The 243,793-nt window shown below is 44.1% G+C and overlaps 1 protein-coding gene and 1 pseudogene across 4 annotated transcripts; one reads left to right on the top strand and one right to left on the bottom strand.

Annotated features, from left to right (window-relative positions):
* Nucleotides 1–463: 463 nt before the first annotated feature.
* Nucleotides 464–198,311, top strand: MTHFD1L (methylenetetrahydrofolate dehydrogenase (NADP+ dependent) 1 like). Of its 3 annotated transcripts, none has more exons than XM_079146632.1 (28): nt 530–960; nt 8,647–8,731; nt 9,733–9,783; nt 9,877–9,930; nt 14,261–14,385; nt 16,150–16,250; nt 17,429–17,565; nt 34,179–34,290; nt 40,118–40,209; nt 41,728–41,825; nt 44,250–44,423; nt 52,316–52,452; nt 54,314–54,360; nt 58,669–58,776; nt 59,608–59,682; nt 60,913–61,015; nt 65,881–65,957; nt 70,182–70,322; nt 73,250–73,318; nt 80,951–81,062; nt 115,557–115,696; nt 124,942–124,983; nt 126,152–126,252; nt 126,756–126,933; nt 142,382–142,489; nt 145,061–145,213; nt 191,936–192,055; nt 197,867–198,311. In XM_079146632.1, exons 1-27 carry the CDS (start codon nt 737–739, stop codon nt 192,023–192,025), a joined length of 2,934 nt encoding a protein of 977 aa, XP_079002758.1. In that variant the 5' UTR covers nt 530–736; the 3' UTR covers nt 192,026–192,055; nt 197,867–198,311. The 3 variants fall into 3 exon arrangements, 2 of the variants coding, with proteins under 2 accessions (XP_079002758.1, XP_079002759.1); XM_079146633.1 differs by lacking the exon at nt 530–960 and adding an exon at nt 5,381–5,603 and having other exon boundaries at nt 197,867–198,309; XR_013764955.1 differs by lacking the exons at nt 54,314–54,360; nt 60,913–61,015; nt 65,881–65,957; ... (9 more) ...; nt 191,936–192,055; nt 197,867–198,311 and having other exon boundaries at nt 464–960.
* On the bottom strand, nt 105,526–107,199 carry LOC306666500 (annotated as a pseudogene). The gene has a single exon. The product of its transcript is annotated as an uncharacterized misc_RNA (transcript).
* Nucleotides 198,312–243,793: the final 45,482 nt, after the last annotated feature.

The raw sequence follows: 243,793 nt of genomic DNA, 5'->3' as shown, positions 1-243,793 counted from the left end.
CTCTCACCTTACTTGGGAATCACAACATTACATAGTGTTCCCATTTTACTTGTACAATTGTAAAGTTATAACCTTATTCCCACCTTACTTGAAAGTTATAAAATTGGAAACTACGATACTTATAAGATTATAAAGTAGCCCTGACCCAGGGAAGGTGCACAGAGGTTAAGTGACCTGCCGGAGGCTACAAAGTCGCCTCAGAACTCCTGGGCCCACACACACAGCCTCAGGGCACCTCCAGCGGAATAAACCCCACTCCTCCTACCTAAACTGGATGTACAGCCACTGACTCTTGCAGGAAGTGAACTGCCCCGCAGACGGAGGGGACACCAGCGTTTCAGACCCAGGGAGGGTACGCAGCCCCAGGGCAGGTCTGAGTCCCACCCTGCTGCCCCGCCCTCCGCTGATCGAATCGAAAACCGAATTTGGAGCAGCTGTTTCTGAAAGTGCCTGAAAGCCTACCCTGACTTCCAGGCAACTCCAATTAGCAGCATCGCGTCCCGCCGGCCCCCGCCTCCCGACGTCACGGCCACTAGGTGCAGTGCCCCCTAGGGGCCTCTGCTCCTGAGGAGGAAGAGCCTGGTCCTTTCCGCCGCTGGCCCGTTACTGGCCGGCTTGCTCTCTCTGGCGCCCGCCCAGACCCCTTGGGGAGGAACGTGCCGCCGCCGCGTCCCGCGCTCCGCAGCCGCATCCCGTGCAGTGGGAGGACCTGCAGCCCCGCGCTCCCTTCTGCACCATGAGCGCGCGCCTACCGCTCGTCCTGCGCCAGCTCGGCCGCCCGCCGCCGCGCCCCGGCCCGCCGCGCCGCCTCCGCGTGCCTTGTCGCGCCAACAGCGGCGGCGGTGGCGGCGGCGCCTGCTGGGAGGGTCTGCGCGGGCAGCGGCGGCAGCAGGATGGCCAGGCCCGGAGCAGCTGCGGCCCCGGCAGCCCGGCGCCCCCAGCGCGGGACTCCATCGTCAGGTGAGTGTCCGGCTTGGCCCGCGCCCAGGTCCTCAGCGGTGGCGGTCAGAGACGCAGGGATGGGGCGGCCGGAGCTCTGGGCTCTCTGCGGGTCCCGGGGACCAGCGTGGCGGGTTCCGCAGGACAGCGAGTGCTTGGTGCCAACTTGTTAGGGGCGCCGGGAGGCTTGCGGAGGAGGAACGGGGAGGCGGCGCCGGCGGGGGACACGGGCGCTCTAGGGCGAGGCTGAGGGTCGGGCGGCCGCGGGCATCCTTAGCCGGCGCCGCGCGGCTCGGACCGCACGCCCCGCACGCCCCGCTCCACGTGCGCGCGGGCCGCCGCTCTGATGCAACCGCGCCGGGCGCGGCCGGGACAGGAAAGGGGCGGCGCGGCCGAGGGCGGGACTCGGGAGGTGGGGCTGCCGCCGGCGATTCGCGGCCCGGCGCGGCGAGGTGGCGGGGCTCGGAGGCGCGCGGGCCCCGTATCCGCCCGCGCGACAGCTCCGCCGCAGCCGTCGGGCTTCCGCAGCGCCGCGGGCCCTGCGTGTGGGCCCGAGGCTTTTGACTGACTTCATCCCCCGGCGAGGCGAAGGTGGAGCCGGGCCCGGTGATGTGCGGAAAGAGCCTGAGGTCGCGCCGGCTCGCCTGCGCATCGCTGCGCGGGGCACACGGAGTCCCCAGAGCAGCAGTGTTTGCAAGGTTCTCCTCCCACCCGGAGGCGAACTGTGGGTGGCTCCCACGTGCACCCCACACCCGTACCCCGACCCGGGTCCCCAGCCCCGCCCCTGAGTGACCGACCAAGGAGGAAGAGCCCTGCCAGGCCCTCCGTGGAGAAGCGGGTTCGCTGAGGCCCAGACCGTCCTGAGCGAGCAACGCGCCCTGGACCCACCTCGAGGTGGCGGAAGAGCCCTTTCCAGTCTTTCCCCGAACTAGGATTGGGATCGGGCCCAGGTGCTCTTTCTCTGGGCAGGCGGTCCCCCCTCCCCCCCCTTCTCTTCCTTTCCTTTTTCCTTCTAGCCCTCCTTCTGAAAGTCACTGCCTCCCCCAACCCGTGCCTGTCTCTGTCTCCCTCCCCTCTCCACTGGTCTTTCCGAGGCTTCTTTATGATGTGATTGATGAGTCTAAGGAGCCATTTGTTTAGATTATCTTGTCATCTTTCTGAACGTTGACTTGACCTTGGGTCATTAGATATTAACCAGTCCACAACCTAGCCTCGGCGTGGTAGGGTCTGAAGACAGCATGGGAGGCAAAACCTCGCACCCGGTCATCCCGTTCTCTTCTCTAGGTAGCACTCGTTATTGCCTCAAACTTTCTTGTCCCTTTTTAATTTGCTAATTTTGTTTGTCTCACCACCTGGCATGTGAGTTGGAGCAGGTCAGGGTCCTGTCTGGTTGGTCTCTGTCCTCAGCACTGCCAAACCTATGCTAGGCTTTGTGAAATGGTGGGTGGATCAAGATTTGGGACCAACTGGGGGTCTTATTCATGCATGTTCTGTTTAAAGCCATGACTGCCTTAGAGATGAGTAGAATTGTCGGGAGGGATTCTAGACCCCTGGACCCCTGGGCCTCACAAACTGAATTCCCTCAGGAAAATGGGGAAAGTAGCAGTACTCAGCTCAAGGGACCCTGGAACACTTAAAGCCCTGAACAAACGTTGGCCATTAGTTTTTGTAATGTTCTAAACCAGAGTCAGCAAAATTTTTGTATAATGAGACAGATAGTAAATATTTTAGATTTATTGGACTAAATTTAAAAATTTACTTTTATAACAAGATTTCCCATCACTTTGTAAACAAAATCAAGCACTTTATTAATGGACACTGAACTTTGAATTTCATACAATTTTTCCATGCCCATGAGACATTATTCTTATTTTTCTAACCATTTAAAAATGCAATAGTTGGCAGTGTCTCCCTCTGGAGGTGGCCCACATTCTCCCTTGACTTTACCCCCAAAGTTTCTCCCTCATTCTCCCTTAAATGTGCCTCTGCTTTCCTAATTAAACCTTTGTCTCAAAATAAATAAATAATAATAATAGTTGGTTGGTCTTTGTTTGTTGGCTCATGTTCTAAACCACAGTGAAATGTTATGTCAGTGAGTCACTGCTTCATCTAATTATGATTGAGTCAGGTGACCTCTTTGCAACATGTCTTTCCTCTCATTAGCTGTAAGAGCTTGGGCAAGCTGTTGTATTTCAGTTCTTCCCCTATAAAATGGAATGTTAAGCTTTTCATTGCTGTGACAAAATTCCTGAAAAAATCAACTTAGAGGAAGAAATGTTATTTTTAACTTATGGTTTCAAAGGCTTTAGTCCATGGTCAGCTGGCTCCAATACAGAATGCAGAACAGAAACATCAGGACAGAGGGTGTGGCAGAGGAAAGATACTGAGCTCACAGCTGGGGGGAAGCTGGGGGCCAGGGGGACATACAAGTGTAGTTGCCAAGGGTATACCTCCAAGGACCTGCTACTTATGCAACTAGGCCCCACCTCCTTCAGTTTCTACCACCTTCCAATAGTCTATTCAGATTATGAATCCATCAATGGATTAATATATTGATGACATCAGAGCCCTCATTATCCAGTCACTTCCCAAAAGCCCCTACCTCTGAACATTTCTGCACTGGGGACCAAGTCTTTGGGGGATAGTCCTGATCCAAACCATGGCAGTCACCGACTTGATGAGGTTGTTGTGAGCTTTAAGGTACTCTAGTGAGCCTAGGACACACTCGAAATCTCTAAAACTTGTATTCATCTTTCAGTTGGCTGAGACTCACATCATTGTTGGCCAGGTAGCTGTCACGTGGCATCTGGCATTGTCTGCACCTGTAGGAACTTGATCGTGGCTGTGGGTATTGCTGTACCTGCCGACTGAGTTATGTGCCTGGTTTACTGAAGGTCTCAGCCCTGAAAAAGATTCCCCCAGCACTTGGAGGAGAGGGGGAAGTGAGACTGATAGAAGCCAAGCGGGAGTAGACGTTCAGAAGCCCCCAATGTTGGCTCTTGATTCATGAACAGGAGTCAGAATAGCAAAAGGACAAGCTCCCTAAGAGGAACAATAAGTGACTGTCACACCTGCTGGTGTTGTTTCAGATGACAAGTCATGTTAAGGTAATTTTAGGAAATAATAGGGTTTCTGGATGATGTCCGTTAACATCTGGTTTGATCATGACGGCACCAGCTTCAACCCATGCAGAGTGGGGGTCAGCAACTTAATGAAAACCCCCATGCTGCGGTTGGGGTGTTGAATATCCTTAATGTGCTAAAGGTTTGGCCCACCATGTGGCACTGCTGGCGTTGGAAGAACCTTTGAGAGGTGAGGTCTTAGGGAAGGTCCTTAGGTCTTGGGAGCAGGTCCTCGAAGGGGGTTGTGAGACGCGGGGTATCCTCTTTCTTTGCTCTCTGACTCAGGATGTAAGTGGTTTTGCTCTGCCACATACTCCCATGATCATGCCCTGCCCTGGGCGGAGCCCCAAAGCTGTGAGCCGCAGGATCTTGAACAAGCGCCTTCATGACTGTGCACCAAAATAAATCTTTCCTCTCTGTCAGTGACTTAGATATTCTGTTATAGTAACATGAAGGAGACTAAGGTACCGAAGGACAAAAATGACATGAGCTTTTAAGAACTGCCATGTCACCAGTGCTCTTAGAACACACATGGTAACTGTATGGGGAAAAGTCAGTGACTAGCAAACAACAAAAATACATTGATGTCGTTAGGTCAAAAAGTCAGAAGTGTCAGATCCTGAGTGTGACGTTCCAGAATAACCCAATCAATTTGGTTTGTTTTCCTTTTTATGTACATATGCAAATGTGAGTGGTTTATTGCAAGAAACACACTCCATGTGTAAATAAGTCTAAAAATTTCTGTCAGTCCAAGAATGTGCCTCCGTGGTAGAGTATATGTATAGTGTGTGAGAGGCCCTGGGTTTGAACCCCAACACTCCCCCCCCCCACAAAAGGAAATCTGTCAATCCTTTATGGCATAAATGTTTTATATGAAGAAAATATTGTGCCACAGTTAACTGAATTTTTTTTTTTTTAAGCAGTTCATAAAACGGTGTGTCTTTTGTCATCTTAGATTTGGTGAAATGCAGTAAAAAAGATCATCCTGTTTAGGCCTTCAGTTCAGGCTTCTGCATAACATTGGAAATAGGCCAGGCTACTCTAATAGAGGTCTTAGCCCATTTTGTGCTGCTGTGGGCAGAATTCCACAGCCTGGGTAATTTATAAACAATAGAAATGTCTTTCAGTTCCAGAGGCTTGAAAGTCCTAGATCAAGGTGCCTGCATCTGGCAAGTGCCTTCTTGCTGCATCCTAATATGATTGAAGGCAGAAGGGCAAAGAGGGAGGAGGTGCAAACTCAGCCTTTTCTCAGGAACACACTCCCAGGAGTACCCTGGTGTCCAATCACCTGCCAACACTGCTGCACTGGGGTTAAGTTTCCGACACGTGAACTTGCGGAGGACGCGTAGGGTACCATAGATAATGATCCCGACAATGGCTACTCACTGCTCCTACTCTGGGCAAAAGACCCTTGCTCTGGTGTCACCACCTCCCTACCAGCAATAGGAGAAAGGGCCGAGGCTCCTGGTGCAGGGTCCTCTTACCCGAGCATTCCTTCCCTCCTGTTGTTCAGAAGGCTCACAAGAGCCCACCCAGCTGCAGGTGGGTGACACTGGGAAATGCGCCTCCCAGCTGGTGGCGGTGTGCAGCTAACACTCAGAATTCCTTTATTCAAGAAAAAGAAAATGGAAGTACTATGAAAGGAAGTACCCAGCCACTGTTATTGTCACTCTCGTATGTCAAACTGCTCTCCACCGCCTTTAGGACTGTTTCCCTGAACACCAGGGGATGTCTTTGGAGGAGTCTGCTTCACATACCTTCATTATATTTCTAGGGTACCTATTTTGCCTTGAAAAAGAGTTGAGAAACTGAAATGTAGAATATTATTAATAAATAGGCTCGGCATGCAGGAATATATACTAAATTGACAGTTGTCTATAACATAACCATCCACTTTCTTTCCAGCTCTTTATACTAAATTGACAGTTGTCTATAACATAACCATCCACTTTCTTTCCAGCTCTTTGGCATGACCACGGCGAACTGCCAGGGAGCTTGAGGCAGCTTTGTGTCCTGCTTACATGCTTAGTGTGCAGCCGGCCAGAGGTGAGCTGCTGGTGGTAGTAGCAGTGGTAGAAGATACATCTAGGGTAATTGTAACTAATAATACAGCTGCTGCTGATGGCTTACAATACTATTAAATTATCTTTGTTCCTGGAATTCCGAGTTTCAGTTACAGGACACACTTCTCCCCTTGTTCCCAGTCAGATGGAGTTCACAAGGTTGTGTTTTCTGAAAAATCTCTGATCGGAAACATTATGTTACTTTTTGATTGCATTGAGCCTGGTGGCTTCTTGCTTGCTGAGCTCATCACTGTAGGAATAATGAGTAACCCAGAAGAATGGAGCCTCACACACAGGCAAGTTGGGGCGGGGGTGCAGGGCACGAAGTCAACAGGGCAGTTTTGTTTTATATTAGCTTTGTTGGCTACAATGTTGAGCCCCCTTTATCCACCCCTATTTCCTACCCAATCCCAGCTATTTTAAAAGGCAAATTGCTTTTTACCTGTTAAAGTGTTGCTTCGTTTTACTGAGGTGGGCAAGACTATGGATGTTTCTGGGGAAATTACTACTGTCAGTAATGATTACTGTCAGTACGAGTGGTTTTAGTGTTCAAGGGTAGCTTTGTGGTGCAGAAAAAAAATCCAATTATAAGAAAAAGGAATCTGGGAGCTAGGGTGCAAAAATCTGAGGAGACAGAGGCAGGAGGTTCAAGACCAGTCTCAGCAATTTGTTGAGACCCTTAGCAACTTAGTGAGATCCTGTCTGAAAATAAAAAAGTGAAGAAAAGAGTTGGCTATGTAGCTCAGTAGTATAAAGTACCCCTGGGTTCAATTCCTAGTATCCCTCCCATACCCCCCCCCAAAAAAAAAAAAAAGAAAATAGAAAAGAAGGAGGAAAGGTAAAGAGCCCCTGGAGTGCACCTGTCTTAAAAACAAGGAAGCCGGGCTCCGTAGAGAACAGGTAACCGGCCAGCTGGTGGAGTGCCAGGCCTGGCTGTGCCTCCACCGTCAGTGTTCCAGAATCCTGGATGCCCAGTCAGAAAGGCGCATTCCTGGGCCCCACCCAAAATCTTGAGTCAGACTCTCTCTGGGGAATGTAGAAACCTTTATTTTTAGCAAACTTCCTGGATGGTCCTTTTGCCAAGAATTGTGTGGGACCCACACTCTGGTGCCTTCCCTGGCTGGGCATAAATAACCAGATCTGGCCTAAATTAGCAGCCTCGCCAGGCTGGGAGACAGTGCAGCTTGCGGGCCTCAGCCACCCATCCCTGGACAGATGGGTTGCAGTGCCCACTTACATTGTGATTTGCAAACTTCACCATATGGCCTCATTTAGTCAACACAATAAGGCAGCTACTTCACTGGGAATTAGGTTGCTTTATCCCAAGTGTTTAAACCAAAACAAACAAATGGTCACAGGCTATACACAGTTGCCTGCCCAGCCAGTCTTCCCATTCTAGCCTGTGTGACAGTGTAGAAGCTTGTTGGGTTGTGAGTGTGGGAGCATTTTGTTGTGTCCTGACCACCTGTTTGCCTCCTCCACCCACCAGAGGGCTGCTGTGTCCTCTGGTCCCATTTCTCAGTGGCCTTGCTGAAAGCTGTGAGATCATTTGCTCTTGGCAAAATGTGACTGCTCATGGGGTCTCCCAGGCCCTTGCATTTTTGAAAGCTATCAGATGCAAGTAAGAGCATGTCAGAGACCAAAAACAACATTTAAAGATGGTCTCAGACTGGGGGTGTCGCATGCGCAAGACCTGGGTTCACAAAAGATGGTCTTGACATTGAAGTTGGGTACTGTCATGGGTGATCTTTTAGTCTGTTGTGAAAAGAGAGAAGAGAAAAAGGGCCTGCCCCTGTTGTTCGTGGGCTAGTGAGAACATTTCATATGGGTGAAGGTGCTTCTGAATCACTCATCCAGAGAGCAAGCCTGGTTCTACCATATTTACCTGGCCTGCCCACCCTGGGCTGGTACCTCTCACCTCCAGGGCTGCAAAGCAAAGGGCGGGGCTTGGGAGGCGCTGCTCCTAGTAGGAAGAGGCTCTTCCTGGAGAGTCCTCTGGGGTGCCACCAAATTCCCACGTGTCCCATTTCTGTGACTTACCTTTCCCTCCCCCTTCACATTGCTCTTAAAACTCTGGGATGCAGAAATCAGCCTGACATCACTTCTTGTCCAAGAGCCAGCCCCCTACCGAGCCCCTGTCTCCCCCATCCTCTCCCCACTTACATTTTCTTTCTTTCCCCATGAACCCCAAACTCATTTCTTTGGGGAAATAAAATTCCTTAAAATAAAAACCCAAACTTTTTGGTATAGTAAACTTGGGGAATACAAAATTCACCTCTAGAAAATTACTGTTAGCATTTAGCTTGTTTCCTTCTGCATATTAAAAAATTGGATTGTCACATTTTTACAGTTAGGATTTCTTGAGGTCACTGTTGGCCCTGTTGTCTTGCCACTCCCCACCAGCTCCTCCTGTTGTTCTCTTATTGTCACCTACAGTAACACACTTTGTAAGAAGGTAGGTCACATCCATTCTTTCTCCTCATTAACAAAAAAATAACTGTTGTTTTCTTTTCTCAATTTAGAGAAGTCATTCAAAATTCCAAAGAAGTGCTGAAATTATTGCAAGAAAAAAACCCCTCCTTTCAGCCGGTTCTTGCTATTATTCAGGTAAGGTTTCCTTTCAATTTAGAAAATGATCATAAACAAAAGACCAGCTGCACTTCTTGTCTGGGAAGAGCGGGCTCCTTGGTCCTTTGCTGCTGCTCTGCTGAGTTGTCCTCTCTGAGGTGTGGGTGGCCCCCAGAGATCAGGAGACAGATGCTCACACAAATTGCATGGCACGGGACATAGGTAGCCCATGGGTGCTTATAAATGCTTATCAATTGTGATTTGGAGGTGATTGGGGGGAAAGCTCTCCTTTGTTTCTGAGAAAGACGGGTACTAGACAACACGTGGGTGCTTGGTGATCGTCTCACTCACTCTTTTAATGCCCCCTGAAAGTTGAAGTGCCAGGGTCATTACCGTGTCAAAAGACTTTGCATGTCATGACCATTCTTGGGCGGCAGTCCTGTAGTGCTGAGCTGCGGTTGTACTGCCGTGTCCCTGGCATCCTTGTGTGCTGGCAGGTGCAGGGAAGGGGCGAGGTGGCCTGGAGGCTGGCACACCAGCGGTTGGACTGCCCTATGGTGTTTGGCCTGCCTCCAGTGTGTCTGAACAGCAGCTTCTGGATCCGTCGGTGCTTTTCAGATACAGAGCTGCGCTCAGGGGACTTATATTCTTTTGATCTGATCCTCAGCCCCCAGGAGGAAGCGGGGTCAGGAGCTCAGGCCTTCTGGGCACGTGCTCGCTCTTGGACTTCCCACTCAGGGCTCGCATTTCAGCTCCTGGCTGTGTGTGTTCATGGAGAGCGGGACGCAGGCTCCCTGGCAGTGCCTTTCTTACATGCCTTAGAATGTCCAGGGGGTTCATTTTTTTAAAAGGACGTATATTGGAAGTCCAGGTGTGTTCCTAAATACCAGTTATGAGTCCCTGTTTATTTTTCTGCATTTCCCATACTGTCTTTATGACTAGATAATTTCTAACCACAAAAATTAGTCACTGTACTGTTCTGTGCCTTCTTGAGATGTTTTCATGTCATTACCTTCTCTCTCTTGCCCTTCTCTCCTAAGGCAGGAGATGACAACTTGATGCAGGAAGTCAACCAGAATTTGGCAGAGGAGGTGAGGATTGCTGTTTTGTTTTTATGATTACTATTCATTATAATCCTTATCACTGTAAGCTCTTAGTGACAGACAACCTTGTGTTCCTTTCAGGCTGGTCTGAACATCAGTCACATCTGCCTTCCTCCTGACAGCAGCGAGGATGAGGTAATTCCCACCCAGCACTTTCCATTTTTCTTTCCTCTTTAGACCCCAGAAACCTGTTAGTGTCCCCTCGTCGTGGGGGGAACAGGCTTTTCTTGTGACTGAATTTTCAGGAACAGTGGTTCACGTTTTCCTCTGATGTAAATGTCTGCGGTCTCCCTGTCACTCACTGTGTTTCTCTGATGACTCAGCTATGGCTTCATGCTTTTGACTGCTTCCTCATCCACTGCAGCATCATCTGGTAAAATCTTCAGACTGAGGGTGTCTGGAGACCTGGCTCTGTCCTTGCTCTCTCCTGATAGGTTCTTCAGCCTCGACAAGCTGATCTTCAGGGTCTTTTCCCTGGTGTTTTAGTCAACAAGAACAACTTACAGAAGGAAGAGTTTATTGGGGGCTCATGGTTTCAGAGGTCTCAGTCCACAGACAGCTGACTCCGTAGCTCTGGGCCCAAGGCGAGGCAGCACATGGTGGTGGGAGGGCCCAGAGGAGGAAAGCTGCTCAGCCCACGGTGGAGTCCGGAAGTGGAAAGATGAGAGGGGAAGGGGCCACAGGGAAGATGCACTCCTAGTGACCCACCTCCTCCAGCCTCTCCACTGCTCAAGTGACCACCCAGTTTGTCCATTCAGTCCAGGGTGGACTGCCTGGGTTTCAGCTCCCATGGTCTAATCACTTCACCACTGGATATTTGTTCATGAACAGGAGCTTTTTGGGGTCACCACATCAAAACCATAATCCCCAGCTGGCATAGTAGCACTCCTTCAGTGGTATTTTGGGACAGCTGATAAAAATCGCCCATAATTTATTCTTGCTGCTGTCCCACATGATCCAGTTGTTTCCGCCAGCCGCCTTCCCCGTGTCATCTCAAGCAGGGAGAAGCCGCACTTCCGTCAGCAGTGGCAAGGAGGCCGGGCTACACACCGCAGGCCTCCAGTGGGCCTGGGCCTCCTGTGGCTGGCTTTCCTCTACAAGGATTAGGTGGGATTCATAAGTAGAAAACCTCAAGTGACACAATCTTAAATAGCAGGGGAGTTGTCTCCGTGTACATGAGTGAAGTTTGGAAGTCAGCCGTGCTGGCTGGTGGCATCACAGAGTCCTTAGCTACTGCCTGCTGCTCCACACTCTGTTATTTACCTGCTTCACGATGGCAGAGTCAGCTCTACCTGTCCCACTCACATCCCAGCCTTGATAAAGAGAGCTGTTCAAAAGGATTCTTGCAAGGTACGGAAAGAGGCTATTACAATAGGGAGTGAGGAAGGAGGTCTAAGACACTCAGTGGATACCTGAAGCCCTCCATGATACCAGACCCCAGAAAGAAAGCACTTTCTGGCTTTTCCTCTGCGTATCTGGATGGCCAGCATCATTACTCCTGTGCTTTGGGCCATCATTAAGTAAAACAGAGGTGACTTAAAGACAAGTACTGCAATGCTGCCAGTTGATTTGATAATCGAGACAGCCGCTAAGTGACTGAGAGGCAGGTAACAGATACAGTGTGGACACTCTGGACAAAGAGACGACCCATATCCTGAGCCAGGAGGGAGTGGGCTGCCGCTAGATTTCATCATGCTCCTCAGAAGGGACACACTGTAACGTAAGAATTGTTTCATTCTGGAAGTTTCCATGTAGTGTTTCTATGCCATGGTTGACCCCAGGTTACTGAAAGCTTACAAAGTAGAACTGCAGGTGAGAGGGGACTGCTTGTATTGCAGCAAAGAGAATACTGTAGCTGTGAGGCCTGGGATCTTGTCCAAAGTTGGGCAGAAAGGGATTTTCTTTCACAGGGAGGAGTGACCAGGGGAGAAGAGGGGTGAGAGGAATGGGATGAAAGGGTAGCTTAATGGGGTCATAGAGCAGAGAACAGTGTTTTCCAAGGCCAGTCTGTTCCCCGCTTGGATACTCTGCTTACTCAGGCTGAGGGTGGCCCAAGGTTCATGGACCTGGAAAGAGAGAGGCTGGAGCAAATTTGGTGTCCTAGCATTTTGTTCCGATTGGTCAGTGGGAGCAAGGATGAGCAGTTCAGCTCATCCTTTATGAGACAAAGGGTGGACATTGGTAGTCTATGTCTTGCCAGTGCCTCCTGTGATCTACGAGTCTTAATCCCTGTAGGAAAAAGCAATCCTTTGCAGGACACAGAATTTTAATACTGGTTTCTTAACCTTCCCTGGAAAAGTCCAGGTTTACATGGCCCAGATAGAATTCAACATCATCACAAGTAAGGAAAAGGAAGGATAGAGACAGGATCCCACTCTCCCCTTTAGGGTATTTCTTGGAGGTCACAATTCTCCCCTTCTCTTGGCTCTACCCAAGATGCCTGGCCATACCACCCGGGAAGCTGGGAAATGGAGTCTTTATTCCAGGAGGCCTTAGATCTTTTACCACCTTGGCCAGAAATCAGAGATTAGTTACTAAGGAAGGAGAGAAACTGGATATTGGGCAAATAGATTCTGCTACACATCGTTTCAGAATGTGACAACTGTTAAGACACCTGCAAAACCAGCGTGAACAAGATGCAAAAGAGTTGGCTGTGCGCGGTCAGGACACCCACTGTCTGCAGTAGAATTTTCATTTCTTGAGTTGGTCTTGCCACTGTCGTTGACAGCCCTTGACTTATTTTTTGACAAGGAGTCATTCTCCATTTTTCTGGAATGAAATTAGTATGGTGCTGTTACATTGGAAAGGAGTATCTTAATCGACTAAGCTATTTTGATTTTGTCACCTCTCCCAAATCCGAGGTCTAGGCAGCAGTGGTTTCTTCACTACCATCTGAGCTCTGCTTGGAGGCCATGGCCGGCACACTATCAGCCCTTTCCCCCTTAACCTACTTTGTTTTCCTTCACATTTTGATCCCTTCCAGAGCTTATAATATTACTATTGAAAGGGGAAAGGGTCTTGCCTTCCATGAGAATATAAAGTTTATGGGGACAGTTTTATTTACAGCTATTTCCTTTACTTAGAACTACTGCAAAGTAGGTGTCTAAAACCTATTTGTTGGGCAGGTCGCAAGGACACACACTCTTGTAATTCCAGTGACTTGGGAGGCTGAAGCTGGGGGATCACAAGTTTGAATCTGACCTCAGCAACTGAGTGAGACCTTGTCTTAAAATAAAAATAGAAGGGGGGGGGGGGGAAGGACTGGAGAATGTAGTTCAGTGATAAAGCACCCTTGGCTGCAATCCCTAGTACCCTCCCCTCCAAAAAAAAATTTTTTTTGAAATGGGTGAAAGATACTGAGCACCCATGTGCAGTGGTACACACCTGTAACTCAGCTACTTGGGAAACTGAAGCAGGAGGATCCCAAGTTTGAAGCCATTCTGGGCAATTTAGCAAAACCCTATCTCAAAATAAAATTAAAAAAAAAAAAAAAAAAAAAAGCCGCAGTCATAGCTCGGTGGTCAAGTGCTTGCCTAGCATCCCCAGTGGAAGGAAGGAAGCAAGCAAGCTAGCTAACTGAGTGAAGGAAACAGAATTTTCTTTCTGGAATTGGTATATCAAATGTCCTTTTCTTCCCCTACTAGGTAGTAAAGCTACAGTAATTTTTGCTAGGCAATAGAACAAAAGTGGTTAACGAACACTTCCTCCAAGTGAGAGCCATATGCATGGGCTAGAATCTTCTTACTTATGAGCAAATGATTTCGTCATGTAAAATGAATCAGGATCTTATCTTCTGGCACAGAAAAGAGATAAGCAGAGAAAAGAGAAAAACATTGCTACTTTGGAAATGCACCCAGCCATTCACCTTCTAGTACACATCAGCTTCCCAAGCTATTTTCATAAGTTGTAAATTATTTTATAAATAATGAAGGAGCTATGTGTGCTGAGAGTTTATCTCTTATAAGCCTTTGAGAAGGCTTCCTGTATGCCTCTCACATCCAGGGAGCCCGAGGCCTCAGTCCCTGTGATCACCCTGGTCAGGACGCTTTTGTTGAATCTGCACTGTGAGTTGCTCACCTCGGCTGGGCCAGGGGACAGCACCTGAGATTGTGCCTCCTGGCCTCCCTGCAAAACAGGTGTTTGGGTTAAAATACGACTGTTGACAGGGAATTGTCTTCTGTCTATCTAAACCTTAGTAACTGTCAAGCTCTGCTTTTCTTTGTTGTTTTCTGGCACAGGATAGTGAAAAGAATCATGAGGTCACTGAAAATATCAGCCAAGCTTCTCTTTTGAGCTTATAAACATGATGAAAAGAGGAAATAGATTTTTTCACTGTGATTTACACCAGAAGTCTTCACCAAGGAGCAAGAAGAAATGATAACAGATGCATTATGCACCCATTTTTCAATATAAAGCTTCGTTTGTTGGGTCTTATTTCCACACAACTATTTTTTTTCTTCTTTAGATTATAGATGAAATATTGAAGATTAATGAAGACAACAGAGTACATGGCCTTGCCCTTCAGATCTCTGAGGACTTATTTAGCAACAAAATCCTTAATGCCTTGAAACCAGAAAAGGACGTGGATGGGTAAGGAAGTAGGAAAGAAAATCATCAACGTTTATTGCAAAATTATTTTTTCTACTGTGATTTCCCCCTAAATTCTGTTTTTTAGTTGTTGTTTTGGTTTGTTTGTTTGCTTGCGACCGTGTCAGTGATTGGAAGTTGAAAAACATCATTTTCAATATTTCAAGGGTCTGAGAACTTTTAAAATTCTGTGTACAAAAGTTCTGCATCTGGGAAAATACACCATCCCTTTTGTAGTGCTTAGGAACCTTTTTGGAAATAATCTTACACCATCATATTATTGAACAAGTTCCTGCCTTACAGAGTCTTTGGCTCTTCTAATACTTTTCCCTAGGTAACTCTACCAGACCAGAAGAAAAAATTCTAAAACACGATCCCCCAGTAGTACCATTTTCTGCTTCAGTCCCAAGCCAGTTGAGAGAAACAAAACGAATGCTTTTATTAAGGGTGTGAGGTTTCATTTGAAATTCGAGACAGGCTGAGGGGGAGGAATCATAAATACCAGATGCTGTTTGATGCCGCATCATGGTGAGATATAAGGTACAGTGGGACAGGCTGGTCTGTGATGGGGGCGCACATTTCCTGGGGATTAAAACCCCCACTTTTCTACCTGGCAATATAGGAAAATATTTTGTACTATGGCCAAAAGGAACACAATGTGTTAGGGTTACAAGGTTGTAAGCAAATTTATAAAGCTGAACTCCAGATCTGGCATCTCGTTCAGGGACTGGAAGGCTGCCCCCTCCCTAAGATACCCAGGCTTCCTCCCTTGCCTCCTTTCATTATGTCTGGGAGTAGACCCAGGGACTACTGGGGACTGGGGGTGTAGGTCAGTAGTAGAGTGTGTGCTCAGGATGCCTGAGACCCAGGGTACCACCGGGGGGGAAAAAAAAAAAAAAAAATATATATATATATATATAGTCATGAAAATCTATAATCCTATAGTAGACTCACTCCAAAAGGAGAAGAAGCCCTAATCAATGAAAAAATTTCCAGAACCTGCCAGTCTGAGGGAACAGTTTCAAATCTATCCTAAAAAGAAAGAATTATGAAAATGCACTGTCTTCATTTTGTTAGTAATCTGGATTGAGGCCATCATCTTAGGCTTCTTGGTTTTTGAATGTTTTGTCCTAGATTTTATTTTATTTTATTGTGGTACTGGGAATTGAATCCAGGGGTGCTTCACCACTGAGCTACATCCCCAGTTCTTTTTATTTTTCATTTTGATTCAGGGTCTTGCTAAATTGCTGAGACTAGCCTCGGACTTGTAATACTCCTGCCTCAGCCTTCCAAGTCCCTGGGATTACAGGGCATGCACCACCCGGCCTGGCTTTTTTCCTAGATTTGAACAAGGAAAGGCACAGAAACCATAGAAAGCAAGGGATCACTCATTTTTTCCCCTTGATTTGCCAAGGTCATAACTACTGAGTCAAGTGGGGGTCAGACCCATGAATCCCAGGTGTAATGGTCTGAGATTGGGAAGTGGATGGCGTCATACAGGGTCCCCTCCCTGGAGTGTGGAGCTGATGCCCTGCACAGCCCTGTGCCGCATCCGTGGTGTGTGCGCAGAACCAGGACACCCACGGAGGGGTGGTGAAGTGTTTGGGGGGCCGCTCTAAGACATTAATGGCCTTCACTTTCTACCCCCCCTTTAATTCTCATTTGGTATCTTCTCTCATCAGACATGGACGTGGTGTTCTGTGAACTACCACTGGGTGGTTTGGGAAGGGGTTTTTCACATACCTGCTCCCTTCTTTTCCAATTCAGAGTGACTGACATCAACCTGGGGAAGCTGGTGCGGGGGGATGCCCACGAATGTTTCGTTTCACCTGTTGCCAGAGCTGTGATTGAACTTCTTGGAAAATCAGGTAGAATGCGCCCTTGAAGCTGCCAGTTTCTGTTTATTGCTGTTTGAATTATTTTTAAAATCCAGATTTGTTTCTGAAAGATTCTGATTGAAACACAGAAGTGGTATTTAATATTGACTTTACTTTTCTCATCTTTTCTTTTGAGAGGTACAGAGAAATAACTGAAAACTTTTTGTAGTAAGATTGATGATATAAAAATATGAAAGAGAAATTGGCAGAGATGAATGTTAGTCTGTTATGAACATTCTCCATTTCTCTCATGAAATGGTTAAAATGGTAACTACAGTGAGAAATTTCAGGTTTCAATTCTCAAATCTGTTATGATCTAAGTCTAAGTAAGACTCATTTTAGACTGAAATGAAGAAGCTGTTGATGTAGTGTAGAGCCCAGAAACCTAGATTGGGATTTATTAATGAGCAATATCTTTTTCAGTAATCATGACTTAATTGCCATTATTGTCCTTTTGACCTGCAAGTCAAAAAGAAAAGTTCATGTCACCAAATGGAAATGAATAATTTCTCTTTCTTGGCTACTAAATTTAATGAATAAATTACTGAGTATCTTTTGGTTTAGGGGCTTTCTAGCTGAGGATATAAAAGTTCGACTAACTAAATTTTTCACTACTCCAATTTGAATAGAAAGGGGGCAGATGCCCCTTTCCCTACCCGCAACATGCAAGAAATAAAAAGCAAAGTTTAATTGAAATATTAACTTTCAGACCGTACACTTTGGACAATAACCATTAAGCTCAGATCTCAGAGCTAATCCCTATGTATAGTGTTTTTCCATTATGTGGATTACCAAGATGATGATTCTGAACCACTTTGCCAGAAAATTCTGAAATTATGGCTAGTAAAATATAGTAACAGTGTAGAAACATCAGCAGTAAGAGTGGAACTGAGAGTACATAACATGAGAATTTTGGTTAATTACAACATGCCACTCCTGCCTCATAGTCATTTATATAACTTTATTCTATTTTTTTATTTACTTATTTACTTTTATGTGGTGCTGAGGATCCAACCCTGGGCCTCACACATGTTAGGCAAGCGCTCTACCACTAGCCACAACCCCAACCCCAGGAAGCCAAGTTTTAAAAGAATGCTTTTCCTTAAGATTCATCTGGGAGCGAAGATCTGGGTTTCTCTTATGATGTTTAATTTTTATTTGGTTGTTAGGTGTCAACTTAGATGGAAAGAAGGTTTTGGTGATAGGGGCTCATGGATCTTTGGAGGCTGCCCTACAATGTCTGTTCCAGAGAAAAGGGTCCATGACAATGAGCTCCCAGTGGAAGACACCCCAGCTTCAAAGCAAGGTAAATTCCATGTGGGAAACATGCAGCCCGGAGCGCTTATACTAGGAAGGAGGAAGGACTGGAAGTGCACAAGCAAGCACTTAACTTCAGAAGTCAGAGAAAGAGCAACATTGAGTCCTTGGAAGCAGGCATTAGTGAGATAGAAAACATGTGAGAGATTATTAACAAGGCCAAAAGTCGGTTCTTGGGAAAGACTGCCATACCACTAGCCAAAATAAGATAACGAGAGGGCACCAATAATAAAAGCACAGAAATAAAATTTGCTTTTAAAAAAGAATATGAACACTGTATGCATGTAAATTTGAAAATTTGTATGAAGTGAAGACTTTCCATGTAACTTACCAAGTGGACTTAGGTAAAATTGAACAGCATATTTCCCTTAAGGACGTTAAATCAGTCTTCTTGCCAAGCAAGCAAACAAAAAAAGACAGCAGGTGGCTTTACAAATGAAAGGACAGATTGTTCTAATCTAATCTTTTCTCTGGTGAAAAAGAAGGAACATGTTCTAACTCATTTTATGAGTATCAAAACCAGATAAAGATAACATGCGAAAGGAAAATTAGCAGGTTGATCTTATCTGTGAATCTATATGAAATAATCATGAGAAAAACCTTAGAAAATCAAATACAGCACTGAATTGGGTTTATTTTAAGTTTGCCGTGGTGATTTAACATTGAAAATCAAATTAAAAACTGTTCTTACCATAGTAGGTACAGAAAACTCATTTGATAAAAATCTAATATTCATTGTGAGTTTTTCTTTAAAACAACAACAAAACCCACTCAAACTAGGTATTTAAAGGAATTTCTTAATCTCACTTAATAATTAAAATATTAGAAACATTTAAAACTAGGAAAGACAAGGGTGCCTGTTAGCATTATACTGGAATTTCTAGATAATGCAATAATATAAAGAAAGAGAAGAAAAAATTAACAAAAAGTATATGTCAATTTTTCAAAGTAATTATTTAATTTTGATGAATGTTATTAAGAAGATAAATCAGAGATATGATGCTCATAGATAAGACTATCTTAAATACATTAATTGTCCCCAAATTAGTCTGTACATTTTAATCAAAATCCTGACATGATAGTTTTATGTAGAATTTGACAAATGATTTAAAAGTTTGCATGAATGTGCAAAAGACAAAATAAGACAATTTTGTAGAACTAGTAAGTAGGAGACACGTGTATCCTAGTTGAACATCCGTAATCCAAAAGGCTAAAATGTTCCAAAATCTGAAACTTTTGTACTGACATCATACTCAAAAAGTTTCAAAATTTGGATTTTCAGTGTAGGAATGCTCAACCAACTAACTCGTCTATGCAAATAATATCAAATCTAGGAAACTCCAAAACTTAAAATACTTCTAAGCTTTTCACGTAAGGGATACTCAGCCGAATATGAATCAGTACATTTATTGTAGTTAGATAGACTATTGGAAGAAAAGACACTGGAAACAGATTCATGCATGTTTGGAAAATTGAAAGCAGGTATTCCAGACCAATAGGGAAAAGGACTAACAATTAAAAAACAATGTTCTTTAAACTCGTCAAACATGTGGGTAAAACAGAAATACCAACCTGACACTCTGAATAATCACTTCCAGATTAAAGATCTAAATGTGGAAAGCAAAGCTGTAAAGCTTCTAGAAAAAAAAATAGGAGCTTGCTTTTAAGATGCTGAGATAGAAAGGATAGCTTAAAAGACTCAAAAGTTCCACACTAAGAAAACTGATGTGCCTGAATTCCAGTAAAACTTACCGACTTGGGTCAGTAATCCCATCTACTGTGGTGGCTAAGGCAGGAGGATGGCAAGTTGTAGGCCAGCCTGAGCACTTTAGTGAGATCCTGCCTCAAAGTAAAAAATCTAAAGTAAGGGGGGAGGTGGCTTAGTGGTAAAGTGCTTGCCTAACATGCACGATGCCCTGGGTTCAAGCTATAGTACTGGTAAAACTTTGTTTACCAAAACAAACAGCTTCTTTTGCCAATTCCTGCTCTATAATGTATATACTTAAAAGTGAAATTGCTTCGTTAAGAAGTATTAAACACTCATCAGAAATAGAACCCCAAAAACACAACATCTTAAATAAAAGGTATATAAATTTGCATTCAGATACTATAAAAACAAAAAGTCACTTTTCTCAAATCCTGAAAAAAGTGAAAAGACAGGTATATTAGAAGATATTTACAACAAATATTTAGCTGGTAATTAGACTCCTCTAAGTCAGAAAGACAAAGACCATCCATAGAAAGTGGGCAAATAACAGGCCATTCATAGGTAAGGATGATGGTGACGAAAAGACACATGGAAAGTTGCCAATGTAACTGGCAAGCGATTGGTTTCGCTTGCCAGTCATATTGGCAATATTGGGGAAAAGTGGCAATGTGACATCTGTGGAGCTGTAGGAACTCTGGTATTGCTGCAAGGTATTTAAATTGAAATAAGTACCTTGAAAAGCAGAGTTTGAGGACACCCTTCAACCCTGACATTTCACTGTGAAAGTGTGTCATAGAAGAGCTCTCGGACACAAGGACCAGGAGACATTTTTAAGAGTGGTCAGGGGCTGGGGCTCGGGCTGGGGCTGGGGCTTAGGCTTAGCGGTAGAGCGCTCACCTAGTGTTCTGAAGGCCCTGGGTTCCATCCCCAGCTCCACCCAGACAAAGAAAGGAAAAAAGAAAGAAAAGAATGATCGTGTACAACCAGAGAAATGAAAAGTTGTGCTCTATCTGTGCACAATGAATCGGAAAGCATTCTGCCATCACGTGTATGTAATTAGAACAAATAAATAAATACATGGTGGTCCACAATGTATTGGGAGTAAAAAATAGTAGGAAAGAGAAATGGTTAGAGCAGCATGTTTCTCACCCAGTAACACGATGGTGACCCAGTGCCCGTGCGCGAGGGTGACGGGATGAATCAGTCTAGCTGTATGTTGAATGTGTTGATATGTATGCTCGAAGCACAATGATATGCACACAGTGAAAATCAATAACCTAGGACTATCAATATCAGCGGAAGAACCTTTAAAAGTAGCATTCGGTGAAAAAAAGAGCCAATTACAGAAGGGCCCATTGCCTACAGCACCACTTACAGAGGCTAAAGGCAATGCTGTAGGAATATATGAAGTAAAACAATAAAGAAACGCACGGGAACTATGAAGTCAGAAACGTGTGCATGATGTGAATGAAAGGGAAAGGAGGGAGACCCAGGGACCTTCAGGCCATTTTCTTTTTTTAATAGTAAAATTGTTTTTTCTTCCTTTTGTTTTTCTTCATCAAAACCCCAAATTAAAGTACCAGAAAGAAGAGTGGGGTGACAGGCTCGCACTGGGGATTGCTCCTCAAGCTGGATGTGACCTTGAGAGCGGGGGAGGGGAGGGAGGTGCCTCATCCTGGCAGGCAGGAGGTGGGTGACCCCTGTCCTTCCCTTCCTCCTCTAAGGACCCATCTCTTCTCCTCTGGATTTCCATCTCAGTCTCTGTTCCTATCTTCTTCTCTTTCTTCTCCAGTCGCATCCTTGGGTACCAGATGTAGCTCGGCCTTTTACCCACCGTGGGACCTTCAGTAAGACCTGTAGCTTCCACTGTGCGCGGAGCTCATCACGCTGGCTCCCAGTGAGCTTGTGAGATGTCTAAGGAGGCAGTCTGTGCAGAGCTGTTAGGCTGGACTGCCTGGCCAGCATTTAGGGTTAGCTGGGGATTGAACCTAGGGCCTTGTGCTTATGAGGCAAGCATCAACCAACTGAGCTATATTCCCAGCCCCCAGCCATTCATCTTTTCATTAGTTGTGTCCTGGCCCTCTCCTTGTCTTCTTAAATTTCATTTTAATATTTGATGTGTTGTATTTCTTATTTATACTTGCTGGAGAAAAAATGCTAAGCATCTTTGACTTTTTCAAGGTGTTGGTTTGAGTGAGCTTTAATAAAATAATAACTTGTAAAGAAGAAAGTCAACATCGCCACTCATGAATATCTAGAGTATGAAACGGGTGCATGAAGTGTAGTGACCTGTCAACACTTAAATTAGTGGAGCTTTTCAGCCTGCTGTGACTTACCAAGGTGAAGTCCTAGATCACAACAGGTTTTGGTTTTTGAAGAGTTGGCTACCAGCAGTTGAAAAAATTATTTTAGAAATTCAGTGGCAAAATAAGGAACTAATATGTGAGACCCTGTCTCAAAAACCAAAAAGAGCTAGAGTGTGGCTCAATGGTAAAGCACCCCCAGGTTAAATCCCCAGTACCAAAATAAATAAACAATTTAAATTCATTTATCATTTTTCAGCATTTTTTGAGTTACTTTCTAATAGAACTGGAGTTCTGTACCTTAAGAGAGAAAGTCAGCTCTTTAACTTAAGAGACTTTTTCAAATCAAGAGGTGGGTGGAGCCACGTGCTTTTGTCCTTTCCCAAAACAATGTCCAGGTGTATTACATTACTCATATTTTCATGTCTGAAATATTTTATTACATTTTTTTATTTCAGAAAATGATAGTGCAGCCCATACATTTCAAGCAAAGTGGAGTTAAATAAAATGAGCACGTGGGGTATTACAGTGGCCCCACTTGGTTGCAGTTTGGCTCTTGGTGTTCCTAGTTATCTGGGGTCTGACAATATTAAATGGAAAATTGTACAGTTGTATGGTGAGATTACAATAAATCATTGAGTCTATCTTAAAGCAGGAGACAAAACTGTCTTTTTTCACCAGCTGGTGGCACAGAGGGGCAGACTGCTAGTTTATACCCTTGGGCTCCTCCAGGGGTTAGAGTACACCTTTTATACCCTAAGTAAAGCATTAATCTTAAGTGACTGTCGTTAGGATTCAAAACTACAAACAAACATCATGAGATCTAAAATCATAAGCAGAAGGGGAAGTGGGTCAAAACGACCCTAGTTGAGTACAAGTTAAAGAATGGTTACTAATGTCTAGATAATCGTTCTGACAGGGTACATTGTCCAAGAAAAATGGAAACCAAAAAGAAAACAATTGTTTTAAAAAATTGTTTTTAGTTGTCAACAGACTTTACTTTGATTCATTTATTTGTATGCAGTGCTCAGAATTAAACCCAGTGCTTCACACATGTGAGGCAAGTGGTCCACCCTGAGCCAGAATCCCAGCCTGTTTTTTTCATTTATTTATTTATTTATTTATTTATTTATTTATTTATTTATTTATTCATTTATTCATTTATTTATTTATTCATTTATTGCATTGCATAAGAATTGCCATTTTGTGTTGCCGAACATGCTATGCTAAGCAACTGTTGGGTACAGAGGCAGGATGTTCCCATGGGAGAGGCATTTCCTACATGACATGGAGTCTCGGGGTAAAATGGAGTCTGTGTGGTCACTGCTCATATAGCCTGACCCATAACTTTATAAGCAATTCCTGTTTCAAATCGAGTGTTGTTCCAAGTAGTGCAACAAAATCCTGCACCTTCTGCTTCACGCTGCCCTGCGGGGGTCACCCTGTCGTCCATCACACCCACCCCATATGCGCAGCCCACCACTCCCTTAGTAGCCGTCTTAGCTATCAGACCCAGTGTGGGGGTATCCCAGGGCTTGTATTCAGCTGACCTTTCTTTTACCTGATAATGGCCCCAAAGCCTCAGGTCAGTGATGCTGGCAATCCAGATAGACCAGAGAAGCTGTGGAGGAAGCTGTAAACTGCTTCCTTTAAGTGAAAAGGTGAAAGTTTATCAGGGTATACATGTGTATGAAAAAACAGTATATAGAGGGCTCTTTATACCATCTAGGTTTCATCATCCACCTGGTCTTGGAATGTGTACCCCTTGGATAAGGGGAGATTACTGTCTGCAGAACAAGATCTAAAAGTACATTTCCTCACGTTGCCATGACAGATGAAATCAGGAGTGAGTTGTAGCCCTGCCAGGGAGGGCAGGTGTCTCTGTCTGAGAGTTGGACCCTTTGCATGGCAGGTGGCTCTAACTGATGCAATGCTTAACTTGTTCTGAGACAGCTCAGGAATGTGGTCTTGCAAGTAAACCAAAGCTGTGTGTATTTTTAGTGGTGGCCACATGGTGGCAGCCTACTCAAGAAAATCAAGGAACAATATTTTGCACTTTTTTTTTTTTTTTTTTTTTTTGTGGTGCTAGGATGGAACACAGGACTTTGCATTTGCTGGGCAAGTATTCTACTACTGAGCTACATCCCCGCCCCTATTTTGCACTTGAGAGTTCAGAATTTTCAATTTGGAAGCTTAGTTGGAAGAGGAAAATAAACCTTGCCTGCACTGAACAGCTGTGGTAGAGAGAAAATGCCTTCTCTGGCAGTTGAATGTTTTCACAGCTGTCACAGATACTTTTGCTAGTTGTATCTGTATTTTTGAAAAACAAAGACATTTTTCAAAGTACTTTTTTATTATGGAAATAAATCACCTTGACTCTGTACTTTGGGGTGAATCTCATTGTAACTTTGAGAAGGATTAAGTGGCATGCTTTTCTCAAGAGAATCTAAAACTTGGGAACTGCTCCTGTTTCCACATATACATGAAGGTTCTCCTGAAGAGCTGACGTACATTTCCTCACTACGTCCTTAGTGCTGGGACAGCACCGTTGTGAATCTCAGAGGCTGTCAGCGTTCACTCTCACTACTGCTTTATCTTCATAGCCAAAAACAAGGAAAGAAAGGACCCAGGCTCCCCACACTTGTCCTTGAAGTGTGTTTGCCTCACCTCCTCCACGCACACCACAGCCCGGCTTTCTGATCTCCACACTAGCACAGGTGTATTTAAGATTATTGTTCATTGGTTTCTCACCGCCAGCAATGATAAAAGAGCTGGGGGAAAAAGAGGATGAACAAGGGAACGTGGCCACTGAGGGGAAGGATAGTGTCTTTGAAAACTGGCCTCAGGTGCTGACAGTCGATGCGGGTATGTTCTGAGAAATGCATCGTTAGGTTGGCTCATTGTATGAACGTCAGGACTGCCATAAACTGAGCAGTGACAACAGCCCTATGTGACATGATCTTAAGGGACCACTGTTGTATGCACGGCCTGTCATTGACCAAAAAGTGGCTATGCAGAATATGGCTGTCCTTGTGCCTGACACAGAATTGGGCCCCCTTTTGGACATCTGGCTGGGGGTGTGCAGGGTCGAAGGTGTGAGGGGTTGGGGCAGCAGGGTGGGACTGCGTAACCCTAAAGCCCTGTCTGCCAGCTCCCAAAGTGCAGGTCGTCCTATAGATGTCAGCTGACCTCTAAACTGTCAGGCAGGTGCAACACCCAGGAACTGCTTTCCAAGGTGGGGTCCGCACTCACCACTTGGGTCCTCCAACGTTGGAGCCCCGACTTTGGAGACAGACAGCGCTGGGCTCGGGCCTCAGCTGCTACTTACCCGCCCTGGGCCTCATGTGTGGGACGGGATCAGAGCACTGCCTATCCCGTAGGCTGTTGTAACAATGGAATTAAATAATTAGGTGGGTCAATCACGTCATAAGTAGATAGTGAAGAGAACGGTGTGGCCTGTTGCCCTTCATGGGAAGCCTGCCTCCGGGGCATGACGGGGGACAGGAGGGTGTCTGTGGTCTCCCAGCAATATGTTGGCCAAGGAAGTGAACCTGCTAAGAGGCCGTGTCCCAGGGAGTGGAGGGACTGAGCAGAGCAAGGAGTGCATCCCTCTTCAGGTCATTTGCAGAGAGCCCTTGCCCTCAAAGCTGTGCACTGCGTCTTTCCTGTGATTCTTATGATAGAAACCAGGAACCGCTCCACTTCGCAGTCTGCCTCCTGGGGATCCCCGCTTGGCCAGTTATCATACTTAGGTCTTAAAATTTGGAGTACCAGTTACATTGAGTTGGTGACATAGGAATGGACCCTTACTCTATCTGCCCACTTAAATCTAAGACTATTTTATGGCTACTGCTAAGGGTTTAGATGTGGCTTGAGTATATCCCCCAAGGATTCATTAGAAGCTTGGTTTCCGATGTGTCAATGTTAGGAGGTGATGGGACCTTTAAGGGGTGGGTCCTAGTGGGAGGTCGGTGCAGCCCCTCCCTGTTCTCTGACTTCCTGTCTCACCATGTGATCCCGCCTCTGTGATTGCATCAGCTACAAGGCTTCTCCAGAGCTGAGCAGAAGCCAGCATCAAGCTCTTGAACCTCCAAAACTATGAGCCAAAACCAAATAACTCCTCCCCTCGCCCCTTACTTTTTTCCAGTACTGGGGATTGAACCCAGGGACACTTCCTATTGAACTACGTTCTCAGACCTTTTTATTTTTTTATGAGACAAGATTCTCAGTAAGTTGCCCAGGCTGGCCTCACACTTGTGATCCTCCTGCCTCAGCCTCCTGAGTCGCTAGGGTTACAGGAGAGCGCCAACGCACCTGGCTTAAACTTCTTTTCTTTATAAAGTTGAGTCACGGGTATTTCATTGTAGTGGCAGAAAATGGACTAATACAGGTAACTGATTTATGCCTAAAATCAAGGAACCTAAGCATGTAGAGCTGAGATTTGCCTTCTCAGAATTCCCAGGAGCAGAATAGCCCTCTGTTTTGGCAGCTTTATAACTTGTGCTTATTGGAATTGGTCATTGAAAATGGAAAATAAGTTTTCTGCTTTGTTCCTGTGCCTCCCTTCCACGCTGTGAGATGCCTCGTGCATTTCCATGGTAGGTCTGGGCTTTTGTCCAGATTAGTTGTGTGCTGTGGAGCATTAGCCGTGCTAAGCCACAGCAATGGGGGTGGTGTTTTGGGTAGGGCTGAGGAGTCCCCTCCTTCCTTCACCTCATTCACACAAACGCAGGCGCTCATACTCAGCTTCCCAGAGCAGTGACAGAGCCACCTGCCTGCCAGTCCACCAGTGGGAACTAGCCTAGATTTGGAGGTGACCCTCTTCCTTGCCCTGAAGATTTTGTGCTACACCAAAACCCGTCTGAAGTGAGAGCATGCCTGCCCTCGGGGTTCATGAGGTGGAGGGGTGCCCACTCCTTGGCAGCGAGAGGTCAACAGCCACCACAGGGCTCTGCTCCCTTGAGAGTCTCTGCTGAGCCCATGGTCAGAGCACAGCTGCAGGAGGAGGCTCAAACGGCCTGCAGCTGGGACGAATCAGGTGACTCCCAGCTGTGAGCAGAAGAAATAACCTAGAAATGAGAGAACGGTTCTGTTTTGTTTTTCTCAGAGGATCTCATTTCTCCTCTGGAGCACAGAGACCCTCAGAACCAGTACTAACAGAAAAAGCAAAAATATAGGTCTTTCACATTGGAAGCATCAAAGTGTCTGTTTTTTTTTTTGTTTTGTTTTGTTTTGTTTTGTTTTTTTCTTTGAGCAAAGTTACATTATCACAAAGCTTTCTCCAGTTTAAATTTAACACACAGCATGGTTCATAAAAGCCTTTAAAAGGTGCACTGAAAAATTCCAAATGTATTTGTGTCAGAATGAGAGTGGGGCCGGGGAGCCCTTAGCTTTTGAAGTGGACTCGGATCGGTGAGGTACTGCACGATGCTTTTTGCAAGAGAGGCTAGCCTTGGGACTGTACCATTTGGAATAAGGATGGCTAACATTAGTTGAGTGAATGGCTTCTGCGGGCCTGGCACTGTCTTACTCATGTTATCTCCGTGATTGGACACACCTGCCCTGTCAGGCAAAACTGTCATTGTCCCCATTCTATAGATGAGGAAACTGAGGCTCAGAGGGGAGGTTTTTTTTTCCAGAGATCAAAAAATTAAAAAGGATGCAGGTGGTGATGCAGCTTGTGTTTCAAACCACTGAGCATATCAGCTCTTATTGCAGATACTCACATCAAGTCTGCTCTCCAAACTTTAAAACCAAAGGCATCTCCCAGCTCAAATGCCTACACCAGAGACCAAGGCCCAAGCCATTAAGCTGTTGTTTTAGGCCAACTGTTCATAATCCTGGAGACCTGCTTGTAAGAGCAGTCTTGTAAGCTGAGACTGAAGGTTGTCTCTTCCCTGAGACCTGGGACTTGTCACCAGGCCTGCAGGCTCCCTCTACAGAAGGGACGGCGTGCACTGAGAGGGCACCTGGTCAGGTGTGTGGACCTTCCGGTCAGCTTCTCAGGACTTTTTTCCCGCTCCCCGTGGTGATAGAATGGAGAAAACAGCCCAGGCCCTCAGGGTACCACAGTCCTGTGCTGAGCAAATACCCAGGTTTCTCGGCAGTGTAGTTGGTGGACGTGAGTGATAGGGGCCATTGGTTATTTGTAGCCTGAAAATACGTTTGTATGTTAGTTCCCATTATCTTGACTTTGCTTCTAGAAACCTAATCACTGCATTACTTATTGACATCAGAGAAGCCACTGACGAGAGCTTTTTTAAAAGCCAAACTATCAGCTCATTTTGTTTAGCAGTGTTGAGAAAAGCATTTATGAGGGAATATAGGGAAACTAATGACCTTGTGAGATCAAGTGGAACCACAGAAACGGCTAGTTTTACTAGTATTATATGGTTCAGTTTAAGCTGAGAAACTGAAAATTAGGAGAAAGGTACTATTCTTATTAAATATGTGAGCAGAAATGTAATGAAAAACCATCTCTCTTCACTTTTCCCTATGTTTCCTCCCTTTCAGAGTCCTCTCCTATATCTTACAGGCAAAATGTTCTAATTTCAGTCTCACTGGGTGATGTTATGAGTGTTGGAAGGTTGATTTGAACTTGGAGTGTATTCTCATAAACATAACATTAGACATGGTGTTGGGGTCACTGGGTGACAGTGCAGTGGAATCTGACGTAGTGTCCTGTTTCTCTGTTGGAAACCTTGTCTGGAACCTGAACTCTCTTCTGAACTTTGGGGTTAGGGTCGGCCTTCAGGCATGTTGCTTTGCAGTCACCTGCAGCCAACCACAAATGCATCTTTGTGGTCCTCAGGGACCAGATGGGGAAGCGAGAAGTACATTTCATGAAAGAGAGCTGTCATGGTCCTAGCTGAGGGGCTCCAACCCTGTTTTCTGCAGAGAACAGGCTGCTAAGATCACCTTCAGGTCGGGCAAGGTGGTGCACGCCTGTCATCCCAGTGGCTCAGGAGGTTGAGGTAGGAGGATCGTGAGTTCAAATCCAGCCTCAGTAACTTAGGCCCTAAGCAACTCAGCAAGACCCTGTCTCTAAATAAAATACAAAAAACTCAATGGTAAAGCACCACTGGGCTCAATTCCTGATACAAAAAAAAAAAAAAAAAGAGTCATCATTTGCATGCCATCGCCTGGGTACTTTTCTGTATTGAATTTCACTCCTACTCTAATGTGACTGCTTTTTGAGAACATAGAATTCGAATCTTTTAATGGGATGATCTTACACATAATTCAGAATAATAAAGCACCTCCTATTTGTGCAGAGATTTCTGTCATTCACATTACAACCCTGAAAAATAGATACCGTGCTTGCCAGAGAGCCTGGGCCTTCACTGTCGTTGATAAGGAGCAAAGTCTGAACTTGAATCCAGGTGTCTTGATGCCATCTGAACTGTTCTTCCCAATGCTCCTGGATTCCTCGCTTCTCAAGGGAGCAGCCAAGGCCCTGAGAGTTCTCCAAGGAAGAGGGATGCGGAAGTCTGATCCGTAGACCTGCATGTGCAATGTGGGGTTCAGCATTGCAAGCTTACACGTCAGGAGAAGCCAAGCTGCGTTTCCCACAGTGACCCTGCTTTGCGTCAATGTGAACCCCATGAGTGGATTCAAGTGTGTGGTTAGCAGCACGAACACACAGCCCCGGGCCCGTCGCTCCTCTGCCAAGTGCCACTCACTTATTGTTGCTCTGGGAACTGTAACCGGAACGTTTCCTCCTTTTTTATTCTCCCTGGTTCTGAGCCTGTCATTTGAAGGAAGATCACTGCATGCACTCTCTCTCTCTCTCTCTGCCCTACTTTTAAATTTTTTTCCTAGCGTGTGAGGAAGGGGATTGTTTTTGATGAATTGGTCAGAGTGTATCCATCACTAGATTTGATCCTTGATCATCTGTCGTAACTTTTGGAAGCATCAAGCTCACTTGAAGAGAGATTAACTGTCTCTTCTAGCATTTTGGACCCAGCTGAGTGTCTCTGATACTCTCTTCTCACACATTGGGCAGTTGAAGGATGAAGTCAGAGCTGAACTGAGGAACGTTTAGGAAAAGGGAGGTCACTTATTGCCCCTTGGGGGGGGGAGATGCGGTGGATGTGTGCCAAAATCATAACTCCCAGCTGTCCATTCGGATTTATGAAATAACCCTAAGAGAAGTCTTGTCATTTAAAAGCCAATAATCTGTTGTACTGATCACAAATGAGAGTGGAACACAGAATCACACTCCGTTCCTGGAAGGCAAAAGGAGTCCTCCCAAGATGAGCTCACCGGGTGGGCAGGACACGGGGGAAATACCTTTCGCGGCATCGTCAGCCTCTTATCTTGCCAGAGTGTGATAGCATCTGAACGAAGCCATCTGAGTGGCTTGACCTTGTTTTGTAGGAGTCACACAGTTACGCTCAGGTTCTGTTTGGTAGCATGCTTAGTATTTCAGGAACATGCGAGTACAGATAGACACAGAGTAGTAATCTTATGGTAGGTGTTCAACAAATCTCAAATTAAATGTTAGACAGCCTACATTCAAACAGTCATGAATAAGCAGGGAATCTGCTTGTGAAAAGTTCTGCCTGAGCAAAATTGTGTGTGGGCAACGTGCTGTCGAGGGGAAAGGACGTGCCGGGCACAGTGGCTCTGGAGAAGTCACGGATGGATTCCCAATAGCTACACGGGTGTCTTCTATTTTCATTCTCCTTGACCACCGGGTGTCCGGTGAACCCAGTGACCACTCCCCTCAGCCTGCACGGAAGCCCCTTCCTGCTCTCCCAACTCTTGGGCAATGTCCTGGCCTCCACCCTTTACTCTGCTGTCACCATTGGAGATCAGTGTTCCCTGAGGGTGCACTTGGACTCCATGTCCTTCCCAGTCTGGCTCTCCCTCTGGGGAGTCTCATCCGGCGTTCTGCTTCAACTTCCATCTGTGTGCAGATGCCTGCCAGCTGCTCCCCACACACTCTGCCTTCTTAGTTCCAGATCTGTGCACCCAGCTCCCTGCCAGCCTCCTCAGATGATTCAGTTCTCCTGCCCGTTCTCAACCCAGCCTCCAGAGGAACCTTCTCCAAACTTACCTGGCTAGCCCAGCCTGACCGCCACCGTTATTAAGAAAGCGTCCGCAAATTTGGGGATGCTGACATTTTATAAAAGAAAAGTGACATTTTCTAAAAGAAGATGTTGAATTCTTTTTAAGAACTTGGCCCTAAGATGGCCAGAAACCTCCACGTTACATAGGATTTTTATGGACACTTCTCGGTGTCCTGGTACAAGGCCTTGTACAGAATCTTCCCTGGATCATAATGTGATGACTCAAGCCACTTAACCATGCTCCCATAAGCCCCAGCGTGGCCCAGCATGTCAAAAGTGAAACATGAAGTAAGGTGGCCATGAGGGGTGGCCGGTGTCTCCCTTGCCTAGTATGTGACAACTGGTTGGCCAGCACAGGGGCTGATCAGGATTGCCAATATCTGTCCAGATGTTCAGTACCAGTCAAGCTTACTATCTGCATCGTGTGAGAAAAATAAGAAGAAATTCAGTGTCGACAGCACTTGAAGGATATAGAAATGGGTTTCACAGGGTCCCAGGTAATAGAAACCACAATTCTCTTAAAAAACAAAAAAACTTTCAATCTTTTTTTTTTTTAAACCTGTTCCAACTTTTGGGTATATACAAATCTCATACCTGAGATGCCCACACAGGCCCTTTCTCTCCTGTTCTAATTAAAATCTTTTTAAGTGCATTGTATTTGCTAAATTAAAAAATGGGTAATTCATAAAACTTCCCAATCACCTCTTCCTTCCTCTTTCTACTCCTTTCATACTCTGATGCCTGCTCCTCTGGCTTGAGGAAGAACAGTTTGCACATTATCTAATCACTATGGCACCCCTACACGCTCCCCATTAGTGTTCGCATATCTGTGTCTCAGTATTGTTTTAACATTTGGGCCTCTGCCTGGGGAGTGGGTGGTTCACTTTAAGCTACCCTACTCCTGTCTCTGCAAAGAAAGCAATATTTTGTTATGAGGTTAAGTTTCAAGCCAGGCTTTGGCCAGGGCCTTTCCCATGTGGGAAGAGGAAAGCAGGAACAGCCAGTGAGATGATAATTCCCCTTGAATTTGAGCTCATTAAAACCTTCCCTCTTCTTGGTGGGTTATTTATTGATGTAAGCATCTCTCACTCTTCCTTTCCAGAAAGAATTAGCATCTATGATGTGATCATTGCTAAGGGAGGGGCTTTTTTATAATCTCTCTGTGGAATCAACTGTTCCCCTTTGCTTATTAGCGCAGCCCACTTTGGAGTTGTGTGTGGGTATGGAGTTAAGAGGTCGGAATGAGATTCCCGAGATTTATAGGTAATGAAAAGAACAGGTTGTATCTAAGCCACCTCATGTCAAAACCTAAGTGTTCTTAAGGGACTCATGTGAACCTGCAATCCTTGGCATTTTCCAAAATGAACATTTCAGCATTGTTCATATGTGCTTCGTTTTTATAGAAGCCTTAACACGTTCTGGTTTTGCAGCTATCGTGCAGGGAAATCTAGCAAAGTGGAGTTTCTCATCTGCTGATCTGCAGCAAGCTTTAAACATCCTTATTTCTTTTGAGGATTACTATGGTTGAACTTGACAGTCATGTATGTAAATGAAGAAATACATTTTTGAAAACAGATGTTTAAAATTCTCTCCCACCAGGACTTTTTCCCCCCTAAATATAATATAGTCTAGGTGCTTTTCATATCTATCTGTAGAGATGGCATGCAAGTTGAATGGACCAGAACCCTGGGAAGATTAGCTGCAAACTCAGTGCAGTTTAGCTGTGTTATGACCCAGTGGCTTAGAAAAAGAATGTTTTGGAAAGATTTTCTCTTTTCTTATGACAGTGATTAATCCATAGATTCAGTTCGACACTATTTCAGTGTGTTCTTTGGATTCTGGTGCTGTAATTAACTAACGTGCTAAAAAGCAGTGGTGCTTTTCCCTGTTTGTATGATCAAACTGACAGGATGTTTTCCAGATGTTACCTTTTAAAAGGAGACTTTACCCACTATTATATGTAATTATAATGTACCAATAAAAAATGTTGGCTTTGTTGGCCTTATGAAAAGACATGCATTTAAATTGTTCTCCTGCTCTTCTGTATCAGGGGAATGTGAAGCTTGCCTTGATCTTGAGTTCCTTGTTCATAAATCTGGTAGGACGTGTGGATCTACATCCCCTTCTTACCATCTCTTGATCCAAGATTCCAAAAAGACATCGGTTAGGGCTGGGGATGTAGCTCAGTGACAGAGTGCTCACCTAGCCTGTGTGAGGCCCTGGGCTCAATCGCTCAGACCATAAAAGTAAAAATGAAGGGTGCGGGGAGGGAGGAAGGAAGACATCACTTGATGCCTTCTGTGGCTCAGTTTCCAAAATTCTCAGGCAGAGGAGCTAGCCTGTTTCCCTAGACCTTCAGGGACCAGCTAACCCAGCTGAGAGTGAATGAGCACACAGTACATTTGCATTGTGGGTATTTGAGGGTAGTGGTGGTTGTCATGTTTTAGGGTTTTGTCTTCTGATCCTCTGACTGTCTCATTCCAGAGACACAGTTACATGGCAGCGACATCAGTAAAAAAGAGCCAGTGGGGCACCGGCCATCAGCATTGGAGAGTAGAAGGCAGGCAGCTTTCTTCTCTCTCTCCCTTGTAGAGTATCTCCAAGACTGGATGCACTGGGAGAAACAGTACAGACCCATAGGCACGTCAGCTCCGTGAGCCTCCGTTTCCATGCCTACTAAATAAGCATAGGAAGTAAAGCCAGCCTCCCGTGCCAGGTACTTGGTGAGATAGTACTCAGCGCCCGACTGGCCTGTGCAAGATTAGCTGTTCCCCTCCACAGTTCTAAGATTATTCCTCGTTCGTCCTTCCCTGCGCATGTGCACCCAGTCTAAAATCAGTCACTGTGGTTCCCTGACAAGAGGTCCTTGTAAAGTCAGGACCAGCCCCTTAGCTGCCTCTGAGAAGCAGCCCTCCTGCCAGGCGTTTCCTGCAGTGCCAATGCATTTTGTGGTTGTGCTGGCATTCTTGCCTCTTTTTCAGACAAAAAAAAAAAAAGTAGTTGGACAAGAGACCAATTCGGGCCTCAAGGAAAGTGAGATTTTTTCCTGGCTCCTGTCCTTCCGGGGACGTCATAGAAGTCCATCAGGGACGCATCTTGATGCTGTCGCAGTCCAGGCGAGCACTGTGCTGGTCAGACTTCACCACCACAGCCCGTTTTCCTGGGATGCCACCCCATCCACCCTCCTTTCTGTCTCCTGCGGGCATCAGTAAAGGCCCATCCTTTTGCTCAATCCTGTGGTCAGTAGGGAAAAGGTGCAAACGATAATGCTCACAGTGTGTATGCCCCGTGACCATCATGAAGGCATCTTCGCAGTCTCATTTTTGCTCCTCCATAGGACATGTTGGACTTGTTCTCTTTGCACTACATGCTTGAAGGAATTAGTCGAGGGCTTCCACGTTGAGTTTGGAACAGAACTCCGGATCTGTGACTGTTGTCCTTACGTTGAGGTCAGCTGACACCAGCAGTTAGTCGTGTCTTTGTACTACAGTGAAAACGTGTCTCTTTTTACTTTTAGCTTCATGAGGCTGACATTGTGATCTTAGGCTCACCTAAGCCGGAAGAGATTCCGCTCTCTTGGATCCAACCAGGAACCACTGTTCTCAACTGCTTCCATGACTTCCTGTCAGGTAAAGGTCTCAGCATTGGTGGGGAGCTGCTGACTAGGACCAAAAGACTGTTGGGGGAAATGGTAACCTTGCTCATGTAGTGAACATGGTGGCACCTTCCTGTAATCCCAGCTATTCAGGAGGCTGAGGCAGGAGGAGCAAGTTCAAGACCATCCTCAGCAACTTAGCGAGAACTTGTATTTTTAAAAAATGAAATTAAAAAGGCTGGGGTTATAGATCAGTGGTACAGTGCCCTTGGGTTCAATCCCTTCCCTCCAAAAAAGTATGTTTCTGAGATGCTATTATTTTATTAACATTTATATTTAGAATAGTTGTGGCACAATCTTGGCTGGAGATAGGAGAATCTACTTTGCTACTTCTGGGATCCCTTTCAGCTCTGTTATATGAAAATGACATATATTTTACTTAGTGAAACTGCCTTAATTTTAATCACTTTTCTTTTTAGGACTCTTTGAAAACGGTGTTCCTAAAAAACAGTAGGTTTCAATATCACAACAGTGGGGGATAAGGACATAAAAGACCAAAGCATTCCATTTTGATTTAATGATTGTTTAAGTAGTTCATTGAGTTTAAATTTTATCTGATCCTGTGGGAGGGGTTTTCTTGTTGATTTTCGAATGCCCAGGGCCTAAAACAGTATCTGACACAAAGTAAGCTGTCAGTCAATGTTGACTTTTGAATGAGCAAATAAACATGGACTCAGAGTTGTAGTCTGGTCATAGTTTTAAGTGAGACATTTCGAGAAGTTTCCCTGAACTTGTCCCCACTTTAACCCAGGACTAACAGGGCAGCAGTGGAGACAAGAAGAAAAGTCCCACGCTGATTAAATGGACGGATGTCTTCCAAGCACCGCTCCTGATAGTGCTGCATTTCTTCATAGTCAGTTTCTTCTTCGTGACTTTGATTACTATGAAAATTGAACCTATGAGTAAGTTAGAGGCAGGTTTCTTTCCCCTCCTGTCATTCTCTTGCCACTTTAAACAATGAGTAGGCTCTGTGAAACATTATTAAAAAAGAGAAGTGTTTTTGTTTAAACTTAAGACCAGAAGAACTTTAATACTCTTGTGGCGGAGTGAAGGCCACGTGTCGCGATGAGATTTTCATCTCGTCGTAAGGGTACAGGGTCCCTCCTCCTCCTCTTCCCCCATGTAAAATAGACAGGACCAGGTGATTTATGGTGAGGTAATTCTGCAGAGGCACGTTATTGAATATCTAATCCTTGGAGAGATTTTCCTGATGGCTGATGTCCCAGAAGTAGTGCTCAGAAAACAATTACACCTGACACGTTGGGCCTGTTCATTCTGCTCTCACAAGAGTCCAGCGTGTAGATTTTAAAATAGGGACGTGACAGTGATCTGTTTTCTAGCTATAAGAATAATCACATTTGCTTTTTTACTAGAAATTATTTTGAATGGAAGAAATGTACTGTGATCTTATAATGGCTTGCTTGATAAAGAACAGAACTCACCCTAAGCATGGCCATTTAGTACTTCCAGTATGAGGCCTTACTGACTAATGTACCTACCATTAGGAACAAGGAAGCTGGTCTTATGTCTCAGGCCCAGAGAATGGTGTCAAAACAGCCACCCGTCATTTTAAGCTAACATAGCTGTTCCTAGTGTGGAGTTAGGCAAGGAGCCTGGGCTGCATCCCAGGGCTCGTGGTAATGGACGCCAGTATTCTGGAGGACCTTGGGCCTTCCTGTGAGTGAAGGGAGAGAGGAAAGAGCGTGGAGAGTTAGGGCTTTCAGACTCAAAAGAAAGAGTATTGGTGCCTGGACTTGGTGTCACACCTGTAATCCCAGCTCCTTGCAGGGCTGAGGCTGGAGGATGGCAAGTTTGAAGCCAACCTGGGTGACTTAGCAAGACCTGTCAATAATTAATAATAATAATAACAAAGATAAAGTTCTGGGGTTGTAGCTCAGTAGGTAGAGTGCTTGCCTAGCATGCCCAGATCCTGGGTTCAATCCCTATCACAGCCCCCCCCCCACACACACAGTTGTTTAAAAAAAAAAAAAAAATGAATTACTTTGCGCTTATAACTGTGTGACTTTGAGGAAATCACTTAAGTTCTCTGATCCTCAATTTCCTTGTGGAGGAAATGCAATCAAGACAGTTGGGAGAAATAAAAGAGATGATACCTCGGTTGTACAGTCTTTTCATATTAGCTGCCAATAAATGTTGGTCCACATCCTCTGCTCCCTCCTGCCACTTCTCTGCTGCCTGCTGTGCAGTACAAAATAGCTTTCAGACTTCAGCTTAGCTGAAATTATGTGGTTGTATTCCAAAAATCATACCCAAAGTAGTCCAGTGAGATTTCGAATATGTAAGAAGTTTCAGGAATTAGCATGCATATAATTTAGTCAAGATCCTGATACATTTGGTTAACTTTTTTTAAAAATTATTTATTTATTTTTAAATTTTTGACAGACTGCATTTTGATTCATTGTACACAAATGGGGTCCATCATTTTGTTTCTTTGGTTGTGCACGATGTAGATTCATACCATTCATGTAATCATACATGTACATAGGGTAAGGATGTCTGTCTCATTCCACCATTTTTCATACCTCCCCCCTCTTATTTCCACATTTGGATAACTTGAACTTTAATTCTAAAATCCATTGTATCTGTTATCTGTAATACTAGGTGTTTTGGATCTACCTCTTCAATCTATTACCAGTTTCCATGTCAAATGTTAATTAGTTCTAAATAAAATACATTTAATTTTTTACTCTTTTAAAAGATGTGAGACTTTTAGAATATGCAGCCCTGTGTTAATTTCTTCTCAGTTTGGTTTCAGTCATTCCAAAAGACCTGCCTATATAAGTTGATACTGATATTTTAATTACGTTCCTTTCTTCATTTCTTACAATATACACTTTTTAAAAAGCATATGCTGCCATTCAATACTGGGAGTCAGGTGGCATAAGCTAGGAGGACATCTCTTGAAAGCACTGTCACAAAATTATTCTAAATAATTTATACTAATTTTATTTATTGCATCTTAACCTTTTTACTTTACAACATAAGTATATTTAATAGAAAACCTAATCATTAGTGTTTTCTAAAAAGTTTTATCTATACTAATTTCTAATTTTTAGTTCTACTTGATTTCAAAACTTTGCATCCATGTTTCAGAATAACTTGCCATCCTAAGTAGGAAAAGACTTTGCGTTTGGTCTATGGGTTCATAGAGCACTTTTGCAATAATAAAGGTGCCCTAGGCAGAGCTGAACTCCTTAGTATAGCAGAGAGGACAGGAAAACCAAAGATTTGGCCCAGCCCCTTGCCTTTTCACTTATTCTGCCAGACTCCCTAGGGTGGTCTCCAAACAGCTCATGTCAAGGAAGGAACTGTTCTGACTTCTAGGGACAGCATAACACTGAGCCTTAAGTGTTTGCATTGCAGAAAGTTTGCTTATCATGAAAAAAATATATAAATGAAAGGCTGTCTTTCAAAGTGATTCATTGACTTTTCCTGGAGGAACCATGAATTAAAGGACAGCATTTAATGGGAAGTGGAGAGACCCATCCATGGTTTGGGAAGGGACCCCTATTGCACTCTGGTCCCTGGGTGCCTCTCAGGCCCAGACTGTGGACGGCTTCCAGGTGGGGTCCTGTCTTTACACAGGCAGGGGGCTGAAATAATGATTTCCTTTCTCAAAGGCTTTTTAGCCTTGAAGTTCCCTGAGAATGTATTCCTGACTATGGAGTTGCCACTCTTAATTGCTTCTAATTTATTGGATTTAGAATTTTAAATTCAGTTTCATGATTGCATCGATTCCTTCCACAAAGGCAGTATTTATAGTAGGAAATTGAGAAAATACAGATTAGTATGCAAAAGAACATAAAAATAACTTTTGATCCCATTACCCCAAGATAACCATTTTACATTTTTTTCGTAAAAAATTAACAATATAAATTTAATTTTATTTGAATGTAAGAAAAGGAAAAGAAAGTATGATACTGAAATGATTACTGAAATTCAGATAACTGCTTCTTCAGAAAGAAAAAAACAGAGTCCTACAAGATTCCTGTAACGTTTAAAATGTGTATGTGTATATAATTAAGACTCTCAGTTTGGGATTTTATTTTTAAGTCACTGTTATTTTTCATTACGTGGTTTTTAATAAGCCAGCCATTAACTCAGCAGGTAGCAGACCTTCATCTACTGTGCAAGAAAACCAGAAGGCAGTGCTATTTATGAGGCAAGTCAGCTTGTAGCTGGTGGACATCCTCTGGTGTCCCAAAGATGTCTGCTTCGTCCATCTTCTTCTAATATTTGTTGTGTCTGAGCTTTGAACTTATCCAGGGCCCATGAGGAGGAGAAAGTTTTGCATAGTTGTAGTCATGGGCTTCCATTCATGTTGGGGTTACAGGTGCTGGTTTCTCAGCTGTCTGATGAAAGTTGCTACTTTCAAAAATTTCTTGTAATTTCTGGTCTATTCGTGACACCCTTTTTACTATTCTGGATGTGTTTCCTTTTAGTCACTCCAGATGCACTTTGGGCTGGGAGGAGGAAAGAGTGAGCGATGTGTGCGCCACCCGCCATCTTGGGCCGGAGACCTTATAAGACCTGGTCCTGTTTGGCAGAGCTGTTCCTCACACAGTTCATCCTATTTGTTGGAATCATTCGTGAGATGGTTTTGCTATAGCCGCAATCATTCAACTTTCAAAGTAGCATATTCTCACTTTTGCTAATAAGCTCCATGTCATGCAAGTGACTGAAATTATAGGATGAATTTCTTACTGTGTAACCATGTGGATGAAATATTCGTCTCTCCACATGAGTATTTGTGATTACATTCTGGGAACAAGCATTTATAAGTTGATACCAGCTCTTGGAATGGAGCTTTGTCTTATTTCCCCAGCACTTAAAGACAGAAGAATGAGAAAAGCATATTTCTTTCCCGTAGTAGATGGACAAGATTTTAAGATCAGATCTCTAGTGGTTAAAACAAAACAAAACAAATCTCTCTCTCTCTGATTCTTGCCTTTTGCCTGGATATGATTTATAAAACTGAAGTGCTGCTAATCTTTAAACAATACCTGAGGGATATGATTTTCCAACACCCTTAATACATCTGACAATAGAACATCACAAAACACGTACTCGTAAGTGTTTTGTGTGCTTTCTTCCACTGGACTGTCAGCAAAGTGGATAATTTAAGAGTAGAGTAGTCCAAAGAAAGAAGACAATAGTTTCTTAATTCAGAAAAGTTACTGTTAGAAACATTTCTTTCCTCTAAGGAAGGATGTAGGCTGAAGCATTTTGCACATGTGCTTATTTTTCATAAATTTTTCAAGTGATAACTAAAAGGGAAAAGTAGGATTCTTACCAGTGCCTTTCCACATTGAAAACCCTAATCTGTAGGCTACTCTGCCTCTGCACTGAGTGTTGCAAATGTTTGCTGTGAATTGTCTTGAGTCACGACTGCCTTTATATCTCTAGTAATGCTCTGTTAAGAAAAATCATCACAATATGATACCTGAGGTTGCTTGAAAAGATTGTGTGCCTGGATGGCTCTCTCTGGTTCAGTGTGAGATATGATCCCGCAAGGCCTCAGGTGCTTTGTTAAATCACACCTCCATTCATCCAGGTTAATAGCTTAGGGGGACATTTCTCTAATGTAAAATACATTAGGGCCCAACCAAGATCCTCAAGGCTGTGCCAGAGGTGACCCACCTGCAGCTGTGCCCTGACCTCATGACTTCCTTGCAAAATGAGACCATTATTCAGTGCGCTAGATTTTTACAAGGAACACTTGGTTGTAAATGACAATATGTTGAAAATCTTTTTTTTTTTTTCCCTTAATTTTTTTACAGGGAAGCTTAGATGTAGTTCTCCAGAGGTACATTTTAATGGTCTCATTGCAGAAGATGATGTGGGTCTGCTCGCTGCAGCTCTGCGGATTCAGGTTTGGTTGACGCCAATATTTAAGCATTTGAATGTGGACGTCTATTTAATAGTTGATAACATTTTGCAAGTGTTTTCTATTTACCAGTTACAGCATTAAAACGCTTTACGTTCCTAGTGTTAAGCCCGGTTGACAAATGAGGAAATGGAGACTTATGAAAATTCAGTGACTCACTTAATGATCACATAACATGTTTGGGACAGGGACCCAAATTGGGTCTGTGTTTTAGTCATCGATTACTGTATAATACATAATCCCCAAACATAGCAACTTAAAATAACGAGCATTAATTGTCAGAGTTCTGGTGGATCAGATTGGGGAGCAGGGGAACAGGTGGCTCTGGCTCAGGATCTCTGAGGCAGTTGTAATCAAGATGTCGGTTGGGGCTGCAGTCATTAAAGGCTTGCCTGGGGCTAGAGGATCTGCTTCCAGGACGAAGCCCTCGCGTGGCTGTTGGCATGTGATGTTTAATTCTTCCTTGGCAGTGGGCAGGATGCCTTTGCTCCTTGTCTCATGGACCTTTCCATAGTGCTGCTCACAGTGGGGCAGCTAACTTTCCCGAGAACGCACAGTCCAAAGGAGAGAGCAGGGAGGAGGCGATGGTGTGTTCCATGATGGGGTTTCTGCACTCACACACTACCATGTCCTCTTCTCCTGTTAGAAGCGAGTCACCCAGTCTAGTCCACAGTCAAGGACACGAGAATTGTGCTTCCCTCCTAAAGATAGGATATGAAAAAAATCTGTTGATATGTTTTTGAGACATTATGGTCTATGTGACCTAAAGCCCAGGATCCCCAGCTCTTCGCTGTGTGAGCTGAGTGTTCCAATGACACAGGAGCCTGCAGCAAAGGTGTCTGCTGGCAGTGGCGCTAAGGAGCAATAGAGAAGCCTGAGGCTCTAGTCACTGCTGCAGAGAATAAAGCAGAAGCAAGTTTTAGTGCATGTCTTTCTTACCTCCCAGGTAAAGCACAATTAAAACTTTTACGTTTCTGTTAGAATTATGTTACATTTCCACTAAAGCCACATCTTATTTCTATTCATTTTATTTTTATTTGACATGCACACACACATACCCATGCACTTATATTAATCATTATCTGACAACTCAGTTTCCTTGTTGTTCCTACCAGCTACATAAGGACGACCTTTGAAATGTCATTGCACATTTTGGAATCTGAGCATGCAAAGCCGATCAGTCCCGCAACCTTACATTTTCCTCATTTGTTTTTTCTAATCAAGATGAAGAATCTGTTCCGTGTAATTATATCTATATACTTGATATCTTTTGTGAACGCCTTCTCTATTTTAACAGTGCAGAGATCTCACATTTTCCTTTTTAAACTAAGCCCACCAGCCTAATTATGTGTAAATAAAATGATTGCTAATGTTCTCTTGGATTGTGGTGTGACTTTAGGATCCTTTCTGTTTCATAACACCCCCGAACAACATTTCCTAGCGTAAGTGCCCGTGTTGTTGCTTTACTTGTGTAACGTGCGTTTTCCTTGCTCTCTCCGGAAGAACATGGTCAGCAGTGGAAGGAGGTGGCTTCGCGAGCAGCAGCACCGGAGGTGGAGGCTCCACTGCTTGAAGCTGCAGCCGCTCTCCCCTGTTCCAAGGTAACACCAGAGTCCTGCTTGCACCCACGTCAGCGCTCCAGAGTGACGCAGGTCTCCCGTTCACCCCTGGCTGGGGCATGACTCCTGGTATTTTGGTTTTGATGGTAGATAATTTTTTCTTATCATCAAATCACTTCACTGTTTTCTCTACTATAAATCCTCCAAAATGAAATCACAACAAACGTGTTGACTGTATTCTTTCAGTTCTAAGAGGCTTTATTATTTCCTTTCACTTCAGTGATATGTTTTCTCTTCTTAGTGGTCCACAAAACAGTGTTTTTTAAATTAGACAAAACACAGTCATGCGGTATTTAAAATATGCTTTTCAGGGCTAGAAATGCCTACCACGTGGGGCAGCTGGGTCTTAGAGGCCAGAGTTGTAGTTAATAAGATCTAAGCTACATAATTCTCTTGGCATAAACTTAGAAATACAGACTTCAGGACTTAATCTCAGTATGTGATTTAGAATAATTAGTCAGATGTGGTATCTGAACCAGAGATGGGCATCTTCTGGCCTCGAGATGAGTCATCTCTATCTGCCCCACCACAGTGATTCTGTCCTTACACCCTATGTACCCTATGTAGTGTGTGCATTCGCCACCACATCCCCAAGTGATCCCACCCAGCAGGGTGGGGTTGCACAGAGTGCCAAGTAGACAGATCCTGCAGTGAGGGTCTCAGTAACCAGTTACTTTTTAGAATTGGCCTCTCTTCCCTTGACAATCAGTGCAGCGCTATGGCTGGATCATGCCCACCAGGCTGGTGGAACTTTCCAGCTCTTTCACCCCAGGATAGACTAAACATCTCTCCTATGCTCTATGTTCATTAATATGTAATTCCAATGAGGAATGTTATTCTTCATAACATCATCCCTGTAATTTTGCAATGTGTTTCATGAACTATCTTATTTTTGAAGCTATTGGTATTATAGAACCTTGGTTTTTACAAGTAAATCAATAAATCAGACTTACAGAGAGCTAAAAATGATTAAGACAGTTCAACCAAATTGTGCGTACCAAAGTTTTTCAGAGTCAATTCTCCTTGGGGCGGGGGAAAAAAGTCCTTTAGTCATCTGACTGAATTTGATTCTAGAGCCACTGGGGAAAGAAAGGCAGGCAGTAGTTTATAAGTCACTTAATAAAAATTATGTCACTGTGACTCTAGCTAGTGACAGCATGGAAAACCATGGAGATTTTCCACAAGTAAGCTGTTTAATATAGGAAATGGAGAGAGGAGAAAGGCAGGAAGAAAGGGATACCCAGGAAGGGAAAATGAAGTAGGATTCTAGAAAGTAAAGGTCAATGAAAGGTGGACTAGAAAGGACTGTGGGGCCTGGGAGGGGCTTGCCTGGCAGGAAGCCCAGAGCCCAGCCACCCCAGGCCTGAGGCATCTCCCCTCTCCTGGCTTCTCTGGTGCCCTTTGGAGCAGGTGGGATGGAGTCAAGTTTACTCTTCTCTCCTGCACAGTGGTCAGACTACCTTGGTGGTTGGTATGAGGGCTGAATAGATTGTCAGCACTGGGAACAAATCAGAGCGGACGGGCTGCCTGCCATGGAGGGGTGGTCTGCTGCCCACTGTAGAGAGACTGCTATGCCCCCAGTAAGTGCTTCAGGGTGAATCAGGGATGTTTGTCCTCTCTTGTGTGACCCTGAGCAGTTCCTTGAAATCAGCTCTCTTGTGCCCGAGGTTCTGGATTAGCCTTGCTATGAGGGAATAGTGTGCCTAACTCTCAGGTGGTCAGTCAGAGGGATGGACAGCCTGGTCCCCAGTGAGAGGTGCACCTGAGCCCCAGCAGGCCCTCCTGATGGTACATGTGCTGGTGTAGACAGTGCTCAGCTTTCAGTAGAACAGTCAAGTTAGGCGCCCAGCCACTCTGCAGAGCTCCTAAAATTTCCTCAGTTTGAAACTGAGCTTCTGGCACTGACAGACAGTTATGTAATTACTAAAATATTTTGAAATATGATTGTTGGACTGGAAATAGGAAAGAGAGAGGAAAAGTGTGGACGGAGATAAAACAAAGTAGCATTTCCACATTTTCAAATAGCCAAGAGACAGGCCTAGCTAGCCAGCAGGAGAGCTTTAGGTGGTGGCCCTTCTCTTTGCGGGTCCCACGTACAGCTTTTTGCTCTCGTGGATTTTCCCTTTCAGGAGGCGCTTGCACTGCTTGTAATATTAAGTTCTCCTCTTCCTCGTAGGAGTTATCCTTGTGTCTCTACACAATCCTAGGATCTTCACGAGTCGTTCAGAGTCGTGTCTAAAAAGTGCACCGCTTTCTCCTGAACGGTAATTGCTAGCAGCTGTGCCCGGGAGAAAGGACAGGCAGTTGCAGTGATTTCCTCGTTGGCTCGGTGTGTGGCTGGCTTTCACTCTCACGCGACCACCTAAGCTGAGAAGACTTTCCCTCTTTTGTGTTTCTTTCCCCCAGTGATATTGAGATTTCAAGAGGACAGACTCCAAAAGCTGTGGATGTCCTTGCCAAGGAGATAGGATTGCTTGCAGATGAAATTGAGATCTATGGCAAAAGCAAAGCCAAAGTACGTTTGTCCCTGCTGGAAAGGTTGAGGGATCAAGCAGATGGAAAATACGTCTTAGTTGCTGGGTAAGACTGTGCTTAAAAATCCACTGAGAAGCCATGTTTGTCAAATTCTCTTCCCTTCCTATCTCTGTCCTCATACCCCTCGGATGAACCCTATCTCAAATTTAACCTTATTTTATCCATTGGACTTAGTATTCCTTCATTGACATGAGGTAAATTTTTTTCTTTCTCTTTTTTTTTTTTTTTTCCAGTAAAGAGCAAATTATCTCTGCCACAAACTATAAAGGTGTAGCAAGTTACTAATCTAGTACTTAATTTTTTATGACTAACATTGTGTCATGGTCAACCCCCTGGACTTTTTATTTAGTTTTACATGGTAGAAATCAAAATAAGAGTTGAAAGTACCTTATTTTGAACTGGGCAGGGTTTTTGATTTTGGTGTTTGTATTCTTCTCAATAATAATACTTAACGGAGGAGATACAGATAATTGTGTGAAACTTAAATTTTCTTATCAATATTCTTGATGTTTCTTTTTCGTGTGTTTATGTTACAAAAACTTACTCTCCTTTCTTGTGTCTTAAAACCTAACATTGGGCCATTTTCAGTTGTTTTGAACATTTGATGAAAGACATTTGCAGTGTTTGGGAAAAGGAGTGTTTGCTGTTTTTCCCCTTAAAAAGAGGAAACCCATTCACTAGTTGAAAAGATGATAGAAAACAAGGGATTTGGACAGTTTACTTACTGTGACCTGAGGGACCATCAAGAGACCCTGGAATTCTTTTGTTGTCCTGAAAGTTCATTGCCTCGACTATCACCTATGACATATAGGCCAAGACTTGAGGGGTACAAAACCCATTTGTAAGGCAGAGACACTTCTTATAACTGGACTTGACTCGGTTAACGTTGTTTTTACATAATTATCAATGTAAGTACTTTTATTTCCTTATCTTTTTCTGGTTATAAAAGTGATGCAGTGCCTTTGTAGAAATATTCCAGAAAAACAGAAAATAAACAAAGTAAAACATCCCAGATTTTTCCACCCAGAGGAAGTGCCATGCCCACCTTGGGGCCCATTGTGGTGTGAATAGACTTGTCCCCATAACAGAAGCGGCCCCACCTGTGCTGTTCTCCCAGCCACTTCTTATGCACCCGTGCACTGTGCACCTGGCCCCATGGGAGCAGATGTGGAATCGTGACTGTTTTCTTGACTGCATAGCAAATATTCCAGTGCTCACGTCTGAGATTCTTAGTCACATGCGGGGGAGAGTAAAAACGCCTGGGATGACGTGGATTCCATTTTGCACATCTTAGTGCCTCTAGCTCCCGGGAGAAGCGCTGGAGTTGCTTACTGTTCATAGTGCAGCGTGTTGCTAATTCTTCAAGGGCTTAGAGGTGGACGATGACTTGAAAATGTGATGGAGACGTTCCATAGTCTACTACTGTACTGATGGACATTTAAATTGTTTCCATTTTCGACCATTATAAATGTGCTGAGATGCATAGCATTGGTCATGCATATTTGTGCATTTGTCCAATTATCTTCTTTGAAAAATCCCTGGAGGTGAATTCAGTTACAGGAGTCCTTCTGCATCTGTGGGGGATTCGTCCTAGGACCCCCTGGGCCATCAAAATCTTCTAATGTTCAAGTTCCTTCTAGGAAACAGCATAGCCTTTGCCTATAACCTATAAACATCCTCCAATATACTTTAAATCATCTCTGGACCACTTAGAATGTAATATAGTGTAAAAGCTATGTCAACAGTTGTTTATTATTTGGAGAATAATGATCCCCAAAAGTCTGTACATGTTCAATATGGACACAGTCTTTTTCCATGCACTCTGCTGCAGCCCCTGGTTGCCTGTGGTTCAGTTTTCTTCTCAGACTTTCAGGCTTGCTGCACTTGGACCCCCAAGTTACTTTACAACCCAGGACTCCTAAGGTCTCCATAGCTGAACTTGAGGGGCGATGTTGGCTCTGGCCCATCCCCGAGAGGAGCCATCCACCTGGCAGGAAGGACAGGGCATCCTGGCTCCTGGGTTCTCAGGTGTGGAGCGTCCAATCTAGTCTGTTGCTTTTTCGGAAATAACACCTAAGGCAAGTTTGTTTGCCTTGAATGAACACACCCTTGAACACTGCTGTCTTCAAAAGCATCTCGTGCATGGATTCACTTCCCTTTGCCCAAGGCTTTGGTGATCTTGGCGGGTGAGTTGCTGGTTTTTTCATTGAGTTTAGGATCAGAGGATTTAAGGAAGACTCAGGAGCATGTGTTCTCAGTTTATTGAGGAAGACTCCTGCAGCAATTTTTCTTATGGAATGGCTGTGATTTACTCCGTTTGGGGCTTGTCCATTTTGGAAACAAAACCTAGACACAGCCCTGCCTGAGCTGGGAGCACAGAATCGATCTTCTGAAACGAAAGCCCCGATGATGATGTTATCAGATTCCTAACTTGGAGACAAACCTGCAAGGCCTGGCCTCCAGCCGCCTGCTAGAGGATGCTAGCAGGACTGACTGGGACCACATCTGATGTCAGTCCAGTCCCAGTGGCTCATTGCCCTAGGCTGTCCCTTTGCCGATGTGAATATGTGTAACTGTCCAGCATGCCAGATTGTAAGTAGAAATGGAATTAAACATGATTTCTCTCAAGTGTGGATGTAACACAAACAGATCAATTGTTCTTTTTGAACGGTCGTGGTATAAGTTCCCTTTACTACCAGAGACCTTTGACAAACCAAAATGAAATGGTCTTCTTTCAGTTGCACTGAAAAAAGCACTGTGAATAGGAATTTGAAATCTATGTGCATCCACAGCAGAGCAAGAGTTCTAGAAAGTGTGTGTCATGTAGTATTCTAGAAAAGAAGAACCAGCCTCCCAACACAGCAAATGACATGTTCTTTAAAAGTGCAAACTTCCTCTAGTATCTAATCCTTTAATGGATGTTTGAGATCAACTTAGAACAGAAATATTTTATTCATAATCTAAAAAATAGGAAATAAATTTAATGTAAACATCTCCTCCCTATTTTTACTTTTGGTCAGATCAAAAGCAGGGGCTAGGGTTGTAGTTCAGTGGTAGAGTGCTTGCTTAGCACATGTGAGGCACTGGGTTCAATTCCCAGTACTACATATAAACAAATAAGTAAGTAAATAAATAAATTGTGTCCATCTACAACTTAAAAAATATTTTTTTAATTTTGATTCATTTTACACAAGTGGGGTACTGCTGTTGTTTCTCTGGTAGTACACGAAGTAGAGTCATACCATTTGTGTAATCATACATGTACGTAGGGTAATGATGTGTGTCTCATGCTGTTATTTTTCCTTTCCCCCACCACCTCCCCATCCCTCTTTTTCCTCTATACAATACATCCTTCCTCCATTCTTGCCTCCCTCCCACCCCCTCAATTCCCTTTATGTATCATCAGCCACTTATCAGAGAGATCATTTGGCCTTCGGTTTTTTGGGATTGGCTTATCTCCTTAGCATGATATTCTCCAACTGCATCCATTTACCTGCAAGTTCCATAATTTTATTCTTCTTTATGGCTAAGTAACACACCACAATTTCTTTATTCATTCACTAATTGAAGGGCATCAAGGTTGGTTCCACAAACTAGCTATTGTGAATTGATGAATATTGATGTGACTGCATCACTGTGTTATGCTGATTTTAAGCCTTTTGGGTATAGGCCAACGAGTGGGATAGCTGGGTCAAATGGTGGTTCCATTCCAAGTTTTCTAAGGAATCTCCACACCGCTTTTCAGAGTGGCTGCACTAATTTGCAACCCCACCAGCAATGTATGAGTGCACCTTTTCCCCACGTCCATGCCAATATCTATTGTTGCTTGTATTCTTGATAATCGTCATTCTAATTGGGGTGAGATGGAATCTTAGGGTAGTTTTGATTTGCATTTCTCTTATTACTAGAGAAGTTGAACATTTTTTCATATATCTGTTAATTGCTTGTAGATCTTCTTCTGTGAAGTATCTGCTCATTTCCTTAGCCCATTTATTGATTGGGTTATTTGTTTTCTTGGTGTAAAGTTTTTTGAGTTCTTCGTAGATTCTGGAGATTAGTGCTCTATCTGAAGTGTGTGTGGCAAAAATTTTCTCCCACTCTGTAGGCTCTCTCTTCACATTATTGATAGTTTCCTTTGCTGAGAAAAAGCTCGTTAGTTTGAATCTATCCCAATTATTAAAATATTATTTAAATAGTTAGGACAGAATGACATTATCAATTATTTCATGTACCATTGCAATTTCTTCAGAAGTACAAACGATCCCTCCATTAAGTGGAGAATTCTTTTTTTTTTATTCTGAACATAATATCATCCTATTGTACAAGGCTCTAACAGAAAGGAAAATAAAAAAAATTAAAAAAAGAAAAAGAAAACTAAATCTCTCGTTGCTCAGTAGTGTTAAAAGTTTTTATATCTTCTTCCAGAATTTTGTCTCTGTATCCATTCTTTGTACAAAGACCATGCTATAAGTACCATTTTGTGTCCTGCCTTTTTGTCTGAAATCTAACATGAATTTTTCCTATGCTTTAGAAGAATTCACATACCTAAGAATTTTTCAATAAACCTAACTCACAATACATTCATTATTGTACATTTCAATTTCTATATAAATGTGATTTAAAATATATCAAGAGTGGGATTAAAATATAGAAGAACAGGATTTTTAAAAAATCTTCTGTTTCAATAACACAAAAGCAGAACAGATTAATTCTCTTTTAAAAAGCCGTTCTTCAGACCTTAGGATTTCTCCTTCAGTCAGAATCGTCTGCATTTCATCAGCTGAGTATCACATGGAATTTACACCTACACATCACTTTATTTGCTTTGCCTGACAAAATGAAAAGTATTGGGACTTGTTCAGGGAAATACGCCAACAGAATCTTAGGGGCTCTTGAGTTTTACATATTTTCCCAGTTACACTAATGAAAAGGAATTTCGTTGGAGAACCTGACTCGGAGTGCAGCTGCAGGGCATTTGAATGTGCACTCGGTCTTTGTGGGGTTTCCACACGAATTTCCGTGCAGAACATTCTAGAAGTTCTCTGAATTGCTCAGGCAGAGTAGTTTAAAAAAAAAAAAAAAAATTAAAAATCCCAAACTGGCTGAGATTAGACTGAATTTCACATTAAAGGAAAATCAAGATTGTTCTTGTCACTTCGTGGTTGTTTTCTGCAGCATGCCAAATACCTGACTTGAGGTTTTTTGTTTTTTAATGTTTCACCCCATCTTTCTGGAACAGTGTAAAAATAACCTCTACTGAGTTTTCTAAGATTTTGCTTTTCTTACCTTAGGTAACTGGATATCTGTGAGCTTTTCCTTTATTGGTATTACTTGTAAAGTAGAAGAAAGGTATTTAGAAGGAACCACAGGAACCCTGAACTATTTACCTCTGTCAAATGTAATGGGAAACACAACCAAATGGACTATAGGGTTTATTATTAGATAATAAAAGTCTGTTAAAAGACCTTCCAAATCATAAAGATGCCTATGATGAATGATATAGACTCTTATGCTGTTAAGCATATAGTTTGGAGTTCATGGTTTGGGCATGGCTAATGCCCATAATACTGTTCAACAAGATTCTGAATTTTGAGAATGATTCAGAGTTCTGCCACTTGCCTCCGTATAAACAGTTCCTTTGACCTTTGAGTAAAGGATCCACCTAGTTCAGAATGTATCCAAATTGTCTCTGGGTTTGTTGGCAGATTTTTACTGTAGTTGGCAGTAAATCCTCTGCCGTTGGCACGCTTGTGGCCCAGTAGGTGAGACAGACAGATCGGATCCCTTATCATCAGCCATCTGAGAAGTCACAGACAAGTCCTGTAAGAAAGCTGTGGGTGGACGGAGGTTGGGAGCCGCACCAGCATGCCTGGAAAAGTGAAGGAAGTTCATAAATAAAAATCACACTTCCGTCTCCATAAACAAAGCTCTCATAGAAACAGAAAAAGACATGAGATTATCTTGGTGTTCGTTCTTTTTGAAATCAGCTTGACGATTTGGAATCTGAGCAAAGGATACTGGGGGTTGGGGGGGAATTAAACCAAATTCTGATATCACATGCAGGAATGAGGCGAAATAAATTTTTTATTGTAGCTCTCCTTTTATTGTTCCCAATAAATACTTCCTACTTTCTGACTTTCCTGAATTGTATTCGTTGGCAAAAAAAGCTGAGCAGTCCTGTGTTTCTAATTAAGACTTGGATGGCTGGCTGAAGTTCCGAGGAGTTCATCGCTGGGCGTGGCTGCTTTTGGCTGTCTAGGCAGCTCTGTGAGCCCATCCTTGGGAAGGAGAATGTAATCACTCATGGGACGCAGCTAAAGTAAACCACTTATTCCTTTGCAAACAATAAATGCTCGGTAGGTACTTAAACTGCCCTATGGAAGGTACTACATCTTCTTTACAAGCTTTTCTAAGACCCTGATACCTCTGGGCTTCTGCTGTTATGCATGTCATATGTGAAAGAGTAGAGAGTTGACTCAGTGGATAAGCACCTTTGTGTAACTTTGAGTCTCCTTGTTGACCCCACTTCAAAATGTGCTATTTAGGCAGATGCAGGGGTAACGGAGATAACGCCATCATGCGGCTTGAGAATTGGAGGTTTATTTCACCACACAGCGTTCTTACTGGCTTACCACCAACCCCTCCTACAGTGGACACAGAGTGACTTTGTCACAGAGTCCACTGGCTCTCCTCTGTCCTCACATGGTTCCAAACCTCAGTGGCCTGTGTCCCTCTGTCTTAAATGCTCTCTTCCTTGGTCTTCCATCAGTAGAAATAACAAGTGAAGTCAGATGGCTGGCCTGTGGGTTATGACCTGCTCCACTGCTTTCTAGTCACATGATCATGGCAAGTTAATCAAACTCTCTGTGCCTGTTTCTTCATCCATCAAATGGGATACAAATAACACCACGAATGCAAAGTTCCTTGCCTATTAACCACCCTGCCCAATTTACCACCTGGCTAACATTTATCCATTTATCAGGACTCCATTAAGATATTACTTCCTGCAGGAAGCCTTCCCTGATGTTCCAAATCTGGTTAGATCCTCCTTCTGTCTTCTAATACAGTCTGGTTGTCCTGTTCCTCACCTTAGTGTTTACCACGTTGATCGTAGTCACCGAATTATCTAGGCCTCCCTTTGGCTACCAGCCCTGGGAGGCAGGGACGGAGTCCCACTTGTCCGTCACTGATTGTGTTGTAGGGGTGGTCTGAGATAGCTGGAGACCGTGGTGGATCGAAGGCACTACTTCCCCTTTGTGGTCATTTCACTCGATTTTGTAGGTCAGAAAACCGTCGTCAGATCTATTGTGGTTTAGTATCCTACACATCCCGACTCACACCATCTAACTCACAGAAGACCAATCTGTGAGTGTTTCAGGATTTTTATTGATGGAATAAGGAATAATTACATGGGTCTTACTTGGGAATGTAATTGGTTCACTTCCTATCATTTAATACTGTGATATTGTTATAAACGTGAATATTTCTCTTTTTGGGTGTTGTCAGTAATAAACTCCAGAGTGGGGGGTTTCCTGCTTGCTATGGGAGGGGTTTTGGACTTGCTCTTTGCCAACATTGGAAGAGCTGTTATATGGAAAGGAATTAGTCTTAGGTGTGGGACTTCCAGAGATAGGAAGCAACAGAAATGCAGGTGTCCCCCCTTGAGAACAAAGAACTTTCCAATGCTAATGGGTTGGAAAGGTAACTTTGCCTTTTTGGTTTCTGGTTTTCTTCCCTGTTCTACGTCTCTCTCTTGACTTCACCTGAAGCCTAGCCTGAGTGCTGAGGATAAATCACCCTGATCCAAGAAACTGCATTGCTGAGTAGAGCTGGGGAGATTTGTTCTCTACCAATATCCTCTGGTCTGGTTCTGGCCTCTTCGGTTGGTTCTGCATAGTTTGTCTTGGAAATATGACTAAGTTCACTCCCCCCACCAGGATCACGCCCACCCCTCTCGGAGAAGGGAAGAGCACAGTCACCATTGGGCTGGTGCAGGCGCTGACTGCCCACCTGCACGTCAACTCCTTTGCCTGTCTGAGGCAGCCTTCCCAGGGACCGACTTTTGGAGTGAAAGGTACTTTATTTAGCAACTAGTATATTTTTCAGAACAAAATTGGGGGGAATGTTTAAAAAGAGTATCATACACAGGTCGAGAGTGAAACTTTTTGGAAGAACTGGTCCATATCTATGTGTACCCTCTGCACCTTGAGAATATAGCAGTTACGCCACGTCCTGCCGGCACACACAGATGCCTGGGGAGCTACGTGGGGCAGGGTCTCTGTTGTAGCCCCTGGGAGACCCGTCCCTAGGCCTGTTGGGCAGTTCTTCCCCTTCTGACTTGACTGTGCCTTGTCTGCTGAACCACTGTGAAGGCATGCTTATCATCCCAGCCCCATGCAGGGTCCTTCCCTCTAAACACTGAGGGGCCCCTCATGTTGGCCCCAAAGTCTCAGCTTGTGGGAGCTGTCGTGTGGGGCCACGGAACTCTGGAGACGAACTGGCTGTGCACAGAGTCACGATGAAATTCCTCTCTGGCTCTGGCTGGGCTTGTGTCTGGCACATTCCCATTCATTACTCTTTCTTCACTGATTTATCATGAAGTCACTCCTTAGTTCACTTTACAATAGCACTTATTGCAATTACTGTGTGTTCTTGGCAGTTCGCGGTTTTTAACTGAATTATATTTATATTACTTTTACAAACATTAATAACGCCTAACTCATTAAGTACTGATAACTCATAGAGGGTCATACATTATGTAGTGGAATAAACATTAGGCTTGGAGTGAGAAGGCCAAGGTTTTAATCACAGCTCCATCTCTTACCGCTGTGTGACCTATCGCCAGTGACAACTTCTCTGAGCTGTATCTGTTAAAGTTTAAAAGTTTTATGGTACCCAGCTCACCAGATTGTTAGTGAGACTCAAATGAGACAGCCTGGAAAGAATGGGGTAAATTGTAAAATGATATGCATGTGGGTGAGATGCATTTTTATTAACATAACAGATGTCATGTCTTGAAGGATAAGCAACATGACAAAAGTTTCCTAAGATTATCTAAAATAAGTTCGTTGAAGTCTGTAGATCATTTACAGGTGGTTTTCTAAGCAAAAATAAAAATATATATATATATTTAATAATTTTTTTATTTTTTACAGACTGCATTTGATTCATTGTACACAATTGGGGTACATGATTTTGTTTCTGTGGTTGTACATGATGTAGATTCATACCATTCATGCAATCATACATGTACATAGGGTAATGATGTCTGTTTCACTCCACCATTTTTCATACCCCACCTCCCTCTCATTTCCTATGGAGGAATTTTAGATTACTAGAAGGAAAAATGTTTAATACTTCAGTGCATGTATGATTTAGATAACGTATACCTCCTAGACTCGATAATAAATTAGTAGAACCGTCTCATATCCTGAAGTATTTTTTTGTCGTTGTGGTTGTTATTTTGGTACTGGGAATTGAACCCAGAGTTGCTCTACGACCCAGCGACACCCAGGCCTTTTTTTTATTTTTTTGAGACAGGATCTTCCTAAATTGCCCAGACTGGTCTCAAGCTTGTGATCCTCCTGCCTCAGACTCCTAAGTCGCTGGGATTCGGGCCTTCACCACCACTTCTAGCCCCGAAATGTTTTTACAGTACTGACATTTGCCATACTTGTTTTTTTTTTTTTTTTGCTATATTATTTTACCTTTGTTTTTTAACCAAAGAAACAGAAGTCCTTAAATTGCACCATTGGACAGCGTGCAGACTTAGTTTTACTCCCAGTCTGCTTGGATAGAGCAGGTAATGCCTCTGCCTCCTCTTATGAGTTCACCTTGGGCGTAGATGCCCACCTGTTTGGTCGGGAGCGATGTGCCTGGGGCTCTGTCCAGGCTGTGCAGCTGCTGATGACACTAAGTGCCACTCTGTTGTCTAGGAGGAGCCGCAGGTGGAGGATATGCGCAGGTCATCCCCATGGAGGAGGTAAGGCCTTGAGATGCCGCATGGATCTGTTTTCTTCCTGACAGCTCAGCGTCTGCTTCGTCCAGCAGCCATAGTCCACCGTCCACCCCCAGAGCCTGGGAGAAGCAACAAACCCAAAGCATTTGCGTAGCTCCTGTGGTGCCTGACCCTCCCACTGACTGTTGGGAGCCGTGTGTGTTTTGTGCCCCGCTTGGTGTGAATATTCATGTTTTGCTGATTATTCATGCACTTTCCCATAGCCGACGGGTGCTGACCTACTGCCTGGTTGGGGTATTTTATAAATTTTATACGTGCATCATACTGCCTTTCTAGATTTCATAAGATTCTAAATTCCAATACCTGTGTAGACTCGAGGGTTCTAAACGAGAGAACGTTGACCTGTCCCTCTGCTGGTTATCTGCTATACTACCCAAGTCAGGAAGACTTGGATGCTCACTTCCGTCCATTAAAACTCCAAAGTAAAGTGACTGCAGAGGAAAATGGACAAAAAAGAGCCATTGGGGTCAGTTCTTATTTTCCTGAGACGCTTTTCTTCGTCCTGTGTAACCTCCCTCATCCCCTGAATCTAACCAGTGTTCCCTCTCACCACTTCTGCTGTCCCCTTCAGCCCCACAGTTCAGGTGCTTCATACTCTTCCTAAACCCTAATCTGAGCGGGTCACTGTCCTGCCCATCCCCCCACCCCCACCCATTTCAAGCTCCTTGCAGACTCCTGTCCTGTTTTCTCTTATTGGTATTTTAGGGTGGGGGTGAGGATCTAACCCAGGATGTCATGAATGCTGAGCACATGCTCTACCACTGAGCGGTACCCTCTGTCCCCTGTTTTGTATTGATTCCAAGATTTTTCCCATTCCTGGAACATTCTCCCCTTCCTTTCTACCCTTGCTACCCATCTTAGGTTCTGTTCTTGAATTTCTGCTCCACCCCACAAATTCCCCAGTGTTTTCAAACATCAATCTGGTCACCTCCTGTGAGTTGGAGGCCTCTCTTGAGGTGTCAGAGTCCCAGCACTTAGCACAGTGCCCAGCAAATAGTGGGTGCTCATTAGCAAGTATTTTTTGGCTTTGTGGAAGGAATAGTAGTATTTACCCACAGAGTCCTGAGCATCAGGGAAGTTAGAGAAACTTTGGAAAAACCCTCAAGTTTCAGGGATGGGGATGAAAAAGAGTAGTCCAAGTCATTGCTGAGAAAAACAGCCCAAAGTCTTACATCCGAGCTGGAGCAAAGGATCCAGAGCCTGGAGGTCTGGTTGGGAATGGAGTGTAGCCCAGGGAAGTTACTCAAGATTTACCAGCATCTAGGGCAAGGACGTGGGTGTCCCACTGTTTTAAGACATGCACTCCATGGCTTGGAGCACAGTCGCACAGTTGGGTAGTTTGCCCTTGAGAGAAGAAGACCCCTGTGCCTTCTCCCTCCCTGTATCTGCAGCTCAGGGCACCGTGCCTGACGACACTGAACACCGTGCACACAGTACTTACTGGAAGAACTGTCACAAATAGTCAAGTGGGGGAGATGTTAGAATAAATTCCAGCTGGGCTGAGAAATGAAAGTGAAAATATGAAGACTTGAAAGGTGCGAAGGAGCCAGCCCCGTGAAGAGGGAAGGAAGGCATTCCAGGCAGTGGGAACGCTGGTGGGAAGGTCCTGAGACAGGAAAGGGCTTGCCTGTTCAGAGAACTGGAGGACACCTGTGTGGCTACAGCCCATGGCCAGGGTGAGTGGAGGGAGATGAGGCAGAAGAGTGGACAGGTGCCAGCCCTTTCAGTTCACAGCCAAAAGCCTGGGCTTTATTTACGTGTCATGGTCGGTCTTGTCGAAGGAATCGTCCCTGAATCATAACAAGATCAGCCTGGGTTTTACAAAATCACTCTGGCCAGTGTGCAGAGTCCACTGACGGAACCCAGTGTGGATACTCTGGGGGCAGCCCAGGGGGAAGATGGTGGCTGCTTGGTCCAGGATAGCGGACATGAGGGTAGAAAAAGGATGGTGATGGAGATTTGTTTGCCGATGTTTGTAGGACGAGATGAGGGGATGAGACGAGGGCAGAATTGAAGGATAGTGTCCAGGGTGCTGGGTTGAGCAAGTCAATGGTCATTTGTTGAAATGGAGACCTGGGTGAACTGTCTCGGTAGTGTCCAGGGTGAAGGAGGGCCATCCAAAGGGAAGAGCCCTCTGGGGGTCCTTTGAGCCCCCAAGAGGATATCAAGTAGACAGCTGGAAACAAAAACTTAAACCCTGGTTGTAGAATGGCCAAAGGGTTCAAGAAAAATGTCAGAAGAGAAATAGTAACTAACCAATGGGTGTTCATCTCCACTAATAACCAAAAACATCTGCATTAAAACCACTATCAGTTACCACTTAACTTCTCAAGTTGACAGAGCTGGATTTTTCAAAGTAGTATTCATACCAAATTTTGGCAGAGAGAGATTGAAATAAACTCTCAGACACTGCTGGGAAGTGTATATTGATAAAACTTCTGGAAAAAGAGTTGGAAATACATATCAAGTACCTTAAAAACATTCATGTCCTTTGCCCAAATAAGTTCATTTTTAGTTTATCCCAAGGAAGAATTGGATGTGCATGCAAAGATTTAATTTTAAAATTCTATCTTCAGTTATGCATGGTGGTGCACGCCTGTAATCCCAGCAACTCGGGAGGCTGAGGCAGGAGGAACACAAGTTCAAGACCAGCTTCAGCCACTTAACAAGGCCCTAAGTAACTTAGCAAGACCCTGTCTCAAAATTAAAAATAAAAAAAGGACTGGGTGTGTAGCTCAGTGGTAAAAGCACCCCTGGCTTCTGTTCCCAGTACCAAAACCAAGCAAAAAAACTGTCTGCATCTAGTTCATAACATTAAAAAATTGGGAAAAACTTAAATATTCAAAAACAGAATATCAAATTATATATTTTGAAAACTGTGATGTAAAAATACTAGTAGTGTTAACATTAAGTGTAAAAGTTAAGACAAGCTATTATGAAACTATGATCCCAACTTTGAAAATCACAAATATATCTTACAAAATATACATATTATGTAATTTTTCATGTTTCTGCAGTGAATATATTTTTATAAATTATAAAAATTTAACAAGAAATATGAATTTTTAACCTTCCAGGAGAATAAAAAAATGTATCTTAAAATAGAATACCACTTTTTTCCAATATTTTTTTTAGTCTGAAGGTGTAACTTTTTTCCTGAAGTAACTTATCTAGTGTTTTGCAGCTAAAACTTTCATAAAGAACTTTTCTGATATTATCAAAATCCTTTAACTCCTGGAAATATATTGCTTATTAATAATTTCTTTATAAAAGAAAAACTATTTACACGTATTCTTTATAATTGCAGCACTTTTTTTGGCGAAAATGAAAATTTGAAAACAATTTATAGATCCAGACATAGGAGGGTAAAATTTTTTATACATCTACTTGATTATACAGTCTTTATAAAGTCACAAACAACATGATTATATAATTCAGGAATATTCCTTATCCAAAACACCTGAGGCTGGAAGAATTTCAGATTTCAGCTTTGTTTAAATTTTAAAATATTCAAATACACGTAATAACATATCTTGGGAATGGGACTCAGGTCTAAACATGAAATTTATGTCTTACATATACCTTTTACAGGTAACCTGAACATAATTTGATATGATATTTTTAATAATTTTGTGTATGAAACCAAGTTTCATGGCATATTTTCCAACTGGCATTGTCATGTTGCACTCAAAAAGTTTTGCATTTTGGAGCACTCTGAATTTCAGATATTTGGATCAGGGATGCTCAATCTTTAATAATGTTTTTAAAAACTAAGATTCCAAATTATAAGTAGCTGGTTATACAAATAATGATCATGTGTGAATAAGGGACTCGAAGGAAAATAGCAAAATTAATAGATCAGTGAGGAGGACATGCCTTCTTGCTTAAACCGTCTGTAATGTTTTATATTCTTTGTTACTGTTTGTTTTACACCTTGTATTCTAATGTGTAGTTGACATAGTACAGTTTTTTAAATAATAAAGCCATGCATAAAGGAAAGGGAAAAGAAAGAAACCAAAATAAGGATAGCTATCAGTAAGTCCATCAGAATGTTTTACCTTTAACCTGAGGGCAGAAGAATTTGTGATGAGAGAGACTGTTCAAACACGCTTTGTGTCAAGTGGAAGACGGTGACATCAACTTTCTGATTTAGGTCATCATGGATTCCGCTTGTTATAAAGATACATAGTTAGCATCTCATTTTATTTGTTCAGGCAGTCCTTGAATGCCGTGATGTTAGTTTGAAACAAAGATGTTCCATTTCATTTATAGTTCAACCTGCACTTGACTGGGGACATCCACGCCATTACTGCTGCCAATAACTTGCTGGCCGCTGCCATCGACACAAGGATTTTGCATGAAAACACTCAAACTGATAAGGTGGGAAGGATTCCTTGTTTTCCGTTTTGGGGACTTGATCCTGGGATTCCTGGATCCTTAAGGAATCATGGAAAGATTTCTAGTCCATAAACTCTCTGAAGTTTTATTCAAAATTCTGTGAATTTTACATATGTCCTCATTTCTGAGAGATCAGCCATACTTTGGTCAGATTCTCAAATGGGTGTATGACAACTACCAAGTCGTTGGGTGAATTATATTATGTTGTACTTTTTAAGCTGAATATAATTTGAGGTGAGTTTTTAATTCCAAAGTAACCATTGGGCCAATTCTCTTCATTCTGGCCATAGGTCCAGTCTGTGGTCCATACCAAAGGAAAGACTGGACATTTACCTTTCTTAAGACTAATGTTACATGCAGTTACCTTAGCTATGCTGTGAAAGAGTCAGAGACCCTTGCTGGGCTTCCCTTGCATGCAGTCCAAGAGCTGAACACACACCTGAAAGGGACAGAGTACCAGTTCCTAATTCCTCACAGACAGAGGGCACGGACTAGTGAGGTGCTTTTTGGCATATTTTACAAGAAGGGTCCTGACTTCCTTCAGGTAAAGTGATTCCCTAGTGCATTTTTGGAACACAATCCAGATAAATATTAATTTGACAGCATAAGGCTATGGACCAAGAGTTATGTTTATGCAAGCTATTTACAATGTGCATTATTGCAGATTTAGTCAATTTTTATTAAAATGACAGAATTTATGTCTCAAATTTTCATAGGTCCCATAATCTAAATAGTTTGTTTATACCTGTCATGAACTTTGTCATATCCTGTGAAATGCCCAAGTGGAGTCATGTTTATTGTTTTATTTTTTAGGCTCTGTATAACCGTCTGGTCCCTTCAGTGAATGGTGTCAGAGAATTTTCAGAAATTCAACTTGCTCGGCTGAAGGTAAGTTTCCAGTTAGCAGTTGTTTAAAAAGAAAATATCCTAGAAACACATCAGAAGGATTTGCCAAAGCCAGAACTGTTGAACTTGACTCGATTTTGGTTTTCAGATACTCTTTTGGGTATTACACTCTAAAGAGACTGAACAATATAGCAGACAGCACAGAATTAGAAGCCTGAAACCTGGATCCTGCACCACAGAGCCAGGTGAATAAGTACATTTTTAGGGCTCAGTTTCTTCACGTGTGAAGTGAGAGGAGTGCTTCGCTAATCTATGAGTACCCCAGTCACCCTAACAAACTTCATTTTGATGCGTCCTTCTCTTTCAAAAGAGAAGTATTTTCATAAAATGCGTCAATTTCTGTGAAATGACAAGATCGCCTTGAGAAATCATCTGTCTCAGTTTTTGTTGCAACTTAATATTCCACTTGTACTTGGGAAAGCCATCGAAATTCTTATCCATGCTATTTTCTTCCTAATGCCATTAGCTGCTTTTCTGCTGCTACTCACTCTCTGCTCCCCTAGCTCTTAGTCAAAAACTAGAAAATAACCCTTCATGGTATAATCTATAACCATTGGTTGGTATTAAATGTTTTTTTAAAATTCATCGCCTTGCTTGTTACTGAGCCAAGTTCACTCGATTGAGAGCAATTCCATCCTCAGCAGCTATGACACGTACAGTGTCTGTTTCTGGGATTCTTTTTTCTTCACTGAAAGCCACTTTCTTAGGATGTTTTCTTTGCAGAAATAGATGCATGAAAATTTTAATTTTTTTCTTAGTAAATTAGAAATAACTTATTTTGAATCTTCGACATAAACCTTAGACTTTGGTGTTTGCATTTGGAAAGAATAACTAATGAACTAAAGCATCCGTAATGGGCGCAGGAGTCTATGTCCCTTCAGAGCTTGGTGGATGGTGGCCTCCTAGTGCAACCTAGAAAGGCTCTGGTCAGACAGCCAGCATCGAGCCCAAGAGTTCATGGTGAATTACCCACCAGACTCCATTTTTAGATCTGTCATTTGAAGGGTCTAATGCAGATTTTCAGTGTCTTATACTTGGAAAAGATATTTGACCTCAGGCATTTATTTGTCTGATTTGGCATAACCTGTACTTTACTCAAAGTAAAGTTTAGTTTTTTTTAAAGGCTTAGCATGGAGAGAATAGAGCAAGAGGCATTACCTACGCTCTCTATTCCTTCTTGAACTTATCACGTCTTTTCCTCTTAATCATTAGAAACTGGGGATAAATAAGACTGACCCAGGCACGCTGACGGAGGAGGAAGTGAGTAAATTCGCCCGTCTCAACATTGACCCCAGCACCATCACGTGGCAGAGAGGTAGGTGCTGAGGACACAGCAGCGTGCTGAAGGCCAGTTGGGAGAGTATGTTCCAGCGGAAACTCTTTGGTTGATGTCATTAATGTGTATTCTTATGTCTTCCCATTGTCTTCTGGGCCTGGGCTTCATGATCCTGCCATTTATTTCCGTTACCTTTATCTTTCCTCCTTCTTCCTTCCTCTTCACTGCCTCCGTAAACACCTGGGCTCAGTCAGTCCCATCTATTCCCACCCATTCAGACTTTTCAAGGAAAATTATTTTTTTCTTTTGTCTCTCTCCTCTTTGGCCTCTGCCTCTGATTTCAAAAAAGAAAAAAAAAATTAAAGCCACGTCTCCCTGTGTTGGTCCTTTCGCTTCTTCACACCTTCTCTAAGCAGCTCTCTAATTTGCATTTTTATCTGCTTGGTGCTTCCCGCCATTTGCCAAGTCTCCCTCTGATGCTTCAAGTGCGGCATAGGTGGGCTCCAGTGGCTGCCTTCTGGCCTCCCTGCCTCTCTCAGCTGTGATGTCCTCCTTCCTCCCACTCTGCCCCCTGTACTTCGACGGTCACTATGGGGTCACTGTGGGGTACCATAGTGGGGTAGAGCACTAAACATTGAGTCAGGGCCTCAGATGTGTTTCTCCACCCTCCCGCTGCCCCACTGCATGGCCTGGAGCAAGTGACATGTGTGTGCTGGGCCCCAGGTTCCTGGAGGTGGAAAAGGAGATGATTGACTATGTGTATTCCCCGGAAGGTGACATACCTGATGGACCCTTGGGGCTGCAGACACACTGGATGGCATGCATTCCTGATCCTTCCTGGATTGTCCTCCTCAGACCTGTCTTCCATTTTCTATTTTTATCCACTCTCACAACTTATTTATCAACTCCCCAATTTCTGACAGTTACCTTCTAATACTTTATCTTACTTTCTTTTCCATCCCCTGGTCCCATAGGTTCATATTGACAGAGACACTTCCTTGATCAGAAGCCTCCGATGGCTCCTCCCAGCCCATGTAATAAAGTCCCCATTGCTCAACTTGGCCTTTAGGACCACCACAGTGTGGCTCCATGTCCTTTGCTCCTGTCTGCTTTCCAGTGAGGACAGCCTGCCCTGGCCTTTTGCCAACCTTTGCTCAGGCATCCCCACCCCCCTCACTGCCCTGCCCAGTCCAGCCCAGGTCTCACCCCACCATGAAGCTGTGTTCCGATAGCCAGGCCAGTAAGAACTGCGTGTTTTCCCACAGACCATGAGGTGAAAGATACCAGAGACCCGGTCTTGGCTCTGCCAGGTGTGAACTGCACATCTTGAAGAACAAGATCCACTCAGTTTTCTCATCTTTAAAATAGAATACAGCTTGAGTAGCTCTTGTGTGCAGTGCCTGGAAGCAGAGCGTTTTTGATTTCAGAATTTTTAAATGAGACTTGCGTAGACATAATGAAGTCTCTTGGAGACGGGACTCAAGTCTAAAGAAGGCACTCATTTTCTGATTCATAGACCCCCGCATTCACATAGCCTGAAGGTCATTCTATACAATTTTTTAAATAATTTGGTACATGAAACACGTTTCACAGTGAGGAATTTTCCACCTGTGGTCTAAGTTGACACGCAAATGCAGATTTTGGAGCATTGTGGATTTTTGGACTGGAGATGCTCCGTGTGTGTTGACACCAGCCTTCACATCAAGAGGCATCGTGGAAATAAATGGGCGTGTGCTTTGCAAACTTGAAAGCACCACTCGTGACTATTGGACACTCTGGTTGTCTTAGGCAGCTTTTCTGTGGTCTTTGTCTCCCAAACTAACTTAAAATATCCTTGGGAACTATTAAAGGTCTATTTTTCATTTTAAAATGATAACAGTATAGAGATTTTGGAAATGTGCCAAATAAATAAGGAACACCACCTCACTAGATGAATAACAATGCTGTTTGTCATTTTTCAGTGCATATTTTGTTTTGTTTTGTCTTGAATTTGGTACCAGGGATTGAACCCAGGGGTGCTTTACCACTGAGCCACATCCCCAGCCCTTTTTTTTTTTCTTTTTTTTTTTGAAACGGGGTCTCGGTGAGTCGCTTAGGGCCTCAATACATTGCTGAGTCTGACTTTGAACTCACCATCCTCCTGCGTCAGCTTCCCAAGCCACTGGGATTGCAGGTGTGTTCTGTTATAATCTGGGTATATAGGTTTTGTTTTTAACTAGTTTCATTCAGGTCATAAGCATTTTCTATTTTGTTATCCCTTTGTTTAATGGTCATTTTACTTTATTTCTTATTTTTCACTTTTCATAGTGCTGGGCATCAAACCCAGGGCCTCATGCATGCAAAACACACGCTTTACCACTGAGCTACATTCCCAGCCCCTGAAGCAGTGTTGTGGGTAAATCACAACTTATTTAAAATGCCTCTGTTCTCAAAGAGACCAACAGTATTTTTAACAACTGATGTGAATATTTACCAGCATTTTATTGGGAAGCCTACTCGTTTGAAAAAAATTTTTACAACTAGGAAGATTAATTGTTAAATGCTGTTATGTTTAAATGTGTAAAACCTTTTGGGAGGTTTACCGGTGGATAAAAAGGCATGCTGATGGAAATTAGTATTTTTTAAACCATGCATGTGGATACACCAAGAGAGAAATTTCTACACAGGTTGGCATCCTTCCACGGCTGCTTTGGGGCTCCAGCCAAGGCAGACATCAAAAAGAGAGGCTCAGCTGAGGTGTCGGAGAGAGAAGCCACATCACCTCTTACACCCAGGGCCAGGAGGCCACTGGATTCTCTCTGAGAAGGAACGCAGGGCTCAAGTGTTCTGTGGTTACAAATCAATTTTAACAGATGTGACAAATTTTAAAAATGATTAAAGAAAAAGAACCACTAAAATTATTTTACTGTTTGAGCCACTTAAGTGAAAACAACTGTTTCATGATGGACAACAGTTAGAGGAAATTAAACTGACACTTGATAAGTAGTCTGACTCTCCACACATGAATTGAGGGCATGTGTGCCCTCAATTACTAGTTTTCTGGCTTAGATCTGGAACTAGTGTAATCCTGTGATGAGATTAAATCATTTGGATAACTGGAGGGGACACTCAGGTCCCTACTGTGGGGGGGGGATGGAAAAACACCTCAGGTGAAATGGATGTCAAATCAATTTGCTTTCAACCTGGCTGCAAATGCTCATCATTTCATCCTGTGCCTTAGACAGAAGCTCAGAGGCCTCTTGTGCCTGGTAACAGGTTGGAACCAGAAATCACAGACTTTTCCAGAAACATAACACAAGCAGAAGAAAATGTAGATACTGAGCCACTCTTGTTTCCAGAGGACCAAGAGCAGGGCTTTGCTGAGTTGGGCAGGTTGGAGTCCCTGTGTCTTTGAGCACCCATGCCCCCCCTCGGGTCACAGGCTTACATCTTCCCCCATCTCCCAGCAGGGCTGAGGCCCCCCCAGCCTCATTCATCCCTGTGTGTCCTCTTCAAATTTCTGGTTCCCTGCACTGCCCCAGTGACATGATAGGGAATCGGTGCTCTGCTGTGCCCAGAAGCTGAAATGGTGGTCCTGTCCCAGGTGGATAGCCCACTGAGGGGCTCAAGGACTGTCTGGAGCAAAGACTGAAACAACAAAGCCACCCCAGGGCCCCGCCCCTGTCCTTCCACACTCCTCCTGGTGCTCCCCATGTCTCCCCTTGGAGGAAGTTCCTTCCATCAGACCGACGTCACCTTTGGGTCCCTGGGCAGCAAGCACAGCATTGGGCACAGAATAGGCTCTCAGTGCCTGCTCCAGGAAGGAAGAATGCGTTGCTTGTTCCACCTGCAGCCCCGCCACTGAGGCCAGGAACTCCGACTCAGGGCTGCTGTCTGCCCTCTGTCTTCCCGGTGGGCTGGAATCGAACCTCCACGTTTCTTCTCGTAGGTCTCACCCACGCTTGCACACCTTTCCCTGGTTATCAGAGTCCTAGTGGACTGCGAGATGCCCTCCTCTACCTGGGCCACGTAGAAAGCACAGGCAGACACTGGATGCCACCGATCGTAGTTGGTCTTGCTAACCTTTTGCTTATTTTCTCTTTACTAAACAAAGAGCAGCTGAATTTCCACGTTGACTTTAAATAAATTTGGTAAGAAGATCGCTTCAGTCTGGTGCCAACATTGCCTAGCTACACATCGGGAAAGATGTTTCCACTTTATACAACAGTGCTAAGCATTTTGGGGATAAGCATATTAGCTAGTAATGATATTTCCCTTTTAGATGCTCTGCTTATGTCTTTAAGAATCGCAGAGGAGGTTTATATGTGTTGGAGTGTGAGTTATAGTGTGTCTGAGTGTGTGTGTGAGAGACCAAAAGAATCAGTGGCAATTGGCTTCGGGGACATCGGAGGCCCGCTAGTGCTTTTCTGTGTCAAAGAAAGATTAACCTTCCTCATCCTGCAGATGCTTGAAGTTCTGAGCACACTATGTAATTTCTGTCACCATTTTTGTCAGGGCCATTATGCAGTTAGTAAATTGTGTTCCGTCTTAACCACACACTTCATGGCATCAAATAAATCCCCAGTGATGCTCTCTGAATCCCATCTTTAACAAAAACTCCGAGCCCAGTAAATAACCAGTCCACTCTGCCCTGGGAACTGTTCCGTGCTGCGTCTCCATGGATTTTCCTCCCTGGCTGTCTCGGGTGGAGTCATGCCATCTTCCCCCTCTGGGTCTGCCATACTCCATTGCTATCTAATTAGGAAGGGTGTCCTAGCCCACCCCCTCTTCTATCACCTCCTGTATCTTCTTAAGGCACTCACCCCTCGCGGGTAGTCTTGTTCATTTGACCTCGCTTCCTGCCACTTGCTCAGCATCACCCAGTCCACACTTTTTGATTGAACAAGTTATCTGTTCTCTTTCAGTATTGGATACCAATGACCGATTTTTACGAAAAATAACCATTGGGCAAGCCAGCACAGAGAAGGGATATTCGCGGCAGGTAGGTGGCGCTGTCTTCCTGGCCCGATCTGGGTCACTTGCATTGGTTCCCTCCATCTCTGCTTTTCTGCCTCTTTCCTTCCCTTCTCTTCCCCCTGTGGTGGCGTGGCTCTCCAGCTGCTTCAGGGCGCAGGACTGAGAGAGCCTGGGGAGGTGGGGGGGCTGGGGGGTGCTGGGCAGGAAGCTGCGCCGTCCCCTCACCATTATCTGCCTGTGTATTTCTGGCAAGAGCCACTCGGGTGTCCTTCGAGTATACATGTTTTATGGGAAACCCACCCACAACATCTGCATCACAACAGAAAAATGAAGATCTCAGACACTTGATTCTCATAAACCAAAGAGCAAACACCTAATTATTGGGCTTAACATCGCTGAGTTTTTCAAAGGCGAATGACTGATTAAGCAAACACAGGGGATGTGAAAGGAAAATGAGGTCTGCCCTCCTCTTAATGGGTCTCTGATGTGGGTCAGTGGCTCTTAGGTAAGATAAATTCATTCCATAATTTCTTAGCCAGGTGTAGCAGGCCCCTAATTTTTTTTATTGATAAACCTTATATTTTTGGATAGTTTTAGGTTTATTCCCTTTACACATTAAGTCGGAGGAGGGCAATAGCTTTTCTTGTAATAACAAGTCCTCATTCCAAATAGACTTGGAAATATTTTGAAATAAAAAAGCAAATACGGGGATCAGATTGAGAAGACAAACTAAGCCCATGAATCTTCCTTCCTCCTCCAAATCCTGGAACTTGGACACAGACAGATTTCAAACAGTCAGACATCTTCAATTGCTGTCAATAGTGAACCACCACTGACATAGAATGCAGAAACTATAAAGAAGAGAGAATTTTGACATGATTGAAAATTAAAGTGAAACTCCTCAACATACAAAAACATTAAATGACAGTAAAGGCCTGGAAGAGGATCTTTGCCACACTCCTGACAAAGACCAGTGTGCTAGGGGGCTGGGGAGATAGCTCAGTCGGTAGAGTGCTTGCCTTGCAAGCACGAGGCCCTGGGTTTGATCTCCAGCACCGCAAAAAAAAAAAAAAAAAAAAAAAAAAAAAAACAGTGTGCCAAACAGAAAGAGCATCTGAACAGCAAAAGGCAAATTCTGCTCTTTCCGTCAAGTCCTCCCTGGCCACCTATGCAAAACTGCACCGACCTGTCCCCAAAGCCCCTCTCCTTACCGGACTTAACGTCCTTACACACTTTTGCTTATCATGTTTTTCTCAGCTTCTCCTATGGTGGGAGTTTCATGAGGACAGGGGCTTTGCCTTTTGTATTCATGGCTGTGTTCTCTTCGCTTGGGACAGAACTTGGTTACCCAGTGGTAATAGCAGGTGTTCACTTAGTACCTGTCAAGCACATAAATGGAACACAGAGGCAGAGACAAAACGCCAACATGAGGAGACATCTGTAAAACTGCAAATGAAAACAGTCTTCTAACTTACCAGAACATAAATAGTTAACACGAAATGTTGGTGAGGATGCAAGGAAATGGAGACTTTATACTGTGTTAGAGTACAAGTTGGCAAAGCCTTTTGGAAGATCATTAGTTAGCATTAAAATTTGAAATACTCCAACAGTTACCACTTAATGACCAAAATCATTTTGGAAGAGGAGGAGAAGGAATATGTGCTTGTGTGCAAAAAAAAAAAAAAAAAAAAAAAAAAAAGATAAACTCTGAGGATATAAATTGAAGCCTCATTTGTAATGATGAAAATTTGAAACAACCCAAGTGTTCATCGGGGACATTTATTTCGTATATTTAAAGCACATCTTTCCTGACACCAGTGTGTATTATTAAAAAAGTGTAAATTTGCAAAAAAAAAAAAAAAAAAAAAGCATATCCTCTGTAACACAGGTACGTGCAGGTGTTGAACATAACATCTATAGGTGGGTGACATAAACAGAGCTCTCATGCTGATTGTGAAGTGAAAAGACTTCTAAAAGCTAAAACATTCTTAAAAATTCAAATCAAAATCCAGACAATGTAATCCTGTGTATTTTAAGAAAAAGCCACTATCCATGTTCATGTGTGTATAGATCTTATATTAATATATGTATAAATTATCTGAATTATATGGCATCTAAAATGGAAAGTGGAAAAATGTACCCAGTCACTGGTACTTGTGGCCTCTGAAAAAAGGATGAGGAAAGAAAGGGAGCAGCAAAGGGTCTTTCTCCTTTGCTCTGCAGACTTTCCTACTGTTTGCTCAGGTCCGGGAGAGGCGGAGGATAACAGTGACCGATCTGAGTGTGTGCTGTGTGCCTGATCTTAACAGGCCCCTTATGTACTTCAGCACATTCGGTTTATAAGTCTCATTTACCAGTGAGAAAAGTGGGAATGCTACGTTAACTAATTTGCCCAAGGTTATATTATCTCATATTGCTTTATGTATATTTTTAAGCAGAAAAATATTTATCTGCCCTTTTTTTAAACCATATGACTATGGAGAATATCTTATGGTAATAAATGTAGAGCTACATTTTTTTTTTTTCATACTGGGGATTGAACCAGTGGCACCAACCACTGAACCACATCCCCAGCCCTTTTTATTTTTTATTTTTTGAGACAGAGTCTCACTGAGTTGCTTAGGGCCTCACTAAGTTGCTGAGACTGGCCTCGAACTTGCAACTCTCCTGCTTCAGTCTCCGGGGCCACTGTGATTACAGGTGTGTGCCACTGCTACATCATCATTTTAACTGTTAACATCTCATAAATATAAATCGATTCAATCAGTTTTCTGCCAGTGGATGTGTAGGGTGTTTACAGTGTTAGGTGATCCTAAATATGCTGTAGTGAAAATAATATGTGTAGCAGACATCTTCCACTATGTGCATGGTACAGTTAGTAAAGTGACTAGTAATACTTAAATTGCCCCAATTTCTTTCTTTCTCTTTTTTCTTGTATTGCTCAAGTTGCAAATTTTGAAATTGCAACATACAAATTAAAAACCTGTATATGTTATAAATTCTTCTTTTTACACAATTAATATTGCAAGAGTATTTCCAGTCTCATGTTTTATATAGAAAAATCTCAATATTTTAGTCATTTTTCTTACATGCATGGTTTATAATATAATGGGGGTATAGAGAGTCCTAGATTTCATACAACAACAACAAAAAAAATCACTTGCATTTGGAATTTATTATACTGAGAAAGTAATAATTGAGTATAGTTGTATTTGACTTTCAGGTAATATTTTTTTCACTGAGTCAGTGACTAATGCAATCTTAACCAGGAAGGAGCCAGAAAGCTCCTTATTTTCTTCATTTCCTCACTTGTCAGTGGCGGGAGTGGGTAATGAAGTACTTCCTAAGGCGACCCACCAGGGCATGGCCATTTTCTCTCTGTTAGCTTGAACTTGTCTGGCTCAAGCTCCCCTTGGGAAGAAGGGAATTAAGCTGGAACTTAATGATGTGGTTTTGTCCAAAGAAACTTTCCTAGTGGCGGAATCATGAGGAGGCGGCACACATTCCATGGGTCCCTTTGAGTTCCCCTTGGATTCCATACAACCTAGAGCCAGAGCCAAGACAGGGGAACAGGAAGTCCTGGGAACTTTTCACAGAAAGTCACTGTTCCCTGACTTTGCTGGTGCTACGATCAAGTCCGTGCCACCCTTTGACAGCTCTGCTGAGCTCTGCTCTGGGAAGCTAGTCCCCATGCACGAAGCCAGAGGGACCCGAGGGACCCTCTTTTACCTTCTATTCCTCATCCCTTTGCTGGACAGACAAATGCAGTCTCCTCAACAAGGGAGATAGCCAGTAAGCTGTTCATTAATTCAGTCAGCAGGCATTGAGCGCCAACTGGGTTTCACTTATTGTCCTTCCTGCTGAGCTTCAGCAGTGAACCTTTCCATGTGGTCCCTGCGTTCATAGCACTTAGGGCCTCGTGGTGGAGACCCAGGATAGAGAGGTAATGACTTAAAACTTAGCTTCAAGTCTGCGTACAGTAGCCAACCACATGGTGCCGTGAGCAGGTCTGACGGGCCCCACACAGGCAACTCCTCTCACCAGCACAGGGACAGCGTGGTCACACCGGGAGGCCACCCTAGGTCACACCAAGACAAGACCCTGTGTGCTCTGCCACGCTCAGAAAACTGCTGTGGGTGTGAGCCTGGCCACTGAGGATGGCCCCCAGCTGCCTGAGGTCCCGCGCCCTGTGGACCCGCTGTCCTGATGGCTCTGCAGCTGACCACTACCTTTGCTTTGGCCTCTTTAGGCACAGTTTGACATCGCGGTGGCCAGTGAGATCATGGCAGTGCTGGCCCTGACTGACAGCCTTAGGGACATGAAGGAGCGGCTGGGGAGGATGGTGGTGGCCAGTGACAAAAACGGGCAGCCTGTAACGGCAGACGACTTGGTGAGTATGACTCAGAGGCCCCAGAGAGCTCGCTGTCCGTCTGAAGAGTGAGGGTTGTCCCTCGTGTCATCAGCGTGTGATGGGGTGCAGAAGCTCTCCGGTTACTGGCCTCCCGGCTTCACAGTGCTCTCCTGAGCATTTGTCCGTGACTGTGCCTGGCTATGACCAAAACACAAGTTTATTTCACAAAGTTCTTTTGCTGTTTTTACATATCTTGATCCCTGCTTCTGCTTGGGTTAGAGTGAGCTCATTCCCCAGCAGTTGGGGGCTTTTTAGAAATGTGCAAAATGTACCTGCATATTTAAATCAGGGGCAAATCCCCTTTCCAAGGCATAGGAGCAGGGTGTTCTGCAGCGGGAAGGTAAAGTTATGATCAGCTCACTTTCAGCACCAGCCTGCTCCCCCGCTTATGAATGCCGTGCCTTGGGTTTGGGCTTCACGTTGTACACGCACATCTCAGCTCTCTGTCTGACTCTTCTGACCCTCTGATAAGTAGAGTGACGTTTTCTGTAAAGTTCTCATGGCACCCCACTGACTTTCTTGGTGCTTGTTCCAGTTTGCCACCCCAATCTCCTCCTCTCCTTTTCTCACTGCTGACGTGAACCCCAGCAGAGCCCAAGCTATTTCATTTGCCTGCAGGGTGTAGGGATGTCACAGCCCTATCCAACATCATTCCCGTCCAGTGAGACGTCCCCACAGATGGAGTCACAGACGAGGGTGGAATTCAAAATGCAGACTGACTCTTGAACAGCAGTTGTGAAAGGTGCCAGGCAAAGTAATGTTTTATTTATTAATTTCAAGGGTGTAATTTGAATCCTTTGCCAAGGTGTTTTGATGACTTTTTGGCTACTTTTGAAGAAACAATCGGAGTGACTTATCTCCTAGGTTGTCGGATAGATCAGACGTGTTTATGTCAGCAGCCCCACGGAGTTCGTAGTAGAAAGCTTACAGAGAAACCCAAATTCAGGGTGCTGAAAAAGTTCTGTTTTTTAAAAAATTACCAAATTCTGACCATTTTTAACCAGTTTCTGTATAAATACATTTCTCCCTATCTTTTTAATCTTGGGTAGTAATAAATATGTCAGCAGTCATTTGAAGCTTAATCCTCAAATAGTGCTTCTTTATTTTCAAGAGTGTTAAAATATCTCAGACTTAGAGCAAATACAAAATCTAATCTTTTACATTTCTTTTGTGTATCTTGTTTGCAAAAAGTACCTAATTTCTTCAAATTGTGCTTCATCCAGTTGGAACAATTGATCGTTAGTCATAGAAAACCGAGGGTGTTTGGGGCTGGGACTGGGGCTGGGGCTCAGTGGTAGAGCACTAGCCTAGCACATGGGAGGCACTGGGTTCAATTCTCAGCACTACATATAAATAAATTTTAAAAAATAAATAAAGGTCATTGACAACTAAAAAAAATATTAAAAAAGAAAACTGAGGGTGGGAGTCAGGAGCTACTGAAGTTTCTTCCAGATCTTTGATTCTGAGATGCCCTGGAAGAGTATGTCCAGGCTGTCCCCACCATAGACACAGGATGCAAAAGGCCAGGAGGAGGCTCAGCCTCTTTCCTCCCTTCATCTCTTCATTGGCATTGAGAGGCCTGGTGAAGACAAGCCAGGATGGTGAACACACACAGGCATGCTGCTGCTCTTCCGGTGTCTTTGAGCCCCTGCCATCCCTCACAGAGTGCCACCTTCTTGTGTTCATAATAATAGTGACCTTTCTTGTGATGTGTATTTTCAGGGTGAGGTAGAAAATGGATTGGTTTCTTATAAATCTTAAATGAGTATTATGAAAAGAGAAACTGATCACATGAGAGAAACAGTGTCTTTGGTGACAGGAGCAGAGGGCGGAAATTCTGCCCTTCGCAGTGGTGCGGATTCTCTAGATTCTGGCACCTCTGCGTCACGTCAGGGGACGTGGTGAAAAGGTGCTGTGTGTTCTGAAGCACTGTGCCCCTCTTTTTTTCTTCAGAGCTACCCTGCCAGGCCTCTCCTCATGCAGTTGCCTCACCCAGTAACTGCTGACGGAGTGTTAAAAACAGCAAGGTGCTGCACAGGGTCTTCAGCAAGGAGAGAGGGATTTTTCTGGAAAAAGAAGTAAATGGCGGCATCTCATTTAAAATAAAATTGTACACCGGTGACATTCTTGGGCATTTTTCTCACTAACTCTCAGGCTTCACCCTTGATCTGCTTCCTTCCTTCTAGATGGACATAATACCTTTATTTTACTTATTTGTTTTTATGTGGTGCTGAGGATCAAACCCAGTGCCTCACACATGCCAGGCAAGTGCTGTACCACTGAGCCCCGACCCCAGCCCCTCCTTCTGAAGGGGCCTGGGAGGGAACTGGAGAGCCAGCCTCCCATTACATAAGGTGGCATAGCTTCACTCTAGAGAGTGGGCACACCCCCCTGGAGCCTTTCAGATGTGAGCCAGGAGCCTTCCAGGTGCAGCACTGAGTGCCTTCTCCTGGGGTCAGGCCTAGAGGGTGCCACCCAGCCAGGGCCCTTAGCCAGTTCCCTTGACCTCTTCTGTACCCATTCCAGAATAGCCTTGCTTCAGTTCTCACTTCTTCAGGCAATAGTAAAGCCTTTGGTAATGAAAATATAATATGCCTAAATTGCCAGAAAACACTTGGAGGTAGATTGAGAGATCTTTTGCACGGGGAGCCTCTCAAATGCCATCAAGGAGTGTTTGGGAAGAGCAAGGACTCCTGTGTCCCCACACTCTGTGTCTCGGGTTGGCTACCGCCATTCTTGGCTCTGGTTGGGGAGAAGTGGACAGAAGCTGCAGTGACCTGTCCCCCACAACCCAGGGGTGAGGGCAGCCTCAGAATGCTCACCCGGCTGGGGAGAAACAGCCAAGAGACTGAACATTGCCTGATGGTCTTCTTTCAGTAATCTGAATGCTTTTCTCTGTCCTGTAGGGGGTGACAGGTGCTTTGACAGTGTTGATGAAAGATGCAATAAAACCGAATCTGATGCAGACACTTGAAGTAAGTGATTTTCTTTCATGGTAACCGTTTACAGCGTTCACCTTAATCGGACTGCCTGTATGTCACTGTGGAACATGAGCCACCATGAGCCCGGCAAGGAACACCAAAGAACTTCTTGGTCACTTGAAAAAAAAAGATAAAAGTGAATCTATAGATTCTTAGATGTGATTCAAATCTTGGCTTAATGGATCAGAGTAGAAACTTAGAAAGTTGATATCTCTTATTTTTCAGTAGGTTGTACAGCTGCATTTACATGATGTTTTCTGTTTTACATTTTTTTTCTTCCTTAATTTAATCCTTCATAATCACTGGGTTTGGGATTTTGTGGTTTGTTTGCTTATTTTTTTCTCAAAGAACAGCAAATGCTGAGAAGTGTTTTCTAGGAGAGTGTACTGTACTCCACTTTTATGAGATACGGCTTTTGTACTCTTGTACAAAAACTTTGAACTGAATTTTTTGTCCTGTCTTCACCAAACTGAATTTTTTTCATCATGAGAACATCTATTGGAATCTAGTTTTCTAGTCACTAGTCAGACTCATTGGGTTTAGCAGTTGTCAAGTTCCTTCTAGCTAGTTCCTAGCTAATTAGACCCCAGGATTTGAACCCAAACAAGGAGGTGGCACACAGGTCAGGTTGAGCAGAAGAGGCGTGCAAGGATGGGGTCGGGTGGGGACCTTGGGGTACAGGTAAGTGTTTTCACAGACAGCTCTCTAGGGCAGAAATTCCCTCCTTTGTGTCATTTGCCAGTCACCATGGTGTAAAAATTTCCACCGTGGCGATCTCTGGCTCCCTGCAAGTGTTGCTAGGCTTGGAGTTGGGAGAAAATTTGCCTCATCAGTGGTGCAAGTGGGGTATTTGTTTTCAAGCCGCAGTGGAAAAGGGAGGTGGAGGTGAGCAGAGGGCAAGAATGTTGGGGGTCACGGTGGAAACCCATCCATTCATTCATCTGGTATGAAGCTGGGTTCGAATGGATGCTCTGCCATTTGCAGCTATGACCTGGGCAAGTTATTTAGTATCTCAATCTGTTTTCTTCCGCGAAAGATGGTGGTGGTAGGAACAACTAAACGGTTATTGGGAAGACATGTGGAAGAGCGCTGGGGATCCAGGCTGACCCTCAGCACAGAGGAGCCTCCTTGGGCAGGAACGAGCTTCACAGTCTGAAGGGCTTGGCCCGAGAGAGCTTAGATCCAGTTATGAACATGTATGGCAGCAGTGGTGCAACCATTCAGAGCAAGGAGGTGCCAAGGAGGCTGTGGCTCAGAGGGCAGATGCACCTTTTCCGCCCCGGATGAAGGAGTATGATCTGAAGGTACTGAGTCCTCTCCCCTCTGAGCCTGAATCCTCCCTCCCTCTCTACCAATCATCCCATCAGCGGGCAGTCATGCTCTGGAGTGGGCTGTGTTAAAACCCAGCAAAACCTTCCCAGAGCCTCCTGCAACCCTGTGTCCTCATCCAGCTAAGGGGGCGGAGGACGGGGCAGTCATGTGTTTCTTACATCAGAGAGACTCCTATCTGTTATGCGAGCTTTCACCTTCTCTCACCTCAGCTTCCACGCTCCTCGTGACATTGGTCAAGGTCACCTCTCCCTCCTTCTGACCAAATCTTCCGATCTGTCATTTTCCTAACTGTCCCTCAGCAGGGTTGGCACAGCTGGCCATATCTTCCTTCTGAAGCACTCAGTTCTCTGGCTCTTGGGGCCTCCCACAGGCTTCTCTTCTATCTCCTCTCTGCTCCTCTGCCCCTTCCTGAGCTTTCGAGGACCTGACTCTTGTTGTGAATCTGCTGAACCTGGAATTTCAGACCTGCAGGGATAGCTACAAAGAGCTACTTGGGTGGGAAAAATACCTTTCAAACTTAAGTAGAAAATAGGACCTTTGATTCCCAGTGTTTTAGTCAGCTTTGCATCACTAGGTACGAAGGACCTGACAGGAACAGCTCAGGGGAGGAAAGTTTATTTTGGCTCACAGTTTGAGAGGTTCGGTCTGTGGTCAAGTCGCTCCTTTGCTTTGGGCCTGAAGTGATGCAGATCACAGCAGAAGGGCGTGATGGAAGGAAGCAGCTCAGGACAGAAGAGAGACCAGGAAGTGTTGGGGGCTGTGCCACGTTGACAGCACCAGAACGGCGCCTGATCACATCGGCAGTGAGGAGGTTAATTGACATAAGCACACTCAGGTGATTTATCGTCCATGCACACAGTGTGCGCATGTGTTCTCAAGCACTCATAATTGTGCCTGTTCGGACATCTAGCGTCTTGCTAATCTTTGCATAAGAGGCGTGGCCCTGCTCTCCACCTCCTGGAGGTGATATAAGCGTAGGCAGAGCGAGACAACACACAGCAGCTAGCAGAAGAAGTGGCAAGCAGAAAGAAAAGACAGCGGAGCAGCAGCTAGTAGAAAGCAGAACAGCAGCTAGCAGAAAGCGGCGGAAGGCAGATCGCAGAGCGGAGAACTGAGATGCATCACTAAAGCACCTTAGGTAGACACACCCTTAGTTCACAGGATGCAGGACGCACCAGTAAGCAGCAGACCTTAAGTAAGGCGTAGCAAGTCTCTCTTCCTCTAAGCTCTAAGCAAAGCCTGTCCTTCTCTCAAAGTCTCTCTCTTAAGCAAACTCTCTTTCTCTCTGATAAACAAAGTCTCTCTCTCCTCTCAAAGCAAGTAAGCCTCATTTCCTCTATCCTCTATAAACAAGCAAGCAAGGAAGCAGCCCAGAGATAGAAGTGGCTCAGTTTCCACTCCACCACCCATAAGACCTGTGCAAATTGTTGCTGCAGGCGGTGACAAATATCCGCGGATTTGATACCGCAAAGAGCCAGCGACAAGGAAGGAGAGAGAGAAAGACAGACACGGGACAAAATACAAACCCCCATAGCAGAACCTCAGTGACCTGCTTCCTCCAGCTACACTCTACCTGCCCACAGTTACCACCCAGTTAATATATGTCAGTGGATTAATCCATCCATCAGGTTAGAGTGCTCATAATCCAATCATTTCATCTCTGAAACTTCTTGCATTGTCTCACCCATCAGCTTTAGGGAGATACCTCATATCTATACCATAATATTCCACCCTGACCCTGCAGAGCTCATCCCCATCTCACAGTGCAAAATACATTTAGTCCATTTCCAAGAGTCCTCGTCGTCTTAAGAGTTCTGGCATTACCCACAAGTTCAAATCCAAACTCTCTTCTGAGACTCAAGGCAAACTCTTGGTTGCTTTCCCCTATAAAGATCAAAAGCAAGTTACATGTAGCCAACATGTAATGGCACAGAGTAAACATCTGTATTCCACAAGGGAGAAATAGGGGCATAGAAGAAAGGATAGCGGCATAGAAAGAAAGGGACCAAAGCTAGAACAAAATCCAGGCAGGCAGACAAGTCCTGTAGCCCAGTCCAGCATCTGGGGCACTGGGCATGATGTGGAGGACATATGTAGCTCCATTTCTGTGACTTTACTAGTGACAGCCCACATGGCTTCTCTCTTGGCCTGTTGCTGCTTGATTTCTGCGACCTTCCTCAGCAGAGGTCCCTTGATACTGGCATCTCTTAATCCTGGGGGTCTCCACTGCAGCTTTGTCTTCTCACATCTCTGTGCATCGCCCTCTCAGGGGCTGCCTGCAGGGATTCCAAGCCTGCCACACTTTGGTCTCCTGGGCCTTCCTTTGTGATCTTGGTGGAAGCCTCCCTGACCCCCTAACTCCACCATCCTGCATTCCTGCAGACCCAGCACCTCCAGTGCTCAGGACAATCTCCAGTGCTCAGTTTGGAAAACACTTGATTGTTAGTCTCATAGCAATTTGTCAAGGGCCACCTCTCCACAGGTTAGGAGCTAAGTCGTTCTCAGTCCTGGCTGCACCTCAGAAAACTTCCAAAAGGTTTAAGGATACTGATTAATGCCAGGATCCACCCCAGACCAAGTGGACCAGAAGTCTGTGGAGTAAGACCTAGGTATCCAGATGAGCCTCATGGAGGGAGCCAGGCCGAAAACCCTTTGGAAGATTTAACAAAATTTCCCGTGAGTTAACCATATGCAGTTTTGACAAAAATACCCACAAGCTCAAATGCAGTATTCAGTATAGCAGCCAATCGGACTGCACGGGATTATTCCAATCTGAATTAAAATCTTACAAAAGTAACAATTCCATCATTTTAGCCACATTTCTATTTGTGCATTCACTTATTTAGAGAAATATTTGCCAGCTCCATTTTAAGTGCTCAGTAGCCACATGTGGCTAGTGGCTATAGTATTTGGTGTGTGCAGAATAGACTTTCCAGCACTGAAGAATGTTCCTTTGGATGGTGTTCTATGAGAGCTCTGGTAAGCAACCAACTAACCGAAGTGTCAATCTCATGAATGTTTGGAAAGTCTGTCATGGAGATGGTTCATAATTTCATCATCATGAAAAACTAAGATAGCTCCACCATTACTTTTCAAAGTGTTCTGCATAGAAAACAAAATACCAAATTCAAGGTATTTTTATCCCTTTGAATTAGGCATAGATTGTTTTAGTCCCTGAATTAAACTCAGAGTACTATATTTTATGGCTACGCCCATCATTGAATGGTATGTATCCCTGGGTGCGAATGTCTAACAATGCTGTTTTAATAATTTTTCCATTCAGACTCCACACTGGGAGTTTCAGAACCAGAGCTCTCTCTTGATTAGTTGCTCATCTCCTGTGTGGCCTTGGAGAATTTCCTTAGCCTCTCTGGGCCTTCAGTTTCTCACCTAAAGAAGAGGTTAGCCTCTTCTTGCTTGTATTCACACATTATCTGATTCTGTGGTTTCTAACTAGAACTACATTCATGTATACAAAACTAGCACATGTTTTTGCAAAGTGGAGAATACAAGGGTGGTTCTCAGGGGCTGGAGGGTGAGGAGTGGGAAGATCTTGGCCATACTGCAAAGTTCCAGTCAGAAAGAAGAATAAGTTCTCAAAATCGGCACAGCGAGGTGACCGTAGTTCATAGCAATGTATTATATTTTTCAAAATTGTCCAAAGAATAGATTTTCTATGTGCTCACTACCAAAAATAAAATAAATATGTGAGGTGACCGATGTGTGTATAGCTTCATGGAATCTGTATGTGCTCCCTATTGGTCACAATGAGCGACTCCTGAGACGATCAACATGTAAAGCTAGAAGGCTGGTTAGGCTCACAGTTTTAGAGGTTTCAGTCCATGGCATCCGTTTGCCTGTGCTTTTTTGGGGGCCTATGGAGAGATAGCACCCCATGGGGGAGAGCAGGGCAGAGCAGAGCTCAGAGAGAAAGAGGCCAGGATGCCACAGTTCCCTCAAGGAGACTCCAGCAGGACTTAAAACTCCCAGCAGGCCCTCCACCTCCCGAGAGTGCCAAGTCCAACACCAAGCCTTTAACCCCCCGGCCTTTGGAGGACTTTCTGAAGCCAAACTGCAGCCTTCTTCTCCTATGTATATCACCCAAAATACCATGTTGTGTCCCCATAAAGACGTAAAATTGCTGTCAATTAAAAATAAAACTTTTAAATAAAAAATGCCTTTGCAATTTTGTAGGTTAGTTATGTCACTTAGAAAATAAGAAAGATTTGACAGGATAAGAGTCCTTTTCTTTTGCATTGAATCTGGTTGGAGTGGTCATCCCAAGGAAAGTGACGTTTGTGCTGATTCAGTCATACACTGTCACCTGTGTCCCCTGGAGGCCAAGGGCCCAGTGCTTCTCAGACAGATGGCTGTGGAGAGGTTGCAGTCGTAGAGCGAGGCCAGCTGCCCATCCAGGGATGGAGCCTGTGACCTTGTCCTTGTTAAACTCAGCCAATTCCATAGGCTGACCTTAGGCAGCCATGTGTTCAGATCAGCAAAGATTCGAGGTGATGGGGACTTTGGGGTCTTTATAAAAATGTTTTCTTCAGAGCACTTAAAAGTCTCAACTAGCTGGGCCCAGCCACTCAGGAGGCTGAGGTACAAGGATCCCAGAGCAACACAGGCAGTTTAGTGAGACCCTGTCTCAAAAAGGGCTGGGGAGGTAGCTCAGTGGTTGAGGACCATTGGGTTCAGTCCCCAGTACCACAAAAGAAAAGAAAAGGGGGGAAAAAAGGTTTATCTGGAAAGAAGTGAGAAATTATGGACTGTTAGAAAGGTGGAGATATAGGCAGGGAGCGAGGGAGCGCACATACGCATCCAGAGACCTCTGCACCTGGGCTTTCCAGTCCTGGCTTTCTTTGGCATACGCTGCTGTGAGCTTCTTGGGGCCCTGTCTCATTGTCCCTCCTGGGGACTTTCAGGAGGAAAAATAAATACAGAAACAGGGAATCACTTCGTGGCTTTGAGAAACTCTTTTATTCTCAGAGATGATTTGTCTCACTGACCTTCTTCCTGCTTTTGTTCAGTGCCCTCATCTTTGAACTGTGTTCCGCCAACAGCCCGTCATGGTTCATGGGAATTTTCCATGGCTCCCAGCCCCCCAGCCCCCTGCTTCGCTCCCTGCCTTCCCCCGTGTCAGAGAGGGGCAGCCTGTATTTTCACAGGTGGAGTGAAGCCTTCACAGGGCACAGACCACGATGGCCTTGGCTGGGCTCAGAATAAGACCTGAACACTTTAATGCGTAATGATAAATCTTTTTAGATAAGTCCATTTTTATTAATAGCAAAGAAAATCATTTAAAATGAATATATTGACAGATTTTGTTTAAAGAATTAAAATCTAGGGCTGGGGTTATAGTTCAGTGGTGGAGCGCTTACCTAGCACATGGGAGGCACTGGGTTCCAGCCACAGCACCACATAAAAATAAATAAATAAAGGTATTGTGTCCATCTGCAACAAAAATATTTTTCAAAAAGAATTGAAGTCTAAAATTTTTTGGTGAAACCCTTATCTTTTTTACTCTGACATTTTACTATGAGTGAGATTTTTCTTTACTTTTGTTATCTTAGTAGTTACCACAATTCAAACATAGAGCATTAAACAATGAGAAAGGTTTAAACAGAACCTTTAAAAAATTAGAAAGCAGCGACTAGGGATATAGCTCAGTGGTAGATTGCTTGTCTTGCAAGCACAAGGCTCTGGGTTCAATCCCCAGCACGGAAAAAAAAAAAAAAAATCAGAAAACAACTTTATTATGAAAATAAAAACAGCCTAAACTTAATCTTTATGTAGGCAGCGTGTTGTGATTCCCACAATTAATTATATTGATTTTCTAATGCTTACTTTGGATTTATCTTGGGTTGACTAATTTCTTAACTGGAAAAATAATTTTAAAAGCCTTTTAGCTCATCAGAGTCTAATTCTATTCTTTTAAAAAATATGATGTAGAGCAGTATGAAATAAGGTAAATAGTTTATTTCCTGGTCACTGGGACAGCTAACAGTAGCTTGTTGAAATTATAGTAGGAAATAGCTGTATTATAGCTTTCTGCCCCTGGTTCAGCATTAAATGTAGAGTAACTCCGTTCTAGAATACATTAGAAATTTGGTCTTTTGAGTGAATCAGGGTGTTTTAACTCATTGTTGAAAGCTTTGTGCAATTTGAAGATGCAGTATAAATAAAAGCAGCATGACTTGAGTCATTAAAACACCTAACAGTCAGTCCCACCCCAGATCGATCTGTTCCCATTCTTCCATTTGTCTCCTGGGGTCCTAACTTGTTCTCCTCCGGCAGGGCACGCCCGTGTTTGTGCACGCTGGCCCCTTTGCTAACATTGCCCACGGCAACTCTTCGGTCCTCGCTGACAAAATTGCCCTGAAACTGGTTGGCGAAGAAGGATTTGTAGGTAAGTCGTTTCTTTTGGACTTTGTGGTTGTAACATGTCGATAAGCTGTAGAAGATAATGACTGGGATAGCACACTGATGTGAAATCTGTCCTTTAGACCCACTTTCTTAGTGGTCTCGTGTTGGGAAAGCCCGCAGGTCTGGCCTACACTAGCAAAATTACGTCCTGGGTGGACTGTGGTTCTGAGGTCACCTAAGCGTTTGAACATTAACGCTCGTCAATTGAGTGACCTTGGGCACATTTTAACACTGAGCCCGAGTTTCCTCTTCTGTGAAATGGTGCTAACAGTATTCCATCAAATTCATAGGATCAGATGGATGATTAAATAGCCTCATTAGTTTCCATCATAACCTGATAAAGTTTTTGATAGTGACTTCATGAGATTATTTAGTCATCCAACAAATGTTTGGGAGACCCTACCAGATACAAAGCCTGCTGCTCAGAGCTGGGACCCAGTGGTGAGCAAAGCGGACCCAGTGGTGAGCAAAGCAGACCCAGCCCCTGCCTGGTGGAGGGTACTGTCTCACAGAGGAAGTCACATTAATGATGAACCATTGTCAGTAGTAATGGTGTGACAAAGAAATTGAAATCACTTTACTTTCCCTAGAATCCCCATGTGTTTTTGTGACCTAACAGCAGAGAGATGCCCAACCAGTAGCCTTGATGCAGGAGGCTGCAGACATTTTGCCTACAAGGGACACCTGCTGTAGAGTTTGCCCAGCCAGTGCCAGCCCTGGTCTCAGCGGTGATAGTAAGGCTGTTAGAAAACCAGACAAACAAGGATTCTTGGACGAGGACCTTAATTTGACATATGAGAAGTTGATTGACAGATTTTCACATGCCAGGCAGTAAGTCTCCTTCACCACGAACATGTCCTTGATAGAGTACAGCAGTTGCTTCATTCACACTTAACCATCAGTCTTGTCTCGAACTTAGAAGAGAGGTATCTTACTGAAAAAAAACTCTACTGGACGAGGAACCTAATTTTGTACTTTTATGCTTCAACATCCCTAAGTTCATTCAGGGTCGAGACTTGTCTTAAGAATTCTTTATAGATAAGAAGTCAAGATGGAGTGAGATTTATGTAAGTCCATTCCTCAAAGGTCTGTGTAATACAATAATCATGCTGCTTCGGGACCAAATCCACTGCTAGAGTAGCTAGCTGTGCTGTCTAAATGGATTTGCTCAATTGATCGCGCATAATTGTAGAACTAATGGACCAAGAGGCTGGGGAAGAGCAGCTCTGAATAGCTGGGCATTAAGGGAAGCGGTGGTTCTGCTGCATCAACTGCAAATCAAAGAGCTTGTAGTAGCAAGCAGTCTGTGTACTGACAGTCTGCCTCCGCCCCCCCAGCGCGCACCGTGCCAATCACGTATTTATAGAATATGTATCATCATGGCAAAGTATCTTTAAAGGTGCCTGAGGATGTATACAGAGCATGCTAGCTCTTTGTGTGACCTTGGCAAGCCATCGATTCTGGGTACGTTTCTTTCAGAGATTCTCATCTGCAAAATGAGAAGTGGGACTAGAAGAGGAGGTGATATGTGTGGGCGGCCAAGGACAGAGTTAAAAGTCACAGGTGTGGTGGTGCTTGCCCGTAATCCCAGCAATCCAGGAGGCTGAGAGGCAGGAGGACTGCAAGATCAAGGCCAGCCTCAGCAGTTTAGTGAGACCCTGTCAAAAAGTTTAAAAATAAATAAATAAAATGGACTGGGGACATAACTCAGTGATAAAGCCCTCCTGTTTTCAATCCCCACTACCAAAAAAATGGTATGGGATCAAAGCCCCCACACCCAGTATGACTTTTTTTGGGGGGTGGTAGTACCAGATATTGAACTCAGGGGCACTGGGGCACTCAACCACTGAGTCACATCCCCAGCCCTATTTTGTATTTTGTTTAAAGACAGAGTCTCACTGAATTGCTTAGCACCTCACTTTTGCTGAGACTGGCTTTGAACTTGTGAATCTCCTGCCTCAGCCTCCCAAGCTGCTGCGATTACAGCCACCACGCCCAGCTCTAGTGTGGCTCTTGAGGCAACTAATTTTGCTTCTCTAGGCTCAGTTTCCTCTTATGACAAGAAGAGATCACTTATGTTACAGTATTTTAGTAAGTAATATCCAGTGAGAAAGTGATTTGTCAAACAGGAAGCTGTAAATGTCAGCATCGATGCTAGTTATTTCCCTGATCCCTTTTAGTGTAAGAGGCTATAAGTAGGAGAGATTTCAGCGCCAACCAACTGATCCAAGGACTTAGAGTTTTAGGTTAGTTTTAGGTTAGAGTTTAGTTTTAGGTTAGAGTTTTAGGTTAGTTTTAGGACTTAGAGTTAGAGTACCTGGCTCAACAACTTTCAAGTCTTGTAAACTTAGACAAGTTCACCTTCCATGCCCTGGTTTCCTTACCTGTGCAATGGGGCTTTTGGGAAGATTTGCCTCTTAGGTTTAAAAGGAGGGTTAAATGAGACCAGGCGTGCATACCTAGTCTCGGCACAGCACCCCATCATGCTTGGCTACTCCTCACAATAACTTTCTCCCATTTTAACTTAGTCAGAGAGGACGATGTTTTTGGTACTTGGGATTGAACTCAGGGACACTTGACCACTGAGCCACATCCCCAGCCCTATTTTGTATTTTACTAGAGACAGAGTCTCACTGAGTTGCTTAGCACCTCTCCACTGCTGAGGCTGACTTTGAACCCGAGATCCTCCTGCCTCAGCCTCCGGAGCTGCTGGGATTACAAACGTGTCACAGCGCCTGGCCTAATTTTATTTTTATTTGTAAATTATACACCACATAAATTTACCTTATCACTGACCATTTTTAAATGCACAAGTTCATCAGCAAAGTACATTGACATTATTGAACAGCCAAATCTCCAAAACTCTTTTCCTTTCACAAAACCTGCATCCTGTGCCTATTAAGCATTCCCATCCCAGCTTCCCAGCTTCCCAGCTTCCCAAGCTTCCCGAGCTTCCCGAGCTTCCCGAGCTTCCCGAGCTTCCCAACCTTCCTCCTCTCAGCTCCCGGCATCCAGCATTCTGCCCACTGTCTCTGTGGATGTGACTCCTCTGGGTGTTCCATGTATGTGAAATCAGGCATTTTTTGTCCTTCTGTGACTGGCTTGCTTACTTAGCAGAATGTCCCCAAGGTTCATCCGGGTTGTAGCATGCATCAGAATTTCCTTTTTAGGGTAGGAAAAAAAATCCACTTAATTATTTACCACCCTTTATCTACCCACTCATCCATCGACGGACATTTGAAAATGTTGCTTCCACCTCTTGGCTCCTATGAATACTGTTGCTACGCACACACATGGGTGTATTAGTAGCTCTTTTATGCCACTTCTAATGTCTAAAAAGCATAGTCTATTATGTGTAAATATGTGATTTATATAAACGCGTTCAGACCACAGGACTCTAGCCCTGCAGTGCTAAGTTCTCACAAAGGAGTACATGGATGCTGCTTTCCATTGGCACATCAGCCCCAAAGCCTGTGTGTTGGACAGGGGGAACAGGGTGTGGTCAGCAGGCCAGTCTGCCTGCTTGGGCCTGCCGTGAAGTGGGCTGGTTGTTCTTCCCTGCTTGGGTGAAATGTGTGGTAGTTCCTTCTCACTCCCTGGTACTATTTGATCCCTCTAAAATTTTTTTGAATTCCTTTTCTCACTTTTAGCCACAAGAATAGTGCCATTTTAATAAAAAATGTGTGTCCAGTCTTACATAAAAACCAAAACCTCCAAATTTCTTTCAGATTTAACTCTTTTCCTCCTCCGTATTGTTCTTCCTCTGACAGCAGGAAGGGAAGGTGGTGACTTCTGTCACCCGTGTCTTCTCTCAGGCTGCCCTGGCCCCTGCAGGTTGAAGTTCTGGCATTGGTGGTACCTACCCAACCTACTTACTGAGGCCCCCACACTCTGGCCAGTGTCACCTTTAGACAATTGTTCCGCTGCTTCTACTCCTGGTCTCCGGGCGCTGCAGACCTTTGACTGCTGCCAGGAGATTTGTCTTCTGAAGCCACCCTCACCTCTTGGAGGAAAGGGGGAAGCAGCCCCCTTCCTCTGGGTGGTGGGAAGGGGGTTGCATTTGGTGCATTATATGATTTTCTTTGAAGATATTCTTTTCCGGGTTCTAACCTTGTCAACCCTTTTGAAATCTTGAGGTTGCTATTGGGCTGAAGGATGCAAAATCTATTTTCAGACAGGTGCTTTGCAAATTCTACTAGATCAGCTAGCATTATCCTTTGGCACGTGAGCATTTGACATCACTTTGGCATCTGGAATAAAATCAAGACCAATAGAGGCCCATTTTAACATGCTTTACAGAAATTAAATGCAGTAGGCATAAAGTTTATCAGAAGTCTCACGAGGAATTTATATCCTTTAAAAACTGTTGTTTATTGGAGATTGTCTTTATGGCCTCATCATAGGGAAGATCTCTTAAGAAAAAGATTGATAATTTGAATGCCAATAAAAAATACTCTGCATGGCGAAAGACACAGGGTGAAGAGGCAGGCGACAGATTGGGAGGAAACATTTGCAGAGATAATAGACATGATCAGTGTTCGGTATCGTATAGGGCTGGGCAGGTGGCTCAGTGGTAACTAACAGAAAAATGGATGAAGCATTTGGAAAGTCCCCTCTGGCAGAATTTTTGTGTAAAACTGAAAATGAACAAATGACTCAACGATTTCATTTCTATGTAGGAAAGAAAGTAACTGAAAACATATTTTAGTCCTCTGAAATGTTTCAGTATACATTTGCCAAGCTTCCGCTATAGGTCAAGCATTAGAAGTAGGAGCTGAGAATCAGAGGTATAAGATGTGTCTCTGCCAGTAAATGACAGTGAGGTGCAAAGGACAGACTATTGCCAGCACCTCGGCACTGGTGCCATGCGCCGAGGAGCCCAAGTCCTGTGTGGATGAATGAAGGACCTCGGGAGGGGACGCGCCTCCTGGCTCGGGTTCTCTCCATATTTCTGCTTTTGCTGAGTCACGAATCTTCAGTCTGATTTTTAGTTCTATCCCGACACATACAAGGATGAAATTATTTTGTCTACTCTGAATAATCATTCTAAGGTAATGGAATCAATAGTCCATTTAGACTTACGAGTGGCCCCTATTTAATTAACGGCAGGAATGTGTCAGACCGGACCAAAGTGCTTCACAAGAATGAATTTTTAGAAAAGAGCTGTGGTCACCATAATGGCTATTTGGGAGTCACCAGAGCTCGCAGGTGTCCACTCAACCTTCCTCCCCTGCTAAAAATGCAGACCTTTCTGTGTCATCAAGCCCTAAGGGTGTGTTATTTTTTCAAAGAACAAGAAAAAGAAAGATGACATTGAGTTTTTGGATTTTTAAACTTATTTCATATTTAAACTGTGTGAATTTCAAACAACACATGAACCGTGTGTGTGTGTTTCAGTGCTGGGGATGGAACTCAGAGTCTCGCCCATGGTAGGCAAGTGCTCTGCCACTGAGCTACACCCCAGCCCCTTGAACCCCAGATTTTTAAAATTCATTTTCTACCCTTCGTTGGTTTGGATTCCAGTTTTCAGACAGAAACCTTACCTTTGCTGGGGAGTATACACGCATAGGTCCTCATAGCCAGGGGTCCCGAGTGAGAGTCACAGCCACAAGGAATCTGTGGATAGACTCGGGGAGTCCACAGCCCCTCCCATTATTAAATACCGGCTTGCCCACGTGCCTTACTGTTTGAAACGAAAGAAAGGCTCCACGATTCTCATTAGATTCCCCGAGGGCACAGTGACTCAGGAAGGATAAAGAGCTGGCCGCATGTCTCTGGCCTCACGTAACCTTATTCCTCACCCTGCTCTTGCTCAGGTGGCTTTCCATGCCCCATCCACATTCGACATCAGTCATCCTTGTCCCAAAGTGCTTGTCAGGAAGCCACCTCGGTGGTCCCAAGCCTTTTTGCCCTCTACAGGGAGTTGCCCAGACTGGGCTGCATGCTTCGGGTGCTTGGGCATTTGCACGTGCAGCAGAGAAGTGCCAGACCAGCGCCCACAGCCCGTGCCGGAGCTCTGCCTGGAACGTTTCAGGGTTAGGATTTGGAGATCTGAATGAATAACCATAGTGCCAAGGAATGCTCAGTAGGGCTGGGGAACAGGCCGTGTTGTATTTTCTGGGGCACTAGGCCTATGCCAAGGCCCTCACATCTTCTTGTTTACTCTTAAGTCTTGTGGAAGTCAGTTCTTATCCCCATCTTACAGATGGTACAGCAGAGACTATGGCATTTTAAATATGCCTTCATTTTTGTAGAAGAAAATCAGACCAAACTAAACATTCCTGTAGTTTCATCCACCCTTTTAAAAATAAATCTGAGCTGAGCCTGGTGGTGCATGCCTGTAATCCTAGCGACTCAGGAGGCTGAGGCAGAAGGATCGCACGTTGGAGGCCAGCCTGGGCAACTTAGTGAGACCTTGTCTCATAATAAAAAATAAAAAGGGGACTGGAGATATGGCTCAGTGGCTAAGCACTTCTGGGTTCAAACCCCAGTCCCCCCGCCAAAAAAAAAAAAAAAAATTCGAGTTCAGTTTGTGAGCTTGAATGCTCCAGGGCTTCAGCCTATGGCCATTATTTAAACACGCTGATCTCAGCCTGGGCTTCACTTTGTTATAACTTACTTTTTTTGTGATTACTCCATGTTCACAATTACATCAAGGATAAGTGGTGACCTAGTAGAGAGCTGGCTGGAGGTCCATGCCAGCTCAGGGAACCTCTATTCAGAGGTGACACTTTTAACACTGTGTTCAGGAAAGCCAGACTCTATGGGAGGCTGTTTGAGGTTGTCCCGGGTCTGATTTCTGTCCTCGGTGCCAAATCTCATCTCCCCTCACTATCTGTACTGGCTTCTGTTCTACCTACTATGCTTTGTCTAGAGTCGCTGTCTTTTCTTTAAACATCTTCTCCTTGGCCCTTAAAAAGAATTTTTTAAGGGAACTTTTCAGGTTGTACACTATTTAAGAATGCATATAACTTAAAATACAAATCCCTATGTTCCTGCCATTCAGCATCATCAAATATATATATATTTATATATTTGATATATTGCTATGTGTACTTTAGGGTTTTGGTTTTTTTGATTTTCTTTTTGGTTTTGATCTTTAATAAGAAATTAAAGATGTGGTTGAAGTTCCTGTGAGCTCCCCTGCTTTGGGTCGAACACGGTCTGTCCCACCAGAACTCAGGTTGATGCTCAGTCCCACAGAGCGGGAGGCATGGGAGGGTTAGGGTCAGGGGTGTGGGGCCCTCGTGGATGCATTAGTGCTGTTCCATAGTCGTCAGTCCCCATTCTTGAGGGTCTGGGTTAGTTACCGCAAGGCTACCCTCAGTTTTGCCTCTGCCCACACATGCTTGCCTTTCCACTTTCCACCAGGAGGCCCACGCCACAGGAAAAGAGGATGCTGGTTCCTGATGTCTACCTCGGGATTTCCAGAACCTTGAGCCAAAATAAACCTCTTTTCTTTATAAGTCACCCAGGCTTAGATATTCTATTATAGCAACAGAAAACGAACTAAGACACCTCCCCGGATTCCATTCTTTTTCCTTCCATAGTGGGAACCACTCTCCTGCTTTGAAGGGTCATCATTTCTGATTTATAGGTACCATTTCTGAATGTATGTTTATGCTCGTATCACACATGTACTTATCCACAAAGATCTGCAACAAAGGTTTCCAAACATCTGTTCATGACACCCTTAGTGACTTAGTAGTTGCTTTTTTTTTTTTGGGGGGGGGGGAGCCCCCCAAGCCAAAAGAAATAGCTAATACTTCCATTTAGTAAGTAGTTAGATCCAAACAACTTCATGGGCATTTATGTCCTAACAACTTAGTAGCTGTCTAAAAAATAATACATACCAATTAAAAGGAAAAAATAACATCGTCTATTCTTAAATAACCAACATCCTTCATTAACGAGATGTGTGCTCTTGTTGGGCACAAACAACTCTGGGAACCAGTCCACACTTCCAGCCTAATTTCCTGTTCCATATTGATTTTCACATAGTTCTTGCTTTTGACTGTAGTGGCCTCTTCAAATTTAACTTGGAAAATATACATTGTCACTGGAAAGGCAGTAATGTGGACGCGGTGAACCACCTCAGAGGGGTAGGACTTTCAGCATCCAGTGACTGTCGACTGTTGCTGTGTTGCCCTCTAAAAAGTAAAATGTGGTCAGCTGGGCAGCTTAGTGAGGCCCTCAGCAACTTAGTGAGACCCTTTCTCGAATCTTAAAATAAAAAACAAGTGTGGTAGATGTAGCTCAGTGATTAAAGGGCCCCTGGGTTCAATCCCCAGTATCAAAAGAAAAGTGAAATGTCCCCCAGGTCCTCTGAGCTTGAAACCGTGCCTCTTGACACCTGTGTGCATAATTTGGGAACCACAGATGTTCAACCTTTTTTGTATTTTGTTGTTCTATAACAGGGGTCAGCAAACCTTTTGTGTAAAAGCAAGAGAAATATTTTATGTTTTGTGGGTCAAAAAGTCTGTCACGAATACTCAATTTAGAAAACAGTCACAGATAAAACTTACATTCATTAGCTAGTCATTGTTTATGAATGGGTGTGGCCGTGATCTAATGCATCTTATTTATGGACCCAGACATTTAAATTCTATATAGTTTTAATACATGATGAATTACTGCTATTCTATTTTGTTTGAAATATTTAAAAATGTGAAGGAAAAAAAAAAAAAACTTTGCAGGTCATGCGAACCCAGGAGGCAGGCTAGATTCATCCTATAGGCTGAAGTTTGCTGCCCCTGCTGTGTAACTTGGTGGTTTTGGCTGAGTGTTACATTTTCGCATGGATTCATGTTCCTGTGATGAAGGAGCCTCGTTTTGCCTGCAGTGCAATTTCCTTTGTATGACGATAGCACGTGCATCTGCCTGTGGTTTGTTGAGGGGCTTCAGGTTGCTTCCAGTGACTGCTGTTACAAATGATGCTTCAGGAACATTCTTGTCCACATCTCTGAGAAGATGTGCAAAAGGTGTTCAGAGTGGATAGTGAGGAGCGAGCTTCGGGAGTGGGAAGGTGTGCTCAGAATCAATGGAAGGGACAAGCCAAACTGTTCCCCTAGTTATAGCAGTTTATATATACTGCCATCACTGTTTATGGCATTTCCGGTTTCTCCACATTGTTCCCAAAACTTGTATCATTAGGGTGGTTGGTTTTGTTTTGTTTTGTTTTGGCTGTTGCCAATTCAATAGTAGTGAAATGATATTTCTTTATAGTTGTGAGATTAAACACATTCGCGGTATTTCCAGGCAATCATGAATGGTCTATTTCCTACTGTACTGTTTATTATTTTCTTAAGAACTCATAGAAGTCTTTCATATATTCCAAATGTGAATATCTTGCCATTATGTGCTATAAATATCTTCTCCCACATGGGGCTTATCTTTTAAATATATTTATTGTACCTTTTCTTTTCTCCCCTTGTTCTCAGATGATTTCCCCTTTGGGGAGTCAGAAATATAATCTTCTATATTATCTTACAAAACTTGCCTCTTATCTTTAGGTCTTTGCGTCATCTTAGAATCTAATTCAGCCAGGAACGTTGTTTCGCTTGTTCTGGGTCCTGCAGTGTCCAAGGCTTAAACAGGTGTAGTCAGCTCTTTTTCTAGGTGTTCTAAGCATCTTCTCTCTCTGGCTCTCCTACTCTTGCTGCTGAGCTTCAGCAGAGGTATAACTTCCCCAGGAAGCTAAAGTCTCAGTTTTGCTGCCTCTTGTCCATCCTAGGAACTGTTGGAGTCCAGTTCTGACCTTTTGTCATTAAAGTTCCCTTATAAGTTTGGAAAGGTCTGGGGGTGTGGCCTCCTGTGTTCAACCCCCAGTGCCAAAAATAGAAAAGAGAGGTTTAATTTTATGATCAGATTCTGTATTGTCCATGTACTTTTCCCTTTTTGCAAGATTCTCTGAGTAAGATTTCTTTACCTGGAGTGCCTTCAGCTTACTTCTTGAATAGAGGCAAATGGGTCCCATTTGGGTTGCTAATATGCTTATTAAATATGAAACTCATCCAAAGGTATTTATGACACAAGAAGGAAACTCTCTTCAGGATAATGGAGACAGATTTTGCAGCCTGGCTCAATATAAGCAGTACATCATGTAGCAGTTTTTTAGAGTTGATTTTCAGAAGAAAAATACAAAACAAATGTCAAGTAATCACCAAACTTCCTTTTTTCCCCTTTATTGTGATAAAATAACAAGACTTTTAGATGAGAGACCTAGCTTCTATTTATTTTTCTCCATGGAGTATTTAGGATCTTAACCATTAGAGTTCAGGGCCTTCTCTGGACCCACCTCTCCATCTCCCCACTGAAACTACTCATCATCCCAATCATGTGTATTGATGACATTCTGATTTATAATTGCTGCTACCTTACACATATTTTTTGTGGGTATCAAATATTTCATAAACTACAATTAAAAAACCTAGAAACAGGATTTCTTAAAGGTCACCATGGTACCTATAACTTTTATAACCTGGTTTTTCAAAACTTCAGTGGAATTACATTAGAATAATATTTTGGGGTTCATTCTGATATACTAATTTATTGGTCATTTTCTTCTATTATACATAAGAATGTGGATAATGGAGATCATTTGCTTCAGAGTTGCTAAGCATATTAGGTTGCAGGCTCCAGTCCCTGGGATTTGAATTACTTTTGGCGGTGTGCTGTCTGTGACCTTGGTTTGTTCACTTAACAAAACCTCAGTTTCTCCAATCCCTACCTGATGTAAAGTGGTGCTGGAAAAAGCATGACTCTGGCACAAACTGTGCAGCTGGAGGCCAGCTACCACTGCACTTCAAGTTGCAGTACTTCCCAGACAAACCTTCGCATTTACTCCCTCCTTCAAGTAAATATCAGTACAAGCACAATTTTTTAAAACCTCTTTTGCAGTGCTAGAAATTGAAGGCAGAGTCCCGTGCATGCTAGGCAAGTACTCAACTACCAAACTACATCCCCAGCTGTTTTTTTTTTTTTTTTTAATGAAGTTCATGCAACAATCAGATTGGTGACTCTAACTACTACACTACTGTTGGAGTGTGTTCATACAGAGGCATCTAGGACCATTTTCTACAGAGGTGGGCTGAGAAACCTGAGGGTCTCTGACTATTATGAAAACCCACCTTCAAGTTAGAGAATCCTAGAAAACCTCATTAAAAATGTTTCCTGGTGGGCTGGGGTTGTAGCCCAGTGGTGAAGTGTTTGCCTCATATGTATGAGGCACTGGGTTCGATCCTCAGCCCCACATAAAAATAAATGAATTAATAAAGGGGTCGTGTCCACGTACAACTAAAAATATTAATAAAAGTGTTTCCTGGTAACCTGGAAGAAAGCTGGTAGCCTTGGAAGCTAGCAGATTCACAGCTACGTATCATGCCAGTGCATCTCCCTATCTTCTAGTCCTTGAACTGCTCTGGAATGCAAAAGAATTGAAAAATTTTAAACATCAAAATTGTGAGAAAGAATGCAAAGAACTTTTTACATTAAACATTGTAAAAGCACATCACCAGGTGTGGTGGCACACACCTGTAATCTCAGGCTCCGGAGGCTGAGACAGAAGGATTGCAAGTTCAAAGCAGGCTCAGCAGCATAGTGAGACCTTAAGCAACTTAGTGAGACCCCATCTAAAAATAAAAATAAAAAGAGCCGGGATGTAGCTCAGTGGTAAATCACCCTCGAGTTCAACCCTCAGTATCAAAAGAAGGAAAAAAAATAAAATAAAACTATATCTTCTTAAATTCAACCGGCATATTTAACACTTCACATACACTCTTGGTGCCAAAAGGGATGCTAATCTAAATGTTAGAGACTTGACTCCTTATCTGAGAAAGACCATCACCGCAAGGATAGAGAAACCAGAAACTTTTTGAAAAATACTGTAGCTAAGTCATTTAGTATATGTTAGTTTTAGCCAATGCTGTCCATAGGTCCAGATAACTTGACGTCTGATTTTTCCTCTAAATTTATTTACCAAGTCCTTGTCAATAATGCAGATCTTAATTGGGCAGTTTTTATAATGCATTTGCTTTACAACCTTTCTTCCACCTTTCTTTTCTCCTCTAATACTGGGGATTCAACCCAGGGAGGCTTTGCCACAGAGCGACAGCCTGAGCTCTTTTCATCTTTATTTGGAGACAGGGTCTCTCACTAAGCTGCACAGGCTGGCCTAGAACCTGTGATTCTCCTGCCTCAACCTCCCTTAGCCTCCCAGCTAGCTGGAATTACAGGTGTGTGCCATTGGGCTGGACTGTTTTCAACTCCTAGCCAATCTCATGGAAAAGCCGCCTGTGTCACGGGCTGACTCTCTGTGGGGCTGTCCTGTGTGCTGTAAGATGTGCAGTGTCCCTGGCGACCCCTGTCAAATGGCTGTCTCTCTTCATCCCTGCGGCACCATCTGTGCCCCCACGGGAGGTACCTCTCTATGGTGACCCTTCCATGCCCATCTGTAAAGCTGCAGAAAGCTCTGTGGCCTAACAGAAAGGTGTGGTGTGGATGGTGGACGTGGGGTCCCTTAGGCATGTGGCACTTCCTGCCATGGCTGGGTCTTGTAAGGAGGTCACTTTTCTTCCTTGGGGACTTGCTCAGCGCCTGCTCAGGGCTTTACGTGTGCTGACTCATTTCATGGTTGTAACAGCCCTTCGAGGTAGTGACCAGCGTGACCCCCGTGGTCCAGGTGGAACACCAAGCATCAGAGTAAGCAGCCAGCACCAGGGGGAGCAGGGATCTGAACCAACCTCAGCCCCAACATCTGTCTGCCCCTGCTGTGCTAAGTACCTCTCAGTGTTCACTTCCATTTTGTTCTGTCCTCGTGAAGCCCTACGCGTTGCATATAATAGGCACTAAATAAGTGTTTGTGTGATGAAAAGGTAATAGTACGCAGCAGGCGACTGAATGACTGATCTGCAGGTAAACATGTCTAAATCGCCACCAGGCTTTTTTATGGTGAACCTAAGCATATTAGCCACAGGGTTTGTTGAAGCAGTAGTTAAATTAATCTAAAGAGAAAACTTAAAAAGTAAAAGTTTTGAAAGAAGTTTGGAAATTTAGGAATGTCTAACCTGACCTTGACCGTTTCTTTATGTACTATAAAATGCAAATTTATTTTCAGTGAGCTCTCTGGCCCATCCCTGCTTGTGATTTATGTAGACACTAAGCAATGTACTCAGAGTGTTCTGCTTATCATCATAAAACATGGAGTTCAAATCAGATCCTTGTCAAAACATTGCCATGCAGAGATTAGTGCTATGAAAGTTAACATAAAATAATTTTAAAATGTAGTCCAGAGGTTAAACTTGTTTTGAAATTCACCAAATACATAGGCTTTTTAAGGAATTTTGAAAAAAAATCTCTTGCACAATGACTTTTAGCATTACATTGTACGACTGCTATTTTACCCCATGGTTGCCAAGAACATCCAGCATGTGTACTGAAAAAGAGTCAGGTTACCTTATCCCTATATAAACTACAGTTCAGCAAATTGCAATTATGTGAGGTCGTTTCTTTTTTTCTTTTTTTTTTTTTTTTTTTTTTGCAGTGTTTGGTGTAATGAAACTACTGTGATGTTTGTATATAAAGAAAACAGAATTTTTAGCAAGGAATATTGAGAAACTAGCCAAAAGAGAGTAATTTACTAGATTTGGAGAGGGACTTATTTACTTTTTTTTCCCCCCTAATTTTGCAGTACTGGGGATGGGACCCAGGGCCTCCTGCATACTAAACAAGCTCTCTACCACTGGACCGCACCCCCAGACCTGTTTATTTTGAAACAGGACCTCACTAAGTTGCTGAGACTGTCCTTGAACTTGCAATTCTCCTGCCTTAGGCTCCTGGGTAGCCAGTATTATGGGCATGGGCCACCATACCTGCCCTTCACTTCCTCTTTGCCCAGTGGTAAATGGGAGAAGCAGATTGTTACAGGACTTTCTAAAACTTGCAAGCCTGTAGGTAGTTGCAGCAATAAATGTTCAAATATTTTCACCATTAATACTTCAATACTATTTGTATTGACATCATAGCAATAAAAAATTTTTAAAAACTACCTGTTGTTTAAAAGTACCGTTTTAATACAAAGTACTTGGTTATCTAGTCCACAATAAAGCAGAATGAAAAAATAACTTTTGGGAAAGAAAGAGGCATCAAAGAATGGAATTTTAATTAGAAAAAGTTATGCACATATGTATAATATTTCAAAATACACTCTCCTGTCAGGTCTATCTAAAAAGAAAAATATAAACCTCATGCTGTAGAAAAATTAAAATGAAATCGAAAAGCAGAAATTAACAATCAGCATCCTCATAAGCAGTATAGCCCTCTGGGCACACCTAATATGTGTGTGTATATATATATATTTATTTATTTATTTAGGGGTATGAGAGGAATACTTTAATCACCACTATTATTCATCATGACTCTGTAAGTCACTGAAATTGAGCAGGCACAATAAAAATGTGTCAGTAGTGGGGAGAAAGAGAAAACTTTTCCACTGTTTATATATGATTGTATACCTATAAAATTCAAGAAAGTCAGCTAAAAATTTATTTTACACAATAATTTCATACAGATTTATTTTACATACTAACTACATACACATTTCATTTGCTACTTGGATAAAATGTAAATATGTAAAAGTTGATAGTTTTCCTTCGTATCAGCAATAAACAGATACTTGAATGGGGAAAATAATCTCATTGCTTTATGTCCTTCAAACTATAACATACCTAGGAATTAATTTAACAAGGAATGAACATATAGAAAGAAGAGTCTAAAGTTTTATGGAAAGGCAAGTACAGCAAAACCTGCATAAATAATCAGGTATATCTCATGTTCTGGGAGGTATATTATGGGAATATTTAGTGTTAAACAATCTTCATTCATCTGTTAAATGAACAGTAAATATTGTGAAATTGCTGTGCTATCCTGTGCTGTGTTTACCACCAAAGCTGTGAAAGGTATAAGCTAGGTAATAGCATTTGTCTAGATTCCAAAATAACAATAAAAACCTGTAGGAATATTGATGGATGCCATACCTAACTTCAGAAAGGAAAACAGGGTAATGTATGTTAGAACAGGGAATACTGACACAGTAATAAAGAGGGGTAGACCAAAAGGACTGAAATTAAAAAAAAAAAAAAAAAAAGCATCCAAGTGTCCTTAAATTGATATATAATTCCATTAAATGTAGAAAATAATTTGATAAAGATGATTTTTCAAATTAGTAGTGAATGGATGGATCTCTGATTACCTGGTGTTGGGACAGTTGACAGACTTTTTTTTTTCCTTTTGGTGAAACTGAGGATCAAAGTGAAGGTCTCAAGCATTCTACAACTAAGCTACACCCCAGGCCCTGGCTCATAATCTTCAAACGTAAACTTTAGAGTTCTATGCCACAGTGTTCTCAGAATAACCATATGTTACACTTTCATGTAAGAAGGAAAACATAAAACTTCAAGAAAAGGGCCAAACGTAATTTTGTGTATGACTTCAGGCTGTTAAAAAGAATAAAAAATAACAGGAAAGATGTTCATCATATAAAAAGTAAAACATGAAGTTGCTTTAAAAACAGTATTTGTAGCATTTCCAGTTTTTTAAAGTAAGGTTGTATAACTAATTAGAAGAATTTTTTTTTAAAGTAATGTGTATCTGTATATGCAATGAAAATATTTGATATATATCAGATGATCCCTTTTACTTCCCTGTGGAGACCAGGATCATACTTGCATTTTATGTAGTCTGGTATTCTGAAATGTTTAGTTAATGTGAATTTTTTGTAATATTTTTAAAAAGAAAGAATTGATTTGGAAAATCGGCTATAATTTAACACAGAGACAGGGAGAAATGCACTCTCCCATGTGCCTAGAACGAGCAATGAGTGTCAATGGGAGGTGTTTATAGATTCTGGGGTGGTTTCATGTATTTTGAGAGGTGGGGGAGGCAAGTTTCATCATTAGATGAGGTCATATTTTGGAGTGGAATATAATAAATGTTCATCCGAAATATTATGCTTTCAATTACCAGTGGAGATAGATTGACAGTAATCTTAGGTCCAGTAAGACTCTCTTGAGATGGCATTTGAGCAAGCCTTGCAGAATGGTTAAGATATAATCCAGTGAAGGAGGACAGGAGGTGGAAATTGATCTGTGTTCAGAGAGTCACAGATAGTTCTGATAGCCCAGACAGAGATGGGACAGAGAAGACAGATTGGAGTCTGATATTCAGTGTCTTTAAAATTAATGGAGGAGAGTTTGTATGGCTTCCTGTCCACCAGGACTTTCTGAATGATTTTGCAGACAAGTTATTGTTACCAGGACTCCACTTTAAGATGGCGCTTCTTTCCAACCCCTGTTCCACATCAAATGAATCACTCCACCATCCTGAAGCAGAGTAACAGGAAGGAGAGGCCACATGCTCTCTAATGGGGCTGGCTTCCCAGGAGAGGACTCCATGCCCGTTAGGCACGTGCCTGATGTGCAGCCCGCAGTGCATTCTGGGATCAGCCACAAGGCCAGAGCTCAGAAACACAGAGTGGCAAAGCAGTTGGTGGAATTGTATCTGCAAGCGTTCTACCCATGTCCTGATGGACTCATCGTAAGCTGAGGATATCGGAAGCCAAAAATGCATTTCCTGTCCTGCTCAGCACCTACCTGAGCCACACAGCATGCTGTGGAGTGTCATCTATTTCCCCCGTGGTCATAGGTCCCCTGTGTCTGACTGGGAACAGTAGCTTACTGCTGGCCCAGCATCTCAAGACACATCACTAACCTGAGAAAGGATGAAAATTCAAAAAAGTATGGTTTCTGCTGAATGCAGATGCTTTTGCAGCATGGTGAGGTTGGACAATCACTTCAGACTCTCTCAGTCGGGGACCCTGTGTGATGTCCCAGTGCACACAATGAAATACCGTACTCTCTGTACACTTACATACAGAAAATATGCAGACGTGTTTGGCATAAGCCTCAATGTCCTAAGAGTCGTGCCTTGGGAAGAAGGGAGGGAATTAGAAGAAGGACCCAGGCAGGGGCATGGGAGGCCTCAGCTCAGTGTGCCTTAAATTCTCTGAAAAGCAGATCTGAAGCAATTATGGCAGAATGTTGATGTTTCTTAGTTGTGCGTGGGGGCAGAACTGGAGGAGGAAAGGAGGAAATAAGGGCCTGTAATCTAAGAGGGAGACGGAAGTTATCACCAAGATTGGCAGCCGTGGTTAGCATGTGGTCAAGTCTTGCCTATTTTACAGCCAAGTCTGGATGTCACTAGGGTTGCTTAGTGGGCCAGGCCTTTTAAACTACTTCCTAGCAGTGTGGATGGCTTTCATGCTTAGCTGCCCACACTCTTGCATGTCCCTTGGGACATGCAAGAAATAGCTGGGCAGGGCAAGTCAGGCAGATGGAGCAGGGGTCAGGACTTTCTCTCTGCAAACGGAAGTGGGGAAATGATTCAAACCATGAGTTTTCTCAGTGGTTTCCAGTGTAGCCTGCTTCCCAGGGGCAGTGAAAGTGGCTTATTCATTCACCAAAATCTCATTATTCCAGCTGGATACAGCGGTGCACGCCTGTAATCCCAGCAACTCAGGAGGCTGAGGGAGGGAATCAGAAGTTCGAGTCCTGCTTCAGCAACTTAGTGAGACTGTCTCCAAATAAAATACAGAACAAAATCTGGAGGTGTAGCTCAGTGGTAGTAGCACTCAACCAGCATGCGAAAGGCCCTCGGTTCAATGCCCCGCAACCCCCACCCCAAGGAAAATACCTCCTTAGCCAGCACTGAAATGTTCCATTATGTTCTAATGAGTTTTAAATGTTTTTCATATGTTCAGGCATTTGTGTACACAAACATTCTGCATTTCAAACACCAGCAATCTCAGTACATACCTCCTTTCGGGTTGTCCCCAATGTTGTTGGGACTTTGTGTTTGTTTTATAAGATTGCCTGATTGTTTTGGTTGAATGTAGATGGTATTTACTTTTTAGTGGCAGAAAGCAGTTTCGTAATACAGCTTCTAAAAGTATTTAAAACAAGTATAAAAAGAGAGAGGTTTTTGGGTTTGTTTTTGGTTTCTTGTCTCCAAAAACACTTCTTTGTTCATACAGACACAAAGGAGGTAGAATTTAGAGTGAAAACAGTTTTTCAAGCCAGATGAACAGGAAGCCCTCTGGGGTCCTACACCTATATCTTGTGCTCCTCCAAGCTGATATGCACATCCTTGCTTGCTGTCTTGATTTAACTCAGCGTCCGGAGCTTGCTCTCCACCCTCTCTCTGTTACCTTCAGTGGGGTAGCTCTAGGGCACCAACCAAAGAGTTCTGGCCACATCTCAGGCTCTGAAAGTTCAGTTCTTTCATCGGCAAAACTTTGAGCAAATCTCACGTCTCTTCTAAATTAGAAATGTAACCTTGACTTCATTCCCAGAGTTAATGTTGTGCAGAGAAAGAAAACACTGTGTAATGTTCAAGTAATGTGCAAACTGAAATGATAGAAATGAAAAGTGCTACAGTATTTCTAAATAGGCTCCATTTTCACAAATGAATCAGTTAGGATTAGGTTCACTCACAAATAACAGGAACCATGAATAAAGGTGATCCAAAGCTAACAGAAACTTGCTTTTCTTTTATGTAAAAGAAGTTCAGGGTAGGCAATTTGGGTGGATACACCAGCTCCTGGATCATTTGAGGCTCTATGCTACCTGGTGGTCCAGAATGATTGCACAAGCCCCAGCCATCTCAGCTATATCGCAAGCAGTAGGAAAGAGGAAGGAAGCCATACCCTTTTTTAGGAGGTTTCCAGTAAATTACATACATTTCTATTTACATCCCATCAACAACCTTGGTTAAGAAGTTACACCTTGCCATAAGAGGAGCTAAGATTTTGTGATTCAGCATGGTCTCCCTCAAACAGAAAGCTGACTTGGTCATGAACTATCTGCATGACACAGTTTGAGATGTTTTCCCAGACACAGAATTGGGCAAATACCATGTCATCTGTCACTGTCTCCATTTCCTGTCTGATAACTGCTGCACAGTGGCTAGCTAGGATGTAGGGAGCAGACCTCTGCTTGCTCTGCGCACCTGTTCCTGGCCGGGACTGAGCAGCAGCCTTCCACTCTTACAGCGTCAGAGATCACTTATAAGAAAGTTCAGGACACGATCGCAGATGAGCAAGCACTTGCGTGAGCCGTGAATTTCTCTCCTAGTGGACTATTACATGATAAATATTTTGAAATCTGTTAATGTCACAGGGAAATGCGGCACATCATGTTAACTGAAAAGATCAGGATGTGAATTTGTCTTTAGTGCCTGACCTCTGTTACGTTGATGGAGGTTACCATCTTTACTGGGGACAGCCCCCAAACTGCTCTTCAGAAAGATTTCTCAGAAGTTTTGCAAGAGCCCAATAGGCGTAATGAAACTTTATTTGGGGGTTGCTTTTTTTAAATTTTTTATTTCTATTTTTTGGTGCTGGGAATTGAAACCCAAGCTTTTGCATGACTAGGTAAGCACCCTACTGCTGATCCCAGGTCCAACACTTTGTTTTTAATGTGTGTTTGGCCAGGGTAATAAATATAATAATCATATTTATAGATGCTTGGAATCTTCCTATATAACACGGATGTTCATTAGATTGTCTTCTGCATAAGGACATAAAACCAGGCTGGGGACCTCCCAAGAGGAGGAAGGAGTCCTGGCAAATGGAAGGTGGGTTCTTTTTATAATAGAAGATGAGAATTGTAACAAACTTGAGTCTCAGCTCTGGGCTTAGAGGCTGGGCTTAGAGGTGGGGTGGAGAATCACCACCATCCTTTGTTACCTTTTCCTTGTGAAAGTTGTCACCTGGGCAGCTCAGGTGGCATTCTCCTAATGACATACCCATCTTATAAACAGAAGTGACTCTGGAATTCAGCCAAAGGAAGGAGCATTGTCATCCCTCTTCCTCAGGGCTGTCCTTTATAGTTTGTGCCTTTAAACATTTTTCAGCGTGGGATCCCGGCCTCGCTGGAGCATGCTGCTCAGCTCTGCAAACCGAGGCACCAGACCGGCAGCCGGCTGCCTCCTGCCAGGACACTTCCTGGAAGGACAAAGCGGAAGCAAGACAGCACTGTCCTCGCCTCCACGCCCAGAGTGGCCCTGCGACACCAGCAGGGGAGGAATGCGCTACCGTGGGTCCAGTTTAGAGACTTGGGTCAGCCACCAAGCCCTCGGTCGGCTTCCCTGGCCCCGCTCCTGGTGTGCGCCCAGCGACGTAGCGACCTCATGTCCAGCACTCAGCGTTCCCTCCTTTCCCCCCAGTCACCGACCTTTGGTGCCTCCCTGGACATCTGTGGCTCCACCCTGGTCCCTGCCGAGCCCAAGGCCCCAGCAGTGCATCACCACTGAGCCGGGGAAGCTGCCATTAACTTCCAGAAGACCCGCTCAGCACAAAAAGAGTCTCGGGTGGGCTGGAGACCTGTGCTGGGGACTTGGGGTGTCATGTCTCCAGACAGATGTTGGCCTGAGGTCCCCCAAAAGTAGGCGTGAGGAGGCACAGCCCTCAGAGTACAGCGTCCAGGCCGGCAGTCAGCACCCAAGCTGAGGGGACCCCGGGGCAGCCAGGATCTCGTTCTTTGTGATGATCCTGAATCGAGGCTGCTTTCATCTGCTGCTCCCTGGGCGGGCTGCTTTCTAGGCATGGTGACCGTGAGAGTTGAGGAAGGTCCCGGGGAGGAGAGCACTGACTCCCATCCCGGCTCCCTGAGGAGCTGCCCTTGCCCTTCAGCCTTCCACACATGGCCCGGCTTCCCACGCCTGGCACTGCAGCACCTGGGCAACCCTGTGGGTCATTCCTTTATCTTCAACAAGGACCAGGACATGTGTGTCTTCCAGGCAGTGAGACCACTGGCCACAGGCACATTCTCTGAAAGATACACCCTGGGGAAGGACACCTAGGCAGGGGTGGTGAACACACCTGTAATTCGACTACTCTGGAGTCTGAGGCAGGAGGATCACAAGTTCAAGGTCAGCCTTAGTAAATTAGCAAGATCCTGTCCCCCCCCCCAAAAAAAATTTTTTTTTTAAAGCTTAAGTCGTAGCTCAGTGGTAGAGCACCCCTGGATTCAATTCCCAGTGCTGGGGGTCAGGGGTGGAGTGAGGGAAACTTCCCAATGTATCTCACAAAGCAGGGAAAGTGGTAAAATGGAAAGAAGCCCCACAACATTCTCTTCACATTATTCATTTCTTTTCATGGTATGTTTTTCTCCAAGTCGGCGGAAATGAATGGGTCAGAGAATCAGTGAAAATAACACTACATCCACCCTTTGAGGTGGAAAATGTTTCTCCTCATCCTTCAGGCTGTGATGTGCTTTGTGGCTCTAAATATAAATTCAGTGGCTGGGACTGATGTTCCTGGGAGGCACCGGTGCCCTGGGTACCAACACCAAGCAGAAGTAGAGTACTTTAGGTTAGGTAGAGGGGAGGGAAGGGAAGGGAAGGGGCATGGGGGTAGGAAGGATAGTAGAGTGAATCAGACATTATTACCTCAGGTACATGTATAACCACATGACCAATGTGATCCTGCAATATGTATAATCAGAAAAATGAGAAATTATGCTCCATTTATGTTTGCTCTATCATGCCGGGGACCAGCCCTAGCAGCAGAGTCCAAGGGTCCCTGATGGCCTGAAAAGCAAAAGCCCCCAAAGAGTTAGGCGGCGCAGCCATTCCCTTGGCATGAGTTCTATACGCCAGGCGCCCCCGCACTATCAAAATGTATAAATGCATCCTACTGTCATGCACAACTAATTAGAACAAATTAAAAAAATTAAAAGAGAAGAACATTGTACATAACAACCACATGTGTGCAAGACCACATTCAAATCTTTTCAAACAATATACTTTTGTGGGGTGGGCACCAGGGATTGAACCTAGGGGCACTTAACCCTTGAGCCACACCCCCAGCCCTTTTTATTTTTTACTTTGAAATAGGGCTTCACTGAGTTGATGAGGCTGATCTCAAACTTGAGGTCTTCCTGCCTCAACCTTCTGAGCTTCCAAGATTACCCGTGTGCACCACCACACCCAAAAAGATAATATACCTTAGCTTACTATGTGTGATGTGTGATTGTCCCAATATCTTCTATCCTATTTCTTTTTTTAAAATGCTGTTTGTAACTCATAAACTGGTAAAGTAATACATGAATGGACCTCTGCCTTTGGCTCAAAAGTCTGCACCCTGCCTACATTTTTTAATGTTTGAGTAAATACATCGTGTAGTCTTACAACATCCAAATTGAAAATATCTTCTTTCTGTCTTCCTTTCTTCTGTAATTTAAAAATCATAGAAATGCTGGTATACTTACGTTGTTTTCAAATTCATTAGTCAACATTTCTCTTGCTAATTTGTATTAGTGGTGCAAAAAAAGTGATTGCCCCCCCCCCCCTTTTTTTATACTGTTCTTTCCTGGGAAGCTTTAAGGTAAATGTATTTAACCCTTCACATTTATGATTATTTTTTCCCTTTTGGGCATGTTTTCAAAAACCGCTTAATTAAAAATGCTGTATTTCATCTTTCCCTTATGTTAGGTTAAGGCATCTTAGTAGCCACACCTGGCAGGTTTCATTTCTGTTTTATGTTAACTTCCTAGTGTCCACTTTTCAGACCCTGCAGGAGAATAGCTCTACCAGTGTGGTCATCCAGAATCCCAGGCCTCCAGCCAGAACTAACAAAACACTCCTGTTTGCTAAAAACTGAGGGTTAAAGGCCTGATCACAGCCATGACATTGAGTAAATGTGTGTTCTCCTTACGAGGAGATAGGAACTGCTTGGATAATGGATTCTTAAACTTAATTCTGTTGGATTTTTTTAATGGGAGGTAAAAATAACATGTATAATTTAATTTTCATCTGAACATTTTTTTTCCAAAATTAAATTTGGAAAAAAATCATTTTATAAAACAAGATGATCAATGATGGTTCCAAATAAAGCAACTCAGTGTCTGTAACCAATTAACTCTCTGGAGGAAGGGAATTCTAGAACCTGGCACCAAAGCACATTAAAGTGGCATTATCAGTATTTTTAAAGTTTCCATTACTGTGCCACCAAAAATGTGTCTAGCTGTACCTGTGTCCTCTTTAAACTTTGGTTCTGTTCTTGTTCCCTCCCTAAATACACCCCCTGTCACTTTGTTATGCTCTCTACACCACTGGCAGTCTCCCCCGTGTGCGCAAATGTAGCCTTCACCAAGCAGGTGAGGAGGAAGAGGAGGAGGAAGACCACATGGTGACCTCAGCATTGGTTATACCTCTTTCTTCTTCCTTTAGGTCTCCAAATACATGCCCAGTTGATTCTTTATACTTATGGAAATCTGAGCCTAATACACTTAATAAAAACCAAAAAGGATAATAGATTAAATAGACAAACTCTAAAAAGCAGAAAGGATTTAGGTTTCAGTAGAATTTCATGGACTTAAGATGAGTTAGATTCTCAAAGTTAATATGTTCTACATCAGGTGGTTTTTGTTTTCAGTTTTGGTTTTTCGTTTTTTATTTTTTGTTTTTTTAAAGCGGTAGCAATAATACCAAGCTTCCCTTGTGGTTAATTTGATGATTCATCCTGGTATACTTAGTCTCCTCCTAGTTGCTGAAAAGCTAATTGAAATCCTCCTAGGCTAGCCCACGTTGAGCTGGAGTTGTCGCTTTAAACTTGGCTCTTCCTAAGTGTACCTGTAGACAGGTGTCAGAATTACACCCACATGGTTCAGAATGAAGCCCAGCCTGCCTCCATCTTGATTCTTGCTGCATGGTTTCTTTATTTCTGATTCATTGCAAGAAAATAAAAAGTACAAACTGAATGAGAGCTACAGGTGTTTTCCCCACCTCTGTTTTAAAGAAATCCTTCTTTAAAGGATTTTTAAGGGTTGGAGGGACTGGTTCTTTATTTCAAAAAGACACTTGTCAATATTCAGTATCAAAACAGTTGCACTATTGGTTTCTCTTTCTCCCAACTGGCCCCAAAGAGACCACAACAAAGGAGAGTACATTTTAAGCCAATAAGCTGCAGGATGTACACCTAACAGACCTCACAGAAACCTCATCTAAAAGTGGGGATTGGATTGTGAAAGAAACGTTGAAAGATCAGCACACTGCCAGCCCAGACTGCAGGACTCTCACAGCCAGATGGGGTGGCCAGGTACCCCAGCCCCAAAGATGCAAAGTTTCAAAATAATATAAAATTTAAAAAGTTTTGTACACGAGCTATTCAAGATTCTCCAGCACTGACTGATACAAAGCACAATGAGATGGCACTTTTAGATACAGCAGCTTCAGACCCAGAAAAGGGTGATGAGATGAGTTTCATATGGCTAAATCAGTGGCAAAAACATAATTTTCCTTTTTTCTTTCTTTCTTTTTTTTTCAAGGAGACAGGAGAGCAATTAAGTGGTCGCCTCAAGATTAAGGGGCCCATGATCCATTCTGTGAACACCTGCAAGGGGGTAGAGATGGGAGAAAAATTTGGTCTCAGGGCTAAGGATATGTATGGCTCAGTGGTAGAGCATTTGAGGAACATGCAAGAGGCCCTGGGTTCAATCCCCAGCACCACAAAAACAAAAGGTCTCAGAGGTTTCCTCACCATCTTAATTTGGTCATTTCTGATGAAAAAAATAATAATAATAATAATAAGTAAAAAATAAGAATAAAGTTGTCTAAAATACCTTAAAGCTAAAAACAAAACAAAACCTGAATAGCACGGTTTTTGTTATTTGGCTAACTCCTCTTGGAATCACCTTTCTGGTTTGGCTGGTACTTTGCACAGAGCAATGAGGTTTCCCATAGTACAGTCTTTCCCTGGGCTCTGTTTGGCTTTCAGTAAGGCAGGCCCATTCCTCTTTTCCTTCTCTACAGAGAGGGCAATAGGGATTAGGCTGGAAAGTTACCTTCCAAAAGTGAGAAAGGAATTAGATTGCTGCTTCAGAGCTATGAAATTATTTGGAATGTTTTACAAATGGTTACTGTAACAACAAAAAAAGTAATTACAAAATGTGTACATCACAACATGCTTTTAAAGACACTTTGCGTTGTGCTCACATTCCCTTAAATGTTGTTCCCAAAAGTGCTCAGCCTTTAGCCCAGCTGGAATCTCTGGGAAGAGGCAGAGACAGTTTGGTGAAAAAGACAAGGGGGTGGGGGTAGAGGGGGTGTTGAAAGGAGAAAGCAGCCTTCCAGTTAAAGATCAGCCCTCAGTTTCAAGGTCAGCTTCAGGCTGGCTGGCCTCAGGCGAAGTCAGGGTCAGAGGGAGGAGCAGCAGCAGGGCGGGACTGGGGAGCTCTACACCTCATTCAGGTCAAGCAGAGTCTGGTCCAGCATCCTTTGTGTACAGAGGTGCTCCTCTTTGGTGCATTTCAGCTTATCTTCCAAATCATCAATTGTCTTTTCCAGTTTGGCTACTGATCTCTCAGCAAACTCAGCACGGGTCTCTGCCTCCTTGAGTTTATCAGTAAGAATCTTTATTTCTTCCTCATATTTGTCTTCTTTTTGAGAGTACTTTTCTTCAGCAGCATTCAGACACTTCAGGTTCTGGTCCATCAGTCTGATCTGCTCATCCATCTCTCTGCAACAGGACTCTGCCAGCTCAGCTCGTTCCTCCTTCAATAATCACTAACTTACGAGCCACCTCTTCATACTTCCTATCTGCTTCTTCTGCAATGTGCTTAGCTTCTTTGAGTTGGATTTCCTGGAGTTCCATCTTTTCTTCATCTTTTAGGGCCCGGTGTTCAATAACCTTCATACCTCTCTCGCTCTCATCAGCAGCTTTTTCTGCTTCCTCCAGCTTTTGCAGGGCAGTAGCTAGACGCTCCTGAGCACGGTCCAGCTCCTCTTCAACTAGTTGCATGCTACGGTTCAAGGAGGCGACCTCAGCCTCAGCCTGTTCCCGGCCCGCCTTTCTCCCTCAACTTCCCGTTGGAGGCGCTCAGCCCTCTCCTCAGCATCATCAGCTTGCTGCTGCAGAACCTGTATCTTGCGCTTCACCGCCTCGACGGTGGTGATTCCGGCCATGGTGCCCACCCAGCCGCTCCTCGATATCCGCCTTCTGCCTCCTCCGCTCGGCGTTGCAGCCGCTTCTCACCCCTACTTCCGCCTGCTACGCCCTGAAATAAGTCAACCCATTTTGAGCCGAGCGGGTTGGTAGAATTCTTCCGTGAGACCTCTAACAGTCCATAAATTCAGGTTCATATCCAAAAGTAGTCAATATGTTGTGCTTGTGTGTGTGTGTGTGTGTGTGTGTGTGTGTGTGTGTGTGTGTGCATGTGTTTACAGTGCATGTATCATGGAGATAAAAGTTATTACCATTTTAAACTGACTATGAAATCCTACCATTCTCATTTCTTTTTTCTTCTGAGTACTCGTGGGATAAATGACTCCTTGGTGATACAACAAGACAGAAATTCAGTTTATTATTCTGATGACAATATTCAGGTATTCCAAGTAGCCAAAAACTCAAGGGGAATTTTTCTCACTGCCTTAGTTCAACCTTAGAATCCAAGGAGGGTTTCCCCAGTGGAAAAGCAAAGCTGAGAATTTCAGAGCTGAAGCAGTGATGGCCTTGTGTCCTGTTATCATATGTTCTGCTGATGGAAAGTTCAGTTTGAGAAAGAAATTCAAGCTAGAGTTTGGAGTCACTCATTTCCCCACCCAGAGATGGGAGGGTTGAGGTGTGGAAGGGGATCTGGCTGCTTAGTCAGCAGGAAGAGAAGTACCTTCCTGCCCCAGAAGTTCACACTGCAGGGAGTGTGCCCTGCCTGTGTGGCCTTTTCTGCTTGGTGTTGGGCCCCACGTCCAGGTGGACCTGGTCCCTGGAGCTTTCTCTCTCCGAGGTCACATTTGTTCACCCGAACACTCCTGCTGCTGCCCAGGACTCATCTTGATTGACACATAGACCAAGAACTAGGAGAGAGAATTGCTCTGAAAACAAGTATGTAAAAGAGAAAAGGAAAGAAAGACTATAAAGGAGAAGACTCTAGATCACATTATTTCTGTTATCACAGCAGGGCCATTTTGCAATTAGAAAAGGAATCTGGGAATACTCGCCTATCAGTCAGGAAAATAATACAGAGCTACTTTTTATAGAAATGCTCTGGAAGTATGAGGTGTGAAAACTTTCATTGAAAGCAAAACCATCCAGCAGTTCAATAGAGCAATGCTGCATGATTGGTTGATGTATTGGTAAAGCATTGTGGAGGAGGGATAGGGGCAGAGACTGCAGGCAAAGTCACAGTGGCCTTATCTCCAGGCCAGCTTAATAGCTGTGTGACCTTGGGAACAATTGCTTTAACTTTCTGCTCCTTAGCATCATAAACTATATGGGAGGAGAAACTCCCTCCCAAGCGGTGGAGGGTAAAATGAGAGTGTTAGTACAGTGCCTGCCACATCAAAAATGCTAAGTGACTGTGACCTTTGGCCCTTCTCCTCCTGCCTCAGTTTCTTAGAGTAGTCTTTTCCCCTTCATGTATGTTTTAGCAGGAAGCTGACAGCTGCCATCGCTTGTGCTGTCCCACATAAAGGTTTCTCCTGGATCCCTCCCTTCTTTCTTATGGGATTAATTTAGTAGTCACCTGGTCACTAGTTTCCATCACCAGAAACTGCCAAGTTGTAGTAAGTCCATTTAATGTAGCAAATCAAAACTGCACTGAGCAGAATTTTTAGTAGGATATTTCATATTCAGAATCTCATTTTGCATCGGGTTACAATCATTTATTAACATCATAAGCTTGTTCAGTCATTTAGTCTGGAATCGAATGCATTTGTAATATTCTCAGAAGCAGCGTCTAGACAGCCCAGACTCCTTTGTCCTGCCTGAAGGACAGGGGGCTGTCTCAGCCTCAATGCTGTTCCCATGCCGGGTAGAACATTCTTTGTTGAAAGATGGTGGGTGGGTGTATTACAGGATGTCTAGCAGCATCCCTCTGAGATGCCAGGGCCAACCAAAACTGTCTCCATATATTGCTAAATGTCCCCGGGGAGCCAGGGCAGAGTTGCCTCTTGTCAAGAACAACTGAACTACACTGATGGTTTGTGGTTCTGCAGAGGTGGGTTCGTCAATGTACTGAAGCACAAGGACATCCAGAAGCAAATATGAGACCATCGAATTCTAATTTACCTTCATACAGGTAAATGAATAAAAATTGTAAAACACCAGAGGGAATTCAGGAAGGGAAAAGGGCAAAGCCAGAACCACATTCTTTTTTCATTAAGTAGTTGATTAATCTTTCTCACGTTTGTCCTGTTATATGCATTGGCAGTTTTACTTACTGAGACCTGGGTGCACAGTGCCAGTACCAGACAGCAGAGTGGGGGTTCAGCAGTTGTCAAACGAGAAATGAAGGGCTGTTCCTGATGCCGTGATGTGTACGTTGAATGAAAAACGCTTTGGAGCGGAACCCCAGCGGCAGAGCATGCTATATGCTCCGGGGAGTTCTGGCCGGCAGCAGAGGGATGGGACCTGTCAGTGGGCACCACACCACTACCTCAAGCAGACAACCTGCCTGGGCTGGGGAGACAGGACGGGGCCAGACCACATTGTCCCTAAAGTTCCCCATAGTTCCAGAGCTTACGAGCCTCTACTTATAGGTTATCCCTAGGAAGAGATGCTATTCATGTTTTTTGGTTTTTGCTTTTTGGTTTTTATGTAAACCAATGGTAGACAAGTTTAAAATTTGCATAGGGTAAGTTAGGGACGTGGTAGAATAATTTGACACTTACAAATCGCCTCTCTCTGGAGAATTCCCCAGATACCCGTGTGCCTGCCAGCACGTCTTTGTATTGCTAGTGCTCCTGTGCTTGTCGTTGTTCTGTTTCCATTTAATTTTTACAACAGAAATCTGAGTGCCCTGGGGGTTCGTCATGGACAGCAAGCTGCCCATATTTCACTCTCCACCTGCACCCGAGCTTGGTTTCCTGTGCAGGTTAATAATGGTGCTGGTCCGAGTGGCTAGTCCCTTCTCAACTTGAATCCACTGACCCTTCTTTCTGAGCTGATGATGGGTTTTGAAGTTTGAATCAAGCTACAGCATTACCATCTCATAACTGCTCTGTGGGCACACTAAGACTGTCAGTCACCGTTTACTGTTTTCATTCATGTTGTGAATTGAATTACTGTAACCAAGAGAACAGAGATTGCCAACACAAATAATTGTTGTGGTTTGTGCAAATATTTTATTGCAAGCCTTATTAAGCATGCAGCTTCGAGACATTTGTGTTCCATGCTTTTCAGGAAAGCCAAATCATTCTAAGTGGACTTGCTTTATGATTCAAGAATAAGTCTATTAAATTCATTCTTTAGCCTGTATCTCTATTTAAATTTATGAAGAGTAGCAAAAATGATAAAGGAATAAATTGCTTATTTCAGGTTGCTAAGAAATCTCAATCTAGAGATCTCAGATGTTGGCAATTTCCAGAGAGTCCCTAGGAAGTGGAACCTGCTTATAAGGGTGGCTTGTCCCCCTTCTCCCTAGGTGGGTATTCACATGAAGACCCCTGAGGTACTAAGGCAAAGATATACAGCACCACAGCATTGATTTCCAAGCTGCTAGTTTTTGGTGCTGTCTTGTGAACGTGGTCATCATTTTTATAAGTACTGTGAACACATCAGCCTACCTTCTCCATGTTCCCTGTTTTCCTTGGCAGCCTGATGTTATTTGAAAACAAACAACATGAAAATAAATGACTGCATGTTCTATGTCAGAACAGCTTTCAAAGTATGAAGACTTGGCTCTTCCTCCAGTTTTTTGCACGTGATCTACCTCCATATTTCCTCTATGTTCAGCAGCCAAAGTCCCTGGACTTTATAACCATGTCCTGTTTTTTTTTTTTTTTTTTTCTTTTTTTTTTTTTTTTTTTTGTATGGGGATTGAACTCAGGGTCGCTTACCCACTGAGTCATATCCCCAGCCCCTTTTTTGATATTTTATTAGAGACAGGGTCTCACTGAGTTGCCTAGGGCCTAAGTTGCTGAGGCTGGCTTTGAACTCAAGATCCTCCTTCCTCAGCCTCCCTAGCCACCAGGATAACAGGTATGCGCCACCATGCCCAGCTGAAGGTCTCTTTATGACCACTTTTTATATTTTTGTTCATTTCCAGTTTGTCTCTTAAAATATGAAATAAAGCTTAGGAATCCTGCGTAGACATTTGAGATGGTCACATCGTTATCTGATAATGGCACTTATACCTTTTACTAAAATGTTTTGGGATTGTAAGAAGAAAGAGAAGTATAACAGGACTAAGAATGTATTTTCAATTTTATTTTCCGAGTCTGTCTCTGCTGAATTGTGGCATTTACTTATGTCATCATTGGCTCCCAAGTCCCACTCTGTTAATCTGGCCATTTACCTGTGCCAGTGACTGTGAGGCACTGGAGCTGAAAGATGAATAAGGCACAGTCCCCACCCTCCAGGTGGGAGAGGCAGAAAAGGCTAATAAGGACCACTGGGTGCTCATTAGATGTGGGCTGGAAGGGAGCAAAGTCAAGGGCAGGAGGATAGGGGGGAAGGAGGCCAGGAGGGACTCAAAGGGCAGAAAAGCTGACTCTGCCTGAGACTATCATAGGAGCGTCCAGGACCTGGACCATGCACTGAGCAGAGAGGGCCCAGTTTTGGAATCAGCCAGATGTCCATCACCAGATGAATGGACAGAGAAGAAAAAAGTGATTTCATTTGCAGGAAAATGGGTGGAACTGGAGACCCTGGTTTTGAGTGAAATAACCCAAGGCTCAAAGAGCAAAAAACACCTATGTGCTCCCTCCAATGTAGAAGATAGAAAAACAGGGCTGCCGTGAAAGGAGAAGGGGGACCCCGAGGGGAGAGGGAGAGGCCGGGGAAGAAGGACGGCAGGCGCAGGAATGAGATTCATCAGACTGTGCTTTTTAGACATGTGCAAATGTGTCACAGGGAAACTCGCCATTCCCTGCAATTGAGGTGTACCGATTAAAAAAAAAACAGCAGCAGACAGGAGAAAGGGGGCTGTTGAGTGGGAGACGAGGGCGAGGGTAGGTGGCACCGTGGGCACGGGCTCCTCGGGAGCTCCGTGTTCCTGGAGGGCGAGGTGGGAGTGCAGGTGTGCGCATGCGTCTGGGGCTCATGCGAGGGATTTATGTGAAGACACCCGGATTTTTCCCTGGGGTAAGAGGGGGCCTGTGCCAAAGGGAGAAGTGGCCATGCCTCAGGGGTGAGGAAGCGCTGTTTTGGAGGGATTTAGGCTTCCGACTTTTCCAAGGGGATTCCGTAATTACAAATGAACTCTGTTGTTCGTGTATTTGTGACCTAGTGCTTCAGAGTTGGCTATTCTACCGTTCCCTTTCATTGAATTTGGAACTGTCTGTACCTTCGTTCAGTGCCCTTTACGTGCTTTGTGACTTGAATCGCTTGGGTGTGGTCCCTGTCCCCTGGAGCTCACTGTCCAACAGGAGAGGAACTCAGAAAGCGCAGTCAGCCCCCAGCCTGGAAAATGTTCAGGGCAGTCGGTCTGCAACTACAGGGCAGCGTGGAACAGCTTTCCAGAACACTGCGTCATTGGAATCGGGGACCACCCCGGCCCCTTGGCTCCTTAACACCCTGCTCCTCAGCACCGACTGGGCCTTGCTGGTTTGAATGAAGGCTTCTTCAGTGACAGCGGACCCTTCCCCTGCTTCCTCACAGGCTGATTGCTGCTCTTGTTCTAACCCTTACCTGGGAATCCCTTCTTTCCTCCCCCCTCCCCTTCCCCACCAGCCATTCTCCACCCCCCCCCCCCTTACTTCCCGGAAAGATCCTTCCAGGGAAAGGATCACCTTCCCCAAATGCCCAGGCTCCACCCTGGCACAGCACTGCCCTTCACTTCTCACCGGGTGAATACAGCCCCTCTTCCTGGGCGTGCATGAGGGAAGTGACCCCAAGACTGGGCTCTTCCACCAGAGAAATGCCTGGATGTTGCAGAATTGAACAAATGCTTAGAGTTCAGTATGATTTCTAGCAAGCCGGAGAACTGTACTTTTGGTAATAATAGTGCCGCCCATTTTGTGAGCTCTTACTAGGTCCCAGAAAACAGAAACTCCATATTGCAGAAACTCACATGTGCTTATTATCTCACTTAATCCTCCCAAGTTAAACGAGGATGTGGAGACTCAAATGGGTTAAATAACTCACCAAGACTGCATGCCTGATTGTTATATTGTGTGCATGTTCCAATAGGGAGCAACAGATTCATCATTATGCACAACCATAATGGAAAGAAAAAATAATAAAAAATATCTTTTAAAAAGATCGTGTGACTGAAAAGGATTCAGGATCCTGTCTGTGATACTAACTGGCAGGATAGTCACATGTAATCCCTCCCATAAGGCTGCCTGGCCATCTGAATGTCCCTGCACTGGGAGCCCACGCTATAATGACCCGGAGGGTGGGAGAGCTGGGGTTGAACCCAGGGCCTTGTGCATGTGATACAGGTGCTCTACCACTGAGCTACACTGCCAGCCTGTAATGACCTTTGACAAAAGTTAGCTAAATGATTCAGTTCCTGGGGTCTGCCAACATGCTAATGTTAACATCTGCCGTTCCATGGGGACCACGGAGGCGGCCTCTGCTGCTGTAAGCAATCTTGTCTGGTTTTGACCACAAGTAATAAAAATCAGAATTGTCCCAAAATCTACATAAAAAGGAATGCCCTTCACTTCTTTAAATTGTTTTGCTATAAGTTTATTTTTAAAAAATCATAATAAAGAATAAAATGACTTGTAACTATAGTCATTCTCAATTGAATATTTTTAAACAAATAGCTTGTGGTTTGTCAGAAGCATATCAATGGGTCATAAAAAATTTTTATATTCTCTGACACCATAACTCACCCTTGGGAATTTATTCCAAGAGTATAATTTGAAAGAGATTAAAGCTCACATACACAGGTATTTTCAGGGTAGCATTGTTTACATTGGAAATAAACCAAATGTTCAATAACGGGGGAACAATTTTGTAAATCTTGGTACATCAATTAACAAAATTAAAAGTGGCCACTTATAAAGATTGAAAGTTTGTGGTACAGAAAAGCAATTATAATATTAAAGTAAAGGAGAAGACTGCAAAATTTTACCTAGTCCATAAAAATTATATAGGCATATTAAGTACCAAAGGAAAACAGTAAAGAATTAGGTGTTTTTAGACTTTGAAATTATGTGTGAAATTTTATTTCCTTTTATTCTTATTAAAATCTAGGAATAAAATTCACATTTTAAATGTTGTTGATTTATACTTTAATGCTTTTTTTATTGTCAATTTCTGTCTGTGCCATAAATTTTAGCCTTGGTTGTACTGTTGGTACGTGGTTGCATAATCCATAAATACTTACTTTTTACTACATCAGTAGTATTCCTTTCCTAGAGGAGTGTGCTTCCCAAATTGTAATGGACATTCATCTCACCTGGGGAGCTTGTCAGACTGCTGTTCTGATTTAGTAGGTCATGGGGGCCCAAGAGTCCACATTTCAGAAAAGTTCCCAGGTGACACTGCAGCTGTGATCTGAGGGTCACGTGTCCAGTGGCAAGGCTCAGAGTCCTCCGCCTGGTGTGAAGAGGACACTGCTGACCTGGTGTCATGGAAGGCAGTGCTGATATTCTGTCTGCCACCCACAGGCTTGTCACAGAAACATTTCTGCCAACTGGGGGGAGTTGCTGGGGATGGAGGGCACAGAGAAATGAATATTCTCTGTGATTCCGGAATAAAGGTGCTGTCTGGCTTCAAGTCTCACGATCAGCATCCTTAAGCCACTCAACTTGAACTTGAATTCTGTCAATCAGCAGAAATAACCAGGTGACACTAAGTAGCTCTAAATAAGAAAGGGTCTTATATAATGGTCATGATATCATCTATCATCATCCTTTGATACAGCTTGGAACCTGATTACAAATCTGAAAATCCCATCTGTGTTAAAAAAAAAAAAAAAAAAAAAAAAAACTTTGTTTAAAAGATGTATATATAAAAAAGAGCTGGGCATGGTGGTGCATGCCTGTGATTCCAGCTACTTGGGAGACTGAGGCAAGAGGATTCTAAGTTTGAGGCCAGCCTCAGCAACTGGGTGAGGCCCTAAGCAACTTAGCAAGACCCTATCTCAAAAATTTGAAAATGTGGGGATGTGGCTCAGTGGTAAGTACACCTGGGTTCAATCCCCAATACCCACACCCACCCACCCCCACCCTCCCCAAAATGAGGAGTTTGCTTTGAGTTACAATAATGGCAGAAAAACCTTAGCCTCGGCCATGAATTCTCCAGGCCTGGTGGTGTGCAATGAGGGCAAGTGCCGTCTTCCTAGTGAACATTCTCCGTGGTGACAGGAAACTCAGGTCACCTCTGTGGGAGAGGCAGTGGCACCGCGTCTGCTTAGAGTGGGAGGGGCTGAGCTGCCCTTTGAGCTGGGGTCATAGGCAGTGGGGGTTCATCTGCAGAGCCTGCTGTTGTTCCCAGAAGATAATAGTGCATTTCCAACTTGCTTCTCCACAGTGACCGAGGCTGGCTTCGGGGCTGACATTGGGATGGAGAAATTCTTCAACATCAAGTGCCGAGCTTCTGGCCTGGTGCCCAGCGTGGTGGTGCTGGTGGCCACCGTGCGAGCCCTGAAGATGCACGGAGGCGGCCCGAGCGTAAGTCCCGGGCAGCTCTTAGAATCCAGATAAAGTGAAACTTAGCACTTGAACCATTCGTACCTGCTCCATGGCGTCAGCCTCCTACAGTGTCTCCTCTCTGAACCCTTTTCTCACAAATCGCCACCAGGGGAACGTGCAGTGTGGTTAACTCAAGGTGCAGTGATACCCATATCAGGGGGAGGTGACTCCACGCTGCATTTGCAGAGAGCATCTCGCAGCCACTCTTGGGCCTGAGATTCATCCAGCACCCAGGCCAAGGCCACGTGACCACTTGCTAGTAGGAGTTCAGAGGCTCTGGTTCCTGAAAGAGCAACACCAGGATTGGAGTGATTTCTTTGATGGCTGAGGGTTTTCCGTGTTTGCACAGAGAGGTTTTTGGTTCACTGAGGCTCCAGCTCATTGGATTTCACCTAAAACCACTTTTCCTCTATTTCTGTTTATTGTGACTTTGCTTTGTAACTGTAGCAGCTCCGGGCTGCTTCTAAACAAACCCTGCTCGGAAATGCAAATCATATTTTCACATTTTTAAAGATGTTTGGTATTTGTCTGTCTTAATATATATAGAATTTACAGGCTGAAAAGGTGTGTGTAATTTTTTGGGGGGGGTTCCATTTTAGGAATTTTCAACTGAGAAAAAAGAAGTTTTATTTTGGGGCTAATCATTTCAAAATAAAATAATTTTCTGACTTTCTTCATCATTAGAATTTTTTTACACATTATTTTATTCATATTCTTTTTTCTTTATTAAATTTTATTTTTACAGACTGCATTTTGATTCATTGTACACAAATGGGGTACACTTTTCATTTCTATGACTGTGCACAATGTAGAGTCACACCATTCATGTAATCATACATGTACAGAGGGTAATACTGTCTCAGTCTACTATCTTTCCTTCCCCCACCCCCTCCCACCCCATTTTTCTCTACACCATCCAAAGTTCCTTCATTCTTCTCTTCCCCCAGCCCACCACCTCCCTTTGTTATGTATCATCATCCTCTTAACAGAGAAAACATTCAGCCTTTGGTTTTTTGGGCTTGGCCTATTTCACTTAGCATGATATTTTCCAACTTCATCCATTTACCAATTGCCATAATTTTATTCTTTATGGCTGAGTAATATTCCATTGTGTTTATATACCACAGTTTCTTTATCCATTCATCAATTGAAGGGCATCTCAGTTGGTTTCACAATCTAGCTTTTATGAATTGAGCTGCTATGAACATTGATGTGGCTGCATCACTGTAGTGTGCTGATTTTAAGTCCTTTGGGTATAAACCGAGGAATGGAATAGCTGGGTCAGATGGTCGGTCCATTCCAAGTTTTCTGAGGAATCTCCACTCTGCTTTCCAGAGTGGCTTCATCAATTTGCAACTCCACCAGCAATGTAAAAGTGTGCCTTTTTCCCCACATCCACACCAACACTTACTATTGCTTGTGTTCTTGATAATAACCATTCTAATTGGAGTTAGATGAAATCTTAGGGTGGTTTTAATTTGCATTTCTCTAATTACTAGGGATGATGAGCACTTTTTCATATATTCATTGATCACCTGTATATCTTCTTCCGTGAAGTGTCTGCCCAGTTCCTTAGCCCATTTATTGATTGGGCTCTTTGTATTTTTGGTGTAAAACTTTTAAGTTCTTTATGAACTTTGGAGATTAGTGCTCTGTCTAGGGTGCGTGTGAAAAAGATTTTCTCCCACTCTGTAGGCTCTCTTTTCACATTATTGATTGTTTCCTTTCCTGAGAAAAAGCTTTTTAGTTTGAATTTATCCCATTTATTGATTCTTGCTTTTATTTCTTACGCAATTGGGGTCTTGTTAAGGAAGTCTGGTCCTAAACCAACGTGATGGAGATTCAGGCCTACATTTTCTTCTATCTGGTGAAGGGTCTCAGGTCCAATTCCTGGATCCTTGATTCATTTTGAGTTTTGTGCAGGGTGAGAGATAGGGGTGTAATTTCATTTTACTGCATATGGATTTCCAGTTTTCCCAGCACCTTTGTTGAAGAGGCTATCCTTTCTCCATTGCATGTTTTTGGCTCCTTTGTCTAATATGAGATAACTGTACTTACATGGGTTTGTCTCTGTGTCTTCTATTCTGTACTTGGTCTGCCTGTCTATTTTGGTGTCAATACCATGCCGTTTTTGTTACTATTGCCCTATAGTAGAGTTTAAGGTCTGGTATTGTGATACCTCCTGCATCACTCTTCCTGCCCAGGATTACTTTGGCTATTCTGGGTCTTTTGTTCTTCCAGATGAATTTCATGGTTGCTTCCTCTATTTCTATGGGAAATGTCATTGGGATTTTAATTGGAATTATGTGAAGTCTGCATAGCACCTTTGGAACTGTGGTCATTTTGATAATATTAATTCTGCCTATCCAAGAACGTGGGAGATCTTTCCATCTTCTAAGGTCTTCTTCAATTTCTTTCATGTTCTGTAGTTTTCACCTATAATGTTCTATAGATCTTTCACCTCTTTGGTTAGATTGATTCCCAATTTTTTTGTTTGTTTGTTTGTTTGGGGGTTTTTTGTTTTTTGTTTTTTTTTTTTTTGAGGCTATTGTGAACGGAGTTGTTTTCCTCATTTCACTTTCAGATGTTTCATTGCTTATGAATAAAAATGCTTTAGATTTATGTGTGTTGATTTTATATCCTGCTATTTTGCTGAATTCTTTTATGAGGTCTAGAAGTTTTCTAATGGAGTTTTTTGGATCCTCTAAATAGAAAATCATGTCATCAGCAAATAGTGGCAACTTGAGTTCTTCTCTTCCTATTCGTATCCCTTTAATTTCTTTGGTCTGTCTAATTGCTCTGGCTAGTATTTCAAGGATGATGTTGAATAGAAGTGGTGAAAGAGGGCATCCCTGTCTTGTTCCAGATTTTAGAGGGAATGCTTTCAGTTTTTCTCCATTAAGAATGATGCTGGCCATGGGCTTAGCATAAATAACCTTTACAATGTTGAGGTATGTTCCTACTATCCTCGTTTTTTCTAGTGTTTTGAACATGAAGGAGTGTTGTATTTTGTTGAGTGCTTTCTCTGCATCAATTGAAATAACCATATGATTCTTAACCTTAAGTCTATTGATGTGATGAATTACATTCATTGATTTCCAGATGTTGAACCAACCTTGCATCCCCAGGATAAACTCCACTTGATCGTGGTGCACTATCTTTTTAATATATTTTTGTATGCAATTTTTCAGGATTTTGTTAAGGATTTTTGCGTCTATATTCATCAGAGATAGTGGCCTAAAATTTTCTTTCCTTGATGTGTCTTTGTCTGGTTTGGGTATGAAGGTGATACTAACTTCATAGAATGAGTTTGGAAGGGTTCCCTCCTTTTCTATTTCCTTGAATACTTTGAGGAGTATTTGAATGAATTCTTCTTTGAAGGTCTTGTAGAACTCGACTGAGACTCCATCCAGTCCTGGGCTTTTCTTGGTTGGTAGGCTCTTGATGGCTTCTTCTATTTCATTGCTTGAAATTGATGTGTTTTCCTGGTTCAGTTTGGGGGGATCATATGTCTCTAGAAATTTGTCAATGTCTTCAATATTTTCTATTTTTTTTTTGGAGTATAGATTTTCAAAGTAGTTTCTCCTTATGTATTTCAGTGGTGTCTGTTGTGATATTTCCTTTTTCATCACAAATTTGAGTAATTTGAGTTTTCTCTCTCCTTCTCTTTGTTAGTGTGGCTAAGGGTTTGTCTATTTTGTTTACTTTTTCAAAGAACGAACTTTTTGTTTTGCCAATTTTTTGAATTGTTTCTTCTGTTTCAATTTCATTGATTTCAGCTCTGATTTCAATTATTTTCTGTCTTATATTGCTTTTGGTGTTATTCTGTTCTTCTTCTTCTAGGGCTTTAAGATGTAATGATGGGTCATTTAGTTGTTGACTTTTCTTTCCTTGAATGCACTCCATGTAATGAATTCTCCTCTTAGTACTGCTTTCATAGTGTCCCAGAGATTTTGATATGTTGTATTGTCATTCTCATGTACCTCTTCTTAGAGGTACATGTACCTCTTCTTTTTTTATTTCCTCCCTGATGTTTTCTGTGTATTGATATGTAGACAAACTGCCATATCATTTTCTTTTTGTACTAGAGGTTGAACTCAGGCACTTGCTACCACTGAGCTACATCCTCTGCCCTTTTTATTTCTTATTTTCAGACAGGATCTTGTGATCATCCTGCCTCAGCTTCCTGAGTAGCTGGGATTATAGGCATGAGCTATGGTACTAACCCAAATCCAATTTCTTAATTGGGGTACTGTGTACACAAAAGCCATGTAATAATTGATTATTATATATAATGTTTTATAAAAGCAAATAACAGGTTTGCTGTCAGGCAGACTACTGTGCTTTGTTTTGTGATCTTACTTCAGACTGTGATCCTGGCAACTGGGGAGGCCAAGGCAGGAGAATTGCAAGTTCAAGGCCAGCCTTAGCACCCTAGCAAGACCTTTCTCAAAATATAAAAATATACAAAGGTCTGGGAATGTAGTTCAGTGGTAGAGCATCCCTAGGCTCAATCCCCTGTACTTAAAAACAAAATTTAAGAAAAAGAAATTCTTCATGCTGGGAAAAGCAGACATTTTTATTCCATTTTACAGATGAGGAAGTTGAAGTTTGGTGGGTTTAGGGAATGTGGGCGGCTTTACCAGTCTGGCAGGGAGCCAGATCTGTACCATGCAGAGCTGACCATTTAATAAAAACTAAAAGTAGTCTAAATCCCAAAACCACTCCTAATACCAGATACTCAAACTCTTTGTTTTTGCCTGAAACTGCATCATCTCAAATGTAAGACTGATGTAGTACATATCATAAGATAGTAAATCCTGAAGAATTCTGGTTTTGCTCAAAACACCAGCTGTCATTGCCCTCACTCTTGGACTTGAGGCTTGGAATCTGTAGACCAAATTCCACTTTCAAAAAGCAGTTTTTGCCTATGTAAGATGCATTTGAAATGTTCCCTTCTTGTCCTGCCACCCTGAAAATCAAAATTCAAAAGACTCTCATACTAGCCAGGTGCTGGGGTACATACCTACCATCCCAGCAACTCTGGAAATTAAGGCAGGAAGATTGCAAGTCCAAAGCCAGTCTCAGCAACTTAGGGGGAACTTGTCTCGATTTTTTTTTTTTTTTTTTTTTGTGGTACTGGGGATCGAACTCAGGGCCTTGTGCTTGCAAGGCAAGCACTCTACCAGCTGAGCTATCTCCCTAGTCCTCAAACTATTTTTTAAGGCATCTGGGGATATAGCTCAGTGGTAAAGCATCCCTGGGTTCAATCCCAGTACCATAAAAAGGGGGGGGGGGGAGGTATTTTCATACTAGAAAGGACTTAGAGATTGTTTCAGTCTTTATTAAGAGGGGGGATCTCAGGCATGTGGAGATTCAGTGGCTTGGTAACATCACCCATCTGCCTAGGGGACTGACCCATCAGACCTAAAGTCAAGATCTCTTGACTTCCAGTCTAATGTTATTCCAGACTATGGTCTCTGGCCTCTCAAAATTCTCTTCGTGGCCTGTAACCCTATTTCATTCTTCTCAATGTGTGTGCTCTCTTCTGTAGCGGTTGTGTTTCCCCATGTTAGTCCCTTGTGTCTCCTCCACGCTCACTTGATGTCCTTGTCTGTGGGTGGTAAAGACAGTAGAAGGCTCGGGGTTTATAGACACAGATAGGTGTGCTTGTCAATTCGGTTACTACCTGAGATAATCAATTTATAAAGAGAAAAGCTGTGTCTGGCTGACAGTTATGGAAGTCTCAGACCACAATCAGTTGGCCCTGCTGCTTTTGTGCCTATGGCAGAGCAGTGAGTGCATTATGCCAAGATCATGTGACGGGACAGAATTGCTCATCTCATGGATGGGAAGTGAAAGAAGCAGAGAGGGTGGCATCCCATAATTCCCTAAGGGTTGCCCCCAGTGACCTACAGCACCCCCCACCAGGTCCCTCCTAAAGGTTCTGCCACCTCCTGATAGCACCTAGGGAGCAAGCCTACTCCACTAAACTTTGGGGGACACTCAAGATCCAAACCACAGCAGGGGTGGAGGGTAACACAGGGGCGGGTCAGGAAGGCCCAAGAAGCTGGACACCCCTCTCCTGGGCTCCAGCAGCACCTTCTGCCTCACGTTGTTTTATAATGTTATTTGTGTGTCTGCTCCTCCAATTCCGGATCCCTTGAGATCAGGGACTGTGTCCTATTCATTGGCGTGCCCTTGGTGCCTGCCATAGTCTGTATTTCAGGAATGTTTTCAGTAACTGAATAATAAATGAACTTTCATCTTCTTAATCTGTCTTCCATATTACCCACCTCTGTCTCTCTCCTTCTTACTTGAAATAACTCTGTGCTAATGTTTTTGGTCCATTATAATTTCTACTTCCTTTTGATATCATTACACAAATAGCCATGCCTGCCTCTTCTGTTTATTCAGCTTGGTTTTTTTCCCATAATCTGTGCAGTGGAAAATCCTGTGACCCTTGAACTTGTCCGTTTTAGCTCCAATCATTTTAAATCCATATCCTGTCTTCCAAAGGGCTCGCCCTTCTTGGCGCAACGCAAGAACTAGATTCTGTCATAGTGCTGGATCCACATCTTCCTTTTACAATTAGTTCTTTAACTCCCTCGATGAGTGAGGGTTCTGAGAAGCCTGGCCAACAGGAAGAATGTGTGTACATGTAGAGAGACAGTCATCGGAAGGAATTGGGTCACGTGGTTCTGAAGCCTGGCAAGTCCAAAAGCCGCACAGCAGCTTGGAGACCCAGAAAACTGAGGGCGCAGATGGAGAGGAAAGGATGCTCCGTGGCTTAGGAGAGACCAGTCTTTTTGTCGTATTTGGGTCTTCGACTGATTTCTTGATTCCTACCCACATGATGCGGACCTAATGCCCTACTGCAGTGTCCACTGGTTTGTATGTTAATCTTGTCCAGAAATCCTCACAGAAATACCAAATACCTGAGGACCCCGTGGCCCCACCACGTTGACACATAAAATTAACCACATCACCCATTATTACTCTTTTGGCCTATGGTGCAACGACCAGATCCAATTTCATTTTTTTCCGTGTTAATAAGCAACTGGCCCCGCACCATGTGCTTAACTAGTCCGTCCTTCCTGACCTGAAAGCCCACCTGTGGTGAACCATTCCCCATGTTTGTTAAGTTCCTCTGGCTCTCCCTTCAGCTGCGCTGGTCCTTGATATGTAGTCCTGCCCGTGCCCCGTGAATACCTGTAGCACAGGCCCCCTGCTTTTCTCCTGTGCTTCATGGGTGACTAGCCCATTATTCGCCCTTTTGATTTCCATGTGTATTTTAGATTTAACTCATCAGGTCCAACAAAGAATCTTTGGGGGATTTTTGTTGGTATGACGTTAACTCTATCAGTGGTATGGGGAGATAGCTTTATATCCAAGTATACTGCACATTTCTTCATGGATTTAGGTCTTTTAAATTTTAATAGAACGGGAAGTCGTGCAGTGGTAGAGCTCTTGCCGAGCATGCACGAGGCCCTGGGTTCAGTCCCAGTGCTGTGGCTTCAAGGAGCCAGAGGGGGAAGGCAGGGGTTGTGTGTTCTATAAAGTTTACCTGGTGAATAACAGTTAACTATAATCAAAAGTTACAGATGATTCAATAAAGACCCACCACATCTTTTTACAAATGTTCCTATATGCTTTACATTTTTAAGTAATTTAACAGATTATTTCTATTTTTATAAATTATTTTTATATCTAACAACCTGTCTAAATTCTCTTAATAGTTGTACTGTGTTAGTTACAGATACTTTGGGGAGCTCTGTGTCAGCAGACTTTTCTGAAAATAGCGACAGCTTTCTTCTTCCTTTGCAATCTTTATTTCTTGTCACTTACCCAGTCTTCCAATTCACCATGCAGTGTTGGATAGAGTGGAGATGGCAGGCATCCTGTTCTTATTCCTGATCTGAAATGAGGCATTTTAATAGCTCATCACTAAGTATGGCATTTGCTACAGATTTTTTAGTAAAATTGAGGAGATTACCTTCTATTCTTAGCTTGCCAAGTTATTATATAAATAGAAGTTGAATTTTTTTCAGCTATGCAAAGATTTCGTTTTTCTCTTTAGTGTTGTTACTTAAATTACTTCCAAATACAAATGAAGTCAGGCATAGTGTACATGCCTGTAATCCCAGCTATTCGGGAGGCTGAGGCTAGAGGACTGCAAGTTCAGGCCAGCCTTGGCAATTCAGCAAGACCCTGTCTCAAAATAAAGAAAACAAGTAAATGAGCTTTACATTCCTGGAATAAACCCAGTTTGGTTATATACTATCTTTTTTATGAATAACTGAATTTGCTAATTGTTTTGCAAACATTTTGATACAATTTTTACATCTATATGAGTGAGATATTAGCACACAGAATAAAAAATTGATGGGGGGAAGGGAAAAAAATAACAGAATGAATCAAACAACATTGCTCTATGTAAATTTATGATTACACAAATGGTATGCCTTTACGCCATGTACAAACAGAGAAACAACATGTATCCCATTTGTTTACAATAAAAAAAAAAAAAAAAAAAAAAAAAAAAAAAAAAAAAAAAAAAAAGAATAAAAAATTGAGGAGGAGTCTTTCTTTTTTCTATGCCCTGCACAGATTTGTGTAACATTAGAATATTTAGTTTATTCAAAGTTGTAAACCTGCCTGGACCTGTTTCTTGGTGGGGGGCGGGGGGTAGAATTTTTTTAACTCCGAACTTAATTTTTTAATGAATATAGAACTATTTAGGTTTTCTAAGTGAGTATTAATAATTATTAATAATCGTTTTAATCTGTCTTTAATATACTGGTCTAAAATTGGTCACACACCATGCTCCCTGCCACGGCATAGGGCATCGTGAGAAACTAGTCCAAAAAGGAAAAAGCAGTGGCAGTTACTTTAAAATGATTTAGAACGATGCTGCACTCTATGTAAATCAGTAATCAAACATTCTTAGTTCCATTTTGTGTTAGGATTATGGTCAACGGTATAAAAATTCTCAGCATTGGCTCAAATTAGGATCATTCCCAGGGGTCCTGATGGCTTCGGCCTGTCGGAGCCCAGACAGCTATGATTTTAAAAGCTTCCCACTAGACTGCGTTTTGCCAATGCTGACAAATCCTGGTGTAATGTAGGGCCACCTTCCCAAAAGTGACTGATTAGCGAACTTTTTTGATTATATAGAGGATTTCTATGGGATTACTCTTAGTTATTATCTCTTTTTATTTCAGGTAACTGCTGGGGTCCCTCTAAAGAAAGAATATACAGAGGAGGTAAGAGGGACTATTTGGATACTTATGTGAAAGATCATTTGGTCCTGTTCATCACTGGCTTGCAGTTGACCGTCCATGAATGTGTCTGCCACCAGTGGCCTCTTAGAAACGTGTTTTTCTGGCAGACACAGTGGCACACACCTGTGATCCCAGCAACTCCAGCGTCTAAGGCAGGAGGATCACTGATTCAAGGCCAGCCTCAGCAATTTAGTGAGACCCTGTCTCAAAAAAAAAAAAAAAAAAACTTAAAAAAGGGCTTAGGATGTAGCTCAGTGGTACAGCACCCCTGGATTCAATTCCTAGTAAAAAAATTTTTTTAAATGTGTTTTTCTAAGAATCCAGAAGGAAATGGGTGGGATAAAGACATAAAAAAACATTTATTTTGCACATCTGTAATCCCAGTGACTCAGGAGGCTGAGGCAGGAGGATCACAAGTTAAGGCCAGCCTCAGCAACTTAGTGAGGCCATAAGTAACTTAGCAAGACCCTGTCTGTAAATAAAAAATAAAAAATTCTGCAACTGTAGCTGGGTGGTGAGCACCCTGGGTTCAAGCCCCACTACTAAAAAAAGAAAAAAAAAAAAATTGGGGGCATAACTCTTAGATGTCAAGGAAAGATAGATATATAGGTTTATCTACTATACTCCCAGGACAGCTACTTGAGCCACCAGACCTCGAGGTCTCCAGGACAGAAATAAATATGAAGCTTATATCCATGTTTTCTTTGAACATGGAAGACAACTGTCTTTTGGAAGACAATGCAGGAGCCACCTGATTCCTCCATAAATTGACTGATCTCCTGGTAATTGTACCTGTTACCCTCAGGTGGCACCAGAGATTTCAACCGGGAGTAGATGGACAGGGCTCCTCACCATCCCAGGGCCTTGTGCCTGCTTGGATCCTGGCAGCCAGTCACCAACAGAAAAAGTTGACAGATTCAAGACCCAAATATGTCATTGGACCCAAAACGATTTTGTAAATTATTTTGCAAATGAACCTCTTCCTTCTGCACCCATCTTCCTTGGAGGCAAAATGTGATGCAGGGTCTTCTTTATAAGTTCTAGCACAATAAAGTGGGGGGATGCGTAGGCGAACCCTGCCAGGGTGCTGAGGCCAGCTGAGTGGGAAGGTCTGATGAGAGGTGACACCTGCTCTATGTACCCCTTCCAGAACATCCAGCTGGTGGCTGATGGCTGCTGTAACCTCCAGAAGCAAATTCAGATCGCTCAGCTCTTTGGGGTGCCTGTTGTGGTGGCCTTGAACGTCTTCAAGTGAGTCAAGTCTCCTGCTTTATGGGGGTGCTGTCCTGGGGACCTCTGAACTAAACTTGGATTTGTCCTTATCTAAACAGTACATGGAAATATTCAGCTCTCACTGTTTTTGTTTGACTTGATTTCATTTTAGCCAGTGTGTCCTCAAAATATTATTAAGGAAATGAAATATATATAGTGATTTCCATTTCCTTAGCTTTTTGTTTGTTTGCTTTAATTCCACCGAGCATTTTTGGCTGAAAGACTGAATGATCACAGGAAGACGTTATGGAATTTTCTCTATAAAAACCCTTACTGACTTGAAATATTTGTGTTGCGTTAGAGAGGATTTTCTTTTCCATGCTTTTCTTGAAGTCTGATTTATTTAAACATGATGTGACCACTTTTGATGTTTAAAATATATTCAGTGTTAGGGAGTGAAGTGGAGTATAAACGGTTAGTCTTTCTTTTAAAACATCGCTAAGTGAATACAGATGCAAAACCACAAAGATTTTCATCACCAGGACCGACACCCGCGCAGAGATTGACTTGGTGTGCGAGCTGGCGAAGCGGGCTGGCGCCTTTGATGCGGTCCCCTGCTATCACTGGTCGGTTGGTGGAAAAGGGTCGGTGGACTTGGCGCGGGCCGTGAGAGAAGCTGCAAATAAAGGAAGCCATTTCCAGTTCCTGTATGATGTTCAGGTAAGACAGAATCACAGGGACTCCGGCAGTGGGAACAGAGACTCATTTCTTGCCTCAGTCCAGTGCTGGGAGCATTGCCTACCTAGGTCCTCCCAGCTGGTCCTCAGAACTGCCCTGCCAGAAGGACACACAGAGCTGGGGATGTCCATCGGTCGGGGAGCACTTGCCTGTCATGCATGAGGCCCTGTGTTCAACCCCCAGCACTATATTTTAAAAAAGGAGGTGGGGGTGCTGAAGATCAAAGACATTAAGCCATCTGACCAGGGCAGCCCCAGTCCCAGACCCCACAACCTGTGCTGCTGAAGCCTGCTCTCTGCTCCCAAACAGCAGGCCCAAGGGAGGAGGTGCTTTGGAGAACAGGGTTTCACGGCCAGGGTTCCAAGGACTGACTGGCTGCCTGGGAATGAGACCCTCAAGCAATTTCCTAAGGCTTGAGAAATCTCATGAGGGGAATAGTCCATGTCCGTCTCTGGTGTGGCACATTCCCTCGTGTGTGGGTGTGTGGGTATGTGTGTGCGAGTTTCCCTCCACTGAAGTAAAATACACATCACAAAGTTCACCATCTTAACGATCTTCACGTGCACAGCTCAACAGTATTAAGTACATGCACAGTGTCGTGCAAGCAGTCTCCAAGACCGTTTTCATCTTGCAAAACTGAAACTCTGAACCCACCTGGCAGCTCTCCATTGCCCCTCCCCATGGCCCCTGCACATCACCATCCCACCTTCTGTCTGTGGATTTGATTTCTTTATGTACCTTACATAAGGGGGTCGCACAGTTGCAGGCTTTTTGTGTCTAGTTTATTTCACCTAGCATAATTCTCATGCATATTGTGGGGTGGTGGAAGTTACCTTCCTCCTTGGGCTGAGTCATATTCTATTGTAAGTGCCCACCACATTTTGCTAATCCATTCATCTGTCCGTGGACACATGGTCATTTCCACCTCGTGGCTGTTATAAATCATGCTGGTATAAACACCTGTGTTCAAAGCCTTTCAGCATCAGGGCATGATGGTACACAGGTGTAATCTCAGCTGTCCTAGAGGCTGAGGATCACAGGTTCAAGGCCAACCTGGGCAACTTAGTGAGACCCTGTTTCAAAATAAAAAGATCTGGGGATGCAGCTCAGTGTTAGAACCCCTTGATTCAACCCCCAGCACTGAGGAAAAAATAGTAGCCTATGAGCATATATCAAAATGTCTCCAAGACCCTGTTTTCATTTCTTTTGGCTATATAATCAGAAGGGAGATTGCTGGATTTTCTAGTAAATTTTTAACACATCAAGACAATGAGCCTTAAATTCAAAAATCTGAATTTCCCCAGCCTCCTTCTCCTGGCAACCTGAATTTCTCCCCGCCTCGGTCTATCCTGGTAACCACCTGACATCTCCGTTCTGCATTTCGTGGGCTTTGTCCTGGCCAGTGGATTTGTCCTCAGAGGACGTCTGTGACAGCCAGAGAGCTCAGCCCTCAAGCCAACAGTGGCCTCACCCCTTCCTTCTTCCTTCTCACAATCCACTTCTCTGTGTCTCAGATGTCACAGAGCGTCACATCACTCCTCTCTCCTGCTCATATAAATCAACATTATAAGTTAAGAGGAAAGGAAAAAAAAAAAAAAGCTAGTGAAGAGAGGGCGTAGTAACATTATCCTTAAGCTCTGAGTTGCACCAGCAAGAGCTCCAGGTCAGCTTCTTGCTGAGACTGCCTTGAAGAGGGCTTTCTGTGTCACACTCTGTGGACACTTTGCATATGTTCCCCTCTGTAGTCCTGACTTCCTTTTGGGCAAGAACTGATGAAATCTTTCTATTCTGTGGATAAAAAGCTAAAGCACAAACAGATGAAGGAATCTGCCCTGTGTCCCACAGCCAGAAAGAGGCAGAACTAGCAGGCCAGTGACTCAGAGACCCAGCTTAAAAGTAAGGACATCAGCACTGGGCACGGAGGTGCACACCTTTAACCCCAGCTCCGCGGGAGGCGGAGGCAGGAGGATTGGAAGTTCCAGGCAACAAAGTGAGGCCTTGTCTCAAAAAGAGAGCTGAAGATGTAACTCATTGGTAGAACCCCTGGGTTTCATCCACCCTACTACAAAGTTAAAAACAAATAATCAAAGGATGACAGAATCCTGCCAAATAAGGGACATTATTGGTGCTCAGTACAAGCTTGTAGAATGAAGGCCTCCGGGGATGATTGGGATGGTTAATCTGGAAGAGGTCGGTCATGTGGAAAGGCTATCTGAGGATTAGAATATTCTGGGTTTTGGAGGTGTTTAGGATCAATAGGGAGAGGAAATTTGGAATCAACATAAAGAAAACTATAATCCGAAACTGGGAGTTCTTTGACTCCGGAGATGCTGAGCATAAAGCAGACCTCACAGGCAGCAGGCCAAAAGCCTGCCAAAGCCACCTCAGTGGTGGGTGGCAGAGGTGATCCTTGGTTCCTGTGCCAGCATGTCAACCACACCTAGCAGAATCCCAGATCGATCGACACAAACCACCATCAGGACACCCACTTCTGTGTCCGTGCATGAGTGCCTCGGACCATGGCCCCACCCTGAGCGTCAAAGGCAGTTTTTAAATGAGTGATTTCACAAGCTGTGATTCTCTTGGAGGATGACAGTCCAGCAGGAAGAAGAGTAACAGGAAAAAGCTGGGCTGTCTCAGATGTGAACTAACCCTAAGAGGAGCCCTTTTTCTTTCCACTGATTTTAATTTTTTTCTGCGTTCCATTTATTGTTATTATTAATTATATATTGACTAATTGTAGTTGTATATATTTATAGTGTACAAAGCGATGCTTTGATCCCTAAATACAATGTGAAATCAAGTGAAGTAACCAATCCATCACCTCAAATATTTAACCTTTTTGTGGTAAGAACATCTGAGATTTCCTCGTGCTATTGAGACGTACGGTGCTCAGTTATTGTCTATACTCGCCACACAGTACAGCAGATTTCGAAAAATTAAATCCAGCTTCTTCCTGCTCTGCACCATCGTCACCTCTGAATTCCCATCGCTCTTGGTGATACCACCATGCCATTTACCAGTGGCGAGTTCTGCTTCCTCTAATGTTGAAGTTTGAACACTAGAGAAGCACGCCAAGGTGAGCATATTAAGCAGGTTTTATTTAAAAGTAGTAATACTTTTTCCTGGGAGGGAGAAGGGGGTCATGACTGATATTCTAGAATCCCAAGAAGTGAGCATACCCTATGCCTTTTATAAGTTAAGGTTTCTTTTGTTCTCCAGTTCTCTCCCCGCTTCCCTCTCCTTCCTGCCTACTGACTAGGCCCGGTTTTGCAGGTGAGATGCAAAAACATGAGAAAGGATAGGCAGGGGAGGACCCAGGGGGCATTAATTAGCAGCTCCCTGCCTGTAGACCCTGACAAGGACAGGTAAATTTGGTAATCAATAGACTCTGGAGATCCTTGACATTTCATTCTCCCAGGGGCAGTCTCCAACTTCCAGAGGCAGATGGCTCTCACAGCCTCCATTTCCTCGATTTGACCCGATCCCGTTTCTACAGTAACTGCCTGTCCCCAGTTCTGGCTTCATTGGGATCATGCTGCAAAACCTCTGCTCTGCTGGGGAAGGAGGCAGAGGCTTCGTACCAAGGTCTAAAGGCCCACATCCGATAGGTGACCTCCAGGCCCCTCTGCCAGCCCCCTCTCCTTTGCCTTATAACAGAGACGCTGAATTTGAGAAGCAAAGAATTCAGCGGCCCAGCCTTGGCAGCAGGGTAGTGCATGCAAAGCACAGTTGGTGCTCCTGTCCCCTTTGCTGTCTCTCCGACAGCTGAGCTCCTCATCTGGAAAGAAGATTCCAGATAATGTGAGACCCTCTGTCACCTTGCCTGTAGCCATATCGAAATCTGAATTCGATGGTGCATTCAGTAATGAAGGGCAAAGAGGCCCTGTCTCTGCTAAAATATAAAAAAGGGCTGGGGATGTGGCTCAGTGGTTAAGTGCTCCTGGGTTCAATCCCTGGTACAAGAAAGAAAGGAAGAAAGAAAGAAAAAGAGGGGGAGGGAGGGAGGGAGGAGTATAGTGGTGGTAGAGTACCCCTGGGTTCAATCCCCTGTATCAAAAAAAAAAAAGTTGTCCTACTGTATTACTGTAAGAAAAATTTGGCTCCGTTTGGGTCCCAAGGCAGCTCAGACCCTTGAATCCAGGGGAGCAAGCACTCAGGTGCCCAGTCTGAGTCATAGTCCAGCAACAGCACCCAGAAAGCCACTCCGGACACGGGAACTCACACCAACACCAGAGATTTTATTAGGTGGACAACCAGAGCGTCCACTCTTGGGACTGGGGGGCGGGGAGGGCAGAGAGAATGGCACAGAATCTTCTACGTAGTGGAATTTGGCAGGCTAACAACAATCAATTGGCCTCAATTGTTGAGAAGGGGGCTTGCAGGCTGACTAGTGGACCAATAACTAGCTAGGATGTTTACAGACTGAGGATCTAAGTTGTAAGATGGGAGGGGGAGAAATAGCTGCAGCATAAAGGGCAGGGGAGCAGCTTCATATTATAATTACCTAGGGAATAATGACAAAGGGAAAGTCTATACAGGTTCAGTATGCATGTAATTTTTTTCCCATATACTTTCAATTAGTTGAACTGCTGGTGCAAAACCTGCAGATCAGGAGGGACACCTGTATTCAGTACAGGATTTTGGCATCTTATCTCCTGCTCCGATCCACTTCAGTCTTATGTTCCAGGAGAAGAAACCTGAGCTCATTTAAGTGAATGTGTAGTAGCACAGGAGCTTGGGCCTGATTTCTTTTGTGTGCAAAGTAGAAATTGTCTCCAAACCCTAATGGAAAGAGGGACAGCTAGAGAGAGATGGAAGCACCCAGCACCCAGGGAGACTGGGGGCCAGACAGGAGTGTGCCAGGCTTTCTGACAACAAACCCTCACTTAAAGCAAGAAGCCATCTGCCCTTGTGACTCGAGAGTCCTTGCTGAGCTTTATAGAAACTGAGTTAAGCAGCTGCTGTTACCTAAAGAACTATTCTGCATCATTTTTACCTGAGTAGCTTCTAATTCAAGAACAGTCAATTTCTGATTATGTAGTTCCTAAGGCAGCAGCTAATTGATTCAGAATAATAATTCAAAAATGCAAAATGAGATGCAGTGGCCTAGTTGCCCAAAAGAAGACTACCCTGTGAAAAATAATGGATTTAAATTTGGAACACAGGAGAGTGTTTCCTTGCAGTCCTTTAAGAGATCACAGTCCCCTTTAAGAGACTATTAAAAGTCTTCCCCCAAACCAACTTCTCTTTGATTTTTACAGTTTTACCTCTGACAGTTGCATCTTTCCTGTTGACTAATACAGGGTCTCTATCTGCACGCATACAGGGACATGTCACAGCAGAGATAAAAACTTATCTGCATTTACATTTCATTTGCTAAGAATTCCCTCTTCCAGACATTTTTTCTGGCATGCCTCACCGACTCCCATCTGGAAGGTAGGCTTCGCTCTGCATTGTAGAGGGAAGGTAGGGCTAGGGCATAGCTCAGTGGTAGAGCACTTGCCTAGCATGCATGAGGTCCTGGGCTCCTTTCCCAGTACTGAAAAAAAAAGATAGGAAGGTGATGAACTTGCCCCATAACCAATGGACACCCAATGCAGGGAGTACTGTATTGTAATGACAAGGCTGAAGCCTTGGGGTCACTATTCTAATCTAGTCCAGGCCTTCTACTATGGATGTAAATTTGGGCAAGCTGACTAATCTCTGAGCTTCAACTTACTCCACTATACAGCAGCATCTGACATTGACATGACCTTCACCAGGTTGCTGTGAGGACAGGACAAAATGTCTCAGGGTACTGGGCATGGTGGTGCAAACCTGTAATCCCAGCAACTCGGGAGGCTGCCGTAGGAGGATGGCAAGGTCAAAACCAACCTCAGCAATTTACTGAGACCCTCTCTCAAAATTTTTAAGTTAAAAAAAAAAAGTTAAATTAAAAATAAATAAATAAAAAGAAAGTATCTCAGGATAAAATGCTACAGCATAAGAGCTGCCAATCCATGTTAACTCTCTTTCCCATCATGCTCAACTCCCAGAGAAGTCTTCCGAATTGACCTTCAAGAATTTTTCTGTATCTGGGCACAGTGGCGCATACCTGTAATCCCAGAGACTCAGAAAGCTGAGGCAGGAGAACCACAAGGTCAAGGTCAGCCTCAGAAGTTTAGCAAGACCCTCAGCAATATAACGAGACCCTGTCTCAAAATAAAACTGGTGATTAAATCCTCAGTTAAGAAAAAAAATAGTAACTCATAGGGCTGGGGTTGTGGCTCAGTGGTAGAGCACTTGCCTAGCATGTGTGAGGCACTGGGTTCGATCCTCAGCACCACATAAAAAGCAAATAAAATAAAGGTGTTGTGTCCATCTACAACTAAAAATATTAAAAAAAAAAAAAAACTCAGAGTAATACTCTATCAAACTCCAGGCATGGTTTCTTTTTTTTAAGTGAGTTTAAACTAGGCATTAGAGGCCTAGTATGTCCCTTAGGGTTTATAGAAAAGAAGAGTTCTTTCCCCCCATGCCCCAGTACTGGGGAATAAATCCAGGGATGCCCTACCTGGATTTACAGGAGCTACATCCCCAGTTGTTTTTTCTTTCGAGTCATGGTCTCCCTAAGTTGTCAAGGCCGGCCTTGAAATTGGAATCCTCTGCCTCATCCTCCCAAGTCACTGGGATGTGCCACTGTTGCCCAGCAAAAACCAGAGTTTCTAATGTTCCATGAGAAAAAGTCCTCACCAAATTAAACCAAGACCCCATGGCATTTATGCTTCTGGGTGAGAACTGGGAGCCATCCATGATGTCACAAAGAGTCATTTTTTGTAAAGTAGGAGGTTTGTCACTGAAAACTTGACTCGAAACTGAGTCTGAACGTTGTTTGTTAAACTGGGAACTCCATCTCCATATCCTTCCTCTGACCTTGCAAACATTTTGAGGTGTGACCTTGACGGCAAGACAGGATCGCGTTTGTTTTGTTAAAAGGTCTTTCCGGTGACTTGTATGGAGCCCTGCTCTTGATCACAGTGGGGGCTGGTTGGAGGGGCACCCTGAAGGCAGCCAACCTCCAATCAGAACCTGACACTCTCCCTGCCCCTCCCAGGGGTGGTTTCTCCCCTACTGGTCTTTTCAAAGGCAGGGCATGTTTTGTTTTGTTTTGTTTGATTATTGAGAAATGATTTCATATTTCTTTAAAGAGTCGAACTTGACCAGTTGTTGAGGTTTTATGAGTTTCCTTTTAATTAGACTTAAGGCATTTTCAACCAGAGCCTCAAATTTTAGATAAATAAATATATAATATATATGATGATATATATGTTTATATCTTGTTTATAGCTATGTACATACAGTGGAATTTTTTATTTTAAAAATGTTCATAACAAAATTTCCCACTTTAACTTTCTTTTTTTTTTTTTTGCGGTACTAGAGATGGAACCCAGGGCCTCACACATGGTAGGCAAGAATTTGACCACTAAGCCACATCCCCAGTCTCAAATTAGTAGAATTTTAAAATTAATGTCTTTTTTTTATGTCTGTGTGTCTCTTACATTTCACAGTAATTTTTAAAAGCACTCTAAGGGGAAAGGAAACGTGCCCCTTCTTTGTGTCATCCCTGACCCTACTGGATGGTCTCCCGCTCTTCCCTCCCTGCAGCCACTCACTCATGGTTGCCCTGGGCCTGCCAGCCTCTCTCCAGCTCTTTCCTCTCTGTGCCAGGACTATCTGGGGTATCCTGTGGAAAGCTGCTCCTCACACTGTCCAGCCAAGTAAGCTTGGCATTCATGAATCTCTCTTCCCCCACCCTGGGATGTCCTGCTCTCTTAGTTATGACTGAGCTGCTGTTAAAGACCTTGGGGCATCCAGCCTCGACTGCTGCAGCCGCTCAAAGCCTCCTTCTCTGGTTCTACTCGGCATCCCACATCACCTCCTGTTAGACCAGACCTTCTGCGGACACTGCTCAGATACATTCAGTACTACACTCTTCCCCAGCGCTGGCCTCTGGGTTCTCTCATCTCACCAGGTGCCTCATCCATCTGTGTTGGATGGAGGGTCCTAAGAGAACTGAGCCTCCCGGAGAACCAGTCAACTTGCAGAGCATCCTGCTGACCCGTGTGGTTCCCACAGCCACCCCAGCTTTGTATCCTGTATGGTCAACACAGCACCTGATGAGATCCCTATGCACATCACAAGGATCCTTACAATTTCATTTAAATGCACCCTTCTGCCATGAAAACTGGAATGTCAGGGTGATGGAAGTTTCTAGAAATGCATTATTTCCTCTAAAATTTTGACAGAGTCTAAAAGGAGCTATCAGAGTTGCACCACAAGATAGACAACTGTCTCTACCCCCTCCTACCCCATCCATTTGCACACTTCTGACTTACATTTAGATGAGATGAGACCATTGTAGTCTCATTGTGAGACTATCCATTATCTCAAACTGAAGCAAGTTCTTAAGCTACATTACTTAAATATGATCATGGACATGAACAGTAAAGGCAGTACATATGATAAACCACCCGGACCTTAGGAAATTCACCTTGAGTTGGTTCAGCATGTTCCTAAATCAGGGGAAGGAGCAGATAGATCATAATGGTATGTGAGTGTCCTTAGGCCTTGCCAGATTCTGCCACTGAAGGCCCTTTTCCCTCATCTGGGTGGGATCTTTAAAATCACATATGCCTATCAAGTCCTTTCTTTTGACATGTATTGTTCCGTTGAATAATCAAAGATGACCCATGGGAATTCCTCACTGTCATCTTTCCCCAGGGTCGAATGCAGATTTTCTAACTAGGAGTTCATTTCTTAGACTCAGTTATCTCCATCACACATGGCAGTTGTTGCCTTAAGAGAATGAGATTCCTCCCAGGGTCCCCAAACATAACCTGCAGCTCTGGCCAATGATCCCAGGGTCCCCCGGGAACAGATGCTCAGAGAGCAGTCTCCGGGAAGTCAGCTCGTTTGCCTTTGGTAGCTCAGATGTGTTGGTTTCCAGCCAAGGGTATGCTTTGTGTCAGGGATACAGGGGCCTGTTGTTCTCAGTAACAAGGACCGAGCTGCTCCCTGGACACCAGGTGGTATGTTTGTAATGCAACCCCTTGCACCTGTGGGGTATGGTCAGTGTAAATTAACATCGACAGTTTAGAATTGGACTTTCATTTGAATTAGGGGAAAGGCTGTATGCCAAACTATGCTTGTGCATCATTCAGAATTTAAGCTTCGTTTAAAATATAACTAAAAACTGAAATAATGGCTGTGTACCTGGAGATTTCTGTTCAACTTACAAATTTCTAACGGACCCTTCCCTTTAAAGGTTTTATGGGCATTAGAACAGGTTGTTCTAGTATTACAGCACGGGAACTTTCAACGTACTTGAATTCAACTCCGTGGCCTTGGGAGAACAAAAGAACAGTGTGCTTTCTTACTCAGCATAGCTAGTCTGATGTATGCTGACAGCTCCATTTGGCAGTGTTCTTGCACCTGGGCAGCAGTGTGGGCTCATTAGGGATGGTCAGGTAAAGACAGCAGAGTATACAGCCTCTTCCTGGCTCTTCTAAAGAATGTCCAGTGCTGCAGGCTTTAGCACCAACCCGCAGGACATTATAAAACCTTTGTGTCTCTATTTCTAGCACCTTTTTCTTTGTTTTTTTGCAGATGATGAGTGAACCAAGGGCATATACTAGGCAAGGGTTCTATGCTCTACTACACTGAGCTACATCTCCATCCCTTAGCAGCTTCATTTTTAAACTCTAATTCTATTATACATTTGTTTCTGTTTTGTTTGGTTTTTTGGTCCGTATTTTTATCACCAAAAAAAAATGTTTTAATTTAAGTAACTGTTATCTGGATTTTATAGATCAGTTTAATTCCAGTAAATCGGGTCTTTACATAATTTGATTTAAAAATTTCAGTGGGGCCAGGCGAAGCAGCACATGCCTGTAATCACAGCCACTTGAGAGGCTAAGGCAGGAGGATTGCAAGTTAGAAGCCAGCCTCAGCTACTTAGCAAGGCCCTAAACAAGCAATTCAGCAACACCCTGTCTCAAAAGAAAAAAAGAAAAAAAAAAAAAAAAAGAACAGGGAATGTGGCTTAATGGTCAGTGGTTAAGTACCCCTGGGTTCAATCCTTGGTACAAAAAAAAAAAAACCTTCAGTGGGCATTTCCCAAACCTTTTCAAGCAGAATATACTTTCTTTCAGTAACTCAGCTTCTACAAGCCTGGATCACCATACACCATGAGTATAAGAAAATAAAGACCATCCTGTTCTCCAACTTAACCTTCAGGTGTCACTCAGCTAATGTTTATGGTATGCCAATTGTGTGCAAGAGACTCAAGGTTATTTTCTGGAGTCGCACTGAGTAAGACCACGTGTGGCCATATAAATGGAATAAAATTAAGAATTCAGTTCCCTAGTTGCACTGCAGTGGTCTTACTTCAAGTGCTTTCCTAGCCACACAAGGCGAGTGGCCCTGGGCTGGGGACTGCAGCTGGAAAACATTCCCACTGTGGCAGAATGTCCCGCAGACAGCTCTGTCCTAGTAGAGTATTTGGTTTCCATGAAACAAACATTTCAAAGATTTGGGACGAAATGGATGTACAATGTTTAGAGTGATAGTCTTGATGAATATGAAGATTTTACATAACATTATTTCAGAGACTGGTGGACACAGGCCTTCCGTTGCTTAATACCACGTTTCTCAGTTGTGCATTATGCAAACAGAATACTGGCTGTTTTCGGAAGGAGCTTTGTTTGCTGCCGTTTGCACCTGGGCCTGTGCCTTTCTCTTCCCTTCTTTGCTTGTGGAGATCTTTCCGGTCCTTCCCGCAAGGCCCTTCCCAGTTCCTTTGATGTCTTGCCAGCCTTTGCTGATTTCCATGGTTCCCCTGCAGTCTGGGGCATCCCGACTTCAATAGCGATGTTTGTGCAGACCTTGGTGGCGCTCTGCATTCTGTCACTCTAGTTGATTAGGTGTCATTGTTCCCACTCCACGAGTCCCTCCTCCTACATGACGTCCCCGAAGCGCCGCCATTGTGAAAGTGCTTGCCAGATATGGTTATTTGCTCGTTCAGTGCACGCTTGTGGGAGGCCTACTGTGTGCAGGTCACTGCTAGACACCAGGCATATCAGGATGAAAGCTGTACATAAATGGATTAGCCAAGGGGAAAGCCAGCATCGATGACGCGTAAGCACTCATAATTTATTTTACAATAACATTTGTTTTATAGAAGGTGTCATTTGCCACGGAGCTGTTAAGTGAATTTAGATCTTTGGACTGAGTTTGGCTTTTTTTTTTTTTTTTCAAAGATTATGCTTCTCTCCAAAATCAAGCAGAGTCAAGGGGAAGTCTTTTCCTGCTGATTCAATATAAATAGATTACATGCAGTGAAAGTACCTTATCAGGGCAGTTTCTCATTTTTACACTAAACCCAAAAGATAAATTAACTGATATTTTTATTTATTTACTGGTACACATGAGAGAAAAAGAAACGCTGTCATAGGATTCCCTGGAGTGCTTTGGACGTGGGCTTCCTCCCCGGTGAGTTGAAGCGCTTTATTTATGCAACACATGCCTCACCACCCAAGCTCAGGGTACAGATGGCACATTCCCTCAGGATCTCGAGGGATGGAACTGTACACACTGAAGCCACCAGGAACGACCTTCATCTTCTGCAGGGGTGGTAAGGCTGAGGTCGGGGCAGCAGAAGTGCCAGGGCTGGGGCTTAGACACCAGCGCCTGCTGGAAACCCAGCTTGGCGGGGCAGCGGGGGAGGAGGAGGCCCAGGCTGCCCCAGCAAGTTCACTTCCATGGCTGACTCCTGTTGGTCCAGTACCATCTCGTGTGGATCCTCTGATGTGTAGGGTGGTTGCAGTCTTCCTAAAGGACTGAAACCGCAGCTCATGTGGTCAGCCTGGCACCTCCTGAAGACACTTTCTAATAAATATTAGAAAGGAAGTAACTTCACTGTTGACTGAAGATGCATATTTCCTTATGAAAAGGGTGGAAGCTGGGGCTCAGAGGGGTACTCGTAAACCATGTTCACAGCAGCACTCTTCACAGTGACTGGAAGGTGGAAGCAGCCCCGAGCGTCTATTGATGAGTGGACAAGCCAAGTGCCATACAGCGGAGCGTGGTCACCCTTGAGGACTGAAGCTCTGACGTGCGGCGGCCGGGTGCTCCTGCACGGCACTATGCTAAAAGAAGCAAGCCAGATACAGGGGCCCGTGTGATTCTACCAGTAGGAGGGACCCAGAGCCGCCAGACTCCCAGAGACAGACCGTAGCTTGGCGGTTGCCAGGGCCTGGGTTCGGGGTACAGAGTTACTGTTTAATGCGTGGAGTTCGGTTTTGCTAGATGAAGAGAGTCTGGGGTGGGACTGCATGAAGATGTGTGTGTACTGAGCACCCCTGACTCTGCGCTCAGAGTGGTTGAGATGGTGAATTATAGGTAATGTGTATGTGAGTAAAATTAAAATATCTTAAAGTAGAAACATTGCTTAGAATGTCTTCATGTTTAAAAATAAGACTAAAACAGGTACCACTCACTAATTCCTTCTCTAGGCATCCATTCGTGAATTTTTCCTTAATTATCTTTATAGAAAAGTCATGTTCCTTGTTATCAAATCATAGTCTACTGCACGGTGAAGAGTGAATTCTGTTTTGAAGTGTGCTATGAATCACAGCATCTGTTGCGTTGAACTCGGGGGAAACCTTTCTTTCTGTCAACCCCCCGCCCTCCCTGCGTGATATTACCGAAGGCCTGTAGGCACATTTACAGTGTGCGTTCTCTCCCTTGCTTGCATGCAGTGAAGTGATATACAGTATTTACATCCCAAAGTTGTTGATTTTTTTTCCACCACTGGGGATTGAACACAGGGTCTGGCACTTGCTGAGCAAGAGCACCAGCACTGAGCTATGTCCCCAGCCCGTTTTGTTTTATTTTGATACAGGCTTTCACTAAATTGCTGGTCCGGAACGTGTGATCCTCCTTCCTTGGCCTCCCGAGGAATGGGGATTATGGGCACGTGCCACCGTGCCTGGCTCACATTCCTATCTTAAGGACGAGGAAACAAGTTCAGAGAGGTTCCATGATTTAACCAAATTTAGGCAGGGCCTGTGTTCTCTCTTAGCCTTCCTTCCCCATGACAACCCAAGCTCCTTTGCTGCCCAACCCAGAGGCCTGGAATGGGTACACAGGGAGGCACATGCAAGGGTCCCAGGAACCACGCTTCCTGCTCAGGGAACACAGGGTCCCGAGAGCTGACTTCCCTGATGGAGGGGATCCTTGAGCTGGACGTGGGGTTTTTCCTGCCAAAAAAATTCTCTCACATCCTAGTAATTTTCATTTCTTAAAAACTGTTGATCCTGGCCAGGCATTTATGAACCCACAGAGGAAATCTTTTACTCCAGTGCTGGTGGCACGTCATGCTGATGGTGAGGTCTGAGATTCACGTAAGGTCCCCTCACTGTCCCCTGTAGTGTATCACCTCCTGAACTGTCTTTTCTTCTTTTTTGACGATGGCACCATGAGGAGCCCATGCTTAATAAACAGGACATTTAGAAATCATCATTTATTTGTCCAGATGTCTATGGAGGGCCTCTTAGATTCTCCAGGGACTGTTAATCCCACCTTTAGGTAAACCAGAGATGATCACTAACAGCTTATAGGCCATTCTTCATTCAGCTAATGTGAACATTGACCCTTTTACATTAGAGCTTGACCTGTAGGTCAGGCTTGGTGGCACACATGACTGTAATCTCAGCAGCTCCAGGGACTGAGGCAGGTGGTCACAAGTTCAAGGCCAGCCTGGGCAACTTGGTGAGACCCTGTTTCAATAAGAAATTAAAAGTACAAAATGGCTGGGGATGTAGCTCCATGGTAAGGTGTTCCTGGGCTCCATCCCTAGTACCAAAAAAGAAAGAAGTTGCCCTTGGGGTTAACCCTAGCCCAGCCGCAACCTCACACCCGCACAGTGATTCTTTGTACCACATTCCTGGCACCAGCTCAGCTTCTGCTGAGTTCTCCCAGAGTGGACAGGCCACTGCCCAGAGGAGGCTTCCTAAGTTTTGTCTGGTTGGATAACTCTCTGCCCTGTTTCAAAGTTATTTATACAAATGCACCCTTGGCCCTTGCCAAGCAAGCCCTCAAGGCATGCCACAGGCTGCTGCGTGGGCGACCCCTTCCGTCCCCCCGTGCTCAGCTCCAGAGCCATTCACCAAACAGGGAGGCCACTAACTGCATCATGTGGTTGTATTTTCAACTCACCGTACAATTACAAACAATTCTGTCTGAGGCTTTTCTCTAAGAATCACCTTGTCGGCGGCACGTCCCCTTCTTAATGAGCCAGTCTTATTCCGTAAGACCACCGCTGGTATCTCTCCAGCAGTCTGCATCTAGGTCTCCACGTTGCACCGGGGACCCCATCTCCCCAGGCGCACTCTGCCTGCCAGTATCTGGTCCTCTTGCATGTTTTTGCCATGCCGCAGGATTTCTCACAATTTGCTAATGTGATCATAGATTCGCCTCTGATTTTCCAATAAAATGTTCAATCACGTTGATATCTGTATTAAAATATTCTATTCCTGTTAATACACACACACACAAGCTCTTATTCTATGAACAGTGTTATGTTTTGTTCTTTTTTGGTACTGGGGATTGAACCCAAGCTTCTCTATCACTGAGCTATATCCCCAGCCCTTTTATTATTTTTTATTTTATTTATTTATTTATTTATTTTTTTTAAGACAGGGTCTTACTAAGGTGCTGAGGCTGGCCTTCAACTTATGATCCTCCTGCCTTAGCCTCCCAAGTTGGTGGGATTACAGGTGTGTGCTACTACCCCTGGCCAGACCCTCTTTAAAACATGCACTAACTACTGAGTTATGAGACTCCTATTCTGATGTATAAGACCATTAAAAAGCAGAGTATAAACTACATTTTCAAAACTGCAGTGGAAGAAAATGGTTAACTAGATAAGCACTCAAAATTGGCTGAATATCTGAGGCTTCTTATTTGCCAGTTGACTTCTGCCCTGAACATTTCAGTGATTTAAAAGAAATTGAAGGAGAAATAAATAAGAGTGATTGAAGTAGAAAAGAGTCTGTTTTGAATGCCACTATTGCTGAGGAGGGACTCTGGCAGGGAGTTTTAAGCAAATATCTATCTCACCACACTTTCTCTTCCTTCTTTAACCAGATTAACGTTAAACAGCCTTGGCCAGATGCCGTGGCACATTCCTGTGATCCCAGCAACTCGGGAAACTGAAGCGGGAGGATCGCAAGTTTGAGGCTAGCCTCAGCAGCTTAGAGAGACCCATCTCAAAACAAAATATTAAAAGGGCTGGGGCGTAGCTCAGTAGTGGAGCACCCCTGGGTTCAATCCCCAGTGCTAATAAAAGAAAAAAAAGCTAACAACTTTGTTGTCTCTGCCTCTCCAGCTTCCGATCGTGGAAAAGATCAGAACCATTGCCCAGGCTGTGTATGGAGCCAAGGATATTGAACTCTCGCCTGAGGCACAATCCAAAATAGATCGTTACACTCAACAGGTAAAAAGTGGTACTTTTCAGGGGAAAAAAGAAATTCACCTGGGGTTCTGCAAGTACTCCCCTTGGTTTAAGGACTGGAGGTAACAGCCTCAGCAGCTGAATGAATCAGCAGCGGTTGAAGTGACACCGTGGGGTTGAGTGCTGACTGCCTTATGCTGAGGGCCTATGTCCTCGACATGGGCATCGTTGCCGTGAGACTAGAAGTGTGTCTGTCACGGGTGGTGTCGTCTTTGTATGCGATGTGTGGCCTGTAGTCCGCCTACTGTGCAGGCACATCCAAACTGTGCTTCGGGGAGTAGCTGTGGAGTGCGGCGTGGAAGGCTTCTCTACACCATGGGGTTAGCGTGCTGCCCGCGGAAGCAGATGGGCCAGCAGCGCATGAAGATGGGAACATGTGGGTTCTCGTCCACGTGAGTGGTTTGTTGGCTTGCTGCCGGGATTGTCCACCAATTTCAAAGCTCCATCGTCTTCCTCCGGAAAATGACAGAAGCAAGTTTACAAGTGACCATAAAGGTGGCCGCGATCCAGAGCTTGAGCCACCGTCTCATCCTCTGTGGATAGGCAAGATCAGTCCTCGCACTGCAGGACGTTCTGTCACCCTGACCAGAAGAACCATGTGCCTTGAATGTCTCCACCACTGGCATGACAAGATGGAAGTCAGAGTGCTTTAAGGGCTCACTGTCAAAAGAGCTTCACTAAGAGCGATGTCCGAGCTGGGCACAGCAGCACACATCTGTGATCCTGCCAGCCCTGGGGGCTGAGGCAAGAGGATCGTGAGTTCAAAACCAGCCTCAGCAACTTATCGAGGCCCTAAGCAATGCAGTGAGACTCTGCCTCTACAGAAAATATTTCTTAAAGGAGCTGGGGATGTGGCTCAGTGGTTAAGCCTCTCTGGGTTCAACCTCTGGTACCAAAAAAAAGTGACATCAGTCTTTTTTTTTTTTTTTTTTTTTTTTTAATTCCCCAACTCCTTAATTCTATTTGTAAATCTATTTGTTATTTTGTTAAATACTGCCAGTGCTGACCATGGTATTCTCCCAGGTTTGGTAAGATTTCAGCTATTCATTTCTTTTTGAAATTTCCATGTGTGCTCTCAGCTTATCTTCTAAGAAAAGATTCCCAAACACTGATTTGCACACTGGTGTTGTTTGTGCTGAGATTTCCATGTGTGTGCAATGAACTTAGTAAAATAAAGTCATTGTCATGAAGTTTGAGGGGTTTTATCCCCATGAATTTTTATAACATTACTTAGAACTATCATTTATTCCAATATTAAGTCTAGTCTCTTTTTTAAGTTTTAAAATATTCTCCTTTGTTTTAGGAAGTAATATGGTAATGGTATGGTAAATTTTTTGGTAAATTTTTTTTTTAGTATTTCTACTGGCATATCTTTAAATGGTGATTCTTTTTTTTTTTTTTTTTTTTTTTGGTACCAGGGATTGAACCCAGAGCCACATCCCCAGACCTTTTATATTTTATTTAGAGACAGGATCTCCCTGAGTTGTTAAGTGCCTTGCTGAGTTGCTGAGGCTGGCTTTGAACTCACGATCCTCCTGCCTCAGCCTCCTGAATCACTGGGGTTACAGGCGTGCACCACTACACCCAACTTAAATGGTGAATCTTTATCAGTTCATAGAAATTGTTTCAATGTTTGATCTTCAAGATCCACAATTATGGGCACCATTTCTGAAGAGTGGTTGTGATATTTCCTCAGCAAAATTCTTTGTAACATATGAATAGGGCTTTCAGAAAGAAAATGCCCCACCCCCACAACTGATAATCCTCTGAAATGTTCCAAATAGTTTGGGGCCATATCATAAGAACTCCTATGTTGGTTACCTCCAAGGACTGCATTCCTTTTATCTCTGTCTACCAAGGGAATATTCCTTAAAAGTTACGTGTCAAGTATGTGGTTGCAATTAATTAGCAAAGTCTCCAAGGGACACTATGTGCCATTTAATCATAAGCAGGCCTCAGAGACACTGTCCTTTTTGTGAGACACCACACGTGACTTCCTGCCCTTTCACCTTTGGAACTCGGGTCAGGCATGGGCTTTGGTTCTTAAAAATAAGAGGCTTAAGAAGTGACCTCATCTTAGTTCCTATAATGTAATCGCAGATCAAATAGCCATGATTCATAACCCAGCACAAAGGGTCCTTTGCTTCCTGACGGACTCCAAGAAGGAGCGAAGGATGTGACTGAGCCTCCCCATGAGCCCCTCTCTAGACTACCTTTCTGGGTCCTGGATATTAATAGCCTTGGAAAGTGCTTTCTGCAACTCCTACCGCCCCTGCTGTGCCTTAAAATAGCCTTGCTTTCCCGTCACAGGAGCCTAATGCTGCCTTCTCTTTAAAGAAAATCTCCAGAATAAATAGTAGACCCCCAACCTGCTACATCATGTCCACCCGGGATGAGCCCTCATCCTCAGCCTCTTGCTCCATGCACAAGTGGGGACAGCAGCTCCTGGGGTGCTGGGATCCGAGCCACCATTGCTACAGGGATTGCAGACTGACACTGAGTACCAAGACTAACATTTACACCAGTGAACACATGTCCCTTCCTTTCTTGCAGGGTTTTGGGAATTTGCCCATCTGCATGGCCAAGACACACCTTTCTCTGTCTCACCAACCTGAAAAGAAAGGCGTGCCGAGGGATTTCATTCTGCCCATCAGTGACGTCCGGGCCAGCATAGGCGCTGGCTTTATCTACCCCTTGGTGGGAACAGTAAGTTGAAGGCCCTGCAAACCCTGCTTGTTCAGTGTCACCGTGATGCCTAAATTCCCTGTGCTCTGCCAGCTCTCTGGAAATCGTGTGTTAGGGACTAACTGATAGATAGTATTTGCTACTTTTCTACCAAAACAAAAAACAGCAGGGCTGAGGATGTAGCTCAGTGGTAGAGCACTGGCCTCATATGTGCAAGGCCCCGTGTTCAACCCACAGCACCACAGAAACAAACAAAACCCTCCTCTGCTGTTGTAGTTTGGGCTTTTGTTTTTTCAGAGGTTGTGTTCGTGATCCTTAGAACCATAAAACCGGAACCAGGCCAGTGGCACACACTTGTAATCCCAGCAACTTGGGAGGCTGAGACAGCAGGATCACAAGTTCAAGGCCAGCCTCAGCAACTTAGCATAACCCTGTCTCAAAATCTTAGACAGATGGAAAATCCGGCATGAGGAAGTAACCACTTGAGCTAAAGCCGACCCGTCAAAATTTTTAAAAAAATTTTTTTAAAGCTGGAAATGTAACTCAGTGGCAAAACACCCCTATGTTCAATCCCCATTGTCCCCCCAAAAAGAATCATAAACTGATTCTCCTGGGATAGGGAAGAGCAGACATGGGCGATTCGGTCTGCTGAGTGACTGGTAGGATGGCTTAGGATAGTGATTCTCAACCTTTTGTGCCAGACACTCAGAATTATAATGTTGTGCCGTGGTGGCGGAAGTGGAGGTGCTGCTCGTGCCAGAGCAACCAGCCCAGCCCTCCGAGAGCTGGTCCACCAGAGCCTCGCCCTCGGCCTCCCTCCTTGGCACAGCTCTGGGCTGAGAACATCGTTGGGTCTCCTGGGTTCTCGTTTCTGATGGAATCATTGTGATCTGCACTGCTCTGGTATGATCAGTATGTGACCTCAGGTGATCAGTGGGGAGAAGACAGGAGATGAGCAGAGAAGTAACAGCTTATCAAAACGCTCACAGTCCCCGGTGATGGCCTTCATCCTGGCCGCACCAGGCTGGCCCTCCCTGGGTTCCATCCACGGCCTAAGCTGGACTCCTTCTCAGGGAGCATCCTACGTGAGGTTTGAAACAAAACAGTTCTAACTCATCATCATCGTCCTTACGGACTGATCTGAGCCCAGACGGAAAACAGCCTGACAATTTTTTGCAATAAACTGTAGGGCTCTGTTATGCAGCAAATCAATGGATAGACAAAAAGTGCAGAATTCTTCCCTTGATATCTACACATTTCACCTAATATTGGGCAAAATAACCTTTTTTAGAATTCTTCCTGCACGTGAGGCACAGGGATTCTGGGAGGAGCGGGTATGAGCCGCAGAGGTTTGACCAGCACAGAGACATGTACAGCGTGCTGTCCTGGGGTCTGGGTGCCCTCATGCCCGGGGAAGCCAGGCTTTGCCCAGGGGAGGGAGAGGGACGGAGGTGGAGAAAGTCCATCAGGGGCTCAACCTCAGAGCTGGGGGAGCCACAGATTGCGACTCAAAGGCACAGAAGTACATGGTGCCCCTGCCCAAGGTTGAGGGGCTGGGAGCAGGGCCCAGTTGCTGAGGATCTCAAGTACCGTCTCCAGGAACTTGACCTTCATTCTGTGCACACTGGGGAGCCGACAGAGGTTTGGGGGTTTTCTTAATTAGGAGAAGAATGTGGTCTCTTTGTAATTTAGGAAGATAGCGCTGGCAGCACTGAGGAGAAAGTTTAAAGAAAGAAGGAGACCCAGGGAGGGAAGCCAAGCCAGCCGGGCTGGGGGCCGTGAGGGTGGGCAGTGCAGCTGCAGAGCAGGGTGTGTCACGTGGGGGTGAATCAGAGGCATATCATTTAAAGGCAGCTGTCTTCAGTGGGAATAGGGGAAAGGACCATTCCAGTTTGGGGATTTTATATGGCAGTACCCTCGGGTGTGTAGAGAACCCAGAAAGAAGCAGACTGACAGGGCCAAGAGTGAGTCCAGCTTGGAAGGTAAGAGGATATGTAACAGTCTGTGGCTCCGTTAGAAATACAGACACGGCACCCAGAAGAAAGGAACAGGAAGGTGGCCTTGTGACTTTTTTGTGCGTTTATGGTGCTGGGGACCAAACCCTGGGCCTTGTGCAAGCTAGGCAAGCACTGGACCCTGAGCTGCACCCCAGCCTGACCTTGTGGATTTTAGAAACACAGAGGACAGTGTCCTTAGGTGAGGGCAGGGGCAAGGCTAGCAGAAGACTAGTAAGAAGAGATTAACTGAAGGGGCCCGAGAAACACCCACATTGGTGCAGCTGGCGAATAGCTGGAGTCCTGCAGGGTTTGGGAGGACCACAAAGGCATGCCCGAAAAGTTCTGGGGCTCCACAAAGCCAGCCGCCTGCCTCAGCAGATGGAGGGAAGGGGAGCCCCAGTGTCACTGAAGGGAGAGATCTGTGAATGAAGTCAGGGCCGAATGGCACTTTGAGGTGCACAGTCGGATCCGTGGTTGCTAGGATTTGGGCACTGGGGAGAGGGATTCCCTACAAAGGGATATGAGTTTGGGCGGGATGAAAATACCCCATGTTTTAACTGTAGTAGTGGTAGTTCTGTGACTGCATTTGTCCAAACTCGACAGACCTACACACCTAAAAAGGGTGAATTTTATTGTATGTAAGTATATGTTTATTAACAAAATGGGCTGGTACAGCGGTTTGCATCTACCCAGGAGGCTGAAGCAGAAGGATCTCTTGAGCTCAGGGGTTCAAGGCCAGCCTGGGAAACACAGTGAGGTCCCATCTCAACAAAAAGAAAAGAAAAAAGGATATTGAGAAGAGCTTGCTTTTATGCCTTAGAGTGGCCACGTTGATAGCTTGCCACTCCTGGGCTTCAGTGGGTACAGTCCTTCATTCTGGAGTAGGAGGTCAGCCCAGCAGAGCAGGCCCACAGAGACTGACCAGCAGGAAAGACAAGGGTGCCCAAAGAGAGTGGGACATGGGGACATCCCCAAGCAAAGGTTAGCCTGACTCATAATCAGTCTGTCCTGTCGTACCGTGTGAGATTCAAAACCCCGCAGTAGTTCACCCAGCAAGTTCATTCATTCATTCATTCGTTCATCCAGTGTGTGGAAAGCCCGGCGCTCAGGGCTTCCGGGAGCCCGACATAAAGATGCTGTCTCTGCTTCACACAGCTCACAGCTGATAGAGGTAGACAAAGTGAAATCCCAAGGAAAATGATCTGCCTAAAATATTGTGAATTTGACTGATACCTTATTTCCTTCCTGAGCATTTAATAATCATTAAATAGAAGTCAAAATGTGATCAGAAATCTTTGGAGTCACTAAACAAACACATGAATCTCTTTGTACCCCTGTTAACACCAGCCTATCCACCACCAGGTAAAGACCTCAGCTGTTCTAGAAAATGAGAATTCTATCAACCATGGCTCTTGTCTGCACACCGGGCCAGCTGCCTGCTCCTGATGTCACTCTCTGACTTATGACTAGTTAGAAAATGAGTGTGTGGAATGACCCTGGAGGAGCCCCCTGTGCCCTTGTCTCACCTTGCGTGCTCTGGTGTCCCTCCTGTGGCCACAGGGACACAGTGAGCATCAGGGCATTGTGTGAAATCCTCTGGAAACAATCAGTGTGGGGAGAAGGAAGGAAGCAGGGCCTGACTACATGGTTCCTGGAGGTCAGGAAACCAGCCCTTGGAGGCGGCGGCGCAGAGGGCTGCTTTCTATGACAGAGCAGGAAGCTGGGTGGGGACGGGGAGTTGCACGGGAGAGGCCAGGATCTCCTAATAAGGGCCGGTATTTACTTTTCCTCAGCCCCCCTCTGGGCCCTGCTGCAGGCTGCCAAAATGCTTCTGCTATTCATCACCCATGTGAGAGACAGGATAGTAATTTCCTGCTGAGATGACCAAGGGGAAGAGGAATGGGGACACTGGGGGGACTGGCTCCTCAGGTGGGAAAATTCTAGCAGAATGAATCACTATTACGCTTAGTCACTTCAACATGTGCTTATTAGCGTGCCCGTGAGATGCATATCCATCTACCCACTCCAGAAGGAAAGTCCCAACAGACCTTAAAACCAGAAAGGCTCCCCCTTGGTCTGTTCATTCATTCCCTCAGCAAGTCCTCAGGCAGGCAAGGCCCCAAAGTTCTCGGAGATGAACAAGGTCCGGTCCTTCCCTCACAGGCCTTGTGATGGATTCTGGTAAATAAAACCAGACAAGTAGGAGTGCTGTGGGCTTTATCACAAGGAAGAAAGTCCCTCCTGGTATGTCCTGAATGGACACAGAAAGCCCTTTGCCCCTGGCTGCCCCTCAGGTCTTTAAGTGAAGAACCCAACAAGGACAAGTGCCTCCCTGAAGGGAAAGGGCTCCAGGGGCTGGTTTTGGAGGGTCACATGGAGATATGCTGGAGGGCCCGACTTTTTACCCTCCAGGTTCAACTTGCTAAGTGTTTACTCTCACTTTCCGTCTTTACCTACAGGTCACGTGTTCTTCTACCCTTGAACTATTGCGTCACATTCTGCATAACCAGTTACTGCTGTAGTTAGCGTTGGTCAACACAGTCTAATGCTGATGGTGACCACATGAACTGGTGTGGTGGCTTCATGAATCCATTTCCCCTCTCAGGACTTTTCCATGAAAACTGGAAGTGTCCGGACTCCTCCGCTTGAAGTGGGGGTGTGGTTACCTGAGGCCTTTGCTACCATTCCCACATCCTTCTAGAGTTTTCCGTATATGCTTTAAGGTTGCTCAGTTTTCCTTCCTGAAACATCTTTCTTCATTCCTAGTAAGCTTCTCATGTCCTCTTGCCTCTTTTGAATAATATTTTTCTTATGTATTTTTTCGAACTTATTCTTGAAAACTACAAAATAGCACAAGATTCTCAACCAGCAGGATACCACTTAGAACATCCTTTTGTAACAAAGAGTTGATCAGAGATAGATCTTTGTAATCAGGAGAAAAGAACAAGTCATTTTTTCCCGTCTTCTCTTCTACAAATTACCCTATTATGGTATGTTTCCAAAATTCTCTCAAAGCTGATGGTTTATAAAACCAAATAGTTTATAAAACTTCTCAAAAAACAATCTCATGCCAAAAAAAAAAGTAGTAGGTGGTCTTGGTTTTCCAGCCCACATTGTTTTGATATATGGTCTTTAAGTTTTCATAATTTACAAAGCCTGTTTCATCATTTGACATAAATTTCATGACATAAAAATACTAACATGGTAGCAATGTGTATGGAATGATGCTCTTGAAAGTTAAGTTACATTTCAGTCAGGAAAAGACCAGGAAGGTGACATCAAAACCTTAGCATGGGGCAGTGATATGATGAGTAGCTTTTTCTCTTTGCTTCTCTGGATAGGCCAAATTATCATATTGGACATCTGTCAATTTTATAACATGAAAATACAATAAATGGGGAGACGATAAACGTCAAGTTCTTGGGAACATATTTAACCCGAGTCAAACAGTCGTGAGGGACTCAGAACACGTGCACATGCATATCAGGCCCTTGCTGTCACCAGCCCATCCTAGCTGCCCTGCTGTGTTTCAAGACCTGAAAAGTCAGGACCAAAGAAAAGACAAAGAGCTTAAATGTACCTGTGAGACACGCACTCCTGCACATGGATCTTCTTGCTCTGTCTCTGTTCCTCCCAGATTCTGCAAAGTCAATTCAGGATTTTTTCCCCATGGTAACTGGTCCCAGGCTGCTTCGTGCATACTGTTTTGTGGTGAAGGGAACCCCTTCTTCTCAGAAGGCGTTCTTTAAACAGTGATACATTTCCAAAGAGTCGGCAAAAAGAGGTACCTGACCAAATTTGAATTCTTAGCCGTTATTTCATTTGAACTTAGTTTTTGGTGTGACTGTTTTACATCATGTTGAGGCAAAGAGCAAGGCCCTGGAAGAGCCATAAAGTTATGCCATAATGGCTACTGATGATAACAACCTGGAATCTCAGGGTTTAACTGTCACGATAAGCCTTCTTATAGCAGTTGGTGCCACATAGGACAGGAGGTCAGGGTGTGGAACTGTAGAGGAATAAAGTGCTTCTGTCTTGCAGACAGATGAGGAAAGAAATGCACAGAGGCTGGAGACTAGGAGTCTCAGTGGTTAGAGCCTGTGCGACTCTGGTTATCTTTGTGCAGTTCCTTCCTTCCCTCTGTCCCCCTGCAGTGCCTTCCCTTTGGCCCCATGCCCTTTCTGGGGCAGAGGGTGACAAGAAGGCACTGCATGCTTACACACACGTTTTGTTTTGTTTTTTTCTCCTGTGGGGATTGGCCCAGACCAGACCCATCAAAATGTGGAAATCTGTGCAGGGACAAGGGACTAAAGATCAGCAAAACAAGCAGTTTATGCAACTGGCGTGACCTTTGTCTTCACTCTGGGTGACCTGACCAGGCCACATCTCTACCCAGGTGCACCCCTGACGTCATCGCCTGGCTGGACTCGGGAAAGCAGGAAACTGCTGGAGCGTGTGTGGGGAATTAGTGATGTCATCCCCGGCCAATGCTGGCAGTGCTGGGTGGAGAGTTACTGGACTGAGTACAGAAGGCGTGGGGGGGCCACCCCGCGGAGTCATTGCCACTCGTTCTCCCCCCACCCGCTTCAGTTGAGCTGACTCTGTTTTCCCTTCTGCTTCCTCTGCTGTAGAAGTATGTACTGAATGTCCAGCTGCCCGCTGGGTCTGATTCAGGTCAGTGATGAAGTTCTTTTCAGCTCCATGGGGTACATTCCCCTCCTACTTCAGAATCTGTGGCTGTACACTTGCTCCAGTGGGTTAGGCGGATTCATTCAGACCTTTGTAGGCTTAAATCAAATGCGTGACTCCTCACATTTTGCAGAGATTTATGGTCAGTTACATAGTGAGAAAATTAAAGATTCACTCTCTGGGCTGAGCTTTAAGTGAGATGTATAAGCTGTAACTCAGCCAAGGGCTCACCATGGGAGGCCGTGCAGAACTCCAGTAGCCTGGGACGCCCATCAGGAGCTCAGCACCCGCATTGCCAGCAAAGTCACCCATTCCCCATCTCTCCCTCAATTTCCACTTCTGCCTCCACACTCCCACCCCAATAAAGAAATAAAGAAACTTACAGCTTATTTTGCACAAGTCCCTGCAGATGACCTTCCTGTCTCCAGTGCTTCTTGGCCCTGATTTGGCCTGACACCTGCAGTCTCTCTGATGAGTTTGAAACTAAGCACATTCAGCCTGTGTCCTCTAACCCCATCGCCGAGTGCCTGTCGATTTCCTCTTCCCTACCCGGCAGGGTCCCCCTTCCCCACAGCCTTTCCTTATCTCTGCATCAGAACTTCCTGCTTTCTCCCAAACATGGTCCAGGCGCCCACTGCATTCCTACATTAGATTGCCTGGCTGCTATGCCATCACGCCTTCCACCAGGGAAAGTCACATGCATCTGACCAAGAGAGGAGTCTTCCTGTCTTCATTATGCATGTTCAGGGGAGAGGAAGGTGACCAGCATCGTTCTCAGTTTCCAGAAATTATTTATCATACTGACAAGAGTAAAAAGCTTTGTGACTCATGGAAATGATATTTTCCTCTCTGTCACATGAGGTCATCTAGGTCTAATCCATTTGTTTAGAGGATCTGTTCTCCCCAATTTGATGTGCAAATTTATTTTTAGCATAAATATAAAATTACTCTCAATAGGAAACCAGCCTCAGCCAAGAAAATATATTGAGTATTAATGTTGCCAGATATTCCTACTGTTGCATTGAATTTTTAATCCATTGTCATTAATTCCCATGTGAGGGTTCTTTTTCTTACTTTCTGCGTCTGTGAAAGAGGATGCTCTGGATGCTTTCTTGTCTAGCCCCACAATCAGTGTATCGGTCAGTTGTTTTTTCTTGGGCTTGATACAGTACTCATTTCTCTTCCACTTCCATCTATAGCCTGCTTGTTTTCTTTCCCCCATTTTTGGTTTGGAGTCTTAATATAACAGTGACAACAAAGATAAATCTTGGTTCAGAACTTCTGAGAGGCACCAGCAAATAATCTGGCGCTCATGGAGCTTCTTCTACTCTGTGCCTCTTTATTACTTTCCTTAAACTTTGCTAAGAGGCACATAATCAGAAGCAGCTAAGCAGCACGTGGAAAGAAAGTAGAATTAATATAAACCAAATACCAGTTTTGCAAATTCAGTAACCAGACCATCCTTGGAGTCAGCTTGAGGGTTGAGTGGGTAGGATGAAAAAGGAAGAGTGAACTTTTAAGAAAAACCTCATCCTTTAAAACTGGAAATGTGATTTATGGAGACATATAATTGATAATTTCTGGAACTACTGGCAGTTTATGGAGTTATATCAACTTACCACAAATATTTTCAGTTAATATGATATGAAAGGGTGGACAATTATGTACATGTATCTAAATGTATGTAAATATTTTTATATATGTATTTATATATAATTATATGTTTACATATATGTACATATTTACATATATATTTACTTGTGTCAGGTTATATAATATATAATATGATTGCATATATATAACATAGGTAATATGTAGTATGTAATATATGTAAATATGTCCATCTGTGCATATCATATTAAAAGAAAATATTTCATGGTAAAATAATTTTGAGATTATTGGTTATCACATACCCTTTTCTTGGACATATCACTGAAAATTCAAAATGTTTACCTATTTCTGGCTATACCCACTGATATAAAATAAGAGAACAAGTGTAAAATAGATGTGGGGGAATAATTCATGTTTTAAATGGTCAATGAAAGAATTGTTATCAAGTTCCTGGAAGACCCAGAATAAGAATTCATTACCTCCTTGACAACCCTGGTAAGAATGTGCTAGGTGCCCACACTAAGCGTGCTCCCCAGGCCATTTGTGATAAAGTTACCACAGTCTGCTAAGGGAGAAGCTGATGGCAAACAACAGAAGAGGCTGAATCTGTTGTGGACGCCAGTCTCCCTTTGAGATCCGCCTGACACTAGGACTCAGCTGTGGAGAGCGTAGGGCCCGTGCGTGCTGTTTGTTGGCTTCCTCAATTCATCATCCAGGACTGGAGATGGGGAAGGTGCCCCTGCAGGACCACCAGGAGGCTCACCCACCTCCAGACACGCCTTCTTCTTTCCAGCACACTCTGTCTTTCCTGCCACTTCCCAGCTGAGGCACGTGGCACCTCTGTCCTTTGGACACCCTTAGTTTTGCCAAGTCACCTTGCCCAATATCTCCTATTGGTCCAGGCTCTCCAGAGTAGGAAGTCTGTCTCCAGTTCTCTTTACCTTCCTACAAGGGGAAGCCCAGTGCAGAACATTCCTTAGCACTGGTGTCCTGCCAACTCCAGTGAGCAAGGGAATCTTGGAAGTTCACTGCCAGTGTAAACTCCCCAGTACTAGAGTCAGGCTCAAAACCAGTCTAGAAATGTCTTCAAGGAGTTTTTTAGGAGAGACTGAAGGACTCACAGATTCTTCGAGCCTTTGGGATCAGTGCTCTGGGCTTTTTTTGTCTAACCAGTTACTAACCAGCAAGACTATAAAACCAGATCCAAATAAATTAATTTATTAATATCCTGAGATAAGGACCCACAGATCAAATATTCCGTTGTAAAGGAAATAACAAACTCTCAAACTGTACCATCACACTTTACCCAAAGCACTTCTGTGATCAGCTGTAAGAAAATTCATAATCAAACCAGGTGCAGTGGCATACTTATGTAATACCAGTGGTTTGGGAGGCTGCAGCAGGAGGATGGCAAGTTCAAGGCCAGCCTGAGCAACTTAGCAAGGCCCTAAGCAACTTAGTGAGACCAAGTCTCAAAATAAAAAATGAAAAGGGCTGGAGATGTAGCTCAGTGGTAGAGTGCCCCTGGATTCAATCCCCAGTACCAAAAAGAATAAGGAGAAGAAAGGAAAGAAAAAGTTCATAATGAAGCAATTCCTCAGTGGACATCTACAGGGTATCCTATAAGTCAGTCAATTCTGACATCGTCTACCTATAAATAATATGGGATTCTGTAGGTTGAGAGCCCAGTCCCACAAGGCTGCCCTCACTCCCAACACTAATGGGCTACCCATATTTCTAACAGACTGACTGACTAAAAGCTACCCACCTTGGCTTCAGCTGATTTGTTAGAACAACTCCCAGGAGGCAGGAAGCTCGTTACCAGTTTACTCTAAAAGCCATCATGAACTTACGCACGGCCCAACGAAGAGGTGCACATGGTGGGGCTTGGGAGGGTCCTAATCGTGGGAGGCAGCTCTGTGCCTGTGGAGCTTTCCCAACCTGCAGGCGTCTCACCAGCCCAGGATTTGTCAAATCTTGTTCTAGAGTTTTCTAGACTTTAATCCCAACCCCCTCCATTCTTAGAGGTTGGTGGTGTCACCTTTTGGGGGGGCAATGGTGGACTGAACCCAGGCCAGGGCCCTGTGCATGCGAGGCAAGCGCTGTGCCCCTGAACCTCACCCAGCTCCCAACTTCTCCTCTCCTCAGTGTTACTGAACCAGTCTGTCTGCCCACCACCCGAAGGATGGTCCCCAGCATGAAGAGTTTCGCAAATAAAAGAGTAATTCACCAAGCAGCCAAGGATAAGGGGACAAAAGGCCCGACTCAAATCCACCGCCCTGAGGATAAGGTTATGGATGTTTCAGGGCTAAAAATAGAGTAGTCTGACGTGTGGGAGGGTGAGGTCTGAGATCTGCCCATGCACCGACTTCGTGGCTCTTCATAGGACACATGTTCAGGAAAGGGTGACCTGAGGTGCAGTTTGGGATCCGCAAGGTCACGGTTGCCCATCAGATCTGCAGGTCAGTGAGGGTGATGTGGATCAACAAGTTTGAGCCAAAGGAAACTTCCTCAAAAGTCCTTTGAGGGCTGGGGTTGTGGCTCAGTGGTGGAGCGCTTGCCTAGCACATGTGAGACCCTGGGTTTGATCCTCAGCACCACATTAAAATAAATAAATAAAATGAAGGTATTATGTCCATCTATAACTAAAAAAAAAAAAAAAATTGTTTTTAAAAGTCCTTTGAAGAAAGCTTTAACAGATTGTTGGCAAGGGGAACATATATCAGAGGTGTGATCCGTGATAAACTAACAGGTTTTCCTTGACCAGTTTTCAAAAGAAAAGATGTGTTCTTTGATTTTTTAAATTTGGCTAGAAAAGGAGGATGACTTGAGTTTCTTAAAAGAGAAAAAAATGTTGCTTTCGTAAGGGAACTTGGTTATGTGAATTTTGCTGTTGGCTTGGGGCCCCCTGGTCATCTCATTAGCATAAACTCAAGTATCATCCACAGAGCTCATTAGGAATAACAGAAGGTGCTCCTATCACTCTAGATCTCAAGGGTGTTTAGGGCCCTGTGACTGGAAGTGAGGACAAAGACAAAATACACAGCAGGCTCTCCACACCCATGAGTTCAACCACCTACGGTCAAAAATACTCAGGGGAAAAAAAAAGTGTCTACACTAAACATGTACAGAATATTTTTTCTTGTTATTTCCTAAACGATACCCTATAATAACTTTTTTTATTTTCATTTCTGAGGATCAAACGCAGGTCCTCACGGATACTAGGCAAGTATTCCACCACCAAGCTACCTACATCCCCAGCCCCAGTATAACAACTGTTTACACAGCATTTACGTTGCATTAGGTATTGAAAGTAATCTAGAGATGGTCAGAGGATTGAGATATGGGAGGATTCTATAGGTTATGTGCAAATGCTGCACCATTTTTTGTAAGGGACTTGAGCGTCGATGGGTTACGGAGTGCATGAGTAGGGTTTGGGGTGAAGGTCCTGGAACCAATTCCCTGCAAATGCCGAGGATTGTTGCTTGCCATATTAAACCACACCCACCAGATTGGATTGCTCCGCAGTCCAGCCTTTTGTGTGGAAATGTGCTTGTCCACATTTTGTACCAGCGTATTGGGTCCTTACTTCAACCTTCGCCGTCAATGTCGATGTAGTCTTCATCATAGCCTCCTTACCAAAGCCCAGACATTCTTCCAAATGCTTCACATAAACGAGCTTACTACTCACCAGCCTGTGAGCAGAGTAGGTGCTAAGCAACAAAGGAGAGTTCTCATATTCTGTACATATTAAAGCTTGTGAGCTGGGCACAGTGGCGCACACCTGTAATTCCAGCAACTCAGGAGGCTGAGGCAGGAGGATCAGAAGTTCAAGGCCAACTCTAACAACTTAGCAAGACCCTGTCTCAAAATAGAAAGGAGGAAAAAAAACTTTTTTTCTTTCTTTTTTTCTCTTCTTCTCTTTTTTTTTTTTTTTTTTTTTTTTTTTTTTTTTTGGTTGTTGTTGCCCAAGAATGATACTTTATTTTCAGTGTGCTCATGGTGCTGGATGTGCTGAGCACTGAGATGCATACCTGAGCATGAAACCTGGCGCTGCCCTCAGGAGGCAGCAGGATGTTGGGTAAATAAGACAAACACATCTGAGAAATTAAAGCAGCCTGTGCTTTCTTTCTTGCCAAAAGAAAGGTGTCAGTGAGATGCATGAGGTGTTCAAGGGTAGCAGAGACCACGGTGAGTGAGGCAGCTGGGAAGGCTGGCTGAAGAGGTGAAGGCGTGGATGATGTGCAGAGCCTTCGAGATTCTGTGGGCAGTGGACCACCTGGCAGCGACCTCCTGGAGGGGGAGGGGACTGAGGTTGAGAGACCTTGAGAGGCGGGTGCTGTGGCCTGCGTATGAGCCCCAACAGGGCAGCAGTGCAAGTGGAGAGGAAGACATCTGCAGCCAGGAGACTTGGCAAATTGGAAGCACTGGAGCTGACAGGTGGCAGAACGTGAAGAAAGAGCCAGGGGCCTGCTGACGACCTGGAAGATGGCGCAGAACACGGGCAGCCAACTGGCTTTGTGCTTGAGAGATGGCGCCATGTTGATTGAGGTGCGTGTTTGACATCCGTGTCCAAGCGGCCCATCAGACAGCTAGAAACTTGTTTCTAGAGTTTAGGAGAGAGGCTGCAGCTAAACTTTGGGGGGCTTCTTAAATTGGAATGATACACAGCCTCAGAATTTCCTTCCAAGTCAAAACATCTCTTGCATGTTTAATAGACTCCGAGGTTACTGAGCCTGAAAGATCTAATCCCTGCCTTGAGAGCTTAGTTCTGGGAAAAACAGACAAATGGATTCATCCACACAAAGTGCTTCAAGTGCCAGGATGCAAAGGGACACAGAGGAAAGGTGGCCATTTCTCCTGTGCTGAGGACCTACCCTGAAGTGCCTCTAGAGGTTCTAAAAAGGAGCAGCCTTTACGGAGAGGAGCAGGGTCACGCGATCCAGGCAGAGCCATGACAGCAGCGGACCACAAGGTGCCTGAGAGGCTGAAGCTGGGAACCAAGCTTGACCCTGAGGCAGCGGGTGAGCGTCAGAAGGCCTAACCCACCGGGGCCGAGGGGCACCGTTCATGGCAACCTGTGGGAGCACTGGAGGCAGGGGTCCTGAGGCAGTGTGTCACTTTCTCTCTGGACATTAAGGGCTACTATTTGTAACAGGTCAAGAGCCTTTAAACTCGTTGAAAACTATATCGTGCAAGTAAATAGAGTTGCCCACCATGTAACTCACTTAACTCACATAACTCACCAATAACTTCGTATATTATTTGTTGACTTCTACAAATACTGCTGACCCAATACAACCCTCCACTTTCGACTTGTTTGCTGCTGTCCCAGAGCCATTATAAGGCCATCGGGACCAGTAACAGGTTTCCATCACCTTTTTTCTCTGTCTTATGGTGTGGTTGATCCTCCTTCCAAGTGTTGAAGAGTTAATTTGTCATCAAAGCTATAAAACCAGTTAGAGGTGAAAAGTTCCCTTTTATACCCTCGCATCCAAGACAAGCATGAATCCCTACTGCAATGCTTATATTAAGAAAGACTGACTTTTTGATTTTTTTCTTTTTTGTTTTTTTAGCTAGTCATGGTGAACGCACACCTACAATCCCAGTAATCTGGAGGCTTAGACAGGCAGATAGAAAGTTCAAGGCCAGGCCTGGACTCCCAGCAACTCAGGAGGTTAAGGCAGGAGGATCATAGGTTTGAAGCCAGACTCAGCAACTTAGCAAGACTGTTAAGAAACCTAGTGAAACCCTGTCTCAAAAAGAGCGGGGATGTGACTCAGTGGTAAAATGCCCCTGGGTTCAATCCTTGATACCCCCTGCCGAAAGAAAGGAAGAAAAGAAGGAAGGAAAATTAGTTCAAGACCATTCTCAGCTATTTGGTGAGACCCTGTCTCAAAATAAAAAAAATTAGAAGGGCTGGGTATTTAGCTCAGTGGTAGAACACCCCTGGGGTTCATCCCCAATACTACCCAAAAGCAAGATATGTGGGGTGGGGTGGAGAGAAAGGTTGTAGCTGGTATGCATTCCCTTCTGCAAGGACTCATCACCAAAAGATCAGCCCCCCAAATTGAGGGCAGACAGTGGAGCTCCTGGGTCCCTGAGATAGTCTGCGCCCCCCTCCCAAGTTAATATGTAATGAATTTAGCAAATTATTCATTTTCAGTCCTTCATGCCATTTAAAAATAACTTAGTTAAAAATGCCTTTCATGTGGATTAAAGGCTACAGAGGTGGCTGTCAGCTCTTGATCGTGTAGGATCGTCATACCTGGCTGTTTTTCCCCTCACAGTTGTTTTGATAGCTGGAGGTGGTAGTTCTCATATTGCTAAGTTTGTCCTGAAGAGTGGAATGTACTCCTTTTGGGAGGTAGAAAAGCTTTCTCAGGGACAGAGGGAAGAGACACCAGCTCCCAACAAAGGGACCCAATGGAGATCCGTCGGCTTCTTTGAAGCCCTTTGGGATTTCATTTGAGGTGTTCTGTGGGGCCTTGCATTTTTCTGAAAAACTTCAGAAGAAGAAAAAAAAATTTTTTTTTCTACAACCACATCACTCAAAAAAGAACAGAAGGTTTCATGAAGAATAATGACCCTTACGCATTAGAACTCAGACAGAATTCCTCCTTTATTTGGACAGGGAACAGTTAATGGTATATGGAAACCATGTTGAGGAATCTCTGCGGCACTAAAGAAAACACACACCCATAAATCCTCCCCAGCACTCCGTGTGATCACACATCCCAGCTGAGGACAGTGATGGAGTGTGCCAGTTCATCTCGAGTGCACGCGCCTCCGCGGCAGCCCTGACGCCCCAGCCTCCCCTGCCCATTCTCAGCCTGCAGGTCCGCGCCTGCGCCATTGATCTAAACTGCAGCAGGCAGTGAGTCTGCTCAGCTCCTCCATGTAATTTTCTTTCTTTCTTATTTTTTCCTGTATCTGTTTTTTTCTTTCCTGTATCTTCTTTATTGAGCCCATGAACAGACATTTTTTCTGGCCCCAAAATAATTAGCTCCTTTCCTATAAATGCAATGTGTATCCTAAAATAAAAAACACATTCAAGGAGAGTTAAGGATAGTGAGGGCTATCTAGTTTCAGTCCAGAATGATTGTTATATATGTGTGTGTATATGTGTGTAGCTCATATATTTAGTGATTATATGTCTAAATGTTTAATGCACTGGAGAAACAACTGGTGTGTGTAGTGGGGGGAATGAGATTTGGTGGATGATAATGTCAACAGTGTAAAAATGCAGAGGTCTAGGGGTGCAGCTCCGTGGTACAGCACTTGCCTAGCATGTGTGAGGCCCTGAGTTTGATCCCAACACCCCAAAACAAATCAAAAATAGCCATCAGAGCTAACCTTCTGGAGCACTTAGTAGCTCCGAGTGCTTTCTGGGTTCTAACTCATCTAATGCCCCCATCACCCCTTCAGGGCTGTCATATCACTGACTATTTTACGCTGGAGGAAACCAAAGCACAGAGAGGTTAAGGAACTCACCCTGGTCATAGGGATAAAAAGATAAACAGTGTTCAATCCCTACGTTGTTTGTCTCCCTAGAAATATTCTGCCATCTTTGTGCCAGTTATGTGATCTTAATCTCTCATCCTCTGTGTTCTGGAAGTGACCCTTGATTCTGCTACCTAGCTCATTAGAAAGGAATTATTCCTGTGTTCTGCAATTATCCCTTTGTTCTGGAATTATCTCTTCCAGAACAATACCACTAGGTAGGAAGATGGCACCCCAAACCTTATTATTTTATATACATTCATTCCATGTAGCCTCTACATTTTTAGTAACTCAGGATGGATTTTTAAAAAATTTTTTCAATTGGTTATCAGAAATCAGTGTATTTTGTACCACAGTTTCTTTATCCATTCAGCTATTGAGGGGCATCTAGGTTGGTTCCACAATCTAGCTGTTGTGAATTGAGCAGCTATGAACATTGATGTGCCTGCAATGCTGTAGTATGCTGATTTTAAGTCCTTTGGGTATAGGCCAAAGAGTGGGATAGCTGGGTCAAATGATGGTTCCATTCCAATGAATGAAAATTAAAAAAAAAAAAAGAACCAAATAGGGAAAAAAAAGAAAGAAAAGAAAAGAAAAATCAGTGTTGCTCCAAAGGGAAAATTTTAATTATGTCTTGTTGAGATTCTCCTGTAGCTTTTCTGGTCGACTAGTACTTGCCCTGGAACTCTCCTAAGCCACACTTTATGATGTGGATCTTGGAGTCACCATCATCTGTTACGCGAGGCAGGTTCAGAACTTTTCTAAGAGCACCCTGGCTGCTCTCTGTTTGGGTGGGTTGAACATCCCTTTGTTTGAGAAGCCTGTTTCATATTCTTCATTTCACAAAAGTATTATCAGCCCTCGCAGATGAGTGATTGAGCCAAGCGTGGGGACACGCCCCGCAGGATGTGGGGTACATGCGCTCAAGCCACAGCAGAGGTCACTCCACATGACCTTGCACTGTCCCTTCCCTGCCTGTGTATCAAGGCCCCCTTGAGAAAGGGTACTTGTTTGAATTAGAAGAATCTGCAGCTGTCCCTTCCTCTGCAGGCGATCTGGTTTCTATCCCCAGACCAGGTTGTCCTCGGGAGCCCTGCCCTTAACACAGCATTAGTAACGTGTCCCTGTTGTCTTTTGAGGGCACTGGAACTATAAAGAAGAACCTGTGGAAGAAACATGTTACCGCAGGGCCCTGCTCTTACCCAGCATCCCCTGCAGGAAGCTCTCAGAGGAGGCGCCTGGTCCTGTGGGCTCCTGTGCACTTCTTAGCCATGTGGGACTTAAGGTGACCTGCAGCTGTGTGCTTGTCCACTTCTCCAGCCAGTGGCCAGGCTGGGAGGGCAGGGACCAATGCTACTTATCTCTGCATTCTGAATGCCAGGGCCAGCACTTGGCACGCAGCAGGCTCAAAGTTCTTTCCATCCTGGCAGCAAAATTTGGGGTTTTTACTTTGTTCCCTTTGCTGCATCCTCCAGGGAAGGCAAGTCCCTCTTCCATACGAACTTCTGCATCTCGAAGCTGAGCCTCTTCCAGGATTGCCAGGAGTCCCTGCAACTAATAAAAAAAAAAAAAAAAAAAAAAAAAAATCCCTACTGATCATAGCATGCCAGGACCCCATGCCTACTTTCTGACTGAATTATAAATTTTATTTGGTAGGGGGATTGAAGTCGGGGCACTTAATCACTAAGCCTCATCCCCAGCCCTTTTCTGTATTTTGTTTAGAGACAGGGTCTCACTAAGTTGCTGAGGCTGGCTTTGAACTCTCAATCCTCCTTCCTCAGCCTCCCAAGCTGCTGGGATTACAGGTGTGCACCACTGCATCCGGCACCTGCCCATCTAATTTTTAGGTTTTATTATAAGCTAATTCTCACATTCTTTGCTGAAAACCTCCCCTTTGTGGGAGAGACATCCAGAAAAGAAGGGGGGTAAAATACAAGTGATAGTGCTATCTGAGAGTGCCTCTAGACACCCTCCAAAACACACACACACACAGTGAGATGGTATTTCTACCTTTTCTTTATAATTAAAACACTCCAGGGAATAGTCCAGCCTTTGAGGAGAGCAGCACACAGAATTTAATTTCATTGCTAGTGAGGGACAACCTATATAGCATATTTATGGAGAGTAAGGGTTTGACCTTGTCTCTTGCTTCATCTCCATACATAATAAGAGCTTAGTGGGTTTCCCACATTGATGTTTTAATGAAATACAAATAGCTTCTCACTGCCCCTGTGGAGAGATCAGAAAGATCAGGACCTACCCAGGAGGCCCCAGGTAGGTCAGTCAGGTCAGAGCTGGGGCTGAGGAAAGAGCAGGAGGCGGTGGGGCACTGAGACTCTTGTCCTGGGAGAGGCTACATTTCTGATCTTAACAAAAAGCTTATTGGTTGCTTGGCAGAAATGTACTTTTTGTTTTCTTTGCTCTTAAGGCCGACCTACTGGCTAACTGCCAACCAGAATCATTCATTCAATTAAAAATCTGCAAATTTTTCATTATGATAGATAATAATTAGCCTAGAGAAGCCCATTTAACCCCCAGGATATATCCATATCATAAAAAAGGATGATTTGCAGGAGTTTTGTGTCCTTTGCCCTCAGGAGAAGGGAGAGCCGTGGCTCAGGCCCACCCTTGACCTCCTGCCTGCAGCTTGGCCAATCGCCTCCTTTGGCGGACTCCTGCCCCTGCCCCCGTGGCTCAGCCTGACCTGGCCAAATAAGTTGCCTGGACATGTGCATATCAGTCAGGGACACTTGGAAGTGTGAACCCAGGGTTGCTTTCTACTGTTCTAACTTACTTAAATGTACCTTGCCAATAGTTTGCATGTCACAAAACTTCTAAAGGAAATTTCTTTTTAATCAAAGCGAGGCAGCAGCTCAATGAAGGGCAAGGTGGGTCAGTGGTAAGCGCACTGAAAAGGGAATCAGTGCACTGGGACACCTGGGCTTGAGGTCCTGCCTCACAGAGCGGCTCCCCTCACCCCAAGGGGATAATGCCTTCAGGGCCCTTTCAGCACCAAGCTTCTATCATTCTAACCCGGATGTGATTGGCATTTTTATAAAATCAGAATGTGAAGCTTGAAAATGTGCTTTTTTGATGAGAAATGACAACAACTGAAGGGTCCAAATGCTGTCAAAGTCATCGGGTCCTTCCCTGGGCTCTGATCTTATCATTTGGTTACGGAAGTTTTACTCCTGAAAACTTATTAGGCCTTTGCTACTCAAGCCTCAGGGAGGTTAGCACTTCCTGGAGCCATTTCTAAGGCTCCCTCGATCCTGCACCGCGTGGGTTTGGCATGGCGGAGGGGGGCTCCTCCTCGGCACGTTACATAATCCACTGGGGAGTCATCCATTTTATTTACAAGTAAGTCGATGCTTTCGATGGATTTTGGCTTTGCTTGGTTCCAGACTGAAATCCTTCTTGTGTTGCAGGGAGGGTACACCAGACACTTGAGAAAGGACATAGGTTTGAGGGAAGGGCAAAACAGGCCAAGGTCACCAAGGGGACATCTCTGAGATGAACAGCAATGACTCTGTGGGACACAAGGCAGAAAAATCTCAACTCAGTTAATGTTTATAGAGTAAGGGATTCAGTGCATCACCTTGGCAGGCACATGGACACCAGAAGATGTATGGCCCACCTGAAATTTCAGGAAAGGGGGCGCCAGAGAATGAGACTTTATTGCTGTCCCCAAGAGAAGCCAGCCTATGGAGTTCTCTTGCTGGAAGAGACTGGCCCCGTGTCTTGAGTCATAGTCTTCAGGTAAGCAAGAGTCAGCTTAGTGGCTGTGTCACTGTGCAAACAAGCAAATGCTGAGTTTCTAATTGACTGACTGATTTATTTAGACAAGGCCATATACTAGGCCAAGAAAATAATAGCAGAGGCCTTGGCCTTATACTTAAGGAGTTCACAGGCTACATAGGGACACAGCTTACATACATAAACAACTGAAAAGCTGGTACCCAGGACAGAGGGAAGCTGACGTGCTCGGAGAGTCCACGGGAGTAGGCAGCTCTGAGGGTGGGGGAGTTTGGTGGTTTGCAGTGGGCTTACCTGATCTGGCTCATAAAGGACAAGAACAGGTGACAGGGACAGAAGGCAGCAGGTACATCAAGGCAGCAGCATCAAGGCTTGGAACAATACTGCTCACGTCCTTTGAGATGGTGGTCACGTATACAAGCAGTGAGACTTGGGGTGAGTTATGATACTGGGCGGGAAGGCCAGACCAGGCCATTCAAGGACTGAAGGATCAAGCTTAGGAGTCAGGAGTTTCTTCTGCCGGGCTTGAGAATTTTAAGCGCAGCGATGTCATATGTACATTTGCATTTTAGAAAGATCACTCAGGCAGCAATCGGGAACAGAATGGAAAGGAGAAAGGCGAGATTAGAAGCGTGAAGACCCAGTTAGGAGGCAGTAGTAGTTATGAAGGCAGGAATTCCTCAAGGCCTCAACTGACACAGAGGCAGGAGATGGAGGCCAGAGGTAACAGGGCCACAGAATGAGCTGGGAGAGAATTTAAGATGGTCCTCAAATTTCAGACTTTCTCTGCTGTGAGTAGGGTTGTCGCTTATTTAGATAAGTCATAAAGGAGGAAGATAATTCTGTTGGGGGTCCCCAAGACCACCCCCAGATTCAGTGATTAGCTGGAAGAATTCAGAAACTCGGCCTCTAGTCACGCTTAGCCATGATTTATTGCAGCAGAGCAGCGCGATGCTACATCAGCAGAGCAAGCAGCTTCCCGAGGCCTCTCCCCTGGAGACACACGAGATGTGCTTAACTCCTCCAGCACTGGATTGTGACCCCACCTGGAATGCTGTCCCCCCAGGGAAGCCCACTAGGAACTCTCCCCAAGGTTCATCATGGGTACCTTCTGCGTGCACATACCAAATTTCAGACTCGCAGAAGAAAAGCAGGTTTCAGCATAAACTGTAGAGTTGGTCTATTTGGGGCACAGTGAGCCCCTCTTATCATTCAGGGAATGGCAGTTCCTAAACACCAACCTTGTGAGCTCTAAGGACAGCATTCTTGGCCTGTTACGTTACCTCTGTTCTGCACAGTGATGAATTCCATCATGAAGATGTTGAGTCTAATGCACTTGTCCTGTTCAAGTGACAATGTCCACTGAACAGTGGGGCATTTAAAGATTCAGTGACAAGATCTGTGCTCTAAATTAATGATTCTGGAGTCCTGAGCACCTCATGGTCTTTAAAATCAAGGTCACACAGAGCAAGTCCAGCCCTGATTTTTCAGACCCTTAGGCTTGAGGTCATCTAGGTCAACTCCATGGACTGGTGAGAAAACTGAGGGCCCCATGATGTGACTTAGCTGCAAATTTTTTATTCTTATCTGTTGTTCTTTCCATCACACCAACTACCTTTCAAAATGACCAAGTCATGCATCGCCCATAAATAAATAAAATGACATCTAGGTTATCAGCTAGGCCCTTGTAAGTTTGGTTAATATATCTTATTGCCCAAAGAGCCTGATTCCCCCAGACCCTCTAAAGTAGACCTTCTAAAGTAGAGCTAAGGTTCTATCTGGTAGGAATTTCTAAGCAGCCTCTTAGCCAACCATTCATAGTTAGTCAACCTTGATAATCAAAGGGCAATAAATGATGAAGACCTTTCTCTCCTCTTTGCTCTGGCATCTGTTCAACAAATTTTTATGTTCCAAAGCACTCATTTAGCCACTAGGAATAAAAAGATAAATGTGGCAGCCTTTGCCCTCAAGTTACTTATATTCTAGAGAAGAGATAGATGAATACAAATTGTGTACTGGGAGTATATTAAGGGCAGGAGTATCCAAGTGACCCCTTGGATATGGGAAGTGAAAATAAGTCAGATGCAAAACCAGTTAATTATTTGCCCGAAGCTTTGGAAAAAGATAAAGTAGAACTAGAAAACTAGAAAATGCAGTTGCTGCCTATTAATTCAGTTTGGATTCATTCATGGGTGGCCTTTAACTTCGATGGAAGAATACTAGGAAGCCATGTGCCAGTTATTCCTCAAGATGTTCATTCCACCCAGCATATGCAATTTGGCTTTGGTCTTGGGAGTTAACTTTGGTACCTAAAGAAGTTGGCTTCTAAGCCAAGCACCCTGGCCTGTCTCTGTAGTCCCTGCTACTTGGGAGACAGGCAGGAAAATCACAAGTTCAAGGTCAGCGTGGACAATGGGTGAGACCCTGTCCCAAAAATAAAAAAGAAGTGACCTTCTCTGATGTCCACGCCAGCCTTTTTACAACTGGATTGGATTCATTGACATGTGTGCTACCTCTCTTTCTGCAGCTATCCATCCATCCCACCCTTCAGAATAGGAGGCAATACTTTGCCTCATTCTAAATTGTCCCAGGGGACATCATGAATTATGTGCCAAGTCAAAGTTAATATTAGAATGTAAATTTCAAGACAGGCTGCAGGTCATTTGTATAGTCTTGAAATACGTATGTATTTTTAAAACAAAAAATTCCTCTCTCGATTCTGTAGTCCTATCTCAGCTTCATTTACTGCCTCGTTTGTCATCTAAACAGCCTTTGTTCTTTCAGCTTTCAAACATGATTAATTGATGCAGTGCAGCCTAGCATGGGGAGATGCTGAATATTTCGTAAGATGAGTAATCTAGCTAAACGCCCATCTCTCTTCTTTCAACTTTACCAACAATTATGGCTTATGCAGATGCAAGAGCAGAGCACTTATTTCCCTGTTCAGATTCTTGCACTCTTAGCATAGAGTCTTTCCTTTCCATTTAGCTAGCCAAAAATAATATTGACAACTTCATGACGGCTTCCATCTGATACTGTTGCACACTTATGCAAATATATTTAGACAGTTTAGCAAATAGAATAATTAAACATCCAAACGTGGAGAATGGAGCAGGGGGGAGCAAAGCCAGCTGTCGTACTACGTTTTCTAGCCTCGAGTTGGAAGTTAATGAAATGTTTGAAAATACACCTTTCAAGCTGAAGATCTGAGTTGTGTTTGGGGGTTTTTCCTTTCAGATTTAAATAAAGCACGGTGTATTATAGTCGTAGGGAGTCAGAAGCATTCTGGGAGTGTTTTTCTCAACACATGCTATTCGGAATTTTAAAAGACAGGCAGTGTATCTTTGTCATGAATCTTTCCACTGGGACCGGGCCACTCCTGGATGAACTCACACAGATTGAGAGGTTCTCAAAATACAGAATCAAATTGTTTGTCTTAAAAATATGCTACTTTAAAGTCCCAAAAAAAAATCAAAGAATGAAAATAGGCTTATACTTGGCAAAAATAGTCAATCTGAGGAGTTGTCTTTTTTTTTTTTTTTGTAGGAGTTGTCTCTTAAAAGACTGATTTCTCTTACAAGACTCATTTCCAAAGAAATTCACTTTGTATGCCATAAGCCTAAAAGTTTTTCTTTGACATCTTTAAATTCCTGAGAAATCTCCTTCAAGGGTTAAATTATGTTTAACTTGTTGGAAATAGGGGTTTTCTAAAAATTTAGCAAAGAATGATTTAACATTTATTCTTATTCCCCAAAACTTCAAATATTAAACAAAATTATAGCTTATAACTTTTCAAGGTAGTGAATGTATGTTCTCCCTGGAAATTGTGTTAGTTTTTTGTGGGTTTGGTTTTGGTTTGGTGTTGGAGATCAAATCCAGGTGCACCCTACCACCTGAGCTACGTCCCTGGCCCTCACTAATGTTGCCCAGAATGGCCTTGAACTTGCCATCCTCCTGCCTCAGCCTCCAAGTCCTGGGATTCCTGGCATGGTCACTATATCAGGCTGTGTCTTTGGAGAAATGTCTTTTCAGGTCCTCGGCCCATTTTTTAAATTGGGTGATTTGTTTCATGTGTTTTTTTCTTTCTTCTAAGTTGTTCAAGTACCCAACTTGTATTATTTTTAAATGACCTCCTGCACATCTCTGCAGTTTTGTTCATGTGATGCCGTTTGACTTAGGAGTACCTGAAATGCCAATCCAGTCTAACCACTGGGGCGTGTCACCACAGTGCTTGTCAGGTGAGCAAAGGAGCCTGGTTTTGCTGACCACCTTTTCAGTCGAAAGGGAAGGTTCATGGGGCTTTGGCAACCGTGGCTTGCCCCACCTCTCCAGGCTGCCTCCCATTACTCTCCTGCTTCTCTTCCAACCTTGACCAGCTCTTCCCCTTCTCCCCAGTGAAGGCCCTGGACCACTCGCTGGCCAGTGAGGCCTTAGCTCCCTGTGTTTATCAGAACTCTCTTGTGGAGCTTTAATCCCTGCAACTCAGGAGGCTGAGGCAGGATGATCACAAGTCCAAGACCAGCCCCAGCAACTTAGTGAGACTCTAAGCAATTTGGTGAGACCCTGTCTCAAAATAAAAAAGTGGTATGGATATAGCTCAGTGGCAAAACTCCTGGTTTCAATCCCCAGTACCAAAAAACAAAAAACAAAAACAAACAAAAAAAAAAAAAAAAAAACTCTCTTGCAGCTACAAACAAGAGAATCTTAATATTAGACCAAAAAAAAAGAAGGAATGAATTGACTCAACACACACAAAAGTTCTTTGGTGTCTCTGGCCTTAGCTGCTGCTAGATTCAGGCCTCTGGCTTCCATTCTCCATTCCTCAGCCCAGTGTTCTCTACACTGACATCCGTCTACAGTAGCTGACCTCAGATGAGACTCACTGTCCCAGGGAGGAGGAATCCTCCTGCTGGCCCTGTTGGCTCCACCAGCACCAGGCACAATGGCCTGCATGGTCACAGAAGTCTAGAAGCACAGAGCTGGCGAGGCAGGACCCCAGCAGCTGCTGCTCAGGTATACCTGGTCTGTAGAGTGAATGAACCGCAGGTCTCCTGTAGGCAAAAACCACCGTTGTTTTAGAGGGGTGTTGAGATTTATAGGACACAAAGTCATTTAAAGCACAGCTGTATTTCCAGTGGCTCCTTCTCATTATGTTTTTTTGTGTTGAATGGTATCCCCCAGGGGCATTTTCCACTTCAAAAAAAGTTCCCATAATTCACAAATTGGGTAGTATTGAGTATATTAAAATAATGTTCTAGCTGAAAAAGAACCACAGGGGAAATATCTTTATTCTGATGCTTGCGCTTAAAAGAATCAGTAGCTGGAGTATAGTCTTTCTGGGATGCCCTAGGACCCCCCGCCTGGGTCCTCCTGACTTTAGCTTTCTCATCTTAGGCTCACAAAGTACCTACGGTCACTCATTCATATTCAGCTCATTAAAGTTATGCATGTAGGGCTTGGCATTCCACATTAGCAAGTGTAACCATCAACGTGATTATTGTAAAATCCAATTAGATTGACCAAGTATAAGCCTCACAGATGATTTAATCATTTTGTCACCATTTTTGTGAAGTTCAGAGGTAAATGATACCAGCTTACTGCCCCATCATACCTGAAATAAGGTTATACATTAAACTGAAATGTAGACCGCTAACGTCGTCTATGAACACAGACCTCATGGAGTGAAACCTCTCCAGCCAGCAACCTGGGCTTGCTTCAGAGTTGGTTCTTCTCCAGGAACTGGAGCGTGGTGGCAGCCTGCCAGCTTGGCATCACCACTGATTCCTTTTTTTTTTTTTTTTCCTGCTGATGTTGTGGGTACACCGGCCAAACGACTCCAGCGTATCCCACAGACTTTGGCATGTGGACCTGTGGTGCATATAAACAGCGGTGGTTATGCCCGATGGCACGGTTGTAACTTTTAGTGAGACTCTAAGGGAGATCTGAGAGGACTTGAAAGTCACATTGGAATAACAAGTTTATTCCCAGGCGTGACTACATAAAAGAGATGAATAATGCTAACTAATCAGATAGCACTGTTCTGGTGCGGGCCACTGGCGACAGAGGGGACTTGTGGATAAACAAGCAAAGATGACAGCTAGAATGCAGATCCAATAACAGTTCCGTGTTTTGGTTAGATCTGAACGTGACAGAAGAGTTCACGCTGGTCTTCCTCTCTGCAGCAGCAGGGCAGGCCTGCCTGACCACGCCAAAGTAGAAAAGCCATTTGGTGATCTTGTGCAGCAGGGATGCCTCTCGCTGGGTGACCCACTAAAAGGAACTTGAGCCAAGATCTTATCAGTGATGGAGATGGAGACACCTCGGGATTCTCCAGTGTCATTTTTCACCTTTTGTTCTTGGACGTCGTTAGTGATGCTACCGGATCTTTCAAATCCTGGGGCACTTGCCCGTGGCTCTGCGTGACTGTGGTGGGTCAGGTTCAGTTACAACATCCAGTCTGTTCCCAGCCCACTCTGACCTCTATTCTGTTTCAGTATTTTTGGGGGCTTTTCATGTTTCCAGCCACTAATCCCAGGAGGCTCTCTAAATATTCTGAGTCTGTAGCCTAATTATTTTTTAAAAGCTCATTTAATAGAAATTTCTTAAGCTTGATATCAATTGCATAAATATTTTCACTTAAAAATCATTTACTCACGACCTGGGACAGTTAAATTAGACAGCTTATAAGAAGTAGTGAACTTAAGAACTTGCTTAAGCGGGCAAGAGCACAGCCACCCTGCCCATGCTTAGCATTGTCAAGACAGCCACACTCACTGGAGGGATCACCAGCATCCTGAAGAATTGTATCAATTTTGTTCGCAGCGGTATTCCTTTTGAACTCAGCCATTCCTTTGAAGCATTGATCGTGGTGTCCAGCTTTGATTCCTTGACTGTGGACTCATGCCAGTTTGCCTGATTTCATTAAATTTTTGGAAAGGACAAAAACTATGGTATCATTTTATCGCAATCCTCACATCAATCATAATTTGGGTCAGTGTTGGTGAAAGATGAGGAATTCAGACTGGGCAGGCAGAACCGGGCAGAGGGGTAGAATGCAGTGAGCCCTTATTTCATAGTTCAGCCACCTGGACCTCATGATTCTTTATGGATTTATTCTAAAGGGAGTACAGTCATAGAGCCCAAATCTAGGTGCAGAGACCAGGCAGTTTCTTTGTCGTTTGTTTTGATTTGGTTTGGTGGTTGATGGTGGTGGTGTTGATGCTTGGTTAGTTTGTTTTTGTACCAGGGATTGAACCCAGGAGTGCTTAACCACTGAGCTACATTCCCAGCCCTTTTTTGTATTTTATTTTGAGACAGGGTCTTGCTAAGTTGCTTAGGGCCTTGCTAAGTTGCTGAAGCCGGCTCTGAACTCACAATCATCCTGCTTCAACCTCCCAAGCTACTGGGATTATAGGCATGTGCCACTGTGTGCAGCAGACAGTTTTGTGGGATTTTTTTTAAGAATTTTTTTTTATTTGATCTGATTAGTTATATATACATGACAGTAGAATGCACTTTGACACATCATACATAAATGGAATATAACTTATTTTTCTGGTTGTACATGATATAGAATCACACCGGTCATGTAGTCGTATATGCACTTAGAGTAATAATGTCCAATTCCTTCTACTATCCTTCCTACCCCTGTACCCCCTCTTCTCCTTGCACTCCCCACTGTCTAATCCAAAGTACTTCTATTCTTCCCCAGCCACCCCCACCCCACCTTATTGTGAAGTAGCATCCACACATCAGAGAAAATATCTGGCCTTTTTTCTTTGGGATTGGCTTATTTCACTTAGCATGATAGTCTCCAGTTCCATCCATTTACTGGAAAATACCATAATTCCATTCTTCTTTAAGGATGAGTAATATTCCATTGTGCACATGTACCACAATTTCTTTATCCATTCATCTGTTGAAGGGCACCTAGGCTGGTTCTATAGTTTAGCTACTGTGACTTGAGCTGCTATAAACATTGATGTGGTTGTGTCACTGAAGTATTATTATGCTGATTTTAAGTCCTCTGGGTGTAAACCAAGGAATGGAATAACTGGGTCAAATGGTGGTTCCATTCCAAGTTTTCTGAGGAATCTCCATACTACTTTCCAGATTGACTGCACCAATTTGCAGTCCCACCAGCAATGTATGAGTGTGTCTTTTTCCCCACATCCTCGCCAACACTTAATGTTGCTTATGTACTTGATAATTGCCATTTGACTGGAGTGAGATGGAATCTCTGCATAGTTTTGATTTGCATTTCTCTGATTGCCACAGATGTTGAACATTTTTTCATATGTTTACCAATCATATTTCTTCTGTGAAGTGTCCATTCAGTTCGTCACCCATTTATTGATTGGGTTATTTGTTTTTTGGTGAGCAGTTTTTAATTAGACATTTACAATGCTCTTTCTCTGTTTTTGGTTGGATGTGGAGCCCCTAACCTACGAGCGCAGGGACCTGCCTTTTCTCCTAGTAGGTACAGGGCAGCTAGTCTAACTCCTAGGTCTTTGATCTACTTAGAGTTGGGTTTTGTGCTGGGTGTAGGGGTTAACTGTCATTCTATTACACATGGATTTCCGGTTTTCCCAGCACCGTTTCTTAAAGAGGCTGTCTTTTCTCCAGTTTGTGTTCTTGGCACCTTTGTCTAGTATGAGTTACGTGTGCTTATGTGAATTACGTGTGCTCATTGTGTCTTCTATTCTGTTCCATTGATCTTCTTGTCTATTTTGGTGCCAATACCATGCCATTTTTGTTACTAGTTTTGTAGTATAATTTAGGGTCTGGTATTGTGATACCTCCTGCTTCACTTTTCTTGCTAAGGATTGCTTTCACTATTCTGGGCCTCTTGTTTTTACAAATGAATTTCATGACTGCTTTTTCTATTTCTATGAAGAATGTCATTGGAATTTTGATGGGAATTGCCTTAAATCTGTACAGCACTTGCAGTAGTATGGCCATTTTGACAATAATGGTTCTGCCTATCCAAGAACATGGGAGATCTTTCCCTCTTCTAAGGTCTTCCTCAGTTTCTTTCTTTACTGTTCTGTAGTTTTCATTGTACAGGTCCTTAACCTCTTTGTTAGCTTGATTCCTGAGTGTTTTATTTTGAGGCTATGGTGAATGGTATGGTTTTCCTAATTTCTCTTTCAGCAGATTCATTGTTGGAATATAGGAATGCAGTTGATTTATGGGTGTTAATTTTGTATCCAGACATCCAAGTGAAACTTCAATCTCAGATAACATAAATTAGGTTTTATGAATTATTCTGCAAATCAGAATCAAGGAAATCAATTCTAAGTAAAGATACCATAAAGTACTATCACTTATATTTTAAATAGCTTTTAACCTGAGAAAGTCTGTCCCACAGTACTCCCTAAAATACTGAGACTGTGCCATCTTGGGCTGTCCTTTTTGGAAAGTGTGTATTCTATTGAAGCAGTTGTTTGTTTCTTTATTTTGGACTAGGGAGTGAGCCCAGGGAAAATTTACCACTGAGCTCCATCCCCAGCCCTTTTATTTTTTATTTGGAAACAGGGTCTCTCTAAGCTGCTCACGGCCTCACTGAGTTGCCAAAGCTGGCCTCACACTTGCAATCCTCCTGCCTCACCCTCCTGAGCTGCTGAGATGACAGTGTGTGCTACCACATCTGGTAAAGCAGTAATTTAGATTTAAACACCATCACCAGCCTCTCTTATTCAGTTAATATCTACAAACTGGTCTTGATGTCTTTAGGGAAAGTTATCGAATACCCACATTGTTTTCAAGTTCCTCAACTCTCTGGGTCTGTACTAAACTCTTTTGCCTATAACTCTGTCTCGTAGAGCAGAGGTCAACATCTTCTGTAAAGGTCCGGATGGTAGCTTAGTGGAACAGACTCAGTGGATTAGACATTATCTGTCCTAACCTCTCGGGTCTGCTGTAAGAGGGCAAAACCAGTACTCAAATGATAGGCTGTGGTTTTGGGTTTTGTTTTGTTTATCTCTTTGCTGTGTTCTCATAAAACTTTATTTGGGGCTGTGGTTGTAGCTCAGTGGCAGAGCACTTGCCTATCGTGTGAGGCACTGGTTTCAACCTCGGCACCACATAAAAATAAACAAATAAAATAAAGGCGTTCTGTCCATCTACAACTACAAAAAACTTTTTCAAAATAACTTTATTTATTAAAATAATTAGGTAACCAGATACAGTGTGCAGGCCTTAACTTTCCAGCCCCTGATTTAGAAGAAAAGGGAGATTCATGTAATTTTATCTTTTGGTAATAAACATATCAAACTGCCTCAGGAGTCCCTACCCTCTTCCTCACTGGGAACTATTTTTACTTTACTGGTGTCCCCAAGTATTGGTGACAATGAGGTAAGAAAGGCTAAGAATGCCATTTCCTACAGCAGACAGCCCAGTCTTCCCTCTCCCCCTGGAAGTCCCCACCGACTGCAGGAAGGAGCCGCTGGCTAGGACCCTGCAGCCTGTCCCAGTTGGTGCTCCAGGTCACCTTCCCTCCACCCAAAATATAACAACAAATGAATTAAATTTAGTTTGTAGTCTTGCCACGTCTAGTAGACATGCTGGAACATTAAATGTTCATGTAAACACCAGATTTGTGCTATAGGGTCACAGAACATTTCATCGCAGTGCATAGAATGGGTGGGGGCGGTGGGGACAGCGGGAGGAGGAAGTCAAAGTGCCATGTTAGCAAAACTGGATGCCGTTTTACCACCACACCAGGCTGGGAGGCGAGGGAGCCTGTAGAAATGTTTACTCTAGTAAAGTGCATCTACGTTGATAATTTATACTTCATATATATGTATGATTCAGGTTTTGTTGGCTTGATTTCTGTGGGAAAATAGCTCATGGGCTGATGGTATCACTCCCCTTCAGCCTGGTAGAGAATACTCAGACGCTTGTCAGGTGCCCGAATCACATACTTATTTGAGAATGTGCCACGATGGGAAGCTCTCAGTCACCAAGGTCACTGAGAGGCCAGCAGAAAGAGGCATGCTGAACTTCAGATGGTTCTCGCTGCTTGTATCAGTAGCAAAGGGTGGAAGGAGCCAACCCACCAAAAGAACAGAGCATCAGGGAAATCGGACTTGCTTTGTTTGAGGAAAGCAAGTGACTGAGCAGTAACTCAAGAAGCCTCATGAGGGAAGGAGGAGTTGTAGTTGTGGTAGTATTCAGTCAATAAACCCAAACAGAAAATGTCTGTGGCCTCATTTCCTATTCATTCCTCTAAGTAATTTTCTTTTTAGAAGCTGTGTAGGAGCCGGGTGTGGTGGCGCACACCTGTAATCCCAGCGGCTTGGGAAGCTGAGGCAGGAAGATCATGAGTTCAAAGCCAGCCTCAGCAATTTAGTGAGGCCCTAAGCAACTCAGTGAGACCCTGGTCTCTAAATAAAATACAAAAAAGGGCTGAGGATGCAGCTCAGTGGTTGAGTGCCCCTGAATTCACTCCCCAGTACCAAAAAAAAACAAAAAGTTGTATAGGAATGGGTGTGGTGGTGCATACCTGTAATCCCAGCAGATTCAGGAGGCTGAGGCAGGAGGATAGAAAGTTCAAGTCCAGCCTCAGCAATTTAGCAAGACTCAAACTTTAAAAAAAAAAAAAAAAAAAAAAAAAAGCTGGTAGAGCACTTGACCCGCATGCCCAAAGCTCCTGGTTCAATCCCCAGCATTGCAATATGAACGATAAGAAGTTATATATACCAACTAATGCTATAAATACAGAATTTTTTATGTCCCCTTTTAAAGATTACAAACATTTTAATGCAAAATGATTACTTTTCTGTGTTTATTTTATATGTTAGTGAATGAATGAGGTTTTGGATCGGGACTTAAGAAAGTGATTTAGTTTTAAGCTCATTGTATTTGCTCAGTGTGTTTATTTTGAATTGGACCTTATTTATTTAATTTTATTCTTGGGCTACTGATCTTAAGATCAAATTCTGTAATTATACAATGCTCCCCATAAAATTGCTTTTTTACTAAGTAGTGAGTGGAATAATAATAACCTTAAAAACCTCCATCAGCCTATAAAATTTACACTTATAAGACAGTGTTATCTCACCAATGAGAAGTGACAGTCTTCAAAATAAATTGCATTCTAGGGAAGGCGGAGTAACAGGAACTAGATCTACTTTGAAACAACTGAAAAACAGGAAAAGTATATTAAAAACATCCCTCCAAACTCTGGGCATCAGGCAGAAAAGGAGAGTGATCCCTGAGAAGTGGGAAACAATCAGGATGAGCTGTACAATCAGACTAGCCTACTGCCTTGAAAAAGGTTCTGGACCATTGTGTAGGCAGAGGGAACCCAGAGAAGGACAGCTCAGCTACTGCCCTGAGTTGAAGATATGGAGCAGAATGTCCATCCAGGGAAACTGAGGCAGCCAGAGTTTGAGAGAAAAGAGAACTGCAGAGAGAGAACCGTGCAGATCTCCAGAGGGTCTTTCTTGAATAGTCAAGTGAGTGCTGATCACACATGTAGGAAGAAACTACCCCAAATCAGGGGAGGCATCACCCCAAAGAAGTAGAGGGAAGAGCAGGTGGGTACACACAGAGCCAGGAGGAGGTACCTGTGTCCAGCACCTACAGTGAAAAGCCTCATACTCCAGGGCACCCGTTAGAGTACTAAAGAGAGTCTGGCCTCCGTCAACGAAGCTCAATACCAAAACCCTAAAAAGATCAAATTCTTTCCAAATAACTAAACTGGGTCCTAGGACAAAATATAAGAATATTTAAGGAAATACAAAAATAACCCATACCCAACAAGATAAAATGTCTAACATCCAATCCAAAATTATCAGACATGAAGTAAGACAGTACCACCCATAATAAGGAAAATGAATCCACACTCAACATTAATGATATAGATGACAGAATTAGTAGACAGGGATATTAAAAGTAGTTGTTGTTACAGTATTCCATATGTCCAAGAATTACAGGAAAGATTTAACATGTTAAGTAGAGATGAAGACTTTTTTTTTTTTTTAAATCAGACTTCTAACAATGAAAACTACAATAATTGAAATGGAAAAATAATTAATGGCAGATTAGGTATTGCCGAGGAAAAGATTAGTTAACTCGAAGACATAACAAGTAACTGCCAAAATGTAACAGGAAAAGGCTTAAATGAATGAAAAGAGCAGCGGTGAACTTTGGAACAAAAATATCTAAGAGGAAGATAGGAATTCAAAAATACTTGAAGAAATAATGGCCAGATTTTTTCCAAATTCAATGAAAGCTATAAACCTATAGATTCAAGGTCAACAAACTCCAAGTACAAAAACATGAAGGAAATTGTTTAAAGCCAGTGTTAGGAGCTGGGGCTGGAATTCACTGGTAGAACATGAGGTTGGTACGACGCCCAAGGCCCTAGAACAATCACCATCACCACGAAATAAGTAAATGAATTAATTAAAACAAGCCAATGATAAGGACAAAATCTCCCCAGTACCAAAAAAAAAAAAAAAAAAAAAAAAAAAATAGGTTGTATAGGAATGGGTGTGGTGGTGCATCCCTGTAATCCCAGCAGATTCAGGAGGCTGAGGCAGGAGGATGGAAAGTTAGAGAATAAACACATTACATGCAGAGAAGCAAAGATAAATTGGCATCTGGTTTGTTGTTGGATATAACACTGGCTGGAAGACAGTGAGTCAACATTTTTAAAGTACTGAAAGAAAATTCTCAACCTAGAAGTCTTTGCACACCTAAAATACCTTTCAAAGGCAAAAATGAAATAAAAACATCTTAAACATGTAAAACTTTAAAACTTCACCACTAGCCAACTTGAACTACCAAAAAAAAAAAAAAAAGAAAATCCTTTAGGTAGAAAGAGAAGGATACCAATGGGAAACCTGAATCTATCTCATTCAGAGGAATGAAGAACACTAGAAATACCGTTATCTGGCACATATGAAGACTTGTTATTTAAGTCTCTTCAGTGATAAATTAAGCCAGTGCAGTGGTACCCACTGTTGGTCCCAGCCACTCAAAAGGCTGAGGCAGGAGGATCTCAAGTTCAAAGCCAACCTCAGCAACTTAGTGGGAACATGTCTCAAAATAAAAAATAAAAAGGGCTGGGGATGTGGCTCAGTGGTTAAGTGTTCCTGGGTTCGATCCTCAGTACACACACACACACAAAAAAATGATAAAGTACTGCAGGAAGCAAAAATAATAGAAATGTAGCTATTGACAGCAATAACCCAAAGTTGAAGAGAAAAATGGACGTACACTTTACATGCAGTAGTAGGGCATCACTCAAAGGTAGGCTGAGAAGTTAAATGTGCAGACTACTTGGGAGTTACTCGACTGGACTGCACACCTGTAACTACTTGGGAGGTTGAGGCAGGAGTATTGAAAGTTTGAGGCCAGCCTAACCAACTTAGCAACTTAGCAAGACCCTACTTCAAAATAAAAAATAGGAGATGTAGCTCAGCAGTAGAAGCATCCCTGGGTTCAATCCACAGTATTGCAAAACAGTAAAGCTCTCCAAAGAAGGCCAAAAAGAGGGGGAAGAAACAAAGAACAAATAGGACAATGAGAAAAATAATGGCAAAATAGTAGATTTAAACACAGCTCTGTCAATAATCACATTCAATGTAAATGGTCTTCGTACCCCATTAAAATGCAGAGATGTCAGACTTGTTTTAAAATCTGCAAGACTCAAACATCTGGTGTCTCAAAGACTATTTATAAAGATATAAATAACAGTAGTCCCTCCATATAAGCAGGGTGGGGGTTCCAAGTCCCCCCCACATTAGATGCCTGAAACTTCTGATAGTACTATATGGTATGTACTGTTTTTCCCTATATATTTATTTATTGGTTTTTGTGTATTTATTTATCTATTTATTTATTTATACTGCAGTCCTGGGAATTGAACCCGGGGCCTCACACAGGCTAGGTAAGCATCTACTCTGAGCTACATCCCCAGCCCTTTTCCTGTACATTTCTACCTATACACGTTTCCAAGTTAGGCATAGTAAGAGATTAATGATAATGACCAATAATAAAATAAAACAATTATAGCAGTTTACTGTAATAAAAGTGATGTGCCTGTGGCCCCTTTCTCTCTCTCAGAGTATCTAACCGTTCTGGACAGTCCAGTTAGACCTCATTTGTCTCATTTAAACCGCAGTTCACTGTGGATAACTGAAACCATGGAAGGAGAAACCGCAGCTGAAGGGGACAGTTATGGGTTGAAGTTAAAAGGGTGGAAAATGCTAATACTAATCACAAGACAACTCAAGTAATATATTAATATCAGTAGATAAAGTAAGATAAAGCAGGTTGTTTCTTAATGAAAAAGGAGCCATTTCATCAGCCGACATCCTAATCCTGTGTCTGTGGGTAAGATAACAGCTTCAATAAACATGAAGCAAAGGGGGAAATAAGGCAAATCCACAAATATGATCAGAGATTTAAAAAGCCCTCTCAAAACAAGTGGACTGAAATCAATGAGGATGTGGAAGCCTAGAACAGCAGAACAGTCCCTCCAGCTTGACCTGATTGGCACGAACAGAGCGTTCCACCCAACAACAGCAGAGTATACATTCTTTGCAAATGTACACAGAACATTTGCCAGGATGAACCATGTTCTGGACCACAAAATAAGTCTCAATAAATTTTAAAGGATTCAGATCACTCAAAATATGTTCTGTAACCACAATGGAATTGAATCAGAAGTCAACACTGAAAGAAACTGGAAAAACTCCAAATATTTGGGAACCAAAGAAGCTTGCCAGTCATCTATCTAATAAGGACGAGCATCCATAATATAAAATAGACTCTTAAAACTCAGTGAGAAAAATAATTCTTAAAAAATGAGTAAAAGAGTCAAACAATGTACCCAAGAAAGTATGGGATGTGAAGTCCATAAAAATGATATTTACCATCATTTGCAAACTAAAAGCACCGTTAGTAGCATGATGTCACTACTAGAATGTCTGAAATTAAAAAGACTCATTGTACCAAATGTTGGCGAGGATGTGGAACAAAAGGAACTCTGGTTCTCTGCTGGTAAGAACATGTAATATACAACCCGGTTGGAAAACAGCTCGTGTTTGTCCATACCTGCCATAGCACCAAGCCATTCTTTCCTCCTATTTACTCAAAATAATGAAGCACGTATCTATATAAAGATCTGAGCGTGAATGTTCATCGCAACTTTTTATAAGAGCTCACAATAAGCTCTACACTTAGACATCTGCAGTTTGTCATGTGCCAAGTTTGTCTCAATAAAGCTGCTCAATAATGCTGTTTGTTTCAAAAATAAACTGGCAACAAAGTGGAAAAACGAAAGGGAAAAATTCCAAAGGTTAGAGGATCGATCCAAAAGACTGACATTCAAATTATTAGAATTCCAGCAAACAACAGAAAGCAGCCAAAGGTAGAGAAATTAGGAAAAGAATAATCTCCTACCCCACTCCATTTTTCGCCCCCAGAACAGAAAGACTCTACCCTAGAGGGGCCAGTGGAATGGCTTTGTAGACTCACACCAGTGCACTTCAAGTGAAAAGGAGCCAGGAGGGGAGAGGAGAGCTTTAGGAAGGAAACAAAACTGTTGGTGTACAGCTCATCCCGCATCTGAATGTCCTCGGCCCTCTCGGCAGCAGCAGGGGAGGCTGGATTGCAGGTCTCCGAAATTCAGAGAAAGCACACCCCCAGCTAAACCATCAGTCAAGTGTGCGAAGAACAGAGTCAAGGCTGGGGTTGTAGAACTGACCTCCGTGCCCTTTCACCTTAAGCTGCAAGAGTACGATGCCTGCATTTATTTTCTCTCTTCCCTGCTGTGCAACACATCACCACGGACCTCTCAGCTCAGGCCACGCGTCCACCACCTCCCGAGCTCCAATCTCCATGCGTTGGGAGACTGGGCACGGCTGGCTGAGTCCCCTGCTTCTGGCAGCAGCGATGGTGTCCGTAGGGGCTGCAGTGCCCTTGGGCCTTTCAGAACACACTGGTTTGTTTCTTAAAAGCCAGCAAGAGGCAAAGTCTGTCTCTTGAATCTGCTATGACAGGGTGACGTCCCATCACTTTTACCAGGTAATGGAACATCACCTTGGGTTCCTTGTACCACATGTTCTTGGTTAGAAGTTCGTCACAGGACTTGACTTCACTCAAGAGGAGAGGCTGATTGGGAGACACCAACTAATTGCGTCCTTGAATACATCGAGGGGTGACTCACTGTTCTGTCAGTGAGATGGCACATGGATGATAGGTGTGAAGGAAGCTAAGCTGACGAAGATTCTCCCCTCCCCTTCCACGAGGTGTCTTGACCTCCAGTCACTCCATGTGTACATCAGTGATTTTTAAAAAGCAACAAAGACCCCCGCCTTCATGAGCTTCTCTTCTAGTGGGGGAGCCAGACCATAAACGAGGGATGTGAGTTTCTGGTGCACTGTATGGGGGAGAAGACAGCTGCTCAGCTGCTGAACAAGACGTGCAGGAAGGGGGACCTCATAGTGTGCAAGACGGCCTCACCATGGGTATCGCATCGTCCTGGTAAACCTGCCATCTAGCCGGAAGTCACCGTAGCTCTGTAGTTGGGGATGCAAAGAGGGGTGAGCCTGGGTAGTAAGTGCAAAGAGCTAACTCCTGGCCTCTTAGAAAGCAGGCGGTGCTACCCAACACTGCAAGATCAAGACAAGGCAGTGAGAGGGAAAAGGAAACCGAGGGTCGTTGCTTCTGGGGAGTCGCTAAGCTATCGGGGTGGGGTGGCAGGAACTTTTTTTTATAAAAGACTTCGGGAACATCGTGACTTCTTAAACTATGGACATGATTTATTTTGGCAAAAATTAAGTTTTTTAAAAAGAATTCAATACCTTGCTCTCTTCGTTTCTCCCACACAAACACCACATTTTTTTTATTTTTTTATTTTTTAGTTGTCGATGGACCTTTATTTTATTTATTTATTTATATGTGGTGCTGAGAATCAAACCCAGTGCCTCACACGTGCCAGGCAAGCACTCTACCCCCAAACCACAACCCCAGCCCCACACCTCTTTTAATTGGTGCTAAGGACTGAGCCCAGGTCCTCATGAGTGCTAAGCACACACTCCCGCTCAGCCACACCCCAGCCCCTCTCCTGATTGTTAGCCTAATTGTATTTGTAAGAAACAAAAACGAGCAAGAGGTCATTTGTGAGTGATTAAAAGGTGCTTGGTCCATGGTTTCCTCTTCCTTCCGCCTCCAGCATTCATCAGGAGGTGCTCTGGCCATGTTGCTGGTGACCGGGAGCCAGTTTAAATGAGAAATAGTGTCCTGTCTGTAGACATGTTTGCAAAGGCATCATTAGGCCTTTCATGGGTCGGGAACGTTAGAGGAGACGAAAACATCCTTACTGACGTTCCCGGAAGTGTGTAGAGGAGGGCCACATTCGTGCTGTGAGTCGGGAGGGCTGCCTTAGCGGAGCACCATGGGCTGCGGGCATGAACAGCCAACTCTAAGATCCACGTGTCTCAGGGTGGTCTTCTCCTTGGGTCTCCTCCCTTTGTCCTTCCCTGGCCTTCTCTCTGAAACATCTGGTGTCTCTTCCTCCTCTTCTCAGGATGACCCTACCAGTCCTATGGGATCAGGACCCCACCCTTACAACCTCATTGACTTAGTCATCTCTTCAGAGGCCCCTCTGCACATATAGTCACATTTAGGAGACGAGCCTGCAACCTGTAAATTTCAAGGGGACAAAATTCAGTTCATAATATGCAGTAAATCACTTCTAGACCCACCCCAACGTCCTGGAGTGGGTGCAGAGCACTGTAGGCCTGTAGTGTGTCCAGCAGGTCGAGGTCACAGGCTGGTCCTGAATCCTGAACTCAGCGGGTGTTGGCCAGCCAGGTGTCAGGTTGATGAACAGGAGGTGAGACACTCCCGCTGCTTCCTCCCTCGCCTCCTGCCAGCCCCTCACAAATCCCTCTGCCCTAGGAGAAACAAAAGGGGGCCTTTAGTAATGGATATCATTTCGCTCCATCCTGTTCAGTTTTCCTGCAGGGCAGCTTTTAATGTCTGAGGCAAGTTCTGCCGGGGTCAGAAGGGGCAAGAGATAGGGGTAGAAACAAAAGAGAACACTAAGCTGGGGTGGGGATGTGGCTAGTGGCAGAGCACTTGCCTGGTGTGCACAAGACCCTGGGTTCCATCCCCAGCACTGCAAAAAAGAAAAAGGAAAAGACATGCTGAGCTACATGGCAGCGGAGGGCCACCGAGCCTTTGGTAAGTGGAGAAGAAAACAGATCTGCTGGGTCAGAGTCATGGGTCTTGATTCTTTAGTTTCACTGTTGATCACCTTACGTAGGAACTACAGAGAATGTGACTTTTATTTTGGTTTTTTGGTGCTAAGGCTCAAACCCAGGGCCTCATCATGCTAGGTAAGTGCTCGGCCACTGAGCTAGGTCCCCACCCCTTGCCTGGAATTTGTAACTGAATTACTTCAGGAATAATGATGACGGTACAGTTTTCAGACAGGTATAAATAATACATCTCTGATCTTAAAAGGGTAACAAGCCTGTTATGTATAAGGAAAAACTCTGGATATTATTGTATTTCTATCATGTTGAATTCCTTTGTTTTTATGTCATCAAGCAGTATTGATTCACTGCTGCTGTGACTAGCTTTTTTTTGGTGACTAGCTTTTTGAGATGTAATCTGGAAAGGTCCTCTCCCACATGTGAGCTCTATAACACGTTCTTAAACAGATGTTCCAATGGAGGAGTCCAGGCTCAAATGGTAGGTACAGAGGTATCTGCATGAGTTCTCCAGTGGTCTGGAAGGATGCACAGAACCCCGGAGAACTCATAATAGTTCCTTATGCTGTTCCAACCTGGGCACATCCACCTTTACAATCTCTGCAGCCGAAGTGTGCCTGCTGCCACAGGAGAGGTGGCACCTACCCATGAAGTGTGGAGACAAGCAGGGCTCAGTGGGTAGGGCTTGGACTCTGCGGTCACGCTGTCTGCATTTGAATTCCCTCTCCACTAACGAGCTGGGTGATTTGGGGCAAATTACTTAGCTTTGGGAATGTCCATAGTGCTGACCTGGTCGAGTGGTAGAAATTGACCATCTAGCCTTCCATGCTAAAGATAATTTTTAAAGCAAATTTTTAGAAACTAATAGAAAAATGTGTTCAGGACCGGCTTCCTACCCCTAAAAGAAACTTGTAGTGTCACAGAGAGAAATCACTGTGCCTGTCCAGTCTTTCATTCAAGGCCACTGAAGTAAATTGGAACAATGTGAGCCGCGGGTGCTGGTGCTGTCCGTCCGAGAGCGCCAGAGGGCAGTCTGCATGGGGACGCAACGTGACCTCCACTCCAGAGAGTTACAAGCTGGGAATCGAGTCCAGCCATTCCTTTGATATAAAAAGTTAAAGAATTAAAAACTTTAAAAGCTACAAGTACAGAAAGACTTGGCCTAAGTGCCCCAGTGGTCTACTTTGTGTGGTTCGGTTGTCACTCTGGAGGCAGGGACCATGTTTTAGTCAGCTTTTTCACTGCCGTGAGTAAAAGACCCCACCAATTATAGAGGAAGAAAAGTTCATCTGGGGCCCATGGTTTCAGAGGTCTCAGTCCCTGGACAGCAGGCTCATTCCTCAGGGCGCGAGGTGAGGCAGAATAACATGGCACCAGAGTGTGGCAGAGGGAAGCAGCTCACACGATGATCAGGACGCAGAGAGAGAGCTCTCCTGTTCACCAGGTACAAATATGTACACCAAAGCCACGCCCCCGCCTCCTCCAGCCACGCCCCACCTGCCTTCAATCACCACTCAGTTAATTCCATCTGGGGATTAATTCACTGATGAGGGTAAGACTCTCACAACCCAGTCATTTCTCCTCTAAGCCTTCTTGCATTGTCTCACATGTGAGCTTTTGGGGGACACCTCACAACCAAACAGTAACAGACCAGGTCCTGGCCAGCTTGGTGTCCTCTCAGTGAGCCCTTAGCCAAGGTTTCTGAGCGGAATTAAACAATCTGCGTCCTTTCAGGGAGTTATGGGCACTCAAGAGAGTCTGCACTGTAGCGTTGATCAGCCACCACGGAAAGATGAGTGAGCTTCAAGCTCTCAGAGGACCCCGACTACTAAATATAGGTCACCTTTCAAACGCAGTCACAAGCTGTATGGGTAGATATTATCTAACTGCCTAGGGGGAAAAACATTCCAGAACATTCCATTTCTACTAAGTCAAGCAATAGACGTTCCTATTATAGCAGCTCTATCTATTTTCACTATATTGACTTTTAACATCCCTCCCTCCCCCCTCAGTCACTTGACGTTTCACTGGGCCATTAACTTATGAATCACCTTAGAGTTACTCATGTAATACTCTAAATGACCATGTGATACAAACAGTTCTGTTCTTCAACATCCAGAGAAGGAAAAGGGAAGAAACAAAGAGCCTAATCTCCAAGAAGCTCTCTTATCATTTGTTTATGTCCTATTCTCCCATCATCCTCTGGTTTTACTCCTCCATTTTAAAAAATATTTATTAACCAGGCACAGTGGCTCATGCCTGTAATCCCAGCAGCTCCAGAGGCTGAAGCAGGAGGATCTTGAGTTCAAAGCCAATAATGATATTTTGGTTAAGTAGAAATTAAAATTCTATTACTTTATGAAATAACTTTTTTCTTTTTTGTACTAGGGATTGAACCCAAGAGTACTTTGCCACTAAGCTATATCCCCAGTTCTATTTATTTATTTATTTACCTGTCTATCTATCTATTTTCTGACATTTCTTCTAACATACTGTCATTGGATTCTATTACTATAGAATCTAGATTTGTTTGGATCATTTTCTTCCCTCGTTTTTTCATGTTGATCATATATCTTCCCCTCTAGCGCTGCAGATCTGGGGTATTGCAGATTTCCCCCTATAGGTTTATAGTGGCCCTATAGGTTTCCAAAACCCTTTCTTTAAGGGGAGATCAATATTAGCAGTGCCCAAATCAGACACTATGCAATCGTAGACCAAATAGCCCCTGACAATGGGCTTCAAGCCTCCAGCAGGCGTCGCAGGATGGGATTTGCCCCACCCGAAGATCGGAGCTCCGGCTTCCAGGATTATCCAAGATGGCTGCTCTGGCTTCCAAATGTGTTGGCAAATGGGGAGCTGCAGCTCAGGGGTGGACGTGGTCAGCTGGGGGTCCTGCAGGTACTGTAATAGTGAACTTCCAGGCAGCAGCAGGCAGCTGGTTCTCCACTGGCGGTCTGCGGTCAGTCTGCTGGCAGCTGCTTGGCTGTGTAGCTAATCTCTACAGCCAGATCTCCTCCAGAATTCCCAATTATAAAGACTCTTTTTCCAGCAAATGCCTCTGGGTTTTTATAGTCTTGACTATGGAAGCACTGTCCTTTGAACTTCTCATTTCCTTATTAAACTTTGGGTTGGATTCCTGCTCAACTCTGGATTGACGCTGTCCAGCAGAGTCAATTTGGTGCAGGGGACAAAAGAGTACCGAGGCTCTTGAATTCGGAACGGTTTATTGATGAATCAGGAAGCCCAGGAACTGGAATCTCCAACCTGGAACCTCCAACCTCAAACCAGGGGCCTCAAACCTCGAACCACAGCAGCAGCTGACAATGAGCTTCAAGCCTCCAGCAGGCATCTCAGGATGGGATTTCCCCACCCGAAGATCGGAGCTACGGCTTCCAGGTTATCCAAGATGGCCACTCTGGCTTCCAAATGTGTTGGCAAATGGGGAGCTGCAGCTCAGGGGTGGACGTGGTCAGCTGGAGGTCCTGGAGACAGGATGCAGTTGGTCCGGCAGTGGTCCTGGAGGTCGGGTGTGTTTGGTGTGGTTGTGGGATCCAGGAGGCCGGGTGCAATCAGTTGGTCTGGGTTCCCGGTGATAGGGCGCAGTCAGTTGGTGTGGGGGTCCTGGCGACAGGGAGCAGTCAGTTGATGTGAGGGCCCCAGAGGCAGGGAGTGATCGGTTGGGCTGAGGGATCCTGGAGACGGGACTCGGTCAGTCCGGCCAGGGGTCCTACAGGGCCTGGCTGTTCTCTATCTATCTATTTTAATTTTGAGTCAGGGTCTTGCTAAGTTTCCTAGGGTCTAGCTAAGTTGCCGGGGCTGGCCTCTGATCCGCCCAGCTTCCTGAGTCACTGGGATTGCAGGTGTATGCCACCATGCCCGGCTGAATAATTCTTAATAATTTTTCTGTTCATGCCAAGAATAATTTTTTACTTCTTAAATGGCTAGTTTTTAAATATATGTCCATTTTCTCTTTATTGCTGCTTAATGTATATTCATAAAGGCTGTTAGTAGAACTTACTGTTTCCCCAAAATCAGGTTAACCCTAAGTTAAAGATTTGGAAGATTTATTATAGTCAAAGTTAGGGTCATGAAGGGCAAAAGCCCATGTTTCTTGGCCTTTGTAAAAGAATCCATTAATGCTGCATGACAAGTTAGTACAATTTAGTGGCTCCTTAGTTATTTTAGCAGGGGGCCTCCTTAGAGGACACAGAGAAAAGTCAACACAGAGCCCCAGTGACCCTGGGCATGTGGCCACAGGTCAGCTCCCAAGGGCTCTCGGGGCTCTTTTTTCCTGTAGTGCTGAACCGAGTCTTGTCCAAGGGCTATGATTCTTTGATAAGTTTTTTATGGATAGAAAATATCATGTGAATGTGAACAGCCTTGTCCATCACTCCACGTTCGGTTTGCCAGCAGGAGAAGTTCTAGGTAAGGAGCAGGCTGGAGACAGCTCTTTGCTCATGGGTTAGGGAGCCTCTGGGCTCTAGATGCCGTGTGGCTTCTTGTCTGCTCTGGCTTATTCCAAATAAGTAGTCCAGATTCTTGGAAGTGATTACTGCATCATCAGAAAGGCACACGGGACTCTTTTGATTAAAATCATTTCTCTCCCATTTGAAAGAATAAATTGAAATGAAGGAAAGATATGTCACACTTATGGCATAAAGTATTTTTGCTAACTTGAACTCCCAACTTTGTTTCACATCAGACCTGAGACCCACATTCTCTTTCATGGTGACCAGCAGATCCTCCTCTTGGAACTCACGGATTGTACCCTGCCTTTGTCAGTCCTGGCCTCTCATCAGCTCAAAGATAGTGCTGGAGATTGACTGTTGGCTTCTGCAGGAAGTGTGTGCACAGCATGGGGTACAGTTGGGTCATCTACAATAGACCCTTCTGTTGGTACCTTTGTTGCCCCAAATACACTGCCTTCAGAGTCTTTCTTGGCTTTTGTCACCTCAGGTGGATTTAAACTTGGCCTGCCTGATACTGACTTCTGCTCTAGAGTGGATAGTGTCGTAGCCTCAGGAACAGCAGCTGCCACAGCATTTACATGAGGTCCTAACTAGTAAATGATGCTTTGGGCCCAGAACATTAAGGGATGGCTGAATTTAATCATTCCTTTGTTTTCCCCGCTTAAACTAGTAAATGTTGCTTCTTTCTCCAAATCCATAGCTCCACATAGATTATAAGAGCATCTTAAAATACCCTGTATAGTTGGGCATGGTGGTTCATGCCTGTAATCCCAGCAACTTGGGAGGCTAAAGAAGGATTGCAAGTTTAAGGACAGTCTCGACAACTTAATGAGGCCCTGTCTCAAAATTTTAAAGGGAAGGGTGATGTAGTTCAGTAGTAAAGTACTAGTTCCAATCCCCAATATCCACCCCCCCAAAAAAATTTTATAAATGTCATTTGATTCCTTAAAACGCCTTCGCAAAATGCACCCAGGTAGAAAATTGCTGTGAAGACCTGGAATGCATTGTAACACAGGCAGCTGAGAAAATATATGAACAGTTCCCACCAATGACCTTGTGTTTCATGTTCTGATGCTAAAACAGTAAGCATGGTTCTTTCTGGGGTCACTGCAGCTATATATAGCTACTGTCAGTAACCCTTTTGCCCCCTGCTATGAACATTCACTTAGGATAAGGTAGCTGGCCACATACTCAAGTTTTAAAATACAGGAAGTCCCCACCTCCAAGCAGGTTGAGTGCCAAAAGTTTACTTGGCTAAGCAGAGTGGTGCATGCCTATAATCCCAGTGACTCAAGAGGCTAAGGCAAGAGGATCACAAATTGAGGCCAGCCTCAGCAACTTAGCAAGACCCTAAGCAACTTTGCAAGATCCTATCTCTAAATTGAAAATTTTTTGAAGGTCTGGGGATGCAGCTCAGTGGTTAGGCACCCCTGGATTTAATCCCCAGTACCCAGCCCCCAAAAAATTTACCTGTGGTCAACAATTTGGAACCTAGGAGCCACAGATGTATTGTGGGAGCTTTATTCCAGGCAGGCCTCAGAAGCCCTCTTAGCCATATAGCCTGAAGTACAAGCCTGTCCCATTAGCAAGACCGCAGCCACCAACAACCACCCGTGTTCTGCGCTGGCTCTTGCTCTGCCCCCGCCTCCCAACTCCCACTCTCCCAGGCCCAAGAGGGCAGAAAGGAATGGCTACTGAGGCCTGCAGGGCCCAGATTTGCTCTCCACCTGCTGTCAGGTGGGAAGGGGGTGGCACCGTGGGGGTTGGGGGTTAAAAGGATCTTCAGCCCTCGCCTTTCCCTGGGGCTGAAGGAGAGGGGCCGTGTGGTGACCAGTGGCAGTGGGCGCCCTGGGAGTCCACGGTCTCAGCCAGCACGTCTCCTGAGACCTGCTGTCACTGCAGCTCTTTTCCAGCAGGTCTGGGGGCTCTGAACTCCTGACAGACTCCAGGCTGCTGCTGGCCACAGACCCCGAATTGAGTGAGAGGAGCACCTACTCGTGGGGGCAGGAGAGGGTGGTCAAGAGCGAGATGCAATCCCCATCCCCATGGAAAGGAAGCAGGGTACAGGGGAGCTGGGTCCCGCAGGCCTGGTGGAGGTCGCTCCCTGCTGAAGCAGCAGCTGGGTGGGAAGAGGCCATCAGCACCTATGCTAGTAAGCGCCAGCCGCCTCCCGCCTGCGTCCCTGCGGAGTGCTGCTGGCCAGGGCAGGCCGGAGCCTGCAGGACACAGCACTTGTCCTTGGGAGAGCCGGGCTGGGCAGAGGCCCAGGTGCCACCCAAGTTCCCATCAGATGTCCCTATGCCGTGAGCACTGTTTGTGTGGCCTGTGCACTGTCAGGGCACGGTGGGAAAGGCTGAGGTGGGGTGGGTTATCTGGGACCACATGGTCCCGATCCTGAGCAGCGTCCGTGTGTGAGAATCCCCAGGAACCAGCACTTGTCCTGGCACACCCGTGGTTTCTGAGGTGGGGACAGAGAGCACCTTTAAAGTGCTCGGCCAGACCCAGCAGTGAGGAACAGGGTCCACTCCACCTCCACCACCAACTGGCCCTGCCCTTGTCTTGTTTTGCTTTTTGGTGCTGGGATTGAACCCAGAGGCTCTTTACCACTGAGCTACACCCCCAGCCCTTTTATTTTGAGATAGGGCCTGGCTCGGCTGCCAAGGCTGGCCTCAAACTTGCGATCCTTCTGCCTCAGCCTCCTGAGTCCCTGAGGCGTGCTCCCCAGCTCCCAGAGAGGCCGTGCCCTTGAGCACCTGCCTTCTGCCTGAACGACCCCTGGCTTCACCGGAAAAGTGAGGCAAAAGTTAGTACCTACGTCCAAGGGTGCAGAGAGCTGGATGAGGTTATCCATGCAAAACCCAGAGTGTCACAGAGGTGGTGGTGACATGAGTCGGAGTGACATCGCAGGCACAGAGTCAGAGTCCCTGTATGGCACTTACGACCCATGTGCCCTTGGGTGCCTCTCTGCACTTCAGTGTCCTCCTTAGTGACATGGCAATCATGAAAGTACTTCCCTCGTAGGTTGTTGAGAACATAAAGTAGGCTGAACACAGCCCGAGGCCTGGCACAAAGGAGTCATCGGTACACCCGAGCCTGGTCCAGGTGGGCAGGCGACCGGGGCCACCAGAACAGACTCCACACTGTGCCAGAGGTCTTACCAAAGTGTATGCCTCCTGGTGAGGAACAGCTGCCCTTCACTCACCCGCATCGCCACCCCCACACAGACTGGGCTTGGAGGAAGAGGTTTGTGTGCCGCCGGCCCCGGGGAAGGGACATGGACTGAGTTTCAGGAACCCACATTCACCGTTTCTAGAGATCAAAATAGCAGCTGGCCAATCTACAGAAAGGCATGTATACATTGCCTAGGTTACATAAGGACGGACTGCGTGATGCGGTTGGCCGGTGTCACCAGGCCAACCATGTCCCCTGTGATCGCTTTGTGGCCTTTGCCAACATGGAATTCTTTGTTCTCCCCTCCAGATGAGCACAATGCCAGGGCTGCCCACACGACCCTGCTTCTATGACATAGACCTGGACGTGGAAACGGAGCAAGTGACAGGTTTGTTCTAGCCACACGAAGCCCTCAGGGGACCAGACCAGGTGAGCTGTTGTGTTTTCACTCCTTCTTCCTTTTCTGTTGTTTCCCTTCAAATGCTTTTTAAACTTGTTTTTCTGATACTGGTTATAAAAGTGAATAGATGAGTAAAGTCCTTCCTTGATTCTTTTGAGTTCCTGCCTCATGGCTGCCCTTGACTTGGGTCCACTCCCAAGTGTGGACGTGGAATTAGGTGGTCAGTCTGCAGGCCCTCTGAAAGAGTGACTTCTTACCTCTCACCACACATTCGCTGGTACAGAGTAGATGATCATGAGTCAGAAGAACCTGGGTGTTTCGTTTCCTAGGGCTGCCAGAACAGAGTGCCACAGGTGGAGGGCTTAAAACAACAGAAACTTGCTCCCCCGCAGTCCTGGCGGCGTGAAGTTCAGGTCAAGGTGTCGTGTGGCATCCCCACCACACAGTGCCTCACTCCTGTCTCCCCTGGGGTTCTCCTGTCTTCACATGGCCTTCTGTGCCTACAGGGACGCCAGTCATATTGGACTCAGGCCCACCCTAATGACCTCATCCTCACTAGATTACACTGCATGAGACCCCATTTTGAAAGAAGGCCACTGTCACAGGTACTCAGGTTAGGGCCCTAACGTACCCTTTGCAGAACACAATTCAGCCCTTGACTGGCACAGCCTGTGTCTTAGGCTCTTCTGCTTCTGGAAGGACACGTCCAGATGGGCAGATCTTCTAACTCAGGGGGCCCGTGAGTCACGGGAGGACAGGGCAGCAGAAACCAGGGCACTTGCCTGCTCCTGATCCACAGGGTTTCAGGTGCGGAGAGGGGCTTCACTTGCAGCTTCTTAGCCCAGAGCTGTCTACCCCTCAGCGACTCAGCTACACCTACTGGCTTCCGTCCTAACTGCCTGTCACGGAGAAACTAGCCACACTCCCCGATGTGCCTCCCCAGAAAGGTTTCAGCCAGAAGCTTTAAGGGTACAAACAGAGAAACAAAATGTATCCCATTTGTTTACAATAAAAATAAATTAAAAAAAAAAAAAAAGAAAGAAAGAAAGAAAGAAAAAAGTGCTCATAAAATACCAGAAGAACTGTTAAAAAAAAAAAAAAAAAAAAGAGGAAGAAGAAGAAGAAGAAGCTTTAAGAGCTTGGGGCTGGGGCTGCCTCCCCCATCTCATGGAGCGACATGTCCATCATAATTCTCAGGAGACAGTTCTTCCTCCAGCACCCCACTTCCTTTCCCATTCGCTCCTGTTCCTTAACCAGTTCCCTCCCCCTTGCCAGAACATTCTGGGCCTTTGGGTAAGCTTGCCTGACCTAAAGGTCCTTCTCCAGTCGTCTCTGAGTGAGGCCCCAGCCAGGGTTTCGGGACTCCCATCGGCTTCACTGCCAGGAGTCAAGATGGGGGGAGTTTTTCCCTCTAAGTCTTCCTTAGTAAAACACTAAAGACCCAGGCTACGGTCACAAAGGTAAGGAGCTGCTTAAATCAAATTATGTTAAGACAAGATGTGGACTTGTTTGTCTCATGCTGTGAGGTCCGTTTGGGGGCATTTACGTGTTTGTTGCTGAGGAGCAGGAGCCGGATCCATTTTTATCAATAACCACATGTTTTATCTTCATCATTTCTGGAAAAGAAAACTCCAGAAACTGAAATTGGCTGGCTAGTTTAACAAAGAAGCCCATAAATGCAAGCGCTGGTATCAGGGTTATTTGGGTCTTTTGTTCTGACTCTGTTTTGTGAGTGCCTTGGATTTCCCAGCCTGGCCTTGGGAAAATAACAATATCATTTCTTTTAAGCCAAAAGTTGACCCTTGTCCTGACAATCTCTCTTCTCGTGTCACAGCCCTATATGGTACTTTTCTGTCATTTGTCATTTGTCTCCAGAACAAGTGTGTACAGTTCTCATCGCTCTTGAATAGTATTTTTCCAGCCTTTCAGTCAGTTTTCATTTGCTCTCTGAGTAGGTCACTTGAGCCCAATTATCCCTTAATTATAGTTAGGCCTCCGGCGATGCTGAGGGACATGCTCCCAGCTTTGGTACTGTGTGTGCCTGAGCCCATTACTTGACATGCCAGGTTCTCCAACAAGGATTCCTGGGGTCACCTGAGGATCTGGCAGCAGCCGTGGTCATACACTGGGTTGCTGTGGTCACCACCCACTGTGCTCAGCACCTATGCAGGGAGTCACAACACCATCCGAGGCAGGTATTGTCCTGAGAGGCCACTGGCTTCAGGAAAGCCAGTCCTTCCCTGGTTGTCACTGAGGGCCAGCCCCCACCCATAGGACTGGCCAGTCGGCTTCCTGCATTTAATTTCAATCACAGGACACATTCTGAAATTTAATACCAGCTAATTGAATCGGGTGAGTTTTTAAAGATACTTATGATCATTTAAAGATACTTATATAGGTGTGAAAAGACAGGACTTCATCAGAATTCTTTTTAAGCATATTGGGCTCTCTCTTACCTAATACTCTACTTGAGTGGCATTTTTTGCCCTGTTTATCCAAGGCTGCTTCTTCATGAGCTGCTAAATACTCTTCTGCTGGGTGGGGTTTCAAACCCCTCACCTGGCCCTGCTCAATCAAAGAGGGCTAAGACCCCTCTAGCAATGTTCCCTCTCGGATTGTTAAATCCAGCAAGCATTCTTTCTATTTCCTGAACCTCAAGCAAGCAAAGACCACTTCACCAAGGGTCAGAGATCTGTGACCATTAAAAACAGAAAAAACTGGGTGCAGTGGTGCACGCCTGTAAACCCAGCAACTTGGGAGACTGAGGCAGGAGGATCGAGAGTTCAAAGCCAGCCTCAGCAAATACAAAAGAGGGCTGGGGATATGACTCAGTGGTTAAGCACCCATGAGTACCTAGAGGTACCAAGAAAAAAAATAAAGAAAGATGTGACATCTTGAATGGCTGTCAGCTTAGACTGGATTGGGCATCAGAAAAGGAAGTGTCTGAATCGTTGACTTTGCTGTCATAGGGACTGAACCCCAGATGGCCCTGGGCCCTGAGCTGCCGAGCCCTTATTCCCCAAAGACCATGACACACGTGTCCGTGGGGAGAGAGCAGCATGCAGTGCATGGCTGCTTTCTTCCTCCCTCTCCTTCCCCGCACTGGCCTTTCCCGCCTGCCTCACCCGAGGAAATTGCATGTGACTGAATGTGAATGTGAGATCTAAGAAATCGCCAGGATTTCAGCTTTGGCTCCTCTGTCCGGACACTTCCCTGAGGTGTTTTCGTTGTGCTCCTGGATGAGGGCCTGGTTCCTTCTTTCAAATGCTACTACACAGACTGAATTAAAATAAGTTTTTGTCCCAGTGAAATCGATCCTGCTGTTCAGTCTTTTGTTTGGAGGTGGTTAGGTTTGGGGTTTGTTTTGTTTTGTTTTTTCCCTTCTGGTTTCTCATTCTGAACCTTTATTATATTTCTGAGCCTTGGCTGGGTTCATTCAAATGAATACACTGTAAAGTCTGGCAAAATCCCTGAGGAATTCAGGTCCTTCCTCTGTCCCTCCCTCCCTTCTGATGTGCAAAGTTTGGGTTAGTTCAGAACCAGATTTACTCTGGTTGTGCTATCAATGTTAGTCATTTACCAAAGAACTGCTTTTCTAGAATCATGCATATGGAAAGAAGCATGATACCAGCTCTATCGTTTCTTCCCTAAACTGCATTCAGGGCAGAAATTGTCAAAGATACTTAATAATCATAAATTAATCTTTTGTTGTTGCTGTTCTGGTACTAGGGATTGAACCCTTGCATGCTCTACCACTGAGCAATATCCCCAGCCCTTTTTATTTTGAGACAGGGTCTTGCTGAGTTGCTGAGGCTGGCCTCAAAGTTGCTGTCATCCTGCCTCAGCCTCCAGAGTCACTGGGGATCATAGGTGTGTGCCACTGCAGAAGGTGCATGAATCGTCTTGAGTAGGGTAGCTTCTTGCCAGCCTTTCTGTAGACAGGGCCTGTTCAGCCCAGCTTACACACCACAGGGTTTTGAGATACCCCAGGAGAACACCTCCGCTTTGTGATTTAAAACTTTATCTTTTCACATAGGTTCTCCAAAATTGCTCATTACCCTTGTGCTTCAAGAAAGAGGGCCTCAGTTCACCACCCTGGGCCTTCCTAGGTGTAGAGCACCCCTACTGCCCCTCCCATTTCCAGGCAGGGGCCAGATAGGGTGGGTGTCTGCTACTTCAGCAGCCCTCACTGGATCTAAAAGATGGTGATGATTAAATCTCCACTCTCTGGCTAAAATGAGATGTTTTAAAGCTTAGGCAACAATTGTGATATTCTTAAATCTCCCTTAAAAGGAATTTGGGGAGCACTTTTTATTTCTTGTAATTCCATAACCAAAACGGAATGTTTCATATTCTGTTTTCCAATCTACTTTCCCACTGAAAAAACAATTGATTGCTCTTTATATTCTCACCTTAGCAACTGCATGCCTGATTTTTTTTCCATCTATGATCAGACTTCCTATAGTCTTGCCAACCCTTCAAGTTTCCTTAACTTGTGAGGACACACACTCTGAGCCCCCTGAACACAAGCCGCGGGGCACAAAGGCAGTGTGGCTCAGCAGCAGATCTTCCCCAGACTCCTCTGCAGAACGACGGCCTTGTGCCAGCCTGGCCTCACCAAGCCAAGGGTCCTCTCCAGCCAGCAGACCCCACCCTCCTCTGCCCCAGCACCCCATCTCACCCCCAGGACCCACTGGCCTTGTGTCTACGTCACTAGAGCCACCAGGTGATGCTGGCTGTGTCTCTGGGGCAAGGGCTGCATTGCCTCATCCCTCCCTAACGTCTCAATATTCTTTTTTTATGTTCATTATACTTGTAATACTTTTGTGCTCTGTTTGCTCCCCTGACTTGGAATCTGATGTTAGGGGAGTATTGACATTCCTTGGCCCCTCTTCCTCTGTCTTGTGTGTTTAAACCCCAACCCTTGCAGTTATCTGTGGGAGGACAACTTGCTACATTTCAGCAGAGTGAACTTTCATGACCCACAGAGACCTTCCCCATGTCATCCACATGGAAGGCCACACGCACATACTTGCATCTACATTTTTCCTGGAGTGGTGAAGGTTTTTTTTGTTGTTGTTGTTTTGTTTTTTTTTTTGTTTTTTGTTTTTTTTGTTTGTTTTTTCTGGAACTTAGGTGTTTTGTTTTGTTTTGGTACCAGGGATTGAACCCAGGGTGCTTTGCCACTAAACCACAGCCCCAGCCCTTATTATTGTTTATTCTGAGACAGGGTCTCAGTAAGTTGCTTAGGGCTTTGCTAACTTGCCCAGGTGGCCTCGAACTTGGAATACTCCTGCCTCAGCCTCCCAAGTCACTGGGATTACAGTTTTACATCACTCTGCTGTTTGGTATCTTTAAAATGTAGACTGATCACTTTCTCTTTCTAAAAATTGCAGGATTTAAGATTGGCAAAGGATCTTAGTATCCTCTGAGAAAAACCAACACAGCTTTAACAACAGGAAGTCTCAGGTCCACCCACTTCCTCTTGTCCCCAGAGAATTTTCTAGACCCTGCCCTCTTTGCCCACTCTGTGAGAGGAACCGAAATCCAAGGCAAAACCAGATTCCTAATCTAAAATTCTAAACGTTCACAGGATCCTGCAGACTATAATCTGGAAGTCATAGAGATTCTGGAATCTGTTGGGAAGTTCAGGTGCTGGATCTGGGGGCCATGCTGAGGCCAAATCTGCATCTCATCTCCCCCAGGGAAACCTTCCTACAGGGTCCTGGCCTCTTCTGATGAGTGAAGCCACTTGAATTTTCTTTAGAGGTACAACATAGTAACAGTTGAAAACCAAAAGTTGTTCTACCACTAAAACTTTTTTTTTTCTGGTTTTTCAGGTTCCTCAAACACGACTCATTGCCTTTTTGCTACAGTTGGAGAAAAAAGTGAATTTGAAATATGCCTGTTATGCAATGTTGGGGAAATGATGAAATAGGCCAGATTTCTTCTTCCTTCAAGACTAATTCTGTTTGCAACAGAGTATAGCGTTCAAAGAAAGGACCTCCAGCGAGTCTGAAAGAAACTAATTTACTTTCTGCTTCTGCAGAGTTTACATTATTTTCCACTGCTTATACTTTAGAATGTTTATTTTATGAGGACTAAGGGATTACAAGAGTGTGAACTGAAAGGTACATTTTCCACTACAGAGTTTCTTAATTTTTCCTTTTTTTTTGCAGTGCTGGGGACGGAGCCCAGGGCTTTGTGCATGCTAGGCAAATGCTTTGCCACTGAGCTACACCCCCTGTTTGGTTTGAGCTGAAAATAAACATATATCTAGAAAAAATAACCAGCAGGTTTTTAGTGCCAGATAATAACTCCTCTCTGGATGTCAATGTCTATGTCAAGTTGGTGGGGTTGTTACCTGATTTCATTTTCCTGATTCAGAGCTTTATAAATGGGCCAGCAAAGCGATGAAACAGGCATAGAAATATCTGATCGACCGCGAGATCTTCCAACTGCTGGAGAGTTGTGAGATCTCCTGGGACAAAGTGCACTGTATATCCAGAGCTGCTTTGTCTTGCCAGCGAAGTTGACATCACTTACTTACAACAACTGATTCTGTGCTAGTTTCTTCCACCAGTGAATGAATCTCAATGGCTGTTCAGCCTTCTAGGGCCCATAGGGCTAGGAAACATAGCTCTTAAAGGTCAGGTGTTTGGCAAATGTTTTTCCTTTTGCCCAGCCCTTCGTTTTTGGTAGAGAATGCTCTTTGGCCTGTTCCCCTCTCTTGAGAGTTCCTGACCCTTCTTTGTTTCCATTTTTTCCTACAACAATATAAAATTATTTAAAAGTTAAAACCAAGGATTCAGGAGCAAACAAGGAATGATTGTCCTCAAAGCAGTATAAGTAAAATGGTCACCATAAATATCCTAAATGACCCTGAGGCACGTCCTACAGGATCCTTCCTGTGGCTCTTGCACTACCCTCTCCAGTGACCCCGCTTGGCCTATAATGCATCTTTATGCACAATTTAGTTTGTTCCAAAACTTTGTTTGATAACTGAAAAGCCTCCCCACTCAAAGGCTGCCTGTCTCGGGAATAATTTCGTTTGGCAATTCTAAATGTCCTTCCCTGTCCCTTCCCTTTATTTGGGGGTACCCCCCTCTAAGTATACAGTCAACTAGCATTTCCTACACATAAATCTTGATGGTTAAGAGTTAATTCACTCTCCACATAATATAGAAAGCATTGAGAAGTGATTTCTTTTTTTTAATGAAACAGGCACAGAAATATCTGATCAACTGCAAGATCTTCCAACTGAGGGGTTTTCTTTTCTTTTCTTTTCTTTTCTTTTTTAGTTGTAAATGGACACATACCTTTATTTTATGTATTTTTTTAATGTGGTGCTCAGGATTGAACCTAGTACCTCACACATGCTAGGCCAGTGCTCTACCACTGAGCCACAACCCCAGCCCTGAGAAGTGCATTTTTTTTTTTTAAAAATTGCTGTCACTCTTCATGTTTTTATTATTTTCCTCTGTCATTTAAAGAGTCATTTTCCATTTCCGAAAGTGTTTCAGGTAAAAACATATTTTAGAAACCTGCATTGTAAAGGTTTTACACCAAGGGCTTCTTTCCTTACTGGTTTCATCACATAGCTTAATTCCAAAAAGCAGAAGCCTTTTTTCAGGGTTTTTCCTGAAAAAGGACCCATGCTGTAGCTGTTGGGGGGATTCAAACTCTTGTCCCAGGTGGGGGCTTATTTTTAACCCCTCTTGGCGTCCAGGGGGGCTCTGTTCACCTGTTTTCTCTTCTCGGCTGCCCTACTGCAGGGAGAGCATATTCCTGCTGAGACATGTGCAGCCTGCAGCTGGAAGGAAGGTCCTACCAGGTGAACAACCACTCATCCCCTCACGGTGAAAAGAGGTGTTCACAGGCAGGAGGAAGGAGACTCCATCCTCCATGTCTGTGAGGGAGGGGGAGACTCCATCCTCCATGTCTGTGAGGGAGGGGGAGACTCCATCCTCCATGTCCATGAGGGAGGGGGACAGTCCATCCTCCATGTCTTTGAGGGAGGGGGAGAGTCCATCTTTCATGTACTTGAGTGAGGGGGAGAGTTCATCCTCCATGTCCATGAAGGTGGAGGAGAGTCCATCCTCCATGTCCATGAGTGAGTGGGAGATTCCACCCTCCATGTACTTGAAGAAGGGAGATGAGTCCATCCTCCTTATCCATGAATGGAGGAGGAGAGTCCATCCCCCATGTCCATGAAGAGAGGGGGAAGAGACCATCCTCCATGTCCAAGAGTGAGAGAGAAGAGTCCACCCTCCATGTCCATGAAGGGAGAGGGAGAGTCCATCCTCCATATCCATGAGGGAGGGAGGAGAGACCATCTCCATGTCCATGAGGGAGGAGGAGAGTTCATCCTCCATGTCCTTGAAGGGAGGGGGAGAGGCCATCCTCCAAGTCCATGAAGGGATGGGGAGAGTCCATCCTCCTTGTCCATGAGGGAGGGGGAGAGTCCATCTTCCCTGTCCATGAAGGCAGGGGGAGAGTCCATCCTCCTTGTCCATGAAGGGAGGGGGACTGTCCATCCTCCATATCCATGAGGGAGGGAGGAGAGTCCATCTTCAATGTCCATGAGGGAGGGAAAGAGTCCATCCTCCACATCCATGAAGGGGGAGGAGGGTCCATCCTCCATGTCCATGAGGGAGGGGGAGAGTCCATCTTCCATGTCCAAGAAGGAAGGGGAGAGCCCATCCTCCACATCCATGAAGGGAGCGGGAGAGTCCATCCTCCATATCTGTGATTCCACATCCATGCATTCAAACAACCAGTTATCAAAAATATTCAGAAAAAGAAAACTGCATCTGTACTGAGCAAGTATATGCTTCCTATTTTTGTCATTATTACCTAAACAATTCCTGAGAACAGCCTTTTCCATGGCATTTACATGGCATTAGGTATTACAAGTAAACTAGAGATGATCTGAAATATAAAGAGGATTTTGTAGGTTCTATGCAACCACTATCCCGAGCATCACTGGATTTTGGTATGGACAGTGGGTTCCAGAATGAATGTCCCAGGGATACTGAGGGACTACTAGTATTTTGGAGAGGATTGGGAGGAACCCGCTATCAACCATCTTTTCTGAGGCCACTATATGAGAAGGACACACACACACAAGCTTTGGCCTGGTGGGTGTAAACTAGAAATATTCCCAAGAAGGGCAGATCCCAATTTCTTTCTGCCTCTATTATCAAAAAGTGCAGAAATGGTGAGGGGCCCCGACTACACACAATTGGTTTTCCCCACCCTGCCTGATGGCTGGTATTGCAAAGGAGAAGTCCCAGGCCAGAAGAATCACCCACAAAAGCTCCAAAGAACACTGCACAGATCCACAGGCAACGAAGTGGAGGTGAACTTGCAGGTAGCAGCAGGGCGGTCAGTGAAGACATCACTAGGACATTTGTTTTTCAACTGTACTAGGGATTTAGCCCTGGGCCTGGGGCTTGGGGCCTCCTGCATGCTAAACACCCCCCCCCCCATCCATACCCTATCCCCAGTTAATACTCTTAACTCCTCTGCTGCCACCATTATTTTGTTTACATTGACTAGAATGTGCTAATTTCATTAAAGTAACATAAAGGATGCTTCACAGCAGGTGTTTAAAGAGGTTTCTCCCATCTGATCCTAGCCAGAGTTTAATTTTTATCAAGTGTACTCGTGCCTGCAAATAAAAGTTTAGACCAAGCGTACCTTATTTATTCCAGAAAAATCCACATACACATATTCGTGCATTGCTTTGTATACAGTTGTATGCACAGGGAGTAAAAACAAGTGCATGTATTACAAACCTGCAATCTATATGCTCTGAAGAAGCTCAGCACTGAGACACAACAGCTGGTCAATAAACAGGCCTTGACATAGTGCCTTGATCTCCAATGCAGCCACAGACAGATACCCTAAAAGCTCTTACAGCTATAGTTTAACCAAGGAAGATGAGTAGAATTCAGGGGTCTGTGAACTTGAAGTAATGGTGAAAAGAATCACCACCTATCCTTATTTCCACCAACCTCCAACTACAGGTAGTATTCTCTTCTGTTGTGCATATGAGCAGCCATCCAAGGTGTAGTAAAAATAACTCACGGCTAGGGAGGCTGAGGCAGGAGGATCGTGAGTTCAAAGTCAGCCTCAGCAAAAGTGAGGTGCTAAGCAACTCACTGAGACGCTGTCTCAATAAAATACAAAACAGGACTGGGGAAGTGGCTCGGCGCACAAGTGCCCCTGAGTTCAATCCCTGGTACACCCCGCCCCCCGAAAAAAAAATTTGTCTTTGTCACCAATAGGAATCAGTTCCTACAGATAGCTATTCATAGTAGCGTTTAAAGCTCCTCACTACCTCAGAGTTATGGTGTTATTAGATCTACCACTTTCTTTGCTTCATGTTAACAGAGGCATATACATGGCTGTACCAACCTTGCCTTCCCAACATGTTAAGAATCACATTTCGTCATCACTGGTCTTCCAATCGCAGTGCTTTAGGTCAGGATTTTAAAAGCATTATTCCAATTAAGCGTACACAGCCTCCACCCATCTTTTCAAAAAAGGCTTATGAGCCCTTGAGCTAGATGAAATTCTAGCTGCAGCCCAGTGCAGTGGCACACACCTGTAATCTCAGCAACTCAGGAGGCCAAGGCAGGAGGACCACACGTTCAAGGCCAGCCTGCCTGGGCAACTTAGCAAGACCTTGTCTCAGAATAAGGACTGGGGGTGTAGTTCAGTAGTAGAGTGCCCCTGGGTTGAAGCCCCAAGCAGCAAGAAAAAAAAAAAAAAAAAATCTAGCAGCCTAAACCCTGGTTCTGGGGCAGCATTGCCTTCTCTGGGATTTTGCTACCTCTATCTGTGTTCCAGGAGGTCGCTAAGGTCCCTTCTAGGATGCCTGGACTATATCTAATAGAGATCCTTGTTCTGGGGTAGCACAGGTGGCCTTGTCACCAGTTCCCCCAGCCTGACTCAGACAGGATGGAAGTAGCTCTGGACACTGTCAATGTCCAGCCCGCTTAGCAGCTTCAAGCCGGCCAGCAGCTGGCTCCTCCCCTGCACTGTGTAGGGGTGGGACTTCCCACACCACACTGTGACTTTAGACTCAGCCCAGCAACCCCTCCTCAGCTTATCCAGGACCTCGGGTGTGTCCTAGCCCTGGCAGCCACAGGTTTGGGGTCACAACAATGCCACTTCCACAAAATTACAGGACTTAGTATGGTTTTTACGATAAAGGATCTTACACATTAAATAACATTTTTGATTCATTCATTCCACAAACATGTATTGGGTGACTACCACGTGTGAAGCAGAATGTTTTAAGGAGAAAACATACAGGTTCTGTGGCCAAAGGGTTTTCTTCACTGTATCTCCAGCCCACATAAGAGTGGACTGCAAAAATAGTAGTCGATCAATAAACATTTTCAGTGAATTTAGCCATCCATTTATGCATTAATCCTGTGTCAGCCCACTTGTGACGTGTGTCTGAGCAAGGGCGGTCTTGTTCAGAACCTTGCCCTCAATTTGTGTAGTGTGTGCTAACTCCAAGTGGTTAGTGTCAGAATTAAATTGAATTGTAGTTCATCTAAGTGGTGCCGGAAAATTGGGATCAGTGTGTACACCAATGTAGAATTTAATAAGTAAAAGATTTTAGTTGGTGTCATGAGAAATTATTGAGATGCATAAATACCAAACATTTAAGAAATCACAGTTCAGATTTGATGGCCCATACCCTGTCCCTGGTGTATTGCTTACAGCTCCCAGATCACACCTTGAGAAATACCCCACAACACACACACACACACACACACACACACACACACACAGGGTCTTGCTCTGTTGCTGACCCCCAGACTCAAGTGACCCTCCTGCCTCAGCCTCTTACGTAGCTGGAAGTACAGGTGCCCGCCTCCACACTGGCTTGAGAACTTAGAGAGGCTTCCATTTTCAGACCAAGCTGTTGATCATGTAGGGGGTCTGATTTGGTTTCACCCACTTATTCTTCAAGATCTGGAAGAAAATTTTTTTTTTGTTACTTTGTTTTGTTTTTGAGGTACTGGGAATTGAACCCAGGGGCACTCTACCACTGAACTACTTCCCCAGTCCTTTTAATTTTCAAGACAGGGTCTCACTAAGTTGCAGAGGCTGGCCTCAAACTTGCAGTCCTCCGGCCCCAGCCTCTGGAGTTGCTGGGATTAGGTGTATGCCTCCACAACCAGCCTCAATCCTTATTCTTTGGTGCCACTGAAGTTCTAGGTAGGCAACTCCCTGGTCTAAAGTGAGGTCATCTAACCTAGGATTGCTTTCCTGAATCCAAGAAGCTCTCTCCTCCCTCTTTTTACCCTTCCACGTCATGTGAGGCCTAGCGCCATGTTATGATGCAGCAAGAAGGCCTGAGCCAGGTGCCAACACCTTGATTTCCTGTTTTGGACTTCTCAGCTTCCTGGACTCCCTGTCCTGCTAAGATGGTCACTGTTCCTAGATCAACACTAACTGGTCATATCCAGTGTATTCAAGTTAAACTAAAGCCATATGAGCTAATGAACATAGACAACCTCTCTAGCAGCTACTAGTTGATCCCCAAGCATTTAAGCTAGTTTTTGTATCCAAAGTTTTAGAATCATGACTTTTAATTGAAAAAATAAATAAATAAAACAAAACTGGTCCCAGGAGCATCTTCATTAGATGCTTCTTAAAAATGAAGCTCTTTTCCTAGCATGGTGGGTACACACCTATAATCCTAGTCACTCAGGAGGTTGGAGGAGAAGGATTGCAAAATTGAGGCCAGTTTCAGCAGTTTAGCAAAACTGTCTCAAAAGACAGACAGGGCTGGCTCAGTGCTTCAAGCACTTGCCTAGCATGTCTGAGGCCCTTGGTTCAATCCCTAGCACCTCCCGCTGACCCCCTAAATGAAGCTTTTTCTTTCTATTTAGATGCCATCCATCAGACTCTCTGGGATTGATTCTGGGAATCTGTGTTTTAATAAGTTTACTACATTATTCTTCTGCATAATAAGGTTTAGGAATTAATCTAAGAGGAAGCACTGAGGAGCAAATTATACTCCATGCATGTAGGGTTATGTCAAAATGAACTCTACTATTATGTATAACTATAATGCACTAATGAGAATATTCGCCATAACCATCTTCATAGGCAGGAGCTTGAAGAAGTGATTAGGCCTAGAGGGCTCCATCCTCAAGGGCAGGATCTGTGCCCTTGTGAAAGTGTGTGCTCTGTCCACCTGTGAGCTCTCTCCTCCCTCTTTTTGCCCATCCACGTCATGTGAGGCCTCGCACCATGTTATGATGCAGCAAGAAGGCTTGAGCTGTTTTGAACTTCTCAGCTTCCAGAACTGTAAGAAATACATTTCTGCTCAATATTAGAAAATAAGAAGAATCAGCCTAACTTCCAGCTTTGTATCACCCTTGTGTCTAGCACAATGACAAACATGTAAACTCTTTGAAAGGATGAATGAACAATGATGGCGGCCGGTCTTCTGGCCAGTGTCTTCCCCTAACCCCGGTGTTACAGCCCTGTTGATTCCTGACAGCCCTTCAGAGCCAAATAATTTCAACTTGTTTCACACAACTTCCCCCACTGCCTTTCCCAGCTATGCCGCCCCCAGGCCCCCCAAGTTTAATTATTATGCAACCTCAGCACCCACAGGCTGACTCTTAGGAAGGTTTCATTGACAACCAAGGAGGGATGGGTCATTTGAGTTCAGTCTGTCCCAACCCAGAATCCTGTCTGCTAATCCAGGGAAGGCTGAGTCCCCACCCTTGTCCCCAGTCAAGGCATCACAGTGTGTCACAGCCTATAATCCCAGTGACTCCCTAGAGGCCCCAGAGGCTGAGAAAGGAGGATTGTAAATTCAAAGCTAGCCTCAGAAACTTAGTGAAGCCCTAAGCAACCTTAAATTTTAAATTTTGTCTCAAAAATTTTAAAAATGTATTAAAAATGGCTGGGGATGCAGCTCAGGGGTTAAGCATTCTTGGGTTTAATTCCTGGAACCAAAAGAAAAATAAAAAAGCATCACAGGGGCTCAGTGGATTAAGAAACACGAGGATTCTCCAAAATGGTCCCAGAAGCCATTTAGAGGATGAGGGTGGCATCTGGATCTTCTGCAAACAGCCTGCGGGCCTGTCACCCGATGAGCTTCTGTCCCTCCTGAGTTTCTTTTCAGAGACTCACACTCAGTGCTTTGGCCTCCCTGATTTTTAACACCTTGGGTGCCTGTTATATAGTCTCCCGAAATTCTTTTAAAAGCATTTTAAAAAGGTTTTTTAAAAACCTGAACTTTCAGATCTGTGGCCAGCCATATTCATCCCATGATTGAAATGACAGTAAAGGCAAGTTGGCTCTGGCCCTGCCCAGGCCCGCTCTGTTCCAGCAGAGCAGCGCTCAGAGGAGAGCCGTGGAATTGCCCGGGCTGAGCTTGAGGTTAGAGTGTTTATGTAACAAATCAGCTCGACTTAAATATTTCTCATTGCCCGGTCAAGGCTGCAAACCTTTGCCCAGCACATCAACGGGAATGTCATTTGTTTACCTAATCCTGTGTGGGCATCTATGTTTAGACGAAAGGACCTGAGAGTTCAAAGCCAGTTAATGTTTTCAACCATATATCATGTTGCTTACGCATTTCACAATAAGGATGGAGAAGAGACGATTTTTCAAAACCACCAGACTGATTACATTTGTGCATGTACTTAGGAGCAGACCCGGTTAATGAATGTTCGCTTGGCAAAGTCTTACAATTAAGGAATTTTTCTTCCTCGGGTAATTGCATGAGCCCTGATAATTTCCCTCTAAGTCAGCCTTCTGGTGACTCCCCCCTTGATAGAGACAATGTGTACCAGACAAAGAGCAGAGACAGACACCCCGGCAGCACCAAGAAGATTCTCCTGGGCTCAGAGCAAGCCAGTCACATGAGAGGTGATGCTTTCCAACCTCAGCAAGGAGTTGGAAGCCCAGTGATTTTCCAGGAGCCACGGGAAAAGACCCGCCGAACAGCCCCCACCCCCACTCCTCTGAGGTATTTTAGATTATGGCATGGTTACGTAGTTGGAAATTTTGAATTCCCAGAATATCAGGCACACCCCCCCAACTCAAATGTGAGTGCAAAAATGTATTCCAAAGCCAAAAGTATTTTAAATTATTCATGCCCCCTAGTTCGTCATTAGGACAGATAATTGATCTAACTGTAAATACATCCAAACAGAAGTGACAGGAACAGAAACATCCACAACAAACTACAGATGGACAGAAAAGTCCACTTAAGTGCTGAATAATTATGGAGGCAGGGAGCCAGGGAAGGTGGGAGGCCACAGTGCCCAGTGATGGGCTGAGAGGAGGCAGGAATGGGCCATGGAAGGGGGCGTGGCCACGGCCCAGGGTGAGATCAATCTGCTGTGGGGTCTGGTTTCTGACAACTCTGAATTCAGCAGGGCAAAAGTGACAGGTGGGGCCACGGCCAACATCAAAAAAAGGAAATCACACTATCTGAGACGTCTGAGCTCCTCCTGGAGCCGCGAGACAGAGCACAGAGAAAGCACATAGCATCCAGAATTCCACCCATCCCTGGCCTCACTTCTCTGCAGAGGGAGAGAGGCAAGTGGTAAGAATTTTCATAGGAGGAATAACTTCTAAGCTCTGTAGGACATTGGGATGACTGGAGTCAACACCAATTACTTGCATATTTCAAAATGGCTACTAGAGAGGATTTTGAATGCTCCCAACACAAAGAGATGATAATTGTCCAGGTGATAAATATGGCAGTTACCCTAACATCATTATAGACTGTGTACCTGTATTGGAATGTCATACAGCACCCTACAAATAGGTACTATGACTGTGTCAATTAAAAATAAAAATATACTTTTTTTAAAAAGTTCTTAGAAGCAACTCTTTCCTGTAGTGGGTGACAATTTGTGAACAAGAAGATACTAATTTGGGGTTCCTCTATTTAAAAAAAAAAAAAATTAGAAGGTTCAAGCAGTCATTTATAACACAGAGATTTTAAGAGTAATAGAATATTTTGTCCCACCAAAGCCTTCTCCCTCCTGGGCCTTTCCCACTAAGGTGCGTTCCCATTCACACCCAGGAAGATAATCCACAAAAAGGAACTCCATTCAAACCCAGAGAAGTGGACAACCTGAGAATAAAAAGTCTGAAAAAACTGGCAATGTTGATGACTCCAAAACAACAACTCAGAAGCGAAAATCCAGGCTCTTGGCAGATTTTGAAGACCTGGGCATATGTCTCTCACCTGTGCAGACACATGATGGTGGCTGGCAGTTACTGTTCTGAGCCCAGGTCAGCAGCCAGATAGAGACCAGCCTCGGCAAGGAGCCATCCCAGTGCAGGTGCCCAGTGATGGGAACATGAACGGCAGGAAACAAGCCAGTTCAGTGGGCATCTGTTTAGTCGATCCTTTTATAACGGTTAAGATTTACTGGAAGATGCCTGTCTGCCAGGAGCTATCCCAAGCACTATCAACTGTTTTATTTAGTCTTGGGAAGTAGACTCTTTTCATTTCCCCCATTTTATAGCTAAAGAAACTGAGGCATGGAGAGCTGAGGGGACATGACCAAGGTCCTTAGGATCCTTGTGACAGAGCCAAGCCAGCTTTATGGAGGGAGTTAGAAAAGCTCAAAGAGACGGAAGCTGCTTGGGGGGATAAGTGATTTGGCGGCATAATTAATAAAACATGGATTGTGCAGCAGCATGGCCAGACCTCCACACCCGAGTGACGGGAGAAAACTGCCCATAATTGTCTAACTGTCCCCAGAGCGTGCAAGAGAGGAACTTCAGCACCAAGCCTGTGCCCTCTTCCACATAGCAAGCAGGCCGTCACCCCAGGGCCTTCACACAGGTGTCAGCAGAGTGGGCCAGTGTCCCAGGGCCAGCCAGCCCCTGTGCCCACATGCAGCGAGTGATTGCTTGTGTGCACCTACCAGTGTCATGTGCATGCCACAAGTCCTAGGACTGAAGTGTGGGATCAAAATGCAGAAGTAAATCAACTTTAAAATTGGTAATATTGCTACCATGAGATTTTTAGGATAATCTGGCTTAAAATCCTTGGGGGTCTGATGGAATTGTCTCTGAACCACTGTTTCTGAGAGCTGAATGAATGTTTTATGGAGACTCTGATTCAACTGAAGACACTTTTGTCAGTACTAGTTCCTAATCCTGGGCACTGTGGGGAGCAGAGTTCCAGGCAGATGCAGCCAGGAAAGAGGACTCTGCTGCAGGCCGGCCCCGAAAACACAAAGATGGCAGGGCTTGGTGACTACACCCAGGAGGGTCCCAATTCAGTAGGCAAAAGAGCATTGCAGGACCCAAGTCAGAAATCAGGGCAGAGGAGGTATGGGAGGGAGGTTCCAGGGGCTGAGGCAGAAAAGGCCCCCCAGAGGAGAGCATTTGCGCGCCTCACAAATGCTCCAACTCTGGCTTAGAGGGTGCAGAGGGGGGAATGAGGGAGGTTGTGGACACATGTGTTAGGAAAGGAGTCACCAAGAAGGGTTCAGTTGATAAAATGCAGGGGAGATTGTCCTCCCTTCTTGAAGGAGTATAGCATTGAGTGACAGATCAGAGTTAGGGCTGAATCTTGGCTCTACCCTTAACCATCTGTGATGCTAGGCAAGATACTTAACCTCTTCCAGTCTTTTTTTTTTTTGACATGTTCCCCTACATGTTTATTAGAAGTTTCAACTTCCTGGAGACATTTGATAAATATGTGTCTTTTTTCCCCTTGTTTATTTGGGAAAGTTCAAAAAGGATAGTCAAAGTGTTTTAAGTGCATTAATAGAATTTAGCTAGAATAAATTCTAGTGTTAAACAAATACAGAAAAACACGGAGCTCAGATAGGTTCCTGATCCCCATTGGTCTATAACTATTTTAAACATCTGTAACACTCAAAGGTCATGGTATCATGCTTATGAAAAGGATAAAGGCAAAATAAAACTTTGGGTTGAATCAGTGTCACATGCTTGTAAACCCAGCAATTCAGGAGGCTGAGGAAGGAGATTCCCAAGTTTAAGGCCAATCTCAGCAACTTCATGAGACCCTGTCTCAAAATAAAAAATAAAAAGTGCTCGGGATGTAGTTCAGTGAGAAACACCGCCGGTTCAGTCCTCAGTCCCCTCTCCCAGTCTCACTGGCCACATGCTAGGCAAGCACTCTGCCACTGAGTCACATCCCCAGCCCTGGCCTCGTTTATGGAATGGGAATAATAGTACCCGTCTCTCAGGGATGTTACCAGGGAGTAACTGGATCCACTCATAACCTGCTCATAGTGGGCTGGGAGCATAGCACCAGCTGAGAGTGAGTGTTATCATGATCCTCTGCACTAACAGAAAGGCTGTTTCCTGGCCTTGCTTAGCAACACATGGTAGCTGCTGAACACTTTTCTCATCATTCCATCATCAACACAACACTCCCGTTGCCCAAGATGGCAGGTGGAAACAGGACAGAGAGAACCCATGAGCCAGCTGCCGTCAGGAGAGGGAAGTCTCGTCTCGGGGTTGGTAGAAAATGGAAGCGAAGGACGGATGTGGTCCCCTCACAATGCAGAGCACATCCAGCGTCCCACAGTAGTGCAGCCTGAGGCCTTCCGTAGAGACGTGCTGGTCTGTGGAACGCTGCACCAGGTTAGGCTTGTGAGCCTGAGGGTTGCCAGGCTCCATCCACCTGAGGGAGGGAGGGAGAAGGGAGGGGGAGGTGGGCTGAGAAACCAGGGCCCAGGAAGCCCTGGACAGTTCTGCCTGCTCTGGGGTCCCCACCACAGGTTGCCAGGAGCTGAGTGCGGGGGTGTCCTGGACCTCCACCTGCAGGAAACCCCACATGTGCAGCTGCCTCCTGGGGGAAGAGCCACAGCTGCCCCCAAGACCCTGCCTTTTGGACTCACGCCCATGGCCCAGGTGGATGCAAGGGCCAGTCCTTGGCTCCCTGGAAAACTGTTGACCCTCCTGGAGGCAGCTGACTCTAGAACAATCTCTTACTCCTCCACCACCCCCAAGACACCCTCAGAAAAGGAGTGCAGAGGAAACTCTCTGGGAGCATCACTGACGAACTGAGTGGAGCAAAGGCCATTCCCTCTACGGAGGGTGGTTTCATCTTAACGTGACCTGGTCACGGTGACAGGCAAAGGGAAAAGTGTTGGGCTGGCAGGAGGCCTTTTCAAAGCTGCTTCCCTCCCTGCCCAACCCGGCTTGCCTCCCCAGAGACATCCCTGCACAGAGGCGGCCCTGGCTAGCACTGGGGCAGGCTAAGAAACTGCTTGAACTGAGTTAGCAGATCTCTTGATGAGATGCTCCAGAGGAACCAAAGAATCTGTGGAGCCACCACCTTCCTGGTCATGCCAGGACCATGATCCATCCAAAATACAAAGTATATGTTGTCTTTATTTTTACACTAAAATTTTGAAAAAACAATTAGACTTTTGTTAGTATTTCAATATTTGAAATAATTATTATGTTCACTGAATTGTATTTATTATTTTTGCATGTGTGATGCTGGGGATGAAACCTACCCAGGGCCTCACAGGTTAGACAAGGGTTCTACCACTGAGCTACACCCCCAACCCCAGTCCACTTTTGAATGTTACTACAACTTAGCCGGTGTGAGCAACCTAATGGTGGACTGGCCAGAAATGCCCTCCTCAGGAAGTGGATCCAGATGGAGTGGCAAAGCCAGGTGGCCTGGTTACCTACCCAGCACTGTTTCCTCCCTGTGCAACCTCAGCAGATTGTTTATCCTCAAATGCCTTGGTTTCTATATCATCTGATGATTAGTTAATTTATAGGGTTGTCACGAAGATAAACCATTAATGTAAGCATAATGTGCTTGCTAATGTGCCTGACACTGAGTAAGCACTCATGGGTAAGCACTGCATTCTTATCAATATTCTCATACAGAATTGTTATTTTAAATGCGTGATTGAGATCTAAAAGTCATTTTTATGTGATTAAGAAGCACTAACAAACCCAAAGGAAGGACTCTTAGAGAATGAATCAGAGTTCTATAAGGAGCCTTGTCCTTGGAATTGGGAAAGGGCATGAAGCCCTCCTAAGCATCCCCCAGGGGAGGCTAAGCCTACTGGCTGGTGGTTCCTTTGGGAAGCAGGACAAGCCACTGATCCACAGCAACTGCCAATCACAGCTGTGAGCAAAAGGACCTGGTGTTGCTTAATACAATTCTGTTTGCTCTGATCACTGACGCTTGGTCATTTATGCTCCCGAGATGCGTGACCACACAAGGCATTAAGCTTCCATTTCCCTCAGGACCCCAACCTGTTAACTACCACCCCACCCCAGACCCCAGAGACATACTAGGAGGCATTTGAAATGGCCATTGGGTGGTTCAGGATTGGCATTTGTCTTTGAAGCTGCCAGACCTGTTTGGAAACCTTCTAGGCAGAGAACAGCATGATGGGCAGAGAAACCCTTTCTTGTCTTTCTTGCAGAAGCCAGTGCAGCTTTTGTTCGTGGAAGCTCCGGCAGTGGTGGGAGTTTTCGAGGTGAGAAGCTTTGGCCTTCCATTTGGGCTGACACTGCCATCTGACAGCTTCCCATGTATGAGCTGAGGCTACTGGTTTGAGGCTACTTTTGTTGACATATCAGATCAAATTCAGTCATTCCTGGGAGGAGAGAGCCCTGGTCTCGCTTCCTTTGATCACTACATCAGTGTCAGTGCAAACTGTAAGGGGGATCCTGGCAGCCAGAGAGTCTTGGAGAGATGGGGTGGGGGATGGTAGCTGGAAGTGACAAGATGGGCTGAAAAGTCAAGCATCCTAGAGAGCATGGGACTCCTCTCCAGCTGGGCCTACGTCAGGGCGAGAGGACACCCAGGGGTAGAGAGGGGAAAGCAGAAATCAGCCTGTCATCCAAAGAAGGAATAAACAGTTTCTAAGTAAAAGTGACTTAAGATGAGGTGATGATCCACTAATAGTTGAAAGAGAGAGGAGAACTTGTGAGATTTTTAAGTCATATCCCCATGCTGGATTACCCTAGAAACCTACTTCCTAATTTGAAATATTTTAATTCTGATTTTAGAGCCCATTAACGATCTAAGATGGCAGAATGGAGGGCGGCTGCATTCCTTGTCGCTCTGTGACTCGGGATCAAGCACAGGAAAGACTGTTTCTCCTTGAGGCAGTCATTGCTGCCCACCGATCCCCTGCTGTTTACCCCACTCATCTGTAGCAATTGAGGGCCATCCGCTAGTATATCGCCTGCCTTTTGAGAGCAGATTGCTCACTGACCACCTCCTATCATCCGCCATTTGCCCATTTGCCCACCTCTTGCCTGCTCATCACCTGCCTTTCAACTACCCATCTCCCACTGCCTGGCATCCACACCCTGATCATCTGCCATTAGTCCACAGACTGCCAGTGGATTGCCTGCTGCCTGCTATTACCTGGAAGTCCATTGCCACAGTACCTGCAGGTTTGATTACACACGATTGCCGCCATCTTGGGACCCCAGCCAGGGCCTACAGGTTTACTGGCACGGCTGCCACCATCTCAGGGCATGGTCACCTCCATCTGGGGACCCAGGCCAGAGCCTGGAGATATAGTGAGGCACCTGCAGGTCTGGTTACACCTGAGGTCTTTTTGCTTGGTGTGCTAGTGGCTGCCATCTGGCTGCCTCTTTGCAGGGTCACTCCTTTGTGTGAGCGCATCTCTGCTGGTCTCTCTACAAGTTGAAAGGGCATCGAGATCTTGGGACAGCAGTAAGACAGGGCCTGGGGAAGCTGAAGCCCAGGTGTATCAGATTGCATTGGGTTTGCGTGGGCCAGTCTGGGTATGGCAAGCCTGTGGAAAGTCGGAGACTAGGGGCAGCTCCCTGGGGGGAGCACAGGTTGGAAAAACTGGGGAAACCGGGCTCTCTCCAGCACAGTGAGCCCTGAAGTGTGCAGGGATGGAAGGGGCCAGCTACAACAGGTGGAAGGACTGGAAGAGGCCGTGAGGGCATCTTGCTATCGGCTCACCCACCCAACCAGCCCAGCACCCACTGGACTGGAACTAATATCAAACCTCAGACAACCCCACCTATTGGTGGAGAAGGGAAGGAAGCTGAAACATTTTTTGAAAGTCAACAGGAGCAATCATTCAAGTTTCCATTAAGACGTTCCTTGTTTTCTTTTTTTGCCTTCTCTCTCACACCTCTACCATCTTTTAGATCCAAATATTTTTCATGTATCGATTTATTGAGGTATGGGATATTTGAATAGTATATTACAGTTTTGTTGTGTATTCTTATATTTTTACTTTAAAATTTTTTTTAGTTGTGGATGGACATAGTACCTTTATTTTATTTATTCTTTTTTGTATGGTATTGAAGATCAAACCCAGTGCCTCACACATGCCAGGTAACTGCTTTAACACTGAGTCACAACCTCAGCCCTACCTTTTATTTTTTTAAATCTGTATTTTTTTTCTCTCACCTACCTGTCTCCCTTGATTCTCTTTCTCACTTCTCTCATACTAATAGCCAACCTCTATTAATTCCTCCCTCACTCTTACTATAAATCTTTACCTCTATCTTCCCTCCTTCTCCCTCATAAACATTACACCTTATACTACTTCTGTTCCTTTATTGTCCATCATTTGAAATGATAAACCCTCTTAGCAAACTTAATGTTTATATTGTAGACAATAATAGAACACTTAATTTCCGTTTTTCATAAAACTGTAAACACCTTAATAGGAGCCATTTGGTTTAAGGTGGCATATTGTATGCATTGTGTGCTGTTAATATTTTCCCCCTCTTAAAGGTGAGGTACTGGAAGCCTTCAAGGACACTATAAGACTACAGGGTAGAATCTGTACTGCCTCAATCCATACCATTAGATGAAAAGACACACAAACAACATGAAGAAACAAGGGAACAAAGCAGCTCAAACAAACCAAGATGATCCAACAATAGAATACATAGCACAGTAGAAGAAATGTCAGAGAATGAGTTCAGAAAATACATAATTAGACTGATCTTTGAAATAAAGGATGGTATTGGAGAAAAAATACAGGAAGTTAAAGATCACTTCAATAAAAAGGCAGAGATTATAAAAAGGAATCAAGCAGAAATTTTCCAGATGAAGGAAATAATAAATCAAATTAAAAATTTAATAGAAAGTATCACCAACAGACTAGACCACTTGGAAGACAGAACTTCAGACAATGAAGACAAAATATATACTTAAGAAAATAAAGTTGACTGCACAGAGAAGATGGTAAGAAACCATAAACATAACTTCCAAGAAATCTGGGACAACATGAAGAAAACAGATTTAAGATTTTTTGGAATAGACAAAGGTGTAGAGATACAAACCAGAGGAATGTACAATCTTTTCAATGACATAATATCAGAAAACTTCCCAAATCTAAAGAATGAAATGGAAAATCAACTACAAGAGGCTTACAGGACCCCAAATGTACAAAATTACAGCAGACTCATACCAATCAAGGCACATTATAATGAGAATGACTGACATACAGAATAAAGATAGAATTTTAAAGTCTGCAAGAGAAAAAAAAATCAAATCATGTATGGGGGAAACCATTCAGACTTCAGTCGATTTCCCAACCCAGACCCTCAAAGCCAGGAGATCCTGGAATAACATATTTCAAGCTCTGAAAGAAAATGGATGCCAACCGAGAGTTTTACATCCAGCAAAATTAAGCTTCAGATTTCAAGATGAAATAAAAACCTTTCATGGTAAAGAAAAGTTAAAAGAATTCACAACAAGAAAGCCTGCACTATAGAACGTACTCAATAAGATATTCCATGTGAAGGAAATGAAAAAAAAAAAAAACAATGAAAATAAGCAAAAGGAGGAACTACACTAAAGGAAAGGTCAAAGGAGAAACTAAATGAAAAATAAACCAAAATGACCAGGAATACAAATCATATCTCAATAATAACCCTGAATGTTAAAGACCTACACTCATCAATCAAAAGACATAGACCGGCAGATTAGATTTAAAAAACAAAAAAAGACCCATAAATATGCTGTCTTCAAGAGACTCACCTCTTAGGAAAAGACATCCACAGACTGAAGGTGAAATATTGGGAAAAAAAATATCACTCACATGGACTACATAAACAAGCAGGGGTTTCCACCCTCATATCAGAAAAAGTGAACTTCAAACCAAAGTTATTCAGAAGGGATAAAGAAGGACATTTCACACTGCTTAAGGGAATCATACACCAACAAGACATAACAATCATAAATATACATGCCCCAAACAATGGAGCATCTACATACATCAAACAAACCCTTCTCAATTTCAAGAACGAAACAGTTACAACACAATGATACTGGGTGACTTTAACACATCTCTGGAGAGATCTTTGAAACAAAAACTAAAAAAAGAAATTATAGAATTAAATAATACAATCAATGATTTAGATGTAATGGACATATGTAGAGTATTTCATCCATCATCAAGCAAATACACTTTCTTCTCAGTAGCACATGGATCCTTCTCTAAAGGATCCTTCTCTAAATAGACCCTGTTATGCCACAAAGCAACTCTCAGCAAATACAAAAAATAGAAATATTACCCTGCATTCTATCACATCATAACAGAATGAAACTAGAAATCAACTATAAAATAAAAAATAGAAGCTACCCCAATACATGGAAACTAAAGAGCATGCTATTGAATGATGAATAGGTGAAAGAAGACATCAGGGAGGAAATAAAAAAATACTTAGAGGTAAATGAGAATAGTGATACAACATATCAAAATCTCTGGGACACTATGAAAGGAGGGCTAAGAGGAAAGTTGACTGCATTGAGCTCATACATTAAAAGAATAAAAAGTCAACAAATAAATGACCTAACATTACAAGTCAAAACCATAGAAAAAGAACAAATGAACATCAAAAACAGCAGAAGAAAGAAAATAATTAAAATCAGAGCTGAATTCAATGAAATTAAAATAAAAGAAAAAAATTAACAAAACAAAAAGTTGGTGCTTTGAAAAAATAAATAAAATTGATAAACCCTTAGCTACACTAACAAAGAGAAAGAAAACTCAAATTACTAAAATTCATGATGAAAAAGGAAATATCACAACAGACACTACTAAAATACAGAACACATTTAGAAACTATTTTGAAAATTTATACTCAAAATAGAAAAACTCAAAGACATTGACAAATTTCTAGAGACATACAATCTACCCTGATGCAGGAGGATGTACACAATTTAAATAGATCGATTTCAAGCAATGAAATAGAAGACACCATCAAAAGCCTACCAACCAAGAAAAGCCCAGGAATAGATGGATCTCAGCTGAGTTCTACAAGACCTTCAAAGAAGAATTAACACCAATATTCCTCAAATTATTCCATGAAATAGAAAAGGAGGGAACCCTTCCAAACTCATTCTATGTGGCTAGTATTACCCTGATACCAACCAGACAAAGACACATCAAGGAAAGAAAAGTTCAGGCCAACATCCCTGATGAACATAGATGCAAAAATTTTCAATAAAGTTCTGACAAATTGCATACAAACACATATTGAAAAAATAGTGCACCATGATCAAGTGGGGTTTATCCTAGGGATGCAAGGTTGGTTCAACATACGGAAATCAATGAACGTAATACGTCACACCAATAGACTTAAAGACAAGAATCATTTAACTGTCTCAATAGACACAGAAAGAGCATTTGACAAAATAAGCACCTCTTTTTGTTCAAAATACTAGAAAAACTAGGGATAGTAAGAACATACCTCAACATTGTAAAAGCTATCTATCTATGCTAAGCCCAAGGCCAATATCATTCTAAATGGAGAAAAATCTGAAATATTCCCTCTAAAAACTGGAACAAGACAGGGAAACCCTCTTTCACCACTTCTATTCAACTTTGTCCTTGAAACTCTAGCCAGAGCAATTAGACAGACCAAAGAAATCAAAGGGATATGAATTGGAAAAGAACTCAAACTATCACTATTTGCCAACAACATGATTCTATACTTAGAAGATCTAAAAAATTCCACCAGAAAACTTTTAGATCTTATAAATTAATTCAGCAAAGTAGCAGAATATAAAATCAATACCCACAAATCAAATGCATTGCTATACATAGGTGATGAATACACTGCAAAACTACCCCATTCACAATAACCTCAAAAAATAAAATAAAATACTTGGAAATCAGTCTAACAAATGAGATGAAAGAACTATACAAGAAAACTGCAGAACACTAAGGAAAGAAATTGAAGAAGACCTTAGAAGATGGAAAGATCTCCCATGCTCTTGGATAGGCAGAATTAATATTGCCAAAATGGCCATACTATCAAAAGTGTATGCATATTCAATGCAATTCCTATTAAAATCCCAATGACATTCTTCATAGAACTAGAAAAAGCAATCATGAAATTCATTTGGAAAAATAAGAGACCCAGAACAGCCAAGGCAATCCTTAGCAAGAAGAGTGAAGCAGGAGACATCACACTACCAGACCTTAAACTATACTACAGAGCAATAGTAACAAAAATGGCATGGTATTGGCACCAAAATAGACAAGTAGACGAATGGTAGAAAATAGAACACACAGAGACAAACCCACATAAATACAGTTATCTCGTATTAGACAAAGGCACCAAATACATACATTGGAGAAAAGATAGCCCATTCAATAAATGGTGCTGGGAAAACAAGAAATTCATATGTAACATGAAACTTATATGTAAAATGAAATATGTAAATTCATATGTAAAATGAAATTAAACCTCTATCTCTCACCCTGCACAAAAATCAACTCAAAGTGGATCAAAGACTTAGACACTAGAACAGAGATCCTGCCCCTAATAGAAGAAAAAGTAGGCCCAAATCTTAATCACATTGGCTTAGGACCTGACTTCTTAACAAGACTCCTAAAGTGCAAGAAGTAAAATTAATAATCAATAAATGGGATGGGTTCAAACTAAAAAGCTTCTCAGCAAAGTAAACAACGTGAGTTTACAGAATGGGAAAAAAATCTTTACGGCACACACTTCAGATAGAGCATTAATCTTCAAGATATATAAAGAACTCAAATAACACCAAAAAACCAAATAACCAAATCAATAAGTGAGCTAAGGGACTGAACACACCCTTCATAGAAGAAGAAATACAACCGATCGACAAACATCTGAAAAATGTTCATCTCTTGCAATTAGAGAAATGCAAATCAAAACTACTCTAACATTTCATCTCACTCTAGTCAGAAAGGCAATTATCAAGAAAACAACCAACAAAATGTACCCCATTTGTTTACTATAAAAAAAAAAAAAAAGAATTACAACAACACTAATAAGTGTTGGCGAGGATGTGGGACAAAAAGTACCCACATACATGGCTGGTGGAACTGCAGATTGATGCAACCACTCTGGAAAGCAGCATGGAGATTCCTAAAAAAAACTTGCAATGGAACCACCATTTGACCCAGCTATCCCACTCCTTGGCCTATACCCAAAGGACTTAAAATCAGCATACTACAGAGATACAGCCACATCAATGTTTATAGCAGCTCAAATCACAATAGCTAAACTATGGAACCAACCTAGATGCCCTTTTACAGATGAATGGATAAAGAAAATATGGTATATATACACAATGGAATATTACTCAACCTTAATGAAGAATAAAATTATGGCATTTGCAGGTAAATGGATGGAACTAGAGACCATCATGCTAAGTGAAATAAGTCAATACCAAAAAACCAAAGACCAAATGTTTTCTCTGATAAGTGGATGTCAATCCACAGTGGGGGTGGGTAGGAAAGAATGAAGGAACTTTGAATTGTGCAGAGGGGGGTGAGGAGAGAGGTGGGGCAATGGGGATGGGAATTATGGTACAATGAGACAGACATTATTACCCTATATTCATGTACGAAAAAATAAAAAATAAAAATAAATTTTAAAAACAAAAAATAAAAACCCATTAACCATTGTTTATTGGAGGCAGAGTTTCAGTTTGAGAGGATGAAAACAGTTCCAGAAGTGGATGGCGGTGACCACTGCACAACAATGTAGAACGTACTTAACGCCACAGAACTGTGTATTTATGAGGAATTAAGTGGGCAATTTTGTTTTGTGTATATCTTGCCACATTAAAAATAAAAGTTAAGTACATGCATTATCAGACACCTAGAGCAGGGCCCCATGGTGCACCCCTGTAACCCCAGCAACTCGGGAGGCTGAGGCAAGATTGGGACTTCAAGGTCAGTCTTTCTCAAATCAAAAAGTAAATTTAAAAAAAAAGGGGCGGGTGCTGGGGATGTATGTAGCTCAGTGGTAAGCACCCCGGGTTCAATCCCCAGTACCAAAAATGAAAATCTTAAAAATTAAAAAAAGAGATCTATACATTTTGGACTCACGTAATATACATTCATCTCCCCAATCTCATCCACATTATTTCCAGGCTTTAAGTCAGCTTGGTTTTGAAGGCCAGATTCTACTCCAACTAGTTAGACCACCTTGAGCAAGTCATCCCTTCCTAGGTCTCAGTTGGCTCGCTTATAAAATGAGAAGCTTAACAAGAACTGTCCGTGGTGGTCCTGCAGCTCTGACACCCTAGGGGCACTAACAACTGCTGTTTACAGAGAGCATTTCATAGACAATACCTGGAGTCACAAGGCCCTTGGGAGGGCGAGATGATCATCCTCATCGAAGAGACAGGAATTAGGCCCGGAGAGGTTCAGTGCCTTGCCCATGTGCAGCAGGTGAGTAAAGTGGGCTTCGGGCTTCGGACTGCAGGACCCCTAACCCTATGCGCTCCGCTGCTGCTGCATTCTGCAGTATGGAGAACCTCAAAACCCAACCTCCAAGGTTTTCAATCTGGAAAAGCAATCAGCCTGAAAGAAAAGACCAAAGTCTAAAAAAGAGCAGCCGTTTCCTACTGGGTGACGGATGATGCTGTCTCCTGGGGACGGAGGTTGAGGGACATGGGCAGGAAGAAGGATAGGCAAGCTGGTGGGCCTGCTGGTTCTTCCCAAGTTGGATCTTCAGAGTCGGATTCATTATTTCCCTCTAAACAAAGTAAAAACTCCCCAAGGTTAGACACAGCCTTATTTCCATATAATTAAAGTATGTTGGAGAAAACAGGCATAACACTTAGATTATGCTTACTCCCGCTCCCTGCCCCCAACACATTCAAGACTCCATCTGCTGAGCATCCAGACTCTGAAGAGACATTTGCTCTCAGGTCCACAGTGAAGGTTCATGGACCTTCAAATATTCCTTTTCCTGTCTCCCTAATCCTCAGCAATAATCCAGGCTCTGAGCAAGCATCAGAGTGGGCATATTCACATGCTGCCCAGTGACCCTCAGCCAGAGGAGGAGGAAAACAAGAAGAGACAGCAAGAGTCACTAGCTGCAAAAAGCAAAGGATGTTTACCTTGAAAAAGGATCACTGAAAAACCAACCTAGGAGATGGGCTGGTGGCACACGCCTGCAATCCCAGTGACTTGGGAGGCTGAGGCAGGAGGATCACAAGTTCAAGGCCAGCCTCAGCAAGGCCCTAACTCAAAATGAAAAAAAAGGGAGGGGGTTTTTGAGGATGTGGCTCAGTGGGTAAGTGTCCCTGGGTTCAATTCCCAGTATAAGAAAAGAAAAGAAAATTGACCTAGGAATTGAATTTTTTAAAATACTGGAACATCCATATGAAGATATTACATAGCTCTTAGGAATGAATCAGATCTTTAATGGAGCAAATCATTGTCCAAACCAATGAACAAAACTTTGGAGCATGAGACCAAGTTAAGCAATCATCTTGCAGAAATGGAGACAGATGTGAAATGGTATGAAGAATCTTCAATTTAAAAAGAAAAAAAGAATCTTCAACAAGAAAAGTAACAAGTACTACAATGAACATTCCAGAAGAAAGAAGAGCTTAGGACACAGAAGAGAAGCAGCTCACATGTAGATGCCAGGACTCCGAGTGCACGCACATGCACCTTTCTCCTCAACAACAGGTTGGCTACACCACTCGCCAGGGTGCACCCAGCTGGACCTGAGGTGTGATCAGAGCTCCACCCAGCAGCTGTGAAATCCATTACACATATGCATTATATGTTTATGCTACGGTACTAAGCCACATGCATGCACATGTGTACCCCTCAATTCCTCATCCGGATTCAAACGTTCTCTCTTTTTCCCCCATGGAAGTCCTGAATTTAAAAGACCTGTATATAGATACCATATCATTGGGTGCTGTCAACTGATAACCAAGAGCAGTCACCTCGGGGAGCTGAAGCAAGGTAAGTAGCACTGTATCAGTTATTCTAGCACATAAATGGCTCCATATCTTAGTGATTAAAAGCAATCACAGCCATTAATTATTGCCCATGGTTCCTCTGGGTCAGAAATTTGGAAACGCCCAGAGGAAGCAGTTCTATCTCTGCTCTACAGTGACCAGGGCTTCAGTGGAAAGTTGGAAGAGTGGGAGGTGGACTCCCCAGAAGGCCTGCTCTGTCACGTCTGAGGATGGACACCGGCTTCAGCTGCGGGCCTGGCGGGCTGGTCACTAGAATGCCCACATCCAGCTTCTCCATGTGCCTGGGTTTCCTTGAAGATGGTGGCTGGGATCCAGGGCAAGCATCCCAAGACACAGACCCAGAGAGAAGCTCTGTCCTTGTTCTGACCTTGCCTGGCAGCACACAGCTTGTTTACATTGAACTAGCTCATCAGACTGATCCCAAGCCTCTAGCAGCTTCAAAGGGAAGGGACACAAGCCCACAGCTCCATGGGATGAACATCGATGCTGTAAGGAGAGGAATGGAGAAGGATATTCCTACAGGCACGGACTCCTTTGGAAAAGAACCTTCCCTCACAGAATTCTGCTGTAAAGCGGGTTTCTACTGGGGTGTGCTCCATGGTACAATAACTTCACAAACAAGAAAGTCTTAGCTGGATCGTAAAAGAGGGGAATATTCAGTGTCTGATGACATGAGGGGACATGGGATTAGAAAGGTATGTTAGGACGAGGTTTCAGGGAGCCTGGAATGACTTTAAAATTGTGGACGTTATTCCCAAGGCATTAGGGAGCCATAGAAATATTTTCAACAAAGACTGCCCTCATGGCCCTGAAGAGGACAGATTAGAGACAGCCACCAGGCAGGGGGACCAATTGGGAGCCAATTAAACTGGTCCAGGTGAGAAATGTCTGGAGTCTGGACAACGGTGTTTGTCTGCATCTCTGAGCTGCCAGCCTATACCATCTGTTCCTGGCTAATTATAAAGACAGCAAGGACCCAAAGAGTTGCAGCACCTAATATTAGATTATAGATTTTAATAATACCCATTTGATACCTAGCTTTGTTTTTGTAATCATAAACATACCATATAAAGCAACTGGCCTTAAAATTACGTTTACTTAAACACAGGGCTGTGACATTTTATAAAGCATTGATTTGGCTTATAAACCACATAAATTTCTTCCTACATAGGCTTCTTTTTATATTTGTTTTTAATGAATCACTCGAATATATTACCATGGTCCCTCTGTCCTCCTTTTTCGACTTTACTTAACCCTCACTATAAACCAAAGTCGCTGAGCAAATTACGTCCCTGGTTCTCTGGAAAACTTGACTGATACTCACACTTTGCTTCAGGAGTTTGAGATATTCCTGGGAGAAAGTAGGGCATATCACAGATGTCTCTAAGAATGTGGTAAAAATTCACAGGTAAGCTTGCTGTCTTGTGAAATGAGAAATAGCCTTGGGGTGGTGACCTGAACCAAGAGGGTCGCATGAAGAGCTGTGTGTGAGTTGTCACCTGAATGAGATCGGAGTATGGCAGGTACTTCTGGCCTCTGAAATGAGGGCTGTGTCTGAGCTGGGGCAGTCTTGCCTTTGAACTTTGGATTCTCAGGACGAGCATGGTACTGAGACTTGTCCCTGAAAGCCATGTCCTGTGGGTATGGCCATCTGCTTGGGAACCTGTAGTAGGTGTGTGCACTGTCAAGCCAAGTGGAACCTGTTTTTCACCTGCTCTACCTGAAGCTGCACTTACAACTGTGACTTGTAGTTTAGTTTGCTTTTGGATTTCTTTATTTAAACTTTAATCTAGTTGTATAAACACACCTGGGCACATTTTATAGGCCTGCAATTCTTTCTCTCCTCCTCCTCCTCCTCCTCCTCCTCCTCCACCTCCTCCTCCTCCTCCTCCTCCTCCACCTCCTCCTCCTCCTCCTCCTCCAAACTCTGGCATCTAGACTTTTTCAGATGGATACATGAGTTTGGGGACAGTTTATACCAAAGCCATAGACACTTTCTGGGAGCCTGCCTCATTGCCGATCTGAAACAAGATGATGAACCTGGACTCATAAAGGGACACCCAAGAAATCTTTGGAAGTGCAAACCCTGAATTGCCACTTACAAGAGGTAGGAAGATTCCACGGAACTTGCATGGCCGCTTTAGGAAGAGACAGGTGTTGGCGAGAGAGCAAGCGTAGCTGTGTGTGCGAGAGAGAGCTTTCTCATCGTTGAAGCTATTGAGAGGGAAAGGGGCTAGGGAGTCTGGAATGCAACTCTCCTCTCCAGGGATGGGTTTAAGCAGGGCTGACTGAGCATCTTCAAGCAAAGATCTGAAAGGGATTCAATCAGTCAATGAAAAGTCAGATGGATATGTGGGCAGTTTTCATTCAAATGTCATGTCTTAAGGGCTGGGGGATGCAGCCTAGCAGTAGAGCACTTACTTAGCATATGTGAAGCCCTACTTTCATCTCCAGCACTTGGGTGTTGGGGAGAAGCACCAAGTATCCTGTCTTAGATTTGTCCAGGAAACCTATGGAGAGAGGAATGTGTTAAGGACAAGTCCTAAAGAACAGATCTTGGTGAAGGTGGCCTTTCTACGGTGGGACTGTAGGAGGGCTGGGTGTTTTAGCTCAAGTATGTAGTCCTGAGAACATCGCTAAGCTTTCAAGAGAGACACGTTGTCCTCAATAAAACAGTGGTCAGTGGCTGCTTCTTTCTAGTGCAGAAAAGGCAAATCTAGGCGTGGCAAGCGCTGACCTTGCCAACCTGTCACAGACTGTAGACTGGGGACGTGGGGGGCTGCATAGAGGTCAGGCCTAAGCAGGGAGGCGGGAGGGGAGTTGTGGGTCCTTCAGAACAGACTGACCATCGCAGTCTGTGACAGTCACGCTAGAGCTAATGTGCAGGAGACACCAACCAGCCGTGCATGTTCATCAAATAGGCCTGAAACCCACCCCTGGCCTTCAGAACCTCATAGTGGCCAGCATCTGATGAAGCTCGGGCTGTGGTTTTCCGTACAAAGCAAAATGCAGATCGTCAGCCTCTGAACTTCAGGGTAGATCAGAGCATGATGACTGGAGTACATGTGACTGTGACTAATGTCTCCGTGGAATCAGGACTTGCAACACCTGATTGCTCCTGATTCTTCTGGGAGGAAAAACAACACACACACACACACACACAAATATATATATGCATACATGAACTTACACCAAGGAATTCCCTCCCTATGAGCTACTAAATGATGAAAATGTAGAAGGAGCTCTCCTTACGTTTTTCTGCATTCTGCCAACTCACTGGCATGGGGTAGATGTATGGCCTTTGCCTACCCAGGATCCAATCCTTTTCTTTTTCTAGAAACCACACCATCATTTTCCTTTAGGAACTCACATCTGTCCATTCTTGAGTGCTTCTGGTGGGGTGAACCCCACTGCTGGCTCCAGCCATGAGCCAGGGCCCAGGTCTGCCAGTCACTAGCACTGGTGTAAAGATGCAAATGCAACCCGAACTGAGTGAGGATAAGCCAATCCTAGGCTGTGGTGGCAGCAGGAGAGGCGTGGGAAGAACAAAGTACCTCAGGCCTTTGTACTGTGGGTTCCTCATCTGGAGATTCAACCAAAAGTATTTGAAATATTCAGAAAAATTTGTATTGAACATGTACAGACGTTCCTTCTTGTATTCCCTTATCAGTACAAGAATATGATTATTTACATAGCGTTTGCATTGTATTAAGTACTATAAATAATCTAGAGATGATTTAAATTATACAGGAGAAGCCAGGCTCAGTGGTGCACGCCTATAATCCCAGCTACTCAGGAGGCTGAGGCAGGAGGACTGCAAGTTCAAGGCCAGCCTCAGCAACTTTGTAAAACCCTGTCTCAAAATAAAATTTAAAAAGGTTTGAGGTCATAGCTCAGTGGTAGAACACTTTCCTAGCATGTAAGAGGCCCTGGGTTTGATTCTGGCACTGCAAAAAAAGGAAAAGGAACAAAAGAAAAACAATGAAATCTTTCTAAGGAAAGAAATTATCACCACTTTTTTTGTGATTAGAAAAAGTACTAAATCAAAAAAAATAGTGGTATAAAAATGTGCATAGTAGCATGGTGGTGCACACCTGTGATCCCAGCAACTCAGGAGGCTGAGCAGGAGACTGCAAGTTCAATGCCAGCCTCGGCAACTTCATGGGGCCCTAAACCATTCAGTAAGACCCACTCTCAAAATAAAATATAAAAATGGCTGGGGATGTAGTTCAGTTGTGCAGCACCACTGGGTTCAATCTCTGGTACAAAAATGTATGTAGTTATATTTAATATATAAAGTTATAAATATATGAAATTTATATTAAAATTATAAAGTACATTAAAATTCTTTTTATTAATGACAGAAAAATGTAATTATTCTTTGAAAAAAAGGTTATTTTATTTTTTTTTTTTTTTTGCGGTACTGGGGATCGAACTCAGGGCTTTGTGCTTGCAAAGCAAGCTCTCTACCAGCTGAGCTATCTCCCCAGCCCGGAAAAAAGGTTATTTTTTAACAAGAGATTAGGAATGTATATCATAGGAGATGCTGGTATGAAGTGTATGAGAACTTTCCATTACTGTAACAAAATACTTGAGATAATCAATTTATAAGTAAGAAAGTTTACTGTGGCTCCCAGTTTGGAGGTTTCAGTCCATGGCTGGGCAAATTCATTGTTTTTCAACATGTGGCAAGAAAGCATCCCAAGGCAGGGAGCATGTGGTAGACAAACAACTCACCTCTTGGCAGCCAGCATGCAAAAAGAAAGGAAGAGAAAGGGCCAAGTTCTCAATATGCCCTTCAAGGGTGCAGCCCAATAGCCTAACCCATCCTCTCTAGGCCCCACCTCCTGAAGGTTCCACTTCCTCCCAGTAGTACCACGGATAAGGACCAAGTCTTCAACACATGGGCCTTTGGGGGATATTCAAGATCCAAACTAGCCAGGCAGGGTGGTGCACACCTGAAATCCCACTGACTCAGGAGGCTGAGGCATGAGGACAGCAAGATCGAGGTCAGACTCAGCAACTTAGTGAGACCCGGTCTCAAAATAAATAAAAAACTAAAAAGGGTTAGGAATGTGGCTCCGTGGGTGAACACCCCTGAGTTCAATCCCCAGTAGTGCAAAAATAAACAGCAAAACTACCCAGGAGGATGTGCAAGGGTTATAGGCTAAGGCTATACTTTTTATGTAAGGAATTTGGGTTTCCTGCAGATTTTGGTGTCCTGGTGGGGGCCTCTTGGAAACAATCCCTATGAATGCCAAGGGATGCTTGGACTAGTTTTTCCACTGAGGTTGCTGAGTTGGTAGGAAGTAAGCCTGGAACCTGCCAGGTATAACTTGGCAAGAGGCAAAATGAGAAAAGAAGGAAAGGAGGAGGTGGAGAAGCAGCCATGCCCTGACAATATTTGTTTAAGCCCCTGGATTCAATCAGGACTAAAGCCAAACCATTCCCTAAACTTCTCAATTACTGAGCCAAGAGAAACACTCCTTTACATTATTCCAGATTGAGTAAATTTCTGTCATTTGCTATCTCAGGAGACTTCAATGCGAATGTTTAGCTACAGTGGTACATGATAAAGAGCCCAGAACATGCCCAGGACTGGCCAGAGGTCAGGCTGCCTTGGACAGAACCAAAAAGAAAGACTCAACTTGGTGATAACTTTGAGACTCTCTGGTTCATGTCTGAATCCTTTATTGTCTAAGCTCTAGGGATACAATCAGATTCTTAAAAATACAATTTGCTTTCCAATGGTGATGGCTTATGAATCACTGGGAATTTGGTCATCTGTTTAATGATTTTGGAAATCTAAGTAGTCCAACAGGTGACTTCTAGTGCATCCTTGAGGATTAGTATTTTATAAGGACCACTGAGATAGCTTTACAGAGTATTATTCATTTTAATTTCATTTTGTGCATTTGCAGAAGTAAAGCAGGTTTGCACAATCTCTAGTGAATTGGGCTTGGGCCTGGGCTAACCATCCCCCGCCAAGTGCTAGTTCATGTACAGTGGGAGTTCTGGTTCTCAATCTGTGATGAAGTGTGGGCAATTTAAGAAAATCATCTCATGCTAGGGTCTAAGGAAACAGGTTGGCCATTTGGAAGTTTGTTTCCTCTGAGGAATTGTGGAGCTTCCAGATTCACTTTCCTAAGTATGCATGCTTAATTTGCATCCAATTAGATAAAGCAGCTGGATAGAACCTGGAGCCCTGATACTAATTCATTAATTCAGGCGTCAGAGTGGGAGTTATGCACAGACATGGCCCAGATGAATGCATTTAAATTGCTCTAATCTACAAATTGGAGCAGATTCTCTATCGTTTGAAAACTGGAAAATGTTTCCATTACAACATATTTTCTGAAATATTCAGAATTGCAGTCTCACTTCTCAGGAGCATGCTTTTTAAGCAGGGCTGTGAGGTGATCCATCTCACATTGCAGAAAGAGCATCCCAGTGCTGCCCAAGGGACAGACTAGAGAAGAGCAGATGGGGCAAAAAGGTACTATTTAGGATAAGTCAGCCAAGAAATGACAATGGGGTAATCTGGGATTGGGGCAGAAGGTCCCTGGGGGACATTTGTGTAGTAGAATGCCTATAGTGGGCTGAAGGGTGCCCTCCCAAAGATATGTCCACCCAGAACCTGTGAATGTGACCGTTTTAGGGAAAAGATCTTGGCCAGATTTGGTGGCACATGCCTGCAATCCTAGGGGCTGGGAGTCTGAGGCAGGAGGATTGCAAGATCAAAGCCAGCCTCAGCAACTTGGCAAGGCCCTAAGCAACTTAGTGAGACCCTTTCTCAAAACAAAAAATAAAAAGGGTTGGGGAGGTGGCTCAGTGGTAAATGGCCCTGGGTTAAATCCCTAATATCCACCCTGACCTCTGCCAAAAAAAAAAAAAAAAGAAAAAAAAAAAAGAAAGAAAGAAAGAAAGGAAGGAAGGAAGAAAGGAAGGAAGGAAGAAAATCTTTCCTGGTGTAATTAAGGCTCTCAACCTGAAATCATCCTGAATTAATGAGGTCGGACCTAAATCCAGCTCTAGGCATCCTTTCAAGAGAGAGAGGGTCTAGAAGACTCAGGGAGATGATGCAGAGGCAAAGTCTACAAAGGGACAGAGGCAGAGACTGGAGTGAGGCTGTCACAAGCCAAGGAATGCCTGGAGCCCCAGGAGGAAGAGGAATTGTCTGGATGGATCCCCCTAGAACCTTCAGGGGATTGGGGCCCTGCTGCCCCCTCGGCTTCAGCCTCTGGCCTCCAGAACCCTGAGAGAATACATCTCTGTCATTTTAAGCTACTAACTTGATAATTCATTGCAGCAGACACAGGAAACTAAGACAGCACCCTCCCCAGGAGCACACCCAGAATTTACATTTTGGGTTTTCTCATCTTACCACCTGTTTGGGGGACTAAAAATCACTCCCTTAAAGCAGATCTGCCTTACTCTACAGAGAATCACTGACTTCCAAGATAAGCTCCTTCTACTCACCTAGAGGAAGAAGTGATACAACTTGTTTGGGAGGTGGGAGAAGAGCAGCTTTATAAACCCTCCTCCACTGCTGGGGTGTTACTCAGGGTAGAGCGTGTGCACTGCGTACTTGGGACCCTGGGTTCAACTCCCAGGACCTGGAAGAAAAAAAGCAAAAGAAAGAAAAAAGCTTACCCCAGAAAAGTGAAAACGCAGTGATTGGGACAGGTAGAGAAAAGGTTCTGAGGTACGGCTAGAACACAGCTTTAACGAGACGAGGTTACTGTAGCAAATGAGACTCTTGACTACAGGAAACAAAAAGCTCTATTTAAAGAAACTTAAACGACAACGGGAAGTTACTGGCAAACATTTGGGAAGTTCAAAGGAAGGGTTGTTTGATCCAGCCTCCACATCTCCACCAGTATTTGCTCCTTATGGGGAGCTTTAAAACTATGCATAGTGGTGCACCTGTAATCCCAGTGACTAGGGAGGTTGAGGCAAGAGGATCAGAAGTTTAAGGCCAGCCTCAGCATCTTAGTGAGGCCCTAAGCAACTTAGTGAGACCCTGGTTCAAAGTAAAAACTAGAAAGGGCTGGGGATGTGGCTCCGTGGTAAAGTGTCCCAATCTATGGGTGTGAATGAGATTACCCATGAGATTGTAGACTAGAGAGAGCAAGGGTGAACTCGTGGGAAACAGCAGCACAGAAGTATGGATAGAGGTAAGACAAATGAGCAAAGGAAGCCAAGTAAAACCAGAAGTGTCTCCAGAGGCCAGGAAAGGGTAGGTTCAAGCAGGAGGAACCAGTTCACACAGGTGAGAACCACGAGGAGCTCAAGGAGACCTCAGGGGGAGCTGGTTGGTGGAGTCAGAGGTCTGACTGGAATGCTGGTGAATAGATAAGGGGCCAGGAGAGGGAGCGCTCGTGATCCCAGGAACAAGCTGCAAGGGAGAGAGACGGAGAGGGAAGGGCCTCTTGAGATGTAGTGGAAGATGGGAGAGAGGATGCAAGGAAGGGCCTGGGAGCAGACAAGATTGGGTGCAGAGTGGGGTTGTAAGAGGAGGACGCAGGAGAAGAGTGAGGGAGGTCAGGAGAAGAGCACAGGAAGTCCAGAGAGGAGCACCGGAAGTGGAGAGAGAAGCACGGGAAGTGGCGAGAGGAGCGCAGGAAGTCGAGAGAGGAGCACAGGAAGTGGAAAGAGGAGCACCGGAAGTGGAGAGAGAAGCGCAGGAAGTGGAGAGAAGACACAACCAGAGACTTTTAGATTCACGCAAATGGAAGCATTGTTTTCTACGGCAGCTAGAGCAGAGCCCACAACCTGGGCACCTTCAGACAACAGAAGGATATTCTCTCACAGTTCTGAAGGCTCGGAGTCAGAGATAAAGGAGATGGCAGGGCCTGGCCTCCTCAGAGCCCACCAGGGGAGAGTCCTCGCTCTCCCAGCTCCTGAGACCCAGGCACTCCCACCTCTGTCTTCACTCACATGTGCCCTCCGCTGTCTCTGTCTTCTCTTCAGAGAAGGACACCTACCTAATCCAGTCCCGATTATCACGTGGTTTCCAGGGTTCAAAGTTCAACCAGGTAACCAGTATTGGTTTTCCAGCATCAGGTAGATCTGTGATATGCTGGACAGTAGGCACAAGCAACATGTGGGTATTTAAATTTAAATAAAATTAGAATTCAGTCCTCAAGTAAACCAGGTGTGGTGGTTCATACCTGTAATCCCAGCAGCTTAGGAGGCTAAGGCTGGAGGATTGCAAGATCAAAGCCAGCCTCGGCAACTTAGCAAGGCCCTACACAACTTATTGGGGACCTGTCGGGAAATAAAAAGATCTGGGGATGTGGCTCAGTGGTTAGCACCCCTGGGTTCAATTTCTAGTACAGTTTCAGTCCCCAAGTTCACAATAGCCACATGTAGTTGGTGGCTACCGTGTTAAACAGCAGAAAGTGTGGACTATTTCCATTATGGCAAGAGTTCAATGGACAGCACCACTTTGGATCTTCTGAGTAGTTCCCTGAACTATTTTTTTTTTTTTTTTCCTTTTTCTTTTCTCTTTTCCAGTGCTGGGGATTGAATCCAGGACCTCATGCATGCTGGGAAAGTGCTCTACCACTAAATTATACCTAATTCTTTGTGGACTCCCATCTTGTTGAGCCAATGAATAAACTTTTAAGCCTTTTTTTTTTTTTTTTTTTTTTTTATGCCCTTCTCAGTGTCTCAACTGTCACACCTGCAGCTCTGGCTCCTTCTTACCATCTACCTGTCTTTGCTACTATGTGGAGGCTGATAAGCAGAGAAAAATTACTCACCTGCATGTGCTGGTATCACTTTGTGTCATTCTCCTTTAAAACAGGGAAAACTATAGTACTTCTAAGATTATTGGAAGGATTAAATGAGATTATGCCAAAAAAAAAAAAAATGCCACATCATGTTTGGTAAATAGTAGCAGTGCAATAAATTTTAGATATTTTTATTATTACTTTTATCCCAAACCTCAGCTGGATGCTCACACTGTTTAACTGATTTTTGACTTGTTTGTGAACACTCTCCCATTTCCTTCAGTTACCATTCCAAGTTTTTAACAACTCTTTATGTCCCCTCCTTCCCTTTCTGTTACACGCTCACTGGTGTTTCCCTCGCACAGAAAATGTACACATTGAAGTACTAACCCACGGTGTCTGTGATTTTATTGGAAGTAGGGTGTTCTGCAGAGTAAACAAGCTAAGATGAGATTGTTATGGTGAACCCCGATCCAATACTAATGGCTCTCTTATAAAAAGGGAGTATTTGGCCAGGTATGCTAGCCAATGTTTGGAATCCCAGAGGCTCAGGAGGATCACAAGGTTGAAGCTAGCCTCAGCAACTTGGCAAGACCCTGAGCAACTTAGTGAGACCCTGTCTCAAAATAAAGGGCTGGGGGTGTAGCTGAGTAAAATGTCCCTAGGTTCAATTCCCAGTACCAAAATATACATACATACATACATACATACATACATACATACATACATAGAAGGAAAAAAGTCTGCACATCTTCAGGACCAAAGCAATTGATTTTCTGAATATTTTTGATCTGAGGTTATTTGGAAGCACAGATGCAGAACCCAGGAGCACAAAGGGCAGCCTCTACTGAAGACCCACAAATTAGGCTTCTGTTCATTCCTGGAATTTTCTTAGATATTGGGGGTTATCCATTCACCTAGAGGATCACATTCCACCTTTTCCTTTTCTTCCCCTTGGCAATTAAAGAATTGCTTGCAGTTCAGTCCTTAAGAAGGTTAGGAGGGGAGACATCAAAGTGGTGAGCCACACAGAGAGCGGTGTTATTTGAACAATATGCTGAAGAAATTACTCTTACCGGGCTGCTGTGGTATATGCCTGTAATCCCAGCAACTTGGGAGGCCGAAGCAGGAGGATCGCAGGTTCAAGACCATCCTCTGAGACTTAATGAAATTCTGTCTTAAGATCAAAAAATAAAATAAAAGGCCTGGGAATGTAACCCAATGGTAGAGACCCCCTGTTCAATCCCCAGTACCACAAAAAGAAAGAAAGAGTGGGAGGTGGGGAAGGAAGGAAGGAAGGAACCCCTCCTAAGCCAGGAGGAGTGACTCTTGCAGCTGCTATTGCTCCCAGGTGCTCAACCTAGGGAGACATCTCCAGCTTCTTCACTCTAGCAACCCTGCACTTAACCAAATTTGTCTAGCCTGTTGTTCTCCATCGTTCCCGCACTCCTTCCACTTTGTTCCACCCTCATCTCAAGTAAACCAGATTGTATGCTTGTTTGGGGCAAAGAGAAGGCCCAGAGCCCAGAGGAACAGCTTTCCCATTTACCTTCCTTCCTCCCAGCCCACCCCTTCCCTGTTCCAGTCCTGTGGCTCCTCTCCTCTCCTTGAGGGACCCTGAAAACCTGATGGCCATCAAAGGACTACCTGGAAAATTGATAAAAGGGAACTAAAACACACTCATGAAATGTGAAGTTCTCCTTTCCTAGCTGAGGGTGCTCTTCTCTTCCATCTTTCACCCTCTGTACCCTCATCTGCTCTCCTGGCCCTGCACTGGACACATCTGACAGGTGGGGCTATGATCCTGCCATCAACTTAGAACCCATGGGTGCCATGCTTTCACAGCAGGAGAAGTGTATGCTGCAGAAGTCCTTGGAATCTTTGAGGGTCATCTGCTTCCATAAAATCCTTTGAGGAATGAGAGAGAAAATACATGAATGTATTGATAAATGCTAGGATTTCTGGCCCAAGAATATAGATGGATGAATGGAGGGATGGATGGATGGATGGATAGATGACAGATGACAGACAAGATGATAGAGAATAGATATCCACACACATTTAAAGTCTACCACAAATCTTATAAATGTAATAATCATTCTTAACTCTTGAAGTATGAAAAAAATCAGGTTTCAGAGCCAGGCATCATGGCTTGCATCTGTGATCCCAGTGACTTGGGAGGTTGAGACAGAAGGATTACAAGTTCAAGGCCAGCCTCAGCAACTTAGCAAAGTCCTACGCAACTTAGTGAGACCATGTCTCAAAAAAAAAAAAAAAAAAATTAAAAAAAAAAAAAGAAAGGACTGGGAATTTAGCTCTGTGGTAAAGCGCCCCTTGTATTCAAAATTTAATGGAAAATGTTACTTATGATGAGACTATATCTCAAGGAAGAAATAGGAAAATAAAAACACTTAAAATCTAAAGAATGATACTAATTAGAAAAATGCACTTCATGCATCTCAGAGTCAGATGTTTTAAGCAAATGCTGTACATACCACAATATTTAATATTTAAACATTCTAATTTTAGCTTTTAGTTTAGGGAAAAAGCTTAGTGTGTGTGTGATTTTCCTCATATTAAGTTGGAATTTTAACCTCTTGTTCTTAAGTGTATCCTTTTTTCTATTATTTTGAAAGAGAAATATAATGTTTTTTCCTTACTGAAATTTCTTTCGCAATCAGTTTGGTTGCGTTGTTGAGGCAGTACTGTGTTTCATCAAATCCTATTTGTTGAAAACAGCAAAAGCCCCAAAGCACAACAGTAGCAAAGAGATTTGGCTCCTAACAAACCAATTACTAGCCCCATGAACTTGAGCAAGAACCTTGATTTCCTTGGGTCTCAGCTTTCCTCTCAAGGGTGTGTGAGGATCACATTAACACATATGTAAAAGGGCTTTACAGACATCCGAAGGATACATTCATGCAAGTCACTATCTTTTCCATTTACCATTCATTCTTCATGCTTAAATATGCCAGGGCTCAAAATGATTTCCAATGGGGTATTTGAAGCCAAACAAGATATTCATCCCTTCTCATCCACAAATCCATTCTTTAAGCAAATATTTGTTGAGACCAAGGCACTGAACTATGCACTGGAGTTGTACTGGAGCAAAACCAGAAATGGTCCCTGTCGGTAGCAGGCTTAGAGCCTCAGGAGTTACTGTAGTGCGGCTCAAAGGGAAAAGGAGGTAGTGTCGGGGCACAACAGATCGTTACTTTCTGCAACCAAATGAGGCCAAAGTACATTATTATACTCATCAAATGGGCAGTGAGTGCCTAGAAATCCACTTACTATGCAAAATTCAAAAGACAGGGCTGTGGATGTGGCTCAGTGGTAAAGCACTTGAGTAGTTGACTAGCAGACAACGGGGCCCTAAGTTGCATCCCCAGCAACACACACACACACACACACACACACACACACACACACACACACACACACACAGATATGAAAGAGCCTGCAAGCTAAAATCTCTGTGCATGGTTGAACAAGCATCCCACTGAAATTCATGTCTCCCAGGAATTTGTATATATTACTAATCTGGAAATTGGTCTTTTAAATTCTTTTTGGTTCTGGAGATTGAATTCAGGGATGCTTTGCCATTGTGCTTTATTTCAGTCCTTTTAAAATTTTGATACAGGGTCCTAACAAGTTGCTGAAGTTCTCCTTAAGTTGCTGAGGCTGGCCTCAAACTTGTGATCCTTCTGCCTCAGTCTCCAAATTCACTGGGATTATAGGCATATGCCACAGTGCCTGGCTTGGAGATTGGTCCTTTGCAGAGGTAATCAGGTTAAGATGAGGTCGTGCTGGACTAGAATGGGCTCTAAATTCAATTTGACTGGTGTCGTTAATATTAAGGGAGAAATCTGAATACTGACACACAGGGAGAATGTTAGGAGACAATGAAGGCCAAGATTCGAGCTATACATCTGGAAACCAAGGATCACTAGGAATGGCTGGCTAGGAAGAGGCAAAGAAGGACCTCCTAGGAGAGCTTAACTCTACCAACACCTTGATTTTGAACTGAAAGAGAGTAAGTTTCTGTTGCCCTAAGCCATCCAGGTTTTGGTAACTTGTTACAGCAGCCCTGGGAAACTCTGTACTGACCCCAGCATTGAGTTCCTCTTCCTAAAACACCCAGGGTCACCATCCTTTGAATTTCTTTCAGTGGCACATTAAGATCATTTGATATGTTGCTTTCTAAACTAATATCATTACCTTGAAGATCATTGCAAAGGAATATTGTATTAGTTGGTTTTATGTTTTTATAACAAAATACATGAGAGTGGGTTTACAAAGAAAAAGATTTATTTAGGTCACAGTTTGGAAGACTGAAAGTCCAAACAGCACGGCACTAGCTCTGGCAAGGCCCTCCTGGCTGTGTCGCATCACAGCAGATAGCGTCATGGTGGGAGCAATAGACCACATGGCAAACAGGAAGCCAGAGTAGGATTCAGGAATCAACTTGCTCCTTTATGACAACTCACTTTCACAGTAACTAATTGGGTTTCCATGAGAATGACATTAATCCATGCCTAGGGCAGAGTCTCCAATAACCCTCATTAGACCCCACTTCTTAAAGTTCCACTACATCTTCACACTGGGGATCAAGCTTCTAACACATAAACCCTTTGCAGCAAAGACTCTCCTCCTCTTCTTTCTCCTTCTCTTTCTCTTCCTCCTTCTCCTCCTGACTGCATAGTCTTTTGCAATACAATCCAGAAGGAAGAAAAAAATGCATTAAATGTATTGGGGGGAGTACTGAGGATTGAACTTGAACCCAGGGTGCTTTATCATTGAGCTACATCCCCTGTTCTTCTTCTTTTTTTTTTTTAAATTTGAGATGGGGGTGTCACTAAGTTACTGAGCCTAGCCTTGAACTTGTGATCAAAATTTGTGCATGAGAATGAAAAGTTTGAGGCCAGCCTCAGCAATTTAGCAAGACCCTATCTGTAGCACGGAAAAGATAGATAGATAGATAGATAGATAGATAGATAGATAGATAGATAGATAGATGATAGATAGATAGATAGATAGATAGATAGATAGATAGATAGATCTAGCACAGTGACTACACCTGTAATTCCAGCAGCAGGGAAGGCTGAAGCAGGAGGATCACAAGTTTCAAAGCCAGTTTCAGCAACTTAGTGAGACCCTGGCTCAAAATAAAAAATTTAAAAAGGACTGGGGATGAGACTCCATGGTTAAGTGGCCCTGGGTTCAATTCCTGGTACTAAAAGACAGACAGGGAAAGAATGGGTTGGGTTGAGTAGGAATCAGAAAACAACCTGGATCAACAGTAGAGAGGTAAGGATTTCGAAGACAGGGTGTAGGGATGGCAGCAGAATATTGTTTCAGCAATGATACCAAAGATCTAGTTCCAAATTTATATGTATTATTGACATCTGTCATCTGTGTTGATGTTTTTCTTTTTCTTTTTTTGAAATTGTTCCTGCAATATGGTGCTAAAGGTCCTTCCCAATCAGGATTTGGGGGTAGTCCAGAGTGTGTTTTTGAAGTTTCTGTTTGGTCAAAATCAAAAGAAACATGGTACCTCCTCTTCCTCATCCCTATCCCACCAATCCCCCATAAAGTCACCTGGTCTGGGTGTCTTGGACATCACAGACACCACACGTGTGTGACCCAAGCAGAAAATGCTACAGGCAAGAAAAATCCACTGGGTCAACTCTTTAGTGGCAGATGGAACTTCTATCCCTAAGTCGTCAACTTATAAAGTTTTGTAATGTTTCCTTAATTCTATATAACATGCAAACACAGTTTATTATGACAAACCCAATTTTTATAGCATTTTACATATATGTTTTTATTTGAACTTTGGCACAAGTCTTTTATTAGTCTTTTTTTTTTTTTTGGCACTGGGAATTGAAAGCCGGGGTACTCTACCAATGAGTCACATCCTCAGACATTATTTATTTTTTATTTTGAGACCAGGTTTCATTCAGTTTTGCTGAGGGTCTCACTAAATTGTCCAGGTTGACCTTGAACTTGCAATCCTCCTACCTCAGCCCCCTGAGTTTCAGGGATTACAGGTGTGTGCCCCCACTCCTGGTCAGCCGCATTTTTAAAGATGAGAAAAAATTATCAGGAATGGTGATTCACACCTGTAATGCCAGCAACTCAGTCATTTAGCCAGATCCTGTCTCAAAATAAAATTTTAAAAAGGGCTTGGGAGACAAAAAAGGGAGGGGCTGGAGATGAAGCTCAGCAGTAAAGCAGGCTTAAGTTCGATCCCCAGTACCACACAAAAAGAAAAGAAAGTCCCAAAGTCACTCCAGAAATGCTCAGGATCTCTCATCAGCCTCTCATCACCAGCCCCCACTTGTTGAATGCACTGCCTCAGCTGGAAAGTTCCTCCCTAACAGGGAAGATTTCAGTTTATTTAAAACCAAAGAATAGAAAATGGGAACACTGGGAAAATTTCAGATCAATCAACAGTATTCTCTATTTTGCTCATCAACTAAATCAAAATTACTCTTGCTGCCAGGCATGATGGCACAGGTCTACAATCCCAGCTACTCTAGGGGCTGAGGCAGGAAGATCACAAGTTCAAGGCCAGCCTAGGAAACTTAGCAAGATCCTGACTCAAAATAAAAAACAAATAAATAAAATAGAAGAGACTGGGAATGTAGTTCAGTGGTAGAGCACCCCTGGGTCCGATCTCTGGTACCACAAAAATAAATAAATAAGTTTAAAAACCACTCTTGCTCTCTGCATGAAAGAAGAAATGTGTACAAAGCATTAGTAATCAACCAGTAACCACTGATTGACAGTGATCACATGGCACATCAGAGCGCCTGAGAAAAATTTAAAACCAAATCTCTAATCTTTGAAAAATTCTACATAGGGAGGATATTCACTGCACTGCTCCCCACCCCTGTAAAAGCTCCTCCTACTGTATTTCTTTTTATTTTGTCCTCAGTTGAGGGCCAAGATCGCTCTGGTTGGGACAAAACTTGAGAGTGGCCTTTGCCCAAACCTAAAGCCGTCTCCAGCTCATCTGAGTGTTCCAGATGTTTCTCTACAATAACCAAATCCCAGAGACCGGATCAGCCTACACACAGTACCTGAGAGGCTCCTGATAAACTTGCCCACGTGTGGTCTCTTTACCTTCCTATGAGCCTGCCATACAGGTCTCCAGCTAGAGAGGCAGCCCTACAGGGGCTGGGGATGTAGCTTGGTTGGTAGAGTGCTTGCCTAGCATGAAAACAGCCCTGGGTTCAATCCCCAGCACCATCCAAAAAAAAAGAAGAGAGGGAGAGAGGCAGCCCTGGGTTGTAGTAGCTACTGGTGGTGATGTTATAGAGCACTTACTGTACGCCAGGTTCAGTTACTCATGTAATATTCACATGATCCTAAAGGAAGAAATTACTTCACCATCCCTATTTTACAGATGCATAAACTGAAGTACAGAAAGTTTAAGCCAAGTGTCCAAATTGCAGAGTGGATATCATGCTTAATGGTGACACTATGTTATTTTTGTTCAAGTTCCCCCCCCCCCCCCCGTGGTACTGGGGATTGAACCCAGGGCCTTGTGCTTGCGAGAAAAGCTTTCTACCAATTGAGCTACATCCCCAGCCCAAAGTCTTGCTTATTTTGTTTGTGTTAGTCAATTTTCCGTAACTATAACAAAATACCTGAGAAGATCAACTTATAGAGAGAAATGGTTTATTTTGGCTTACAGTCTTGGAGATTCCAGTCCTGTCGCTTTGGACCTGTGACGAGGCAGCACATCTTGGCAGGAGCACATGGCAGTAACAAAACTGCTTACATCATGAGCCAGGTATCAAAGAGAGAGAGGAATCCCCTTGTAGGGCACATCTCCAATGACCTAAGGACCTCCGACCAGGCCCTACTTCTCAAAGGTTCCACCATCTCCCAAGAGCACCACCTTAGGAACCAGCTTTAGTACTTGGGCCTGTGGGGGACATTCACATCTGGGCTATAGCAATGTTACTGTGATCATTTTTATTTTACCAACATATAAAAAAATTCAATCCTTGAAAGGCCTCCAAAGTCATTTAGTCTTCTCCAATCTAGAAACCAAAGCTGGGGAAGGTTCCATTCAAAACAATCACTGCATGCAGACTCCTTCATTTAGATGCAAATGCCTTTGAGAGGAGTAACTCCGGATGGGTGCCACAGGGGTCTGGAAGGCAGTGCCCGGTATGATTTCCTGAATGAGTTTTGGGGTGTGATTGACAGTTGTGCGTATGCTCTTTTAAGAGACTAACTTTTGTCCAGGGTTATCGTGGCCTTCTACTCTGTTGGACCCAAAATATGGTAGAGGACAAAAATCTGTCTCTGTCCTATAAGAGGGTCCAGCCTGTTGGTAAGAAAGAAAGAAAGACTAGGAAGCAGGTGAGCACCGGCCACAGTGGGGTGTGGACAGCATTGCCCTATAGGGACATGCCCTGGCAGGATGGATGCATTGAAGAAAATTCAAATAGGGAGGCTTGGAAGCCGTGGTGCTGGTGGGGAGAAGGGGTCAGAGGAGGCTAGAGCGGGCACAGAGGGTCTGAATGCAGAGAGGGTGTACCTCCAGATCAGTCACTCACATCTGTTGCTCAGCCTAGTCACTGACAGCACCCCCTCACACACGGAAGCATCCCAGTTTAGACAATTAGACAGCCATCCTCTATAAACATCCAAACTAAGGAGCTGGACTTTATCTGAACAGTTGCATTGGAAACAAAGAGAACATATTTGAGAATAGCTGTGCAAGATGTAACTAACGTCACCTCCTGCCTGGGGGTTTGCATCAGAATCACTTGGGGGTTTCAAGAACTGGAGAATCATGCTTGCTAGCTCCATGAGGTGGTCTGGGTGAGGAACCACGGAGCATCAGGTGCAATAGCTGCCCAGGGGATTTGGGTGCACCCTGAAGCATGAGAGCCACAGGCCCAGAGAGATCACAAGCAGGAGCCCCGGTGCAGGGGAGGACACAGCCTGGCTCTCAGGCTGTGTCTGCAGAGGGACAGTCCAGCCCACGTGGCTGCTCCAGCTCTCCAGAGGCAGAAACGAACAGCTGCTCCTGGGAGGAGAGACGATTGAATAAGAGCTGTAAAAACTGAAGCAGCACCTTTGCAAAGCACCTCGGGCAGTTCCTCACAACAAATGCCTTGTACAGACTCAGGAAGGACAGCGAGCAGAGGGAAGGACAACAGGAAGAAGGAAGGCAGCAGAGGCCAGGACTCTGGGGAGCAGAGGGCATTTGGTGACGGGGGCAGGAAGTTAAAATCCAGGAGTGTCCCAGCAATGCAGGATGTCCCATCCCACTACTTTCAGTAAAGGGCCCCCTGTGTCCTGAACACGCTAGACCCTCCTGTCCTTGACTCCTGCAATCCTGCACTGAGCTGCAAATACAGCTCGTGCCTCCAGGTTCTTAAAGAGACAGGGAGGAGGGGAGAGATGGGTACTTAATACTCTGCTGGTTTTGGGGCAGGAGGGGAAGGTGGGTTAAGTACCCCCTGTCCTGGGGGCAGCAGCTGCCCAGGGCATTCTGGGAACACCTCCTGAATGCTGATCTAATAGTGGCCCCATTTTCAGGAAAGGGCTAGTTTTCTAACCCACCAGTCAGCAGGAGATCTGCTGGCAGGTTTCTTCTGTGTCCCTTAAAATCTGGACAGAGGTCCTGTTCAAACTATCAGCTGACACCTACTGATATTTTCACTCATCAGGGCCCTCCCCCTCCCCTGTGGCCTGGATAATTGATCGCCATTACCCTTAGGACACCCACTAAAATGTCTATGATCTTCTAAACCCTGAGCTCACACAGCCACAAGGACCCAACCAGCAACAGGCCCCTCGCTCTTCCTTACCCGGTGTTGGTAATGTTCAGGACACTCTCGCTTGCCCTTGGCCTGGGGCTCACTTTTGCTCACGTTTGGTTCCGAGCAGCCGGCCTTTCTCGGCAATAGGTAAACTGGAAACATTTTCCCTCCTGTCAGATCTGGGTGGGGGTTTGCTCTTAATTCAGTTGAACTGGTTTTTGTCAAGTAGCATTCCCCAATTTCCCAAACTCTGTCTCTCAGAACAGCGGTAGTATAATATGTTCTTGGCTCCATGATCAAACAGGATGGGAGGGGTCTCCCCTGTCCTTGGAGATTCCACAGCATGTTAGTGGGTTCCAGGCAGAGAAGTCCTCGCAGGCAAGCTGTATCCCCTGCTTCGACAAGCCCGTCTCTAGCGTCTCTTTCCGACTTCCCAGGAGCCAAGCCCTCTTGTCTCCCTAAGTCAGTCCTCCATATGGCAAAATAGTCATCTCCACTGTGGGACTGATGATGACAAGGGTCAAGAATTTTCTTCCCCCAAGTGAAACTTTTTTTTTTTTTTTTTTTTTTTTTGCTTTTTCTTAGAATTATTATGAAGACTTTTCACTAAAATTATAAATTATGTATTACCTATGGACAACATACAGAAATAAAGTAACAGTAAAAATCCATTCTTTTAAAGAAAACCACTGCTAACCTTCTCTTCTAGATTTTTCTATGTATGTATGCATAATATATGCATTTCTGGGTGGGTGGGTTTGTTTTTCAGTACTGGGGATTGAACCCAGGAGTGCTCTGCCACTGAGCTACATCCCCACCACTTTTTTATTTATTTCTTTTTTTTAGTTGTCCATGGGTGTTTTGATTTTACTTATATGTGGTGCTGAGTATCGAACCCAGAGCCTCACACATGGCAGCAAAAACGCTCCCACTGAGCCACAACTCCAGACCCCCACCACTTTTTAAAGGTTTTTTAAAAAATATTTTCAGTTGTAGATGGACACAATACCCTTCTTTTATTTATTTTTATGTGGTGCTGAGGATGGAACCCAGTGCCTCACATGTGCTAGGCAAGCGCTCCACCACTGAGCCACGATTCCAGCCCTAAAAGTTTATTTTGAGACAAAGTCTCACTAAGTTACCCAGACTGGTCTTGAACTTGCAATCCTCTTACCTCAGCCTCCCAAGTCTCTGGGATTTATAGGCGTGCGCCATGAACAGCATACTCTATTTTTTTAATGAGATCATACCATAATGTATTTTTAAACAAATAGATTGGTAATGTCTTTCCACATCAATAGGGACATTTCTGTAATGTTATTTTAGTGGCTACATAGGGTTCCTTTGTAAGGCTGTCCCTTAATTGATTTAATTGTTCCCCCATGGCAAGATCATTTTCCTCCATTCCAAACAGGATTTTGATGAATATTTTTTAGAGTTAAATCCTTTCTATTAATTATTTCCTCAGGGTAGATTCCCAGAAGACAGCTGGTGATGTTCCTTTTGACCCGCTGGGATCACTGGTGAGCACTGTGTGTGCAGGGTCTCAGGCGGCAGGTGGGGGCAGCTTAGGAAGAGTTGGGCCTCTCTGTTCCTCTCTCACAGACACACTCGAATGCCTTGTGATGGTTCTGCTAGCTTCCTGTGGCTGCTGTGACACATTGCCACAAACATCATAGGTTAAAACATCAGAAATGTATCAGAGTTCAGAAATCTGAAATTAAGAGGCAGGGCCACACTTGGTTCTGAGAACTCTAAATATGTTAGTCAACTTTTTGTCACTGTGACTAAAATATCTGACAAGAACACTTGAGAGGAGGAAAAGTTTATTTTGAACTCACAGTTTCAGAGGTTTAGTCCCCAGTCAGCTGACTCGATTGCTCTGAGCCTGAGGTGAGGCAGAACATTAAGGCTAAGAGCTCAGTGGAGGGAAGCAGCTCAGCTCCCGGCCGCTGGAAAGCAGAGGGCAGAGGGACTGGA

Source organism: Sciurus vulgaris (assembly GCF_902686455.1).
Source record: "Sciurus vulgaris genome assembly, chromosome: 7".
NCBI lineage: Eukaryota > Metazoa > Chordata > Mammalia > Rodentia > Sciuridae > Sciurus > Sciurus vulgaris.
The sequence above is the reverse complement of the archived record's forward strand: the minus strand, read 5'-3'. Positions and strand labels throughout refer to the sequence as shown.

Bases quoted from the DNA above. Each gene is read 5' to 3' on its own strand.
- MTHFD1L (XM_079146632.1), top strand. From the start codon at position 737: ATGAGCGCGCGCCTACCGCTCGTCCTGCGCCAGCTCGGCCGCCCGCCG. The intron at 65,958-70,181 runs GTAGGTGGCGCT...TGGCCTCTTTAG, and splicing joins AGAAGGGATATTCGCGGCAG to GCACAGTTTGACATCGCGGT. The intron at 126,934-142,381 runs GTAAGACAGAAT...CTGCCTCTCCAG, and splicing joins AGTTCCTGTATGATGTTCAG to CTTCCGATCGTGGAAAAGAT.